Genomic DNA, 288,358 nt, shown 5'->3' on the forward strand with positions numbered 1-288,358 from the left:
GAAGAAGTTCCTCCTCAACTCAGTCCCAAATCTGCTCCCCCTTATTTTGAGGCTGTACCCCCTAGTTCTAGTTTCACCCACCAGTGAAAACAACTTCCCTGCTTCTATCTTATCTATTCCCTTCATAATCTTATATGTTTCTATAAGATCTCCCCTCGTTCTTCTGAATTCCAATGAGTATAACCCCAGTCGACTCAGTTTCTCCTCATAAGCCAACCCCCTCAACTCCAGAATCAACCAAGTGAATCTCCTCTGCAGCCCCTCCAGTGCCAGTATACCCTTTCTCAAGTAAGGAGACCAAAACTGTACACAGTACTCCAGGTGTGGCCACACCAGCACCTTATACAGCTGCAACATAACCTCGCTGTTTTTAAACTCCATCCCTCTAGCAAAGAAGGACAAAATTCCATTTGCCTTCTTAATTACCTGCTCCACCTGCAAGCCAACTCCTTGAGATTCCTGCACAAGGACACCCTGGTCCCTCTGCACAGCAGCATGCTGCAATTTTTTGCCATTTAAATAATAGTCCATTTTGCTGTTATTCCTACCAAAATGGATGACCTCACATTTACCAACATTGTACTCCATCGCCCACTCAGACTATCTATATCCCTTTGTAGACTTTGTGTCCTCTGCACACTTTGCTCTGCCACTCATCTTAGTGTCATCTGCGAATTTTGACACACTACACTTGGTCCCCAATTCCAAATCATCTATGTAAATCGTAAACAATTGCAGTCCCAACACTGATCCCTGAGGCACACCACTAGTCACTGATCGCCAACCAGAAAAACACCCATTTACCCCCACTCTTTGCTTTCTGTTCGTTAACCAATCCTCTATCCATGCTAATACATTACCCATAACACCATGTGCCTTTATCTTATGCTGCAGTCTTTGGTGCGGGACCTTGTCAAACGCCTTCTGGAAATCCAGATATACCACATCCACAGGTTCCCCATTGTCCATGGAACATGTAATGTTCTCAAAGAATTCCACCAAATTAGTCAAACATGACCTGCCCTTCATGAACCCATGCTGCGTCTTCACAATGAGACAATTTATATCCAGATGTCTCGCTATTTCTTCCTTGATGATAGATTCAAGCATTTTCCCTACTACAGAAGTTAAGCTAACCGGCCTATAGTTACCCACCTTTTGTCTACCTCCTTTTTAAACAGTGGCGTCACATTTGCTGTTTTCCAATCTGCGGGAACCACCCCAGAGTCCAGTGAATTTTTGTAAATTACCACTAGTGTATTTGCGGGATGGATTTTGACTTGGAACATAGATAGCTAGTTGGTAAGATTTACACTATCATGTTAAGGGGTCAAAGGGTATGGAGAGAAAGCAGGAGTGGATACTGAAAGTACATGATCGACCATGATCATATTGAATGTTGTTGCTTTGGAGAAAGGCAGAGGTGTGACTGGTGGCAGGATTTTTGGGGTAAGATTGAATTTAAAGTACTTTTTCGCGGGTGTTAGTTATTTATTTAATTATTTTTAAATTTTGGCGCGAAACCGGCAGTGGCCGCGGGGTTTACTGGGAAGGGTCTTTTGAGTTTTTTTTAGTGCACGGGAGGTTTAAAAGGCAGTCCCCACTATCTAACGGGCAGCGTTGGGAGCGGGCAGGGGAGTGAGAGGGAGCTGAGTGAGAACTGAGGGGCTTTGGCTCATCAGGCTTAGGCAGAAAGGGCGAGCAGGGGTGAGTTTCTTATTTTTTAAATTTATTTATAATTTACTTTTCTCTGTGTACCTCGGAAGAAAGGGTGAAATATGAGTGTGAAGCCAGTGTGGTGCTCGCAGTGCAGTATGTGGGAGGTCCTGGAGGCACCTGGCCTCCCAGACATCCACATCTGTGAGGGGTGTGTCGAGCTGCGGTTCCTGAGGGCCCGTGTTAGGGAGCTGGAACTGCAACTTGACGATCTTAGGCAGGTGAGGGAGAATGAGGAGGTGATAGACAAGAGCTATCATCAGGTGGTCACACCAGGGCCACGGGAGGAGGCCAAGTGGGTGACAGCCAGGAAGGGTAAAACACGGGTGATTGAGAGCACCCCGGTGGGTGTGCCCCTACATTACAAGTACTCCTGTCTGAGTACTGTTGGGGGGGACAGCCCATCTGGGGGAAGCAGCAGTGGCCGTGTCTCCGGAGTGGAGTCCGGCCCTGGAACTCAGAGGGCTAAGGAAAGGAGGAGGAAGGCGGTATTAATCGGGGACTCAACAGTCAGGGGGACGGACAGGTGATTTTGCGGAGGCAGGCGGGAGTCTCGCATGGTGGTCTGCCTCCCTGGGGCTGGGATCCAGGATGTCGCTGGGCAAGTCCCAGAAATCCTGAGGTGGGAGGGAGAGGAGCCGGAGGTAGCGGTACATATTGGTACCGCTGATGTGGGTAAGAAGGGGGAAGGGAACATGAAAAAAGAGTATAGGGAATTAGGGAGACAGCTGAGGAGGAAAGCAAAGGTAGTAATCTCGGGATTGCTGCCTGTGCCACGGGAAGGTGAGGAAAGGAATGGAGTGAGGTGGAGGATGAATGTGTGGCTGAGGGAATGGTGCAGGGGGCAGGAATTCAGGTTCCTGGACCATTGGGACCTCTTTAGGGGCAGGTGTGACCTGTATACTAAAAACAGGTGGCACTTGAATCCCAGGGGGACCAATATCCTGGCAGGAAGGTTGGCTAAGGCTACTGGGGAGAGTTTAAACTAGATAGGTTGGGGGGAGGGGATCAAAGCGACGTGACTGAGAGTGAGGAAGGTAGCTCGCAAACAGAGAAGGGTTATAGGCAGTGCAAGAGGGCAGGTGGACTGGGAACAGAGAAGGGGAGAGGTCAGACCATAGGATTGAGAGGTGTCTACTCTAATGCCAGGAGTATAGTGAATAAACAACTAGCTAAAGGAGGAGGGGGCTTGGGAGACGTTAGTAGCGCTTCAACAAACCGGGTCCAGATAAAGGCTGGCATAAAGACACTTTGCCTGAATGCACGAAGCATTCGAAACAAAGTAAATGAGTTGATGGCACAAATCCATACAAATGAATATGATCTAGTGTCCATCACAGAAACGTGGTTGCAGGGTGACCGGGACTGGGAACTGAATATACAGGGTTATCAGGCATTTAGGAAGGATAGACAGGTAGAAAAAGGAGGTGGGGTAGCTTTGTTAATAAAGGATAATGTCAGGACGGTAGTGAGAGACGACATAGGCTCTAAGGAGCAAAACGTGGAATCGTTGTGGGTGGAGATAAGGAATAGTAGGGGGAGAAAGACACTGGTAGGCGTGGTCTATAGGCCCCCAAATAATAACTTAAGAGGTGGGGAGGGCTATAAACAAGCAAATAATGGATGCGTGCAAAAGTGGAACGGCAATAATCATGGGGGATTTTAACCTACATATTGATTGGTCGACTCAAATTGGACGTGGAGGGCTTGAGGAAGAGTTCTTGGAATGCTGTCGGGATTGTTTCATTGAACAATATGTTACAGAACCTACGAGAGAGCGAGCTATCTTGGATCTGGTTCTGTGCAATGAGACAGGTAGGATTAAGGATCTTCTTGTGAAGGATCCTCTTGGGATGAGTGATCATAATATGGTGGAATTTCTGATACAGATGGAGGGTGAGAAAGTAGGGTCCCAAACCAGTGTCCTCTGCTTGAACAGAGGGGAGTACGATAGGATGAGGGTGGAATTGGCTAATGTAGACTGGGCGAGCAGACTGGTAGGTAGGACAGCTGAGGAACAGTGGAGGATTTTTAAGGAGATTTTTTTAAGTACTCAGAAAAAATATATTCCGGTGATAAAGAAGGACTGTAAGAAAAAGGATAACCGGACGTGGATAACGAAGGAAATAAAGGAGAGTATTAAAATAAAATCAGATGCGTACAGAGTGGCCAAAAATAGTGGAGAATTAGTGGATTGGGAAAGCTTTAAAGAAAAACAAAGAACGACTAAGAAAGCGATTAAGAAAGGAAAGATAGATTATGAAACTAAACTAGCTCAAAATATAAAAAATGATAGTAAAAGTTTTTACAAGTATATAAAAAGGAATAGAGTGACTAGAGTGAATGTTGGACCCTTGGAAGATGAGAGGGGGGATTTAATAGTGGAAAACAAGGAAATGGCTGAGACTTTAAATAAGTTCTTTGTGTCGGTCTTCACGGTGGAAGACACAAATAGTTTGCCGAATATTAGAGATCGAGAGTTGGTGGGAGGGGAGGTCCTTAATACAATTACTGTTACTAAGGAGGTGGTGCTTGGTAGACTAATAGGACTGAAGGTAGACAAGTCCCCGGGCCCGGATGGAATGCATCCCAGGGTACTGAAAGAAATGGCTGAGGTAATTGCAGATGCGTTAGTAGTAATTTATCAAAGTTCGCTGGACTATGGGGTAGTGCCGGCTGACTGGAAAACAGCTACTGTTACGCCGCTGTTTAAAAAAGGAAGTAGACAAAAGGCGGGTAACTACAGGCCGGTTAGCTTAACGTCCGTAGTTGGGAAGATGCTAGAGTCCATTATTAAAGAGGAAATAACAGAGCACCTGAATAAGAATGGTTCGATCAAGCAGACGCAGCATGGATTCATGAAGGGAAAGTCGTGTTTGATGAATCTACTGGACTTTTATGAAGAGGGGAACCGGTGGATGTGGTGTTTTTAGATTTCCAGAAGGCGTTCAATAAGGTGCCTCACAAAAGGTTGCTGCAGAAGATTGGGGTACACGGAGTTAGGGGTAAGGTGTTGGCGTGGATTGGGGATTGGCTATCTAACAGGAAGCAGAGAGTTGGGATAAATGGGTGCTTTTCTGGTTGGCAGTTGGTGACCAGTGGCGTGCCGCAGGGATCGGTGCTGGGGCCTCAATTGTTTACCATTTACATAGATGATCTGGAGGAGGGGACTGAATGTAGGGTATTCAAGTTTGCTGATGACACGAAGGTGAGTGGGAAAGCGAATTGTGTGGAGGACGCGGAAAGTCTGCAGAGAGATTTGGATAGGCTGAGCGAGTGGGCGAGGATCTGGCAGATGGAATATAACGTTAGCAAATGTGAGGTTATCCACTTTGGAAGAAATAATAGTAAATTGGAATATTATTTAAATGGAGAAAAATTACATCGTGCGACTGTGCAGAGGAACCTGGGGGTCCTTGTGCACGAATCGCAAAAACTCAAGTCTGCAGGTGCGGCAGGTGATCAAGAAGGCGAATAGAATGTTGGCCTTTATCGCGAGGGGGATAGAATATAAAAGCAGGGAGGTCTTGCTGCAACTGTACAAGGCACTGGTGAGGCCGCAACTGGAGTACTGTGTGCAGTTTTGGTCCCCTTATTTGCGAAAGGATATATTGGCCTTGGAGGGAGTGCAGAGAAGGTTCACCAGGTTGATACCGGAGATGAGGGGTGTAGCTTATGAGGAGAGATTAAACAGATTGGGTCTGTACTCGTTGGAGTTTAGAAGGATGAGGGGTGATCTTATAGAGACACATAAGATAATGAAGGGGCTGGATAGGGTAGAGGTGGAGAGATTAACATAGAACATAGAAAGCCACAGCACAAACAGGCCCTTTGGCCCACAAGTTGCGCCGATCACATCCCCACCTCTAGGCCTATCTATAGCCCTCAATCCCATTAAATCCCATGTACTCATCCAGAAGTCTCTTAAAAGACCCCAACGAGTTTGCCTCCACCACCACCGACGTCAGCCGATTCCACTCACCCACCACCCTCTGAGTGAAAAACTTACCCCTGACATCTCCTCTGTACCTACCCCCCAGCACCTTAAACCTGTGTCCTCTCGTAGCAACCATTTCAGCCCTTGGAAATAGCAAATTCTTTCCACTTAGAAGGGAAACCAGAACTAGAGGGCACAGCCTCAAAATAAGGGGGGGCCGGTTCAGAACAGAGTTGAATGTGAGCACTCGGGTAGTGCACTAGAAAGCTTTAGATTGGCTAAGAGGGAGTTGAAGAGCGAGCTTAGAAGGGCTAAAAGGGGACATGAGAAGACTTTGGCGGATAGGGTTAAAGAGAATCCTAAGGCGTTCTATAGGTATGTCAAGAACAGAAGGTTGGTTAGGGCAAGTTTAGGGCCAGTTATAGATGGCAGAGGGAAGTTATGTGTGGAACCGGAGGAGATTGGTGAAGCATTGAACCAATATTTCTCTTCGGTGTTCACGCAAGGGGACATGAATATAGCTGAGGAGGACACTGGGTTGCAGGGGAGTAGAATAGACAGTATTACAGTTGATAAGGAGGATGTGCAGGATATTCTGGAGGGTCTGAAAATAGATAAATCCCCTGGTCCGGATGGGATTTATCCAAGGATTCTCTGGGAGGCAAGAGAAGTGATTGCAGAGCCTCTGGCTCTGATCTTCAGGTCGTCGTTGGCCTCTGGTATAGTACCAGAAGATTGGAGGTTAGCGAATGTTGTCCCATTGTTTAAGAAGGGGAACAGAGACTTCCCCGGGAATTATAGACCGGTGAGTCTCACTTCTGTTGTCGGCAAGATGTTGGAAAAAATTATAAGGGATAGGATTTATAGTTATTTGGAGAGTAATGAATTGATAGGTGATAGTCAGCATGGTTTTGTGGCAGGTAGGTCGTGCCTTACTAACCTTATTGAGTTTTTTGAGAAAGTGACCAAGGAGGTGGATGGGGGCAAGGCAGTGGACGTGGTATATATGGATTTTAGTAAGGCGTTTGATAAGGTTCACCATGGTAGGCTTCTGCAGAAAATGCAGATGTATGGGATTGGGGGTGATCTAGGAAATTGGATCAGGAATTGGCTAGCGGATAGGAAACAGAGGGTGGTGGTTGATAGTAAATATTCATCATGGAGTGCGGTTACAAGTGGTGTACCTCAGGGATCTGTTTTGGGGCCACTGCTGTTTGTAATATTTATTAATGATCTGGATGAGGGTATAGTTGGGTGGATTAGCAAATTTGCTGATGACACCAAAGTCGGTGGTGTGGTAGACAGTGAGGAAGGGTGTCATAGTTTGCAGGAAGACTTAGACAGGTTGCAAAGTTGGGCCGAGAGGTGGCGGATGGAGTTTAATGCGGAGAAGTGTGAGGTAATTCACTTTGGTAGGAATAACAGATGTGTTGAGTATAGGGCTAACGGGAGGACTTTGAATAGTGTGGAGGAGCAGAGGGATCTAGGTGTATGTGTGCATAGATCCCTGAAAGTTGGGAATCAAGTAGATAAGGTTGTTAAGAAGGCATATGGTGTCTTGGCGTTTATTGGTAGGGGGATTGAATTTAGGAGTCGTAGCGTTATGTTGCAACTGTACACAACTCTGGTGCGGCCGCACTTGGAGTACTGTGTGCAGTTCTGGTCCCCACATTACAGGAAGGATGTGGAGGCTTTGGAGAGGGTGCAGAGGAGGTTTACCAGGATGTTGCCTGGTATGGAGGGGAGATCCTATGAGGAGAGGCTGAGGGATTTGGGATTGTTTTCGCTGGAAAGGCGGCGGCTAAGAGGGGATCTTATTGAAACATATAAGATGATTAGAGGTTTAGATAGGGTGGATAGTGATAGCCTTTTTCCTCTGATGGAGAAATCCAGCACGAGGGGGCATGGCTTTAAATTGAGGGGGGGTAGTTATAGAACCGATGTCAGGGGTAGGTTCTTTACCCAGAGGGTGGTGAGGGATTGGAATGCCCTGCCAGCATCAGTTGTAAATGCGCCTAGTTTGGGGGCGTTTAAGAGATCCGTAGATAGGTTCATGGACGAAAAGAAATTGGTTTAGGTTGGAGGGTCACAGTTTTTTTTTTTAACTGGTCGGTGCAACATCGTGGGCCGAAGGGCCTGTTCTGCGCTGTAATGTTCTATGTTCTATGAGGGGGAACTTCTTCTCTCAGAGGGTAGTGAATCTTTGGAATTCTCTGCCCATTGAAGTGGTGGAGGCTTCCTCGTTGAATATGTTTAAATCACGGGTAGATAGTTTTCTGATCGATAAGGGAATTAGAGGATATGGGGAGCAGGCGGGTAAGTGGAACTGATTCGCTTCAGTTCAGCCATGATCTTGTTGAATGGCGGGGGAGGCTCGAAGGGCCAGATGGCCTACTCCTGCTCCTATTTCTTATGTTCTTATGAATGGTGGTGCAGACTCGAAGGGCCAAATGGCCTCCTCCTGCACCTATTTATGTTTCTATGTTTAAATCTTGTAGTTACTCTAATTTTTATTATATTTTAACTGTTCTTAAAACATTATTTGACAAAAGCTTCCTTGTGGGTCACATGAATCATACCTGGAGTGAAACACAATATGCTCACTCATGCCAGATTCAAATGTAAAAACCTGTGGTCTAGGCTATCTTCGTAAAACACCTTGGGAATTTCTGGCCTGGGTGAGTATGAGAGGTTGAATTAAAAAGCAGAACTGCACAGGTAATGAATCATCTCTGGATTATTACCTGACCCACAAGCAAATTTATGCAAGGCAAATATGATTGAATTAACATTTACCATCAGTTTGGGTTTAATCTCAGTTGGTTTGGATTTAATCTCAGTTGTTCGGATTTAATCTCAGTTTTGGGTTTCATCTGTCGCCGCTCTGTGTTCCTGCTTTTTAAACTGTCACCGCTCTGTGTTCCTGCTTTTTAAACTGTCACCGCTCTGTGTTCCTGCTTTTTAAACTTCTTTCCCAGTGCACTCTGAGGAAGGGAAAAAGGGTTCAGTGTTTCATTGGAGCAATTCTTTTTCTTTGTAGCAGTAAGTTATATGGAGGGGATGGAAGTGAAGGCAGTGCAATGTACCTCCTGCAGAATGTTTGAGGTGAGGGACACCGTCAGTGTCCCTGCTGATTACACCTGTGGGAGGTGCACCCATCTGCAGCTCCTCCAAGACCGCGTTAGGGAGCTGGAGCTGGAGTTGGATGAGCTTAGGGTCATCAGGGAGGCAGAGAGGGCCACAGACACAAGCTTCAGGGATATAGTTGCTCCAGGGAATGAAAATAGATGGGTGACAGTGAGAGGGGCTGGGAGGAAGCAGTCGGTGCGGGGATCCCCTGTGGTCGTTCCCCTTAGCAACAAGTATTCCACTTTGGATACAGGTGAGGGGGGCGACCTACCAGTGGTAAGCCGCAGTGACCAGATCGCCAGCGCTGAGTCCATCCCTGTGGCTCAGAAGGGAAAGGGGGAGAGCGGTAGAGCTATAGTTATTGGGGACTCGTTTGTTAGAGGGATAGATAGGAGGTTCTGTGGCAACAAGAGAGACTCACGGATGGTATGTTGCCTCCCGGATGCCAGGGTCTGTGACATCTCCGACCGTGTCTTCAGGATTCTAAAGGGGGAGGGGGAACAGTCACAAGTCGTGGTGCACGTCGGCACCAAAGACATAGGTAAGAGAGGGGACGGGGACTTAAAACAGGAATTCAGGGAGCTAGGGTGGAAGCTGAGAGCCAGGACAAAACAGGTTGTCATCTCTGGTTTGTTGCCGGTGCCACGGGATAGGAGTTGAGGAACAGGGAGAGAGTGCAGTTAAACATATGGATGCAGGGATGGTGTAGGAGGGAGGGTTTCAGCTATGTGGATAATTGGAACACTTTCTGGGGAAGGTGGGACCTGTACCAACAGGACGGGGTGCACCTGAACCAGAGGGGCACCAATTATCCTGGGAGGGAAATTTGCTACAGCTCTTCGGGGGGGTTTAAACTAATTTGTCAGGGGGATGGGAAAAGGAGTTGTAGTCCGGAGGTCAGTGAGTGTAGTGAGGTACTGGGAAGGGTATCATGGTCAAAGGTGGGTACCAGCAGACAAGAAGATGGGTTGAAGTGTGTCTACTTCAATGCAAGGAGCATCCGAAATGAGGTAGGTGAACTTGGGGCGTGGATTGGCACTTGGGACTACGATGTTGTGGCCATTACGGAGACATGGGTAGAACAAGGACAGGAATGGTTGTTGGAAGTTCCGGGGTATAGATGTTTCAGTAAGTGTAGGGTAGCTGGTAAAAGAGGTGGAGGAGTGGCACTGTTAATCAAGGAGAGTGTAACGGCTGCAGAAAGGCATTTCAAAGGGGATTTGCCTACAGAGGTAATATGGGCTGAAGTTAGAAACAGGAAAGGAGCGGTCACGTTGTTAGGAGTTTACTATAGGCCCCCAAATAGTAAGAGAGATTTGGAGCAAGAAATTGCTAAGCAGATTATGGATAGGTGTGGGGGTCACAGGGTAGTTGTCATGAGGGACTTTAACTTTCCAAATATTGATTGGAGCCTTTATAGGTCAAATAGTTCGGATGGGGCAGTTTTTGTGCAGTGTGTGCAGGAGGGGTTCCTGACACAATATGTGGATAAGCCGACAAGAGGTGGGGCCACATTGGATTTGGTAATGGGAAATGAACCGGGCCAAGTGTTGGATTTGGTTGTGGGAGAGCACTTTGGAGATAGTGACCACAATTCGGTGTCTTTTGTTATTGCAATGGAGAGGGATAGGGCCGTACGGCAGGGCATAGTTTACAATTGGGGGAGAGGTAATTATGATGCAATCAGGTGGGAATTAGGAAGCATAGGATGGGAACAAAAATTGTCAGGGAAAGGCACGAATGAAAAGTGGAACTTTTTCTATTATAGATTATAGAAAGCCACAGCACAAACAGGCCCTTCGGCCCACAGGTTGCGCCGATCACATCCCCACCTCTAGGCCTATCTATAGCCCTCAATCCCATTAAATCCCATGTACTCATCCAGAAGTCTCTTAAAAGACCCCAACGAGTTTGCCTCCACCACCACCGACGTCAGCCGATTCCACTCACCCACCACCCTCTGAGTGAAAAACTTACCCCTGACATCTCCTCTGTACCTACCCCCCAGCACCTTAAACCTGTGTCCTCTCGTAGCAACCATTTCAGCCCTTGGAAATAGCCTCTGAGAGTCTACCCTATCCAGACCTCTCAACATCTTGTAAACCTCTATCAGGTCACCTCTCATCCTTCGTCTCTCCAGGGAGAAGAGACCAAGCTCCCTCAACCTATCCTCATAAGGCATGCCCCCCAATCCAGGCAACATCCTTGTAAATCTCCTCTGCACCCTTTCAATGGCTTCAACATCTTTCCTGTAATGAGGTGACCAGAACTGCGCGCAGTACTCCAAGTGGGGTCTAACCAGGGTCCTATAAAGCTGCAGCATTATCTCCCGACTCCTAAACTCAATCCCTCGATTAATGAAGGCCAGTACGCCGTACGCCTTCTTGACCGCATCCTCCACCTGCGAGGCCGATTTAAGAGTCCTATGGACCCGGACCCCAAGGTCCTTCTGATCCTCTACACTGCTAAGAATGGTACCCTTCATATTATATTGCTGCTTCATCCCATTGGATCTGCCAAAATGGATCACCACACACTTATCCGGGTTGAAGTCCATCTGCCACTTCTCCGCCCAGTCTTGCATTCTATCTATGTCTCGCTGCAACTTCTGACATCCCTCCAAACTATCCACAACACCACCTACCTTGGTGTCGTCAGCAAACTTACCAACCCATCCCTCCACTTCCTCATCCAGGTCATTTATGAAAATGACAAACAGCAAGGGTCCCAGAACAGATCCCTGGGGCACTCCACTGGTCACTGACCGCCATGCAGAGAAAGACCCCTCCACAGCCACTCTCTGCCTTCTGCAGGCAAGCCAGTTCTGGATCCACAAGGCAACAATGTGGAACTTTTTCAAGGAACAAATACTGCGTGTCCTTGATAGGTATGTCCCTGCCAGGCAGAGAGGAAATGGCTGAGTGAGGGAACCATGGTTCACAAAAGAGGTGGAATGTCTTGTCAAGAGGAAGAAGGAAGCATATGTAAGGTTGAGAAAACAAGGTTCAGTTGGCTCGATGGAGGGTTACAAGTTAGCAAGAAATGAGCTGAAAAAGGGGCTGAGGAGAGCTAGGAGGGGGCATGAGAAGTCCTTGGCGGGTCGGATCAAGGAAAACCCCAAGGCTTTTTACTCTTATGTGAGGAATAAAAGAATGACCAGGGTGAGGTTGGGGCCGGTCAAGGATGGCAGTGGGAATTTGTGCACGGAGTCAGAAGAGATAGGAGAGGTGATGAATGAATACTTTTCTTCGGTGTTCACCAAGGAGAGGGGCCATGTTTTTGAGGAAGAGAGGGTGTCACAGGCTGATAGGCTGGAGGAAGTAGATGTTCAGAGGGAAGATGTACTAGCAATTTTGAATAAACTGAAAGTTGATAAGTCCCCTGGGCCTGATGAAATATATCCTAGGAGTCTTTGGGAGGCAAGGGATGAGATAGCAGAGCCTTTGGCATTGATCTTTGCGTCCTCACTGTCCACGGGGGTGGTGCCAGAGGACTGGAGAGTGGCGAATGTGGTTCCTCTGTTTAAGAAAGGGAATAGAAATGACCCTGGTAATTATAGGCCGGTTAGTCTTACTTCGGTGGTCGGTAAGTTGATAGAAAAGGTCCTCAGGGATAGGATTTACGACCATTTAGAAAGATGCAGCTTAATCCGGGTTAGTCAGCACGGATTTGTGAAGGGCAAGTCTTGCCTCACAAATTTGATAGAATTTTTTGAGGAGGTAACTAAGTATGTAGATGAAGGTAGTGCAGTTGATGTCATATACATGGATTTTAGTAAGGCGTTTGATAAAGTCCCTCATGGTCGGCTTATGAAGAAAGTAAGGATGTGTGGGATAGAGGGAAGAGTTTGGCCGATTGGATAGGTAACTGGCTATCTAACAGAAGACAGAGGGTGGTGGTGGATGGAAAATTTTTGGACTGGAAACTGGTTACCAGCGGAGTGCCACAGGGATCAGTGCTTGGTCCTCTGCTATTTGTCATTTTTATAAATGACTTGGAGGAGGGGGTTGAAGGGTGGATCAGTAAATTTGCTGATGACACCAAGATTGGTGGAGTAGTGGATGAGGTGGAGGGCTGTTGTAGGCTGCAAAGAGATATAGATAGGATGCAGAGCTGGGCTGAAAAAAGGCAAATGGAGTTTAACCCTGACAAATGCGAGGCGATTCATTTTGGTAGGACAAATTTAAATGTGGATTACAGGGTCAAAGGTAGGGTTCTGAAGAATGTGGAGGAACAGAGAGATCTTGGGGTTCATATCCATAGATCTCTGAAGGTTGCCACTCAAGTGGATAGAGCCGTGAAGAAGGATTCTTCTGGATTCTGAAGGGGGAAGGGAAACAGTCACAAGTCGTTGTACACATTGGTACCAATGACATAGGTAAGAGAAGGGACGGGGATTTAAAGCAGGAATTTCTGGAGCTGGGCTGGAAGCTGAGAGCCAAGACGAAACATGTGGTCATCTCTGGTATATTGCCGGTGCCACGTGATAGCGAGTTGAGGAACAGGGAGAGAGTGCAGTTAAACATGTGGTTGCAGGGATGGTGTAGGAGGGAGGGTTTCAGATACGTGGATAATTGGAACACATTCTGGGGAAGGTGGGACCTGTACAAACAGGACGGGGTGCACCTGAACCAGAGGGGCACCAATATCCTCAGAGAGAAATTTGTTACAGCTCTTCAGGGGGGTTTAAACTAATTTGTCAGGGGAGTGGGGAAAGGACTTGTAGTCCAGAAGTCAGTGAGGGTGGTGAGGTATTGGGGAAGGTATCAGGGTCAAGGGTGGGTACCGGTAGACAGGAAGGTGGGTTGAAGTGTATCTACTTCAATGCAAGGAGCATCCGGAACAAGGTAGATGAACTTGGGGCGTGGATTGGTACTTGGGACTACGATGTTGTGGCCATTACGGAGACGTGGGTAGAACAAGGACAGGAATGGTTGTTGGACGTTCCGGGGTATAGATGTTTCACTAAGTGTAGGGAAGCTGGTAAAAGAGGTGGAGGAGTGGCATTGTTAATCAAGGATAGTTTAACGGCTGCGGAAAGGCACTTCGAGGGGGATCTGCACACTGAGGTAATATGGGCTGAGGTTAGAAATAGGAAAGGAGCGGTCACGTTGTTAGGAGTTTACTATAGGCCCCCAAATAGTAATAGAGATGTGGAGGAAGAAATTGCTAAGCAGATTATGGATATGTGTGGGGGTCACAGGGTAGTTGTCATGGGGGACTTTAACTTTCCAAATATTGATTGGAACCTTTGTAGGTCAAATAGTTCAGATGGGGCAGATTTTGTGCAGTGTGTGCAGGAGGGTTTCCTGACACAACATGTGGATAGGCCGACAAGAGGTGGGGCCACATTGGATTTGGTACTGGGAAATTAACCGGGCCAAGTGTTAGATTTGGTTGTGGGAGAGCACTTTGGAGTTAGTGACCACAATTCGGTGTCTTTTGTTATTGCAAGGGAGAGGGATAGGGCCGTACGGCAGGGTAATGTTTACAATTGGGGGAGAGGTAATTATGATGCGATTAGGCAAGAATTAGGGGGCATAAGTTGGGAACAGAAACTGTCAGAGAAAGGAACTAATGAAAAGTGGAACTTTTTCAAGGAACAAATACTGGGTGTCCTTGATAGGTATGTCCCTGTCAGGCAGGGAGGAAATGGTCGAGTAAGGGAACCATGGTTCACGAAAGAGGTGGAATGTCTTGTGAAAAGGAAGAGGGAAGCTTATGTAGGGATGAGGAAACAAGGTTCAGATGGCTCGATTGAGGGTTACAAGTTAGCAAGGAATGAGCTGAAAAAGGGGCTTAGGAGAGCTAGGAGGGGACACGAGAAGTCCTTGGCGGGTCGGATCAAGGAAAACCCAAGGCTTTTTACTCTGTGAGGAATAAAAGAATGACCAGGGTGAGGTTAGGGCCGGTCAAGGACAGTAGTGGGAACTTGTGTATGGAGTCAGTAGAGATAGGCGAGGTGATGAATGAATACTTTTCCTTCAGTGTTCACCAAAGAGAGGGGCCATGTTTTTGAGGAAGAGAAGGTGTTACAGGCTAATAGGCTGGAGGAAATAGATGTTCGGAGGGAGGATGTCCTGGCAGTTTTGAATAAACTGAAGGTCGATAAGTCCCCTGGGCCTGATGAAATGTATCCTAGGATTCTTTGGGAGGCAAGGGATGAGATTGCAGAGCCTTTGGCTTTGATCTTTGGGTCCGTCGTTGTCCACGGGGATGGTGCCAGAGGACTGGAGAATGGCGAATGTTGTTCCTCTGTTTAAGAAAGGGAATAGAAATGACCCTGGTAATTATAGACCGGTTAGTCTTATTTTGGTGGTTGGTAAATTGATGGAATAGGTCCTCAGAGATGGGATTTACGACCATTTAGAAAGATGTGGATTAATCCGGGATAGTCAGCACGGATTCGTGAAGGGCAAGTCGTGCCTCACAAATTTGATAGAATTTTTTGAGGTGGTAACGAAGTGTGTTGATGAAGGTAGGGCAGTTGATGTCATATACATGGATTTTAGTAAGGCGTTTGATAAGGTCCCCCATGGTCGGCTTATGATGAAAGTGAGGAGGTGTGGGATAGAGGGAAAGTTGGCCGATTGGATAGGAAACTGGCTGTCTGATCGAAGTAAGAAGTTTAACAACAAGTCCAACAGGTTTATTTGGTAGCAAAAGCCACACAAGCTTTCGGAGCTGCAAGCCCCTTCTTCAGGTGAGTGGGAATTCTGTTCACAAACAGAGCATATAAAGACACAAACACAATTTACATGAATAATGGTTGGAATGCGAATACTTACAACTAATCAAGTCTTTAAGAAACAAAACAATGTGAGTGGAGAGAGCATCAAGACAGGGTAAAAAGATGTGTATTGTCTCCAGACAAGACAGCCAGTGAAACTCTGTGGGGGTTACAGATAGTGTGACATGAACCCAATATCCCGGTTGAGGCCGTCCTCGTGTGTGCGGAACTTGGCTATCAGTTTCTGCTCTGTGCCGTCGTGTGTCGCGAAGGCCGCCTTGGAGAACGCTTACCCGAATATCAGAGGCCGAATGCCTGTGACCGCTGAAGTGCTCCCCAACAGGAAGAGAACAGTCTTGCCTGGTGATTGTCGAGCGGTGTTCATTCATCCGTTGTCGCAGCGTCTGCATAGTTTCCCCAATGTACCATGCCTCGGGACATCTTTTCTTGCAGCGTATCAGGTAGACAACGTTGGCCGAGTTGCAAGAGTATGTACCGTGTACCTGGTGGATGGTGTTCTCACGTGAGATGATGGCATCTGTGTCGATGATCCGGCACGTCTTGCAGAGGTTGCTGTAGCAGGGTTGTGTGGTGTCGTGGTCACTGTTCTCCTGAAGGCTGGGTAGTTTGCTGCGGACAATGGTCTGTTTGAGGTTGTGCAGTTGTTTGAAGGCAAGAAGTGGGGGTGTGGGGATGGCCTTGGCGAGATGTTCGTCTTCATCAATGACATGTTGAAGGCCCCGGAGGAGATGCCGTAGCTTCTCCGCTCCGGGGAAGTACTGGACAACGAAGGGTACTCTGTCCACTGTGTCCCGTGTTTGTCTTCTGAGGAGGTTGGTGCGGTTTTTCGCTGTGGCGCGTTGGAACTGTTGATCAATGAGTCGAGCGCCATATCCTGTTCTTATGAGGGCATCTTTCAGCGTCTGGAGGTGTCTGTTGCGATCCTCCTCATCCGAGCAGATCCTGTGTATACGGAGGGCTTGTCCGTAGGGGATGGCTTCTTTAACGTGTTTAGAGTGGAAGCTGGAGAAGTGGAGCATCGTGAGGTTATCCGTGGGCTTGCGGTACAGTGAGGTGCTAAGGTGACCGTCCTTAATGGAGATGCGTGTGTCCAAGAATGCAACCGATTCCGGAGAGTAGTCTATGGTGAGTCTGATGGTGGGATGGAACTTGTTGATGTCATCATAGAGTTGTTTCAGTGATTGTTCACCATGAGTCCAAAGGAAGGAAATGTCATCGATGTATCTAGTGTATAGCATCGGTTGAATGTCTCGTGCACAGTACTCGGCACACATGGAGCAGTTGAACCAGGAGCGCTCCTCGTCACAATGGATGTCTCGGCACTCGACACCAGCATCCCCCATGACGATGGCATTGCTGCAACGGCCTCAGTGCTCAGCGCCAACAACTGCCAGTTTCCAGATGCAATTTTACATCTCATCCGCTTCATCCTGGACCACAACATCTTCACCTTCAACAACCAGTTCTTCATCCAGACACACGGAACAGCCATGGGGACCAAATTCGCACCTCAATATGCCAACATCTTCATGCACAGGTTCGAACAAGACTTCTTCACCGCACGGGACCTTCAACCGATGCTATACACTAGATACATCGATGACATTTCCTTCCTTTGGACTCATGGTGAACAATCACTGAAACAACTCTATGATGACATCAACAAGTTCTATCCCACCATCAGACTCACCATAGACTACTCTCCGGAATCGGTTGCATTCTTGGACACACGCATCTCCATTAAGGACGGTCACCTCAGCACCTCACTGTACCGCAAGCCCACGGATAACCTCACGATGCTCCACTTCTCCAGCTTCCACCCTAAACACGTTAAAGAAGCCATCCCCTACGGACAAGCCCTCCGTATACACAGGATCTGCTCGGATGAGGAGGATCGCAACAGACACCTCCAGACGCTGAAAGATGCCCTCATAAGAACAGGATATGGCGCTCGACTCATTGATCAACAGTTCCAACGCGCCACAGCGAAAAACCGCACCAACCTCCTCAGAAGACAAACACGGGACACAGTGGACAGAGTACCCTTCGTTGTCCAGTACTTCCCCGGAGCGGAGAAGCTACAGCATCTCCTCCAGAGCCTTCAACATGTCATTGATGAAGACGAACATCTCGCCAAGGCCATCCCCACACCACCACTTCTTGCCTTCAAACAACCGCACAACCTCAAACAGACCATTGTCCGCAGCAAACTACCCAGCCTTCAGGAGAACAGTGACCATGACACCACACAACCCTGCCACAGCAACCTCTGCAAGACGTGCCGGATCATCGACACAGATGCCATCATCTCACGTGAGAACACCATCCACCAGGTACACAGTACATACTCTTGCAACTCGGCCAACGTTGTCTACCTGATACGCTGCAAGAAAGGATGTCCCGAGGCATGGTACATTGGGGAAACTATGCAGATGCTGCGACAACGGATGAATGAACACCGCTCGACAATCACCAGGCAAGACTGTTCTCTTCCTGTTGGGGAGCACTTCAGCGGTCACGGGCATTCGGCCACTGATATTCGGGTAAGCCAAGGCGGCCTTCGTGACACACGACGGCACAGAGTCGCTGAGCAGAAACTGATAGCCAAGTTCCGCACACACGAGGACGGCCTCAACCGGGATATTGGGTTCATGTCACACTATCTGTAACCCCCACAGAGTTTCACTGGCTGTCTTGTCTGGAGACAATACACATCTTTTTAGCCTGTCTTGATGCTCTCTCCACTCACATTGTTTTGTTTCTTAAAGACTTGATTAGTTGTAAGTATTCGCATTCCAACCATTATTCATGTTAATTGAGTTTGTGTCTTTATATGCTCTGTTTGTGAACAGAATTCCCACTCACCTGAAGAAGGGGCTTGCAGCTCCGAAAGCTTGTGTGGCTTTTGCTACCAAATAAACCTGTTGGACTTTAACCTGGTGTTGTTAAACTTCTTACTGTGTTTACCCCAGTCCAATGCCGGCATCTCCACATCATGTCTGATCGAAGACAGAGGGTGGTGGTGGATGGAAAATTTTCAGATTGGAGGCAGGTTGCTAGCGGAGTGCCGCAGGGATCAGTGCTTGGTCCTCTGCTTTTTGTGATTTTTATTAATGACTTAGAGGAGGGGGCTGAAGGGTGGATCAGTAAATTTGCTGATGACACCAAGATCGGTGGAGTAGTGGGTGAGGTGGAGGGCTATTGTAGGCTGCAAAGAGACATAGATAGGATGCAAAGCTGGGCTGAAAAATGGCAAATGGAGTTTAACCCTGATAAATGTGAGGTGATTCATTTTGGTAGGACTAATTTAAATGTGGATTACAGGGTCAAAGGTAGGGTTCTGAAGACTGTGGAGGAACAGAGATATCTTGGGGTCTATATCCACAGATCTCTAAAGGTTGCCACTCAAGTGGATAGAGCTGTGAAGAAGGCCTATAGTCTGTTAGCTTTTATTAACAGGGGGTTGGAGTTTAAGAGCCGTGGGGTTATGCTGCAACTGTACAGGACCTTGGTGAGACCACTTTTGGAATATTGTGCGCAGTTCTGGTCACCTCACTATAAGAAGGATGTGGAAGCGCTGGAAAGAGTGCAGAGGAGATTTACCAGGATGCTGCCTGGCTTGGCGGGTAGGTCTTATGAGGAAAGGTTGAGGGAGCTAGGGCTGTTCTCTCTGGAGCGGAGGAGGCTGAGGGGAGACTTAATAGAGGTTTATAAAATGATGAAGGGGATAGATAGAGTGAACGTTCAAAGACTATTTCCTTGGGTGGATGGAGCTATCACAAGGGGGCATAACTATAGGGTTCGTGGTGGGAGATACAGGAAGGATATCAGAGGTAGGTTCTTTACACAGAGAGTGGTTGGGGTGTGGAATGGACTGCCTGCAGTGATAGTGGAGTCAGACACTTTAGGAACATTTAAGCGGTTATTGGATAGGTACATGGAGCACACCAGGATGATAGGGAGTGGGATAGCTTGATCTTGGTTTCAGATAAAGCTCGGCACAACATCGTGGGCCGAAGGGCCTGTTCTGTGCTGTACTGTTCTATGTCCTAAGGCCTATAGTGTGTTGGCGTTCATTAACAGGAGGTTTGAGTTTAAGAGCCGTGGGGTTATGCTGCAACTGTACAGGACCTTGGTGAGACCACATTTGGATTATTGTGTGCAGTTCTGGTCACCTCAGTAGAAGAAGGATGTGGAGACACTGGAAAGAGTGCAAAGGAGATTTACCAGGATGCTGCCTGGTTTGGAGGGTAGGTCTTATGAGGAAAGGTTGAGGGAACTTGGGCTTTTGTCTTTGGAGCGGAGGAGGTTGAGAGGAGACTTGATAGAGGTTTATAAGACGATGAGGGGGATAGATAGAGTGAACGTTCAAAGACTATTTCCTCGGATGAATGGAGTGGTAACTAGGGGGCATAACTATAGGGTTCATGGTGGGAGATATAGGAAGGATGTCCGAGGTAGGTTTTTTTACTCAGAGTGGTTGGGGTGTGGAATGGACTGCCTGCAGTGATAGTGGAGTCAAAGAACAAGAGAACAAAGAACAGTACAGCACAGGAAACAGGCCCTTCGGCCCTCCAAGCCTGTGCCGCTCCTTGGTCCAACTAGACCAATCGTTTGTATCCCTCCATTCCCAGGCTGCTCATGTGACTATCCAGGTAAGTCTTAAACGATGTCAGCGTGCCTGCCTCCACCACCCTACTTGGCAGCACATTCCAGGCCCCACCACCCTCTGTGTAAAAAACGTCCCTCTGATGTCTGAGTTATACTTCGCCCCTCTCAGCTTGAGCCCGTGACCCCTCGTGATCGTCACCTCCGACCTGGGAAAAAGCTTCCCACTGTTCACCCTATCTATACCCTTCATAATCTTGTATACCTCTATTAGATCTCCCCTCATTCTCCGTCTTTCCAAGGAGAACAACCCCAGTCTACCCAATCTCTCCTCATAGCTAAGACCCTCCATACCAGGCAACATCCTGGTAAACCTTCTCTGCACTTTCTCCAATGCCTCCACGTCCTTCTGGTAGTGCGGCGACCAGAACTGGACGCAGTACTCCAAATGTGGCCTAACCAGCGTTCTATACAGCTGCATCATCAGACTCCAGCTTTTATACTCTATACCCCGTCCTACAAAGGCAAGCATACCATATGCCTTCTTCACCACCTTCTCCACCTGTGTTGCCACCTTCAAGGATTTGTGGACTTGCACACCTAGGTCCCTCTGTGTTTCTATACTCCTGATGACTCTGCCATTTATTGTATAACTCCTCCCTACATTATTTCTTCCAAAATGCATCACTTCGCAGAAGTCAGAAACTTTAGAAACATTTAAGAAGCTATTGGATAGGCACATGGAGTACTTCGGGATGATAGGGAGGAAATAGCTTGATCTGGTTTTCAGAAAAAGCTCGGCACAACAACGAGGGCCGAAGGGCCTGTTCTGTGCTGTACTGTTCTATGTTCTATGTTTAACATGCGGTTATGATTTTATGGAAGAAGTGGGATTTGATTCCGGGGGCACGAGGAACAGTATTGAGGAAAGTGGGAGCAGTACCATAAGGACGATCTTCACCTTGACTATGCTGGGTCCAGTGTTCTGGAGAGTTGTGCAATTAGGGCAGTAGAGATGGCTTTAAAATATAGTGGATTGAGAAAGATATGATAAACTAAGAGAGAAGGCAAGAGAGCGGCATTGCAATAACGTAAATGGTTCTCAAAATATGTCAGGAAGGGACAGAGCACGCAGAGTGCATTAGCAGCTAAGACTCGAGATTGGAAAAGTAATGTCAGAATTAAAAGCTCGCAGCCTTTGCAATAAGGTGAGTTAATTGCACAAATAGAAGTAAACAGGAATGATCCAATCACCATTATGGACATATGGTTACAAGATTACCAAGGATTTAGGAAGGCAAAATAGGAAAGGAGATGGGGTTATTAGCACATTAGTGAGACAGGATCCAAGATCAAAAGATCAAGATGTAGAATCTGTTTTGGTGGAGCTAAAAATATAGCAAGAGACAGTAAACTTTGGTAGGAGCTGTTTACAGGTAGTGGTAATGTAGAACACTGCAAAAATCAGGAAAATCTAATTAATTAGTACTAACGCAGAGAAGAATGAATTCCCGAAATGTATACAGTGTTTTCAACAAGTCTGTTGAGGAACCAACTAGACAAAGGGCTCTTTTAGATCAATATTGTTCTAATCAAAGGAAATCACAAATCTTTTCTTTATTAAGGGCGAGTTGGCTGAGGTAGATTGGGGAAGTACATTAAAAGGTATGACAGCAGTGGCTAGCATTTAAAGAATTCAGTTGCATCGTTGGCAAAGATACAAAAAACCAGGAAGAAGAATGATTCAACCATGGCTAACAAGATAAAGATCAGATCGAAAGAGGAGGCTATTTAAAAGCTGCCAAAAAATAAACCTAAATAGTCAAGAGCATTTTAAAATAAAGCGAGAGAGAATTTAGAATCAACCAAAACATGGTGGCACAGCAGTTCGCACTGCTGCTTCAGTGTCAGAAGTCCCAGATTCAATTTGGATGACTGTGTGGTTTGTACACTCTCCCAGTGTCTACATGGGTTTCTTCCAGGTTGCTCTGGTTTCCTCCCACAGTCCAAAGACGTGTAGGTTAGGTAGATTGGCAATGCTAAATTGCCCCTTAAGTGTCCAAATGTGTAGATTAAGGGGATTAGTGGCATAAAATACTCTGAAGAGTCAGGGCCGAATGACCTCCTTTTGCACTGTAGGGATTCTATAACCAAGATATTGGTTATAGAATAAACAAAAGATATTGGTTATAGAATAACCAAAAGATATTGGTTATAGAATAACCAAAATAGATATTGGTTATAGAACCAAAAGATATTGGTTATTGGTTATAATTGATATTGGATATTGGATATTGGTTATAATAACCAAAAGATATTGGTTATAGAATAACCAAAATAGAATATGAAATTAAACTAGCAAGGAACATAAAAACAGGCTGTAAAAGTTTCTACAGGTACGTAAAAATGAAAAGATTAGTAAAAACAAATGTGGGTCATTACAGGCAGAGAATGAATAATTTATAATGGTAATAAAGAAATGACAGTGAAACTAAACAAATACTGTGTGTCAGTCTTCATGGAGAAAGATACAAAAACCTCCCTGAAATCCCATGGAGCCAAAGGGCCAGTGAGATCGAGGATCTGAAAGAAATTAGTAAAAAAAGTGCTGAAAAATTAATGGGGCTGAAAGTTGATAAATCCCCAGACCTGATGATCTACATCCCAAAAGGGTGGTATATCTTTGGAATTCTCTACCCCAAAAGGTTTATTGAGACTCAGTAGGTTCAAAACTGACATCAACAGATTTCCAGATATGAAAGGCATCAAAATGTAGGATAGTCCAGGGAAATGGCATGAAGCCACGATCTGGTTGAATGGCAGAAGGCTCAAGGGACCAAATGATCTGCTCCTATGTTCCTACTGTGCAATGATTGGGGGTCTACAAACTCCTGCAAGTGACTACTTAACCATTTCCATTTCTTACCTCCGCCAACACTGAGCCCAGGTCATCTCTCACTACTGTACTGTCATCCTTAATTAATAGAGCTACCTCACCATCTTTTCCTGGCTTCTTGTTTCCAAAATGTCAAATACCCTTCAATATTCAGGTTCCAGCCCTGGTCACCTTGCAAATCATATCTTCACCATTTTAATGGAGGAAACTGCTGCTGATGCAAGACTGTTAAACAAGCAGTGCAAAACCAGTGGCAAAGGGGTTGAGATGTAGTGAGGGGATAGAGCTGGGTATCAGCAGAACCCGATATTTCAAATTGAGTTTAACACACTGAAATCATTCAGGCTTCGATTATGTGACTATGATCCTAATAAACAAACTCAAAAAGAGAGTCTTTTCCCCTTGAAATAGGCAATCGATTTTAAACGTTCATTCCAAAACCACTATAGGTTAAAGAACTGATTTAAGAAACCAAAAGAATCAAGTCAAATGATTGCTCCAAGTTGAGAATCTCACTTACTTACATCTTTCATGTATTTTTGAAGGAATCTGAGAACTCAAATCATGAACTCACATTGTAACAGGTTTGAAGAATCATGACAGATGTGTGTCAATATATTTGCTTCAATTATTACCTACAGCAATTAGGACCATGGCATTCAAGAAAGATTGCTGCTCAACTAAATGTGAATTTCCAAAAAAGACAGAGCCAAATTTGTGCCATATGAAGATGTGCACACAGCAAGACTTCAAAAAGGAAGTCAGTGAGCTGATGACTATCCACTGGAACTCAGTCGAGGATGTTCCTGCTGCCCGCAGGTCACAGTCCAATCAGCAGGAAATGCTATTTGCAGTACCAATGTACAAGATGCGTCACACCAGTTGGAAGAAAGTTCACTAAGAAAATATGAAAATACTAGTTTTTATTCACACCAAATGGTACAGTATGACCTTCAGGTGGTGGCTAAGCTTTCATGTTGTTCACAACCTACTAAAACAAATGAACAAAAACCATAGCATAATTAAGCAAACAATGTATGAACAATACACATGGTTGGACATTTTGGAAAAACTCGTATTTAACTACTCTGCAACTCCATACACAGAGCCAGCCACAGTTTCAATGAGTATCTCCTGATAAGTAACTCTAACTGCATTTTTACAGGAATGAGAGTAATGAAGGCACAGCTAGTGTAAGCACAGACATGTTGCACAATTTTATTTCTATCATTTTGTATAAAGTCTACGTTACACCCATCCAACTACAAAATGAAGCTTTCCACAGTTTTATATATCCAGACAACAGGGCTGAAGAGAAGGATAATTACTTTGGTTGATTGTTCTCCAGCAGAATATTTCTAAACAAATATTGGTCTCTGAATTTTGCCATTCTAAAAGTCTTCCATTGGTGCTGCCTCTAACACAAGAGTTTATTCTGAAGAATGCAATTTCTTTAACAGTGGGATGACAAGTTCACGACTTAAAAACTCCATTCCATCAATAACCAACTAAAAAACACAATGTAAGAGTAGCAACCATGTTCTGAACTGGCTGATTCAAGGATTCATGATTAACCAAAAAAAATGTTAATTGAAATTTGTCCTACCAAGAAAATACAAAACATTATAAGGCTGTTAAGTAACTATTAGTTGTTTATAGTAAGCCAGTACAGTGCAGTTGTTCCTCAAGGCCACATGAGCAGACTTCACTGCTGCTTGCACTCAGATGGTGGGTTTGGGTCCTTCTGTTAGAGAGAAAAGAGTATGAGAATAATCATAAGCACATAGAAACAGCCTGATCGTGGTGATGCTACATCAATGTTGAATTGCAATTTGCATCTCTTCACAATTCTGCTGTAATCTACAGCATTAGCTGTTCATAAATTAAATCCTTGAAGACAGATTACTTCTTATCCCGATGTATGCTTTGATTCACAAATGCCGTTATCTGCATAAACAGTGAACAGGTTTTCCAATTAGAGAAACACTGGGGAAAACTTTAGTTGCACACCAGAGTGGCTCTTAGCCAAATATCACTGCAAATCAAGGGCTCCTTTGAAAGTTGGAAGGATATAGCTAATTGAGTTTCAGGTGAGAGAACAGAAGGAAGTGGTACACAAGAGACCAAAATGCATTAAAAAAAACTTTAAACTAGAAATGCGTCATCAATTTTCATTGTGCGAAGTTTACACACTAAGGACTCCATGAAATAAAGGCAGAAAATGCTGGAAATACTTAGCAAGTCAGCAACATGTAGAAAGACAAACATTCAATGCTTCAGGTTGGCATTTGTGTCAGAACTGTAAAAAACAGATGCAACAGGTTTTAATCAAGTATAGAGGCAAAGAAAGTGGGATGGGAGAATTAAAGGGAAGATCTGTGATAGGCAGGAGGGAATAAATGACTAGCAATAGTGTTGCGAGGCAAAAGGAGATACCAATGGGGGAAGTTTAATCAAAAAAAGGGGCCTAGAGTAATGCCTCCCCTTGACCAACATTGTTTATTTACTTGCCCCATTGCCATTTCATTTTACCCTGCATCATTATATTTTAATTAATCTCTCCTGCCTTCCACCCTATCACAGGTCTTCCAATTTTTCCTCCACTTTGCCTTGTCCCTGCACTTGATTAAAACTAACTTTTCCCAGTTCTGACAAAACAACCTGAAGCAATAACTCTGCTTCTCTCTCCACAGATGCTACCCAACTTGAATATTTTCAGCATTTTTGTACATCAAAATCCCAGCACCTGCAGCACTTTGCTTATAATACTTGATAGGTAGTCATGAGCGAGCACAGCAAGGTGAAAGAACCTGTTATTTTAGAAGAAAGCAATTATGTTATTACAATAAAACTAAATGCCTGCATCATTCCAAGATGCTGCATCAGAAACGGAGCAACGATTTAAGGGAATGCAGTCACATACTCTAGCCATACCCACACTAACCTCTGACTTAGCTGGGAGTCTGGACAGCCATGAAGTTGATGACACTTCATTCACATTGGCTCAGCTCCAGCAGTTCTAAGGAAGACAGAAAGTAGGCATTTTTGGATGGAAGTGCCACCTCCAATCTTTATGCCTCATGTACCCAAATTTCTGTAGAGAACTCCAAATCTGGTCAACAGCTGCATTCACTCTAACACTACCAAAGTCAACAGGTTCAAACATAATTGGGAACAACAAGCACGGCAGGCTCAAAATTCTACAGCACGCCTTGAAGCTTGTACATATGCAAACTATGGACTTTCATGCTAATATGCATGGCCTTCACTGTAGTCCTTACAGCGCTTTCATTATCTCCGATACAGCAACATGGATAACACTACCTTCATTAGGAGATTTAAAACATGGAACAGGAGATAGCTTGGGTAAATAGAAAAAAGTGAAGCATCAATACGCTAGATTCAGCTCCCATTAACCTAATCATATGTTTTTGCCTAAAAAATCTGTTACCTGAAACTGACCTAAACTGTCGTTTATTTTTAACTCTGCTGCCCATATTGTAACTTGCAACAAGTCCCATTCACCCATCACCGCTGTGCTCACTGACCTAAACTGTCCTGTTGAACAATGCTTGCCCTAATGCTGGAATTCCCATCTTAAACTTTTCTGCATTTCATCTCTTAAGATGCCCCTTAAAATCTATTCCTTTGAGCCACATAGGAGACATTAGGACAAGTAACCATAGCCCGATTGTCAAATTTTGCCTGAACATTTGTGGAACACTTTGCAATGTTATATTATGCCAAAGACAATTGCATCCCACCAAGAATGCTGTTAATAAATATATACCTTTGACAGGGTAGGAACAAGTTGCCTTCTCAGAATATGCCAATTCAATGTTTTTTATTCATTTCCTTGGGGTTACCATTGACCAGAAACTCAACTGGACTCGCCACAAACACAGTGGCTGCAAGAGCAGGTCAGAGGCTAGGAATACTGCAGTGAGTAGGTAGAATTAGGGATGTTCTTGTGAAGGACCCGCTTGGGTCAAGTGATCACAATGTGGTCGAATTTCTGATACAAATGGAAGAGGAGAAAGTAGGGTCCCATACCAGTGTCCTCTGTTTGAACAGAAGGAAGTACGATAGGATGAGGGCTGAATTGGCCAAGGTGGACGGGAGAGCAGACTGGTAGGTAGGACAGTTGAGGAACAGTGGAGGATTTTTAAGGAGACCCTTTTCAGTACTCAGCAACAATATATTCCGGTGATAAAGAAGGACTGTAAGAAAAGGGATAACCAGCCGTGGATAACGAAGGAAATTGAGAGTATTAAATTAAAGACCGATGCGGACAGTGGCCAAAAATAGTGGAGAATCGGAAGATTGGGAAAACTCTCCATGGTAAACTGATGGAGAAGATCCTGAGGGACAGGATATATGAGCATTTAGAGAGGTTTAGTATGCTCAAGAATACTCAGCATGGCTTTGTCAAGGGCAGATCGTGCCTTACGAGCCTGGTGGAGTTCTTCGAAAATGTGACTAAACACATTGACGAAGGGAAGGCGGTAGATGAGGTTTATATGGATTTTAGCAAGGCGTTTGATAAGGTCCCCCATGCAAGGCTTCTAGAAAAAGAGAGGGGGCATGGGATCCAAGGGGCTGCTGCCTGGTGGATCCAGAACTGGCTTGCCCAAAGGAGGCAGAGAGTGGGTATAGATGGGTCTTTTTCTAAATGGAGGTCGGTCACCAGTGGTGTGCCCCAGGGATCTGTTCTGGGACCCTTGCTGATTGTCATTTTCATAAATGATCTGGATGAGGAAGCGGAGGGATGGGTTGGTAAGTTTGCCGACGACACGAAGGTTGGTGGGGTTGTGGATAGTCTGGAGGGATGTCAGAAGTTACAGAGGGACACAGATAGGATGCAAGACTGGGCGGACAAGTTGCAGATGGACTCCAACCCAGATAAATGCGCCGTGGTCCATTTTGGTAGGTCAAATGGGATGCAGGAGTACAATATAAAGGGATAGACTCTTAGTACTGTAGAGGATCAGAAGGACCTTGGGGTCCGGGTCCATAGGACTCTAAAATCGGCCCCGCAGGTGGAGGTGGTGGTTAAGAAGGCGTGTGGTGTGCTGGCCTTTATCAATCGAGGGATTGAGTTTAGGAGTCCGGGGATAATGATGCAGCTATATAAGACCCTCGTCAGACCCCACTTGGAGTACTGTGCTCAGTTCTGGTCGCCTCACTATAGGAAGGATGTGGAAAAGATTAAAAGGGTGCAGAGGAGATTTACAAGGATGTTGCCTCGATTGAGTGGCATGCCTTATGAGGAGAGGCTGAGGGAGCTCGGTCTTTTCTCCTTGGAGAGACGAAGGATGAGAGGAGACCGAATAGAGGTGTATAAGATGTTGAGAGGCATAGATTGGGTGGACTCTCGGAGGCTTTTTCCCAGGGTGGCAATGTCTGCTACGAGAGGACACAGGTTTAAGGTGCTGGGATGTAGGTACAGGGGAGATGTTAGGGGTAAGTTTTTCCACATAGAGGGTGGTGGGCGAGTGGAATCGGCTGCCGTTCGTGGCAGTGGAGGCGAACACAATAGGGTCTTTTAAGAGACTCCTGGATGAGTACATGGAGCTTAATAGGATGGAAGGTTATAGGTAGGTCTAGAAGGTAGGGATGTGGTCGGCACAACCTGTGGGCCGAAGGGCCTGTTTGTGCTGTAGTTTTTCTATGTTTCTATGTTTAAGAAACAACAAAGAACGACTAAGAAAGCAATAAAGAAAGGAAAGATAGGTTATGAAGCTAGGCTAGCTCTAAATATAAAAAATGATAGTAAAAGCATTTACAAATATATAAAAAGGAATACGAGTGGCAAGAGTGAATGTTGGGCCCTTGGAGGATGAGGGGGGGATTTAATAGTGGGAAATGAGGAAATGGCTGAAACTTTAAATAAGTTTTTTGTGTCGGTCTTCACGGTGGAAGACACAAATAGTTTACCGAATATTAACGATAGAGGGTTGGTAGGAGGAGAGGTACTCAATACAATTAATGTTACCAGGGAGGCAGTGCTTGGTAGACTAACGGGACTGAAGGTGGACAAGTCCCCGGGCCCGGATGGAATACATCCCAGGGTACTGAAAGAAATGTCAGAGGTAATAGCGGATGCGTTAGTGGTTATTTATCAAATTTCCTTGGATTCTGGGGTAGTGCCGGCGGATTGGAAAACGGCTAATGTTACGCCGCTGTTTAAAAAAGGAAATAGACAAAAGGCGGGTAACTACAGGCCGGTTAGCTTAACATCTGTAGTTGGGAAAACGCTGGAATCCATCATTAAAGAAGAAATAGCAGGCCATCTGGATAAGACTGGTTCGATTAAGCAGACGCAGCATGGATTCATGAGGGGAAAGTCGTGCTTGACGAACTTGTTGGATTTTTATGAAGGTGTGCCTAGTGCGGTTGACGGAGGGGAACCGGTGGATGCAGTGTTTGTGGATTTCCAAAAGGCGTTTGATAAGGTACCTCACAAAAGGTTGCTGAAGAAGATTGGGTCACACGGAGTTGGGGGGTAGGGTGTTAGCGTGGATTAGGGATTGGCTATCCGACAGGAAGCAGAGAGTCGGAATAAATGGGTGCTTTTCTGGTTGGCAGATGGTGACTAGTGGCGTGCCGCAGGGATCGGTACTGGGGCCTCAACTATTTACCATTTATATAGACGATCTGGAGGAGTGGACTGAGTGTAGGGTAACAAAGTTTGCAGACGAAACAAAGATAAGTGGAAAAGTGAATCGTGTGGAGGGCGTAGAAGGTCTGCAGAGAGATTTGGACAGGCTGAGTGTGTGGGCGACGATCTGGCAGATGGAGTATAACGTTGACAAATGCGAGGTTATTCACTGGAGGAAATAATAGCAAATTGGATTATCTAAATGGAAAAAAATTACAACACACTACTGTGCAAAGGGACCTGGGGGTCCTTGTGCATGAGACGCAAAAACCCAGTCTGCAGGTGCAACAGGTGATCAAGAAGGCAAATGGGATGTTGGCCTATATCGCAAGGGGGATAGAATATAAAAGCAGAGATGACATGCTGCATCTGCACAGGGCATTGGTGAGGCCGCAACTGGAATACTGTGTGCAGTATTGGTCCCCTTATTTGCGGAAGGATATATTGGCCTTGGAGGGAGTGCAGAGAAGGTTCACCAGGTTGATACCAGAGATGAGGGGTGTTGATTATGAGGAGAGACTGAACAGATTGGGTTTGTACTTGTTGGAATTTAGAAGGCTGAGGGGGGATCTTATAGAGACCTATAAGATAATGAAGGGGCTGGATAGGGTAGAGGTGGAGAGATTCTTTCCACTTAGAAAGGAAGCTAGAACTAGAGGGCACAGCCTCAAAATAAAGGGGGGTCAGTTTCGGGCAGAGTTGAGGAGGAACTTCTTCTCTCAGAGGGTGGTGAATCTCTGGAATTCTCTGCCCACTGAAGTGGTGGAGGCTTCCTCGTTGAATATGTTTAAATCATGGATAGATGGATTCCTGATCGGTAAGGGAATTAGGCGTTATAGGGATCAGGCGGATAAGTGGAACTGATCCACTTCAGATCAGCCATGATCTTCTTGAATGGCGGGGCAGGCCCGAGGGGCTCGATGGCCTACTCCTGCTCCTATTTCTTATGTTCTTATGAGTAACTCACCTCTTGACGCCCCAGAGCCTGTTCACCATCGACATGGCAAAAGTCAGGAGTGTTGGGTACAGCTCCAACACTGAAGAAACCCGACATTATCCAAGACAAAACAGCCCACTTGATTGACACCACATCCACAAACATCCACTCCCTCCACCACCGACACTCAGAACAACTGTACTATCTACAAGATGCACTGCAGAAATTCATCAAAAATCCTTAGACAGCACCTTCCAAACAACCACTTCCATCTCGAAGGACAAGAACAGATACATAGGAACATCACGACCTGTAAGTTCCCCTCCAAGCTACTCGCCATCCTGACTTGGAAATATATCGCCATTCCTTTGCAGTCACTGGGTCAAAATCCTGGAATTCCTTCCCTCCCCAACAGCATTGTGGGTCAACCAAAAGCACTTGGACTGCAACATTTCAAGAAGGCAGCTCACCACCACCTTCTCAGGGCCAAACAGGCATGGACACAATAAATACTGGCCAGCCAGAGATGCCCATGTCCCATGTGTCTTCACGGTGGAGGACACAAATAGTTTGCCAAATATTAACGATAGAGGGTTGGCAGCAGGAGAAATACTTAATACAATTAATGTTACCAGAGAGGCAGTGCTGGGTAGACTAATAGGACTGAAGGTGGACAAGTCCCCGGGTCCGGATGGAATGCATCCCAGGGTATTGAAAGAAATGTCAGAGGTAATAGTGGATGCGTTAGTGATTATTTATCAAAACTCGTTGCATTCTGGGGTAGTGCCGGTTGATTGGAAAACGGCTAATGTTACGCCGCTGTTTAAAAAAGGAAGGAGACAAAAGGCGGGTAACTATAGGCCGGTCAGCTTAACGTCTGTAGTAGGGAAAATGCTGGAATCCATTATTAAAGAGGAGATAGCAGGGCATCTGGATAGAAATGGTTTGATCAATCAGACGCAGCATGGATTCATGAGGGGAAAGTCGTGCTTGACGAACATGTTGGATTTTTATGAAGATGTGACTAGGGCGGTTGATGGAGGAGAACCGGTGGATGCGGTGTTTTTGGATTTCCAAAAGGCGTTTGATAAGGTGCCCCATAAAAGGCTGCTGAAGAAGATTAGGGCACACGGAGTTGGGGGTAGTGTGTTAAAGTGGATTGGGGACTGGCTATCCATCAGGAAGCAAAGAGTCGGAATAAATGGGTGTTTTTCCGGTTGGAGGAAGGTAACTAGTGGCGTGCCGCAGGGATCGGTACTCGGGCCGCAACTGTTTACCATTTATATAGATGATCTGGAGGAGGGGACGGAGTGTAGGGTAACGAAGTTTGCAGACGACACAAAGATAAGTGGAAAAGTGAATCGTGTGGAGGACGGAGAAGATCTGCAGAGAGATTTGGACAGGCTGAGTGAGTGGGCGAGGATATGGCAAATGGAGTATAACGTTGAGAAATGCGAGGTTATACACTTTGGAGGAAATAATAACAAATGGGATTACTATCTCAATGGAAACAAATTAAAACATGCTACCGTGCAAAGGGACCTGGGGGTCCTTGTGCATGAGCCGCAAAAGCCCAGTCTGCAGGTACAACAGGTGATCAAGAAGGCAAATGGGATGTTGGCCTATATTGCGAGGGGGATAGAATATAAAAGCAGGGATGTCTTGATGCACCTGTACAGGGCATTGGTGAGGCCGCAGCTGGAATACTGTGTGCAGTATTGGTCCCCTTATATGAGGAAGGATATATTGGCATTGGAGGGAGTGCAGAGAAGGTTCACCAGGTTGATACCGGAGATGAGGGGTTTGGATTATGAGGGGAGGCTGAGGAGATTGGGTTTGTACTCGTTGGAGTTTAGAAGGATGAGGGGGGATCTTATGGAGACTTATAAGATAATGCGGGGGCTGGATAGGGTGGAGGCGGAGAGATTCTTTCCACTTAGTAAGGAAGTTAAAACTAGAGGACACAGCCTCAAAATAAAGGGGGGTCGGTTTAAGACAGAGGTGAGGAGGAACTTCTTCTCCCAGAGGGTGGTGAATCTCTGGAATTCTCTGCCCACTGAGGTGGTGGAGGCTACCTCGCTGAATATCTTTAAAGCGCGGATGGATGGATTCCTGATCGGTAAGGGAATTAAGGGTTATGGGGATCAGGCGGGTAAGTGGTACTGATCCACGTCAGATCAGCCATGATCTTATTGAATGGCGGGGCAGGCTCGAGGGGCTAGATGGCCTACTCCTGCTCCTATTTCTTATGTTCTTATGATTGAATAAACAAAATTGCAGGGTAGTTGAATTTTTTTTCCATTACTTAGAAACATAGAAAACTACAGCACAAAACAGGCCCTTCGGCCCCACAAGTTGTACCGAACATATCCCTACCTTTTAGGCCTACCTATAACCCTCCATCCTATTAAGTCCCATGTACTCATCCAGGAGTCTCTTAAAAGACCCTATTGAGTTTGCCTCCACCACCACTGACGGCAGCCGATTTCACTCGCCCACCACCCTGTGTGAAAAACTTCCTCCTAACATTTCCCCTGTACCTACCCCCCAGCACCTTAAACCTGCGTCCTCTCGTAGCAACCATTTCCACCCTGGGAAAAAGCCTCCGAGAGTCCACCCGATCGATGCCTCTCAACATCTTACATACCTCTATTACGTCTCCTCTCATCCTACGTCTCTCCAAGGAGAAAAGACCGAGCTCCCTCAGCCTATCCTCATAAGGCATGCCACTCAACCCAGGCAACATCCTTGTAAATCTCCTCTGCATCCTTTCAATCTTTTCCACATCCTTCCTGTAATGAGGTGACCAGAACTGAGCACAGTACTCCAAGTGGGGTCTGGCGAGGGTCTTGTATAGCTGCATCATTATCCCCGGACTCCTAAACTCAATCCCTCGATTGATAAAGGCCAGCACACCATACACCTTCTTAACCACCTCCTCCACCTGCGGGGCCGATTTTAGAGTCCTGTGGACCCGGTCCCCAAGGTCCTTCTGATCCTCTACCGTACAAAGAGTCTTTCCCTTTATATTGTACTCCTTCATCCCATTTGACCTACCAAAATGGACCACGACGCATTTATCTGGGTTGAAGTCCATCTGCCACTTCTCCGCCCAGTCTTGCATCCTATCTATGTACCTCTGTAACTTCTGACATCCCTCCAGACTATCCACAACCCCACCAACCTTCGTGTCGTCGGCAAACTTACCAACCCATCCCTCCACTTCCTCATCTAGGTCATTTATGAAAATGACAAACAGCAAGGGTCCCAGAACAGATCCCTGGGGCACACCACTGGTGACTGACCTCCAATTAGGAAAAGACCCATCTATACCCATTCTCTGCCTCCTTTGGGCAAGCCAGTTCTGGATCCACAGGGCAGCAGCCCCTTGGATCCCATGCCCTCTCACTTTTTCTAGAAGCCTTGCATGGGGGACCTTATCGAACGCCTTGCTAAAATTCATATAAACCACATCTACCGCTTTCCCTTCTTCAATGTGTTTAGTCACTTTTTCGAAGAACTCCACCAGGCTTGTAAGACACGATCTGCCCTTGACAAAGCCATGCTGAGTATTCTTGAGCGTACTAAACCTCTCTAAATGCACATAAATCTTGTCCATCAGGATCTTCTCCTTCAGCTTACCAACTACTGAGGTTAGACTCACCGGTCGGTAATTTCCTAGGTTTTCCCTATTCCCCTTCTTGAAAATAGGAACCACATCCACAATCCTCCGGCACCTGTCCCGTCTCCATCGACGACGCAAAGATCGTCGCCAGAGGTTCTGCAATCTCTTCCCTCGCCTTCCACAGTAACCTGGGGTACATCCCATCCGGACCCGGCGACTTATCTATCTTGATGCCATTCAAAGATTTCAGCACAACCTCTTTGTTAACGTCCACATACTCAATCTTTTCAGTCCACCGCAAGCCCACAGTACATTCACCCAGGTCCTTCTCCTCTGTGAAAACCGAGGCAAAATACTCATTAAGCACCTCTGCCATTTCTACTGGTTCCGTACAGATTTTCCCGCCTTCACCTTTTATAGGCTCTATTCCTTCACGTCTCATCCTTTTACTCTTCACATATTTATAGAATGCCTTAGGGTTTTCCTTCATTCTACTTGCCAAGGCCTTCTCGTGACCCCTTCTGGCTCTCCTAATTTCCTTCTTTAGTCCCTTCCTACAAGCCGTATACTCATCCAGATCCCTATCTTCGCCAAGCTCTCTGAACCTTTTGTACGCTTTCCTTTTCTTCTCGACTAGGTCCCGCACAGCTTTCGTGCACCACAGTTCCTTTAACCTACCAACGCCTCCCTGTCTGCTCGGAACATTGTGCTGTGGAACTCTAGACAGACATTCCTTGAAAAACTTCCACCTCTCTTCAGTAGATTTCCCCTTCCAATTTACTCCTCTAATTTGCTGCCTTATGTCTTCATATTTCCCCTTACTCCATTTAAACGCTTTCCTAGCTTGCCTGATCCTCTCTTTTTCCAATGCAAGCATTAAGGAGATAGAGTTATGATCGCTGTCCCCAAGATGCTCTCCCACTGAGAGATCTGACACCTGTCCAGGTTCATTGGTCAGTATCAGATCAAGTACAGCCTCTCACTTGTAGGCTTGTCCACATGCTGTCAGGAAACCCTCCTGAACACACCTAACGAACTCCTCCCCATCCAATCCCCTTACCCTCGGGATATTCCAATCTATGTTTGGAGAATTAAAGTCTCCCATCACAACTCTGCTATTATTGCAACTCTCCAGGATCTGTTTCCCTATCTGCTCCTCCACCTCCCTGTCACTATTGGGCGACCTATAGAAAACTCCCAGCAGTGATCGACCCCTTCCCACTCCGAACTTCCACCCACAGAGACTCTGTGGACAATCCCTCCACAGCATACACCTTGTCTACAGCTGCGACACTATCCCTGATCAACAGTACCACTCCAACTCCTCCCTTGCCTCCCTCCGTCCTGAAACATCTGAATCCCGGCACCTGGAGTATCCAGTCCTGTCCCTGAGACATCCAAGTCTCCGTAATGGCCACCACATCACGCAGCCAGGCATCGATCCACGCTCTGAGCTCATCCCCTTTATTCACTATACTCCTGGCATTAAAGTAAACACATCTCAATCCTTTGGTCTGAGCTCTCCCCTTCTCTATCCCCTGTCCATCCTCCCTCTTGCCCCGTCTATAACCCTTCTCTGTTTGCGAGCTACCTTCCTCGCTCCCAGTCACCTTGTCTCAATCCCCTCCCCCCAACCTATCCAGTTTAAACTCTCCCCAGTAGCCTTAGCCAACTTTCCCGCCAGGATATTGGTCCCCCTGGGATTCAAGTGCCACCCGTTTTTGTGTACAGGTCACACCTGCCCCTGAAGAGGTCCCAATGGTCCAGGAACCCTAATCCCTGCCCCCTGCACCAGTCCCTCAGCCACACATTCATCCTCCACCTCACTCCATTCCTGCCCTCACCTTCCCGTGGCACAGGCAGCAATCCTGAGATTACTACCTTTGCTTTCCTCCTTCTCAGCTGTCTCCCTAATTCCCTATACTCTCTTTTCATGACCCCTTCCCCCCCCACATCAGCGGTACCAATATGTACCGCTACCTGTGGCTCCTCTCCCTCCCCCCTCAGGATTTCCGGGAGTCGACCAGCGACATCCTGGATCCCGGCCCCAGGGAGGCAGACCACCATCCAAGCCTCCCGCCTGCCTCCGCAAAAACCCCTGTCCGACCCCTTACTGTCGAGTCCCCGATTAACACTGCCTTCCTCCCCTTTTCCTTAGTCCTCTGAGTTCCAGGGCCGGACTCCACTCGAGACACGGCCACTGCTGCTTCCCCCAGGCGGGCTGTCCCCCCCAGCAGTATTCAGACAGGAGTACTTGTTGTGTAGGGGCACATCCACCGGGGTGCTCTCAATCACCCGAGCTTTACCCTTCCTGGCCGTCACCCACTTGGCCTCCACCCGTGGCCCTGGTGTGACCACCTGATGATAGCTCTTGTCTATCACCTCCTCATTCTCCCTTAACCGCCCAAGATCCTCGAGCTGCAGTTCCAGCTCCTTAACACGGTCCCTCAGGAACCGCAGCTCGACACACCCCTCACAGATGTGGATGCCCGGGAGGCCAGGTGCCTCCAGGACCTCCCACATCCTACACTGGGAACAACACGCTGGCTTCACACTCATATTTGCCCCTTTATACCAAGGTACACAGAGAAAAGTAAATAAGAATGAAAAAACTCACCCCTGCTCGCCCTGTCCCCCGAAGGCGTGAGCCAAAGCCCTTATAGCTCTCACTCTGCTTCCCACTCACTCCGCTGCCTGCTCCCGACGCTGCCCGCTGTATACTGCAGCCTACCTTTCATACTTCGCGTGCTTAAAAAACCCTTCCCAGACTCCTTAGCAGCCCACTTCCGGTTTTCAGTTTAAAATTAAGAAAAATACTACTACAAAAATAAAGTCAAAAGAAACATACTAACTGACTAAATAAATAAATCTCTCACCAGCACTCCTGCCACAAATCACTCCCTCTCTGCTTGCTCCAGTGGAACAATGATTGTATTTTTTTTTAAAAACAACTTGCAAAAAGTGTAATTCAGCATCAGAACTCAAGAGTACACTTGAAAACACCTCTCACTTTAAACAATCACAGTCTGACACCGACTGCATCGGCACATGTGGAGTAACTCCCTGGAGTTACAGCACAAACAAATGCAGTCTGAGGAATAACAATGGTCAGTTACACCATCGGACGGGGCAGTGGGCAATAAATCATTGGAGCTTGTAGTAAAGACAATATGATTATGGGGACTTTAATCTTCATGCAGAGAAGTCAAATTGGTCAAGATAGCCTGAGGCACATGAGCTTGCAAAATGCTTTTGAGTGTTTCCTGGAACAATTCTTTTTGGAACCAAGTAATTTGCAATGACACAGGGTTAATTAGCAATCTCATAGTAAAATATCCAAGGGGAAGTGATAATGCAAATAAATGTTATATTAAATTTGGAAGTGGCACACCATAACCTGATGTAGAAAATGAACCTTTTGTCTACATGTCAAAAATTATGTTTTTACATGAATGTGGCGTACAAGTCTGACCCCTTAGCAGTTATGACATGCAACACTCATTTTAGTAGTCAGCTTCAATCTTTCACCCCACAAACAAGGTTGTACTTACCGGTACCTTTTAACTGGGTGCAAGGGTTCAAACAGGCAATACAAAAACAGGTATTGCAAAGTTACGAGAGTTAAGACACCCACTCTGCATTGCATGCTGATGACATTTCAAAATTGCAACCACCCACACCCCAGTTCACTTTTAAACTCAGCATACAATTCAAACCCAATTGAGGGATTTTAAGCCTTCAAACATCAACTTCTCTCCTGACATCCAAGGAATCTAGCCCTCGGCATGTGGAGATGCTGGTGTTGGACTGGGATGGGCACAGCTCGTCGTCTCACAACACCAGGTTAAAGTCCAACAGGTTTATTTGGTAGCACAAGCTTTCAGAGTGCTGCTCCTTTATCAGGTGAGCACCCTCACCTGATGAAAGCTCGTGCTACCAAATAAGCCTGTTGGACTGTAACCTGGTGTTTGAGACTACTTACTAATCCAAGACAAACATGGGTATGAACTTAAAAATGTTGATATTCAGAGCAACGCAATTGATGTTTCAGGCCGGTGACCTTTCATCAGAAGAGGCAAAAGGTCATCGATCGGAAACGTTAACTCTGTTCCTCTTCATCGATCTTGCCTGACCCGAGGCTTTTCAGCATGTTTTTATTTCAGAATTCCAGCATCTGCAATATTTTGCTCTAATATTCAAAGGGACTTGGTGTGCACTCATATAAGCCAGCATGGTAGGAAAGCAAATGTCACGTCACACAAACAATGGTTACAGCACAGGAGGCCATTTAGCCCATGTCTGTTGTGGCTCTCCAAAGGAGCATTCAGCGCCACTTCCTCCCACCTTCTCCCCACAGCTGTGCACATTCTTTCTCAGATAATAATCCAATCCCCTCTTGCATCCTTCGATTGAACTTGCTGCTACCATCACATGGTGCATTCCAGATCCTAACCACTTGCTGTGTGAAGGGGTTTTCCCTTGCGTCACCATTGCTTTTTTCGCAATTACTTTAAAATCAATGCTCTCTGGTTCTTGATCCTCCCACCAATGGGAAAAGTTTATCTCTTCGAAATCTCCCATGCCTCCACGTCTCTCAAAATACTACAGTGCAGAAAAGGCCCTTCAGTCCATTAAGTCTGCACCGATGCATGAACGGCCCTGATCTGCCCACCTAATCCCACTTGTCAGCACTTAAATGCTATTGCGTGCCAAGTACTCATCCAGGTACTTTTTAACGGATGTGAGGCATCCCGCCTCCACCACCTTCCCAGGCAGTCACCACCCTCTGAGTAAAAAGGTTTTTCCTCAAGTTCCCCATAAACCTCCCACCCCATACTTTTAACTCGTGTCCCCTCATAACTGACCCTTCAACTAAGGGGAACAGCTGCTCCCTATCCACCCTGTCCATGTCCCTCATAATTTTGAACATCTCAATCAGGTCACCCCTCAGTCTTGTCTGCTCCAGTCTATCCAACCTCTCTTTATAAAACTTAAATGTTCCATCCCAGGCAACATCCTGGTGAATCTCCTCTGCATCCCCTCCAGTGCAATCACATTCTTACTATAATGTGGCAACCAGAACTGCACACAGTACTCCAGCTGTGGCCTCAATGTTCTACACAACTCCATGAGCTCTGTGCTTTTGTAATCTATAGCCCGACTGATAAAGGCGAGTGTACCATATGCCTTTTTCATCACCCTATTAACCTGTCTCTCTCATGAGGTGCGACGCCCAGAACTGGACACAGTATTCCAGTTGAGGCTGAACTGTATTCAACATACTTTCTTGTTCTTGCATTTCATACCCCTATTAACAGAACTTAGGATGTTACATGCTTTATAGAACATAGAACATAGAAAGCCACAGCACAAACAGGCCCTTCGGCCCACAAGTTGCGCCGATCACATCCCCACCTCTAGGCCTATCTATAGCCCTCAATCCCATTAAATCCCATGTACTCATCCAGAAGTCTCTTAAAAGACCCCAACGAGTTTGCCTCCACCACCACCGACGTCAGCCGATTCCACTCACCCACCACCCTCTGAGTGAAAAACTTACCCCTGACATCCCCCCTGTACCTACCCCCCAGCACCTTAAACCTGTGTCCTCTCGTAGCAACCATTTCAGCCCTTGGAAATAGCCTCTGAGAGTCCACCCTATCCAGACCCCTCAACATCTTGTAAACCTCTATCAGGTCACCTCTCATCCTTCGTCTCTCCAGGGAGAAGAGACCAAGCTCCCTCAACCTATCCTCATAAGGCATGCCCCCCAATCCAGGCAACATCCTTGTAAATCTCCTCTGCACCCTTTCAATGGCTTCAACATCTTTCCTGTAATGAGGTGACCAGAACTGCGCGCAGTACTCCAAGTGGGGTCTAACCAGGGTCCTATAAAGCTGCAGCATTATCTCCCGACTCCTAAACTCAATCCCTCGATTAATGAAGGCTAGTACGCCATACGCCTTCTTGACCGCATCCTCCACCTGCGAGGCCGATTTAAGAGTCCTATGGACCCGGACCCCAAGGTCCTTCTGATCCTCTACACTGCTAAGAATGGTACCCTTCATTTTATACTGCTGCTCCATCCCATTGGATCTGCCAAAATGGATCACTACACACTTATCCGGGTTGAAGTCCATCTGCCACTTCTCCGCCCAGTCTTGCATTCTATGTCTCGCTGCAACTTCTGACATCCCTCCAAACTATCCACAACACCACCTACCTTGGTGTCGTCAGCAAACTTACCAACCCATCCCTCCACTTCCTCATCCAGGTCATTTATGAAAATGACAAACAGCAAGGGTCCCAGAACAGATCCCTGGGGCACTCCACTGGTCACTGACCTCCATGCAGAGAAAGACCCCTCCACAGCCACTCTCTGCCTTCTGCAGGCAAGCCAGTTCTGGATCCACAAGGCAACAGCCCCTTGGATCCCATGCCCTCTCACTTTCTCAAGAAGTCTTGCATGGGGGACCTTATCGAACGCTTTGCTGAAGTCCATATAGACCACATCCACCGCTCTTCCTTCGTCAATGTGCTTGGTCACATCTTCAAAGAACTCAACCAGGCTCGTAAGGCACGACCTGCCCCTGACAAAGCCGTGCTGACTACTTTTGATCATACTAAACTTCTCTAGATGATCATAAATCCTGTCTCTCAGGATCCTCTCCATCAACTTACCAACCACTGAGGTTAGACTCACCGGTCGGTAATTTCCCGGGCTGTCCCTGTTCCCTTTCTTGAATATAGGGACCACATCCGCAATCCTCCAATCCTCCGGAACCTCTCCCGTCTCCATCGACGATGCAAAGATCATCGCCAAAGGCTCCGCAATCTCCTCCCTCGCCTCCCACAGTAACCTGGGGTACATCCCATCCGGTCCCGGCGACTTACCAACCTTGATGCCATTCAATAGTTCCAACACATCCTCTTTCTTTATGTCCACATGCTCGATCCTTTCTGTCCTCCGCAATCCAGCAGTACAACCACCCAGATCCCTTTCCACCGTGAATACCGAGGTAAAGTATTCATTAAGCAGCTCCGCCATTTCTAACGGTTCCTCACAAACTTTTCCCCCTTCACCTTTTAAGGGTCCTATGCCTTCACATCTCATCCTTTTACTCTTGACATATTTGTAGAAAGCCTTGGGATTCTCCTTAATCTTACCCGCCAAGGTCTTCTCATGACCCCTTCTCGCTCTCCTAATTTCCTTCTTAAGCTCCTTCCTACATCGCGTATACTCCTCTAAATCCTTAACACCTCCTAGCTCTCTGAACCTTCTGTACGCCTTTCTTTTCTTATTCACCAGGTTCATCACAACCTTCGTGCACCACGGTTCCCGTACCCTACCAACACCCCCCTGTCTCATCGGAACGTTGTCATGCAGAGCTCCAGACAAACATTCCTTGAAAATCCTCCACTTTCCTTCGGTACTTTTCCCCAAGAATGCCTCCTTCCAATTTACCCGTCTAATTTCCTCCCTGATGACACTGTATTTCCCTTTACTCCAGAGAAACACTTTCCTAGCCTGCCTGACCCTATCTCTTTCCAATGCTATCGTGAAGGAGATAGAATTATGATCGCTATCCCCAAGATGCTCACCCACCGAGAGATCCTCCACCTGTCCAGGTTCATTAGCCAGCACCAGATCAAGAACAGCCTCTCCTCTAGTAGGCTTATCCACATACTGTGTCAGGAAACTCTCCTGGACACACCTAACAAACTCCTCTCCATCCAAACCCCTAGCCCTAGGGATATTCCAATCTATGTTTGGGAAATTAAAATCTCCCATCACGACAACTCTGTTATTCCTACATCTCTCCAGGATCTGTTTCCCCATCTGCTCCTCAACATCTCTGTTACTATTGGGCGGCCTATAGAAAACACCCAGCAAAGTTACCGACCCCTTCCTGTTCCTAACCTCCACCCACAGAGATTCCGTAGTCAGTCCCTCCACGGCGTCCACCTTCTCTACAGCCGTGACACTATCCCTGATCAACAGTGCCACTCCCCCCCCTCTCTTGCCTCCCTCCCTGTCCTTCCTGAAACATCTAAAACCCGGCACCTGAAGCACCCAGTCCTGTCCCTGAGACATCCAAGTCTCCGTAATGGCCACCACATCACAATTCGAAGCAGCAATCCACGCTCCAAGCTCATCCACTTTATTCACTACACTCCTGGCATTAAAATAGACACATCTCAGACCTTCAGCCTGAGCACTTCCCTTCTCCCTCACTCGTCTAACCTCCCTCTTACCCTGTCTACATTCCTTATCTATTTGCGAGCTAACCTCCTCGCTCTCAGTCCCCTCATTTCGATTCCCTCCCCCCAACCTTTCTAGTTTAAAGTCTCACCAGTAGCCTTAGCCAACCTTCCCGCCAGGATATTGGTCCCCCTGGGATTCAAGTGCCACCCGTCTTTTTTAAACAGGTCACACCTGCCCCTAAAGAGGTCCCAATGATCCAAGTACCCAAATCCTTGTCCCTTGCTCCAGTCCCTCAGCCACGCATTAATTCTCCACCGATTCCTGTTCTCACTCTCCCGCGGCACAGGCAGCAATCCCGAGATTACTACCTTTGCATTCCTCTTTCTCAGCTGTCTACCCAACTCCCTATATTCTCTTTTCATGACCCCTTCCCTCTTCCTACCTATGTCAGCAGTACCTATATGCATCACGACCTTGGGCTCCTCTCCCTCCCCCTTCAGGATTTCTGGGACTCGACCAGAGACATCCCGGACCCCTGCACCAGGGAGGCAAACCACCATCCGAGAGTCCCGTCTGTGTCCGCAAAAACGCCTATCTGACCCTCTCACCGTAGAGTCCCCAATTAGCACTACCCTCCTTTCCTTACCCCTTTGCACTACTGGGCCAGGCTCAGCTCCAGAGACACTGCCACCGCTGCTTCCCCCAGGTGGGCTGTACACCCCAGTAGTACTCAGACAGGAGTACTTATTATTAAGGGGCACATCCACCGGGGTGCTCACCATCACCCGAGCTTTCTCCTTCCTCACTGTTACCCAGTTACCCTCCTCCCGTGGTCCCGGTGTGACCACCTGCCGATAGCTCCTGTCAATGACCTCCTCACTATCCCTAACCCGGCGAAGGTCCTCGAGCTGCAATTCCAGTTCCCTAACATGGTCCCTTAGGAACCGCAGCTCAACACACCCAGCACAGATATGGTCGTCTGGGAGGCTAGGAGCCTCCAGGACCTCCCACATCCTACATTGGGAACAACATACTGGCCTGACAGTCATACTTGCCCTTTTAAACACAGGGAAAAAAGTGAATGAAGATTATTCCTCTCTGTTCCAAATTATTTCTACCAAGGTACCCGGAGAAAAGTAACTTATAAATAAAATTTTTTAAAAATAAGAAACTCACCCCTGCTCGCCCTTTCTGCCTAAGCCCGATGAGCCAAAGCCCCTCAGTTCTCACTCAGCTCCGTCTCACTCCGCTGCCCGCTCCCAACGCTGCCCGCTAGATAGTGGGACCTGCCTTTTAAACCTCCTGTGCACTAAAAAAAAACTCAAGAGACCCTTCCCAGTAAACCCCGCGGCCACTGCCGGTTGCGCGCCAAAATTTAAAACTAAATTAAATAAATAAATAACACCCGCGGAAAAGTACTTAAAACTAATTCTTACCCCAAAAATCCTGTCACCAGTCACAGCTCTGCCTTTCTCCACAGCAACAAGAGGACTAACCTCCCAACTAACTGACTTATATAGAACTTTTGACCCTTCCCAGTAAACCCCGCGGCCACTGCCGGTTGCGCGCCAAAATTTAAAACTAAATTAAATAAATAAATAACACCCGCGGAAAAGTACTTAAAACTAATTCTTACCCCAAAAATCCTGTCACCAGTCACAGCTCTGCCTTTCTCCACAGCAACACAGCAACTTTAACCATTCTTATTAACCTGCCCCGCTTCCTTCAATGATTTATGTACATATAAACCCAAATCCCTCTGCTCCTGCTCCCCAATTAGAATGATACCATTTTATTTTGCCTTGCCGACAAGTTTTGAATCCTGTACACCAAGATCTAAATTATTAATCCAAATCAAGAAGGGAAGCCCACTAGAAACATTCCACCAGTCTGAAAAATATCCATTAACCATTATACTCCATTTCCCATCACTCACCAATTTTGTATCCATGTTGTTACTGTTCATTTTATTATACGAGCTCCTATTTTGCTCAAAGGTCTGCTGTGTGACACTTTACCAAATGTTTTTTGGAAATCCCTGTACACACCAACAGCATCGCCTTCATCAACCCTCTTATTACCGCTTCAAAATAAAACTCAAACAAGATTATTAAATTTGATTTCCCCTCAAATCTGTGCTGGCTTTTATTCATTAAGCCTCATTGTCCCAAGTGGCCATTACTTTTGTCCTGTCTAGAAACTTCCCTACCCACCGAGGTTAAACTGCCTGGCTTGTAGTTGTTGGGTTTATCTATTTTTTTGAACAAGAATGTAGCTTCTATATTAGCCATCTGCATATGCTGGCTTTTATTGCAAGGAGATTGGAGTACAAGAATAAGGAAGACTTGTTACAATTGTTCAGGGCTAAATTGAGATCACATCTGGAGAAGTGTGCGGTATTAGTCACCATATTTAAGAAAGCTTACACTCGTCTTGAGGGCAGTATAGTGATGGTTCATTAGATTGGTTCCAGGGATGAGGGGGCCAGACGGTGCAACCTCCCATATATTAGTGCTTCCAATCTTAATTTTTCTTCAACAGAGGGTTCCCCCCCCCCCCCTCCCGCCGACCTTTGCATTGAAAGCTAATCTCTACTTCACTACAACCTATCACAGACCTATTCTTTGTTGTTTTTCCCATGCTCAAAACCTATTACATCTTTAACTTCTACCAGCTCAGAACATTAACTGCTTCTCTCACCAGTTGTTGCCAGACCTGCCTACTTACTTCCAGCATTTTCTAGTTTTTAATTACTCAAACCTTGAACAGGACTTAATAGTCAATCTAAGCAGCACTGCATGTTTTAGACTTCAGCTATACATGATGCAGGACATTGCACGTTAACTGAATAATGATAAGCTAGCTCCTGCATATATTGGGGAATTTAGAGCCATCATAAAGCATTTGAGCTGTTCTTAAAGCCAGTTTGTGAAAAAAACTAGCAATCCAGAAACTCATTCACGTTGCATCTTCAGTTAAATATTCAAATCCTGCAGGTCCCAAAGTAGCTCCAATTCTAGCATTCAAAATCACTTCCACGTAAGTTGTACAACACACACCATAAGCACTCAGGTCGATTTAAACTCAACTTACAAATTATTCTGTCTCTCCGCAGTAATACATTGATATTTTTGTATAGCTGTTATACAAAACAAAGAACCTGACAAAAATTTGATAATTACTGCAAAAAGAGTCAGATTAAGGTGTCACTCACTAATTAGTACTTAAAAGCAAAAACAAGTAGAGTAAGTTAGTCAAATGAAATTAAATAATAAAGATCAGCAAGCCTTACCTACCAGGGGTAGGGTTATTTCTAGCCATCATTTAAACCTAGTGAGGAAAAATTCAGAGAGCAGCTGACATGCAAGTACAAGATGTGAAGCCAGTAAAGATTTTGAAATTCCAAAAGGAATTAAAACCAGTAAAAATATACCTAAAATCGATATATAATTTCTCATAGCTAATCTCAATACTATGCTGTTTTATATTGTAAAAACATACTTGAAGTAGACATCTCGGCACTATTAAATATAAAAAGCAAAGTTAAATTTGGACTCTTTAGAACATTAGATACAATTCAAAATAAGCTACATCCTCCACTTTACAAATTCAGTCTACAACAATTAGATAACGTTCAAGTTATACACAGGAATACACTATCAGTCCAATAAATGCTCGTCTAGACATAGAACATAGAACATAGAAAGCCACAGCACAAACAGGCCCTTCGGCCCACAAGTTGCGCCGATCACATCCCCACCTCTAGGCCTATCTATAGCCCTCAATCCCATTAAATCCCATGTACTCATCCAGAAGTCTCTTAAAAGACCCCAACGAGTTTGCCTCCACCACCACCGACGTCAGCCGATTCCACTCACCCACCACCCTCTGAGTGAAAAACTTACCCCTGACATCTCCTCTGTACCTACCCCCCAGCACCTTAAACCTGTGTCCTCTCGTAGCAACCATTTCAGCCCTTGGAAATAGCCTCTGAGAGTCTACCCTATCCAGACCTCTCAACATCTTGTAAACCTCTTATCAGGTCACCTCTCATCCTTCGTCTCCCCAGGGAGAAGAGACCAAGCTCCCTCAACCTATCCTCATAAGGCATGCCCCCCAATCCAGGCAACATCCTTGTAAATCTCCTCTGCACCCTTTCAATGGCTTCAACATCTTTCCTGTAATGAGGTGACCAGAACTGCGCGCAGTACTCCAAGTGGGGTCTAACCAGGGTCCTATAAAGCTGCAGCATTATCTCCCGACTCCTAAACTCAATCCCTCGATTAATGAAGGCTAGTACGCCGTACGCCTTCTTGACCGCATCCTCCACCTGCGAGGCCGATTTAAGAGTCCTATGGACCCGGACCCCAAGGTCCTTCTGATCCTCTACACTGCTAAGAATGGTACCCTTCATATTATACTGCTGCTTCATCCCATTGGATCTGCCAAAATGGATCACCACACACTTATCCGGGTTGAAGTCCATCTGCCACTTCTCCGCCCAGTCTTGCATTCTATCTATGTCTCGCTGCAACTTCTGACATCCCTCCAAACTATCCACAACACCACCTACCTTGGTGTCGTCAGCAAACTTACCAACCCATCCCTCCACTTCCTCATCCAGGTCATTTATGAAAATTAGGCATTAGGCAATGCAATCTATTAACTAATAGCAATTGGGGAATTGGTGAAAAAAAGCTTGCATTTGGAGGTGTGATGTCAAAGTAGAAATCAATAGAACCATAGAAATGATACAACACAGAAGGGAGCCATTTGGTCCATCTTGTTTATGCTGATCCAAAAAGGTGCCCTTTTTAATCCCATCTTCCTGCACATAGCCCATTGTCCTGCAACTTGCAGCACTTAAGCTGCAGATCTGGGTACTTTTTAAAATGAGATTAGGGTCTCTGCCTCCGACACCAACTCAAACAGCAAATTCCAGACACCCAACACCCTCTGTAAAATGTTTTTCCTCCCTCTAATCCTTCTGCCACTGATCGTGAATCTATGATCCCTGGTTTTTGAACTCTGCCAAGGGAAATTCCTCGTGTCTACTCTATTTCCACCACTCAATTTTATATACCTCAACCATGTCACCCCTCAGTCTTCTATGTTCCAAGGAAAACCCCAACCCCAATATAAATCTTTAAATTTCTTGGGTCAGAACCAGAGCCAAACAGACCATGGAGATCTATTTTAATTCTGGTCTGAAAATTTGTACACAAGATACACGCTCCAATAGTTGTACTGGTGATTTATTTCACCACAAAAGGTATGACTCTCAAAAGGCTCAAAGTTTTGCCAACTAATTTCCAGATGTCCAAATCATTGGCCTACTGCACTCAAAACCCACCTGCTCCCACCATCCATCAATCTTGTACTACCCCAAGTTAACTCCAAAACAGTCACATCCATTTGTAAATCTAACCCTTTCCAAAAAACATTTGGCCCATCAACAACTTTCCAGCAAGAAACATTACCAAAGGCTGGTAATATGCTAGAAAAGCCTTGACCATTCATTCAGCACCCAACAATTTACCCACCACAGATGTGAGGCTCACTGGCCTGTAGTTCCCAGGCTTTTCCCTGCAACATTTGCCACTCTCCAATCTTCAGGCACCTCACCCGTGACTATCGATGATTCAAATACCTTGACTAGGGTACCCGCAATTTCCTCCCTAGCCTCCCACAACGTCCTGGGATATACCTCATCAGGTCCCAGGGATTTATCTACCTTGATGTGCTTTAAGACTTCCAGCACCTCCTTCTCTGTAATATGTACACTCCTCAAGACATCACTATTTATTTCCCCAAGTTCCCGAACATCCATGCTTTTCTCAACAGTAAATACGGATTAGAAATATTCATTTAGGATCTTGCCCATCTCTTGTGGATCCGCAAATAGATGACCTTGTTGATCCTTAAGAGGCCCTACTCTTTCCCTTGTTACTCTTTTGCCCTTTATGTATTTGTTTAAATTAAATTTGTTTAAATTCCTTTGTTTAAAAACGGCTGCAAGGAAAAGCCTGGGAACTACAGGCCAGTGAGCCTCACATTTGTGGTGGATAAATTGTTGGAAGGTATTTTGAGACACAGGATCTACAGGCATTTAGAGATGCAAGGACTCATTAGGGACAGTCAGCATGGCTTTGAGAGTGGAAAATCATGTCTCAAATTTAATTGAGTTTTTTGAAGGGGTAACCAAGAAGGTAGATGAGGACAGTGCAGTTGACGTTGTCTACATGGACTTTAGCAAGGCCTTTGACAAGGTACTGCATGGTAGATTGTTGCATAAAGTTAAGTCTCATAGGATCCAGGGTGAGATATCTAAATGGATACAAAATTGGCTTCTTGACAGAAGCCAGTGAGGATGGTTGTAGAGTTGTTTTTCAAACTGGAGGCCTGTGACCAGCGGTGTGCCTCAGGGATCAGTGCTGGGTCCACTGTTGTGTGTCATTTATATTAATGATTTGGATGAGAATATAGGAGGCATGGTTAGTAAGTTTGCAGATGACACCAAGATTGGTGGCATAGTGGACAGTGAAGAAAGTTATCTCCAATTGCAGCGGGATCTTGATCAATTGGGCCACTGGGCTGACGAATGGCAGATGGAGTTTAATTTGGACAAATGCGTGGTGATGCATTTTGGTAGACTGAACCAGGGCAGGACTTACTCAGTTAATGGTAGGGCGTTGGGGAGAGTTACAGAACAAAGATCTAGGGGTACTTGTTCATAGCTCCTTGAAAGTGGAGTCACAGGTGGACAGAGTGGTGAAGAGGCATTCGGCATGCTTGGTTTCATCGGTCAGAACATTGAATACAGGAGTTGGGATGTCTTGTTGAAGTTGTACAAGACATTGGTACGGTCACACTTGGAATACTGTGTGCAATTCTGGTCACCCTATTATAGAAAAGATATTATTAAACTAGAAAGAGTGCAGAAAAGATGTACTGGGATGCTACCGGGACACGATGGATTGAGTTATAAGGAGAGGCTGAATAGACAGGACTTTTTTTCTCTGGAGCGTAGGAGGCTGAGGGGTGACCTTAGAGGTCTATAAAATAATGAGGGGCATAGACAAGGTAGATAGTCAATATCTTTTCGCAAAGGTAGGGGAGTCTAAAACTAGAGGACATAGGCTTAAGGTGAGAGGGGAGAGATATAAAAGTGTCCAGAGGGGCAATTTTTTCACACAGAGCATGATGAGTGTCTGGAACAAGCTGCCAGAGTTAGTAGTAGAGGTGGGTACAATTTTATCTTTTGAAAAGCATTTAGATAGTTACATGGATACGATGGGTATAGAGGGATATGGGCCAAATGCGAGCAATTGGGATTAGCTTAGGGGTTTTAAAAAAAAAGGGCGGCATGCACAAGTTGGGCCGAAGGGCCTGTTTCCATGCTGTAAACCTCTATGACTATGAGCACCCAGATAAGATCCTGGAAAATTCCCGTAGGCAGTGTGTTTTTGTGTGGTCCTTCCACTATTTTATCCATGTTCTCAATCTTACATCCACCCAAAGAGCCACATAGAGTAATCTTCTTTTACCCCCTCACCACCCCAATACAGAAAGAGCCCCTGCCCCCCGCCGAGTCCGCACCGACTACAATCCCACCCAGGCCCCACCCCCATATCTACCCACTAATCCCTCTAACCTACACATCTCAGGACACTAAGGGCAATTTTTAGCATGGCCAATCAACCTAACACGCACATCTTTGGACTGTGGAAGGAAACCGGATCATCCGGAGGAAACCCACGCAGACACGAAGAGAATGTGCAAACTCCACACTGACAGTCTCCATTTCACTCTTCCATCTCTAGCATCATCAGTACGTGTTATCCAGCAACTGGAACTGATCCCACAACCACATCACTTCCCAAGAGCATTTAATTATTTTAAATGGAAATATAACAGTTGAATTTAATGATGTCCTCTAAATTAAAATCTAGTGCAGCTCAGTAGGAATGGAATGGAAATTACTCTATGCAAACTGGAGAGACAGAGTTTCATTTTATTAAGTGCAGAGTGTTTTATAAGCACAAAAAGTTGTAGTTTCACTTCAAATAAAGCAGTCTAGCTAAGCAATACATCAGCAAGTGAACAGATTAAATTTTTCACCTCTAACAAAGTATCATGTCATGAACTGTACACTTTGTTTAGGCTTCCTAATCAGCTCACACAAGACATTTCTTTTGCTTTAAATAATGTGTGACTTCCACAAATACTAATTGCTCAGAAATGTGCAACAATTATGACAAAGATTTTTCTATCTAATGATTTTATTCTACATCAACTCATTTTGTTCAAAGATTCATTTTATCTTTACCTTGGTACAACAAATTTGAGAGGCACAGAATTGAATCAATAGTTCAGTTGTTCAAAGGGGCATTGCTCACTGAACACGGTTTTCAGCATTATACTTGTTTGACTATCAAATCATCTTTCGATGGTTACGCTGGTTGTCCTTAACTAAACAAACATTCTTCATCTCACCCTTGCAAGCTCAAATGAAACTCAACACAGAAGGATCTGGACGTACAGGTCCAAAGTTCCCCAGAAGTCGCAACACAGGTGGCCAAAGTGATTAAAAAAGCACATGGCATGCTCGCCTTCATCAGCCAGGGTACTGAGTACATAGCTATAAAAACCTTGGTTGGGCTGCATTTGAGTATTGCTTGTGGTTCTGGTAACCACATTATCAGAATGATGTGGAAGCTTTGGAGAAATGCAAAGTGTTCACCAGGATGTTGCCTGGTCTCAAGGGTGATGGCTATGAGGAGAGATTGCATTGTTTTCACAAGAAAGATGGAGGCTGAGGGGAGACCTGATAGAGGTGTACAAAATTATAAAGAGGCATAGACAGGGTGGATAGTTAGAGGCTTTTTCCAAGGGTGGAAGTGTCAATTACAAGGGAGCACAGGTTCAAGGTGAGGGGGGGAAAGTCTAAGGAAGATGTGCTGGGTAAGTTTTTCCAGGCAGAGACTGGTGGGTGCCTGGAACGCACTGCCAGAGGTGGTGGTGGAAGCAGGGACATTAGCAACATTCAAGAGGCATCTGGTTGGGTACATGAATAGGGAGGGAATAGAGGGGTATGGTCAGAGTAAGGGGAGAAGATTTTTTTTAAAAGTTTAGTTAGGGAATCATGATCGGCACGGGCTTGGAGGGCCAAAGGGCCCTGTTCCTGTGCTGTACTTTTCTTTGTTCTTGTCTCAATTCTGAAACAAAGACAAAATACCATCGATGCTGGAAACCTGAAATAAAAACAAAAAGTGCTGAAATATTCAGCAGGATATTTGACTCAGTTTTGCTCTGCAGATGCTGCCTGACCGGCTGAGTATTTCAGTTTTTATTTCTAATCTCAGCTCTGAAAGCTGCCTTCAAATAGCTTTCTCTTCTGTGTTGAGCACTTCCTTCCCCAGAATAACTCAGGCCTGTCCAAGACTTCAATACTGCCAGTATCTCTAATTATTGAGCACAAATTGGAAACATCTGACAGGGGATTAACCTCTTCTGTAACAGCTCAGTTTTTCCATCAATGCTCTTGTGTATCCCAGCAATCCTCTTGAAACTGAAGGTGATTTGTCTTGCACGTCTTTCACCTTTATCGAATCAGGAAGACAATGAAGACATTTGCGCCTGTGCTGGCTCTCTGGTAGGGATATTGTATTAGCCTCATTCCCCTGCTCTTTCCCCATAACCACACACCTTTTCTCCTTCATGTATTCATCAAATTTCCCTTTGAAAGCCACTACTGAGCTTGCTTCCACATGGTGAATTCAGGATCGCAATGTAAAATCTCATCTCCCCTTTTGTCACCCTCAAATGACCAAACTTTATCAAAACCTTTCATGACTTTGAACACTGCCATTAAACTTCTCTGATGAAAAAAATCTAACTCCACTCTCTCCACTGATTTCAAGTCGCACTGGACCTTAACTGCAGCATTTGGCAATATTTCATCTTTCTACTGTTGGTTGGTATCTTTCATTTTAAAATGGGAACCACAGTTTCAGACAAGCCTATTTCTGGAGTATATTCTTGCTTACAACAGGTTTAAGTGCCAACCACAATAACCACCCCCCAACACACGCATAAAATATTTGATATTGGATGAAAACTTGGGGAAAATGGTTTAAAGCCATTTCAGCATTGTGCGCATCCCAAAAGAAGATTATTGGAGTGAATCAATGTCAACCGTCGGAAATCCTGTACACATTACACACGTACATACATTTGGTATAGTACTAATGCTTCTCCTGCAGGGTAAAAGAATGGACTGGAAAATAAACAACTTAAACTCCCACCTTAGGATCATAATCAGGGTCATTCTCTTCATCTGCTTCTTCCTCCCCTTCCTGTTTAAAGGAAAGATGACAATGAAAGTGGTTTAACATTTTTCACAGTCAGAGGAACAAGACAATCTAAGAGTATTAGTGTACATGAACATATTGCAATCAGAAACATACAACAAGGGGTGATCTTATAGAGGTCTATAAAATAATGAGGGGCATAGATCAGCTAGATAGTCAACACCTTTTCCCAAAGGTAGGGGAGTCTAAAACTAGAGGGCATAGGTTTGAGGGGAGAGATACAAAACAGTCCAGAGAAGCAATTTATTCACACAGATGGTGGTGTGTCTGGAATGAGCTGCCAGAGGTAGTGGTAAAGACGGGTACAATTTTGTCTTTTAAGAAGCATTTAGACAGTTACATGGGTAAGATGGGCATAGAGGGATATGGGCCAAACACGGGCAATTGGGACTAGCTTAGGGGTTAAAAAAGGGCAGCATGGACAAGTTGGGGCAAAAGGCCTGTTTCCATGCTGTAAACCTCTGACAAGAGTACAGGAAATAGCAATTGCAATTTTTTCTTACGATGCTCCATCATAATGGAAAATATTACCTCATCATCTGCTTCTTCACCCTCCTCATCGTACTGTATTGAAAGAAAAGAAACATTCAGGCTGAGTTTTGCATTCCATGTTCAGCCAATGAGACTCATTGCCACAGTGAGAAGGATACATACCTCTTTCAAGTCAGTATGCATAGTTCAAAAGTCAATTTCATAAGCCTCATTCTAACCCCTGCAATCTAGCAACTGCAGTATGTGGGAACTGATGGAGCCCAGTGTGATCCGGAGAAACCATAATTACAATTAGTGTATGTGGCACGAGGAGCTTTGGCTCAAGAGTCAATGAACTTGAGGCCAAGCAAAAGACACCTATGCATCAGGGGAGAAGGAAGTTACCTGGATACTCTGCTCCATGTACATACTGGAGAGTGCATCAGAAGACAGAGTCAGAGATTGCAGAAAGGGTAAAAAAGTTAAAGACTCAAAATGCACACAATATTGGTAACAAAATAGAGAAATTGCTAGCAGATAGAAATAAATACGTATGACTGAATAGCCATCACAGTGACATGGTTGCTAGGTGACTAAGGCTGGGACCCAAATATTGAAGGATATTTGACATTTTGAAAAGATTGGGAGCTAGGAAGAGATGGAGTAGCAGCTCTGTTAACTAAGGAACACAGCAGTGAGAGATGATCTTGGCTCAGAAGGGCAAGATGTAGAATCAATTTGATTAGAGCCAAGACATAGGAAGGGTAAAAGGCACTTGTGGGAGTAGCTGATGGGCTGTGTACCAGTAGCTTACACTGTAGCATACAGGAAGAAATACATGGGGCATGCAAGAAAGATACTGCAATAAACCTGGATAACTTTCATCTACATGCAAACCAGCCAAATCAGATTGGCAAAAGTAGCCTGGAGCATTGAATTCATAATGTATTCACAACAATTTCTTAAAGCAATTTCGCAGCCAACCAGGAGTAGGTTATTCGAAACCTAGTGAGTTAATCAATAACTTCATGGTAAAGGAGCCTCGAGGGGGTAGTGTGGTGATAACATCTGCTAATATCCCAACTGATGTTAATTCTGGACAAGTCAGATCCCAAAGTGAAACCTGGCTTGATAGATCCTAATTTTCTTTTAAAGAAACTGTGGAGAGGAGTTACTGACCATCTTCACAGAAATTTACTGATGAACATTTAACAAGAAGAAAACATAACACAAGATGAACTATATTAAACCAGAAAGAAGATCTCAATACAAACACAAGAAAATGATTCAAGTTCACACCATTCCTTTTATCCCAGCAATATCCTTACAGATGCAAAATCCACTGAAGATTGGCCACTACCTTCAGGCTTCTTGCTTGGGCTGGTCCTGTTGCAAATAATTTTCTTTCAGTTGATTTCAAAGCATTCATTAGATGCTTTTTCCCAACTGGTATCACTCCCCAAGACACCCAAAACTACACTCTACACTAAAAGACAAGTTTCCCAAACTCAGTCCCCAACAGCCTTGCAGTATTACCCAGACAGCTTAGAACTCTGGTCTTCACTCTCTGAACATCTTTTCTCTCTTTTTCCTGCGTCAGTCACTGGACTCCTTTAGCTAAGCAACAGCTTTCTTTTGCACTAAGTGACTGATCCCTTTGCACTCCATCTCATTGCGGAAAGCTCATTACAATTGTATGTATACAGACAAGTCTAGAAAACCTGACCTTTCTGCTGGGAGACCCTCCAGGATCCCCGCTCAAATAAAAACACCATGAAACTGAAACTGCGCTTCACCTCAACAAAAACATAATTTAAACTTTGTTCAGTTTGAAAGGAAGAAATGTGGGTCGGAGACTATTACTTTATACCCAAATGAAGGTACAAAGGCAGAGCTGAACTGAACTGGGAAAATGTAGGACTGTAGAGATGCAGTGGCATTCATTTGAGGAGATGACAAAAGAAAGAGCAGAAGTATGCCATTCAGCCCATCAAGTCTGCTCCAATTACATCAGACTAATCTAATATGATAGCCCTCAACTCCACTTTACCACCTTATTCCCATAACCCTCGATTCCTGCACGGATGAAAAATCTGTCCATCTCAGCCCTGAACACACTTAACAACCCAGCCTTTGCAGCTCTTTGCGCTAAAGAATTCCATAGACTCACTCACAGAAAACATAGAAACCCTACAGTGCAGAAGGAGGCCATTCGGCCCATCGAGTCTGCACCGACCACAATCCCACCCAGGCCCTATCCCCACATATCTTACCCACTAATCCCTCTAACCTACGCATCCCAGGACTCTAAGGGGCAATTTTTAACCTGGCCAATCAACCTAACCCGCACATCTTTGGACTGTGGGAGGAAACCGGAGCACCCGGAGGAAACCCACGCAGACACGAGGAGAATGTGCAAACTCCACACAGACAGTGACCCGGGCCGGGAATCGAACCCGGGACCCTGGAGCTGTGAAGCAGCAGTGCTAACCACTGTGCTACCGTGCCGCCCTAATGAGAAGAAATTTCTTCTCATCGGTCTTAAATGAGCAACCTCATGCTCAGTTTATGCCCTCTGGTCTCAAATTTTCCCCATAAGGGGAAAACAACCGCTCAACATCTATCCTGACAAGCCCTCTGAAAATCTGATGTGTCTCAATATGGTCACCTCTCATTCTTAACACCAATGAGTACAGTGGAACTTGCAGGGGGTGGTGCTTCCATGTATCGCTGTCAATGTACTGAGCCTCGCCTTTAAGAAAATCCCTCCACACCTGGGATCAACCTAGTGAATCTTCTCTGGACTGCCTCCAATGGCAATGCATCTTCCCGTGGGTAAGGGGATCAAATCCAGATGTGGCCTAAGGAGATAGGGGCAAGTGTGACCTGTACACAAAAAACGGGTGGCACTTGAATCCCAGGGGGACCAATATCCTGGCGGGAAGGTTGGCTAAGGCTACTGGGTAGAGTTTAAACTAGATAGGTTGGGGGGAGGGGATCGAGACAAGGTGACTGGGAGGAAGTTAGCTCACAAACAGAGAAGGGTTATAGACGGTGCAAGAGGGAGGATGGACGGGGGATAGAGAAGGGGAGAGCTCAGACCAAAGGATTGAGATGTGTTTACTTTAATGCCAGGAGTATAGTGAATAAAGGGGATGAGCTCAGAGCGTGGATCGATGCCTGGAAGTGTGATGTGGTGGCCATTACGGAGACTTGGATGTTTCAGGGACAGGACTGGATACTCCAGGTGCCGGGATTCAGATGTTTCAGGAAGGACAGGGAGGGAGGCAAGAGAGGGGGTGGAGTGGCACTGCTGATCAGGGATAGTGTCACAGCTGTAGACAAGGTGTATGCTGTGGAGGGATTGTCTACAGAGTCTCTGTGGGTGGAAGTTCGGAGTGGGAAGGGGTCGATCACTTTGCTGGGAGTTTTCTATAGGCCGCCCAATAGTGACAGGGAGATGGAGGAGCAGATAGGGAAACAGATCCTGGAGAGCTGCAATAATAGCAGAGTTGTTGTGATGGGAGACTTTAATTTCCCAAACATAGATTGGAATATCCCTAGGGTAAGGGGATTGGATGGGGAAGAGTTCGTTAGGTGTGTTCAGGAGGGTTTCCTGACATAACATGTGGACAAGCCTACAAGAGGAGAGGCTGTACTTGATCTGATACTGACCAATGAACCTGGACAGGTGTCAGATCTCTGTGGGAGAGCATCTTGGGGACAGCGATCATAACTCTATCTCCTTAATGCTTGCATTGGAAAAAGAGAAGATCAGGCAAGCTAGCAAAGCGTTTATATGGAGTAAGGGGAAATATGAAGACATAAGGCAGCAAATTAGAGTAGTAAATTGGGAAGTGGTATTCTCGGGCAAATGTACTGAAGAGGTGGCAGTTTTTCAAGGAATGTCTGTCTAGAGTTCTACAGGACAATGTTCCGAGCAGACAGGGAGGAGTTGGTAGGTTAAAGGAACCGTGGTGCACGAAAGCTGTGCGGGACCTAGTAGAGAAGAAAAGGAAAGCATACAAAAGGTTCAGAGAGCTTGGCGAAGATAGGGATCTAGATGAGTATACGGCTTGTAGGAAGGGACTAATGAAGGAAATTAGGAGAGCCAGAAGGGGTCAAGAGAAGGCCTTAGCAAGTAGAATGAAGGAGAACCCCAAGGCGTTCTATAAATATGTGAAGAGTAAAAGGATGAGACGTGAAGGAATAGGGCTTATAAAAGGTGAAAACGGGAAAATCTGTACGGAACCAGTAGAAATGGCAGAGGCGCTTAATGAGTATTTTGCCTGTTTTCACAGAGGAGAAGGACCTGGGTGGATGTACTGTGGGCTTGCGGTGGACTGAAAAGATTGTAGTTTTCTATGATTCTAAATAGTCTTCTATGTCGTTTATAAAATGAGAAATACGGGACCCAGCAGGCTCTGCTGCAGCTAACAGCCCACAATGCCTCACCATTTCCTGGCTTTGAGTTGTTAAAGGCAGCGTTAAGCAAGTTGATGAGGTTTTCCCCTCAGATTGGTTCCCTGGCCACCTGCCATAGGCCCAGTCCAGCAGCTATGATGTTCTTCTGGATCAGCCAATGTCAGCATTCATACTATGGAGTTACTCCTGGTGATGGACATTGAAGTCCCCTAGCCAGAATACACTGTCGTCGACAGCCTGAAGTACTTTCGCCAATTGGTGCTCATCATGGAGGAATACTGACCTATCAGCCAAGTCAAGGCGGTATGTGATTATCAGTAGAAGATTTCCTTGCTGATGTTGAATCGGATGCCAGGAGACTTCATGGAGTCCAGAATCAATGTTGAGGACTGCCAGGGCAACTCCATCCTGATTATATTCCACTGTGCTGCCACGTCTGGTGGGTCGTCCTGCCAGTGGGACAGGTAATACCTGGGTACACTGATGGTGTCACCTAGGACATTGCAAGGCATGATTCTGAGTATAACTACGTCAGGCCGTTGTTTGACAAATCTGTCAAGAGTGTTCTTATAATTTTGGTTCAGATATGTGTAATGGAAGACAGGGTTGACAGGCCAGTGTTGTTTCCCAGTTGATGCCAGGTGATCTGTTCAGTTTATTCCTTTTTGACTTTTCTGTAGTGCTTTGGTGCAACTTAGTGGCAGTTAAAAATCAACCACATAGTTGAGAGTCACATATGCCAGACCAGTATGTGAACAATGGAGAAGTAAACCAGATGGGATTTAAGACAATTGATGGTTGTTTTGTGGTCTTCATTTCTTGCACTAGCTTCCAATTCCAGATTAACTGAATTTAAATTCTACCAGCTGCTGAGGGAAGATTTTAAGTCTGTGCATCCAGAGGGGGGAATTTTACCATTTTGAGTCTAAGTGCCAGATCTGGGCGTCAAATAGATCTGCGCTTGGAATCCTCTTTGCAGCGTGCCCATACACGTTTTGTCGGCTCCGGTCCGATCCGATCTGTGCTGTGGGCGGGGCTTAGCGCTGGCGGACCGATCAGAGCTCTGAACTGCGCATGCGCAGTTCGAAAAAAAATCTGACAGTGCGCCTGAGCGAAAAAAAAGCAGAAAACGAAGAGAGCGGCTCTGACGGTCATTCTCTGGTCAGGGTGTGTCTCTCATATCATCCCCGGGGGGGGGGGGGGGGGGGGGTGACCGATTATCCCCTGGTGGGGTGGGGTGGGGCTGACGTCTCATCCTCTGGTCGGGGAGGGGGGGGGGGGGGGGGGGTCCGCTGCCTGTCTGCTGCCGATACCTCTTGGCACCATCACTGGTACACTACCAGCTACAGTCATCTCTCCCGCTCTCTCGCATCTGCAGGGAAGAGTAATCTGTGGTTGGTAGTGTACCAGTGAAAATGCCAGGAGGCATCGGCTGCAGACAGGCAGCGGAACCCCCCCCACCAACCAGAGGATGAGACGTCACACCCCCTCTCCTCCTCCCACCCCCCTTCCACTCCGACCAGAGGATGACCTGGGTCAGAGAGCCGTTGCAGTCTCTGACCCTGCTCTTCGGAGGCTGCAACGGCAACTTCAGACTTTTATTTTGCAGATCGGTAACAGTGCGGATGCGGATCGGGCCAGAAGATGGTAAAGTGGGATTTGGCGGTAGAGTTGGGCACGCGGTTCAAGTTACTGTGAAAATCCCCTAGTCGCCACACTCCGGCACCATTTCAGAGAAAGGAAGGAGAATTTCAGACTGTGGGAGAAAACCGGAGCACCCGGAGGAAACCCACGCAGACACGGGGAGAACGTGCAGACTCTGCACAGACACTGACCCAAGCCAGGAATCGAACCCAGGTTCCTGACACTGAGGTAGCAGTGCTAACCACTGTGCCATCGTGCTGCCCCTAGCACTGGTGAGGCCAGCATTCCTAACTGCGTTTGATAAGATGACAGTGAATTGCCTTAGAATCATAGAATCCCTACAGTGAAGGAGACTATTCGGCCCATCGAACCTGCACCAACAATAATCCCACCCCGGTCCTATCCCCATAATCCCATTTATTTACCCTGCTAATTCCAGACTCTAAGGGGCAACTCAGCATGGCCAATCAACCTAACCCGTACATCTTTGGACTTTTCTTAGGATACTTTCCTATTAGAATACAGCTTTTAAGCCCTGGAATTTGTTATTCTGTGGAACATAACCATTTCTAAACACAACAGATGGTCTGCACTCACTTTACTAGGCTGCCAAGAATACAGTTATCAAAAGTTAGGCTGTACCAAAATAGCAGCATACAGCGCCTTATAGAAAGGACTTACATCATCATCGTCGTCTTCAATAGCTTCTCCTGTGAAGTATAACACTGCTCGTGGAATTATGCGTTCATGCAAGAAATGACCAATTTCGAAGTCAGCAGCAAGTATTGCCTCAGAATCTTCATCCTACAACAGTAGAAAAGTAAAATCTCAAAAGTTTTAGCAATTATTTAATTTAAAAGGCTTTAATAAGTTTTGTTTTAAAGCAGCCAACATTGGCATCTACCCTGAAGTACTGCTCTTCTCTCCGCCAGGATTTCCTTGTGTCTCTCCCCGTGCCCCCCCCCCCCACTGCTTTCCATTTCTATGACTCATCTTTCATTCCCACACCCTGCAGTATAAATATCTCCCACTTTCTATGCCTTTTAGCTTTGACAAAGGGTCATCTGGACTCGAAACATCAGCTCTTTTCTCTCCTTACAGATGCTGCCAGACCTACTGAGATTTTCCAGCATTTTTACTTTTGGTTTCAGATTCCAGCATCCGCAGTAATTTGCTTTTAACATTGGTATCTTTGTTCCACTTGTAAATTGTTGCACGTTATTCACCTGAAGATACTGTTCCTTTAAGAACTAGATCAGGCAAACATCTCTGCCTCTTCTCCACTAACCCCATCCTTGTGACCAAGGTGTCATTCTAAACCAATATCCAAAAATTGTTAACCAGTAACAGGTTTGCCCCATGTAACAATGTTCCCTTAGCAATCAAGAAACCTGCTTCATAAGGAAGCATCATGTGCAACAGTTAAAAGCTTTAAATTAAAAAATTGCAATATATTGAAACAGGAAATTACAAACATATTAGTTTAAGAGTCGACTTACCAGCTCTCCATTTTCTGGAACTGCAAGAGGAAAAGGAAGGTAAATTAGAAAATTTACAAAGTAGCACTATAGTGGTTCTATGATTCCACATCATTTAAATCTATTAACACTGTTCACACTCACCTTCAGGAGGGCAAAAGAAATTGAAGAAAGAGTCGTTTGGTACAGTTTTTGTCACAGTTCTAACAGTGCCACGACCCTTATGCTTCTGCTTCTTTTTAATGGTTTTCATTGTGATGTTCTTTCCTTTCTTCCAGTCGATCTGGCACCTGCATTATGAGTTGTAGATTTTTTAAAAAACATTCTCGGTTGCTAGATAAGCTTTCCAGGCAACATTGCAGATGTACAAATATATACTGTGGTAGGAAAGAACAGGTTGTTCACTTCAATTTTCCAATATTATCAACATTAAGCAGCTCCATTTACCACCCCTTCTGCTCGCTAGCAAACATTGTCATGTCTACATTTACACCAGTGACATAATGCAATTCAAAAACTACATGCTAAAGTGAGCATCTCTCAAATCACCAAGTTACTTCCATTAAATAATTCAACCTATATGACCCTATACCAGTCACGGGAAAAGTCAATGGCTCACGAGCTGCTGGGAAAAGAACTGATTGTGAGCCAAAGCCAGTCCTCAGACCACCTCCAGCATCCAGGAGCTTCTGATCCGGCCCACAGCCACAACAGGAATTCCAATGTCGTAGCTCAAGGCGATTTAGTCTGATTGGCCTGAACTGTTTCTAATGCAAAGACCATCTTTCTTTAATGAGGAATAACTGTACACAGTGCTCCAGATGAGGTCTGAAGTCATAGAACATAGAACATAGAACATTACAGCGCAGAACAGGCCCTTCGGCCCACGATGTTGCACCGACCAGTTAAAAAAAAAACTGTGACCCTCCAACCTAAACCAATTTCTTTTCGTCCATGAACCTATCTACGGATCTCTTAAACGCCCCCAAACTAGGCGCATTTACTACTGATGCTGGCAGGGCATTCCAATCCCTCACCACCCTCTGGGTAAAGAACCTACCCCTGACATCGGTTCTATAACTACCCCCCCTCAATTTAAAGCCATGCCCCCTCGTGCTGGATTTCTCCATCAGAGGAAAAAGGCTATCACTATCCACCCTATCTAAACCTCTAATCATCTTATATGTTTCAATAAGATCCCCTCTTAGCCGCCGCCTTTCCAGCGAAAACAATCCCAAATCCCTCAGCCTCTCCTCATAGGATCTCCCCTCCATACCAGGCAACATCCTGGTAAACCTCCTCTGCACCCTCTCCAAAGCCTCCACATCCTTCCTGTAATGTGGGGACCAGAACTGCACACAGTACTCCAAGTGCGGCCGCACCAGAGTTGTGTACAGTTGCAACATAACGCTACGACTCCTAAATTCAATCCCCCTACCAATAAACGCCAAGACACCATATGCCTTCTTAACAACCTTATCTACTTGATTCCCAACTTTCAGGGATCTATGCACACATACACCTAGATCCCTCTGCTCCTCCACACTATTCAAAGTCCTCCCGTTAGCCCTATACTCAACACATCTGTTATTCCTACCAAAGTGAATTACCTCACACTTCTCCGCATTAAACTCCATCCGCCACCTCTCGGCCCAACTTTGCAACCTGTCTAAGTCTTCCTGCAAACTACGACACCCTTCCTCACTGTCTACCACACCACCGACTTTGGTGTCATCAGCAAATTTGCTAATCCACCCAACTATACCCTCATCCAGATCATTAATCAAAGCCATATTTTTATTATCTCATCAATATTCACCTCATTAAACATATTCATTTATTGGACTGATTGGCACCATTCATAACGTGCCCACAATGCAGAGGGGAACACCCAAATGGACATTCGTTTAAATCCCCCTCTGCACAGCTGAGAGACCTTTAATTTCAAAGCCGACAAAAGATCCTTATTCTGCCCAGCAACAGCACGAAGCTGCATTTTAAACCGGCCCTTGGCCAGAAGATCGGGATACCTGCGAGTCAAGACCTGGCAGCGGGATATATGGCATAACTGTACTGTAAATAAAATATTATGGGAATAAAATGGCCAAGGCAGGCAAAGAAACTTAATAAACCAGGATAAAAATAAAAGATTAGATCAAATCCCCCTACACACAGGACAAAATGACATTAACATCTAATCTCGCAAGCATAGAACACAGACACAAGCATCGGAGGTTGATTTAGATAAGGGGACACATCGAGAGGATAATGGGAAACACATTAAAACACCGGGGCAAGAACAGGCAGTCCCATTAACACGGACACACACCATACAGATGCAAATTGACAAAGTCTACCAGGGAACTTCCTGACCGGATAGGATAGATATTCTTAGTGTTAATCTGTTCGAATTGAAACTGCCCGCCAAATCTTCAGGGCAGCAATTAAAGAATCCCGCCACTTTTTAGGTATTGTAAAATGTATGAGCAAATGTTCCCGCTCGAATTTGGATTCCTATAAATATCCAGAGCGAATGTGTAACTATTGAGATCAACGTGGCCAAGCCACTGTTTCTAAGCTGGGATCACAGTAATTGTACAATAAAGAAAAACACTTTGAACCTTGCCTTGAGACTCGACCTCCTTGAATGCACTGGTACAAGGGATTTTTCCCTACAACAGGTCTCACGAGCATCCTGCATAAATGCAGCAAAATCTCCTAACTTTTCTATTCCATTCCCCCTTGTAATAAATACCAACATTCCATTTACCTTCTTAATCACTTGCTGTACCTACATACAATTTTAAAATTCATGGACCAGGATACCCACATTTCTGTGCCGTCGAGTTCTGCAATCTCTCTCCATTAAAATGGTATACTGCTTTTTTATTCTTCCTACAAGAGTGGACAAGTTCCCATTTTCCCACATTATACACCAGCTGCCAATTTATTTTACCCACTCACAACCGATTTACACTTCACCATCTCTTACTTTCATGCCATCAGCAAATTTAGTTACCGTAAATTTGGTCCCATCTTCCAAGTCATTGAGAAAGTTTGTAAATAGTTGAGGCCCTAGCACAGATCCCTGTGGCATTCCAAGGATTGCAGGTTGCCAACCTGAAAATGGCCCATTTATCCCCATACTTGTTAGTCAACCAAAAAGTTTCAAGACCACCTTCTTGTCAAAGGAAAAGAACAGGCATCCGGGAAAGGGCCTTGTTACAACAGAGTGAGGAGCAGAGACAGAGGTAGAACATAGAACATCGAACATAACAGCGCAGTACAGGCCCTTCGGCCCTCGATGTTGCGCCGACCAGTGGTACCAATCTAAAGCCCCTCTAATCTACACTATTCCAATATCATCCATATGTTTATCCAATAACCACTTGAACGCTCTCAACGTTGACGAGTCCACCACTGCTGCAGGCAGGGCATTCCACGCCCTTACTACTCTGAGTAAAGAACCTACCTCTAACATCTGTCCGATATCTCTCACCCCTCAATTTAAAGCTATGTCCCCTCGTGCTAGCCAACACTATCCAAGGAAAAAGGCTCTCACTATCCACCCTATCTAATCCTCTGATCATCTTGTATGCCTCTATTAAGTCACCTCTTAACCACCTTCTCTCTAACGAAAACAACCTCAAGCCCCTCAGCCTTTCCTCATACGGTTTTCCCACCATAGCAGGCAACATCCTAGTAAATCTCCTCTGCACCCTTTCCAACACTTCCACATCTTTCCTATAATACAGCGACCAGAACTGTACGCAATACTCCAAATGCGGCCGCACCAGAGTTTTGTACAGTTGCAGCATGACCTCCTGGCTCCGAAACTCAATCCCTCTACCAATAAAAGCTAACACACCGTACGCCTTCTTAACAACCCTATCAACCTGGGTGCCAACTTTCAGGGATCTATGCACATGGACACCCAGATCCCTCTGTTCATCCACACTACCAAGTATCTTACCATTAGACCAGTACTCTGTTTTCCTGTTACTCCTTCCAAAGTGAATCACCTCACACTTTTCCGCATTAAACTCCATTTGCCACCTCTCAGCCCAGCTCTGTAGCTTATCTATGTCCCTCTGTAACCTGCCACTTCCCTCCGCACTGTGTACAACTCCACCGACTTTAGTGTCATCCGCAAATTTACTAATCCATCCTTCCACGCCCTCATCCAAGTCATTAATAAAAATGACAAACAGCAGTGGCCCCAAAACAGATCCTTGCGGTACACCACTAGTAACTGAACTCCAGGATGAATATTTACCATCAACCACCACCCTTTGTTTTCTTACAGCTCGCCAATTCCTGATCCAAACCACTAAATCACCCTCAATCCCATGTGTCCGTCTTTTCTGCAAAAGCTTACCATGGGGAACCTTATCAAACGCTTTGCTGAAATCCATATACACCACATCAACCGCTTTACCCTCATCCACCTCTTTGGTCACCTTCTCAAAGAACTCAATAAGATTTGTGAGGCATGACCTACCCTTCACAAAACCGTGCTGACTATCCCTAATCAAATTGTTCCTTTCTAGGTGATTATAAATCCTATCTCTTATAATCCTTTCCAATACTTTGCCCACAACAGTAAGGCTCACCGGTCTATAATTACCAGGGTTGTCCCTACTCCCCTTCTTGAACAAGGGGACAACATTTGCTATCCTCCAGTCTTCTGGCACTGTTCCTGGAGACAATGACGACACAAAGATCAAAGCCAAAGGCTCTGCAATCTCCTCTCTCGCCTCCCAGAGAATCCTAGGATAAATCCCATCCGGCCCAGGGGACTTATCTATTTTTACCCTTTCCAGAATTGCTAACACCTCCTCCTTATGAACATCAATCCCATCCAATCCAACAGCCTGCATCTCAGTACTCCACTCAACAACACTGTCCCTCTCCAGTGTGAATACCGACGAAAAATATTTAGTGCCTCTCCTATCTCTTCAGACTCCACGCACAACTTCCCACTCCTGTCCTTGACTGGCCCTAATCTTACCCTAGTCATTCTTTTACACCTGACATACCTATAGAAAGCTTTAGGGTTTTCCTTGATCCTACCTGCCAAAGACTTCTCATGTCCCCTCCTGGCTCTTCTTAACTCTTTCTTTAGGTCCTTCCTGGCTAACTTGTAACTCTCAAGCGCCCTAACTGAGCCTTCACGTCTCATCTTAACATAAGTCTCCTTCTTCCTCTTCACAAGAGATTCAACCTCCTTAGTAAACCACGGTTCCCTCACACGTCTGCTTCCTCCCTGCCTGACAGGTACATATTTATCAAGGACGCGTAGTAGCTGTTCCTTGAACAAGTTCCACATTACAAATTGTGCCCATCCCCTGCATTTTCCTTCCCCAACCTATGCCAGCTAAATCTCGCCTAATCACATCATAATTTCCTTTCCCCCAGCTATAACTCTTGCCCGTTGGTATATACCCATCCTTTTCCATTGCTAAAGTAAACGTAATCGAATTGTGGTCACTGTCACCAAAGTGCTCACCTACCTCCAAATCTAACACCTGGCCTGGTTCATTACCCAGTACCAAATCCAATGTGGCCTCGCCTCTTGTTGGTCTATCTACATACTGCGTCAGGAAGCCTTCCTGCACACACTGGACAAAAACCGACCCCTCTAAAAGTACTCTAACTATAGCTTTTCCAGTCAATATTTGTAAAGTTAAAGTCCCCCAGTACAACTACCCTGTTACTTTCGCTCCTATCCAGAATCATCTTTGCAATCTTTTCCTCTACATCTCTGGAACTTTTCGGAGGTCTATAAAAAACTCCCAACAGGGTGACCTCTCCTTTCCTGTTTCTAACCTCAGCCCAAACTACCTCAGTAGATGAGTCCTCATCAAATGTCCTTTCTGCCACCGTAATACTGTCCTTGACTAACAATGCCACACCTCCCCCTCTTTTACCACCTTCCCTGCACTTACTAAAACATCTAAACCCCGGAACCTGCAACACCATTCCTGTCCCTGCTCTATCCATGTCTCCGAGATGGCCACAACATCGAAATCCCAGGTACCAACCCATGCTGCAAGCTCACCCACCTTATTCCGGATGCTCCTGGCGTTGAAGTATACACACTTCAAACCGCCTTCCTGCCTGCCAGGACACTCCTGCGACTCTGAAACCTCATCCATGAACTCACTACTCTCAACCTCCTGTACACCAGAGCTACAATTCAGGTACCCACCCCCCTGCTGAATTAGTTTAAACCCTCCCGAAGAGCATTAGCAAATTACCCCCCCAAGATATTGGTACCCCTCTGGTTCAAGTGCAGACCATCCTGTTTGTAGAGGTCCCACCTACCCCAGAAAGAGCCCCAATTGTCCAGGTATCTGAATCCCTCCCTCCTGCACCATCCCTGTAACCACGTGTTCAACTGCTCAAGTTCAAAATTTCGCTGCAGAGTGCAGATTTGGAATAATGTGGGCTTGTGAAAAGCCAGAAGATCTGAGACGACAGCCAAAGATTAGCAACTCCTTATAATGGGCCTGTGAAGCTGCAGTGTTCTGTTGGAATGGCTGGGTATTGGTTTTGGTGGAAGGAGAAGCTTGAAAACACATCAATATGTTCCTCCCCCCCCCCCCCCCACCGAACCTCTGCACCATGAGCTTTTATTTTCCAGAGACCTTTGATGTGGCACCTTAATCAAATGCCTTCTACAAATCCAAATACAGTATGTCTACAGGATACCCTTCAGCTACAGCTCATGTTAGTCCTTCAAAGAATTCCAATAAAATGGTTAAATATGACTTTCCCTTCTCAAACCGAGCTACAACCTCCAATTCTAACATCTTCCTCATGACAAGTGTCAAGTTAACTGGCCTGTTGTTTTCTGTCTCCCCTTCCATAGATGTGGTGGTGTTGCAATACTGGTTAGGGAACATGTCACAGCTACACAGAGGAAGGTCATCTTGGAAGAATCATGGAACGAGACACTGTGGGTAGAGCTCAGAAACAGGAAGGGGGCAGTCACTATGATGGGGATGTACTATAGGCCTCCCAACAGTCCACGGGAAGTTGAACAGATGTAAGCAGATTCTGGGCAGATGTAGAAATAATAGGCTTGTTGAAGTTGCGGTAGTGATGAAGATTGTGCAGGAAATAGATAAGTTGGAAAATTGGATGGAGAAATGGCAGATGGAATTTAATCCGGACAAATGAGAGGTGATGCACTGTGGTAGATCCAATTCAGATGGGAGCTATAAAATGAACGACAGAACCATCAGGAGCATAGACTCAGATCTGGGAGCACAGGTCCACAGATCCTTAAAAGTGGTAGCACAAGTGGAGAAGGTGGTGAAGAAAGCATATGGCATGCTTGCCTACATCAGCTGGGGCAGCAAGTATAAAAGTTGGCAAGTTATAGAATCATTACAGTGCAAAAGGCCTTTCGACCCATCGAGCCTGCACCAACAACAATCCCACCAGGTTCTATCCCTGTAACCCCATGTATTTACCCTGCTAGTTCCCCTGGCTAGGGGGCAATTTATCATTGCCAATCAACCTAGCCCACACATCTTTGGATTATGTTACAGTTATATAAAATGTTGGTTAGGCCACATTTGGAATATTGGGTTCAATTCTAGTTGCCACCCTACCAGGACGTGGACGCTTTGGAAAGAGTACAGAAAAGGTTTACCAGGATGTTGCTTGACATAGAGGGTATTAGCTATGAAGAGAAATTGATTAAACTGGGATTGTTTTCCCTGGAAAGACAGAGGCTGAGGGGAGATTTGATAAAAGTTTATAAAATTAGGAGGGCATAGATCAGGTGAACAGTTGGGAGCTTTTTCCCAGGGCAGAAATGATTACAAGGGGGCATAAGTTCAAGGTAATTGGGGGAGGGGGGGTTCAGTAGAGAAACGCGGGAGAAGTTTTTTTTTTTAAACACAGGGTGGAGGGGGCCTGGAATGCATTGCCAAGTGAGGTGGTTGAGGCAGACACGTTAGCCACGTTTAAGATTTATCTGGATAGACATATGAACAGGTGGGGAAAGAGAAGGATACAGGCAGTTGGTGTAGATAGGACAATGTAATCAGCGCAGGCTTGGTGGGCCAAAGTGCCTCTTCCTGTACTGCACTGTTCTTTCTGGGATAAAGGGCTTATATTTCCAACTTTCCAATCTGAAAATCAATCATTATTTAGTATCTAGGAAGGACAGACAAAAAGGAAAAAGGTGGCGGAATTGCATTGCAGGTTAGAGGGGAAATTAACGCAATAGTGGGGAAAAATATTAACTCTGGTGATATGGAACATGGGTAGAGTCGAGAAACACTAAGGGGGAAAGAATGTTAGTAGGGGTTGTAAATAGACCTCCAAACTGTAGTGTTGATGTGAGGGGGTGACATTAAACAGGAAATCAGAGATGCATGCAATAAAAGAACATCTTACATATGCAATATATATTAATGATTTGGATGAGGGAACAAAATGTAACATCTCAAATTTTGCAGAGGATATCAAGTTGGGTGGGACGGTGAACTGTGACGCGGATGCAGAGATCCTTCAGAATGATTTGGACAGGTTGGGTGAGTGGATAAGTGTAAGGTTATTCACTTTGGAAGCAAAAACAAGGAAGCAGGTTACTACCTGAATGGCTGTAAATCGGGAGAGGGGAGTGTGCAGCGGGACCTGGGTGTCCTTGTGCACCAGTCACCGAAGGCAAGCATGCAGGTGCAGCAGGCGATAAAGAAGGCAAATGATATGTTGGCCTTCATTGAGAGAGATTTCAAGTACAGGAGCAGGGATGTGTTGTTGCAATTATACAGGGCCTTGGTGAGGCCACACCTAGAGTATTGTGTGCAGGTTTGGTCTCCTTTTCGGAGAAAGGATGTTCTTGCTCTTGAGGGAGTGCAGTGAAGGTTTACCAGGCTGATTCCGGGATGGCAGGACTGATGCACGAGGAGAGATTGACCAGGTAGGATTGTTTTCACTGGAGTTCAGACGAATGGGGGTTGGGGTTAGGTGCGGATCTCAGACTTAAAATTCCTACAGGACTAGACAGGGTAGATGCAGGGACGATATACCCGATGGTGGGGGAATCCAGAACCAGGGGTCACAGTCTGAGGATTCAGGGTAGACCATTTAGGACGGAGGTGAGGAGACATTTCTTCACCCAAAGAGTGGCGAGCCTGTGGAATTCATTACCACAGTAAGTAGTTGATGCCAAAACACTGAATGTATTCAAGAGGCGGCTGGATATAGCACTAGGGTCAAATGGGATTAAAGGTTATGGGGAGAAAGCAGGATTAGGCTATTGAGTTGGATGGTCAGCCATGATTGTAATTTTTGGTGGAGCAGGCTCGAAGGGCTAAATGGCGTCCTCCTGCTCCTATCTCCTATGTTTCTATATGTAATTATGGGTGACTTTAATCTGTATATAAATTGGACAAATCAGATTAGTCACAATACAGCAAAGGAGGAATTCTTAGAGTATATACGGGATGGTTTTCTGTACCAATATGTTGAGGAACCAACTAGAGAACAGGCCATCCTAGACTGGGTGTTGTGCTACGAGAAATGAATAATTGGCAATTTAGTTGTGTTAGACCCTTTAAGGATAAGTGGCCATAATATGGTAGAACTTTTCACCAAGATGGAGTGTGACGTAGTTGATTCTGAGACTAAGGTCCTGAATCTTAATAAAGGAAACTACAATGGTATGAGGCGGCTATGATGAATATAGAACAGTACAGCACAGAACAGGCCCTTCGGCCCACGATGTTGTGCCGAGCTTTATCTGAAACCAAGATCAAGCTATCCCACTCCCTATCATCCTGGTGTGCTCCATGTGCCTATCCAATAACCGCTTAAATGTTCCTAAAGTGTCTGACTCCACTATCACTGCAGGCAGTTCATTCCACACCCCAACCACCCTCTGCGTAAAGAACCTACCTCTGATATCCTTCCTGTATCTCCCACCACGAACCCTATAGTTATGCCCCCTTGTAATAGCTCCATCCACCCGAGGAAATAGTCTTTGAACGTTCACTCTATCTATCCCCTTCATCATTTTATAAACCTCTATTAAGTCTCCCCTCAGCCTCCTCCACTCCAGAGAGAACAGCCCTAGCTCCCGCAACCTTTCCTCATAAGACCTACCCTCCAAACCAGGCAGCATCCTGGTAAATCTCCTCTGCACTCTTTCCAGCGCTTCCACATCGTTCCTATAGTGAGGTGACCAGAACTGCACACGATACTCCAAATGTGGTCTCACCAAGGTCTGTACAGTTGCAGCATACTGTAGATTGGGAAATGTTACTTTAAAAGGATGACAGTAGATAGGCAATGGCAAACATTCAAAGAGCGCATGGGTGAACTGTAACAATTGTTTATTCCTGTCCAGCACAAAAGAAAAATAGGGAAGGTGGCCAAACCATGGCTTACAAGGGAAATTAGAAATAGGAAGAGGCAAGCAAATTGGTTAGAAAAAACAACTGACCCGAGGAGTGGGAGCTGATTAGAATTCAGCAAAGGAGGATCAAGGGATTTAAGAAAAGAGAATGGGGGAGAAACCTTGCAGGGAGCAAAAAAAAGTCTATAAGTTTTGATAGGTACGTGAAGAGAAAGAAAATTGGCAAAGACAAATGTAATACCTTGCAGTAGAAACAGAGGAATTTACAACTAAATACATAGTATTCACAAAAAACACTTCCACTTTACCAACATCAATCTTTTAGCCATGTATTTATCACCCTAATTTAACATACCCTTTGCCAATTTGCATGTGGCTCAGGTAACGATCCAGGGATTTTAACCTTGAAGGTTCTGTTCTTCAATTTAGTGCCTAATTCTTCAAACTGCGTACACAAAACCTCCTTTCCTTATCCTACCTATGTCATTCATGCCTACATGGACCAAGATCACTGGATCTGCCTCCTCCCACTGAAAGTTCTTCTCCAGCCCAGAGCAGGTGTCCTGAACCCTGGCATCAGGCAGGCAACATAGCCTTCAGGACACACTGTTCAGGCACAGAAACAGTTTCTATTTCCTTGACTATACCATCCCCAGCGACGACTAAATTTGTCTTTTCTTCCCCCAACTTGAATGGCTCCCTCAACCACAGTGCCGTGGTTAGTTTACTCATCATTCTTACCATCCTCTCTCGTCCACACAAGGAGCAAGAACCTCGTACCTGTTGGACAGGGACAAGGGCTGAGGTTCCTGCAGTGCTATCCCTTGGATCCCTCTACCTGCCTTACTCTAAACCATGTCCTCCTGTCCCTGGCCACTGGCCAGTAGCATCCAGGTACCTCACATCCTCCCTGATGTGTTTCAGTGCCCGAAGTTCAGACTCCAACTCATCAACTCTAAGCTGCAACATGAGCAAACAACATGGACTAGATGTGCTCACTGGGAACCACAATGCGGTCCACCAGCTCCCACATCATGCAGATACAATACAATGCCTGGCCCACCATCCTATTTTAATTAGTTTTTGATTTGTTTTTTCAAAAAATTTCAACTGGTTTTTAGCTTTTTAATCTGAAATATTCACACTATTTTATCCTGTGTCTCCGCTGCCCGCCTAGTGCTTTTTTATCATTGTACACCAGTCACTGAAGGTAAGTATGCAGGTGCAGCAGGCAGTAAAAAGAAAAGGCAAATGGTATGTTGGCCTTTATAGTGAGAGGGTTTGAGTACAGGAGCAGGGATGTCTTCATACAATTATGCAGGACCTTGGTAAAGCCACATCTGGAAAATTGTGCGCAGTTTTAGAAACAGAAACTAGAAGCAGCAGTAGGCCATTTGGCCCTTCAAGCCTGCTCCGCCATTCATTATGATCATGGCTGATCATCACAATATCCTGCTCCTGCCTACCACCACCACCATCGGGAACATTCTTTTTGAATCTATCCTGTCGGAATTTTATAAGCTTCTACGAGATCCCCTCTCACTCTTCTAAACTCGAATGAATATAATCCTAACCAACCTCGCCTCTCCTCACATGACAGACAGACCTGCCAACCCAGGACAGGTGACCTCACCAACGCCCTGTACAATTGCAGCAAAACATCCCTATACACAAATCCTCTCACTATGAAGGCCAACATACCATTTGCCTTCTTTACTGCCTGTTGTACCTGCATGCTTACTTTCAACAACTGATGCATGAGGACACCAAGGTCTTGCTGAGTATCCATCTCTCTCAATTTACACCCGTTCAAGTAATAATCTGTTGTCCTATTATTGCTACCAAAGTGGATGACCTTGCATTTAGCCACATTATACTGCATCTGCCATGCACATGCCCACACTCAGCCTGTCCCAATCACGCTGAAGCATCTCTGCATCCTCCGCAGTTCATCCTCCCACCCAACTTTGTATCATTTGCAAATCTGGAGATAATGCATTTAGTTCCCTCTTCCAAATCATTTGATGTATCATGTGAACAGTTGGGGTCCTCGCACTGATCCCTGCGGAACCTCACTAGTCACTGACTGCCAATCAGAAAAAGACCTATTTATGACAACTCTCTGCTAACCAGCTTTCTATCCATCTCAAGACATTATCTGCAATCCCACATGCTCTAACTTTACATAGTAGTTGGTTATGTAAGACCTTGTTGAAAGTCTTTTGAAAGTCCAAACAAACTACATCTACTGATTCTCTTCAGTCAACTCTACTAGTTACATCCTCAAAGAATTCCAATAGATTCATCAACCATGATTATACCTCAGTGGTTGGTAAGCTGATGGAGAAGATCCTGAGGGACAAGATTTATGAGCATTTAGAGAGGTTTAGTATGCTCAAGAGTACTCAGCATGGCTTTGTCAAAGGCAGATCATGCCTTACGAGCCAGGTGGAGTTCTTCAAAAATGTGACTAAACACATTGACGAAGGGAAAGCGGTAGATGTGGTTTATATGGATTTTAGCAAGGCGTTTGATAAGGTCCCCCATGCAAGGCTTCTAGAAAAAGTGAGAGGGGCTGCTGCCCTGTGGATCCAGAACTGGCTTGCCCAAAGTAGGCAGAGAGTGGGTATAGATGGGTCTTTTTCTGAATGGAGGTTGGTCACCAGTGGTGTGCCCCAGGGATCTGTTCTGGGACCCTTGCTGTTTGTCATTTTCATAAATGACCTGGATGAGGAAGCGGAGGGATGGGTTGGTACGTTTGCCGACGACACAAAGGTTGGTGGGGTTGTGGATAGTCTGGAGGGATGTCAGAAGTTACAGAGGGACATAAATAGGATGCAAGACTGGGCGGACAAGTGGCAGATGGACTTCAACCCAGATAAATGCGTCGTGGTCCATTTTGGCAGGTCAAATGGGATGAAGGAGTACAATATAAAGGGAAAGACTCTTAGTACTGTAGAGGATCAGAAGGATCTTGGGGTCCGGGTCCACAGGACTCTACAATCGGCCCCGCAGGTGGAGGAGGTGGTTAAGGCGACATATGGTGCGCTGGCCTTTATCAATCGAGGGATTGAGTTTAGGAGTCCGGGGATAATGATGCAGCTATACAAGACCCTCGTCAGACCCCACTTGGAGTACTGTGCTCAGTTCTGGTCGCCTCATTACAGGAAGGATGTGGAAAAGATTGAAAGGGTGCAGAGGAGATTTACAAGGATGTTGCCTGGATTGAGTGGCATGCCTTATGAGGATAGGCTGAGGGAGCTCGGTCTTTTCTCCTTGGAGAGACGTAGGATGAGAGGAGACCTAATAGAGGTATAAAAGATGTTGAGAGGCATAGATCGGGTGGACTCTCAGAGGCTTTTTCCCAGGGTGGAAATGGCTTCTACGAGAGGACACAGGTTTAGGGTGCTGGGGGGTAGGTACAGGGGAAATGTTAGGGGGAAGTTTTTCACAGAGGGTGGTGGGCGAGTGTAATCGGCTGCCGTCAGTGGTGATAGAGGCAAACTCAATAGGGTATTTTAAGAGACTCCTGGATGAGTACATGGGACCTAATAGGATGGAGGGTTATAGGTAGGCCTAAAAGGTAGGGATATGTTCGGCACAACTTGTGGGGCCGAAGGGCCTGTTTTGTGCTGTAGGTTTTCTATGTTTCTATACCACTGCTTTCCAAATACTGAGTTATGAAATCCTTGATAATGGACTTTAGTAACTTCCCCAGTACTGACACTAGATTCACTGGTCCCCGTTTTTCCTGTTTTCCCTCTACCTCCCTTTTTGAATGGTGGGCTTACATTAGCTACCCTAGGAACCAATCCAGAGTCCAAAGAATCTTGGAAAATGACCAATGGATTTACCATTTCCAGGGCCACTTCATTAAGTACTCAGATCCTGGAGATATATCCACCTTCAATCCCATCCCTTTCCCCAAAACCATTTCTCTACTAATATTGATTTCTCTCAGTTCCTTGTTAAAACTTGTTTGGCAGAACTTTCAGTACACAAATAAAGTACTATTTTAGTTTCTCAGCCATTTCTTTATTCCCCCGAAATGAATTCTCCCTGACTGTAAGGGGCCTATATTGGCATTTGTCAATCGTCTTACTAACATTTTCAACAATGACACTGCAGGCCACAGAGGGGTGTCATGGACTACACTGCAGCCCGTGGATTGGACAAGCTCATGCTGGCAATGAACTACATAAATCCTATTCAAACAGATGGCTGGAAATGGTTGGAGAGGTGATACACAAAGCTGAGCTTGTTTTAAACAATAAACTGATTTTCCACCAACAGTTCCAACGCAAATTCAGTGCAACTCAACTCTAATTGTATTCATATATCTCACCCAGAGGTAAGGTCACAAATTTGACAACTCAGTACACCTTCCACTGCTGCAATTCTTCAATGTTTTAAATTCAATAGCAAAATGTTTAAATCATCTTCAATTTCTTGTTAAACTTAAAAAATGTTCAACATAAGTTGAAGAAGCTTGCTTACCCCGTGCATCCCATAATTTCTGGCCCATCAAATGAGAAAGGGTCCGACTCATCAGGCTGCGACCTCATCTTGTATGTTTTTGTCACTACTTCATTTGTGAAAAACTCATTTGGCTCAAACTTAAACTCCAGAGTAAAACTCTAAAAGAAAATATACACAAGCAATAAGGCAAAAAACATCAATAAACTATTATCAAATAGAAATTGTTTTCTTTAAATAACTGAAAGATTTTACTTTTGTATACAACCAAGAACTCTTACCCTGATGTAAATTGAAAAATGCCTTGCTTACCATTTTGCAACTTTATGGCATTCATTAGATACACTGCAATAAATAGCTTGCAGTGTTAAAGTTAGCACAGGTACATTTAACAAGCAACTAAGAATTCCCCAAGCAAACATTCCCCGACATAACTTGGAAGTGCAATATTTAATTGTTCAGAGCTCCAGAAAGTCATTAAAATTCTTTCATGTGTAGGCATTAAAACAATGGGTTGGGATTGCTTAAAATTAACATTCTGGGACTTCATCAAATGGTTTTGCATCAATACAGAACGAACAGACTGGACTCAACTGACAAGGAGGGAACAATTACCACTGACATTAATTTACCAGTAAGAAGTCTAACAGGTTAAAGTCCAACAGGTTTATTTGGTAGCAAATGCCACTAGCTTTCAGAGCGTGCTGCTCCTTCGTCAGGTGGAGTGGGAGATGTGCTCACAAACAGGGCATACAGAGACACACTCAATTTACAGAATAATGATTGGAATGCTAATCAAGTCTTAAAGGTACAGACAATGCGAGTGGAGAGAGCATTAAGCACAGGTTAAAGAGATGTGTATTGTCTCCAGATAGGACAGCTAGTGAGATTTTGCAAGTCCAGGCAAGTTGTGGGGGTTACAGATAGTGTGACATGAACCCAATATCCCGGTTGAGGCCGTCCTCATGTGTGCGGAACTTGGCTATCAGTTTCTGCTCAGCAACCCTGCAGTGTCATGAAGGCCGCCTTGGAGAACACTTACCTGAAGATCAGAGGCTGAATGCTCGTGACCGCTGAACAGGAAGAGAACAGTCTTGCCTGGTGATTGTCGAGCGATGTTCATTCATCCATTGTTGTAGCGTCTGCATGGTTTCCCCAATGTACCATGCCTCGGGACATCCTTTCCTGCAGCGTATCAGGTAGACAATGTTGGCCGAGTTGCAAGAGTATGTACCGTGTACCTGGTGGATGGTGTTCTCACGTGAGATGATGGCATCTGTGTCGATGATCCGGCACGTCTTGCAGAGGTTGCTGTGGCAGGGTTGTGTGGTGTCGTGGTCACTGTTCTCCTGAAGGCTGGGTAGTTTGCTGCGGACAATGGTCTGTTTGAGGTTGTGCGGCTATTTGATGGCAACAAGTGGGGGTGTGGGGATGGCTTTGGCGAGATGTTAGTCTTCATCAATGACATGCTGAAGGCTCCAGAGGAGATGTCGTAGCTTCTCCGCTCCGGGGAAGTACTGGACGACGAAGGGTACTCCGTCCACTGTGTCCCATGTTTGTCTTCTGGGGAGGTCAGTGCGGTTTTTCGCTGTGGTGCGTCAGAACTGTCGATCGATGAGTCGAGCACCATATCCTGCTCTTATGAGGGCATCTTTCAGCATCTGGAGGTGTCTGTTGCAAGCCTCCTCATCCGAGCAGATCCTGTGTATATGGAGGGCTTGTCCGTAGGGGATGGCTTCTTTAACGTGTTTAGGGTGGAAGCTGGAGAAGTGGAGCATCGTGAGGTTATCCATGGGCTTGCGGTACAGTGAGGTGCTGAGGTGACCGTCCTTAATAGAGATGAGCGTGTCCAAGAATGCAACCGATTCCGGAGAGTAGTCCATGGTGAGTCTGATGGTGGGATGGAACTTGTTGATGTCATCATAGAGTTGTTTCAGTGATTGTTCACCATGAATCCAAAGGAAGAAAAGGTCATCGATGTATCTAGTGAATAGCATCGGTTGAAGGTCCTGTGCAGTGAAGAAGTCTTGTTCGAACCTGTGCATGAAGATGTTGGCATATTGAGGTGCGAATTTGGTCCCCATGGCTGTTCCGTGTGTCTGGATGAAGGACTGGTTGTTGAAGGTGAAGACATTGTGGTCCAGGATGAAACGGATGAGTTGTAAAATTGCATCTGAAAACTGGCAGTTGTCGGCGTTGAGTGCTGAGGCAGTCGCAGCAATGCCATCATGGCAAACACACCCGGCCGTCCCATCGTATCAGACAATGGGACCCTGTGCAAGAACCTCTCCAGCTATGTCGAGGGCATTCTGAAACCCATTGTTCAAAGAACCCCTAGCTTTTGTCACGTCACTATGGACTTCTTACAGAAACTCAGCACACATGGAACATTTGAACCAGGAGCACTCCTCGTCACAATGGATGTCTCGGCACTCTACACCAGCATCCCCCATGATGATGACATTGCTGCAACTGCCTCAGTACTCAACGCCGACAACTGCCAGATATCTGTACAATAAATCTGGGGTTCTCAGTGAGATAGATGCATTGACCCTTCCTAAAAAATGATTATAATTTGTTCTCTTCAACTGCAGCCTCGGTTTTTGTCACATTAACCTGATTGGAGTCAAACAGTTGTTGCACCCAAGGATCATGAAAGAAGCAGAACAATTAACAGAACATTACTAGGCAAAGATCTGGAATGTCCAGTGAAACAAACCAGATTCACCAGGCTAATTCCTGGGACGAGAGAATTGTCCTATCAAATGAGACCACCAATACTCTGGGTCTGTATCCCGAGGGGGCTTGACAGGGTAGATGGGGAGATGTTTTCTCTAATGGGAGGGTCTTGAACAAGGAAACATACTCAGGTCCTTTAGGGAAGGAAATCTGCTGTCCTTACCTGGTCTGGCCTACATGGCTCCAGAGTCACAGCTCTGGAGTCACATGTAGGCCCCCCAACTGCCCTCTAAGGGCAATTAGTGATGGGCAATAAATGCTGACCAGCCGGTCTGGTTTCACCCACCAGTGAAAACAACCTCCTTGCTTCTACCTCATCTATTCCTTCATAATTTTATGTTTTGATAAGATTCTCCCTCATTCTTCTAAATTCCAATGGTCCCAGTCTACTTAGTCTTTCCTCATAAGCCATTCCTCTCAACTCCAGAAATCAACCTAATGAATCCCCTCTGCACCCCCTCCAGTGACAGCATATCCTCTCAAGTAAGGAGACCAAAACTGTACACAGTACTCCAGGTATGGCCTCACCAGCACTTCATACAGCTGCAACATAACCTCACTGTTTTTAAACTATCCTTCCAGCAATGAAGGACAAAATTCCATTTGTCTTCTTAATTACCTGTTGCACCTGCAAACCAACTCCTTGTGATTCATGCACAAGGATACCCAGGTCCCTTTGCAGAGCAGCATGCTGCAATTTTTTTACCATTTAAATAATCAATTTTGCTGTTATACCTACCAAAATGGATGACCTCACAATTTACCAACATTGTACTCCATCTGTCAGACCCTTGCCCACTCACTTAGGCTATCTATATCCCTTTGCAGACGTTCAGTGTCCTCTGGACACTTTGCTCTGCCACTCGTCTTAGTGTCATTTGCGAACTTTTGACACACTACACTTCGTCCCCAACTCCAAATCATCTATGTAAATTCTAAACAATTGTGGTCCCAACACTGATCCTTGAGGCATACCACTAGTCATTGATCGCCAACCAGAAAAACACCCATTTATCCCCACTCTTTGCTTTTTCTTAGTTAACCAATCCTCTATACATGCTAATACATTATCCATAACATTATGCACCTTTATCTTATGCAGCAGCCTTTTGTGCAGCACCTTGTTGAATGCCTTCTGGAAATCCAGATGCACCACACCCACAGGTTCCCAGTTGTCCACCACGCTCGTAATATCCTCAAAGAATTCCACTAAGTTAGTTATTGAGTGACAGGCAGGCTTGAAGGGCCTTGGTGGCTATTCCTGCTTCTATTTCTTGTGTTGTTTATTATTTTTAACCCTGTGCTTCCGAGCATCAATTCTCCCATATACAACAACAGTGGTCTGATGAATCTCCTGAAAGAACGTCTAGCCACCAAGAGAAATGATGGTGATTTACAGTCACCTCTTGAGTACAGCTTTCTTGGAAGAGTAAACAGGCTTTGATTTTAAAAAATGGTCTTCTGTTCTACATATTCTGAGCACCATCAATTAATAAGCAGCTCTGGGCCATTAATCCTTACTGCCAAAGATATGATTCATTCATTTCAGGGTTTAGGTGTGATAGCTATTGATGAATAATTTTATTGAGCCGAGTTGTAAAAACCAAGTGTACATCCACCTCAAGATGGAAATCGAGCTTTGATGGGCAGATCCTAGGCTGGCATCCTGAAAACCAATAAACAGAGCCCAACTTTAATGCACCAAGCAGCAAAGAATCAATAAGAAGAACATTTCTGCTGCCCAAAGTTGCTCTTACTGGACATGCAACATGTGCAATTAGAGCAGGGATCACAGTAATGAACAGCTATACCGATGCTCTGGTTGAGATTATATACTGGAGATTATACCTAGGAGTTTCCTGATTTGTATGGCTCAGCTAACTCAGATGGATGAACTCAGAAGACTCTCTCTCATTTTAAAGAGTGAATGACCCAGCAAGTCTCAGACACTGCAATTACTTGATTTACAACTCCATCTCTCCATCACAGAACATTAAGGACAAGCAATAGGAAGATCTGCATTTAGATCACTCCTTTCACCACAGACATTGCAAACTCTTCAATTGCCAATGAAGCATAAATCAAGACAAAATATTAAAAACTGGGTTGCAATATTTACAAAAATAATTCTTACCATTGGCTGCCCAGGATCTGAAAATTTCACCTTCAAGTCTTTTAAATGCTTTAAGATAGGCTCATCATGCTCCTGCAAGAGAGATTTTAAAGGTTTACAAGTGTAACATGGGCAATCACTGAACACTCATCTCCAAATTCAAGGCCACTGCCAACTAGAAGGACAAGGCAGCAGATCCCCGAGAACACTACGTGGAAGCTCCCCTCCAAGTCACTCACCATCACAACTTGGAAATATATCATCGTTCTTTCACTGTCGCTGGGTCAAAATACTGGAATTCCCTCCCTAATAGTACTGTGGGTGAACTTACACCACCTAGACTGCAATGGTTCAAGGCAGCTGCAGGGAACTACAGGCCGTTGAGCCTAAACTTTGTAGTGGGAAGTGGTTAGGTATTGAGGGACAGGATCTACAGGCATTTAGAGGGGCAAAGACTCATTAGGGACCGGCAGCATGGCTTTGTGAATGGAAAATTATATCTCACAAATTTGATTGAGCTTTTTGAAGGGGTAACCAAGGTGATAGATGAGGGCAGTGCAGTTGGGCGAGCGGCACGGTAGCACAGTGGTTAGCACTGCTGCTTCACAGCTCCAGGGACCTGGGTTTGATTCCCTGTGTGCACATTCTCGTGTATGCATGGGTTTCCTCCAGGTGCTCTGGTTTCTTCCCACAGTCCAAAGATGTGCGGGTTAGGTTGATTGGCCATGCTAAAATTGCCCTTAGTATCCTGGGATGCGCAGGTTAGAGGGATTAGTGGGTGGATATGGTGGTAGGGCCTGGGTGGGATTGTGGTCGGTGCAGACTCGATGGGCCAAATGGCCTCTCTCTGTGCTGTAGGGTTTCTAAGATTCTTGATGTTGTCTATGTGGACTTGTTGCATCAAGTTAAATTTCACAGGACCAGGACGAGGTAGCCAATTGGATACAAAATTTGCTTGATGACAGAAGGCAGACGGTGGTTGTACAGGGTTGTTTTTCAAACTGGAGGCCTGTGACCAGTGGTGTTGATGTGGAGATGCCGGCGTTGGACTGGGGTAAACACAGTAAGAAGTTTAACAACACCAGGTTAAAGTCCAACAGGTTTATTTGGTAGCAAAAGCCACACAAGCTTTCGAGGCTCTGAGCCCCTTCTTCAGGTGAGTGGGAATTCTGTTCACAAACACCCCAGGGATCAGTGCTGGGTCCACTGTTATTTGGCATTTATATTAATGATTTGGATGAGAATTTAGGAGGCCTGATTAGTAAGTCTTCTGATGACACCAAGATTGGTGGCTTAGTGGACAGTGAAGGTGGTTATCTGGGACTGCAACCAGATCCAGTGGGCTGATGAATGGCAGATGGAACTTAATTTAGATAAATGCGAGGTGATACATTTTGGTAGATTGAACCAGGGCAGGACCTAGTTAATGGTAGGGTGTGGAGGAGAGCTATAGAACAAAAAGAGATCTCGGGATACAGGTTCATAGCTCCTTGAAAGTGGAGTCACAGGTGGATAGGATGGTGAAGGCGGCATTCAGCATGCTTTAGTTTCATTGGTCAGAACATTGAATACAGGAGTTGGGACGTCTTGTTGAAGTTGTACAAGACATTGGTTAGGCCACACTTGGAATACTGTGTGCAATTCTGGTCACCCTATTATAGAAAAAATATTATTAAACTAGAAAGAGTGCAGAAAAGATTTACCAGGAAGCTACCGGGACTTGATGGTTTGAGTTATAAGGAGAGGCTGAATAGATTGGGACATTTTTCCCTGGAACGCGGGAGGCTTAGGGCTTGTAGAGATCTATAAAATAATGAGGGGCATAGATAAGTCAACATATTTTCCCAGAGGTAGGGGAGTCTAAAACTAGAGGGCATAGGTTTAAGATGAGATACACAAAAGGATCCAGAGGGGCAATTTTTTCACAGAGTGGTGAGTCCCTGGAATGAGTTGCCAGAGGTAGTAGTAGAGGCGGGTGCAATTTTGTCTTTTAAAAAGCATTTAGACAGTTACATGGGTAAGAAGGGCATAAAGGGATATGGGCCAAAAGCAGGTAATTGGGACTAGCTCAGTGGTTAAAAAAAGGGTGGCATGAACAAGTTGGGCTGAAGGGCCTGTTTCCATGCTATAAATCTCATGACTATGGCAGCTCACAACCACCTGCTCAAAGACAACTAGGGTTGGGCAATAAAAGCTAGTCTAACCAGCGACACCCAGATCCCATAAATGAAAAAAAAGAGGCAGGTTCTGCAACGCCACCCTCAAAACCATGGAGCACAATGTTGGTAAATGTGAGGTCATCCATCTTGTTAGGAACAACAGCAAAATGGACTATTAATTAAATGGTAAAAAATTGCAGCAAGCTGCTGTGCAGATGGACCTTGGTGTCCTTGCGCAAGAACCTCAAAAAGTTGGTTTGCAGGTGCAGCAGGTAATTAAGAAGGTAAATGGAATTTTGTCCTTCGTTGCGAGAGGGATGGAGTTTAAAAACAGCGAGGTTATGTTGCAGCTGTACAAGGTGCTGGTGAGGTCACACCTGGAATACTGTGTACAGTTTTGGTCTCCTTACTTGAGAAAGGATATACTGGCGCTGGAGGGGGTGGTGCAGAGGAGATTCACTAGGTTGATTCCGGAGTTGAGAGGATTGGCTTATGAGGAGAGACTGAGACCACACTCATTGGAATTTAGAAGAATGAGGGGAGATATGAAAGAAACATACAAGATTATGAAGGGAATAGATAAGATAGAAGCAGGGAAGTTGTTTCCACTGGCAGGTGAAACTAGAACTAGGGGGTACAGCCTCAAAATAAGGGGAAGCAGATTTAGGACTGAGTTGAGGGGGAATTTCCTCCACTTTAACCTTTTCTTTCATTTCATCCTGTACAGAATAAAACCGTTAATCAACCAAACCCTAGAAAGCACATCAAAACAAAACTTGCCCAACACAATAGGGAAAAGCAAGTCAGCCTCTGGTTCAATCCAAAGTGCTGATCTCCAGAAGGATATAGAAAAACATAGGTCATTGTTTCTCCATTAATGAGGATGTAAACACAGTACTCCAGTTCTTGGTTTGAATCAAATTCCACTGAAGCAGTTGAGGCTACCTCATGGAATGTTTTTAGAACATAGAACAGTACAGCACAGAAGAGGCCCTTTGGCCCACGATGTTGTGCCGACCTTCATCTGAAACCAAGATCAAGCTATCCCACTCCCTACCATCCTGGTGTATGACAAGGATCGATAAATTTTTGTCCAGTTAAGGAATTAAGGGTTATGGTGAGCAGGCGGGTAAGTGGAGCGAGACCACAAAAAGATCAGCCATGATCTCATTGAATGGTGGAACAGGCTCGAGGGGCCAGGTGGCCTACTCCTGCTCCTAGTTCTTATGTTCTTAAAACACAAATTGAGGAACCACTACCGCTACCCCTGCACTCTTCTCCATGGTATCATTCCCACTAAATCTGGTTGAGTTTGGCCCAACAATCTCCAAAAAGTTTGCCGACAGACATTTCACTTTTTATATGTAAAAAACATAAGCTTACTTGTATCATGTCACTGAGCAAATCAACATTCTTGAAGACTGTCAACCAAAATTCTGGAATTCCCTTTGGCTCCTCTTTTTCTTCATCTTTTTTCTCTTCCTCCACTTTAACCTTTTCTTTCATTTCATCCTGTACAGAATAAAACCGTTAATCAACCAAACCCTAGAAAGCACATCAAAACAAAACTTGCCCAGCACAATAGGGAAAATAAGCAAGCCTCTGGTTCAATCCAAAGTGCTGACCTCCAGAAGGATATAGAAAAACACAGGTCATTGTTTCTCCATTAATGAGGATGTACAGTACTCCAGTTCTTGGTTTGAATCAAATTCCACTGACATTTACTCAGCACACAAATTGATAAAAGCCATCTGGGAAGTAGTCACCCCCTAGTGAACTTTTTCAAGGAACAAATACTGGATGTCCTTGATAGGTATGTCCCTGTCAGGCAGGGAGGAAATGGCCGAGTGAGGGAACCATGGTTCACGAAAGAGGTGGAATGTCTTGTGAAAAGGAAGAGGGAAGCTTATGTAGGGATGAGGAAACAAGGTTCAGATGGCTCGATTGAGGATTACAAGTTAGCAAGGAATGAGCTGAAAAAGGGGCTGAGGAGAGCTAGGAGGGGACACAAGAAGTCCTTGGCGGGTCGGATCAAGGAAAACCCCAAGGCTTTTTACTCTGTGAGGAATAAAAGAATGACCAGGGTGAGGTTAGGGCCGGTCAAGGACAGTAGTGGGAACTTGTGTATGGAGTCAGTAGAGATAGGCGAGGTGATGAATGAATACTTTTCCTTCAGTGTTCACCAAGGAGAGGGGCCATGTTTTTGAGGAAGAGAAGGTGTTACAGGCTAATAGGCTGGAGGAAATAGATGTTCGGAGGGAGGATGTCCTGGCAGTTTTGAATAAACTGAAGGTCGATAAGTCCCCTGGGCCTGATGAAATGTATCCTAGGATTCTTTGGGAGGCAAGGGATGAGATTGCAGAGCCTTTGGCTTTGATCTTTGGGTCCGTCGTTGTCCACGGGGATGGTGCCAGAGGACTGGAGAATGGCGAATGTTGTTCCTCTGTTTAAGAAAGGGAATAGAAATGACCCTGGTAATTATAGACCGGTTAGTCTTATTTTGGTGGTTGGTAAATTGATGGAATAGGTCCTCAGAGATGGGATTTACGACCATTTAGAAAGATGTGGATTAATCCGGGATAGTCAGCACGGATTCGTGAAGGGCAAGTCGTGCCTCACAAATTTGATAGAATTTTTTGAGGAGGTAACGAAGTGTGTTGATGAAGGTAGGGCAGTTGATGTCATATACATGGATTTTAGTAAGGCGTTTGATAAGGTCCCCCATGGTCGGCTTATGATGAAAGTGAGGAGGTGTGGGATAGAGGGAAAGTTGGCCGATTGGATAGGTAACTGGCTGTCTGATCGAAGACAGAGGGTGGTGGGGGATGGAAAATTTTCGGATTGGAGGCAGGTTGCTAGCGGAGTGCCGCAGGGATCAGTGCTTGGTCCTCTGCTCTTTGTGATTTTTATTAATGACTTAGGGGAGGGGGCTGAAGGGTGGATCAGTAAATTTGCTGATGACACCAAGCTTGGTGGAGTAGTGGATGAGGTGGAGGGCTGTTGTAGGCTGCAAAGAGACATAGATAGGATGCAAAGCTGGGCTGAAAAATGGCAAATGGAGTTTAACGCTGATAAATGTGAGGTGATTCATTTCGGTAGGACTAATTTAAATGTGGGTCACAGGGTCAAAGGTAGGGTTCTGAAGACTGTGGAGGAACAGAGATCTTGGGGTTCATATCCACAGATCTCTAAAGGTTGCCACTCAAGTGGATAGAGCTGTGAAGAAGGCCTATAGTGTGTTAGCTTTTATTAACAGGGGGTTGGAGTTTAAGAGCCGTGGGGTTATGCTGCAACTGTACAGGACCTTGGTGAGACCACATTTGGAATATTGTGTGCAATCTGGTCACCTCACTATAAGAAGGATGTGGAAGCGCTGGAAAGAGTGCAGAGGAGATTTACCAGGATGCTGCCTGGTTTGGAGGGTAGGTCTTATGAGGGAAGGTTGAGGGAGCTAGGGCTGTTCTCTCTGGAGCGGAGGAGGCTGAGGGGAGACTTAATAGAGGTTTATAAAATGATGAAGGGGATAGATAGAGTGAACGTTCAAAGACTATTTCCTCGGGTGGATGGAGCTATCACAAGGGGGCATAACTATAGGGTTCGTGGTGGGAGATACAGGAAGGATATCAGAGGTAGGTTCTTTACACAGAGAGTGGTTGGGGTGTGGAATGGACTGCCTGCAGTGATAGTGGAGTCAGACACTTTAGGAACATTTAAGCGGTTATTGGATAGGCACATGGAGCACACCAGGATGATAGGGAGTGGGATAGCTTGATCTTGGTTTCAGATAAAGCTCGGCACAACATCGTGGGCCGAAGGGCCTGTTCTATGTTCTAGTGTCAAGAATCTATTAAAAACATTCAAAAACTGTACAAGGTTAGGGATGGGTGTGCGAACGCTGTAGAGAATGTCAATATATCAAAGGAGGAAGTGTTGGGTATCCTAAATTGCATTAAGGTTAACAAGTCCCTGGGGCTGGACGGGATTTCTACCAGGTTACTACGGGAGGCAAGGGAAGAAATAGCTGGGGCCTTAACAGATATCTTCACATCCTCTTTGACCACAGGCGAGGTTCTAGAGGACTGGAAAATAGCTGATGTTGTTCCCTTGTTGAAGAAAGGAAGCAGGGATAACCCAGGAAATTACAGGCTGGTGAGTCTGACGTCAGTGATGGCGAAGCTTTTGGAGAAGATACTGAGGGACAGGATATATGCACATTTGGAAGAAAATGGACCAGAGTGACAGGCATCATGGTTTTGTACGGGGAAGATCATGTCTCACCAACTTGAGAGAGTTTTTTGGAAGTGGTAATAAAGATAATTGATGAGGGAAGGGCTGTGGATGTAGCTTATATGGACTTCAGTAAGGCTTTTGACAAGGTCCCAAATGGCAGACTGGTACAAAAACTAAAATCACATGGGATTTGGGGTGGGCTGGCTAGATGAATAAAGAACTGACTTAGTCATAGCAGACAAGAGTAGTGGTGGAAGGTTGTTTTTCAGAATGGAGGTCTGTAGCTAGTGGTGTTGTGCAGGGATTAGTGCTGGGACCTCTGTTAACAGTATATACAAGTGATCTGGAGGAAAATGTGGGTGGTCTGATTATTAAGTTTGCGGATGACACAAAGATTGGTGGAGTTGCTGCCAATGCTGGGGATTGTCAGAGAATGCAACAGGATATAAATAGATTGAAGACTTGGGCACAGAAATGGCAGATGGAGTTTAATCCAGACAATTTTTTTATTCATTCGTGGGACATGGGTGTCGCTGGCTGGCTCGCATTTTATTGCCCATCCCTAGTTGCCTTTGAGGTGGTGGTGGTGAGCTGCCTTCTTGAACCGCTGTAGTCCATGTGCTGTTGGTTGACTCACAATGCCATTAAGGAGGGAATTCCAGGACTTTGACCCAGCGACTGCGAAGGAACGGCGATACATTTCCAAGTCAGAGTGGTGAGTGGCTTGGAGGGGAACTTGCATGTGGTGGTGTTCCCATGTAACTGCTGCTCTTGTCCTTCTAGATGAAAGTGGTCGTGGGTTTGGAAAGTGCTGTCTAAGGATCTTTGGTGAATTGCTGCAGTGCAGCTTGTAGATAGTACACACTGTTGCTACTGAGTGTCAGTGGTGGAGGGAGTGAATGTTTGTAGATGTGATGCCAATCAAGCGGGGCTGCTTTGTCCTGCATGGTGTCCAGTTTCTTGAGTGTTTTTGGAGCTGCACCGATCCAGACAAGTGGGGAGTATTCCATCACACTCCTGACTTATGCCTTGTAAATGAGAGGTAATGCATCAAATTTAGGTGTGAATTTTACTGTAAATGGCAGAATCCTTAGGAATAACAGAGGGATCTGGGCATGCAAATCCACAGTTCCCTAAAAGTGGCAACACAGGTGGCCAAGGTGATTAAGAAGGCATATGGCATGCTTGCCTTCATTAGAAGGGGCATGGAGTACAAGTGTTGGCAAATCATGTTGCAGCTATATAAATTCTTTGGTTAGGCCACATTGGAATACTGCGTGCAGTTCTGGTTGCCACACTACCAGAAGGACAACAAAGAAAAGCACAGCACAGGAACAGGTCCTTCAGCCATCCAAGCCTGTGCTGATCATGATGCCCTAACTGAACTAAAAAACCTTCTGCACTTACTCGGATCATATCCCTCTATTCCTCCCCTATTCATGTTCCCATCCCAATCCTCTTGCTAACGTGCATGCTTCCACCACCTCCTCTGGCAGCACATTCCAGGCACCCACCACTCTGCATGAAAAACCTCCCCTGCATATCTCCCTTAAACTTTCCCCTTCTCAACAGGAACCTGTGTCTCCTTGTAATTGACACTTCCACCCTGGGAAAAAGTCCGACTATCCATCCCATCTATGCCTCTCATAATTTTGTAGATCTCTATTAGGTCACCCCCTCAGCCTCTGTCTTTAGTTTATTTCACCTCTCCTCATTGTCAATGCCCTCGAGATCAGGCAACATCCTGGTGAACCTTCTTTGCACTCTCTTCAAAGCTTCCACATTCTTCTGGTAGTGTGACCCCATCTCGAGTTGGAAATATATCACCGTTCCTTCACTATCAAAACCCAGGAACTCCCTCTACAACAGCACTGTGGGTGTAATTACACCACGGGGACTGCACTATTTCAAGGACAACTAGGAATGGGCAATAATTTTGATCTAGCCCGCTAATCCATTAAAAAAAAAGATCCTACCACAAGAGAGAAATGCCCTCTCCACATTTACCCTGTCAAGACTCCTCAGGATCTTTGGTTTCAATCAAGTTGCCTCTTACTCCAAGTTATCTAACCTATCCAACCTTTCCTCAGACAATCCACCCATTTCTGGTATTAGTCTAATAAACTTCCTGTGAACGGTTTCTAATGCATTTACATGTTTTTTAAAATGAGACCAATGCAGTACACAGTACTCCAGATGAGATCTTACATCTGTATAGCCCTGTGTGGCTGAAGCATAATCTTCTGATTTGATTCGTCACATGTATTGGTATCCAGTGGAGAGCATTGTTTCTTGCACACTATAGAAAGCATACCATTCATAGAGTACAAAAGGGGAGAAGGGAAGGGTGCAGAATATAGTGCTACAGTCATAGCTACGGTGTAGAGAAAGACCAAGTCAAGATAAGGTAGGTCCATTCAAAAGTCTGATGGCAGCAGGGAAAAAGCTGTTCTTGAGTCAGTTAGTATGCGATCACAGACCTTTGCGTCTTTTTCCCAACGGAAGAGAGTGTATGGGGTCCTTGATTATGCTGGCTGCTTTTCCGAGGCAGCGGGAAGTGTAGACGGGAGTCAATGGATGGAAGGCTGGTTTGCGCAATGGACTGGGCTACATTCGCAACCCTTTGTAAATGCTATGGTGCATTTGTGAAAATTGATAAGAACCTCTCTACTCTTTATAATCAATTCTCCTAAATAAATGAAAACATTCTATTCACTTTCCTCGTTATTTGCTGTGCTTAGATCCTTTCGAGTTTCATGCCTTGTGACTCGTGCATTAGGACAGATCCCACTAAATCTCAGAGCTCTGCAATCTCTCTTAGAAAAGCTTCTTTATTCTTCCAGCCAAAACGGACCATTTCACATTTGCCCATGTTATACTACATTTGGTGGACCTTTGCCCATCCCTTTGTAGCGTCATGCCCTCTTTACAATTTACTTCCCCACCTATCTTTGGGTCACTAGCAAATTTTACAGCCACACCTTCCCTACACATCTTAATTCCCTTAATGCCCAAAAATCTTCCAATGTTACATTTATTCGTTTCAACATTCAGGTGGACAAAATCACCTCCCAGCAAACATGATACTGAGAGGCTCATGACCAGGTGTGGGCATCACACTTTTCAAAAGTGCCCAACAATGGAAGTTTTTAATTCATTTTAAGGGATGTGGGCATCACTGGCTGGACCAGCATTTATTGCCCATCCCTAATTGCCCTTCATTTCAGAGGGTATTCGAAAGTCAAACATATTGCTGTGGCTCTGGAGTCACATGTAGTCCAGGCCCAGGTAAGGACGGCAGATTTCCTTCCCTAATGGACATCAGTGAACCAGATAGGTTTTTTAACAACAATCAACAATGGTTTTATGGTCATAATTCTAGATTTTTTACTGTATTCAAACTTCATCTGCTGTAATGGAATTTGAACCTGGGTCTCCAGATCTTGCTCTGGTTCTCTGGATTACTAGTCTTAGATCTTAGAACAGTACAGCACTGTACAGGCCCTTCGACCCTTGATGTTGTGCCAAGCTTTGTCCGAAACCAAGATCAAGCTATCCCACTCCCCATCATTCCGGTGTGCTCCATGTGCCTATCCAATAACCACTTGAAAGTTCCTGAAGTGTCCGACTCCACTATCACAGCAGGCAGTCCATTCCACACCCCAACCACTATGAGTAAAGAACCTACCTCGGACATCCCTCCTATATCTCCCACCATGTACCTTATAGTTATGCCCCCTAGTAACAGCTACATCCACCCAATAGTCCAGTGACAATACCACTGCCTCCCTATGTTGGAAGTGTTGAGATGGTTGCTAGTAAAGATCCAAAATCAGTGACCCTGGGAAAAGCTAATTTGGAATAGTTTGGCTCAATATATTTGAAAAAGGCATGTGGTCAATGGAAGAGAACGAACAAATTAATAAGTGTAACAAAAGCAGAATACCAGAAATTAACAAATGACAAATCAATATTGTACTCATTTACTAAAGAGACAGCATCCCTGGACAACTCCCCAATGGAGTCTCACACTCTCCAATATAGCATGCCCTTTGACTTTATACTTTCTGGAAAGTTCTTCATTCAAATACCACTTAAAATAGTCAAAAATCCTTCATTTAATTTTAAAAGTATCAGATAGCAGAAACAAAAAGGAATTTTGAAAAGTTAGGAAAAATATTGGATCTCATTGTTCTACTGGAGCAAGCACAGAGGGAGTGATTTGTGGCAGGAGAGCTGGTGAGAGATTTATTTATTTAGTTAGTGTGCATTTTGCCTTTATTTTTCGAGTAGTTTTTTTTCTTTTCTTAATTTTAAACTGAAAACTGGAAGTGGGCTGCAAAGGAGTCTGGGAAGGATTTTTTTAAGCGCACGAAGTATAAAATGTAGGGTGCAGTATACAGCGGGCAGTGGAGTGTGCAGGGAGCAGAGTGTGAGCTATAAGGGCTTTGGCTCACAGGTTGTGTACCTTGGTATAAAGGGTCAAATATGAGTGTGAAGCCAGTGTGTTGTTCCTAGTGTAGGATGTGGGAGGTCCTGACGCACCTGGCCTCCCAGACATCCACATCTGTGAGGGGGTGTGTCGAGCTGCGGTTCCTGAGGGGCCGTGTTAGGGAGCTGGAACTGCAGCTTGAGGATCTTAGGCTGTTAAGGGAGAATGAGGAGGTGATAGACAAGAGCTATCATCAGGTGGTCACACCAGGGCCACGGGTGGAGGCCAAGTGGGTGACGGCCAGGAAGGGGAAAGCTCGGGTGATTGAGAACACCCGTGGATGTGCCCCTACACAACAAGTACTCCTGCCGGACTACTGCTGGAACGGACAGCCCGCCTCGGGGAAGCAGCAGTGGCCGTGTCTCTGGAGTGGAGAGGTCCCCCTGGGATTCAAGTGCCACCCATTTTTTGTGTACAGGTCACACCTGCCCCTAAAGGTCCCAATGGTCCAGGAACCTGAATCCCTGCCCCCTGCACCAGTCCCTCAGCCACACATTCATCCTCCACCTTTCAGAGGGCTAAGGAAAAGAGGAGGAAGGCAGTGTTAATCGGGGACTCGACAGTAAGGGGGTCGGACAGGCGTTTTTGCGGAGGCAGGCGGGAGGCTCGGATGGTGGTCTGCCTCCCTGGGGCCGGGATCCAGGATGTCACTGGTCGACTCCCAGAAATCCTGAGGGGGGAGGGAGAGGAGCCAGAGGTAGCGGTACATATTGGTACCGCTGATGTGGGAAGGAAGGGGTCATGAAAAGAGAGTATAGGGAATTAGGGAGACAGCTGAGGAGGAAAGCAAAGGTAGTAATCTCAGGATTGCTGCCTGTGCCACGGGAGGGTGAGGGCAGGAATGGAGTGAGGTGGAGGATGAATGTGTGGCTGAGGGACTGGTGCAGGGGGCAGGGATTCAGGTTCCTGGACCATTGGGACCTCTTTAGGGGCAGGTGTGACCTGTACACAAAAAACGGGTGGCACTTGAATCCCAGGGGGACCAATATCCTGGCAGGAAGGTTGGCTGAGGCTACTGGGGAGAGTTTAAACTAGATAGGTTGGGGGGGGGAGAGTGGATTGAGACGAGGTGACTGGGAGCGAGGAAGTTAGCTCGCAAACAGAGAAGGGTTATAGACAGTGCAAGAGGGAGGATGGACGGAGGACAGAGAAGGGGAGAGCTCAGACCAAAGGATTGAGATGTGTTTACTTTAATGCCAGGAGTATAGTGAATAAAGGGGATGAGCTGCGAGCGTGGATCGATGCCTGGAAGTGTGATGTGGTGGCCATTACGGAGACTTGGATGTCTCAGGGACAGGACTGAATACTCCAGGTGCCAGGATTCAGATGTTTCAGGAAGGACAGGGAAGGAGGCAAGAGAGGAGGTGGAGTGGCACAGCTGATCAGGGATAGTGTCACAGCTGTAGACAAGGTGTATGCTGTGGAGGGATTGTCTACAGAGTCTCTGTGGGTGGAAGTTGGGAGTGGGAAGAGGTTGATCACTTTGCTGGGAGTTTTCTATAGGCCGCCCAATAGTGACAGGGAGGTGGAGGAGCAGATAGGGAAACAGATCCTGGAGAGCTGCAATAATAGCAGAGTTGTTGTGATGGGAGACTTTAATTTCCCAAACATAGATTGGAATATCCCGAGGGTAAGGGGATTGGATGGGGAGGAGTTCATTAGGTGTGTTCAGGAGGGTTTCCTGACATAGCATGTGGACAAGCCTACAAGAGGAGAGGCTGTACTTGATCTGATACTGACCAATGAACCTGGACAGGTGTCAGATCTCTCAGTGGGAGAGCATCTTGGGGATAGCGATCATAACTCTATCTCCTTTATGCTTGCATTGGAAAAAGAGGGGATCAGGCAAGCTAGCAAAGCGTTTATATGGAGTAAGGGGAAATATGAAGACATAAGGCAGCAAATTAGAGTAGTAAATTGGAAGGTGGATTTCTCTGGCAAATGTACTGAAGAGGTGGCAGTTTTTCAAGGAATGTCTGTCTAGAGTTCTACAGGGCAATGTTCCGAGCAGACAGGGAGGAGTTGGTAGGTTAAAGGAACCGTGGTGCACGAAAGCTGTGCGGGACCTAGTAGAGAAGAAAAGGAAAGCGTACAAAAGGTTCAGAGAGCTTGGCGAAGATAGGGATCTAGATGAGTATACGGCTTGTAGGAAGGGACGAAAGAAGGAAATTAGGAGAGCCAGAAGGGGTCATGAGAAGGCCTTGGCAAGTAGAATTAAGGAAAACCCTAAGGCGTTCTATAAATATGTGAAGAGTAAAAGGATGAGACGTGAAGGAATAGGGCCTATAAAAGGTGAAGGCGGGAAAATCTGTACAGAACCAGTAGAAATGGCAGAGGTGCTTAATGAGTATTTTGCCTCGGTTTTCACAGAGGAGAAGGACCTGGGTGGATGTACTGTGGGCTTGCGGTGGACTGAAGAGATCGAGTATGTGGACTTTAACAAAGATGTTGTGCTGGATTCTTTGAATGGCATCAAGATAGAGAAGTTGCCGGGTCCAGATGGGATGTACCCCAGGTTACTGTGGGAGGCGAGGGAAGAGATTGCAGAGCCTCTGGTGATGATCTTTGCGTCGTCGATGGAGACGGGAGAGATGCTGGAGGATTGCGGATGTGGTTCCTATTTTCAAGAAGGGGAATAGGGATAGCCCAGGAAATTACCGACCGCTGAGTCGAACCTCAGTGGTTGGTAAGCTGATGGAGAAGATCCTGAGGGACAAGATTTATGAGCATTTAGAGAGGTTTAGTATGCTCAAGAATACTCAGCATGGTTTTGTCAAAGGCAGATCGTGCCTTACGAGCCTGGTAGAGTTCTTCGAAAATGTGACTAAACACATTGACGAAGGGAAAGTGGTAGATGTGGTTTATATGGATTTTAGCAAGGCGTTTGATAAGGTCCCCCATGCAAGGCTTCTAGAAAAAGTGAGAGGGCATGGGATCCAAGGGGCTGCTGCCCTGTGGATCCAGAACTGACTTGCCCAAAGGAGGCAGAGAGTGGGTATAGATGGGTCTTTTTCTAATTCGAGGTCGGTCACCAGTGGTGTGCCCCAGGGATCTGTTCTGGGACCCTTGCTGTTTGTCATTTTCATAAATGACCTGGATGAGGAAGTGGAGGGATGGGTTGGTAAATTTGCCGATGACACGAATGTTGGTGGGGTTGTGGATAGTCTGGAAGATGTCAGAAGTTACAGAGGGACATAAATAGGATGCAAGACTGGGCGGAGAAGTGGCAGATGGACTTCAACCCAGATAAATGCGTAGTGGTCCATTTTGGTAGGTCAAATGGGATGAAGGAGTACAATATAAAGGGAAAGACTCTTAGTACTGTAGAGGATCAGAAGGACCTTGGGGTCCGGGTCCACAGGACTCTACAATCGGCCCCGCAGGTGGAGGAGGTGGTTAAGGCGACATATGGTGCGCTGGCCTTTATCAATCGAGGGATTGAGTTTAGGAGTCCGGGGATAATGATGCAGCTATATAAGACCCTCGTCAGACCCCACTTGGAGTACTGTGCTCAGTTCTGGTCGCCTCATTACAGGAAGGATGTGGAAAAGATTGAAAGGGTGCAGAAGAGAGTTACAAGGATGTTGCCTGGATTGAGTGGCATGCCTTATGAGGATAGGGAGTTTGGTCTTTTCTCCTTGGGGAGACGTAGGATGAGAGGAGACCTAATAGAGGTATATAAGATGTTGAGAGGCATAGATCGGGTGGACTCTCAGAGGCTTTTTCCCAGGGTAGAAATGGCTGCTACGAGAGGACACAGGTTTCCAGTGTTCGGGGGTTGGTACAGGGGAAATGTTAGGGGGAAGTTTTTCACAGAGGGTGGTGGCTGCTGTCAGTGGTGGTGGAGGCAAACTCAATAGGGTCTTTTAAGAGACTCCTGGATGAGTGTATGGGACTTAATAGGATGGAGGGTTACAGGTAGGCCTAAAAGGTAGGGATATGTTCGGCACAACTTGTGGGGCCAAAGGGCCTGTTTTGTGCTGTAGTTTTTCTAGGTTTCTATGAAATCTACAGTGACCCCATGAATCCCAACTAAGGCCACGAAGCAAGTCTAAACAGCGATGTTACTCATATTAACTACCTACATTAATTCAAAAGATCTCATCAATTTTGGCAAATTTTCCAAATTAATTTACATTACAGGCAGCTATCAACGATGGAGCCCAGGTTAAATTCCAATACTGATCCTACCATCGGCAAAAAAGCTCTCAGCATCTAGACTCTAGGATACTTACTGATAACTCCTCCTCCTCATCCCCTTGCCATTTGCATTCATCCTCTGTTGGCTCAAAGATAGCATTGATAATATCGCTCCTCTGAGGGAAAGACAGACGTGTGATATTTATTAGGAATTCCTCAACTCAAGTCCCTTTTCCAAGGGAATTATGACGCTAAAACACAGTACACTCAAAATTATTTGTTTTAATTAAGACAATACCGTACAAATTATTTTCCAATAATTTAAACAGTTAACAAGAGGGCACAATAAACTCTCTGAGCTGTGTGACATTATTCAATGCTGCCCCAACGTGGAGAGTGTCCCTAATCAATTTAAAAGTTTTAAAAGCATGATAGACAAATAACTTGAGCATTTTTAAATTTGGAAAACAAGTTAAAGGTGTAATTCTCATCTTGGACAATATGAAAATTCTTTCAAATCCAATTAGCAGTTAAATTTCTCTCCACTGGAGAGATTATCCGACCATTTGTTTCCAAGCCCTTGGCAGCAATGGCAAATCTTGCAATTGAGGACTTTTAAACCTATCCATTCACCTAAACAAAACCTACTTGTTTTCCCCCAGTTACCAAATGTCTACCTATTATTCCAAGTTTCTGTGAAATAGAAAGAAACAAACAAACAAATTAACACATTTAAAAGCATAGGGGTGTCGAACTTCACTGTTCCATAATCAACATCCAGGTGGCATCTCCAAAAGGTTTTGTAGAAATTTTAAGAGCAATGACCAAAAATACTGGGGAGTCTTTCAGCAATAATTAATTGTACTCGCTCCAAACATGATGCATTGGGTTTTAACAGTTTTGCAAATAACAACCTCGATTAAAGCAATATAGAACAAACAAAGAAAATTACAGCACAGGAACAGATCCTTCAGCCCTGCAAGCCTGCACCCACCATGCTGCCCGACTGAACTAAAACCCTCTACCCTTCCAGGGACCATATCCCTCTATTCCCATCTTATTCATGTATTTGTCAAGATGCCCCTTAAAAGTCACTATCGTATCTGCTTCCACTATCTTCTCTGGCAGCGAGTTGCAGACACCCACCATCCTCTGTGTAAAATAAAACTTGGCTCGTACATCTCCTTTAAACCTTACCCCTTGCACCTTAAACCTATACCCCCTCGTAATTGACTTTTCTACCCTGGGAAAAAGCTTCTGACTATCCACTCTGTCCATGCCCCTCGTAATCTTGTAGACTTCTATCAGGTCTCCCCTCAACCTCCGTCGCTCCAGTGAGAACAAACCAAGTTTCTCCAACCTCTCCTCATAGCTAATGCCCTCCATACCAGGCAACATTTTTCCTGGTAAATCTTTTCTGTACCCTCTCCAAAGCCTCCACATCCATCTGGTAGTGTGGCGACCAGAATCGAACACTATATTCCAAGTGCGGCCTAACTAAGGTTCTATAAAACTGCAACATGAATTGCCAATTTTTTAACTCAATGCCCCGGCCGAAGGTAAGCATGCCGTCTGCCTTCTTGACTACCTTCGCCACCTGCACTGCCACTTTCAGTGACCTGTGTACCTGTACACCCAGATCCCTTTGCCTATCAATACTCTTAAGGGTCCTGCCATTTACTGTATATTTCCTATCTGTATTAGACCTTCCAAAATGCATTACCTCACATTTGTCTTGATTAAACTCCATCTGCTATCTCTCCGCCCAAGTCTCCAACCGATCTATATCCTGCTGTATTCTCCAATGATCCTCATCACTATCCGTAAATCCACCAACCTTTGTGTCGTCAGCAAACTTACTAATCAATCCAGTTACATTTTCCTCCAAATCATTTATATTACAAATAGCAAAGGTCCCAGAACTGATCCCTGAACAATGCCACTTGTCACAGCCCTCCATTCAGAAGCGCACCCTTCCACTGCTATCCTCTGTCTTCTTTGACTGAGCCAGTTCTGTGTCCACCTTGCCAGCTCACCTCTGATCCCATGCGACTTCATCTTCTGCACCAGTCTGCCATGAGGATTCTTGTCAAAGGCTTTACTGAAGTCCATGTAGACAACATCCACTGCCCTATCCTCAATCACCTTCGTCACTTCCTTGAAAAACCCGATCCAGTTAGTGAGACACGACCCCACTTCACAAAGTCACGTTGCCTCTCGCTAATGCGTCCACTTATTTCCAAGTGGGAATAAATCCCGTCTCGAAGAATCCTCTCCAATAATTTCCCTACCACTGATGTAAGGCTCACCGGCCTGTAATTACCTGGATTATTCTTGCTACCCTTCTTAAACAAAAGGAATAACATTGGCTATTCTCCAATCCTCTGGGACCTCCCCTGTAAGAAGTCTCACAACACCAGGTTAAAGTCCAACCTTAGACTTTAACCTGGTGTTGAGAGACTTCTTACTGTGTTTACTCCAGTCCAACGCCAGCATCTCCACATCATGACCTCCCCTGTAGCCAGTGAGGATACAAAGATTTATTTCAAAGCCCCAGCAATTTCCTCCCTTGCCTCCCAGTATTCTAGGGTATAGCCCATCAGGTCCTGGGGACCAATATCTCGGCATTTAAATCCAAAATGATTGCTAAATGTTACTATAGTATAAATGATACACCAGTGCCATTCTGCTGCACGTTTACTTTGTGTACGAGGACACCAAGATCACGCTGAGTATCCACCTTCTCCAAATTGACACCCATTCAAGTAATAATCTGTCTTCCTATTATTGCTACCAAAGTGGATATTCTCACATTTATCCACATTGTATTACATCTACCATGCACATGACCATACACACAGCCTGTCCAAATCATGCTGGAGCATCTCTGCATTCTCCTCAGCTCATCCTCCCACCCAACTTTGTACGATTAACAAATTTGGAGATAAAGTGAACAGTTGCGGTCCTAGCACAGATCCCTGGCGTACCCCACTAGTCATTGACTGCCAATCAGAAAAAGACCCATTTATGGCAACTCTTTGCTTCCTATCTGCTAACCAGCTTTCTATCCATCTCAAGACATTACCTGCACTCTATAAGACCATGAGACATAGGTGCAGAATTAGGCCCCTCGGCCCATCAAGTCCGCTCTGCCGTCCAATCACGGCTGATATTTTTCTCATCCCCATTCTCCTGCCTTTACCCCAAAATCCCTGATCCCCTTATTAATCAAGAACCTATCTATCTCTGTCTTAAAGACACTCAATAACATGGCCTCCACAGCCTTCTGCGGCAGAGTTCCACAGATTCACCACTCTCTGGCTGAAGAAATTCCTCCTCATCTCGGTTTTAAAGGATCGTCCTTTTAGCCTGAGGTTGTGCCCTCTGGTTCTTGTTTATTCTACAAGTGGAAACATCCTTTCCATGTCCACTCTGTCCAGGCCTCGCAGTATCCTCTAAGTTTCAATAAGACCACCCCCCCTCATCCTTCTAAACTCAATGAGTACAGACCCAGAGTCCTCAACCGCTCCTCATACGACAAGCTCTTCATTCCAGGGATCATTCTTGTGAACCTCCTCAGGACCCTTTCCAAGGCCAGCACATCCTTCCTTAGATACGGAACCCAAAGCTGCTCAAAATACTTCAAATGGGGTCTGACCAGAGCTTTATACAACTTCAGAAGTACATCCCTGCTCTTGTATTCTAGCCCTCTCGACACGATCTTCTTTACATAGTAGTCAGTTATGAGAGATCTTGTCGAAAGCCTTCTCAAAGTCTAAATAATCCACATCCACTGGTTCTCCTCAGTCAACTCAACTAGTTAGATCCTCAAAGAATTCCAATAGATTAGTCAAGCATGATTTCCCTTTTGTAAATCCGTGGTGACTGCCTGATTATACGACTGCTTTCCAAATGCTGAGTTATGAAATCCCCGATAATCGACTCCAGCAACTTCCCCAGTACGAACATTAGGTTCACTGGTCTACAATTCCCCGTTTTCTCTCTACCTCCCTTTTTGAATAGCGGGCTTACATTAGCTACCCTCCAATCTGTAGGAAGCAGTCCAGAGTCCACAGAATTTTGCAAAGTACCCACCAAGGGATCTACTATTTCCAGGGCCATTTCCTTAAGTACTCTGGGATGAAGATCATCAGGCCCTGGAGATTGATCCACCTTCAGTCCCAATTTCCTTAAAAATGCTGATTTCCTTCAGTTCCTCACTAAAACTTGTTTCTCTCAGAACATTGAATCAATAAATATCGTCACGGGATACCTGCTAGCTTAAAAAGCCACAAGTTTCTGTACCTTCTGAAATAGCTGATCAGAAATCAGAAAGCGTTTGTGGAATCTACAAGGAATCAGCATGAAATATGCCCAAAGTCAAAGTTGTTTCCTTATGTTTCTGTAGTCAGATGTGTTAGAATATTTTGGATTAGGTGCAATTGCAGCAAATCCTGGAGAGGGGGGCGGGGGGACTCCAGTTCCCGAGTGGCTTGTACAAAATTCCTCTCAAAAGACATAAGATGGTTTCTCACCTTGTCAAAAAGGGGCTGATAGAGAGCAGCGTACTTTCGTTGCAATTCATGAACTTCGGCATAGAATTTAGCTTCTATATGAGCACATTTCACCTGGAGATTCTTCAAAGCATTTACACGCTTCTTCACAATTTTAGGCAAGCTGAAAACCAGAACAAATTCAGAATTAACATTCTCCTGGTATTCAGTCAACAGTCACTAAACACAAATTTATCTCCATCTAGTCTTCCTCCGCAGTTTTAAGAAACACAAGCCAGAGTTATATTTTCAATAGGTCTCAATATGGGGTACAACTGTGTGTTTCGAATCACCGTGGCCTGATTCTGCATTGCAGCTTGCAACATGGATGTTAGGGAACTTGGGGAAATAAACAGTGATGTCTTGAAGACTGTCCATATTACAGAGAGGGAGGTGCTGAAAGTCTTAAAGCGTATCAAGGTAGATAAATCCCTGGGACTTGATGAAATGTATCCCAGGGCATTATGGAAGGCTAGGGAGAAAATTGCTGGTCCCCTAGCAGAGATATCTGAATCAACAACCACAGGTGAGGCGCCTGAAGATTGGAGGGTGGCAAATGTTGTGCTTTTGTTTAAGAAGGGTTAAAGGGAAAAGTTTGGGAACTACAGACAAGTGAGTCTAACGTATGTAGTGGGTAAGTTGTTAGAAGATATTCTGAGAGATAGGGTCTAAAGGCAATTAGAGGGGCATGGACTATTAGGGACAATCAGCATGGCTTTGTGAGTGGAAAATCACATCTCACAAATTTGATTGAGTTTTTTTGAAGGGGTAACCAAGAAGGTAGATGAGGGCAGTGCACTGGATGTTATCTACATGGACTTTAGCAAAGCCTTTGACAAGATACCATATGCTAAGTTGTTGCAAAAGGTTAAATCTCAAGGGATCGAGCTTGGAAGCCAATTGGATATAAAATTGGTTTGATGACAGAAGACAGAGGGTGGTTGTAGACAGCTGTTTTTCAAACTGAAGGCCTGTGACCAATAGTGTGCCTGAGGGATCGGTGCTGGGTCCATTGTTATTTGGCATTTATATTAATGATTTGGATGAGAATTTAGGAGACATGGTTGGTAAGTTTACAGATGACACCAAGATTGGGGGCATAGTGGACAGTAAAGAAAGTTATCTAGGATTGCAATGGGATCTTGATCAATTGGGCCAGTGGGTTGATGAATGGCAGGTGGAGTTTAATTTAGATAAATGTGAGATGATGCATTTTCATAGGTCAAATCAGGACAGGACCTACTCAGTTAACGGTAGGGTGCTGAGGAGAGTTCTAGAACAAAGCGATCTTGGGATACAGGTTCATAGCTGCTTGAAAGTAAATGAAGCCCAGTCCATCACTCAAACCATCCTCCCATCTATTGACAGTGTCTACACTTCCCGCTTCCTCAGAAAAGCAGCCAGCATATTCAAGGACCCCACACACCCTGGACATACTCTCTTCCACCTTCTTCAGTCAGAAAAAGATACAAAAGTCTGAGATCACATACCAACCAACTCAACAGCTTCTTCCCTGCTGCCATCAGACTTTTGAATGGACCTACCTTGCATTAAGTTGATCTTTCTCTATACCCTCGCTATGACTAACACTACATTCTGCACTCTCTCCTTTGCTTCTCTATGTACGATATGCTTTGTCTGTGTGCAAGAAATAATACTGTCACTGTATGCCAATGCACGTGACAATAATAAATCAAATCAAAATAGAGTGAAGAGTTCAGGCCTGGGCGGCACGGTAGCACAGTGGTTAGCACTGCTGCTTCACAGCTCCAGGGTCCCGGGTTCGATTCCCGGCTCAGGTCACTGTCTGTGTGGAGTTTGCACATTCTCCTCGTGTCTGCGTGGGTTTCCTCCGGGTGCTCCAGTTTCCTCCCACAGTCCAAAGATGTGCGGGTTAGGTTGATTGGCCAGGTTAAAAAAATTGCCCCTTAAGAGTCCTGAGATGCATAGGTTAGAGGGATTAGCAGATAAATATGTGGGGGTAGGGCCTGGGTGGGATTGTGGTCGGTGCAGACTCGATGGGCCAAATGGCCTCCTTCTGCACTGTAGGGATTCTATGATTCTATGAAGTGTTTATCTGGCAGCTTCCACAGGTTCGCAGCATCATGAAAGGGGAGTCAGGGTAGTGAAGGCAGCATTCGGCATGCTTGGTTTCATTGGTCAGAACATTGAATACAGGAGTTGGGATGCCTTGTTGAAGTTGTACAAGACATTGGTAAGACCACACTTGGCATACTATGTACAATTCTGGTCACCCTATTATAGAAAGGATATTACTAAACTAGAAAGCGTGCAGAAAAGATTTACTAGGATGCTACCGGACTTGATGGTTTGAGTTATAAGGAGAGGCTGGAAAGACTGGGACTTTTTTCACTGGAGCATAGGAAGTTTCGACCTCTTGTAGAGGTCTAAAATAATGAGGCGCATAGATAAGGTAGGTGGGTTAGATTTAAGGCGAGAGGGGAGATACACGAAAAAGTGTCCAGAGGGGCAATTCTTTCACACACAGGGTGGTGAGTGTCTGGAACAAGCTGCCAGAGGTAGTAGTAGAGGCAGATACAATTTTGTCTTTTAAAAAGCATTTAAACTGTTACATGGGTATAGAGGAATATGGGCCAAACACAGGCAATTGGGACTAGCTTAGTGGTAAAAACTGGGCGGCATGGACAAGTTGTGCGGAAGGTCACAATGAACGTGCAGCAATTTGGAACAACAGAACCATGACAGTGAGGTGCAAAGTTAATATTCCTTACCTTTCTATATAACCAGATGGGTTTCCTACAAGCCCATCAAGTCGCTCCTGTAGTGCTGCCAAAATCCGTGGATTCTGCATCATCTGAACTGTAAGCTGCCGAGCTGTACCAAGATAGGGTGAAAATGATCAGAAAGTCAGTTTATGACAACTAAAACAATGGGGGGGGGCGGGGTATTCTCCCATCCCGCTGCACTGATTATTTAGCGCAATGGACCGAGAGATTTAATTGAGGCTGGATTAACGCAATACACACTGGGCCCCCCGGCGCATCTACCAGCACCGGACTTCCAGCACAGAGCTGCATTATATACGCAGCTGCCAATTTAAATGCAATTAGCAGGCTTGGGAGTGAAGTCCCTAGCCTCTCCTCCCCGCCAGAAGTATTTCACTCCAGCGCGGTTTACAGTAGCTCACCACTTGTAGGAAGCTGGCAGCCCGACCCTGCTGGAGTGAAGGGAGGGACAATGGGGCCCCCCCCTGCAGAGGGTCAGCGGGGAGAATACCACCTGGACATTGGCACATTGGCAGTGCCAGCCTGGCCCCCAGCACTGCCCAAGGGACTAAGTACCAGTGCCCAGGGGCACCTTGGCACTACCCATTGGACATGGGACAGTGCCAAGGGGGTGGGGGCTCCCGCTGCCACTTTGCAGTCAGGATCTGTGGGGGAGGGAGGCCAACGCGCCCCCGATTTTGAGTGATTCATGCTAGGGCACTCTACAGTGCACACAGAGTGTGGGAGATTCTTCTCTAAACTTCCACTGAAATAAACAGTGCAAATTACTCCAGTTTTCACGCAAATTCAACACTTGGAATTTTTGGGGGAGGAATCACCCCCAATACCTTTGATTCTTAAAGTTCTAAGTGTAAAACTAGTGAATCACAAACTTATTCCAAATAAAATGCCAAATCTACAAAAGGTCAGTTCAAGTTCGGGAAATATACCTGTAAAGTGACGAGATGGATCATAGAATAGAATGATACAGCACAGGAAGCCATTCAGCCCATTGTGCCTGTGCTGCCTCTTCAAAAGATTGAAGTTCTAACACCTCAAAGGTGGATAGAATCATTATTATTTTTTCGCCGATTACCTTAAATCGTTCCCCCAGGTTACAGACCCTTCTGTCACTAGAAACTGCTCTGTTTTATTTACTGTATTAAAATCCACCTTCATTTTGAGCATGTAAATCACTGATCAAAGGATATCAGAATTACAGGAAGGCCGAGGGATCCTGCTGTGTGCACGTGTGGTAAAAACAAGTACACAGTGGGTCTTGGTTAACTGACCTGCATGGTGTTTAATAGAAAAGTCAGATGATGCAAAATCAGAAACATGCACCAATAAGGGAATATGTTGGAGATATATAGGTGAACTTTACGCAGAGATATTTTCCATTCAAGAAAATTCAAGTGAACTACACTGGATCCACAAGACACGAAAACACATTTGCAATATGAAATTTAACTCCCACAGTGTTCAAAGAGTCTCCTCTAGAGGCAAGTAAGCAGAATGGGTCAGGAAAGGGCAGCAAGAAATGTAATATAGGGTATTAGTGATAAGGTATCAGGGAAAATTAGGGGGAAAAAAGGTCAAATCTAAAAGCAATTTATCAATGTGTGAAGCCATAAATATTGTGGCTGCAAAATCTGCACAAACAATAACTCCCATTTTCCTGCACTTGCCCACATCCTTGAATGTTATGATATTCCAAGTGCGCATCCAAATTTTTTTTTTGAAAAAGGTTAAGGTTTCCAGCCTCCACTACTTCCCAGGCAGTGAATTCCAGGCTCCCACCACCCTCAGCGCAATTTATTTTTCTCAAATCCCCATCAAATCTCCTGCCCCTTACCGTAAAGGGGAGCGACCCCTCAACCAAGGGGCTGTTCGCTACTCACCCTGTCCATACCCCTCAATCATGTCCCCCCTCCCTTAGCTAGGCAGTATCAAAGTGAGTGATAGCCATATGCTGGTTCATTCCACAAGGCAATACCTTGACCAGAATCAAGGGATTGAAGATGGTGCAGACTTGATGGGCTGAATGGCCTCCTTCTGTATTGTAGGGATTCTATGACTCTGGAAGACGCATTGCCATGAATAATGGCACCAGTTGATGGTTAAAGGCAGCTAACTGCCAAAACATTATTTTCAATTTAAACCAGGCAGCTTAATGTTGCCCTTACTGTAAAATTATGCCCCTTTGTGAGTGATCCCTCAACCAAGGGGAACAGCTGTTCACTACACACCCTATCCATACCCCTCCAAAGGATAAAATTCTTAAAAGGGGTGAAGGGACAGAGAGCTGGGTGTATACTTGCAGAGATCATCGAAGGTGGCAAGACAGGTGGAGAGGTTAAAGCATATAGCATCCTGAAATTTATTAATAAGGGCATAAGAGTACAAGAGCAAGGTTATGCTGAGACACGAGTTAGACCTCAGCTGGAGTATTGAGCACCACACTATAGGAAGGATGTCAACGCACTGGAACAGAAACGATATGCAGGGGTACGGGGAAAAGGCAGGGGAATGGCACTAGCCATAATGCTGGTTTGGAGAGCTAGTGCATACATGACAGGCCAAATGGCCTTCTCCTGCGATTCTAATTATTTGTTGCACCTACATACTAACCTTTTGTGATTCATGCAAGAGGACACCCAGATTCCTCTGCATCTCGATTTCTCACTATTTAAATACGTTTTATTCACCCTGCCTAAATGGACAACCTCACACTTTCCCACATTATACTCATATTTTCCAAATTTCTGCCCAGATTTCTGTCGTATTAGCGAGGGGCAACATGGCTTTGTGAAGGGGAGGTAGTGACTCACTAACTTGATCGAGTTTTTCGAGGAAGTGATGAAGATGATTGATGAGGGTAGGGTAGTGGATGTTGTCTACATGGACTTCAGTAAGGCTTTTGGCAAGGACCCTCATGGCAGACTGGTGCAGAAGGTGAAGTCGCATGGGATCAGAGGTGAGCTGGCAAGGTGGATACAGAACTGGCTCGGTCATAAAAGACTGAGGGTAGCAGTGGAAAGGTGCGTTCCTGAATGGACGGCTGTGACAAGTGGTGTTCCTCAGGGATCAGTGCTGGGACCTTTGCTGTTTGTAAATGATTTGGAGGAAAATGTAACTGGTTTGATTAGTAAGTTTGCGGATGACCCAAAGGTTGGTGGATTTGCAGATAGCGATGAAGACCATCAGAATAAAGATCGGTTGGAGAGATGGCAGATGGAGTTTAATTCAGACAAATGTGAGGTAATGCATTTTGGAAGTTATAATACAGGTAGGAAATATACAGTAATGGCAGAGCCCTTAAGAGTATTGATAGGCAGAGGGATCTGGGTGTACAGGCATACAGGTCACAAAGTGGCAATGCAGGTGGAGAAGGTAGTCAAGAAGGCATACAGCATGCTTGCTTTCGGCGGCCAGGGCATTGAGTTTAAAAATTGGCAAGTCATGTTGCAGCTTTATAGAACCTTAGTTAGGCCGCACTTGGAATAGTGTCCAATTCTGGTCACCACACTACCAGAAGGATGAGGCGGCTTTGGATAGGGTACAGAAAAGATTTACCAGGATGTTGCCTGGCATGGAGGGCATTAACCATGAGGAGAGGTTGGAAAAACTTGGTTTGTTCTCACTGGAACGGAGGTTGATGGGCAACCTGACAGAAGTCTACAAGATTATGAGGGGCATGGACAGAGTGGATAGTCAGAAGCTTTTTCCCAGGGTAGAAGAGTCAATTACTGGGGGCCGTAGGTTTAAGGTGCAAGGGGCAAGGTTTAAACGAGGTGGGTGATGGGTGCCTGTAACTCGCTACCCAGGAAGGTAGTGGAAGCAAATAAGATAGTGAGTTTTAAGGGGCATCTTGACAAATACATGAATAGGATGGGAATAGAGGAATATGATCCCTGGAAGGATAGGGGGCTCTAGTTCAGTTGGGCAGCATGGTCGGTGCAGGCTTGGAGGGCCGAAGGGCCTGTTCCTGTGCTGTAATTTTCTTTGTTCTTCTTTGTTCACTCACCTGACCTATATCCTTTTGTAGTCTCTTTGTCTTCTTCACAACTTGAATTTCTTACCCATCTTTGCATCATCAGAAAGTTACCATAGTCCCTTCATCCAAATTTATATAAACTGTAGAGTTTGAGGTCCCAGGACTGATCCCCGTGACATACCACTTGTCACATCCTGTTACCCAGAAAACGACCCATTTATGCCTACCATTTTCTGTTAGCGAGCCAATCTCCTATCCATGACAATGTGTTACCCCCTACACCACGAGCTTTTATTTTACACAATCATTGTGGCACCTTATCAAATGCCTTCTGGAAATTAAAGTACAGTACATCTACCAGTTCCCCTTGATCAACAGCCCATTATTTCTTCAAAGAACTCCAATAAACAGGTTAGACACCATAAGAACATAAGAAATGGGAGCAGGTGTAGGCCATCTAGCACCTCGAGCCTGCCCCACCATTCAATAAGATCATGGCTGATCTGAAGTGGATCAGTTCCACTTACCCGCCTGATCCCTATAACCCCTAATTCCCTTACCGATCAGGAATCCATCTATCCATGATTTAAACATATTCAACGAGGTAGCCTCCACCACTTCAGTGGGCAGAGAATTCCAGAGATTCACCACCCTCAGAGAAGTTCTTCCTCAACTCTGTCCTAAACTGACCCCCCTTTATTTTGAGGCTGTGCCCTCTAGTTCTAGCTTCCTTTCTAAGTGGAAAGAATCTCCATCTCTACCCTATCCAGCCCCTTCATTATCTTACAGGTCTCTATAAGATCCCCCCTCAGCCTTCTAAATTCCAACGAGTACAAACCCAATCTGTTCAGTCTCTCCTCATAATCAACACCCCTCATCTCTGGTATCAACCTGGTGAACCTTCTCTGCACTCCCTCCAAGGCCAATATATCCTTCCGCAAATAAGGGGACCAATACTGCACACAGTATTCCAGCTGCGGCCTCACCAATGCTCTGTACAGATGCAGCAAGACACCTCTGCTTTTATATTCTATCCCCCTTGCGATATAGGCCAACATCCCATTTGCCTTCTTGATCACCTGTTGCACCTGCAGACTGGGTTTTTGCGTCTCATGCACAAGGACCCCCAGGTCCCTCTGCACAGCAGCATGTTGTAATTTCTTTCCATTTAGATAATAATCCAATTTGCTATTATTTCCTCCAAAGTGAATAACCTCGCATTTGTTAACATTATACTCCATCTGCCAGATCCTCGCCCACTCACTCAGCCTGTCCAAATCTCTCTGCAGACCTTCTACGCCCTCCACACGATTCACTTTTCCACTTATCTTTGTGTCGTCTGCAGACTTTGTTACCCTACACCCAGTCCCCTCCTCCAGATCGTCTATATAAATGGTAAATAGTTGAGGCCCTGCGGATCGGTACCAATTCCCCCTTCACAAAATTGTCATAACATTTAATAAGTTTAACATCTGTTGCAGGAAAAGATTAACAAGCCTACAGTTTCCTGTTGAATAAAGGAGTTACGTTAGCTATTTTCCAATCTAATGGAGCCTTCCCTGAATCTAGTGAATTTTGGCAAATTTAAACCATCGCATTAACTATCTAACCGGCCATTTCTTTTAGGACCCTAGGATGAAGTCCAGCAACTTGCAGTCCCACTTTCCCAGTGATTGTAATTTTCCCCGAGTTCCTCCCTCCCAATTCCTGGTTTACGACCATTTGTGGGATGTTACTTGTATTCACTATAGTGAAGACCAATCCAAAATACCTGTTCATCTCTATTTTCCAATATTATTTCCACGGACTTGCTTTCTACAGGATCAACGCTCACTTTGCCAACTATTATTTTTAAGTATCTGTAGGAACTCTATCTATCTTTATATTTCTAGGCAGCTTCTGCTTGTACTCAACTTCTCCCTTATTAATCTTGTAGCCATTCTTTGCTGATTTTATATTCAACCCAATCTTCTGACCGGCCACCCACTTTGCACAATTATATGCTTTTTCTCTATGTTTGATACTATCTATAACTTTTTTAGTTAACCACAGATGGTGTCTCCTCCCTTTGGAACTTTTCTTTCTCATTGGAATGCATCTATTCTGTGTATTCTATTTCCTCGGGTGGATGGAGCTATTACAAGGGGGCATAACTATAGGGTTCATGGTGGGAGATATAGGAAGGATATCAGAGGTAGGTTCTTCACGCAGAGAGTGGTTGGGGTGTGGAATGGACTGCCTGCAGTGATAGTGGAGTCAGACACTTTAGGAACATTTAAGCGGTTATTGGATAGGCACATGGAGCACACCAGGATGGTAGGGAGTGGGATAGCTTGATCTTGGTTTCAGATGAAGGTCGGCACAACATCGTGGGCCGAAGGGCCTGTTCTGTGCTGTACTGTTCTATGTTCTATGTTATCCCCTCTGTCTGCCACTGCATCTCTACTGACCTATCCCTTCACTTAAATTGCTAGCTGCACTTTCATGCCCTCATAATTGCCCTTATTCAAGTTGAAAAGACCAATTACACACTCTTTTCTCCCTCAAACTTAATGTGAACTTCAATCATTATGATCACTGCCACCTAGGGGCACCTTCACTATGAGGTCACTAATGAATCCTATCGCACTGCACAGTATAGCCTACTCCCTGGTTGGCTGTACTGTTCCTTTATCTCCATGCACTCTCTTCTCAGGGCTGTTTCAATTACAATTCTTTTAAATACAGCTTCCCCACCCCATTTTAAATATACAGCATGCAGAGTAGAGAAACACCATTTGCGCCAATTGGTCCATGACAGATTAACACTCCAAACAAGTCTCCTAGAACTTCATTAGCATATCTTACATCCTCCTCCCTCATACAATTACCCTTAAATGTATCTACACCTAGAATCATTGAAACCCTACAGTGCAGAAAGAGGCCATTTGGCCCTTTGAGTCTGCACCGACCACAATCCCACCCAGGCTCTACATATTTATCCGCGAATCCCTCTAACCTACACATCTCACGACATTAAGGGGCAATTTTTTTTTAAAATGGCCAATCAACCTAACCCGCACATCTTTGGACTGTGGGAGGAAACCGGAGCACCCGGAGGAAACCCACGCAGACACGAGGAGAATGTGCAAACTCCACACAGTGATCCAAGCCGGGAATCGAACCCAGGTCCCTGGAGCTGTGAAGCAGCAGTAGTGCTAACTACTGTGCTACCGTGCCGCCCTATCTCAACCATTCCCCGTGGCAGCAGTAATGAGTTACAAATTCAAATAACACAGTTTCTATTTGTGAGACATTAGCAGCAAGTGTTTTTTCACCCAATTTTCACAAACTCAATATTAAGATTTGCTGTCCTTTCACTATTTACACAATTGGTATCTTTTTATTTCTCACTGACCTTCTTTCCTGTCCAAGGCCCACATCCAATCCACTTAACCCACTATCCCTTTATTATGTTTATACCTTCTCAATTATAAACTTACTGAAATCTTCACATAAGCAGACATTTGTCATTTCTCTTGGTACTGACTGATCCACTTCCAGGATTGTGTTGGTGAATGAGATTTTTGCACGAATTTACCTTTGTTATCTGCATCTTCAGATGCTTCATCCTCCTCAATATCTTCAACATCCTCCATATCTTCTTTCTGATCACATTCAGTCTGCTCTTTGCTGGAAGAGATGAGGTTTCAAACATTGAAAAGTATATTTTTGATTTAATTGTTACTGAATGCTCTCCTATTTACACATTATTATACTTTCCAGTTTATTAAAAACCCAATCAGATGCACACCAATATATGCTTCAGGAAGTCCAGATATTTGCGTTTAGAAAATATACAAAAAACTCATTTTAAAAGAAACCATCATAGAAACTAGGAACAGGAGCCAGCCTCTTGAGCCTGCTCTGTCATTCAATATCATGGTTGATCCTCGATCTCAATGCCATGTGCCCGCTTTATCCCTATACCCTTTGATGCCATTAAAATCTAAAAAAATTATTTCTTGAATACGTTCAGTGTTTTGGTCTCCACAATCTTCTGTGGTAGAGAATTCCACAGGTTCACTACCCTTTGAATGGAGAAATGTTTTCTTATCTTATTCCTAAATGGTCTATCCCATATCCTGAGACTATTCCCCCCCCCCCCCGCCGGTTCTAGATTCCCCAACCATTCTCCTTGCATCTCGTCTGTCCAGCCCTGTTAGAATTTTATACATTTCAATCAGATCTCTTCTCATCCTTCTAAAACACCAGTGAATACAGGCCCAATCAAACCAATCTCTTCTCATAGGGCAGTTCCGCCAACACAATATCAGCCTGGTGAACCTCCACTGCACTCCCTCGATGGCAATTTATCCTTTCTTGGGTAGGGAGGCCAAAACTACATGCAATACTCCAGGCGGGGTCTCACCAAGGCTGTGTGTAACTGCAGTAAAACATCTCCACTTCTGAACTCAAATCCTCTTGCAATGAAGGCCAACATACAATTTGCATTCCTAACTGCTTGCTGCACCTGCCTCTCCATTTTCATTGACTGGTGTACAAGGTCATCCAGATCCCTTTGTACACCCACTTTCCAATATACCATTTAAATAACACGCTTCCTTTCTGTTTTTTCACACTGAAGTTAACAACTTAGCCACGTTGTAATGCATCTGCATCATAGAGAACAGGTGATGGCCTAGTGGTATTAATCGCTAGGCTATTAATCCAGAAACTCAGCTAATGTTCTGGGGACCCAGGTTCAAAGCCCGCCACGGTAGATGACGGAATTTGAATTCAATAAAAAACACCTGGAATTACATATCTACTGATGACCATGAAACCATTGCCGATTGTCGGAAAAACCCATCTGATTCACTAATATTCTTAAGGGAATGAAATCTGCCACTCTTACTTTGTCGGGCCTACATGCGACTCCAGAGCCACAGCAGACTTGCATCTGCCCTCTGAAATGGCCTAGCAAGCCACTCAGTTCAAGGGCATCTAGGGATTGTCCCACAGATGAATTTTTGAAAAAAAACCACTCAATGTGTCTAAATCACCTTGAATCCACCCAGTTTTGTGTAGTCAGCAAATTTGGAAATGTTACATTTGATTCCCTCATCCAAGGTCATATATCGCAAACAGCATTTTTTATTACTAATACTGATTTCCTTCAATTCCATCTTCTCACTCGGCCCTTGGTTCCCTAACATTTCGGGGAGGTTTCTGTCCCCTCTTTGTGAAGATGGAACCAAAGTATACTTTTCTGCCATTTGTGTTCCCCATTATAACTTCACCAGCTTCTGTCTGTAAAGAACCTATATTTTTTCTTTATTAATCTTAGAAGCTTTTACAGTCAGTTACTCATTTTCCCTCTTGAAAAGATTGTGTCCTTTTTTGCCAAATTTTAAAATGCTTCCAGTCCTTAGACTTGTTGCTTTTCTTTGCAATTTTATATGCCTCCTCTTTGTATTTATTATACCCAACTTCTTTCGTAAGCCATGCTTGAGCCACCTTGCCTCCTTTATTTTTGCACTAGTCAGGAAAGAATAATTCTTGTAATTCATGTACATGTTCTTTACATGTGAACCATTTCCTATCCACAGTCAACCCACTAGTAAGGTTCCCCAATCTACCCTTGCCAATTCGTGCTTCATAAAAGATGGAAGAAAAGTTAAGCACAGGTTAAGATGTTTAATTTGCTTAGCATTGCAATAATCAAAGTATTGTTTCAAATGCTTAATTACTCCAGACTTCTGACAGAGCAAGTACCTCACAAGGGAAGACAGGTGGAGGCATGCTATCATTTCCAAAATTATTTTAAAACTAGTGCTGCCTCTTGGCACTGTGTTCACAGAACAGGAGCAATTTCTAGGGTGCTATTTTGTGAAAACAAACCAGCAACTTAGTCACTTAGTAATACAGAACTAGAGTAAAATAGACAAACTATCAAAGCATTTTGAGAGTGGTCCTGATGAATGGAAGATGCGATAATGAAATTTGGGTGGTAAGGTGGCACAGGTTAGTACTGCTGCCACTTGTGCCAAGGACTAAGGTTCTATTCAGACCTTGGGTGATGAGTTTGTTGCACATTCTCTCAGTGTCGGCGTGGGTTTCCTCCGGGTGCTCTGGTTTCCTCCCACAGTCCAAAGATGTATTGGTTAGGTGGATTAGCCACGGTAACGCACAGGGTTACAGTGTTAGGGCGGGAGGGAGGGCTTGGATGGGATGCTCTGTTGGAAAGTTAGTGCAGATTCAATGGGCCAAATAGCCTCTTACAACAGTAAAGGGAACAATTCATAATGCATGAGAAGAGTGTGCCAATTGGACTCAGGTGTTGCCATGGAGATTGCAGCAGAGAACAGTTAACCTCCAAGCTCCTGTTCAAATTCAAACCAGGCAGGTTTATCCTGGTCAAGGAATTGCCATGGGAATGAACCAGGAATGGATGTATCCCAAACTTTGTTGCGTTGGAAAACGCACAATGCACAGGCATGTTCACTCTGCAAAGGACAGGGTTGCATGTTAAAGTGACTCTCATTGTGAGCCCAACTGATAATCTTAAATTGTGCCAAGAATTGTACCAGAAACCAATCACCTGGAAGTTCCCCTCCAAGTCACTCATGATCCTGACTTGGAAATATACTGCCATCCCTTCGCCATCATAGTTCAAGGCAGCAGCTCACCACCACACCCAAATCCCGAGACAGAATAAAGTGATTTAGATAATTGGAGTGGCTCGAGGAACCGAATTGCCCGCTTCTATTATCCAATGTTCATATGACAGTCATAGCCTTCCAATTTCTCTCATTGAGTTGGCCATATAAAACCATGTTAAAAGCTGGAATTCTCTACCCATATAATCATAGGAATGATACAATAACAAGACCAGGGGTAAGTGAAGCGTTTTCAAGGTAACTAAAGATGCAGCCTTGCCAATGTCTCCCATGTACTAGAATTCCAAATATTGCTGCTTTCTTAATTCTAGGATCAGCTGAAACAACCGCAAGTATATTAAGTCAGAGCCATAGTGGCACAGAAGGAAGCCTTTGGGAATAGATTCCACATCAGCTCTCTAGAACAAACCTGGCATCTCAACTTCTTTCTTGCAATTCATGTAATTTTTTCCTGAATTCTGAATAATTCCCTGCTTTATCTGATTGTCTCATTCATTTGAACTGAATGTTAGAATGTTTCCCCTTGTTTAGTTTGCATTCTGATTGAAGAATGTCTGCGTCAGGTCAAAATGTCTGCTAAAGTTAGCCCTTCAGTTGTTGGCACAAGTTAAACTTTGTTTCAAATAGTTCCCTGATCCTTTAAATCCATACACAGAGGGAGAATTCTAGAATGAATGACTTTCTGCTTACGGCTGTTTACCAATAGAACTCGGTAAATTCTATTTCATTAATTGTCTTTCAAAGGACTTCAGTGTCTGTAAAGCTGCTCCTATTGACCTTTCCCAGCACATGGCCATTTCATCAGGCACACATGCTTTAATGCACCTGTCAATGTAAAGTTTGTGCTGCCAAACACTTTCCAATTTGGTTTAGTACATACATTAATTATGATCAAAGCCAAAAAACATCAGACAACAAATTATTCTCCGATGCATTCTGTTGTTAGCCACTTACTTGTTAAGGTCTGCCATTGTTTCCACAGATGATATAAACCTGGGGAGGCAAAAAAGTTTAATGTAGTTTTAAAAATATAATTGTGCTTTCTGAAAAATCTTTCATTATGCTCAACAGGAAATTAAATTACTGCACTTCTATCAGCTTCAACAGACACCAAGAATTTCAATCAGGATATTTATCAACCATTAAATGCCTCTTAAAGGAAATAGTGCTGTGCTTGAAGATATTATTCTAGTTTTATGCAGTTACAGCATGAAGTTAGGTACATCCCAATTAAGGTTGCTGTGCAAAACAACACCATAAAATGCTCTAATACAAGGAAGGCATGGAGGTAATAATGTCTCGACAAGCAAGACATTCATCAATTAGTTAAAATCATAACTGGTGCAGTACTGTTTTCCACAACTGGAGGGCACTATTATTACATTCTTTTGGAACATCCCCTTAGCACCAGAAATGACACCAAAGCTAAACTATTACCATTCAAGTGCCAAAAAAGCGCCAAATTTCCTGCAACTTTTCAAAGGACCGATTGCAAATCATTGTGAAAGTGACTTCATATAAACAGACCGTACAAAGAATAAACTAAGTCAAGATAAATATGTCAAAACACTCATTTCTATATCTTCAGCTACACCTTCACATGCAGAGACATTCCAAACTGACGCAATTAAAGTGGAGCAGGAAGGGGGAAAATAATGGAGGCAATTAGCAAAGGCAACAAATTCAAATTCTTCAATAGAGGGGGATTTTACACCACCTCCAGCCAACTGCAGGCAGAGTCTACTGAAATATCAGCCATATCAGTGTTGGTAACGATCTCACCTGAACCACATGGTTCCAGGTTCAAGCCTCATTGGCTACCAAAAAAATATCTCTGACATGGTGGTCACCCATTGGTGACACACCAATGGGTGACCACCATGTCAGAGATATTTTTTTGGAAGGATTAGAATCATAGAATCCCTACAGTGCAGGAGGCCATTCAGCCCATCAAGTCTGTACTGACCACAATCCCGCCCAGGCCCCAACCCCATACCCTAGCTAATCCCCTGACACTGAGGGGCAATTCAGCATGGCCAATCCACCTAATCTGCACATCTTTGGGCTGTGGGAGGAAACCGGAGCACCCGGAGGAAACCACGTAGACATGGGGAGAATGTGCAAAATCCGCACAGACAGTGACCCACGCCGGGAATTGAACCCAGGTCCCTGGAGCTGTGAGACGGTAAGAAGTCTCACAACACCAGGTTAAAGTCCAACAGGTTTATTTGGTAGCCAATACCATAAGCTTTCGGAGCACTGCTCCTTCGTCAGATGGAGTGGAAATGTGCTCTCAAACAGTGCAAACAGACAAAATCAAGTTGCAGAATACTGATAAGAATGCGAATCCTACAGCCAGCCAGGTCTTAAAGGTACAGACAATGTGGGTGGAGGGAACATTAAACACAGGTTAAAGAAATGTGTATTGTCTCCAGACAGAACAGCTAGTGAGATTCTGCAAGTCCAGGAGGCAAGCTGTGGGGGTTACTGATAATGTGACATAAATCCAACATCCCGGTTTAGGCCGTCCTCATGTGTGCGGAACTTGGCTATCAGTTTCTGCTCAGCGACTCTGCGCTGTCGTGTGTCGTGAAGGCCGCCTTGGAGAACGCTTACCTGAAGATCCAAGGCTGAATGCCCGTGACTGCTGAAGTGCTCCCCCACAGGAAGAGAACAGTCTTGCCTGGTGATTGTCGAGCGGTGTTCATTCATCCGTTGTCGTAGTGTCTGCATGGTTTCCCCAATGGACCGTGCTTCGGGACATCCTTTCCTGCAGTGTATCAGGTAGACAATGTTGGCCGAGTTGCAAGAGTAGGTACCGTGTACCTGGTAGATGGTGTTCTCACGTGAGATGATGACATCCGTGGCACGTCTTGCAGAGGTTGCTGCGGCAGGGTTGTGTGGTGTCGTGGTCACTGTTCTCCTGAAGGCTGGGTAGTTTGCTGCGGACAATGGTCTGTTTGAGGTTGCGTGGTTGTTTGAAGGCAAGAAGTGGGGGTGTGGGGATGGCCTTGGTGAGATGTTCGTCTTCATCAATGACATGTTGAAGGCTCCAGAGGAGGTGCCGTAGTTTCTCCGCTCCGGGGAAGTACTGGACGACGAAGGGTACTCTGTCCACCGTGTCCCGTGTTTGTCTTCTGAGGAGGTCGGTGCGGTTTTTCGCTGTGGCGCGTCGGAACTGTTGATCGATGAGTCGAGCGCCATATCCTGTTCTTATGAGGGCATCTTTCAGCGTCTGGAGGTATCTGTTGCGATCCTCCTCATCTGTGCAGATCCTGTGTATTCGGAGGGCTTGTCCGTAGGGGATGGCTTCTTTTACGTGTTTGGGGTGGAAGCTGGAGAAGTGGAGCATCATGAGGTTACCCGTGGGCTTGCGGTACAGTGAGGTGCTGAGGTGACCGTCCTTAATGGAGATGCGTGTGTCCAAGAATGTAACCGATTCCGGAGAGTAGTCCATGGTGAGTTTGATGGTGGGATGGAACTTGTTGATGTCATCATATAGTTGCTTCAGTGATTGCTCACCATGACTCCAAAGGAAGAAATATCATCGATGTATCTCGTGTATAGCATCGGTTGAAGGTCCTGTGCGGTGAAGATGTCTTGTTCGAACCTGTGCATGAAGGTGTTGGCATATTGAGGTGCGAATTTGGTCCCCATGGCTGTTCCGTGTGTCTGGATGAAGAACTGGTTGTTGAGGGTGAAGACATTGTGGTCCAGGATGAAGCAGATGAGTTGTAAAATTGCATCTGGAAACTGGCAGTTGACGGCATTGAGTACTGAGGCCGTTGCAGCAATGCCATCATAGTGGGGGATGCTGGTGTAGAGTGCCGAGACATCCATTGTGACGAGGAGTGCTCCTGGTTCAACTGCTCCATGTGTGCTGAGTTTCTGTAGGAAGTCTGTAGTGTCGCGACAAAAGCTGGGGGTTCTTTGTACAATGGGTTTCAAGATGCCCTCGACATAGCTGGAGAGGTTCTCGCACAGGGTTCCAGTGCCTGAAACGATGGGACGGCCAGGTGTGTTTGCCTTGTGTATCTTTGGGAGGCAGTAGAGATCTCCAACGTGTCCCGTGTTTGTCTTCTGAGGAGGTCGGTGCGGTTTTTCGCTGTGGTGCGTCGGAACTGTTGATCGATGAATCGAGCGCCATATCCTGTTCTTATGAGGGCATCTTAAACCTGTGACCTCTTGTGGCAACCATTTCAGCCCTGGGAAAAAGCCTGACTATCTGACTATTATGATCATGGCTGATCAAATTCAATATCCTGATCCCCATATCCCTTGATCCCTTTAGCACCTAGAGCTATTTCTAATTTCTTCTTAAAATCTCACAACGTTTTGGCCTCAACTACATTCACCACCTTCTGAGTGAAGAAATTTCTCCTCACCTCAGTTCTAAAAGGTTTGCCCCTTATTCTCAAACTATGACCACCTAGTTCGGGAATCAACCACCATCGGAAAAATTATTTTTCTGAATAATCGTAACTAACCAAGTCTCTCCTCATATCACAGACCTGCTATCCCAGAAATCAGTCTGGTAAACCTTCGCTGTACTCCCTCTATAGCAAGGACATCCTTCCTCAGGTAAGGACATTAAAATTGCACATTACCCCAAGTGCAGCCTCACCAATGCCCTGTACAATTGAAGTAATGATGTGGAGATGCCGGCGTTGGACTGGGGTGAACACAGTAAGAGTTTTAACAACACCAGGTTAAAGTCCAACAGGTTTATTTGGTAGCAAATACCATTAGACCTCGGAGCGCTGCTCCCCTGTCAGATGGAGTGGTAATCTGTACTCAAATAGGGCACAGAGGCACAAAATAACTTAACTTAAAGCTGTAACTTGATTTTGTGTCTCCGTGCCCCGCCCGAGAGCAGACCCCCACCCCATCCGACGAAGGAGCAGCGCTCCAAAAGCCAATGGCACCCGCCACCAAATAAACCCGCCGGACCCCAACCTGGTGTTGTCAAAACTCCTACCGATTCTCTGACAGCGTTACCTTTCCTAGGCCCTTTCACCCACCTATCCCCGTAACCCCACACATTTACCATGGCTAATCCATCTAACATCTTGGGACACTAAAGGGCAATTTAACATGGCCAATCCACCCAGCCTGCACATCTTTGGACTGTGGGATCATCCGGAGGAAATCCGTGTAGACACGGGGAGAACATGCAAACTCCACACCAGGCTCTACCGTTTTATTAAGGTCCGCAACCTGCCCTATTCTGTTGAGGACGTCCGGTCTATAACCAGACACTGCCTGGTCTGCGCAGAGTGTAAGCCGCACTTCTATCGGCTGGACAGGGCACACCTAATAAAAGCCACCCGCCCCTTTGAAAGCCTCAGCATCGATTTCAAAGGGCCCCTTCCTTCTTCTGACCGCAATATCTATTTCCTCAACGTTATAGATGAGTACTCCCGATTCCCCTTTGCCATTCCCTGCTCGGACATGACCTCAACCACGGTCGTCAAGGCCCTGCACGGCCTCTTCACCCTGTTCGGTTACCCTAACTACATCCACAGCAACCGAGGATCCTCATTCATGAGTGATGAGCTGCATCAGTACCTGCTCTCTAAGGGCGTAGCCTAGAGTAGGACTACCAGCTATAACCCCAGAGGTAACGGCAGGTAGAGAGGGAGAACGCGACAGTCTGGAAGGCCGTTTTACTAGCGCTACGGTCTAAAGGCCTTCCAGTCTCCCGCTGGCAAGAAGTCCTCCCCGATGCACTGCATTCAATTAGGTCCCTCCTGTGTACGGCCACCAACGCCACCCCCCATGAGCGGATGTTTGCTGTCCCTAGGAAGTCCTCCTCGGGAATCGCACTACCGTCGTGGCTGGCGTACCCAGGTCACGTTCTGCTCCGGAGGCATGTATGACCCCATAAGTCGGACCCCCTGGTTGAAAAGGTCCAGCTCCTCCACGCCAACCCCCAATATGCCTATGTGGCATACCACGATGGGCGGGAGGACACGATCTCTATCCGGGACCTGGCACCTGCAGGTGCCTCGGAGCCCACTATGACCCCCCACCCCACATCCCTAGACCCCTCTGTTCAGGTAGCACCAGGTCTGCTTACATCTCTGCCCCTTGTACGTAGCTCACCTGAGCCCCTGGAGTCACCACGCAGGACCCGACCAGAAGGGACGATGGCAGACTCGAGCGGTTCCACCCTGCCATCGGAAGCAACACCTCAACTGGTACTGCGGCGGTCACAGCGACTGATCAAGCCGCCTGACAGGCTGAACCGGTGAAGGGACGACGCCTTACCTCAGTTTCGTGACTCTTGTGTATATATAGATCTTCATACCTCGGTACATATTGTTCCAGCCACCCCACCGGACTCTTTAAAGGAGGGGTGAATGTGGTGAACCACTGTAACTAAATGTGTATGCCTGGACACACCCATGCTACACCTGGCCCGAGACTCCTCCCTTTCCACCTGAGTGAGGTATAAAGGTGATGGTTCCTCCTCCTCGCCTCAGTCTCGGCTAGGTCAGCTACGAGGGTGTGCTCCTGTGAATAAAAGCCTGTTAATTCACTCACTCACTGGAGTCCTCATATCGTGAATGATAGTGGGGAGCAGCGCTCCGAGGGCTAATGGTATTTGCTACCAAATAAACCTGTTGGACTTTAACCTGCTGTTGTTAAAACTCTTACAATTGAAGTAAAACATCTCTATTCCCATACTCAAATTCTCTCGCTAAAGGCCACATACAATTTGCCTCCTTTACTGCCTGCTGTACCTCCGCACCTACTTTCAGCACCTGAAGCATGAGGACACCAAGGTCTCACTGAGTATCCACCTCTTAATTTACACCAAATAATAATCTGCCTTCCTATTATTGTTGCCGAGTGGATAATTTCACATTTATCCATTTTATACTTCATTTGTCATGCACATGTCCGCTCATTCAACCTGTCAAATCACGCTGAAGCACTTCTGCATCCTCCTCACAGCTTAACCTCCCACCCAACTTTGTATCATTTGCAAATTTTGAGATAATACATTTAATGGGGCCCTAGCACAGATCCTTGTGGTACCCCACTAGTCACTGACTGCCAATCAGCAAAAGACCCATTTATGCCAACTCTTTGCTTCCTATCTGTTAACCAGCTTTCTATCCATCTCAAGACATTACCTGAAATCCCATGCACTTTAACTTTATATAGCAGACTATGTGAGACCTTGTTGAAAGCCTTCTCAAAGTCTAAATAATCCACATCCACAGGTTCTCGGTCAACTGTACTAGTTAGATTCTCAAAGAATTCCAATAGATTAGTCAGGCATGATTTCTCTTTTGTAGATCCATGCTGACTGTGTCTGATTATATCACTGCCTTCCAAATGTTGAGTTATGAAATCCCTGATAATGGACTCCAGCAACTTCCCCAGTACTGGCGTTAGGCTCACTGGTCTATAGTTCCCTGTTTTCTCTCTACCTCCTTTTTGAATAGCGAGCTTACATTATCAACCCTCCAATCTATAGGAACCAGTCCAAAGAATTCTGGAACATTACCAATGGATCTACTATTTCTAGGGCCACTTAGGTTCTCATTTAGTTATCATCACATTGTTGTTCGTGGGAGTTCTGAGCACAAACTGGCTGCTGCATTTACTACATTACTTAAGTGACTACAAATGCAGGTCTTTCTTTTTACAACCCATAATGTTGCTTTCTGACATCAATCCTAATTCCATTCCCTGCCAACCCTTGCTGGACACAACTTCCACCAGTAGTTCAATAATTACTGTTCACTAACAAGTCAGTGGAAAAGGCTGCACAGTGGCAGAACAGATTCTTGGGCTGAATGGCCAGTCCTGTTTCAATGTTCCAGTAAGGAGTCTAACAACACCAGGTTAAAGTCCAACATGTTTATCTGGTAGCAAACGCCACTAGCTTTCAGCGCTCCGAAAGCTAGTGGCGTCTGCTACCAAATAAACCTGTTGGACTTTAACCTGGTGTTGTTAGACTCCTTACTGTGTTTACCCCAGTCCAACGCCAGCATTTCCACATCAATGTTCCAGGCCAGTAATAAACCAGCGCACTGCACCACAAAAAAATAAGCTCTTGGACCAAGCAGAACAAAATTGGTCAGTAGCCAAGAGAACAAAAGTTAGACACGCCTGTAAAGAGGATACAAGTAGAACCATAGAACCATAGAAAATTACAGCTCAGAAACAGGCCTTTTGGCCCTTCTTGTCTGTGCCGAACCATTTTATGCCTAGTCCCACTGACCTGCACTTGGACCATATCCCTCCACACCCCTCTCATCCATGAACCCGTCCAAGTTTTTCTTAAATGTTAAAAGTGACCCCGCATTTACCACTTTATCCGGCAGCTCATTCCACACTCCCACCACTCTCTGCGTGAAGAAGCCCCCCCTAATATTCCCTTTAAACTTTTCTCCTTTCACCCTTAACCCATGCCCTCTGGTTTTTTTCTCCCCTAGCCTCAGCGGAAAAAGCCTGCTTGCATTCACTCTATCTATACCCATCAAAATCTTATACACCTCTATCAAATCTCCCCTCAATCTTCTACGCTCCAGGGAATAAAGTCCCAACCTATTCAATCTCTCTCTGTAACTCAGCTTCTCAAGTCCCGACAACATCCTTGTGAACCTTCTCTGCACTCTTTCAATCTTATTTACATCCTTCCTGTAACTAGGTGACCAAAACTGTACACAATACTCCAAATTCGGCCTCACCAATGCCTGATATAACCTTACCATAACACTCCAACTTTTATACTCGATACTCCGATTTATAAAGGCCAATGTACCAAAGGCACTCTTTACAACCCTATCCACCTGTGACGTCACTTTTAGGGAATTCTGTACCTGTATTCCCAGATCCCTCTGTTCAACTGCACTCTTCAGAGTCCTACCATTTACCCTGTACATTCTTCTTTGGTTTGTCCTTCCAAAGTGCAATATCTCACACTTGTCTGCGTTAAATTCCATTTGCCATTTTTCAGCCCATTTTTCCAGTTGGTCCAAATCCCTCTGCAAGCTTCGAAAACCTTCCTCACTGTCCACTACACCTCCAATCTTTGTATCATCAGCAAACTTGCTGATCCAATTTACCACATTATCATCCAGATCATTGATATAGATGACAAACAACAATGGACCCAACACCGATCCCTGCGGCACACCACTAGTCACAGGTACATGCACTCCATTCTACTGGTCGGTGAGAAACATAGAAACGAGGAATAGGTCACTTGGCCCTTCGAGTCTGCTCAGCCATTCAATAACATAGCTGATCTTCTATATCAACACCATACACCCCGCACTCCCATTTCTCCCGACACCTTGAGAGCAGAAATCTATTCCCTTCATAAATATATTCAGTGACCTGGCCTCCACAATCTTCTGTGGTAGAAATGCCCATGGGTTCATCACTCTGAAGAAATTTCTAATCTCAGTCCCAAATAACTGTAATCCATTGTTCCAGTCCCTCAGCCAGAGGAAACATCATCCCTGCATCTGATAGAGTCATCCAAACTCAAAGTTAGCTCTGTTCTCACTCCACAGATACTGTCAGACCTGAGAGATTTACCAGCATTTTCTGTTTTTGTTATCCTTGCATGCAGTTTGTCTAGTCCTACCATATTCTTATGTTTCATTGAGATCACCTCTCATCCTTATAAACTCCAGTGAATACAAGCCTATTCTACCCAGTCTCACCTCCTATAACAATCTTGCCATCCCAGGAATCAGTCCAGCAAACGTTTGCTGAACTCCCTGTATAGCAAGCATATACATTCTTAGCTGAGGAAACAAAGACTGCACACGATACTCCGGGTGTAGTCTCACCAAGGCCCTGTACAGCTGCCTGATATCCTTGCTCCGGTACTCAAGTCCTCTTGCAATGAAGGCCAACATAAGATATAGAGAATCTGGTAAATTGCTGCGACACCAATAATCTCTCTCTCTGTGTCAATAAAACAAAGGAGATTGTCATCGTGTTCAGGAAATGTAATGGAGGAAATACCCCTATCTACATCAACGTGGATGAAGTGGAAATGGTTGAGAGCTTCAGGTTTCTAGGTGTCCAGGTCACCAACAACTTGTCCTGGTCCACCTACACTGACACTATAATTAAGAAAGCCCACCAACACCTCTACTTTCTCAGGAGGTTAAGGAAATTTGGCATATCCGCTCCGACTTTCTCCAACTTTTACAGATGCACCATAGAAAACATTCTTTCTGGGCGTATCACAACTTGGTACGGCTCCCGTTCTGACCAAAACTGCAAGAAACTACAAAAGGTTGTGAATGAAGCCCAGTCCATTATGCAAACCAACCTCCCATCCATCAACTCTGTCTACACACTTCCTGCTGCCTCAGAAAAGCAGCCAGCATAATCAAAGACTTCACGCACTCCAGACCTACTCCCTTCCACCTTCTTCCATCGAAAAAGATGCAAAAAGTCTGAGGTCACATACCAACCACCTCAACATAACTAGGAGCAGGAGTAGGTCATTCAGCCCCTCAAGCCTGCTTTGCCATTCAATAAGATCATGGCTGATCTTTACATGGACTCAGCTCCACTTACCCGCCCGCTCACTATAACCCTTAATTCCTTTACTGTTCAAATATTTATCTATCCTCACCTTAAAAACATTCAATGAGGCCTCAACTGCTTCACTACAACTCTCACCAACTTCACCATTGAAAGCATTCTTTCTGGTTGTATCACAGCTTGGTATGGCTCCTGTTCTGTCCAAGACTGCAAGAAACTACAAAGGGTCGTGAATGAAGCCCAGTCCATCACTCAAATGTGCCTCCCATCCATTGACATTATCTACACTTCCCGCTGCCCCAGAAAAGCAGTCAGCATAATCAAGGACCCCACCTATCCTGGACATACTCTCTTCCACCTTCTTCTGTTGGGAAAAAGGTACAAAAGTCTGAGATCACGTACCAATCAACTCAAAAACAACTTCCCTGCTGCCATCGGACTTTTGAATGGATCTACCTCTCATTAAGTTGATCTTATACCTAGCTATGACTGTAACACTACATTTTGCTATTCTCCTTTCCTTCCCTTTGTATGCTTTGTGTTATAGCACAAGAAACAATACGTTTCACTGCATACTAATACATGTGACAATAATAAATCAAATCAAAATCAAATAATGAACTGGTCCAAGAAACAATCGTTTACATACTCCAGGAATTACTCCACCACAAAATTAGCAACAATGTGGTTTGTCCAGTCTACATGTATATTAAGGTCACCCATAATTACTCTTGCACGCTCGTTACATGCAGCTAATTTCCTGTTTAATGCCATCCCGACCGTACCACTGCTGTTTGGAGACTTGCACACAACTCGCATTAATATTTTGTGCCTTGTTGCATCTTCACTGCACCCAGACGGATTCTACATTTGGATTTTCTATCCAATGTCCTTGCTCACTATTGCACTGATTTCATCCTTAACAATGCAACCTTGCCTTATTTTCCCTTTTTCCTGTCCTTCTTAAATATTGCAAACCCTTGGATATTAAGTTGCGGCCTTGGTTACCTTTAAATTCATTTTGGGATGTAGGCATCACTAGCTAGTCATGATGTGGAGATGCCGGCGTTGGACTGGGGTAAACACAGTAAGAAGTTTAACAACACCAGGTTAAAGTCCAACAGGTTTATTTGGTAGCAAAAGCCACACAAGCTTTCGAGGCTCTGAGCCCCTTCTTCAGGTGAGTGGGAATTCTGTTCACAAACAGAACTTATAAGACACAGACTCAATTTACATGAATAATGGTTGGAATGCGAATACTTACAACTAATCCAGTCTTTAAGAAACAAAACAATGGGAGTGGAGAGAGCATCAAGACAGGCTAAAAAGATGTGTATTATACACATACACAATACACATCTTTTTAGCCTGTCTTGATGCTCTCTCCACTCCCATTGTTTTGTTTCTTAAAGACTGGATTAGTTGTAAGTATTCGCATTCCAACCATTATTCATGTAAATTGAGTCTGTGTCTTATAAGTTCTGTTTGTGAACAGAATTCCCACTCACCTGAAGAAGGGGCTCAGAGCCTCGAAAGCTTGTGTGGCTTTTGCTACCAAATAAACCTGTTGGACTTTAACCTGGTGTTGTTAAACTTATCACTAGCTAGGCCAGCATTTATTACCCACCCTTAGTTGCCCTTTTAATGGTGGTGGTGAGCTGTCTTCTTGAACCGCTGCAGTTACTGAGGTGTGCTGATGCCATTAAGGAGGGAATTCGAGGATTTTGACCCAGTGACAGCGAAGGAATGGTAACATATTTCCAAGTTAGGATGGTGACAGACTCGGAGGGGAACCTCCAGGTGGTGTTCCCAGGCATCTGCCGCTCTTGTCCTTCTAGATGGTAGCGGTCGTGGGTTGGAAGGTGCTGCCTAAAGAACCTTGATGAGTTCCTGCAGTGCATCTTGTGGATGGTTGCCACTGTTCGTCGATGATGGAGGGATTGACTGTGGAAGGGGTAGCAATTAAATGGGCTTTGCCCTGGATGGCGTTGAGCTTCAAGTGTTGTTGAAACTGCACTCATGCAGGCAAGTAGAAAGTATTCCATTACACTCCTGGCTTGTACCTTATAGATCGTGAATAGACTTTGGGGAGTCAGGAGGCGAGTTACAAGCAGGAAACGCGCAGCAGGGTGACAGTGGTTAGCACTGCTGCCTCACAGCGCTAGGGACCCGGGTTCAATTCCAGTCTTGGGTAACTGTGTGGAGTTTGCACGTTCTCCCTGTGCCTGCATGTGTTTCCTCCAGGTGCTCCGGTTTCCTCCCACACACGAAAGATATGCGGGTTACATGGATTTGCCATACTAAATTGCCCCTTAGGTGTCAGGGGGATTAGCAGGGTAAATACGTGGCGTTCTGCAGATAGGGCCTGGGTGGGATTGTTGTTGGTGCAGGCCTGATGGGCCGAATGGCCGCCTCCTGCACTGTAAGGATTCTATTCTATGATTCTATCAAATGGTCATTGCCTGGCACTTGTGTGGTGTGAATGATGCTTGCCACTTCAACAAAAGCTTGGATATTGCTCAGATCTTGTTGCATTTGAGCACCAACTGCCTCCGTTTCTCAGGTAGCATTTGACCATGTATTGCATTAAGGAACTGTGGCAAAACTGAATGGGAATCAGGGAAAATTCTCCAGTGGCTGGAGTGATATCTGGCACAAAGGCTATGGTGGTTGGAGGTCAATCATCTCATCTCCAGGACATCACTGCAGGAGTTCCACAGGGTACTATCCTAGGCCAATCACCTTCAGCCACTTCACCACCACCTTCAAGGGCAACTAGGATGGGCAATAAATGCTGGCCAGCCAACATTGTCCATGTCCCACGGACAAATCAAAATAAAATCTCCTTCCATCATAAGATCAGAAGTGGGGATGTTCGTAGATGACTGCACAACGTTCAGCACCATTCATAACTCCTCTGATAGTGAAGCAGTCCGTGCAAATGCAGCAGGATCAGGACAATATTCAAGCTTGGGTTGAAAGTGGTAAGTCACATTCGCGCCACACAAGTCCCAGCCAGTGACCATCTCTAACAAGAGTACATCTAACCGTTGCCCCTTGACATTCAAAAGCATTATCATCGCTGAATCCCCCACTATCAACATCCAGGGTCAGAAATTGATCTGGATGAGCCACATAAATACTGTGGCTTGGCTACAAGTTCAGGTCAGAGGCTAGGATTCCTACAGCTAGTAATTCCATCTTCTGACTCCCCAAAATCTGTCCACTATCTACAAGGCACAAGTCACAAGTGTTCTGGCATCTTCTCCACTTGCCTGGATGAGTACAGCTCCAACAACACCCAATAAGCTTGATAACATTCAAGATAAAGCAGCCCACTTGATTGACACCCAGTCCACAAACATTCACTCCCTCCATCAATGACAGTGGCAGAATGTGTACCATCTAAAAGATGCACTGTGGATCTCCCCAAGGCTCCTTAGGCAACATCATCCAAACCCATGACTACTACCATCTAGAAGATCAAGGACAGCAGGTACCAGAGATCAGACCATAGAGCAGATGCAGACCATTTAGCCCATCAAATTTGTTCTGCTATTCAATGAGATCATGACTGATCTGATAATCCTCAACTCCACTTCGCACCTAATCCCCATAACCCTTACTGATTAAAAATTTGCCTACCTCAGCCTTGAACGTGCTTAATGACTCACCCAGAGGTAAAGAATTCCACAGATTCACTAACCGCAAGGGGAGAAAATCGTCATTTCTGTCATAAATAGGCAACCCCTCAGATTATGCCCTCTACTCCTAGACTCTCCCACAATGGAGAAACATCCTCTCAGCACCTACCCGCCTCCAACGCAAGTATATTTTTCTTTGGATAAGGGGACCAAAACTGTCCACAGTATCCCAGGTGTGGTCAAACTGGTGCCGTATATAGTTTTAAACAAGACTTCACTATTTTGAGAGAAGGCAAAATATTGCAGATGGTGGTATCTGAAACACAAAGAAAAATGCTGGAAAATCTCAACAGGTCTTACTGTATCTGTTGAGAGGAAAGAGCCAACATTTCGAGTCTGGATGACCCTTCGTCAGAGCTCTGAGCTGCAAGACCCTGATTTAAAGTGAGAAGCCAGACATCAGAGGTAAAGCGACTAGCTCAGTACATACCTTCACAAGATTTTCTCACTCCACAGAAGTTACATTCTGATTTGTATTTCAATACCTCAAATCCTAAATCATATTCCTCCAGGCAACCTCAAGCATGTACCTCAGAAATTGGTACTTCTTATAAAGTTAAAGTTTATTTATTAGTTACAAGTAGGCTCACATTAACACTGCAATGGAGTTACTGTGAAATTCCCCTAGTCGCCACAGTCCAGCACTTGTTCGGGTCAATGCACCTAACCAGCACGTCTTTCAGAATGTGGAGGAAACCAGAGCACCTGGAGGAAACCCACGCAGACACAGGGAGAACGTACAAACTCCACACAGTAACCCAAGCCAGGAATCAAACCCAGGTCCCTGGCACTGTGAAGCAGCAGTGCTAACCACTGTGCTGCCGTACTTCAATTAGCATTTGTTCTGAATCTAATTACAACCTCAAGTCCCTTGGATCACAACTTTCCTATAAAGGTTGAAGCTTCTTTAAAAATATGTACCACCTAGAAAGTTCTGCCTAATCCAAGCTCTTTGAATAGTAGCTCACTGGTGATCATTGGGTAACCAAGTCACCTTGGTTATCCAGTGATCGCCAGCTCTGGAATTTTCCCTTTGAGCACCGTGAACCATCATTTGTACAGCTCCAAGGCCTCTAACATGCCAAACAGGGCCTGCCATCGCACTTTTGAAGATGTGATCTTGAACCTAAACTTAAAAACCTCTAAATCTCTCCGTGCCATTCAAAAGGACAATAAAAATTCTAACAATGCAACAATTTCTGCAAGTCAACAGTTCATGTATCATTGAGATCGTCATTCTATCCATTGTTGATATCAAATGAAGCCCTGCCATTTTTGCACGACTGAAGAATGCTCAGAATTCTCAGTGCCCAAAACTTGTTCTAACTCAACTGTCGAACACACAAGTCTTGAATACTCCTTTAATTCAAAATGTTCTTGCACCTCATTTCTCCAGAAGACAAAAACAAAAGCTTCTGATAATCATCACAACTCCATCCTCCAGTAATCATTAAAAACTTTTCTTCCTCAAGTCAAGATCCAGATTTAAATTTTGCTCCTTACAAATAGTTTGTCTTCAACTACCAATTCTCCAAAATAGCAAACTGATGGTTGCAATCTACAAATGAAGAAATGAGCAAAACAAATCTGAACACTATATTGCAAAAGATTACTTAACTAAGTCTGGACACTTTCTTGTCTGTTATATCATATGCATTGGAGATGCTATCTTTGGTTGTCCTCTTTAGGATAGGACAAATATCTAACACAACTATGTGAAGTGCAGTAGTGCACTTTACTCATGTCCTGGCTGCCATTTCCCCCTTCATCAAAAAGAGATCTGATTACTTAGCTCACTGTGGGATCTTGCTGTGTTTCCCAACTGTGGATACACTTCAAAAATATTTCCTCGAGTTAAGTGCTTTATTTATTTGTTAGTGTCACAAACAGGTTTACATTAACAGGTTCTGAAAGGTACTAGATGAACATGAGCTCTTTTCTAGCTGCTCGAGATCTGTAACATTTCTTTCAAGGGGCAAAGACAATTTCATTCTGTTAACCATGCAGACTAGAACCACCGTGAATCTTGTCTTCTCACTATTTTTTCATGAGATGTGGATGTCACCAGCAAAGACGTTAGGAAGTAGATGGATTTTGTTTCAAACAATAAACCGATGACGATTGTCAGAAACACTTAAAATTCCACCAGCTATCATAGTGGGATTTGAACATATCCCCTCAGAGCAGTAGAACAGATTACTCGTCCAGTGACATTATGGTTTCTCCCCACGTATACACACAGTGCATTTCTAGTGGTATGTGCTTATCACACCTTTCCACAGGAGTGTTTGGTTGCTGGACATTTCACGATTCATGGGCATTTCATCCATGCTGCTGGTGATATAATAAGCACTTGCGCTTTTGCTGATGAATTGTTAGAAATTGATACTTTTGGCAGATCAAAGAGATCTTGGTTTTCTGCTGCAGTAAACACTGTTTTTGAGGATCCATTCAAATACATTCTTCTCAACGAGGTCACTTGCTAGTGGTCTCTGTTCTCGTGGTGCATTTGGGCTTGGGCATTATTTTAGGGCACATTCCTTCTTCCATTCTCAGTTTTTCACCATCAAATTCTCTTATTGCAGCAGTTATTTAACAAGTTAACAATGACTTTTGGCTCGAGACTAATTCAATAATTCATTCTTTCTGCAGGATCCACTTCTGTTTGTCTGTCCCCACGTGTAGTCTGTTGTCTGCGGGTACGATTTAAACCCCCCCACATCTTCCTGATATCATGGCCAGTATTGCTTCCTTGATCCAATGAATGATTCCTAATACAAGTGTAGCCCCAAAACATACATTTATTAGCTAAAACAAATTGGAAACATTGGACTGAGTATAGACCTAGACATGCATTTTGGAATGTCGGATCAGTTCTGACCTATAGTAATTGTGCCTGCAACAGATCTAATAAATCCTCTACCTCAATTTAGAGTTAGAGATTTTTCCAAAGCAAGGACTGTCAATCGTTTAATGATATGTATTTAAGTTTAAAGGGATCTGAAAACCAGAAATATTTCGCAAATCTTTCTCGACATAGATGCTGCCCCGCCTGCCAAGCACTTTTTGCACTCCTGATTTCCAATGTCTGCAGTATTTTGCTTTGTACTAAAAGATCTTTATGGTGTGTCCCAAGGGTTCACACTGTCAATTGCTAAATAGATCTTTTAAAAAAATGAATTTTGGCAAACACACCCAACCAATTTATATTTCACCACCTCCTGCCAACATAAATTGGCCACTGATATCCATCTGCACTTGCACATGCACAGAGAACCAAAACCTGAATCTTGTCGACAATGGAAAACAGATGTACAAATTAAGATTGCCGTTCAAATTTTGAGGTTAGATAAAATATCTTTCAATTAATGGGATGCAAATGTTGCTGGCTAGGCCAGCATTTATTGTCCATCCCTAATTGCCCTCGAGAAGGTGGTGGTGAACTGCTTTCTTGAACCACTACAGTCCCCATGGTATATATATTCTCACTGAATTTTTAAAAGTGAAGATTTTGTAAGTTCATAACTTGGGCTCATTAATTGAACGGTCAAGGCAGACAGCATAGACTAGATCACATACCCATAAACAAGCCAGCCAATGTCCCAACATAATTAAGGACCCCACACACCCTGGACATATTCTCTTCCACCTTGTTCTGTTGGGAAAAAGATACAAGTCTGAGGTCACATATTAACTGACTCAAGAACAGCTTCCCCCCTGCTGCTAGGTAAGGAACATTGTTGCTTGACGTTGCGAGAGGTTTCCATCCTGCCTTGGAGAACTGGCGGCCAGATTGGCTGACAGCACTCTGGGCATCTAGGTAGAGTGCTGCAGTGGCCGGAAAAGACAGTTTCAGCAACATGCCTGGGACAAAGTGTCAAGACATGGAGGCCAGGTGGCCTCAAGAGTTAGAGGGGGATGGAGTGTGGCAACATGTCCCCTTTAAGGGGCGATCCTTTGTGGGCCACATGATTGGCCAGATCTTATGGAGCAGTCGCGCAAGAAGGTGGGCCAATTGAGAGCGAGGGTGCTCATCCTGGGACATGGAGGACCTTCAGTTGGAGCCAGGGAGGAGAATAGACCTGTGCATGTGTTCTCTCAGACCCTTATCTTGTATATGGTTATATTAGTTTAATAAACCCTTTGTTGTTGGAAAAAAAAGGAACATTGTTGCACCGGAGCAGGAGAGAGACAGGAGAGCTGGTGGATACAGTGATACAGAGCTAAGGCTAAGTGAGCTACTTTAAATATCTATTTCTTCACGGGGTTTTAGTTATTTAAGAGTGTAAGAAAGATAAAGTGTAGTATGGATTGGATGCTGCACTTGGTCGAGGTCATTAGGTTACATTGAAGCTTCATATGTTTCATATGAAGCAATTTTTAAAAGCGGTATCTCGGCCTTTTGGCCAAGATGCAAATGAGCTCAAGTCTTGGAGGAGGTATTGCTTTCCCTCCTCCAATCAGCTTGGCTCATGTAGATTGGCCCAGGACAGGGTGATTTGGTCGCTTGCCCTGTCTTGTCAGCCTGGATCGGAAATGAGTATAAAAGCTGGAGTCTGATGATGCAGCTGTATAGAACGCTGGTTAGGCCACATTTGGAGTACTGCATCCAGTTCTGGTCGCCGCACTACCAGAAGGACGTGGAGGTGTTAGAGAGAGTGCAGAGAAGGTTTACCAGGATGTTGCCTGGTATGGAGGGTCTTGCTATGAGGAGAGATTGGGTAAACTGGGGTTGTTCTCCCTGGAAAGACGGAGAATGAGGGAAGATCTAATAGAGGTGTACAAGATTATGAAGGGGATAGATAGGGTGAACAGTGGGAATCTTTTTCCCAGGTCGGAGGTGACAATCACGAGGGGTCACGGGCTCAAGGTGAGAGGGGCGAAGTATAACTCAGATATCAGAGGGATGTTTTTTACACAGAGGGTGGTGGGGGCCTGGAATGCGCTGCCAAGTAGGGTGGTGGAGGCAGGCACGCTGACATCGTTTAAGACTTACCTGGATAGTCACATGAGCAGCCTGGGAATGGAGGGATACAAACGATTGGTCTAGTTGGACCAAGGAGCGGCACAGGCTTGGAGGGCCGAAGGGCCTGTTTCCTGTGCTGGACTGTTATAGAACATAGAAAGCCACAGCACAAACAGGCCCTTCGGCCCACAAGTTGCGCTGATCATATCCCTACCTCTAGGCCTATCTATAGCCCTCAATCCCATTAAATCCCATGTACTCATCCAGAAGTCTCTTAAAAGACCCCAACGAGTTTGCCTCCACCACCACCGACGTCAGCCGATTCCACTCACCCACCACCCTCTGAGTGAAAAACTTACCCCTGACATCCCCCCTGTACCTACCCCCCAGCACCTTAAACCTGTGTCCTCTCGTAGCAACCATTTCAGCCCTTGGAAATAGCCTCTGAGAGTCTACCCTATCCAGACCTCTCAACATCTTGTAAACCTCTATCAGGTCACCTCTCATCCTTCGTCTCTCCAGGGAGAAGAGACCAAGCTCCCTCAACCTATCCTCATAAGGCATGCCCCCCAATCCAGGCAACATCCTTGTAAATCTCCTCTGCACCCTTTCAATGGCTTCAACATCTTTCCTGTAATGAGGTGACCAGAACTGCGCGCAGTACTCCAAGTGGGGTCTAACCAGGGTCCTATAAAGCTGCAGCATTATCTCCCGACTCCTAAACTCAATCCCTCGATTAATGAAGGCTAGTACGCCGTACGCCTTCTTGACCGCATCCTCCACCTGCGAGGCCGATTTAAGAGTCCTATGGACCCGGACCCCAAGGTCCTTCTGATCCTCTACACTGCTAAGAATGGTACCCTTCATATTATACTGCTGCTTCATCCCATTGGATCTGCCAAAATGGATCACTACACACTTATCCGGGTTGAAGTCCATCTGCCACTTCTCCGCCCAGTCTTGCATTCTATCTATGTCTCGCTGCAACTTCTGACATCCCTCCAAACTATCCACAACACCACCTACCTTGGTGTCGTCAGCAAACTTACCAACCCATCCCTCCACTTCCTCATCCAGGTCATTTATGAAAATGACAAACAGCAAGGGTCCCAGAACAGATCCCTGGGGCACTCCACTGGTCACTGACCTCCATGCAGAGAAAGACCCCTCCACAGCCACTCTCTGCCTTCTGCAGGCAAGCCAGTTCTGGATCCACAAGGCAACAGCCCCTTGGATCCCATGCCCTCTCACTTTCTCAAGAAGTCTTGCATGGGGGACCTTATCGAACGCCTTGCTGAAGTCCATATAGACCACATCCACTGCTCTTCCTTCGTCAATGTGTTTGGTCACATTTTCAAAGAACTCAACCAGGCTCGTAAGGCACGACCTGCCCTTGACAAAGCCGTGCTGACTACTTTTGATCATACTAAACTTCTCTAGATGATCATAAATCCTGTCTCTCAGGATCCTCTCCATCAACTTACCAACCACTGAGGTTAGACTCACCGGTCGGTAATTTCCCGGGCTGTCCCTGTTCCCTTTCTTGAATATAGGGACCACATCTGCAATCCTCCAACCCTCCGGAACCTCTCCCACCTCCATCGACGATGCAAAGATCATCGCCAAAGGCTACGCAATCTCCTCCCTCGCCTCCCACAGTAACCTGGGGTACATCCCATCCGGTCCCGGCGACTTACCAACCTTGATGCCATTCAATAGTTCCAACACATCCTCTTTCTTTATGTCCACATGCTTGATCCTTTCTGTCCACCGCAAACCAGCAGTACAACCACCCAGATCCCTTTCCACCGTGAATACCGAGGTAAAGTATTCATTAAGTACCTCCGCCACTTCTAACGGTTCCGCACAAACTTTTCCCCCTTCACCTTTTAAGGGTCCTATGCCTTCACATCTCATCCTTTTACTCTTGACATATTTGTAGAAAGCCTTGGGATTCTCCTTAATCTTACCCGCCAAGGTCTTCTCATGACCCCTTCTCGCTCTCCTAATTTCCTTCTTAAGCTCCTTCCTACATCCCGTATACTCCTCTAAATCCTTAACACCTCCTAGCTCTCTGAACCTTCTGTACGCCTCTCTTTTCTTATTCACCAGGTTCATCACAACCTTCGTGCACCACGGTTCCCGTACCCTACCAACACCCCCCTGTCTCATCGGAACGTTGTCATGCAGAGCTCCAGACAAACATTCCTTGAAAATCCTCCACTTTCCTTCGGTACTTTTCCCCAAGAATGCCTCCTTCCAGCGATCATAATTCTATCTCCTTCACGATAGCATTGGAAAGAGATAGGATCAGGCAGGCTAGGAAAGTGTTTCTCTGGAGTAAAGGGAAATACAGTGTCATCAGGGAGGAAATTAGACAGGACTGTTCTTTGTCTCAACTTGTTGAGACTCTGAATTGGATTTGATTTGATTGAATTGGAAAAGTACAAAAAAAAAGAGTGTAAGAGTAACCCGGAAGTAGCCCGGGCGCGGGGTCACGTGGGCAGACATTTTGTAGTTTTTTAAGCACGCGAAGTATAAAAGGGAGGCCGCAGTATACAGGGGGCAGCGTCAGGAGCGGGCAGTGGGAAGCAGAGTGAAAGCTGTAGGCTCACAGGGCTTCGGGGGGAAAGGGCGAGTAGGGGTGAGTTTCTTTTTTTTAATTTCTAATTTACGTTTCTGTGTACCTTGGTAGAAAGGGTGAAATATGAGGGTGAAGCCAGTGTGTTGTTCGCAGTGCAGCATGTGGGAGGTCCTGGAGGCACCTGGCCTCCCGGACATCCACATCTGTGAGGGGTGTGTCGAGCTGCGGTTCCTGAGGGACCGTGTTAAGGAGCTGGAACAGCAGCTCGAGGATCTTAGGCTGTTAAGGGAGAATGAGGAGGTGATAGACAAGAGCTATCATCAGGTGGTCACACCAGGGCCACGGGAGGAGGCCAAGTGGGTGACAGCCAGGAAGGGTAAAGCTCGGGTGATTGAGAACACCCCGGTGGATGTGCCCCGACACAACAAGTACTCCTGCCGGAGTACTGTTGGGGGGGACAGCCCATCTGGGGGAAGCAGCAGTGGCCGTGTCTCCGGAGTGGAGTCCGGCCCTGTAACTCAGAGGGCTAAAGAAAAGAGGAGGAAGGCGGTGTTAATCGGGGACTTGACAGTCAGGGGGACGGACAGGCGATTTTGCGAAGGCAGGTGGGAGTCTCGGATGGTGGTCTGCCTCCCTGGTGCTGGGATCCAGGATGTCGCTGGGCGAGTCCCAGAAATCCTGAGGTGGGAGGGAGAGGAGCCGGAGGTAGCGGTACATATTGGTACCGCTGATGTGGGTAGGAAGGGGGAAGGGGTCATGAAAAGAGAGTATGGGGAGACAGCTGAGAAGGAGGAAAGCAAAGGTAGTAATCTCAGGATTGCTGCCTGTGCCACGGGAAGGTGAGGACAGGAATGGAGTGAGGTGGAGGATGAATGTGTGGCTGAGGGACTGGTGCAGGGGGCAGGGATTCAGGTTCCTGGACCATTGGGACCTCTTCAGGGACAGGTGTGACCTGTACACAAAAAACGGGTGGCACTTGTATCCCAGGGGGACCAATATCCTGGCAGGAAGGTTTAAACTAGATAGGTTGGGGGGAGGGGATCAAAATGAGGTGACAGAGTGAGGAAGGTAGCTCGCAAACAGAGAAGGGTTATAGGCAGTGCAAGAGGGCGGATGGACAGGGAATAGAGAAGGGGCAAGCACAGACCAAAGGATTGAGATGTGTTTACTTTAATGCCAGGAGAATAGTGAATAAAGGGGATGAGCTGCGAGCGTGGATCGATGCCTGGAAGTATGATGTGGTGGCCATTACGGAGACTTCGATGTCTCAGGGACAGGACTGGATACTCCAGGTGCCGGGATTCAGATGTTTCAGGAAGGACAGGGAGGGAGGCAAAAGAGGGTTGGAGTGGCACTGCTGATCAGGGATAGTGTCACAGCTGGAGAGAAGGTGTATGCTGTGGAGGGATTGTCCACCGAGTCTCTGTGGGTGGAAGTTCAGAGTGCGAAGGGGCCGGTCACTTTGCTGGGAGTTTTCTATAGGCCACCCAATAGTAACAGGGAGGTGGAGGAGCAGATAGGGAAACAGATCCTGGAGAGATGCAGTAATAGCAGAGTTGTTGTGATGGGAGACTTTAATTTCCCAAACATAGATTGGAATATCCCTCAGGTAAGGGGATTGGATGGGGAAGAGTTCGTTAGGTGTGTTCAGGAGGGTTTCCTGACACAGCATGTGGACAAGCCTGCAAGAGGAGAGGCTGTATCCTTGTTAATCAAGGATAGTTTAACGGCTGCGGAAAGGCACTTCGAGGGGGATCTGCACACTGAGGTAATATGGACTGAGGTTAGAAATAGGAAAGGAGCGATCACGTTGTTAGGAGTTTACTATAGGCCCCCAAATAGTAATAGAGATATGGAGGAAGAAATTGCTAAGCAGATTATGGATATGTGTGGGGGTCACAGGGTAGTTGTCATGGGGGACTTTAACTTTCCAAATATTGATTGGAACCTTTGTAGGTCAAATAGTTCGGATGGGGCAGTTTTTGTGCAGTGTGTGCAGGAGGGTTTCCTGACACAATATGTGGATAGGCCGACAAGAGGCGAGGCCACATTGGATTTGGTACTGGGAAATGAACCGGGCCAAGCGTAGAAGTTTTTACAAGTATATAAAAAGGAATAGAGTGACTAGAGTGAATGTTGGACCCTTGGAAGATGAGAGGGGGGATTTAATAGTGGAAAACGAGGAAATGGCTGAGACTTTAAATAAGTTCTTTGTGTCGGTCTTCACGGTGGAAGACACAAATAGTTTGCCGAATATTAGAGATCGAGAGTTGGTGAGAGGGGAGGTCCTTAATACAATTACTGTTACTAAGGAGGTGGTGCTTGGTAGACTAATAGGACTGAAGGTAGACAAGTCCCCGGGCCCGGATGGAATGCATCCCAGGGTACCGAAAGAAATGGCTGAGGTAATAGCAGATGCGTTAGTAGTAATTTATCAAAATTCGCTGGACTCTGGGGTAGTGCCGGCTGACTGGAAAACAGCTACTGTTACGCCACTGTTTAAAAAAGGAAGTAGACAAAAGGCGGGTAACTACAGGCCGGTTAGCTTAACGTCCGTAGTTGGGAAGAGTCCATTATTAAAGAGGAAATAACAGAGCACCTGAATAAGAATGGTTCGATCAAGCAGACGCAGCATGGATTCATGAAGGGAAAGTCGTGTTTGACGAATCTACTGGACTTTTATAGAACATAGAACATAGAACATTACAGCGCAGAACAGGCCCTTCGGCCCACGATGTTGCACCGACCAGTTAAAAAAAAAAACTGTGACCCTCCAACTTCAACCAATTTCTTTTCGTCCATGAACCTATCTACGGATCTCTTAAACGCCCCCAAACTAGGTGCATTTACTACTGATGCTGGCAGGGCATTCCAATCCCTCACCACCCTCTGGGTAAAGAACCTACCCCTGACATCGGTTCTATAACTACCCCCCCTCAATTTAAAGCCATGCCCCCTCGTGCTGGATTTCTCCATCAGAGGAAAAAGGCTATCACTATCCACCCTATCTAAACCTCTAATCATCTTATATGTTTCAATAAGATCCCCTCTTAGCCGCCGCCTTTCCAGCGAAAACAATCCCAAATCCCTCAGCCTCTCCTCATAGGATCTCCCCTCCATACCAGGCAACATCCTGGTAAACCTCCTCTGCACCCTCTCCAAAGCCTCCACATCCTTCCTGTAATGTGGGGACCAGAACTGCACACAGTACTCCAAGTGCGGCCGCACCAGAGTTGTGTACAGTTGCAACATAACGCTACGACTCCTAAATTCAATCCCCCTACCAATAAACGCCAAGACACCATATGCCTTCTTAACAACCTTATCTACTTGATTCCCAACTTTCAGGGATCTATGCACACATACACCTAGATCCCTCTGCTCCTCCACACTATTCAAAGTCCTCCCGTTAGCCCTATACTCAACACATCTGTTATTCCTACCAAAGTGAATTACCTCACACTTCTCCGCATTAAACTCCATCCGCCACCTCTCGGCCCAACTTTGCAACCTGTCTAAGTCTTCCTGCAAACTACGACACCCTTCCTCACTGTCTACCACACCACCGACTTTGGTGTCATCAGCAAATTTGCTAATCCACCCAACTATACCCTCATCCAGATCATTAATAAATATTACAAACAGCAGTGGCCCCAAAACAGATCCCTGAGGTACACCACTTGTAACCGCACTCCATGATGAATATTTACTATCAACCACCACCCTCTGTTTCCTATCCGCTAGCCAATTCCTGATCCAATTTCCTAGATCACCCCCAATCCCATACATCTGCATTTTCTGCAGAAGCCTACCATGGTGAACCTTATCAAACGCCTTACTAAAATCCATATATACCACGTCCACTGCCTTGCCCCCATCCACCTCCTTGGTCACTTTCTCAAAAAACTCAATAAGGTTAGTAAGGCACGACCTACCTGCCACAAAACCATGCTGACTATCACCTATCAATTCATTACTCTCCAAATAACTATAAATCCTATCCCTTATAATTTTTTCCAACATCTTGCCGACAACAGAAGTGAGACTCACCGGTCTATAATTCCCGGGGAAGTCTCTGTTCCCCTTCTTAAACAATGGGACAACATTCGCTAACCTCCAATCTTCTGGTACTATACCAGAGGCCAACGACGACCTGAAGATCAGAGCCAGAGGCTCTGCAATCACTTCTCTTGCCTCCCAGAGAATCCTTGGATAAATCCCATCCGGACCAGGGGATTTATCTATTTTCAGACCCTCCAGAATATCCTTATGAAGATGTCACTAGTGCGGTTGACAGAGGGCAAGCGGTGGATGTGGTGTTTTTAGATTTCCAGAAGGCGTTCGATAGGGTGCCTCACAAAAGGTTGCTGCAGAAGATTGGGGTACACGGAGTTAGGGGTAAGGTGTTGGCGTGGATTGGGGATTGGCTATCTAACAGGAAGCAGAGAGTTGGGATAAATGGGTGCTTTTCGGGTTGGCAGTTGGTGACCAGTGGCGTGCCGCAGGGATTGGTGCTGAGGCCTCAATTGTTTACCATTTACACAGATGATCTGGAGGAGGGGACTGAATCTAGGGTATTCAAGTTTGCTGATGACACGAAGGTGAGTGGGAAGGTGTAGTGGACAGTGAGGAAGGTTTTCAAAGCTTGCAGAGGGATTTGGACCAACTAGAAAAATGGGCTGAAAAATGGCAAATGGAATTTAACGCAGACAAGTGTGAGATATTGCACTTTGGAAGGACAAACCAAAGAAGAACGTACAGGGTAAATGGTAGGACTCTGAAGAGTGCAGTTGAACAGAGGGATCTGGGAATACAGGTACAGAATTCCCTAAAAGTGACGTCACAGGTGGATAGGGTCGTAAAGAGTGCCTTTGGTACATTGGCCTTTATAAATCGGAGTATCGAGTATAAAAGTTGGAGTGTTATGGTAAGGTTATATAAGGCATCGGTGAGGCCGAATTTGGAGTATTGTGTACAGTTTTGGTCACCTAGTTACAGGAAGGATGTAAATAAGATTGAAAGAGTGCAGAGAAGGTTCACAAGGATGTTGCCGGTTCTTGAGAAGCTGAGTTACAGAGAGAGATTGAATAGGTTGGGACTTTATTCCCTGGAGCGTAGAAGATTGAGGGGAGATTTGATAGAGGTGTATAAGATTTTGATGGGTATAGATAGAGTGAATGCAAGCAGGCTTTTTCCGCTGAGGCTAGGGGAGAAAAAAAACCAGAGGGCATGGGTTAAGGGTGAAAGGAGAAAAGTTTAAAGGGAATATTAGGGGGGGCTTCTTCACGCAGAGAGTGGTGGGAGTGTGGAATGAGCTGCCGGATAAAGTGGTAAATGCGGGGTCACTTTTAACATTTAAGAAAAACTTGGACGGGTTCATGGATGAGAGGGGTGTGGAGGGATATGGTCCAAGTGCAGGTCAGTGGGACTAGGCATAAAATGGTTCGGCACAGACAAGAAGGGCCAAAAGGCCTGTTTCTGAGCTGTAATTTTCTATGGTTCTAAGAGCCGTGGGGTTATGCTGCTACTGTACAGGACCTTGGTGAGACCACATTTGGAATGTTGTGTGCAGTTCTGGTCACCTCACTATAAGAAGGATGTGGAAGCGCTGGAAAGAGTGCAGAGGAGATTTACCAGGATGCTGCCTAGTTTGGAGGGTAGTTCTTATGAGGAAAGGTTGAGGGAGCTAGGGCCGTTCTCTCTGGAGCTGAGGAGGCTGAGGGGCGACTTAATAGAGGTTTATAAAATGAAGGGGATAGATAGAGTGAACGTTCAAAGACTATTTCCTCGGGTGGATGGAGCCATCACAAGGGGGCATAACTATAGGGTTCGTGGTGGGAGATATAGGAAGGATATCAGAGGTAGGTTCTTTACGCAGAGAGTGGTTGGGGTGTGGAATGGACTGCCTGCAGTGATAGTGGAGTCAGACACTTTAGGAACATTTAAGCGGTTATTGGATAGGCACATGGAGCACACCAGGATGATAGGGAGTGGGATAGCTTGATCTTGGTTTCAGATAAAGCTCGGCACAACATCGTGGGCCGAAGGGCCTGTTCTGTGCTGTACTGTTCCATGTTCTATGTACTTGGTCTGATACTGACCAATGAACCTGGACAGGTGTCAGATCTCAGTGGGAGAGCATCTTGGGGATAGCGATCATAACTCTATCTCCTTTATGCTTGCATTGGAAAAAGAGAGGATCAGGCAAGCTAGGAAAGTGTTTATATGGAGTAAGGGGAAATATGAAGACATTAGACAGCAAATTAGAGGAGTAAATTGGAAGGAGGTATTCTCGGGGAAATGTACTGAAGAGAGGTGGCAGTTTTTCAAGGAACGTCTGTCTAGAGTTCTACAGGACAACGTTCCGAGCAGACAGGGAGGTGTTGGTCGGTTAAAGGAACCGTGGTGCACAAAAGCTGTGCGGGACCTAGTCGAGAAGAAAAGGAAAGCGTACAAAAGGCTCAGAGAGCTTGGTGAAGATAGGGATTTAGAAGAGTATACGGCTTGTTGGAAGGGACTAAAGAAGGAAATTAGGAGAGCCAGAAGGGGTCATGAGAAGGCCCTGGCAGGTCGGTTTAAGGAGAACCCTAAGGTGTTCTATAAATATGCGAAGAGTAGAAGGATGAGATGTGAAGGAATAGGGCCTTGTTGGAAGATGTTGGAAAAAATTATAAGGGATAGGATTTATAGTTATTTGGAGAGTAATGAATTGATAGGTGATAGTCAGCATGGTTTTGTGGCAGGTAGGTCGTGCCTTACTAACCTTATTGAGTTTTTTGAGAAAGTGACCAAGGAGGTGGATGGGGGCAAGGCAGTGGACGTGGTATATATGGATTTTAGTAAGGCGTTTGATAAGGTTCACCATGGTAGGCTTCTGCAGAAAATGCAGATGTATGGGATTGGGGGTGATCTAGGAAATTGGATCAGGAATTGGCTAGCGGATAGGAAACAGAGGGTGGTGGTTGATAGTAAATATTCATCATGGAGTGCGGTTACAAGTGGTGTACCTCAGGGATCTGTTTTGGGGCCACTGCTGTTTGTAATATTTATTAATGATCTGGATGAGGGTATAGTTGGGTGGATTAGCAAATTTGCTGATGACACCAAAGTCGGTGGTGTGGTAGACAGTGAGGAAGGGTGTCGTAGTTTGCAGGAAGACTTAGACAGGTTGCAAAGTTGGGCCGAGAGGTGGCGGATGGAGTTTAATGCGGAGAAGTGTGAGGTAATTCACTTTGGTAGGAATAACAGATGTGTTGAGTATAGGGCTAACGGGAGGACTTTGAATAGTGTGGAGGAGCAGAGGGATCTAGGTGTATGTGTGCATAGATCCCTGAAAGTTGGGAATCAAGTAGATAAGGTTGTTAAGAAGGCATATGGTGTCTTGGCGTTTATTGGTAGGGGGATTGAATTTAGGAGTCGTAGCGTTATGTTGCAACTGTACACAACTCTGGTGCGGCCGCACTTGGAGTACTGTGTGCAGTTCTGGTCCCCACATTACAGGAAGGATGTGGAGGCTTTGGAGAGGGTGCAGAGGAGGTTTACCAGGATGTTGCCTGGTATGGAGGGGAGATCCTATGAGGAGAGGCTGAGGGATTTGGGATTGTTTTCGCTGGAAAGGCGGCGGCTAAGAGGGGATCTTATTGAAACATATAAGATGATTAGAGGTTTAGATAGGGTGGATAGTGATAGCCTTTTTCCTCTGATGGAGAAATCCAGCACGAGGGGGCATGGCTTTAAATTGAGGGGGGGTAGTTATAGAACCGATGTCAGGGGTAGGTTCTTTTCCCAGAGGGTGGTGAGGGATTGGAATGCCCTGCCAGCATCAGTAGTAAATGCGCCTAGTTTGGGGGCGTTTAAGAGATCCGTAGATAGGTTCATGGACGAAAAGAAATTGGTTTAGGTTGGAGGGTCACAGTTTTTTTTTAACTGGTCGGTGCAACATCGTGGGCCGAAGGGCCTGTTCTGCGCTGTAATGTTCTATGTTCTATGTTCTATAAAAGGTGAAGGCGGGAAAGTCTGTACGGAACCAGTAGAAATGGCAGAGGTGCTCAATGAGTATTTTGCCTCTGTTTTCAGAGGAGAAAGACCTGGGTGGATGTACTGCGGGCGGGCGGTGGACTGAAAGGATTGAGTATGTGGACTTTAAGAAAGAGGTTGTGCTGGAATCTTTGAATGGCATCAAGATAGATAAGTCACCAGGTCCGGATGGGCTGTACCCCAGGTGACTGTGGGAGGCGAGGGAAGAGGTTGCAGAGCCTCTGGCGATGATCTTTGCGTCGTCGATGGAGACGGGAGAGGTGCCGGAGGATTGCGCATGTGATTCCTCTTTTCAAGAAGGGGAATAGGGATAGCCCAGGTGATTACCGACCGGTGAGTCTAACCTCAGTGGTTGGTAAACTGATGGAGAAGACCCTGAGGGACAGAATATATGAGCATTGAGAGAGGTTTAGTATGCTCAAGAATACTCCGCATGGCTTTGTCAAGGGCAGATCGTGCCTTACGTGCCTGGTGGAGTTCTTCTAAAATGTGACTAAACACATTGACGAAGGGAAAGCGGTAGATGTGGTTTATATGGATTTTAGCAAGGCGTCCGATAAGGTCCCCCATGCAAGGCTTCTAGAATAAGTGAGAGGGCATGGGATCCAAGGGGCTGCTGCCCAGTGGATCCAGAACTGGCTTGCCCAAAGGAGGCAGAGAGTGGGTATAGATGGGTCTTTTTCTGGTGTGCCCCAGGGATCTGTTCTGGGACCTTGCTGTTTGTCATTTTCATAAATGATCTGAATGAGGAAGCGGAGGGATGGGTTGGTAAGTTTGCCGACGACACGAAGGTTGGTGGGGTTGTGGATAGTCTGGAGGGATGTCAGAAGTTTCAGAGGGACACGGATAGGATGCAAGACTGGGCGGACAAGTGGCAGGTGGACTTCAACCCAGATAAATGCGTCGTGGTCCATTTTGGTAGGTCAAATGGGATGAAGGAGTACAATATAACGGGAAAGACTCTTAGTACTGAGGATCAGAAGGACCTTGGGGTCCGGGTCCATAGGACTCTAAAATCGGCCCCGCAGGTGGAGGAGGTGGTTAAGAAAGTGTATGGTGCTGGCCTTTATCAATCGGGGGATTGAGTTTAGGAGTCCGGGGATAATGATGCAGCTATAGAAGACCCTCGTCAGACCCCACTTGGAGTACTGTGCTCAGTTCTGCTCGCCTCACTATAGGAAGGATGTGGATAAGATTGAAAGGGCGCAGAGGAGATTTACAAGGATGTTGCCTGGATTGAGTGGCATGCCTTATGAGGATAGTCTGAGGGAGCACGGTCTTTTCTACTTGGAGAGACGAAGGATGAGAGGAGACCTAATAGAGATGTATCAGATGTTGAGAGGCATAGATCGGGTGGACTCTCAGAGGCTTTTTCCCAGGATGGCAATGTCTGCTGCGAGAGGACACAGGTTTAAGGTGCTGGGGTGTAGGTACAGGGGAGATGTTCGGGGTAAGTTTTTCACAGAGGGTGGTGGGCGAGTGGAATCGGCTGCCGTCAGTGGTGGAGGAGGTGAACTCAATAAGGTCTTTTAAGAGACTCCTGAATGAGTACATGGGACTTAATAGGATGGAGGGTTATAGGTAGGTCTAGAAGGTAGGGATGTGTTCGGCACAACTTGTGTGCCGAAGGGCCTGTTTGTGCTGTAGGTTTTCTGTGTTTCTATGAACCAAAAGAAATGGGGGAGATATTAAATGGGTTTTTTGCATCCGTATGTACTAAGGAAACTGGCATGGAGTCTATGGAAATAAGGCAAACAAGTAGGGAGGTCATGGAACCTATACAGATTAAAGGGGAGGTGCTTGCTGTCTTGAGGCAAATCAAGAGTAGATAAATCCCCAGGTAACCCCCACGACTTGCCTGGGCTTGCAAAATCTCACTAACTGTCCTGTCTGGAGACAATACACATCTCTTTAACCTGTGCTTAACGCTCTCTTCACTCACATTGTCTGTACCTTTGAGACTTGAGTACCTGTAAAGATTCGCATTCCAACCATTATTTTGTAAATGGAGTTTGTGTCTGTATATGCCCTGTTTGTGAACAGAACTTGCACTCACCTGACGAAGGAGCAGCAAGCACTCAAAGAACAATACAGCACAGGAAACAGGGCCTTCGGCCCTCCAAGCCTGTGCCACTCCTTGGTCCTACTAGACCATTCATTTGTATCTCTCCATTCCCAGACTGCTCATGTGACTATCCAGGTAAGTCTTAAACGATGCCAGCGTGTCTGCCTCCACCACCCTACTTGGCAGCGCATTCCAGGCCCCCACCACTCTGTGTAAAAAAACGTCCCTATGATATCCGAGTAATACCTCGCCCCTCTCACCTTGAGCCCGTGACCCCTCGTGATCGTCACCTCCGACCTGGGAAAAACCTTCCCACTGTTCACCCTATCTATACCCTTCATAATTTTGTACACCTCTATTAGGTCTCCCCTCCTTCTCTGTCTTTCCAGGGAGAACAAGGCCAGTTTACCCAATCTCTCCTCATAGCTAAGACCCTCCATACCAGGCAACATCCTGGTAAACCTTCTTTGCACTCTCTCTAAAGCCTCCACGTCCTTCTGGTAGTGCGGGGACCGGAACTGGACACAGTACTCCAAATGTGGCCTAACCAGCATTCTATACAGCTGCAACATCAGACTCCAGCTTTTATACTCTATACCCCGTCCTATAAAGGCAAGCTTACCATATGCCTTCTTCACCACCTTCTCCACCTGTGCTGCCACCTTCAAGGATTTGTGGACTTGCACACCTAGGTCCCTCTGTGTTTCTATACTCTCCGAGTAGCTCCGAAAGCTAGTGGCTTTTGCTACCAAATAAACATGTTGGACTTTAACCTGGTGTTGGGAGACTTCTTACTGTGTTTATCCCAGTCCAACGGCGGCATCTCCACATCAATGGAAGAAGCCAGAGAGTGGTAATGGAGGATTGCTTCTGAGTGGAGGCCTGTGACTAGTGGTGCGCCACAGGGATCAGTGCTGGGTCCATTGTTGTTTGTCATCTATATCAATGATCTGGATGATAATGTGGTAAATTGGATCAGCAAATTTGCTGATGATACAAAGATTGGAGGTGTAGTGGACAGTGAGGAAGGTTTTCGAAGCTTGCAGAGGGATTTGAACCAGCTAGAAAAATGGGCTGAAAAATGGCAGTTGGAGTTTAATGCAAACAAGTGTGAGGTATTGCACTTTGGAAGGACAAACCAAGGTAGAACATACAAAGTAAATGGTAGGACACTGAAGAGTGCAGTAGAACAGAGGGATCTGGGAATACAGATACATATTTCCTTAAAAGTGGCGTCACAGGTAGATAGGGTTGTAAAGAGTGCTTTTGGTACATTGGCCTTTATAAATCAAAGTATTGAGTATAAGAGTTGGAATGTTATGGTGAGGTTGTATAAGACATCGGTGAGGCCGAATTTAGAGTATTGTGTGCAGTTTTGGTCATCTAATTACAGAAAGGATATTAATAAGGTTGAAAGAGTGCAGAGAAGGTTTACAAGGAAGTTGCCGGGACTTGAGAAACTGAGTTACAGACAAAGGTTGAATAGGTTAGGACTTTATTCCCTGGAGCGTAGAAGAATGAGGGGAAATTTGATAGAGGTATATAAAATTATGATGGGTATAGACAGAGTGAATGCAAGCAGGCTTTTCCCACTGAGGCTAGGGGAGAAAACAACTGGAGGACATGGGTTAAGGGTGAAAAGTTTAAAGGGAATATTAGGGGGGGGGCTTCTTCACACAGAGTGGTGGGAGTGTGGAATGAGCTGCCAGGTGAAGTGGTGAATGCGGGCTCACTTTTAACATTGAAGAAAAACTTGGACAGGTACATGGATGAGAGAGGTGTGGAGGGATATGGTCCAGGTGCAGGTCAGTGGGACTAGGCAGAAAAATGGTTCGGCACAGTCAAGAAGGGCCAAAAGGCCTGTTTCTGTGCTGTAATGTTCTATGGTTCTATCAGACTTTTGAATGGACCTACCTTGCACTAAGTTATCTTTCTCTGCACCCTAACTATGACTGTAACATTACATTCTGCACTCTCTCGTTTCCTTCTCTATGAACAGTATGCTTTGTCTGGAGAGCATGCAAGAAACAATACCTTTCACTGTATGTTAATACGTGACTAATAAATCGAATCCATTTTAAATCTTTGTGCCTCTATTTCAGCAACTCCAGAAGCAGGCACATGAAGATCAGCTCTATTGTATTGTATTGGGGGAGTTTGAAGTTTCCAGCCTCGCTGTACAGGCGCATTTATTTTTCTACGGCATGCACCCATTTCAAACAAAGCTAAAGGAAATTACTTAGGTGTAGTATCTTTCAAAGGCGGGTGACCACCAAGTTGATTTACAAATGAACGGTTTAAAGTACACTATTTAGAGTGATATAAAGGCTATCATGCTCCACGACTCTAGAGCTGAAAGGAAAACCCGTGCAGAGCCCCACTGTGTCACAGCGGTTGGCACTGCTATCCCAGCGCTAGGGACCCACGTTCGATTCTCAGCTTGGATCACCGCCTATGCACATTCTCCCAATGTCTGCTTGCGCTTCCTCCCAGTCCAAAAGACTGAAGATTCTTACAGCACAAGAACAGGCCCTCCAAGCCTGCACCGACCATGCTGCCCGACTGAACTAAAGTCCCCTACCCTTCCGGGGCCATTTCCCTCCATTCCAATCCTATTCATCTATTTGTCAAGACTTCCCTTAAAAGTCACTATCATATCCACTTCCACTACCTCCCCCAGCAGCGAGTTCCAGGCACCCACCACCCTGTGTAAAAAAACTTGCCTCGTACATCTCCTTTAACCTTGTCCCTCGCACCTTAAACCTATGCCCCCTAGTAATTGACTCTTCCACCCTGGGAAAAAGCTTCAACTATCCACTCTGTCCATGCCCCTCAATCTTGTAGACTTCTATCAGGTCGCGCCCCCCCCCCCCTCCCCACAACCTCCATTGTTCCAGTGACAACAAACCAAGTTTCTCCAACCTCTCCTCATAGCTAATGCCCTCCATACCAGGCAACATCCTGGTAAATCTTTTCTGCATCCTCTCCAAAGCCTCCATCCACATCCTTCTGGTAGTGTGGCGACCAAAATTGAACACTATATTCCAAGAGCGGCCTGACTAAGGTTCTATAAAGCTGCAACATGACTTGCCAATTTTTAAACTCAATGCCCCAGCCGATAAAGGCAAGCACGCCGTATGCCTTCTTTGTGACCTGTGTACCTGTACACCCAGATCCCTCTGCCTATTAATACTCCTAAGGGTTCTTCCATTTACTGTATATTTCCTCTCTATATTGGACCTTTCAAAATGCATTACTTCACATTTGTCCGGATTAAACACCATCTGTCATCTCTCCGCCCAAGTCTCCAACCAATCTATATCCTGCTGTATCCTCTGATGGTCCTCATCGCTATTTGCAAATCGACCAACCTTTGTGCCATCCATCGACAACACTATTCAAACCAGTTACATTTTCCTCAGGTCATTTATATATAGTACAAATAGCAACGGTCCCAGCACTGATCCCTGAGGAATGCCATTTGTCACAGACCTCCATTCAGAAACACACCCTTCCACTGCTACCCTCTTTTCTATGACCAACATGATGTGGAGATGCCGGCGTTGGACTAGCATAAACACAGTAAGAAGTCTAACAACACCAGGTTAAAGTCCAACAGGTTAAAGCCTGTTGGACTTTAACCTGGTGTCGTTAGACTTCTATGACCGAGCCAGTTCTGTATCCACCTTGCCAGCTCACCTCTAATCCCATGCAACTTCACCTTCTGCACTAGTCTGCCATGAGGGACCTTGCCAAAGACCTTACTGAAATCCATGTAGACAACATCCACTGCCCTACCCTCAATCATCTTTGTCACTTCCTCAAAAAATTCGATCAAGACATGCTGGTTAAGTGCATTGGCCATGCTAAATTCTAGCTTAGTGCACCCTAACAGGCATGGCGACGAGAAGATTTTCACAGTAACTTCATTGCAGTGTTAATATAAGCCTACTTGCGGCAATAATAAATTAAAGGATGCAGATGTTCCGGCCCTAAAGGCCAAATGGGTCACATGATCATCCAAGAACACACAAAGTTCCTAATTAACACATTTCAATAACAATTGAGCAATGGATCGCGAACAAGGCAAGTCAGTCCAAGAACTTCTTTGGAGTGTTATAATTCACTAGTATCTGCTTCAGCAGTACAGGTAACTTTGGTTTGAACCTCAGTGGGTTGACTCTCATTATCTACATCAGAGCAGATAATTTCTCCAGTTCCCACAGGAATATTACTTGGCTTTCTTGGGGTAGCTTGCTGCAGCATTACTTTCATCTGTAGCAATATCACTATCAGGCACACTCGGGGCAGATTGACCCACTGGCTGTGTGCACAATTCTCTCAAAATGATCCAAGTGTTTCTTCACCCTCGTCCTTTGGACATTTCATATGACACTGGACCTGTTCTGACCAGGACCGTTCCAGGGATCCAATTTGGATCTGCACCAAAATTCTTTACATATCCCAAATCATCCATCTCAAATGCCCTCTCCGTTTTTGTCAAATCATGATGCTTCTACCATCCCAGCCAGATTTGGAAAGAGGAGATCCAATCTTGTTCTAATTTGTCTGACCATTAGTAATATCTGTGGTGACATGGTGCTGTTCTATAGGCAATCAGGAAATGGACCAGTTTGATTTGTAGAGAGGCTGATAACTTGCTTCATGGTGGTTAAGTGGAAATGCAGATAGAGAAGGTAATCAAGAAGGCATACAGCACGCTTGCCTTCATCGGCCGGGGCATTGAGTTTAAAAATTGGCAAGTCATGTTGCAACTTTATAGAACCTTAGTTAGGCCGCACTTGGAATATAGTGTTCAATACTGGTCACCACACTACCAGAAGGATGTGGAGGCTTTGGAGAGTGTACAGAAAAGATTTACCAGGATGTTGCCTAGTTTGGAGGGCATTAGCTAGGAGGAGAGATTGGAGAAACTTGTGTTTGTTCTCACTGGAGCGACGGAGGTTGAGGGGAGACCTGATAGAAGTCTACAAGATTATGAGAGGCATGGACAGAGTAGATAGTCAGAAGCTTTTTCCCCAGGGTGGAAGAGTCAATTACTAGGGGACATAGGTTTAAGGTGCGAGGGACAAGGTTTAAAGGAGATGTACGAGGCAGATTTTTTACAAAGTAGTGGGTGCCTGGAACTCGTTGCCGGGGGAGGTAATGGAAGCGGATACAGTAGTGACTTTTAAGAGTCTAAAACTAGATGGCATAGGTTTATGGGGGGGTGGGGGGGAAGAGGAGGAAAGAGATACAAAAGGGTCCAGAGGGGCAATTTTTTCACAGAGGGTGGTGGGTGCCTGGAACAAGCTGTCAGTAGTAGTAGGGGGGGTACAATTTTATCTTTTTAAAAGCATTTAGACAGTTACGAGTATGGTGGGTATAGAGGAATATGGGCCAAACACGGGCAATTGGGACTAGCTTAGTGGTAAAAAAGGGTGGCATGGACAAGTTGGGCCAAAAGGCCTGTTTCCATGCTGTAAACCTCTATGAGTACAGGAAAGAAATAGAGAATCTGATGAATTCGTGCAATGGCAATAATCTCTCCCTCACTGCCAGTAAAATGAAGGAGAAGACTTCAGGAAGCATAAAGAAGAACATGCCCATCTACATCAATTGGGATGAAGTGGAAATGCAAATGGTTGGCATGTCTGCTACGACTCTCACCAATTTTTACAGATGCACCATAGAAAGCATCCTTTCCGATGTATCACAGCTTGATATGGCTCCTTGGTAAGGCCACAAGAAACTGCAAAGGGCTGTGAATGCAGCCCAGTTCATCACTCAAACCAGCCTCCCATCCACAAACTCCATCTACACTTTCCATTGCCACAGAAAAACAGCCAGAATAATCAAAGACCCCCACGCACCCCAGACATGCGCACTTCCGCCGGGAAAAAAAATACAAATCTGAGATCACATACCAACTGACTCCAGAACAGCTCCTTTCCTGCTGTCATCAGACCTTTGAATAGACCCTTGTGATCTTTCTCAACACCCTAGCTACGTCTGTAACACTACATTCTGCATCCTCTCCTTCTCCCCTATGTACTCTATGAATTGCACACTTTGTATAGCACACAAGAAACAAGACTTTTCACTGTTTATCAATACATGTAAGAAGTCAAATCAGAAAATATTCTTTAGAAAGCTAAATGATTTGATGACAAACATTTCACATTTTCTAGAATAGCAAGTGAAGGGAAAGAAAATGTTTAGCTTGCTCTCCAAGATAGTAAAGTCAAAGAATAAGAGTAAAGAAAGCAATAAGAGGTGATATCAAATGAGATAATAAAAACAGGTGACTAATTTAGAAAGTTATGATCCTGTTACGGACTGTTAGTACTTAGAGAAATCTGAACACCCAGCAATTAACTGAAAGAACTAGGCCACAAGATTTTGTGTTTTTAAATTAAAATAAGCTTTATTGTATACTTTAAATAAAGAAACCAAGCACTACTAACAAACACGATAGTTTACAATGCCATATATTGAGATTTACTTTTCCCACCTCCTGCAGTGTTCCCTTATTTTCCTGGGTCCAATCCAAGAATGCAACAGCCCTCCAGAATTCTCCTCAGTGACCCATCTATTCTATTATGAAATTTCATGGGGATCCTTCCATATAGAGCCATAGAGGTTTACAGCATGGAAACAGGCCCTTCAGCCCAAGTTGTCCATGCCACCCCTTTTTTAAACCCCTAAGCTAGTCCCAATTGCCTGTTTGGCCCATATCCCTCTATACCCAGCTTACCCATGTAACTGTCTAAATGCTTTTTAAAAGACAAAATTGTACCCGCCTCTACTACTACCTCTAGCAGCTTGTTCCAGACACTCACCACCCTCTGAAAAAATTGTCCCTCTGGACACTTTTGTATCTCTCCCCTCTCATCTTAAACCTATGCCCTCTAGTTTTAGACTCCCCTACCTTTGGGAAAAGATGTTGACTAACTAGCTGATCTATGCCCCTCATTATTTTATAGGCCTCTAAGATCTCCCCTCAGCCTTCTACGCTCCAGAGAAAAAAAGTCCCAGTCTATCCAGCCTGGCAATCAATCTGAAATCTATGGACATTGCAGCTCAAACTTCAGAATCCTGCATTCTCCAAGCTGACCACTCTCAGAACTGTAACTGCAATAAGGCTAACTGTCTTTCACTTGCGAAATACTGTAGATTGTTTTCCTCTTGCTCCAAGCTAGAAGAATCTCCCAGCCTCTTTTCCCTCATGAATTTCAATCCAAGCACAAGCTTCTACCTGCATCCTGCACAGTGAGTGATAAAATTACTATTTTCCCTGTTTAAAGTGTAGGCCTGGGTAACATTCATTTATTTGGCTTCCTTGACTCAGTTAGCTGCAGCTATCTATCTGTTCCTAAACTAAACCGCTGACTGCTTGCTTCTACGAGCAAACACACAGATCAATTCAACAAAAGAAATTTCTAATCCCCACCGCCTGTCACCATGGCGTGCTTGAAACAGAAATGTTAAATTAACACCACCATTGACTTTGTGACCTAGAATCAGATTTGCAACAGCAGAGGAGGCCATTCAGCCTTTCATGGCTGCGCAAGCTCTCTGTAGAACCAATTTACTTAGTGTCACATCCATAGCTCTGCACATTCTTCCTTTTCAGATAACAACCCAATTCCCTCTTGAATGCCTCAATGGAATCTGCTTCCACCATGCAATCTGGCGGTGCATCCCAACTCTTAACCATGCATAGAACAAAAACAAAAAGGAGATTTCAAGTCTGCTCCGCATTTCAATATGATAGAATCAAAGAATTCCTACAGTGCAGAAGGAGGCCATTGATCCTCTATCTTAATGCCATACCACACTCCCCTCATACCCCTTGACGTAAATGTTTTTTCAATCACCTCTGCTGCTTTCCTAAACAACTTGAGCTTATTTGAATTGGATCATTAAATGGAAAATATTAAGCAGCAAGTTATTTTCCTAAAACTAGAAGTTATACCTTTAAAACACATGAAATCTGGTATAAAATATTTACAAAAATCAGTTTGCAATTAAATGTGAACCAGCCATACCAAAATCAGGATATCACATTTTCATACCCACCATCATACTCTGGGCAACTCGGGAAAAATTATTTCCCTGATTGCCAGACAAAGGAAAAATATTGAAGCACCTGACAGGGTAGTCATTTAGGTGGGTAAGCAAGAGAAACTTGAAGTTAATAAGTTTATTTATTAGTCATAAGTAGGGCTTACACTAACACTGCAAATGCTGTTACTGTGAAATTTCCCTGGTCACCACAGTCTGGGTCAATGCATCTAACCAGCACGTCTTTCAGAATGTGGAAGGAAACCCACACCGACACGGGGAGAATGTGCAAACTCCACACAAAGTGACCCAAGCCAGGAATCCAACCCAGATCCCTGGCACTATGAAGTAGCAGTGCTAACCAAGCAACTTTATACAACATTTCCCAATATTTTGGGCGGCACGGTAGCACAGTGGTTAGCACTGCTGCTTCACAGCTCCAGGGACCTGGATTCGATTCCTGGCTTGGGTCACTGTCTGTGTGGAATTTGCACATTCCCCTCGTGTCTGCATGGGTTTCCTCCCAGTCCAAAAATGTGGGGGTTAGGTTGATTGGCTATGCTAAAAATGGCCCCTTAGAGTCCTGAAATGTGTAGGTTAGAGGGATTAGCGGGTAAATATGTAGGGATATGGGGGAGGGCCTGGGTGAGATTGCAGTCGGTGCAGACTCGATGGGCCAAATGTCCTCTTTCTGCATTGTAGGGTTTCTGATTTTCTGTCTTTGTTTCAACTCTATGGAGAGAAACACAGTTCATGCTTTGAGTCCACAGGATTCTTCTACAGAAATGCAGAACCGATTTCCAGCATTCGCAATATTTTTTTTCCCCAAACCTATTGTTCCCAATTCCTCAAAAATCACATCAGCTGTGCAAGTTCCCAGGTGGCTTCATGTCACTGAAGATCTTTCAACCTTAGATACAAGTTTTAGTCACCAGGGAAGCACAGCTCAAAGGACTTGCGATGCTCACTTCACTGAAGCACTAATTTTTGCATGAAGTAGGTTTCTGACCCATACATCACCATCGCTCATCTCAAATCCCAATGAGCATTTGGCATTTATCAGCCAAAAAAAAAATGTTCACAAAGCCAATTGAGGGCTAGCCACCTGACAAAGCAATTTTTAGTCCCCACCTAAGGTACTTAGTCTTTTATACTTTTCCAATTCAATCAAATCAAATCCAATTCAGAGTCTCAACAAGTTGAGACATTTCCGATCCAGGCCGACAAGACAGGGCAGGCGACCAAACCACCCTGTCCTGGGCCCGATTCACATGAGCCAAGCTGATTGGAGGAGCAAAGCAACACCTCCTCCAAAGCTTGAGCTCACCTGCATCTTAGCCAAAAGGCCGGGATGCCGCTTTTAAAAATTGCTTCATATGAAACATATGAAGCTTCAATGTAACCCAATGACCTCAACCAAGTGCAGCATCCAATCCTACTACACTTGATCTTAGCCAAAAGGCCGAGAAGCGATCTTCAAGGGAAAAAGTATCACTTGCTCTCCTACCCAGAGGAAGTTGTCAAACAACCTGATATTTTTCAGGTAGAAAGGCATCTTATCTTGGGCTGCTCACCCACCTGAGCAGTTGACTTTCACAAGAGGTGCTAATCCACAGCAATTAGATCAAGGCAGTACAAGGGAGACTTCAACTGAGCAAGAAACTCAAGTTTCAAATAAATATTTCAAAATGCATTCGTTCCAAATCATTAATGCAATGAACCACTGCTTAGCTTGTTCCTAACAGTTAGTCGTGCAAGATATGTTGACCAAGATACCAGAATTTTCTACCCTTCACAATGCCACAGAGACTTCAGCCACCAAAAAGGCAGCTGTGCCACTACTAGTTATATGGAGCAACCCACTGACAGCCTAACAATCAGCACTGCAATAATAGCATGTTTGTTTACATACTCAAATCTTAAGTAGATGTAGGCTAGTTGTAGGATATACACAAGGCTCAACTTTTTATTCATGTTCACATCGTAATTTCTATTAGAAAATCAAGTTGATCCTTGGTCAAGTTAATTGGCAATTATTTGTTTCTAGAAATCATTCCCATTTGGTTAAAAGTCAAAACACACCAAGGCAATCTTATTACGAGATGATATAATTTCAACTACGATAATAAAAGTAGAGACACCGGCAAAAAAAACCTTCCTTCCACCATCATTTATCAAAAAACATTGCCTAAATCAAATAACCCTCATGCTGCAGACAGAATATCAGTACCTCTACACCCAACTCTCACAATTAGCTGTTGACCATTGTAATTAGCCAGGTTTATATTGCTTTATTGCAAATGACAAGATTCTAATCAGAATCTTTAGCGCTTGTAGGGTGTGGAAAATACACAGCACTCAATGCAAGACTCAGCAGCATGCACGCTGCATCGCTGATGGATGATGTACAGGAACCTATTCTCTTCCCCCCGCCCCCCCCCCCATGCCCTTTCCATCCTCCACCCGCCCGGATCTCCCCCCACCGCCGCCACGTGTTGCTGCTCCTGGGCCTGGCCCCCCACACTGACCAAGACCCGGCTCCGCGGGCCAAGGCCGCCCGGCGGCTTCAGCGCAACAATGGCCGGCGGGAGGGAGCGGGGACAACATGCGCCACAAGCGGTGACTCGGGGCCAGGGCTGAGGCGGGGAAGGAGGCCGCCGGGCCGGGGCCGCTGTGAGATGTTACTGCCGGCCTCCCCTGGGCCGGGGCTGCCCCGCTCCCCCCGGGCCCCGCGCTCTCTCCCCCCGGGCCTCGTGCGCTCTCTCTCCCCGCGCCCCGCGCTCTCTCTCCCCCCCGCCCCCGGGCCGCTCTCTTACCGCGGGCTCCGCTTCGGCTGCTCTCCTTCTGATGGCGGCAAAGGAAGGGGAGCGGCGCCGATTGGCTGAATATAACGGGGCGGGAGCGCGCACCCTGACCACGCCCCCCCCCGTGCGCGCGCCGCGTGAGCCCGCGCCTCCTCGTGCGCGTGCACCGCCCGCCTTCAGCCTCTTCCCTTCGAAAGGTAAAACTCCCTCGTCACCCCCACCCAACTCCTCCCCACCCCCAATGTTCAAACCCCCCCTTCTCCCCAAACAGAATCACAGATTACTACAGTGCGGAAGAGGCCGTTCGGCCCATTGAGTCTGCACCTAGGCATGAAAGGCCCTGACCTGCCCATCTAATCCCACTTGGCAGCACTTGGCCCATAGTCTTGAATGCTATTGCGTGCCAAGTACTCATCCAGGTACTTTTTAAAGGATGTGAGGCCTCCACCATCCTCCCAGACAGTGCATTCCAGACCGTCACCACCCTCTGGGTAAAAACGATTTTCCTCACATCCCCCTAAACCTCCCCTCCCTCACTTTTAACTTGTGTCCCCTCATAACTGACTATGCAACTAACGGGAACAGCTGCTCCCTAGCCACCCTGACCATGCCCCTCATAATCTAGAACACCTCCATCAGGTCGCCCTTCAGTCTTCTCTGCTCCAGAGAAAACAACCCAAGCCTATCCAACCTCTCCCCATAACTTAAATGTTCCATCTCAGGCAGCATCCTGGTGAATCTCCTCTGCATCCTTCCACGTCTTTCCTAAGATGTGGCGACCAAAACTGCACACAGTACTCCAGCTGTAGCCTCACCAAAGTTTTATACAACTCCATCATGACCTCTTTGCTTTTGTAATCTATACCCCGATTGATAAAGGCAAGTGTGCCATATGCCTTTTTCACCACCCTATTAATTTGCCTTTCCGTCTTCAGAGATCTATGGACAAACACGCCAAGGTTCCTTTGTTAGAGTCATAGAGGTTTACAGCATGGAAATAGGCCCTTCGGCCCAACTTGTCCACGCCGCCCTTTTTTTTAAACCCCTAAACTAATCCCAATTGCCCGCATTTGGCCCATATCCCTCTATACCCATTTTACCCATGTAACTATTTAAATGCTTTTTAAAAGACAAAATTGTACCCACCTCTACTACAACCTCTGGCAGCTTGTTCCAGACACTCACCATCCTCTGTTTGAAGAAATTGTCCCTCTGGACACTTTTGTATCTCTCCCCTCTCACCTTAAACCTATGCCCTCTAGTTTTAGACTCCCCTACCTTTGGGAAAAGATATTGACCATCTAGCTGATCTGTGCCCCTCATTATTTTATAGATCTCTATAAGATCACCCCTCAGTCTCCTACGCTCCAGAGAAAAAAGTCCCAGTCTATCCAGCCTCTCCTTATAACTCAAACCATCAAGTCCCGGTAGCATCCTCGTAAATCTTTTCTGCACTCTTTCTAGTTTAATAATACCCTTTCTATAATAGGGTGACCAGAACTGCACACACTATTCCAAGTGTGGCCTTACCAATGTCTTGTACAACTTCAACAAGACGTCCCAACTCCTGTATTCAATGTTTTGACCGATGAAACCAAGCATGCTGGGAAAGTAGAGGCGTTGGAATTTAGAAGAATGAAAAGGGATCTTGTCAAAACATATAAAATTATGAAGGGAATCAATAGAAGCAGGGAGGTTGTTTCCACTGGCAGATGAAACTAGAACTAGGGCGCATAGCCTCAAAATAAGGGGCAGCAGATTTCAAACTGAGTTGAGGAGGAACTTTTTCACCCAAAAGGCTGCGAATCTGTGGAGTTCCCTGCCCAGTGAAGCAGTTGACGCTACCTTGTTGAATGTTTTTAAGGCAAAGATACATTTTTGAACAGTAAAGGAATTAAGGTTTACGGTGAGCGGGCGGGTAAGTGGAGCTGAGTCCACAAATAAATCAGCCATGATCTTATTGAATGGCGGAGCTGGCTTGAGGGGCCAAATGGCCAACTCCTGCTCCTAGTTGTTATGTTCTTATGTAAAGGATTAAGGGAATGACCTCATACTTACCGACATTAAAATTTATCAATCACCAGTTTGCCTATTAACTTAATTTATCAAAGACTTTTTCTGATTTAATTTCCTTATTACATGAGGAATGTGTTTACCTTGAACCCGGTTAACACATTTCTGAAAGCCTGCCACTTACCAGACGTCCCTTTGCCTTCCCACAGACCTTCCCAATTAACTTTTGAAAGTTCCTGCCTGATACCATCAATGGCCTGGGTCCATTCAAAGTCTGATGGCAGCAGGGAAGAGGCTGTTCTTGAGTCGGTTGATACGCGTCCCTCAGAATTTTGTGTTTTTCCCGATGGAAGAAGGTGGAAGAGAGTATGTCTGGGGTGTGTGGGATCCTTGATTATGCTGGCTGCTTTTCTGAGACAGCAGTAAGTGTAGTCAGTGTCAATGTATGGGAGGCTGGTTTATGTGATGGACTGGGCTTTATTCACAACCCTTTGTAGTTTCTTGTGGCCTTGGACAGAGCAGGAGCCATACCAACCTGTGATACAACCAGAAAAAATGCTTTCTATGGTGCATCTGGAGAAGTTGGTGAGAGTTGTAGCGGACAAGCCAAATTTCCTTAGTCTGAGAAAGTAGAGGCGTTGGTGGGCTTTCTTAATTATAGCGGCTGCATGGAGGGACCAGGACAGGTTGTTAGTGATCAGGACATCTAAAAACTTGAGGCTCTCAAATTTTTCTACTTCATTCCCATTGATGTTGACAGGGGCATGCCCTCCACTACACTTCCTGAAGTCGATGACTATCTCCTTCGTTTTGTTGACATTGAGGGAGAGATTATTGTTGGCGCACTAGTTCACCAGATTATCTCTTTCCTGTACTGTGTCTTGTCATTGTTTGAGGTCCAACCCACAACGGTGGCCTCTTTTAAGGTAACCCACAATGGTGGTGTCATCAGCAAAATCGAGTTGGAGGGGAATTTGGCCACACAGTCATAGATGTATAAGGAGTATAGAAAGGGGCTGAGGACACAGCCTTGCGGAGCACCTGTGTTGAGGATGATCATGGAGGAGGTGTTGCTTATCCTTACTGACTGCAGTCTGTGGGTTAGGAAGTCTAGCATCCAGTTGCAGAGAGAGTAGCCAAGCCCCAGGCTACGAAGTTTGGAGATGAGTCTCATAGGAATAATGGTGTTCAAGCCTGAGGTGTAGTTATGAGTAGGAGTCTGACATGAGTGGCTTTGTTTTCTGGGTGTTCCAGGATTGAGTGTAGGGCTAGGGAGATTGGTGTCTGCTCTGGACTCGTTGTGGCGATAGGCGAACTGTAGTGGATCCAGGCAGTCTGGGAGGCAGGAATTGATTTGTGCTATGACTAACCTTTCAAAGCACTTCATAATGATGGATGTCAGAGCCACCGGATGATAGTCATTAAGGCACGCTACCTGGTTTTTTTGGTACTGGGATGATGGTCATTTTCTTCAAGAAGGTAGAGACCTCAGATTGGTGTAAAGAATGGTTGAAAATGTCTGCGAACTGGCACGCGCAAGACCTCAGTGCTCGTCTGGGTACCCCATCTGGGCCAGTTGCTTTCCATGGGTTGACTTTTGAGAAGGCTTCTCTGACGTTGGCAATGGTGACCTCAGATACATGTTCGTCCGAGGCTTCTGGGATGGACGGTGTGCTCTCACTGACCTGTTGCTCAAAACGGGTATAGAATGTGTTGAACTCATCAGGGAGAGGTGCATTGCACCCGGCGATTTTACCTGTCTTCATCAAGTTAAAGATAGTATGAAGTGGAAAGAAAAAACATACAATTCCAGGATAATTAGTGGCAGGTCAGAAGATAGGACAGAATATAAAACTCATAAAAGAATGACTAACAGATCAATCAGGAAGGATAAATTAGGATTAAGTATAAGGGATAGAAATATAAAAACAGAGTTTCTATCAATGATAGCAATGATATAGTGGAGGAGGAGTTCCAGGAGTGTGTACGTGATGGTATTTTGAGACCAATACATTGAGGAACCAACCAGAAAACAGGCTATTGTAGACAGGGTACTGTATATTGAGAAAGGATTAATTAACAATCTTATTGTGCAGCTTCCCTTGGGGAAGAGCAACCATAATTACCAGTCTGCCAGTTGCAGATGCATCTGTCCACAACAGTATCAAGAGCAGATCAGGGGTTAGGAATACTGCGGCGAATAACTCACCTCCTGTCTCCCCAAAGTCTGTCCACTTGTGTGGATGGGTGCAGCTCCAACAACACTCAAAGCTTGACGCCATCCAGAATAAAGCAGCCTGCTTTATTGGCACCACATCTACAAACATCCTCTCCCTCCACCACTGCTCAGTACAATCTACAAGATGCATTGCAGCAATTCACCAAAGATCCTTAGACAGCATCTTCTAAATCCATGACCACTTCCATCTAGAAGGACAAGGGCAACTGATACATGGGAACATCACCACCTGCAAGTTCCCCTCTAAGCCTTTCTGATTAGTAAGTTTGCAGATGACAGTTACTGATAGTGCCAAGGATTGTCAGAGGATACAATAGGATATAAATAGATTGGAGACTTGGGCACAGAAATAACAGATGGAGTTTAATCCGGACAAGGTGATGCATTTTGGAGGATCAAATTTAGATGTGAATTATACTGTAAATGGCAGAACCCTTAGGAACATTAACATGCATTAACAACATTGAAAGGTTGAATAGGTTAGGACTTTATTTCCTGGAGCGTAGAAGAATGAGGGGAGATTTGATAGAGGTGTATAAAATTATGATGGGTATAGATAGAGTGAATGCAAGCAGGCTTTTTCCACTGAGGCTAGGGGAGAAAAAAACTAGAGGACATGGGTTAAGGGTGAAGGGGGAAAAGTTTAAAGGGAATATTAGGGGGGGGCTTCTTCACACAGAGAGTGGTGGGAGTGTGGAATGAGCTGCCAGATGAAGTGGTGAAGTTCTTTCCACTTCATACTATCTTTAACTTGATGAAGACAGGTAAAATCGCCGGGTGCAATGCACCTCTCCCTGATGAGTTCAACACATTCTATACCCGTTTTGAGCAACAGGTCAGTGAGAACACACTGTCCATCCCACTTTTAACATTGAAGAAAAACTTGGACAGGTACATGGATGAGAGGGGTGTGGAGGGATATGGTCCAGGTGCAGGTCAGTGGGACTAGGCAGAAAAATGGTTCGGCACAGTCAAGAAGGGCCAAAAGGCCTGTTTCTGTGCTGTAATGTTCTATGGTTCTATGCAGAGGGATCTGGGCATGCATGTCCACAGTTCCTTAAAAGTGGCAACACAGATGGCCAAGGTGATTAAGAAAGCATAAAGCTTGCTTGCCTTCATCAGCCGGGGCATTGAGTACAAGAGTTGGGAAATCATGTTACAGTTATATAAAACCTTAGTTAAGCCACATTTGGAGTACTGCGTGCTGTTTTGGTCACCACACTACCAGAAGAGACGTGAAAGCTTTGGAGAGAGTTCAACGAAGGTTCCCCATGATGTTGCCTGGTCTTGACAGTGTTGGCTATGAGGAGATGTTGAATAAACTAGGACTGTTTCACTGGAAAGACGGAGGCTGAGGGGAGACCTTATTGAGGTCTACAGAACTATGAGAGGCATAGACAGGGTGGATAGTCAGAGGCTTTTTCCCAAGTGGAAGTGTCAGTTACAAGGGGCACAGGTTAGAACATAGAACAGTACAGCACAGAACAGGCCCTTCGGCCCTCGATGTTGTGCCGAGCTTTGTCCGAAACCAAGATCAAGCTATCCCACTCCCTATCATTCTGGTGTGCTCCATGTGCCTATCCAATAACCGCTTGAAAGTTCCTAAAGTGTCCGACTCCACAATCACAACAGGCAGTCCATTCCACACCCCAACCACTCTCTGAGTAAAGAACCTACCTCAGACATCCCTCCTATATCTCCCACCATGAACCTTATAGTTATGCCCCCTAGTAACAGCTACATCCACCCGAGGAAATAGTGTCTGAACGTCCACTCTATCCCCCTCATCATCTTATAAACCTCTATTAAGTCGCCTCTCATCCTCCTCCGCTCTAAAGAGAAAAGCCCTAGCTCCCTCAACCTTTCTTCATAAGACCTACCCTCCAAACCAGGCAGCATCCTGGTAAATCTCCTCTGCACTCTCTCCAATGCTTCCACATCCTTCTTATAGTGAGGTGACCAGAACTGAACACAATATTCCAAATGTGGTCTCACCAAGGCCCTGTACAGTTGCAGCATAACCCCACAGCTCTTAAACTCAAACCCCCTGTTAATAACCACTAACGCACTATAGGCCTTCTTCACGGCTCTATCCACTTGAGTGGCAATCTTCAGAGATCTGTGGATATGAACCCCAAGATCTCTCTGTTCCTCCACATTCCTCAGAACCCTGCCATTGACCCTGTAATCTGCTTTCAAATTTGTTCTACCAAAATGAATCACCTCGCACTTATCAGGGTTAGAACATAGAACATTACAGCGCTTATCAGGGTTAAACTCCATCTGCTATCTTTCAGCCCAGCTCTGCATCCTATCAATGTCTCTTTGCAGCCTACAACAGCCCTCCACCTCATCCTCTACTCCACCAATCTTGGTGTCATCAGTAAATTTACTGACCCACCGTTCAGCCCCCTCCTCCAAGTCATTGATAAAAATCACAAGTAGCAGAGGACCCAGCACTGATCCCTGTGGTACACCGCTGGTAACTGGTCTCCAGTCTGAAAATTTTCCATCCACCACCACCCTCTGTCTTCTTTGAGATAGCCAGTTACTTATCCAATTGGCCAAATTTCCCTCTGTCCCACATCTCCTTACTTTCTTCATCAGCCGACCATGGGGAACCTTATCAAACGCCTTACTAAAATCCATGTATACGACATCAACTGCTCTACCTTCATCAACACACTTAGTTACCTCCTCAAAGAATTCAATGAAATTTGTGAGGCAAGATTTACCCTTCATGAATCCGTGTTGACTATCCCGGATTAAGCTGCATCTTTCCAAATGGTCATAAATCCTCTCTCTCAGGACCTTTTCCATTAACGTACCGACCACCGAAGTAAGACTAACCGGTCTATAATTACCAGGGTCATTCCTATTTCCTTTCTTGAACAGAGGAACAGCATTCGCCACTCTCCTGTCCTCTGGCACTATCCCCGTGGACAGTGAAGACCCAAAGATCAAAGCCAAAGGCTCTGCAATCTCATCCCTTGCCTCCCAAAGAATCCTAGGATATATCCCATCTGGCCCAGGGGACTTATCAACCCTCAGGTTTTTCAAAATTGCTAATACATCTTCCCTCAGAACATCTACCTCCTTTAGCCTATCAGTCTGTATCACACTCTCATCCTCAAAAACATGGCCCCTCTCCTTGGTGAACACTGAAGAAAAGTATTCATTCATCGCCTCTCCTACCTCCTCTGACTCCATGCACAAGTTCCCACTACTATCCTTGACCGGCCCTAATCTCACCCTGGTCAATCTTTTATTTCTCACATAAAAGAAGAGGTTGAGTATGCTCAAGAATACTCAGCATGGCTTTGTCAAAGGCTGATCGTGCCTTACGAGCCTGGTGGAGCTCTTCAAAAATGTGACTAAACACCTTGACGAAGGGAAAGCGGTAGATGTGATTTATATGGATTTTAGCAAGGCGTTCGATAAGGTCCCCCATGCAAGGCTTCTAGAAAAAGTGAGAGGGCATGGGATCCAAGGGGCTGCTGCCCTGTGGATCCAGAACTGCCTTGCCCAAAGGAGGCAGAGAGTGTGTATAGATGGGTCTTTTTCTTAATGGAGGTCGGTCACCAGTGGTGTGCCCCAGGGATCTGTTCTCAGACCCTTGCTGTTTGTCATTTTCATAAATGACCTGGATGAGGAAGTGGAGGGATGGGTTGGTAAGTTTGCCGACGACACGAAGGTTGGTGGGGTTGTGGATAGTCTGGAGGGATGTCAGAAGTTACAGAGGGACATAGATAGGATGCAAGACTGGGCGGACAAGTGGCAGATGGACTTCAACCCAGATAAATGCGTAGTGGTCCATTTTGGCAGGTTAAATGGGATGAAGGAGTACGATATAAAGGGAAAGACTCTTAGTACTGTAGAGGATCAGAATGACCTTGAGGTCCGGGTCCACAGGACTCTAAAATCGGCCCCGCAGGTGGAGGAGGTGGTTAAGGCGGCGTATGGTGCGCTGGCCTTTATCAATCGAGGGATTGAGTTTAGGAGTCCGGGGATAATGATGCAGCTATATAAGACCCTCGTCAGACCCCACTTGGAGTACTGTGCTCAGTTCTGGTTGCCTCATTACAGGAAGGATGTGGAAAAGATTGAAAGGGTGCAGAGGCAATTTACAAGGATGTTGCCTGGATTGCGTGGCATGCCTTATGAGGATAGGCTGAGGGAGCTCGGTCTTTTCTCCTTGGAGAGACGTAGGATGAGAGGAGACCTAATAGAGGTATATAAGATGTTGAGAGGCATAGATCGGGTGGACTCTCGGAGGCTTTTTCCCAGGGTGGAAATGGCTGCTACAAGAGGACAAAGGTTTAAGGTGCTGGGGTGTAGGTACAGGGGAAATGTTAGAGGGAAGTTTTTCGTACAGAGGGTGGTGGGCGAGTGGAATCGGCTGCCGTCAGTGGTGGTGGAGGCAAACTCAATAGGGTCTTTTAAGAGACTCCTGGATGAGTACATGGGACTTAATAGGATGGAGGGTTATAGGTAGGCCTAAAAGGTAGGGATATGTTCGGTGCAACTTGTGGGGCCGAAGGGCCTGTTTTGTGCTGTAGTTTTCTATATTTCTATAAGAGTAAAAAGCCTTGAGGTTTTCCTTGATCCGACCCGCCAAGGACTTCTCATGTCCCCTCCTCGCTCTCCTAAGCCCTTTTTTAGCTCATTCCTTGCTCTCTTGTAACCCTCAAGTGACCCAACTCAACCTTGTTTTCTCATCCTTACATACGTTTCCTTTTTCCTCTTGACAAGACATTCAACCTCTTTTGTGAACCATGGTTCCCTCACTCGGCCATTTCCTCCCTGCCTGACAGGGACGTACCTATCAAGGACACGCAGTATTTGTTCCTTGAACAAGCTCCACTTTTCATTTGTGCCTTTCCCTGACAGTTTCTGTTCCCATCTTATGCTCCCTAATTCTTGCCTAATCGCAACATAATTACCCCTCCCCCAATTATAAACCTTGCCCTGCCGTATGGCCCTATCCCTCTCCATTGCAATAATGAAAGACACCGAATTGTGGTCACTATCTCCAAAGTGCTCTCCCACAAACAAATCTAACAATTGGCCCGGTTCATTACCCAGTACCAAGTCCAATGTGGCCCCACCTCTTGTCGGCCTATCCACATATTGTGTCAGGAAACCCTCCTGCACACACTGTACAAAACCTGCCCCATCCGAACTATTCGACCTATAAAGGTTCCAATCAATATTTGGAAAGTTAAAGTCCCCCATGACAACTACCCTGTGACCTCCACACCTATCCATAATCTGCTTTGCAATTTCTTCCTCCACATCTCTATTACTATTTGGGGGCCCTGTAGAAAACTCCTAACAACGTGACCGCTGCTTTCCTATTTCTAACTTCAGCCCATATTACCTCAGTGTGCAGATCCCCCTCGAACTGCCTTTCTGCAGCCGTTAAACTATCCTTGATTAACAATGCTACTCCTCCACCTCTTTTACCACCTTCACTACTCTTACTGAAACATCTATACCCTGGAACTTCCAACAACCATTCCTGTCCCTGTTCTAACCATGTCTCCGTAATGGCCACAACATCGTAGTCCCAAGTACCAATCCACGCTTCAAATTCACCTACCTTATTCCGGATGCTCCGTGCATTCACGTTCAAGGTGAGGGGGGGAAGTTTAAGGGAGATGGATTGTGTGCAGTTTTGGTGCAGGCTGTTGGACTGGACGGGATTGAGGTTCATAAGGAGGAGGTGTTAGCAATTCTGGAAAGGGTAAAAATAGATAAGTCCCCTGGGCCGGATGGGATTTATCCTAGGATTCTCTGGGAGGCTAGAGAGGAGATTGCAGAGCCATTGGCTTTGATCTTTGTGTCGTCATTGTCTACAGGAACAGTGCCAGAAGACTGGAGGATGGCAAATGTTGTCCCCTTGTTCAAGAAGGGGAGGAGGGACAACCCTGGTAATTATAGACCGCTGAGCCTTACTTCTGTTGTGGGCAAAGCTTTGGAAAGGATTATATGAGATTGGATTTATAATCACCTAGAAAGGAATAATTTGATTCGGAATAGTCAGCACGGTTTTGTGAAGGGTAGGTCGTGCCTCACAAACCTTATTGAGTTCTTTGAGAAGATGACCAAAGAGGTGGATGAGGGTAAAGCGGTTGATATGGTGTATATGGATTTCAGCATAGCGTTTGATAAGGTTCCCCATGGTAAGCTTTTGCAGAAAATATGGACACATGGGATTGAGGGTGATTTAGTGGTTTGGATCAGGAATTGGCTAGCTGTAAGAAAACAGAAGGTGGTGGTTGATGGGAAATATTCATCCTGGAGTTTAGTTACTAGTGGTGTACCGCAAGGATCTGTTTTGGGGCCACTGCTGTTTGTCATTTTTATGAATGACCTGGATGAGGGCGTAGAAGCATGGATTAGTAAATTTGCGGATGACACTAAAGTCGGTGGAGTTATAGACAGTGCGGAGGGAAGTGGCAGGTTACAGAGGGACATAGATAAGCTGCAGAGCTGGGCTGAGAGGTTGCAAATGGGAGTTTAATGCGGAAAAGTGTGAGGTGATTCTCTTTGGAAGGAGTAACAGGAAAACAGAGTACTGGGCTAATGGTAGGATACTTGGTCGTGTGGATGAACAGAGGGATCTGGGTGTCCATGTGCATAGATCCCTGAAAGTTGGCACCCAGGTTGATAGGGTTGTTAAGAAGGCGTACGGTGTGTTAGCTTTTATTGGTAGAGGGATTGAGTTTCGGAGCCAGGAGGTCATGTGGCCGCACTTGGAGTATTGCGTACAGTTCTGGTCGCCGCATTATAGGAAAGATGTGGAAGTGTTGGAAGGGGTGCAGAGGAGATTTACCAGGATGTTGCCTGGTATGGTGGGAAAATCATATGAGGAAAGGCTGAGGGACTTGAGGTTGTTTTCGTTAGAGAGAAGAAGGTTAAGAGGTGACTTAATAGAGGCATACAAGATGATCAGAGGATTAGATAGGGTGGATAGTGAGAGCCTTTTTCCTCGGATGGTGTTGGCTAGCACGAGGGGACATAGCTTTAAATTGAGGGGTGAGAGATATTGGACAGATGTTAGAGTAGGTTCTTTACTCAGAGAGTAGTAAGGGCGTGGATTGCCTTGCCTGCAGCAGTAGTGGACTCGTCAACATTAAGAGCATTCAAATGGTTATTGGATAAACATATGGATGATATTGGAATAGTGTAGATTAGAGGGGCTTTAGATTGGTTTCACTGGTCGGCGCAACATTGAGGGCCGAAGGGCCTGTACTGCGCTGTAATGTTCTATGTTCTAGGTGTGGCCTCACAAATGGCCTGTACAATTGCAGCAAAACATCCCTTTCCCTACACTCAAATCCTCTCGCTATGAAGGCCAATATACCATTTGCCTTTTTTACTGCCTGCTGTACCTGCACGCTTACTTTCAGTGACTGATGCACGAGGATACCAAGGTCTCGCTGAGAATCCACCTCTCTCAATTTACACCCATTCAAGTAATTATCTTCCTATCATTGCTACCAAAGTGAATAACCTCACATTTATCCACATTATACTGCATCTGCCATGCATATCCCCACACAGTAAGAAGTCTCACAACACCAGGTTAAAGTCCAACAGGTTTATTTGGTAGCACAAGCCACAAGCTTTCAGAGCGCAGAGTGGTTAAACATGACATGAGGACGGCCTCAACCGGGATCTTGGGTTCATGTTGTACTATCTCCCACTTATCTGATGAAGGAGCAGCGCTCTGAAAGCTTGTGGCTTGTGCTACCAAATAAACCTGTTGGACTTTAACCTGGTGTTGTGAGACTTCTTATTGTGCTTACCCCGGTCCAACGTCGGCATCTCCACATCATCCCCACACAGTCAGCCTGTCCAAATCACAATGAAGCATCTCTGCATCCTCCTCACAGCTCACCCTCCCAACCAACTTCATCATCTGCAAATTTGGAGATAAATGTTCAATTCCCTCTTCCAAATCATTAATACATAATGTGAACAGTTGGGGTCCAAGCACAGATCCCTGCGGCACCCCTAGTCACACTGCCAATCAGAAAGAGACTCATTTATGCCAACTTTTTGCTTCCTATCTGCTAACCAGCTTTCTATCCCTTTCAAGACATTACCTGCAATCCCATGTCCTTTAACTTTACATAGTAGTAGGGTGTGAGGCATGAATTGGCAAGGATCAATTGGGGAACATTTATCTTGGATAGCCAAGTTCCACACACACGAGGACGGCCTCAACCGGGATATTGGGTTCATGTCACACTATTTGTAACTCCCACAGTTGCGTGGACCTGCAGAGTTTCACTAGCTGTCTTGTCTGGAGACAATACACATCTTTTTAGCCTGTCTTGATGCTCTCTCCACTCACATTGTTTTGTTTCTTAAAGACTTGATTAGTTGTAAGTATTCGCATTCCAACCATTATTCATGTAAATTGAGTCTGTGTCTTTATAAGCTCTGTTTGTGAACAGAATTCCCACTCACCTGAAGAAGGGGCTTAGAGCTCCGAAAGCTTGTGTGGCTTTTGCTACCAAATAAACCTGTTGGACTTTAACCTGGTGTTGTTAAACTTCTTACTGTGTTTACCCCAGTCCAACGCTGGCATCTCCACATCATAACAATACTATCCCAGACAAAGGGCTACTAGGAAGTAGCAGTGACCTTTATACTCCTGTAAGAAGGCGGAGCCAAACGGAGTGTACCACAGAACAGTGCTAACAGGTGGAACACCCCAACCCTAACCCCAACAGTAACAAGAGTAACATATGTACAAGTACCCATAGTGGTAACCATCTATGGTTCACCACAGTTCTATGGTTATTTAAAAAGCAAGTAATAAATGGAGTATTGATCATCTAGAGCGTGAATGTAGGGAATTAATAATCGGAACTGAAGAAACAAACAATGAATTGAACAAATATTTTGCATCTGTAACACTGGAAGAGGCAGTGGCATAGTGGTAATGTCACTGGATTAGCAATTCAGAGGCCTCAGCTAATCCTCTGGGAACACAGATTCAAATGCTACCTTGCCAGCTAGTGGAATTTGATTTCAATTAATAATAGAGCGAGTCTTGGTAATTTGTGTTTTTGCTTATTTACGGGATGTGGGTGTCACTTGCTAGGCAGGCATTTATTGCCCAACCTTAATTGCCCTTTAAGAAGATAATGGGCTTCTTGAACAGCTGCAGTCCATGTGGTGTAAGTTCACCCACAGTACTGTTGGGAAGAGAGTTTCAATTTTGACCCAGCGATAGTGAAGGGATGGTGATATATTTCCAAGTCAGGATGTGAGTGGCTTGGAGCGGAACTTCCAGGTGGTGGAGTTCCATTACTTGCTGTTCTTGTGCTTCTGGATGGTAGTGGTTGTGGATGTGGAAGGTGCTGCCTAAAGAATCTTGATGAGTTTGTGTAGTGCATCTTGCAGATGGTACACATTGCTGCCACTGTATATCGGTGGTGGAGGGAGTGACTATTTGTGGAAGGGGTGCCAATCAAACAGACTGCTTTGTTCTGAATGTTCATAGAATCATAGACACAGAGACAGGCCCTTCAGCCCAAACTGGTCCATGCCGACCAAAATGCCCATCTAAGCTAACCCCATTTGCCTGCATTTGGCCCATATCCCTCTAAACCTTTCCTTTCCATGTATCTGTCCAAATGTCTTAAATGTTGTCAATATCCCGGCCTCAACCACTTCCTCCGACAGCTCATTCCACATACGTACCACTGCCTGTGTAAAAAAAGTTACTCCTCAGGTTCCCATTAATTCTTTCCCTTCTTAACTTAAACAGGGAAGCAAATGAGGGGCTGAAAGGAGATTCAGTACTCAGCAACAGCAAGTTGAATAGTCATGATAGGCAGGAGCACGGCAGGGAAAACCTGTTGGATTAAATTGCATCTATTTCAATGCAAGAGGGCTGACAGGGAAGGCTGATGAACTTAGGGCATGGACGTGGAACTGGGATATTATAGCCATAACTGAAAAATGGCTACGGTAGGGACAGGACTGGCAGCTTAATATTCCAGGGTACAGGTGTTTTCGGCGGGACAGAGGTGGAGGAAGGAGAGGAGGGGGAGTAGCACTTTTGATTAAGGAGAGCATCATGGCAGTAGTCAGAAATGAAATAAGGGAGGGATCATCCAGCAAGGCTTTGTGGGTGGAACTAAGAAATAAGAAGGAGAGGGTGAACTTGGGATTGTACTATAGTCCTTCAAATAGTCAATGGGAATGAGAAGAACAAATATGCAGGGAGATTGGAGAGATTTGCAGGAGTAACAGGGTTGTCAAAGTTGGGGATTTTAATTTTCCTAACATAGACTGGGACTACCATAGTGTTAAGGGCTTTGTTAAGTGTGTTCAGGAAATTTTCCTCAGACAGTATTTATAGAGTCATAGAAGTTTACAGCATGGAAACAGGCCCTTTGGCCCAACTTGTCCATGCCGCCCCTTTTTTCAGCCCCTAAGCTAGTCCCAATTAAAGTAAAGTTTATTTATTAGTCACAAATAAGCTTACATTAACACTGCAATGAAGTTACTGTGAAATTCCCCTAGTCGCTACACTCCAGCGCCTGTTCGGGTCAATGCACCTAACCAGCACATCTTTCAGACTGTGGGAGGAAACCAGAGCACCCAGAGGAAACCCACGCAGACACAGGGAGAACATGCAAACTCCACACAGTGACCCAAGCCGGGAATCGAACCCGGGTCCCTGGCGCTGTGAGGCAGCAGTGCTAACCACTGTGCCACCATGCCGCCCGCGTTTGCCCATATCCCTCTACACCCACCTTACCCATGTAACTGTCTAAACGCTTTTTAAAAGACAAAATTGCACCCGCTTCTACTACTACCTCTGGCAGCTTGTTCCAGACACTCACCACCCTCTGTGTGAAACAATTGCCCCTCTGGACCCTTTTGTATCTCTCTCCACTCACCTTAAACCTATGCCCTCTAGTTTTAGACTCTCCTACTTTTGGGAAAAGATGTTGACTATCTAGCTGACCTGTGCCCCATATTGTCTTATAGACTTCCATAAGATCACCCCTACGCCTCCCAGCACTCCAGAGAAAAAAGTCCCAGTCTATCCAGCCTCTCATTATAACTCAAAACATCAAGTCCCGATAACATCCTAGTAAATCTTTTCTGCACTCTTTCTAGTTTAATAATATCCTTTCTATAATAGGGTGACCAGAACTGTACACAGTATTCCAAGCGTGGCCTTACCAATGTCTTGTACAACTTGAACAAGACATCCCAACTCCTGTATTCAATGTTCTGACCAATGAAACCAAGCATGGTGAATGCCTTCTTCACCACTCTGTCCACCTGTGACTCCACTTTCAAGGAACTATGAACCTGTACCCCTAGATCTCTTTGTCCTATAACTCTCCCCAATGCCCTACCATTAACTGAGTAAGTCCTGCCCTGGTTCGACCCACCAAAATGCATCACCTCGCATTTATCTAAATTAAACTCCATCTGCCACTCGTCAGCCCACTGGCCCAATTGATCAAGATCTTGTTGCAATCCTAGATAGCCTTCTTCACAGTCCACTATGGCACCAATCCTGGTGTCATTTGCAAACTTACTAACCATGCCTCCTAAATTCTCATCCAACTCATTAATATAAATGACAAACAGTAGACCCAGCACCGATCCCTCAGGCACACCACTGGTCACAGGCCTCCAGTTTGAAAAACAACCCTCTACAGCCACCCTCTGTCTTCTGTCATCAAGTTTATTTGGTCGCACAAGCCACTAGCTTTCAGAGCGCTGCTCCTTCATCAGGTAAGTGGGATTTCAGTTCACAAACAGGGCATATAAAGACACAAACTCAATTTACAAAATAATGGTTGGAGTGCGAGTCTTTACAGGTAATCAAGTCTTAAAGGTACAGACAATGTGAGTGGAGAGAGGGTTAAGCACAGGTTAAAGAGATGTGTATTGTCTCCAGCCAGGACAGTTAGTGAGATTTTGCAAGCCCAGGCAAGTCGTGGGGGTTACAGATAGTGTGACATGAACCCAAGATCCCGGTTGAGGCCGTCCTCATGTGTGCGGAACTTGGCTATCAAGCCTGCCCTGGTACCACAGTAGAAAACAGTACCACTGCAGGGAAGTCCATTGTCAACTTGTCGGACTACACACTTCAACCAGATGAAATTGAAGTTCTCAGCCGAGGGCTCAATTTCTGCCCCACCACCAAAATAGACCCCATCAGTCTCGCAGCAGACACAGAGGAATTCATCAGGTGAATGAGGCTGCGAGAGTTCTTCCACAAACCCCAAGAGGCCAACAGCGAACACAATGAGACAGCCAATGAACTGGAACAGCCGACAGATCCGCGGTGCAGCAACCAAAGAGGCAAGAGTTGAATTGGACTCCTCCGGAAGGCCACTGCCCTCGACTTGACATGTATGCCCAAGCCGTCAGGAGGTGCATCAATGCCAGATTCATCAGCCGCACTCACAAGACAGCCCAGAACATCACCCAAGCACAACGCAACGCCATCCGCGCTCTCAAGACCAACCGCAACATTGTCATCAAACCAGCAGACAAAGGAGGGGCCATCGTCATACTGAACAGAACGGATTACTGCAAAGAAGTGTACTGACAATGGAACAATGAGGAACACTACAGACAGTTACCCGCAGATCCGACCAAAGAACACACCTGTCAACTCAACAGACTGATCAAGACATTTGATCCGGACCTTCAGAGCACCCTCCGTGCACTCATCCCACATACTCCCCATGTTGGAGATCTCTACTGCCTCCCGAAGATACACAAGGCAAACACACCCGGCCATCCCATCGTATCGGGCAATGGGACCCTGTGCGAGAACCTCACCGGCTACGTCGAGGGCATCCTGAAACCCATTGTACAAAGAACCCCCAGCTTTTGTTGCGACACTATGGACTTCCTACAGAAACTCAGCACACATGGAGCAGTTGAGCCAGGAGCACTCCTCATCACAATGGATGTCTTGGCACTCTACACCAGCATCCCCCACGACGATGGCATTGCTGCAACTGCCTCAGTGCTCAACGCCGACAACTGCCAATCTCCAGATGCAATTTTACAACTCATCCGCTTCATCCTGGACCACAGTATCTTCACCTTCAACAACCAGTTCTTCATCCAGACACACAGAACAGCCATGGGGATCAAATTCGCACCTCAATATGCCAACATCTTCATGCACAGGTTTGAACAAGACCTCTCCGCCACACAGGGCCTTCAACCGATGCTACACACTAGATACATCGATGACATTCTCTTCCTTTAGACTCATGGTGAACAATCACTGAAACAGCTATATGATGACATCAACAAGTTCCATCCCACCATCAGACTCACCATGGACTACTCTCCGGAATCGATTGCATTCCTGGATACATGCATCTCCATCAAGGACGGTCACCTCAGCACTTCACTGTACCGCAAGTGCGCGGATAACCTCATGATGCTCCACTTCTCCAGCTTCCACCCTAAACACGTTAAAGAAGCCATCCCCTACGGACAAGCCCTCCATATACACAGGATCTGCTCAGATGAGGAGGATCGCAACAGACACCTCCAGATGCTGAAAGATGCTCTCATAAGAAAAGGATATGGCGCTCTACTCATTGATCGACAGTTCCGACGCATCACAGTGAAAAACCGCACTGACCTCCTCAGAAGACAAACACGGGACATGGCGAACAGAGTACCCTTCGCCGTCCAGTACTTCCCCGGAGCTGAGAAGCTACGACATCTTCTCCGGAGCCTTCAACATGTCATTGATGAAGACGAACATCTCGCCAAGGCCATCCCCACACCCCCACTTCTTGCCTTCAAACAACCGCACAACCTCAAACAGACCATTGTCCACAGCAAACTACCCAGCCTTCAGGAGAACAGTGACCTCGACACCACACATCCCTGCCACAGCAACCTCTGCAAGACATGCTGGATCATCGACACGGATGCCATCATCTCACGTGAGAACACCATCTACCAGGTACACGGTACATATACTTGCAACTCGGCCAACGTTGACGGAGGATGAGGGGAGACTTGATAGAGGTGTATAAAATTATGAAAGGCATAGATAGGGTGAACGGTGGGAAGCTTTTCCCCAGGTCGGTGGTGACGTTCACGAGGGGTCATAGGTTCAAGGTGAAGGGGGGGAGGTTTAACACAGATATCAGAAGGACATATTTTACACAGAGGGTGGTGGGGGCCTGGAATGTGCTGCCAGGCAAGGTGGTGGAGGCGGACACACTGGGAACGTTTAAGACTTATCTAGACAGCCATATGAACGGAGTGGGAATGGAGGGATACAAAGGAATGGTCTAGTTTGGACCAGGGAGCAGCGCGGGCTTGGAGGGCCGAAGGGCCTGTTCCTGTGCTGTATTGTTCTTTGTTCTTTGTCTACCTGATACGCTGCAAGAAAGGATGTCCCGAGGCATGGTACATTGGGGAAACCATGCAGAGGCTACGACAACGGATGAAATAACTCAAAAGGGGAGTTAGAAGGGCAAAAAGAGGTCACAAAATGTTCTTGGCAGACAGGATTAAGGAGAATCCGAAGGCATTTTATTCATATCTTAGGAAGAAAAGAGTTGTCAAGGAAAAAGTCTGACCTCTCAGGGACAAAGGAGGGGAATTATGGTTAGAACCCAAGGGAATAGGGGAGATCCTAAATGAATACTTTGCATCGGTATTCACAAAGGAGAGGGACTTGTTGACTGGGAGTGTCTCAGAGGGAGGTGTTGACCCGTTAGAGAGAATCTCCACTACAAGGGAGGAAGTGTTAGGTTTTTTATGGAACATTAAAACTGACAAATCCCCAGGGCCTGATGGCATCTATCCTAGACTGCTCAGGGAGACAAGAGATGTAATTGCTGGGCCTCTGACGGAAATCTTTGTCTCTCCATTGGACACAGGTGAGGTCCCTGAGGATTGGAGGATAGCGAATGTGATCCCGTTATTTAAGAAGGGTAGCAGGGATAACCCGGGTAATTATAGGCCAGTGAGCTTGATGTCCGTGGTAGGGAAGTTGTTGGAGAGGATTCTTAGAGACAGGATGTATGCGCATTTAGAACGGAACAATCTCATTAGTGACAGACAGCATGGTTTTGTAAGAGGGAGGTCATGCCTTACAAATTTGGTGGAGTTTTTTGAGGAAGTGACTAAAACGGTTGACGAAGGAAGGGCCGTGGATGTCGTCTATATGGATTTCAGTAAGGCATTTGACAAAGTCCCTCATGGCAGGTTGGTTAAGAAGGTTAAGGCTCATGGGATACAAGGAGAGGCGGCTAGATGGGTAGAAAACTGGCTTGGCCACAGGAGACAGAGGGTAACAGTCGAAGGGTCTTTTTCCGGCTGGAGGTCTGAGACCAGTGGTGTTCCGCAGGGCTCTGTACTGGGACCTCTGCTATTTGTGATATATACAAATGATTTGGAAGAAGGTGTAACTGGTCTTATCAGCAAGTTTGCAGATGACACGAAGATGGCTGGACTTGCAGATAGCGATGAACATTGTCGGACAATACAGCAGGATATAGATAGGCTGGAAAATTGGGCGGAGAAATGGCAGATGGAATTTAATCCAGATAAATGCGAAGTGATGCATTTTGGAAGAACTAATGTCGGGGGTAGTTATACAATAAATGGCAGAGCCATCAAGAGTATAGAAACACAGAGGGACCTAGGTGTGCAAGTCCACAAATCATTGAAGGTGGCAGCACAGGTGGAGAAGGTGGTGAAGAAGGCATATGGTATGCTTGCCTTTATAGGACGGGGTATAGAGTATAAAAGCTGGAGTCTGATGTTGCAGCTGCATAGAACGCTGGTTAGGCCACATTTGGAGTACTGCATCCAGTTCTGGTCGCCGCACTACCAGAAGGATGTGGAGGCTTTAGAGAGAATGCAGAGAAGGTTTACTAGGATGTTGCCTGGTATGGAGGGTCTTAGCTATGAGGAGAGATTGGGTAAACTGGGCTTGTTCTCCCTGGAAAGACGGAGAATGAGGGGAGACCTAATAGAGTTGTACAAAATTATGAAGGGTATAGATGGGGTGAACAGTGGGAAGGTTTTTCCCAGGTCGGAGGTGACGATCACGGGGGGTCATGGGCTCAAGGTGAGAGGGGTGAGGTATAACTCAGATATCAGAGGGACGTTTTTTACACAGAGAGTGGTGGGGGCCTGGAATGCGCTGTCAAGTAGGGTGGTGGAGGCAGACATGCTGGCATCGTTTAAGACTTACCTGGATAGTCACATGAGCAGTCTGGGAATGGAGGGATACAAACGAATGGTCTAGTTGGACCAATGAGCGGCACAGGCTTGGAGGGCCGAAGGGCCTGTTTCCTGTGCTGTACTGTTCTTTGTTCTTTGTAACACCGCTCGACAATCACCAGGTAGGAATGTTCTCTTCCTGTTGGGGAACACTTCAGCGGTCAAGGGCATTCGGCCTCTGATCTTCAGGTAAGCGTTCTCCAAGGCGGCCTTCACGACACACGACAGCGCAGAGTCGCTGAGCAGAGACTGATAGCCAAGTTCCGCACACATGAGGACAGCCTCAACCGGGATCTTGGGTTCATGTCACACTATTTGTAACCCCCCCGACTTGCCTGGGCTTGCCAAATCTCACTAACTGTCCTGACTGAAGACAATACACATCTCTTTAACCTGTGCTTATCCCTCTCCCCACTCACATTGTCTGTATCTTTAAGACTTGATTACCTGTAAAGACTCGCATTCCAACCATTATTTTGTAAATTGAGTTTGTGTCTTTATATGCCCTGTTTGTGAACTGAAATCCCACTCACCTGATGAAGGAGCACCGCTCCGAAAGCTAGTGGCTTGTATTACCAAATAAACCTGTTGGACTTTAACCTGTTGTTGTGAGACTTCTTATTGTGTTTACCCCAGTCCAACGCCGGCATCTCCACATTGTGTCATCACGCCAATATTGTATCTAATTGGCTATCTCACCCTGGATCCCATGAGACATAACCTTATGCAACAACCTACCATGTGGTACCTTGTCAAAGGCCTTGCTAAAGTCCATGTAGACAATATCAACTGCACTGCCCTCATCTACCTTCTTGGTCACCCCTTCAAAAAGCTCTATCAAATTTGTGAGACATGATTTTTCACTCACAAAGCCATGCTGACTGTCCCTAATCAGTCCGAGCGTCGCTAAATGCCTGTAGATCCTGTCTCTCAAAAGCTTTCTGGCAACTTACCCACTACAGATGTGAGGCTCACTGGCCTGTAGTTCCCAGGCTTTTCCCTGCAGCCCTTCTTAAACAAAGGCACAACATTTGCCACCTTCCAATCTTCAGTGAATGCAAGCAGGCTTTTTCCACTGAGGCTAGGGGAGAAAAAAACTAGAGGACATGGGTTAAGGGTGAAGGGGGAAAAGTTTAAAGGGAATATTAGTGGGGCTTCTTCACACAGAGAGTGGTGGGAGTGTGGAATGAGCTGCCAGATGAAGTGGTGAATGTGGGCTCACTTTTAACATTGAAGAAAAACTTGGACAGGTACATGGATGAGAGGGGTGTGGAGGGATATGGTCCAGGTGCAGGTCAGTGGGACTCGGCAGAAAAATGGTTCGGCACAGCCAAGAAGGGCCAAAAGGTCTGTTTCTGTGCTGTAATGTTCTATGGTTCTATGGTTCAGGCACCTCACCTGTGACTATCGATGATTCAAATATCTCTGCTAGGGGACCTGCAATTTCCTCCCTAGCCTCCTACAATGTCCTGGAATACACTTCATTAGGTGCCGGGGATTTATCTACCTTGGTGCGCTTTAAGACTTCCAGCACCACTCCTCTGTAATATGTACACTCCTCAAAACATCACTATTTATTTCCCCAAGTTCCCTAACATGCATGCTTTTCTCAACAGCAAATACTCATGAGAAATATTCATTTAGGATCTCACCTATCTCTTGTGGATCCGCACATAGACGACCTTGTTGATTTAGAGGGTCTACTCAGGAAAGGGCAAAACCTGACCTACTCTTGGGAAATAGGGCAGGGCAAGTGACTGAGGTGATGGTGGGGACCATTTTGGGACCAGTGACCATATTCTATTAATTTAAAAAAAGTTATGGAAAGGGACAAAACTGTTCCACAGGTGCAAGTTCTAAATTGGGACAGGGCGCATTTTGATGGAATTAGACAGGAGCTTGCAAGAGTTGTTTGGAGTAGCTTGTTTGAGGGCAAAGGGACCTCTGGCAAGTGGGAGACCTTCAAAAGTGAAAAAGCTAGAGTTCAGAGTCTATATGTTCCTGTTAGGGTGAAGGGCAAGGCTGGCAGGAGTAGGGAACCCTGGATGACAAAACATATGAGGTTTTGGCCAAGAAAAGAAGGAGGCATGGCTCAGGTACAAACAGCTGGAATCAAGGGATCCCCTGGAGGTGTACAGAGGATACAGGAATATACTCAAGAAGGATAATTAGGACGCAAAAAGGGGGCATGAGGTAGCTTTGGCTAAGAGGATTAAGGTGAATCTAAAGGGATTCTTCAAGTATATTGTAGGAAAAAGAATAACGAGAGAGAGAATCGGACCATTCAAGGACCAAGGTGGACACACATGTGTGGAACCGCAGGAGATGGTCGAGGTTCTCAATGAATATTTCTCCTCTGTGTTTACTGTGGAGAAAGACATGAAGACTTGGGAACCTGGGACAGTTTGCATTACAGTAGAGGAGGTGATGGATGTGCTAAAATGTATAAAGGTGGATAAATCTTCTGGCCCTGACCAGGTATATCCAGGAATACTGCGTGAGGCTAAAGAAGAATTGAGGGAGCCCTGGCTGAGATATTTGCACAGTAAGAAGTCTCACAACACCAGGTTAAAGTCCAACAGGTTTATTTGGTAGCACAAGCCATAGCTTTCGGAGCGTTGCTCCTTTATCAAGTGAGTGGGAGTCGTGTTCACAAACAGGGCATATAAAGACACAGTATCTTTCTTACTGTGAGATTTCTTACTGTGCTTACCCCAGTCCAACGCCGGCATCTCCACATCATGAGATATTTGCATCATTGGTAGCCATGGGTGAGGTACCAGAAGACTGGAGGGTAGCAAATGTTGCGCTCTTAATTAAGAAGGGCTGCAAAGAAAAACCTGGGAATTATAGACCGGTAAGCCTAACATCTGTGGTGGGTACGTTACAAGAGAGGATTCTGAGGGATAAGATATACAGGCATTTGGAAAGACAGGGTTTGATTAGGAGTAGTCAGCACTGCTTTGTGCATGGGAGATCATACCTTACAAATTTGTTAGAGTTTTTTGATGAAGTGACCAGGAAGGTTGATGAGGGCAGGGTGGTAGACGTAGTCTATATGGACTTCAGTAAGGTCTTTGGTAAAGTTGCACATAGTAGACTGCTTTGGAATCCAGGGAGAGCCAGCAAATTGGATATACAATTGGCTTGATGGTAGGAAGCAGAGGGTAATGGTGGAAGGATGCTTGTCGGACTGGAGACCTGTGACCAGTGGTGTGCTTCAGGGGTCAGTACTGGGCCCATTGCTGTTTGTTATCTCGATCAACGATTTGGATGAGAATGTACAAGGCATGATCAGTAAGTTTGCAATGACACTAAAATAGATGGCATTGTAGACAGTGAGGAACGTTATCAAAAATTGCAGCAGGATCTTGATTAGCTGGGGAAGTGGGCCAAGAAATGGCAAATGGAACTCAATACAGATAAGTGTGAAGCGCTGCATTTTGGAAAGTCAAATCAAGGTATGACTTTCAAAGTGAATGGCATTCGCCCTATCCATGCCTCTCATGACCTTATGCACCTCTATAAGATCACCCCTCAGGCTCCTATGCTCCAAAGAAAAAAGTTTTAGCCTGCCCAACCTCTCCCTATAACTCAGTCCTTTGAGTCCTGGCAACATCCTTGTAAATCTCTTCTGCACTCTCTCCAGTCTATTAACATCTTTCCGATAACAAGGCGACCAAAGCTGAACACAATACCCCAGGTGCGGCCTCACCAACGTCCCATACAACTGCAACATAACTTCCCAACTTCTATACTCAATGCCCTGGCTGATGAAGGCCAGCATGCCAAAAGCCTTCTTCACTGTCCTATCTACCTGTGACTCCACCTTTAGAGAACCGTGCACCTGAACTCCAAGATCCTTCTGTTCCACGATACTCCCTAAGATCGTACCATTCATTGTGAAATGTTGTTAAGCTTATTGAGTGTTGTTGGGGCTGCACCAATCCATGTAAGTGGAGTGTATTCCATCACACTCCTAACTTTTGCCCTGTATATGGTGAATAGGCCAGGATGCTGATGATGGGGGATTCAACAATAGTAATGCCATTGAATGTCAAGGAGCGATGGTTAGATTCTATCTCTTGTTGGAGATTGTCATTGCCTGGCACTTGTATTGCGCAAATGCCCAAGCCCGATTGTTGTTCAATTCTTGCTGCATTTGGACATGGACTGCTTCAATATCTGAGGAATTGCAAATGGTGCTGAACATTGCACAATCATCAATGAACATCTCCACCTCTGACCTTACATTGGAAGGAACATCAGTGATGAAGCAGTTGAAGTTGTTTGGGCCTAGGGCACTACCCTGAGGAACTCCTGCAGTAATGTCCTGGAACTGAAATGATGGGTCACTAACAACCACAAGCATCATTATTTGTACAAGGTACAGTGACTATGGAACCATTCTCGATTGTCATAAAGGTCCATCTGCTCCTTAGGGACAGAAATCTCCCTTACAGTTCATTTCTTTTACAAAGTTAGGCCAGGAAGTGGCCCTTCATGCCTGTACAGAAGAAAAAGAAGAAAAGTGAAATTGCAGGTCAGGTGACCCAGGAGAAGTGCCATTGCGGAGAAGGTGTTCCAGGAAGCTGGACATGGGGAGGGGGACATGGAGAAGTTCCAAACAAATAAGAAGGCCCAAAACAAGGGAGTGGGACAGAAACATATCCCATAAAACAGGCCTGGCAATGGACAAGGATAGAGATTAGAGATAGATCCTGCTAAGCAAAAGTTGAGAGAAAGCAGCAAAGCCGTTGACTCTAAGTTAAAAAGAGAGAGTGGCAGGGTGCAGGCTTGAAGCAAAGTGGGTTCAAGAGAAGTCCTGAAGATCCAGAGGGCAGCCATAGGTTGATGACTTTGTGCTGCTGCAGGACATATGAGCAAAGTTACCCTTTAGAGCAGGGATGTTCTGCTTGGTATGGCTGAAGACCTGAAAGGGTGTTTAGAAGGTGAAGCTTGAGTGCACACAGATTTAAGGGAAAGGAATCTCAAAAGATGGGATTGAAACCGTGGAAGTGGATTCTTGTTGAAACTGAGTGAGAGTGATTTTTGGTGAGAAATCCAAGGCGGGTTCTTCAAACGTGGAGATTGGAAATCCTCATGAGAAAGACAGAGTTTCAGTGAGACAGATTAGTTCAAGGTGTATAAAGCACCTGGGTGGATTACTAAGCAATCAATAAAATATGCTTTGGTCACATCTATCATTTACCTTAGAGTGTGGTCTGCCTGTCCAAAGTTCATCAGTTGGTTCACATGTACTGCATACGTATCCTGAATATTAGAGTTTAAGATAGATTTGGTAAATTGTTTTATCTTTCCAAATTTGCATGCGTCTGTAAAGATATAGCTGCGGTGAAGGAATTGTGAATATTTGAATCATTTTCTTGTGTTTGTTCTGAGATCGTTTTGGCTGGTCTAATATGGTTCATTTTTCTTGTTCAGTTATGTTTTATTCTTTTTATTAAAAGTTCATCAGCAGACTCCTATGAACGTGTTCAGTAATTTACCTCCATGGTTTCAAAGAAGAGATAAAAGTTCAGATCTAACAAACCAGGTTTCACTGTGGGATCTAACTTGTCCAGCATTAGCATCAGCTGAATCATAACACCATCAAGCTTAGGGATTAACTCTGCTTCTAAAGTTATCCAATCTTCTAGCATCCGAATATATTACCATGATACCATGACCTGTTAACTTGTATAACATAGAAACATAGAAACGAGAAGCAGGAATAGGCCATTCGGTCCTTCGAATCTGCTCTGTCATTCATTTTGATCATGGCTGATCATGAAATTCAATATCCTGATCCACCCCTTCCCCCCATATCCCTTAATCCCTTTAGCCCCAAGAGCTATATCTAATTTGGGTGGTTGTACTGCTGGTTTGCGGGGGACAGAAAGGATCGAGCATGTGGACATAAAGAAAGAGGATGTGTTGGAACTATTGAATGGCATCAAGGTTGGTAAGTCGCCGGGACCGGATGGGATGTACCCCAGGTTACTGTGGGAGGCGAGGGAGGAGATTGCGGAGCCTTTGGCGATGATCTTTGCATCGTCGATGGAGACGGGAGAGGTTCCGGAGGATTGGAGGATTGCAGATGTGGTCCCTATATTCAAGAAAGGGAACAGGGACAGCCCGGGAAATTACCGACCGGTGAGTCTAACCTCAGTGGTTGGTAAGTTGATGGAGAGGATCCTGAGAGACAGGATTTATGATCATCTAGAGAAGTTTAGTATGATCAAAAGTAGTCAGCACGGCTTTGTCAAGGGCAGGTCGTGCCTTACGAGCCTGGTTGAGTTCTTTGAAAATGTGACCAAACACATTGACGAAGGAAGAGCGGTGGATGTGGTCTATATGGACTTCAGCAAGGCGTTCGATAAGATCCCCCATGCAAGACTTCTTGAGAAAGTGAGAGGGCATGGGATCCAAGGGGCTGTTGCCTTGTGGATCCAGAACTGGCTTGCCTGCAGAAGGCAGAGAGTGGCTGTGGAGGGGTCTTTCTCTGCATGGAGGTCAGTGACCAGTGGAGTGCCCCAGGGATCTGTTCTGGGACCCTTGCTGTTTGTCATTTTCATAAATGACCTGGATGAGGAAGTGGAGGGATGGGTTGGTAAGTTTGCTGACGACACCAAGGTAGGTGGTGTTGTGGATAGTTTGGAGGGATGTCAGAAGTTGCAGCGAGACATAGATAGAATGCAAGACTGGGCGGAGAAGTGGCAGATGGACTTCAACCCGGATAAGTGTGTAGTGATCCATTTTGGCAGATCCAATGGGATGAAGCAGCAGTATAATATGAAGGGTACCATTCTTAGCAGTGTAGAGGATCAGAAGGACCTTAGGGTCCGGGTCCATAGGACTCTTAAATCGGCCTCGCAGGTGGAGGATGCGGTCAAGAAGGCGTACGGCGTACTAGCCTTCATTAATCGAGGGATTGAGTTTAGGAGTCGGGAGATAATGCTGCAGCTTTATAGGACCCTGGTTAGACCCCACTTGGAGTACTGCGCGCAGTTCTGGTCACCTCATTACAGGAAAGATGTTGAAGCCATTGAAAGGGTGCAGAGGAGATTTACAAGGATGTTGCCTGGATTGGGGGGCATGCCTTATGAGGATAGGTTGAGGGAGCTTGGTCTCTTCTCCCTGGAGAGACGAAGGATGAGAGGTGACCTGATAGAGGTTTACAAGATGTTGAGAGGTCTGGATAGGGTAGACTCTCAGAGGCTATTTCCAAGGGCTGAAATGGTTGCTACGAGAGGACACAGGTTTAAGGTGCTGGGGGGTAGGTACAGAGGAGATGTCAGGGGTAAGTTTTTCACTTAGAGGGTGGTGGGTGAGTGGAATCGGCTGACGTCGGTGGTGGTGGAGGCAAACTCGTTGGGGTCTTTTAAGAGACTTCTGGATGAGTACATGGGATTTAATGGGATTGAGGGCTATAGATAGGCCTAGAGGTAGGGATATGATCAGCGCAACTTGTGGGCCGAAGGGCCTGTTTATGCTGTGGCTTTCTATGTTCTATGTTCTAATTTCTTTTTGAAATCAGGCAATGTTTTGGCCTCAACTACTTTCTGTGGTAGTGAATTCCACACATTCACCATCCTCTGGGTGAAGAAATTTCTCCTCACCTCAGTTCTAAAAGGCTTACCCCTTTATCTTCAAACTATGACCCCCTAGTTCTGGACTCCCCCACCATCGCGAACATTCTTTCTGAATCTACCCTGTCTAACCCTGTTAGAATTTTATCAGTTTCTATGAGACCCCCTCTCATTCTTCTAAACTCCAGTGAATACAATCCTAACTGAGTTAGTCCCTCCTCATGTCAGACCTGCCATCCCAGGAGTCAGCCTGGTAAACCTTCGCTGTACTCCTTCTACAGCAAAGACATCCTTCCTCAGATAAGGACACCAAAACTGCACACAATACTCCAGGTGTAGCTTCATACCATTTTGCTTTCGTTACTGCCTGCTGTACTTGCGTGCTTACTTCCAGCGACTGATGCACGAGGGCTCCAAGGTCTCGCTGAGAATCCACCTCTCTTAATTTATACCCATTCAAGCAATAATCTATCTTCTTATTATTGCTACCAAAGTGAATAACCTCACATTTATCCACATTATACTGCATCTGCCATGCATATCCCCACATACTCAACCTGTCCAAATCACGCTGAAGCATCTCTGCATCCACCTCGCAGCTCATCCTCCCACCCAACTTTGTATTATCTGCAAATTTGGAGATAATACATTTAGTTCCCTCTTCCAAATCATTAATATATAATGTGAACAGTTGGGGTCCTAACACAGATCCCTGTGGAACCCCACTAGTCACTGACTGCCAATCAGAAAAAGACCCATTTATGCCAACTCTTTGCTTCCGATCTGCTAACTAGCTTTCTGTCCATCTCAAGACATTACCCGCAATCCCATGCACTTTACATATGAGTCTGTCACGTGAGACTTTGTCGAAAGCCTTCTGAAAGTCTAAAAAAACCACATCCATTGGTTCTCCTCAGTCAACTTTACTAGTTACATCCTCAAAGAATTCCAATAGATTTGTCAAGCATGATTTTTTTCTTAGTAAATCCATGCTGACTTTGTCTGATTATACCACTGCTTTCCAAATACTGAGTTATGCAATCCTTGATAATGGACTCTAGCAACTTCCCGAGTTGGACTTTAGTAAGGCGTTTGATAAGGTCCCCCATGGTCGGCTTATGATGAAAGTAAGGAGGTGTGGGATAGAGGGAAAGTTGGCCGATTGGATAGGTAACTGGCTATCTGATCGAAGACAGAGGGTGGTGGTGGATGGAAAATTTTCGGACTGGAGGCAGGTTGCTAGCGGAGTGCCGCAGGGATCGGTGCTTGGTCCTCTGCTCTTTGTGATTTTTATTAATGACTTAGAGGAGGGGGCTGAAGGGTGGATCAGTAAATTTGCTGATGACACCAAGATTGGTGGAGTAGTGGATGAGGTGGAGGGCTGTTGTAGGCTGCAAAGAGACATAGATAGGATGCAAAGCTGGGCTGAAAAATGGCAAATGGAGTTTAACCCTGATAAATGTGAGGTGATTCATTTTGGTAGGACTAATTTAAATGTGGATTACAGGGTCAAAGGTAGGGTTCTGAAGACTGTGGAGGAACAGAGAGATCTTGGGGTCCATATCCACAGATCTCTAAAGGTTGCCACTCAAGTGGATAGAGCTGTGAAGAAGGCATATAGTGTGTTAGCGTTTATTAACAGGGGGTTGGAGTTTAAGAGCCGTGGGGTTATGCTGCAACTGTACAGGACCTTGGTGAGACCGCATTTGGAATATTGCGTGCAGTTCTGGTCACCTCACTATAAGAAGGATGTGGAAGCGCTGGAAAGAGTGCAGAGGAGATTTACCAGGATGCTGCCTGGTTTGGAGTGTCGGTCTTATGAGGAAAGGTTGAGGGAGCTGGGGCTGTTCTCTCTGGAGCGGAGGAGATTGAGGGGAGACTTAATAGAGGTTTATAAAATGATGAAGGGGATAGATCGAGTGAACGTTCAAAGACTATTTCCTCGGGTGGATGGAGCTATCACAAGGGGGCATAACTATAGGGTTCATGGTGGGAGATATAGGAAGGATATCAGAGGTAGGTTCTTCACGCAGAGAGTGGTTGGGGTGTGGAATGGACTGCCTGCAGTGATAGTGGAGTCAGACACTTTAGGAACATTTAAGCGGTTATTGGATAGGCACATGGAGCACACCAGGATGGTAGGGAGTGGGATAGCTTGATCTTGGTTTCAGATGAAGGTCGGCACAACATCGTGGGCCGAAGGGCCTGTTCTGTGCTGTAATGTTCTATGTTCTATGTACTGACATTAGGCTCACTGGTCTTTTGTTCCCTGTTTTCTCTCTCCCTTTTTGAATAGTGGGCTTACATTTGAACAAAGAACAAAGAAACGTACAGCACAAGAACAGGCCCTTTGGCCCTCCAGGCCTGTGCTGATGCCAATTACGATGCCCCAACTAAACTACAAAAAAAACCTTCTGCCTTTACTCAGTCCGTATCCCTCTATTCCCTCCCTAGTCATGTATCCCTCCAAATGCCTCTTAAATGTTGCTAATGTGCCTGCTTCCACCACATCCTCTGGCAGCACGTTCCAGGCACCCACCACTCTATGTGAAAAATCCCCCCTCCACATCTCCCCTAAACTTTCCCCCTCTCGCCTTGAACCTGTGTCCCCTTGTAACTAACATTTTCACCCTGGGAGAAAGCCTCTGACTATCCACCCTGTTTATGCCTCTCATAATTTTGTAGACCTTGATCAGGTCACTCTCAGCCTCCATCTTTCCAGTGAAATCAATTCTAGTTTATCCTGGTGAACCTTCTTTGCACTCTCTCCAAAGCTTCCACATCTTTCTGTTGGTATGGTGACCAGAAGACACACAACACTCCAAATGCAGCCTAACCAAGGTTTTATATTGAACAAAGAACAAAGAAAATTACAGCACATGAAAAGGCCCTTCGGCCCACCAAGCCTGCACCCACCATGCTGCCTGAATGAACTAAAACTCCCAACCCTTCTGGGGACCATATCTCTCTATTCCCATCCTATTCATGTATTTGTCCAGACACCCCTTAAAAGTCACTATTGTATCTGCTTCCACTACCTCCCTCAGCAGCGAGTTCCAGGCACCCATCACCCTCTGTGTAAAAAAATTTGCATCGTACATCTCCTTTAAACCTTGCCTCTCACACCTTAAACCTGTGCCCCCTAGTAATTGACTCTTCCGCCCTGGAAAAATGCTTCTGACTATCCACTCTGTCCATGCCCCTCATAATCTTGTAGACTTCTATCAGGTTGCCCCTCAACCTCCGTCATTCCAGTGAGAACAAACCAAGTTTCTCCAACCTCTCCTCAATGATAATGCCCTCCATACCAGGCAACATCCTGGCAAATCCTTTCTGTATCCTCTCCAAAGCCTCCACATTCTTCTGGTAGTGTGGCGACCAGAATTGAATGCGAAATTCCAAGTGCGGCCTAACTAAGGTTCTATAAAGCTGCAACATGACTTGCCAATTTTTAAACTCAATGCCTCGGCCGATGAAGGCAAGCATGCCCTATGCATTCTTGACTACCTTCCCCACCTGCATTGCCACTTTCAGTGACCTGTGTACCTGTACACCCAGATCCCTCTGCCTATCAATACTCTTAAGGGTTCTATTATTTACTGCATACTTCCTATCTGTATCAGACCTTCCAAAATGCATTACCTCACATTTGTCTGGATTAAACTCCATCTGCCATCTCTTCGCCCAAGTCTCCAACCGATCTATATCCTGCTATATCCTCTGATGGTCCTCAACCTTTGTGTTGTCCGCAAACTTACTAATCAAACTAAGTACATTTTCCACCAAATCATTTATATATATTACAAACAGCAAAGGTCCCAGCACTGATCCCTGAGGAACGCCATTTGTCACAACCCTTCATTCAGAAACGCACCCTTCCACTGCTACCCTCTGTCTTCTTTGACCGAGCCAGTTCTGTATCCACCTTGCCAGCTCACCTCTGATCCCATGCGACTTCACCTTCTGCACCAGTCTGCCATGAGGGACCTTGTCAAAGGCCTTACTGAAGTCCATGTAGACAACATCCACTGCCCTACCCTCATCAATCATCTTCATCACTTCCTTGAAAAACTCGATCAAGTTAGTGAGATATGACCTCCCCTTCACAAAACCATGTTGCCTCTCGCTAATACGTCTACTTATTTCCAAGTGGGAGTAAATCCTGTCTCGTAGAATCCTCTCCAATAATTTCCCTACCACTGACATAAGGCTCACCGGCCTGTAATTACCTGGATTATCCTTGCTACCCTTCTTAAACAAAGGAACAAGATTGGCTATTCTCCAATCCTCTGGGAACTCCCCTGCTAGCCAGTATGGATACAAAGATTCCTCTCAAGGCCCCAGCAATTTCCTCCCTTGCCTCTTTCAGTATTGTCGCAACATGATTTCTCAACTCTTATACTCAATTAGCTTAGTTACCCTCCAATCTGTAGGAACCAGTCCGGAGTCAAAAGAATTTTGAAAAATGACCTCCAATGGATCTACGATTTCCAGTGCCATTTCCTTAAGTACGCTGGGGTGAAGATTATCAGGCCCTGGAGATTTACCCACCTTCAGTTCCATCAATTTCCCCAAAACCATTTCTCTACTAATGCTGATTTCCTTCAGCTTCTCACTAAAAATTATTGTTTCTCTCAGAACTTCTGGTATATTATCATAGAATCCCTACAGTACAGAAGGAGGCCATTCAGCCCATCAAGTCTGTACCGACTACATCCCACCCAGGCCCTATTCCCGTAACCCCACACATTTACCTTGCTAATCCCCCTGACACTACGGTCAATTTAGCATGGCCAATCAACCTAACCCGCACATCTTTGGATCATGGAAGGAAACCGGAGCACCCAGAAGAAACCCACGCAGACACAGTGGGAACATGCAAACTCCACACAGACTGTTACCCGAGGCCAGAATTAAAACTTTGTCCCTGGTGCTGTGAGGCAACAATGTTAATCACTGTGCCACCGTACCGTCCATTCACGTCTTTCTTTTTCTCTTTACACACCTATATAGAAGCCCATTTTTGACACCTTACTGTATGCCTATTTGGAAATCTAAATGCAGTACATCTAGTGGTTCCTCCTTACCTATCCTATTTGTTAAACTCTTAAAGAACACTAATACATTTATAAAACATATTTTCCTTTCACAAAACCACATTGACTTTACCTGATTGTATTATGATTTTCTAAATGCCCTGCTACAACCTGAATAATGAATTGCAGCATTTTCCCTATGACAGCTGTTAAGCTAACTGGCTTATAGTTTCCTGCTTTTTGCTTCCCTCCTTTTATGAACACAGTATTATATTTGCAATTTGTCAATCCATTGGGAATTGTGCAGGAGTTTAGAAGATTACAACTAGTGCATCCACTATCTCTGCAACCACTTCTTTTAAGATCCCAGGATTTTTTTTCAATCATGGGATGTGGGCTTTGCTGGCCATCCCTAATTTCCCTAGAGAAGGTGGTGGTGAGCTGCTATCTTGAACTGCTGCAGGCCATGTGGTGTAGGCACACCCACAGTGCTGTTAGGGAGGGAGTTCCAGGATTTTGACTCAGTAAAAGTGAAGGAACAGTGATATATTTCCAAGTCAGGATGGTGAGTGCCTTGAAGGGGAACTTCCAGACGATGGTGTTCCCTGGTATCTGTTGCCCTGCCCTTCTAGATGGTAGTGGTCGTGGGTTTGGAAGGTGCTGCCTAAGGGGCCTCGGTGAGTTCCTGCAGTGCCTCTTGTAGATGGTACATACAGCTGCTGCTGCACACCAGTGGTGGAAGAAGTGAAAGTTTGTAGATGGGGTGTTAGTCAAGCATGCTGTTTTGTCTGGACGTTTCTGGGTGTCATAGAGTCATAGAGGTTTACAGCATGGAAACAGGCCCTTCGACCCAACTTGTCCATGCCGCCCTTTTTTTTAAAACCCCTAAGCTAATCCTAATTGCCCGCATTTGGCCCATATCCCTCCATACCCATCGTACCCATGTAACTATCTAAATGCTTTTCAAAAGACAAAATTGTACCCACCTCTACTACTACCTCTGGCAGCTTGTTCCAGACCTCGTCACCCTCTGTGTGAAACAATTGCCCCTCTGGACACTTTTGTATCTCTCCCCTCTCACCTTAAACCTATGCCCTCTAGTTTTAGACACCCCTACCTTTGGGGAAAGATATTGAATATCTAGCTGATCTGTGCCCCTCATTATTTTATAGACCTCTATAAGATCACCCCTCAGCCTCTTACACTCCAGAGAAAAAAATCCCAGTCTATCCAGCCTCTCCTTATAATTCAATCCATCAAGTCCCGGTAGCATCCTGGGTGTGTTGAGTTTCTTCAGCATTGTTGGAACTGCACTCATCCAGGCAAGTGGAGAGTATTCCATTGCACTCCTGACTTGTGCCTTGGAGATGATGGACAGGCTTTAGGGAGTCAGGAGGTGAATTCTGCCTGCTGCAGAATTCCAAGCCTCTGACCTACTCTTATAGCCACAGTGTTTACATGGTTGGTCCAGCTGGTTTCTGGTCAATATTAGCTCCCAAGATATTAATGGTGGAGGATTCAGTGATGGTAATGCCATTGAATGTTAAGGGGCGATGGTTAGATTCTCTCTTGTTGGAGACGATCATTGCCTGGCACTTGTGTGGCATGAATATTACTTGCCATTTGTCAGCCCAAGAACAAAGAACAAAGAAAATTACAGCACAGGAACAGGCCCTTCGGCCCTCCAAGCCTGCACCAACCATGCTGCCCGACTTAACTAAAACCCCCTACCCTTCCGGGGACCATATCCCTCTATTCCCACCTTATTCATGTACTTGTCAAGACGCCCCTTAAAAGTCACTACCGAAACGCTTCCACTACCTCCCCCGGCAACAAGTTCCAGGCACCCACTACTCTCTGTGTAAAAGATCTGCCTCGTACATTTCCTTCAAACCTTGCCCCTTGCACCTTAAACCTATGCCCCCTGGTAAAAATGAGATGAATGACCAGATAATTTGTTTCAATGAAAGTATTTGGAAGAACACTGAGGAGAATGTCTCTGCTCTCCTTCTTCAATACAAAGAACAAAGAGCAAAGAAAATAATAGCACAGGGACAGGCCGTTCAGCCGTCAAAGCCTGCACCAACCATGCTGCCTGACTGAACTAAAACCCCTTATCCTTCCAGGGATCATGTCCCTCTATTCCCATTCTATTCATGTATTTATCAAGACCGCCCTTAAAAGTCGCTATATGTATTTGCTTCCACTACCTCCCCCGGCAGAGAGTTCGAGGCACCCACCACCCTCTGTGTAAAAAACTTGCCTCGTACATCTCCTTTAAACCTTGCCCCTCGCACCTTAAACCTGTGCCCCCTAGTAATTGACTCTTCCACCCTGGGAAAAAGCTTCTGACTATCCACTCTGTCCATGCCTCTCATAGTCTTGTAGACTTCTATCAGGTCTCCCCTCAACCTCCGTCGCTCCAGTGAGAACAAACCAAGTTTCTCCAACCTCTCCTCATAGCTAATGCCCTCCATACCAGGCAACATCCTGGTAAATCTTTTCTGTACCCTCTCCAAAGCCTCCACATCCTTCTGGTAGTGTGGCGACCAGAATTGAACACTATATTCCAAGTGCGGCCTAACTAAGGTTCTATAAAGCTGCAACATGACTTGCCAATTTTTAAACTCAATACCCCAGCCGATGAAGGCAAGCATGCCGTATGCCTTCTTGACTACCTTCTCCACCTGCGTTGCCACTTTCAGTGACCTGTGTACCTGTACACCCAGATCCCTTTGCCTATCAATACTCTTAAGGGTCCTGCCATTTACTGTATATTTCCTATCTGTATTAGACCTTCCAAAATGCATTACATCACATTTGTCCGCATTAAACTCCATCTGCCATCTCTCCACCCAAGTCTCCAACCGATCTATATTCTGCTGTATTCTCCAATGATCCTCATCACTATCCGCAAATCCACCAACCTTTGTGTCGTCCGCAAACTTACTAATCAATCCAGTTACATTTTCCTCCAAAGCAGTTATACATATTACAAACAGCAAAGGTCCCAGCACTGATCCCTGAGGAACACCACTTGTCACAGCCCTCCATTCAGAAACGCACCCTTCCACTGCTACCCTCAGTCTTCTTTGACCAAGCCAGTTTTGTATCCACCTTGCCAGCTCACCTCTGATCCCAAGCTTGGATATTGTCCAGGTCTTGCTCCATTTGGACTTGGACTGCTTTAGTTTCTGAGGAATTGCGAATGTTGCTGAACATTGTGCAGGCGTCAGCAAATATCCCCACTTCTGACCCTATGATGGAAGGAAGGTCATTGATGAAGCAGCTGAAGATGATTGGGCCTAAGACACTGCCGCAAGGAGTTCCTGCAGTGATGTCCTGGAACTGAGATGATTAATAGTCATCTCAGTGATAGTCAATGTTTTAATTTCCTCCCTTCCTTTTGCTCCTTAATTTTTCACTGCCATTGGAATACTATTAGTGTCTTCTATTGTGAAGACAGACATAAAATACTTGTTCAAATGCTCTGCCATTTTCTTTTCTATTATTAATTTCCCAGTCTCACCCTCTAAGCGACTAGGTAACCAGTAGAGCACAAAAGGATCTCACAAATAGTTAATGAATACATGAATGACCAGGTAGTCTATTTCTGGTTATGGTGATTGAAGGAGACCAGGACGCTAGGGGAATTCTGTGTTTGAAATAATGATATGATTTCTACATCCACTATTTCACCATTTAGCATTGATCTAGTTTAACTTCATGAGTTTTGGCAGGTTTCAAAATGAACTATTTTACGTAGCGAGCAGCCAGTTTATGGGTATAATCCATTTTGACTCTTCAGATTGTTTTATAGCATTGTCACATTTAGACTTGAAAATAATTAGTTCTCTGTGGGTCTGTTGATGTATTTGTTGATATTATTATTGACTTTCCATTGCAGTCATCATCGTTGTTGCTGAGTAAAATTTATCTTGATATAAATGTACTTATAAAGTAGATATGAAATTAGCTGACAAAGAGCCGCGAGTAGAATCTCTTTTCATTGACGGATGTTGCTTGTGTAGGAAGAAATTCTATCTATATGGAACAATCTATTGTTTGTGTCATGCACATTGAGAGTTTCAGGTACCACTTCTATTGTGTTGTGAATTAGAACTGCACTCATTAGGTTAAGGATACTGCTTGAAGATAGAAACATAGAAACATAGAAACCCTACAGCAGAAGACAGGTCCTTCGGCCCCACAAGTTGTGCTGAACATATCCCTAATTAAGAATGAAAAATAGAACCCAAGAATTAAAATATTTATATCTCAAAGGGACCAAAATATTTTCAATGGGAGAAGAATCTCTAGGGGGTGAAAGAGCAACTGATGAAAACACAGTTAAGAATTTAGCAAATGTTTCCATTTGTTATTGATGTTACCCTAGTGTTGTCAAGTCACAGTTAGAATGAAAGCTTAAAGTGGCAGTAAAATGATTTCTTGGAAAGGATTATATTTCATATGTTTGTATTTTTTAATCATTTGAGGGATATGAGACGCAAAAGCCCAGTCTGCAGGTACAACAGGTGATCAAGAAGGCAAATGGGATGTTGGCCTATATTGCGAGGGGGATAGAATATAAAAGCAGGGATGTCTTGATGCGCCTGTACAGGGCATTGGTGAGGCCGCAGCTGGAATACTGTGTGCAGTATTGGTCCCCTTATATGAGGAAGGATATATTGGCATTGGAGGGAGTGCAGAGAAGGTTCACAAGGTTGATACCGGAGATGAGGGGTTTGGATTATGAGGAGAGGCTGAGGAGATTGGGTTTGTACTCATTGGAGTTTAGAAGGATGAGGGGGGATCTTATGGAGACTTATAAGATAATGCGGGGGCTGGATAGGGTGGAGGCGGAGAGATTCTTTCCACTTAGTAAGGAAGTTAAAACTAGAGGACACAGCCTCAAAATAAAGGGGGGTCGGTTTAAGACAGAGTTGAGGAGGAACTTCTTCTCCCAGAGGGTGGTGAATCTCTGGAATTCTCTGCCCACTGAGGTGGTGGAGGCTACCTCGCTGAATATGTTTAAAGCGCGGATGGATGGATTCCTGATCGGTAAGGGAATTAAGGGTTATGGGGATCAGGCGGGTAAGTGGTACTGATCCACGTCAGATCAGCCATGATCTTATTGAATGGCGGGGCAGGCTCGAGGGGCTAGATGGCCTACTCCTGCTCCTATTTCTTATGTTCTTATGTTCTTATATGGGTGTCGCCAGCATTTATTGCCCATCCCTATTTGCTGTGGCTTGCTAGGCCATTTAAGAGTCAGCCACATTGCTATGGGTCTGGAGTCACATGTAGGCCAGACCAAGTTTCTTCCCTAAAGAACATTAATGAACTAGATGGGTGTAGCAATTCAGCCCAAAGCCATGTTCCTGTCACCAACACCCTTTGTTGTGCAGCAAGGGAAAAGATGGTGCCTGCAGCTTACAGTCAGGTAGCCTTCATCTTGGGACCTATGATGCCAGTCCGGATAGAGTAACAGGCAAAAAATCCCCTTCTGGCTGCTTCCTGTTGGACAATCCTCTGTATGTTCAATAAGGCAGCTCGTACTCCACAAAGCCCAGAGATAGATCTATCGATGATTCTCCATGGCCTTCATGGGCATCATAACATCCTTCCCTTAAAGTCTGTGTCTCTCCCAGCACCCTCACTGTGAGGAGGTCCTTTCTGTCAGTTAGTGGTCAGTTGAAGGTCCACTGAAGGCAGGGCTGGGTCAGACAGTGTGAACAGGGGACCTTCTCTATCGGAGGGAGCATCTCAGGATTACGGATGCAGGTTGCTCCTCAAGTTTCACTTCAGCCAGAGGCCCACTTCTTCAGCCTCCATCTCTGAATCTGTACCTTCGCTATCCAGAGGAGCCAACGCAGAGTGAGCTCCGAGCTGAGGGCTGGCCCTGGTTTCAGCTATCTCTATAGCTGCTGGTGGGTGGTGGCTCAGATGGGAACTCCCTGGTTCTGAGATGGTCCAAGTGCTTCTTTAGGGTTTTACCCTGAACTTTGACCTTGTTAGATACTGGTGCCATTTTCTCCATAACAACCCCAGAGACCATCTGAGACATTCCCCAAAATTCCTTATATGTTCCTTACATGGACCAGACCATCTGTTGCAAAAGTTATTTCCGCCCTTGCAGAATCTTGGTTTCCTTTTTGGTTTTCCTGTTGGGACTCCACCCTCCCCGGAAAGTTTAGGAATAGTTGGCTTAATCTGGTAAGAAGCCGTCATCCCATTAACAGCTCTTGTTGTTGTGTGCCATGTGGTCTTGTAATTGAACAGAAATCATGCCAGTTTGGTCTCCATAGATGTCGCCAGTTGTTTCTTCATGCCATTTTTGAAGGTTCATACTGCCCGTCCTGCCATTTGTTGATGGGTGATAAGGTGCGGTTCAGATGTGTTGGATACCATTGGAGAAAACAAAGTTCTGGAAATCACCGCTAGTAAAGGCTGTGCCATTATCAGAATAAGGAGTTTAACAACACCAGGTTAAAGTCCAACAGGTTTATTTGGTAGCAAAAGCCACACAAGCTTTCGGAGCTCTTAGCCCCTTCTTCAGGTGAGTGGGAATTCTGTTCACAAACAGAGCTTATAAAGACACAGACTCAATTTACATGAATAATGGTTGGAATGCGAATACTTACAACTAATCAAGTCTTTAAGAAACGAAACAATGTGAGTGGAGAGAGCATCAAGACAGGCTAAAAAGATGTGTATTGTATCCAGACAAGACAGCCAGTGAAACTCTGCAGGTCCGCAGAGGATTATTATTTGTGGAGGATCGCAACAGACACCTCCAGACGCTGAAAGATGCCCTCATAAGAACAGGATATGGCGCTAGACTCATTGATCAACAGTTCCAACGCACCACAGCGAAAAACCGCACCGACCTCCTCAGAAGACAAACACGGGACACAGTGGACAGAGTACCCTTCGTTGTCCAGTACTTCCCCGGAGCGGAGAAGCTACGGCATCTCCTCCGGAGCCTTCAACATGTCATTGATGAAGACGAACATCTCGCCAAGGCCATCCCCACACCCCCACTTCTTGCCTTCAAACAACCGCACAACCTCAAACAGACCATTGTCCGCAGCAAACTACCCAGCCTTCAGGAGAACAGTGACCATGACACCACACAACCCTGCCACAGCAACCTCTGCAAGACGTGCCGGATCATCGACACAGATGCCATCATCTCACGTGAGAACACCATCCACCAGGTACACAGTACATACTCTTGCAATTCGGCCAACGTTGTCTACCTGATACGCTGCAAGAAAGGATGTCCCGAGGCATGGTACATTGGGGAAACTATGCAGACGCTGCGACAACGGATGAATGAACACCGCTCGACAATCACCAGGCAAGACTGTTCTCTTCCTGTTGGGGAGCACTTCAGCGGTCATGGGCATTCGGCCTCTGATATTCGGGTAAGCGTTCTCCAAGGCGGCCTTCGCGACACACGACAGCACAGAGTCGCTGAGCAGAAACTGATAGCCAAGTTCCGCATACAGGAGGACGGCCTCAACCGGGATATTGGGTTCATGTCACACTATTTGTAACTCCCACAGTTGCGTGGACCTGCAGAGTTTCACTGGCTGTCTTGTCTGGAGACAATACACATCTTTTTAGCCTGTCTTGATGCTCTCTCCACTCACATTGTTTCGTTTCTTAAAGACTTGATTAGTTGTAAGTATTCGCATTCCAACCATTATTCATGTAAATTGAGTCTGTCTCTTTATAAGCTCTGTTTGTGAACAGAATTCCCACTCACCTGAAGAAGGGGCTAAAAGCTCCGAAAGCTTGTGTGGCTTTTGCTACCAAATAAACCTGTTGGACTTTAACCTGGTGTTGTTAAACTTCTTACTGTGTTTACCCCAGTCCAACGCCGGCATCTCCACACCATTATCAGAAACCAGGACTACAGGCTACAATTGAGAAATTACGACAATGCTTTAGCATACACGGAATTTCAGAAGTCCTGGTTCAGAGTCATCAGAACCATTACCAATTCTGGTAAAGGTGCCAGGCTTGTGGGCAACAGGAGGCGGTGACTCAGTGCATCAGCATTACCTTTTCGGGTTCCAGGACAGTGGTCCAGAAGATATTCATAGGCCACCAATAACAAGGCCCAGCACTGTATCCAAGCGGAGGTGATGGGGGGATTGCTTTGTACTCTTTGAAAAGGCCCAATAAGGGCTATGGTCAGTAACCATAAGAAACCGTCGGCTGTAGACGTACTTTTGGAATTTCTTCACAACAGATACGATCATCAAATGTTCCTTCTCAATTTAAGAATACCTTTGCTCTGTATCTGAAAGGGTGATGGGATTTTCCATCCCATACCGCATCAACCCCGTATGGGGAAACATCACAAGTTAATAGAAGTTATTTCTTAGGGTGGAAATGGCCAGTAAGTTAGATGACAGTAACTGATGTTCAACTTTAGGAAAGGTCTTTGCCTGCAGAGCTTCTCTGGATCATCTCTGGTATTTCTTAGTAAGGGATGCAAGGGGACCACCATGGAAACCAAATTTGGGATGGCATATGTTGACGAGATCCCAAAGGACAAAAGAGTATACTCGTAGCGTCCCTTATAATGTTGACTGTTACATATTTCCAGGAGGACTTGTCCACATCAAGCTGGGGTCAACGTAAATCTCAGCCTTGGTTTCTTTTATTTTCCTCCTGAAAAACTCTAGAGTATCTACTGATAACTTCATAAAATCTCCTCATGCCTAGTCTGAAGATCTCCAATCAGACCAGCTGAATCTGCTGGAGCCAATCTCTCTCCATAAGACTTGGTCTGTGCCCTGATACAACACTGAGTGGGAGACAAGATAATTGCTGCCTGTAAGTTACTGGGGCTACAATGGTGCCTTTTATTTGTGGCTAGTCTGGCCCTCGTATCTTCCAACCTCAGTAGTTGGATGCCCGATTGGAGGTGCTTAGAGGTTTATTCTCCAATGATAGAGACTGTAGCACCTATGTCTACCTCCATCTTCAAGGGATAGCCATTCACCGGTAATTCCACCATCATCAGGGCAACTTTTATCATTATAATATGATTCAGTTGTAGTGTCTGTGTGTCTGGAAGAGGGGATATATGCACAGAATGCTCAGATATTGGCCTCAGCTTTCTTTCTAGGTAGCATGCATTTTGCCTGCTCTTGAAACTTTGTAAAGTAAAAGTAAAGTTTATTTATTAGTCACAAGTAAGGCTTACATGAAGTTACTGTGAAATTCCCCGATTCGCCACATTCCGGTGCCTGTTCGGGTCAATGCACCTAACCAGCACATCTTTCAGATTGTGGGAGGAAACTGGAGCACCCGGAGGAAACCCACGCAGACACGGAGAGAACGTGCAAACTCCACACAAACATTGACCCAAGCCAGGAATCGAACCCGGGTCCCTGGCACTGTGAGGCAGCAGTGTTAACAATTGTGCCACCATGCCATGGCTGTGTCCTTTGACAGTGCTTGCAATAATCCATCATCTGGCAACTGCACCTTTCTGGAGTATGATTTCCGATACTCTTGGTCATCACTGCATTTCCTTGTCTGTCTGGGGTGACGTTAGGGTTTCTATATCAAAGGAGCCTGTTAACATCTGATTTACACAAGCACTCTCCATTGAGGACTGATTAAGTGAGGTCCCTCCACCTAACTGGAAGATATTGCTGCCTGGTTCTCCTTGTAGTTCCTGAGCCTCTTTTTCTGCATTCCCAAGTGACAAGGCCATTTCAATGGCTTTTTCTAAGTCCAAGTTAGGTTCTGCCAACAGCTTCTTTTGGATGGCTAGGTCATTTTGCGACATACCAATCTGTCCCACAACACTTCATTAAAAGGTGGTCCAAATTCTCAACATTCAGCTAATTTCCACAACGTAGCCAAAAGCTCAGTGACAGATCCCCCAGGAGGTCTCCCAGCCATGTTGAAGCGATATCTCTGGAGAATTTTAGGGGCTTCAGACCATAATGATTTTTCACCAGGCATAGAAACATAGAAAATAGGTGCAGGAGTAGGCTACCTGGCCCTTCGAGCCTGCACCACCATTCAGACACAAAAATTGTACCCGCCTCTACTACTACCTTTGGCACCTTGTTCCAGACACTCACAACCATAGAGTCATAGAGGTTTACAGCATGGAAACAGGCCCTTCGGCCCAACCTGTCTATGCTGCCCCCTTTTGGTATGATCATAGTTGATCATACACTTTCAGTATCCCACTCCTGCTTTCTCTCCATACCCCTTGATCCCTTTAGTCACAAGGGCTATGTCCAGCTCCCTCTTGAACATATCTAATGAACTGGCCCCATCAGCTTTCTGTGGTAGAGAATTCCACAGGTTCAGAACTCTCTGAGTGAAGAAGTTCTTCCTCATCTCAGTCCTGAATGGCTTACCCCTTATTTTTAGACTGTGACTCCCTAGTTCTGCAGTTCCCCAACATCGGAAACATTCGTCTCGCAGCTAACTTGTCCAGTCCCATCAGGGCTTTATATGTTTCTATGAGATCCCCTCTTATTCTTCTAAATTCCAGTGAGTACAGGGCGTCACAGTGGCACAGTGGTTAGCACTCCTGCCTCACAGGGACCCGGGTTCGATTCCCGGCTTGGGTCACTGTCTGCGTGGAGTTTGCACGTTCTCCCCATGTCTGCATGGGTTTCCTCTGGGTGCTCCGGTTTCCTCCCACACTCCAAAGTGTGCTGGTTAGGTGGATTAGCTATTTTAAATTCTCCCTAAATGTACTCAAACAGGCGCCGGAGTGTGGTGACAGTAACTTAATTGTAGTGTTAATGTAAGCATACTTGTGACTAATAAATAAAACTTTAAAAAGACTTTACAAGCCTAGTCGATCCAGTCTCTCTTCATATATCAGTCCTGCCATTCTAGGAATCAGTCTTGTGAACTTTCACTGGACTCCCTCAATAGCAAGAATGTCCTTCCTCAGACTAGGAGACCAAAACTGCATACAATACTCAAGGTGTGGCCTCACCAAGGCCCTGTATAACTGCAGCAAGACATCCTTACTCCTATACTCGAATCCTCTTGCTATGAATATAAATAAAGAACATAAAAACTAGGAGCAGGAGTAGACAATCTGGCCCCTCGAGCTTGCTCCGCCATTCAATAAGATCATGGCTGATCTTTTCGTGGACTCAACTCCACTTACTCACCCGCTCACCATAACCCTTAATTCCTTTACCGTTCAAAAATGTATCTATCCTTGCCTTAAAAACATTCAATCAGGTAGCCTCAACTGCTTCACTGGGCAGGGAATTCCACAGATTCACAACCCTTTGTGTGAAATTCTTCCACAACTCAGTCCTAAATCTGCACCCCCTTATCTTGAGTCCATGCCCCCTAGTCCTGGTTTCATCTGCCAGTGGAAACAACTTCCCTGCTTCTATCTTATCTATTCCCTTCATAATCTTATATGTTTCCATAAGATCTCCCCCCATTCTTCTGAATTCCAATGAGTATAGCCCCAGTCTACTCAGTCTCTCCTCATAAGCCAACCCTCTCAACTCCAGAATCAACCTAGTGAATCTCCTCTGCACCCCTTCCAGTGTCAGTATATCCTTTCTCAAGTAAGGAGACCAAACCTATACACAATACTCCAGCTGCAACATAACCTTGCAAGTTTTTAAACTCCATCCCTCTAGCAATGAAAGACAAAATTCAATTTGCCTTCTTAATTACCTGCTGCACCTGCAAACCAACTTTTTGTGATTCATGCACAAGTTCGCCCAGGTCCCTCTGCACAGCAACATGCTGCAATTTTTTACCATTTAAATAATAGTCCATTTTGCTGTTATTCCTACCAAAATGGATGACCTCACATTTACCAACACTGTACTCCATCTGCCAGACCCTTGCCCACTCACTTAAGCTATCTATATCCCTTTGCAGACTTTCAGCGTCCTCTGCACACTTTGCTCCGCCACTCATCTTAGTGTCATCTGCGAATTTTGACACATTACACTTGGTCCCCAACTCCAAATCATCTATGTAAATCATAAACAATGCGGTCCCAACACTGATCCCTGAGGCACACCACTAGTCACTGATCGCCAACCAGAAAAACACCCATTTACCCTCACTCTTTGCTTTCTGTTAGTTAACCAAACCTCTATCCATGCTAATACATTACCCGCAACACCGTGCACCTTTATCTTATGTAGCAGCTTTTGATGCAGCACTTTGTCAAATGCCTTCTGGAAATCCAGATACACCACATCCACAGGTCCCCCATTGTCCACTGCACATGTAATGTTCTCAAAGAATTCCACCAAATTAGTTAAACATGACCTGCCCTTCATGAACCCATGCTGCGTCTTTCCAATGAGACAATTTTTATCCAGATGTCCTGCTATTTCTTCCTTGATGATAGATTCAAGCATTTTCCCTACTTCAGAAGTTAAGCTAACTGGCCTATAGTTACCCGTCTTTTGTCCACCTCCTTTTTTATACAGTGGCATCACATTTGCTGAAGGCCAGCATGCCATTAGCTTTTCTCATCACCTGCTGTACCTGCATACCAATCTTCAGCGACTGCTCCACCATGACACCCAGGTCACATTGCACTTCCCCTTTTCCTAAACTGCCACCATTCAGATATTAATCTTCCTTCCTGTTTTTGCCACCAAAGTGGATAACCTCACATTTATCCACATTATGTTGCATTTGCCAAGTATTTGCCCACTCAGCCAGCCCATCCAAGTCACCCTGCAGCCTCTTAGCAACTTCCTCATAGCACACACTGCCACCCAGCTTAGTGTCGTCTGCAAATTTGGAGATATTGCATTCAATTCCTTCGTTCAAATCATTAGAGTACTGAACCCTGCCATATCCCACTACCCACTGCCTGCCACTCTGAAAAGGACCTGTTTATTCCCCCTCTTTGCTTCCTGTCTGCCAAACTGTTCTCTATCCACGTCAATACATCACCTCCAATACCATGAGCCTTAATTTTGCTCACTAATCTCTTAGAACACTGAAGAAGGCCTATAGTGTGTTAGCTTTTATTAACAGGGGGTTGGAGTTTAAGAGCCGTGGGGTTATGCTGCAACTGTACAGGACCTTGGTGAGACCACATTTGGAATATTGTGTGCAGTTCTGGTCACCTCACTATAAGAAGGATGTGGAAGCGCTGGAAAGAGTGCAGAGGAGATTTACCAGGATGCTGCCTGGTTTGGAGGGTAGGTCTTATGAGGAAAGGTTGAGGGAGCTAGGGCCGTTCTCTCTGGAGCGGAGGAGGCTGAGGGGAGACTTAATAGAGGTTTATAAAATGAAGGGGATAGAGTGAACGTTCAAAGACTATTTCCTCGGGTGGATGGAGCTATTACAAGGGGGCATAACTATAGGGTTCGTGGTGGGAGATACAGGAAGGATATCAGAGGTAGGTTCTTTACGCAGAGAGTGGTTGGGGTGTGGAATGGACTGCCTGCAGTGATAGTGGAGTCAGACACTTTAGGAACATTTAAGCGGTTATTGGATAGGTACATGGAGCACACCAGGATGATAGGGAGTGGGATAGCTTGATCTTGGTTTCAGATAAAGCTCGGCACAACATCGTGGGCCGAAGGGCCTGTTCTGTGCTGTACTGTTCTATGTTCTAAGACAGAACATAGAACATAGAAAAGCTACAGCACAAACAGGCCCTTCGGCCCACAAGTTGCGCCGAACATGTCCCTACCTACCAGGCTTACCTATAACCCTCTATCTTACTAATTTCCAGGAACCTATCCAAAAGTCTCTTAAAAGACCCTATCGAATCCGCCTCCACCACCACTACCAGCAGCCGATTCCACACACCCACCACCTTCTGAGTGAAAAACGTACCCCTAACATCTCCTCTGTACCTACTCCCCAGCACCCTAAACCTGTGTCCTCTTGTGGCAACCATTTCAGCCCTGGGTAAAAGCCTCTGAGAATCCACTCTATCAATACCTCTCAACATCTTATACACCTCTATCAGGTCACCTCTCATCCTTCGCTTCTCCAAGGAAAAAAGACCGAGCTCTCTCAACCTATCCTCATAAGGCATGCCACCTAATCCAGGCAACATCCTTGTAAATCTCCTCTGCACCCTTTGTATGGCTTCCACGTCCTTTCTGTAATGTGTGGGACCTTGTCAAAAGCTTTTTGAAAGTCTAGATACACAATATCCACTGGTCCACCCTTGTCCACTCTACTGGTCACATTCTCAAAACATTCCAGAAGATTTGTCAAGCACCATTTCCCTTTAGTGAATCTGTCCTGTCATCGCTTTCCAAATGCTCAGTTATTACATCCTTAATAATTGACTCCAGCATTTTCCCCACCACTGATGTCAGGCTAACCGGTCTATAATTCCCCATTTTCTCTCTCACTCTAGACCCTCTGTCCCCCAGTATTTCTGGAAGGTTATTTGTGTCCTCCTTAGTGAAGCTGGTCTGCCATTTCTTTGTTGTGATGTGGAGATGCCGGCGTTGGACTGGGGTAAACACAGTAAGAAGTCTAACAACACCAGGTTAAAGTCCAACAGGTTTATTTGGTAGCAAAAGCCACTAGCTTTCGGAACGCTGCTCCTTCATCAGGTGCCACCCATCTGACGAAGGGACAGCCTGTTCCGAAAGCTCGTGGCTTTTGCTACCAAATAAACCTGTTGGACTTTAACCTGGTGTTGTTAGACTTCTTACTGTATTTCTTTGTTGCCCATTATGAATTCACCTGATTCTAACTGTTATGGACCTACATTTATCTTCACAAGTCTTTTTCTCTTCACATGTCTACTAGTTCATTAAAAGTTTTGAGTCAGGAGAATCCAGATAGGTGAGACTTTCTATCATGCCAAAAGTCAGAGCCCCCTATGCGCTGAAGAATATTGCTTTTTGTTTTTTGCCTCCTTCAATTTTGTTTGCATCGTGTTGGGCTCAGTCTTCCCCACTGATGTCATAGTGTTTGAAAAGAGGCATAATGGCTTTTTCTTCCAGAGAAGATTCTTGATGTTTGGAGATTGTCCAGAGAGAAAGATGGAGAAAAAAATTTTCCTTGTCGCCAATGTAGTAATTAAGCCAAACACCAGTTTCCTGTCACCAACACCCTTTATTGTGCTGTAGCTTACAATCATGGAGGCCTCATCTCAGGACCTACAACTCCAGTCCGGGTAAAGTAATAGATGGTTACCTCGTAGTCTAGTGACATTACCACTACACCACCACCTCCCGCATATGTTTGTATCCTATCACCAATTTTAACCATTCAACCACTGTTGGTCATAGCTTTAGTAATATTTGAGTTGAAAGAGTTAAAATGTGTAAACAACACTGCCGATAATGATTACATAACAGGCACATGACCAAGAGTCGAGAGGCAGAATGCTTCTAGCATAGGCTAAGTTACATGTGGTTAAGTATTTCTATATATAGTTGTGTTGGATCCAATAAACCAGTTACTGTTTAGACTTATCAATCCCTCAGCCGATCACAACCAATATATACTTTGAACTGCCTGGGATCTAAGCTCTGGAATTCCGACGCAAAATCTTTCTCTCTCCTTTAAGTTACTCTATGAAAGCCATCTCTTTGATCAGGTTTTTAGTATTCTTCCCATACATCTTATGCAGTTTGGTGTCAACTTTTGTCTGCCAAAAATTCTGTACAGGATGTTCTAGAACATAGAACATAGAACATAGAACATAGAAAGCCACAGCACAAACAGGCCCTTCGGCCCACAAGTTGCGCTGATCATATCCCTACCTCTAGGCCTATCTATAGCCCTCAATCCCATTAAATCCCATGTACTCATCCAGAAGTCTCTTAAAAGACCCCAATGAGTTTGCCTCCACCACCACCGACGTCAGCCGATTCCACTCACCCACCACCCTCTGAGTGAAAAACTTACCCCTGACATCTCCTCTGTACCTACCCCCCAGCACCTTAAACCTGTGTCCTCTCGTAGCAACCATTTCAGCCCTTGGAAATAGCCTCTGAGAGTCTACCCTATCCAGACCTCTCAACATCTTGTAAACCTCTATCAGGTCACCTCTCATCCTTCGTCTCTCCAGGGAGAAGAGACCAAGCTCCCTCAACCTATCCTCATAAGGCATGCCCCCCAATCCAGGCAACATCCTTGTAAATCTCCTCTGCACCCTTTCAATGGCTTCAACATCTTTCCTGTAATGAGGTGACCAGAACTGCGCGCAGTACTCCAAGTGGGGTCTAACCAGGGTCCTATAAAGCTGCAGCATTATCTCCCGACTCCTAAACTCAATCCCTCGATTAATGAAGGCTAGTACACCGTACGCCTTCTTGACCGCATCCTCCACCTGCGAGGCCGATTTAAGAGTCCTATGGACCCGGACCCCAAGGTCCTTCTGATCCTCTACACTGCTAAGAATGGTACCCTTCATATTATACTGCTGCTTCATCCCATTGGATCTGCCAAAATGGATCACTACACACTTATCCGGGTTGAAGTCCATCTGCCACTTCTCCGCCCAGTCTTGCATTCTATCTATGTCTCGCTGCAACTTCTGACATCCCTCCAAACTATCCACAACACCACCTACCTTGGTGTCGTCAGCAAACTTACCAACCCATCCCTCCACTTCCTCATCCAGGTCATTTATGAAAATGACAAACAGCAAGGGTCCCAGAACAGATCCCTGGGGCACTCCACTGGTCACTGACCTCCATGCAGAGAAAGACCCCTCCACAGCCACTCTCTGCCTTCTGCAGGCAAGCTAGTTCTGGATCCACAAGGCAACATAGAACAGTACAGCACAGAACAGGCCCTTCGGCCCACGATGTTGTGCCGAGCTTTATCTGAAACCAAGATCAAGCTATCCCACTCCCTATCATCCTGGTGTGCTCCATGTGCCTATCCAATAACCGCTTAAATGTTCCTAAAGTGTCTGACTCCACTATCACTGCAGGCAGTCCATTCCACACCCCAACCACTCTCTGCGTAAAGAACCACTCTCTGCGTAAGTCCCCAACCACTCTCTGCGTAAGACCCCAACCACTCTCTGCGTAAGTCCCCTGGGCCTGATGAAATGTATCCTAGGATTCTTTGGGAGGCAAGGGATGAGATTGCAGAGCCTTTGGCTTTGATCTTTGGGTCCTCGCTGTCCACGGGGATGGTGCCAGAGGACTGGAGAATGGCGAATGTTGTTCCTCTGTTTAAGAAAGGGAATAGAAATGACCCTGGTAATTATAGACCGGTTAGTCTTACTTCGGTGGTTGGTAAATTGATGGAAAAGGTCCTTAGAGATGGGATTTACGACCATTTAGAAAGATGCGGATTAATCCGGGATAGTCAGCACGGATTCGTGAAGGGCAAGTCGTGCCTCACAAATTTGATAGAATTTTTTGAGGAGGTAACTAAGTGTGTTGATGAAGGTAGGGCAGTTGATGTCAAGTACATGGATTTTAGTAAGGCGTTTGATAAGGTCCCCCATGGTCGGCTTATGATGAAAGTGAGGAGGTGTGGGATAGAGGGAAAGTTAGAACATAGAACATAGAACATAGAACATTACAGCGCAGAACAGGCCCTTCGGCCCACGATGTTGCACCGACCAGTTAAAAAAAAAAAAAAAACTGTGACCCTCCAACCTAAACCAATTTCTTTTCGTCCATGAACCTATCTACGGATCTCTTAAACGCCCCCAAACTAGGCGCATTTACTACTGATGCTGGCAGGGCATTCCAATCCCTCACCACCCTCTGGGTAAAGAACCTACCCCTGACATCGGTTCTATAACTACCCCCCCTCAATTTAAAGCCATGCCCCCTCGTGCTGGATTTCTCCATCAGAGGAAAAAGGCTATCACTATCCACCCTATCTAAACCTCTAATCATCTTATATGTTTCAATAAGATCCCCTCTTAGCCGCCGCCTTTCCAGCGAAAACAATCCCAAATCCCTCAGCCTCTCCTCATAGGATCTCCCCTCCATACCAGGCAACATCCTGGTAAACCTCCTCTGCACCCTCTCCAAAGCCTCCACATCCTTCCTGTAATGTGGGGACCAGAACTGCACACAGTACTCCAAGTGCGGCCGCACCAGAGTTGTGTACAGTTGCAACATAACGCTACGACTCCTAAATTCAATCCCCCTACCAATAAACGCCAAGACACCATATGCCTTCTTAACAACCTTATCTACTTGATTCCCAACTTTCAGGGATCTATGCACACATACACCTAGATCCCTCTGCTCCTCCACACTATTCAAAGTCCTCCCGTTAGCCCTATACTCAACACATCTGTTATTCCTACCAAAGTGAATTACCTCACACTTCTGGCCGATTGGATAGGTAACTGGCTGTCTGATCGAAGACAGAGGGTGGTGGTCGATGGAAAATTTTCGGATTGGAGGCAGGTTGCTAGCGGAGTGCCGCAGGGATCAGTGCTTGGTCCTCTGCTCTTTGTGATTTTTATTAATGACTTAGAGGAGGGGGCTGAAGGGTGGATCAGTAAATTTGCTGATGACACCAAGATTGGTGGAGTAGTGGATGAGGTGGAGGGCTGTTGTAGGTTGCAAAGAGACATAGATAGGATGCAAAGCTGGGCTGAAAAATGGCAAATGGAGTTTAACCCTGATAAATGTGAGGTGATTCATTTTGGTAGGACTAATTTAAATGTGGATTACAGGGTCAAAGGTAGGGTTCTGAAGACTGTGGAGGAACAGAGAGATCTTGGGGTTCATATCCACAGATCTCTAAAGGTTGCCACTCAAGTGGATAGAGCTGTGAAGAAGACCTATAGTGTGTTAGCTTTTATTAACAGGGGGTTGGAGTTTAAGAGCCGTGGGGTTATGCTGCAACTGTACAGGACCTTGGTGAGACCACATTTGGAATATTGTGTGCAGTTCTGGTCACCTCACTATAAGAAGGATGTGGAAGCGCTGGAAAGAGTGCAGAGGAGATTTACCAGGATGCTGCCTGGTTTGGAGGGTAGGTCTTATGAGGGAAGGTTGAGGGAGCTAGGGCCGTTCTCTCTGGAGCGGAGGAGGCTAAGGGGAGACTTAATAGTGGTTTGTAAAATGATGAAGGGGATAGATAGAGTGAACGTTCAAAGACTATTTCCTCGGGTGGATGGAGCTATTACAAGGGGGCATAACTATAGGGTTCGTGGTGGGAGATACAGGAAGGATATCAGAGGTAGGTTCTTTACGCAGAGAGTGGTTGGGGTGTGGAATGGACTGCCTGCAGTGATAGTGGAGTCAGACACTTTAGGAACATTTAAGCGGTTATTGGATAGGCAAATGGAGCACACCAGGATGATAGGGAGTGGGATAGCTTGATCTTGGTTTCAGATAAAGCTCGGCACAACATCGTGGGCCGAAGGGCCTGTTCTGTGCTGTACTGTTCTATGTTCTATGAACCTACCTCTGATACCATTCCTGTATCTCCCACCACGAGCCCAATAGTTATGCCCCCTTGTAATAGCTCCATCCACCCGAGGAAATAGTCTTTGAAATTCTGTAATTTTGTAATTTTAGAGATGCTGGCATTGTGGGAATAGGGCCTGGGTGGGATTGTGGTTTGGTGCAGACTCTATGGGCAGAATGGCCTCCTTCTTTACTGTAGGGATTCCAGGATGCTATATTAATGGAAGTTGATATTTGATGGGCAGTTGAGTCACATTGTTGAGTTTATTGTCTGTTGGAAAAGTGCAAACCTCCCCCTCCCCAACACATGCCCATCTAAATTCTGATAAGGAATGAGAGAATGAAGAGTGAGATCTTATTGAAATGTATAAAATTCTGACAGGGCCGGACAGACTGGATGCAGGGATGCTGTTTCCTCTGGCTGGAAAGTCTAGAACCAGGGACACACTCTCAGGGCAAGAGGTAGGCCATTTAAGAACTGAGATAAGGAGAATTTCTTTCAGTTAGAAGGTGGTGAATTCTCTACCACAGAAGGCTGCAGAGGCCAAGTCACTGAATATATTTAAGTAGGAAATCGATAGATTTCTAAACTTGAAAGGTGTAAGGAGGGATGGGGAGAATGTGAGAGTATGACGTTGAGATAGAGAATGTGACATGACCATACTAAATGACGGAGCAGGCTCAAAGGACTGAATGGCCTGCTCCTCCTGTTTTCTATGTTTCTATGAATGAAAAATAGGAGATAGAATCTGATATTGTCATGGCATCACATACAAGTCATGAAATAATGTGATCCAATTGGACCATTCCAATGCATTGTAAATAAATAGGGAAAGACAAGCCACATATCTAAATTTCCTGATGTGCTTCTTTGCATCAACAATTGTGACATTACACATTTGCTCTGCATAGTTGCAATCAAGATGCTACCTTGCATTCTTTCAGGATCTGACTTCAGAACAGCAAATATAGTAATAACTAGATTTAGTTGAGCCTGGCATTAATCCTATCATTTTATACTTCTTAACTTTAACCAATGTCATCCGAGTTTGCAGAAATACAAGATCATTAATCTATTGTGATTGGAGATAAGAGGTATAAAATGTGGTTCTTATGTAATGCAAAGGTCCTAAATACTGTACGTAATTGTAGTCACATTTAATCATCCTTTTTGATGTGGAATGAAAACTTTTTTGTAGCAAAGTATCAGGAATGGGTAGATTGTCTTATGAGGAAAGGTTGGAAAGGTTAGATTTGTATTCACTAGAGTTTAGTAGAGTAAGAGGTGACTTGATTGAAATCTTTAAGATTCTGAGGGGTATTGACAGGGTGGATGTGGGGATGTTTCCTATTGTTGGAGAATGTAGAACGAGGGGTCACTGCTTAAAATTAAGGAGTTGCCCATTTAAGATGGAGACTGGGAGAATTTCTTCTCTCAGGAAGTTGAGAGTCCCTGGAACTCTTTTCCTCCAAAGGCCATGGAAGCAGAGTCTTTGCATATTTTTAAGGCAGAGCTAGATAGATTCTTGATTAATAAGTAGGTGAAGGTTATTGGGGGTCAGCAGGAACGTGGAGTTGAGGTTTCAATTAGATCAGCTATGACCTTATGGAATGGTGGGACAGGCTTAAGGGGCTGAGTGGCCTACTCCTGGCAGATGCAGTATAATCTGGATAAATATGAAGTTATCCACATTGGTAGCAATAATAGGAAGATAGATTATTACTTGAATGGGTGTAAATTAAGGGAGGTGGATACTCAGCGAGATCTTGGTGTCCTCTTGCATCGGTCACTTCAAGTAAGTGCGAAGGTACAGCAGGTAGTAAAGAAGGCAAATGGTATGTTGGCCTTCATAGGGAGAGGATTTGAATATAGGAATAGAGATGTTTTGCTGCAATTGTACAGGGTGTTGGTGAGGCCACACCTGGAGTATTGTGTGCAGCTTTGGTGTCCTTATCTGAGGAAGGATGTCCTTGCTCTAGAGGGAGTACAAGGTTTACCAAGCTGATTCCTGGGATGGCAGGTCGGTCATATGTGGAGAGACTAAGTCGGTTAGGATTATATTCACTGGAGTTTAGAAGAGTGAGAGGGGATTTCATAGAAACTTATAAAATTCTAACAGGGTTAGACAGGGTAGATTCAGAAAGAATGTTCCCGATGATGGGGGAGCCCAGAACTAGGAGTCATAGCTTAAGGATAAGGCGTAAACCTTTTAAAACTGAGGTGAGGAGAAATTTCTTCACCCAGAGGGTGGTGAATGCTTGGAATTCACTACCACAAAAAGTAGTTGAGTGATTTCAAAAAGAAATTAGGTATTATTCTTGGGGCTAAAGGAATCAAGGAATATGGGAATAAAGGGGATCAGGATATTGAATTTGATGATCAGCCATGAGCATAATGAACGGCGGAGCAGGCTCGAAGGACCGAATGACCTACTCCTGCTGCTATCTTCTGTGTTTCTTTGTTTGCTGTTCCTAATTTGTGTGTTTGTGTGTAAATAATAATACAATGGTTTTGATGGTAGGACAGGCAAGAGGAAGGGTATGATTGTGCAGTGATTATATTACCAGACTTGCATTTCAGATACCTGAACTAATTATCGAAGTGGAATGTAAATTTGCTTCTTAAATGGAAAGTTGAGAATTTGAATTAAGTTGAAAAACCATTTCAGTGCCTGGAAATGAAGCTTATCATGTTGTCATATAAACCAGACTGGTCTATTCATGAGCAAAGGAAACCTGCTATCCTTAGCAAGTCTGGGTAACTCCAGTAACAATGTAGTTCACTCTTAACCACCCTCTGAAAATGTCCCTGCAAGCCACTCAATTGACCTAGGGCCTTCCCAGAGCAAACAGGGATTGGCAATAAATGCCAGCCTTACTAGTAATGCCATATCCTGAGAAATGAAATTGAAATCTATATGCAACAGACATATTGTTGAACAGTGATTTATACATAGTGGTTACAGAGTTCTGCACAGACTGGTACCATTGGTTTGATGTTTTCCTTTGTCGGGTTCACATAAAGGCCTCTCCATACAGTATCTCAAAGTGCTGCTGAAATGGTGTCTGTTTTGATTGTTGCTTTTTATCTTGTTGCCCTTTCTTTTGTTTCCTTTTATCCTCTGCCAAAAAGGGCCATTCCTTTAGATTCAGTCATCCTTTTAAAAGATGACATGCTCATTTAATCCCCTGTAAATGAAACTGCCTCATGAGCTATTTTACAATGAGCCTTGTCTGCAACTATGTTGTGATGGAATAGGCTCTCAAAACATAAGCTTAATAACCCCCACCAGTCAATCAGATCAAAAATACAGCTACCAGCACTGAACTGTCACCTTCATTATCTTTACCTCTTGAAGTTCATCTACTATTAAGAGATAGAGTTAATATTATTTGCATCAGTTTATCATAAATGTAAAGCAGATTGTAGCTAATAATATAATTGTTGTGGAATGTGTGGTTGAGGAACTCTTGTCTCTGAGAGAGAAGGTAGGTTTTAGTCCCACTAAATAAGATCCTGTCGGTGGGAATGGCTGGAAAATCCCACCCTTTGTCTTCACTCAGGCGGACTTAAAAAATGTCAAGGTGTTGTTTTGAACAAAACCAGGGGAGTTATCTGAAAAAGGGTCATCCAGACTCGAAACGTTGGCTCTATTCCCTCTCCACAGATGCTGTCAAACCTGCTGAGATTTTCCAGCATTTTCTGTTTTTGTTGTTGTGTGAGTTATCGCCAGTGTCCTGGCCAATTTTATCCCTCAACCCACATCATTAGAACAAATAGTCTGGTCATCATCACATAACTGTTGTGCATAAACTAACTACCACATTTCTGATGTTATAAAAGTTACTACACATTGTAGGAAGTACTTTATTGGTTGTAAAGCACTCGGGACAGCCTGAGGTTGTGAAAGCTGCCATACAGATAAAAGACTTTTATTTTTTCTTCCGGGATTAAAATTTCAAGGAAATGATCCTTCAAGTAACAGCCCTCCCCGATGTCACAGCATTCTTCAAGAAATCCAGAAACTAAATTTTAAAAATAGATTCCTTTAGCACAGGCTTTTCAGATCTATTTATAGAAACAAATCGCTATGCCATCACAGTTGTTTTTCTAAAAAAAATAAGCCACCCGTTACATTACTAATGCCTGAACAATGCATTTCAATCAGTCTGCCTGTTACTAAGCATGCAGAATTTGCAGCTCTATTAGACACCATTATTGCCAGTGGATAAGGCACTGTGGACTAACCTGCTTATTCAGCAAATGCTGACAGCCCAGACTGCAGCTCCCATTGCAGTGTAGATTTAATTTTTCAATCCACTCATATCTCAGTGCAGGTTTCTGAAAATATGGGAAAGGAAACCAGGGCCCTAGCTGTTTGGTATTTCTGTTCTTTTTTCTAATGTGATATGCAGGATGCACACAGCAGATTGATGAAATAAAGCAGCATTATCTAAAACTCTTCTGGTTGTCAAAGAAAGACTTGCTTTTCTATAGAATTGTACACAACCTCAGGATGTCACTTTACAGCCAACAAAGTACTTCCTGAAGTGAGTCACTGATGTAATGTAGGTAACAATACTCTGCCCTTCTGATATAGGCTCGGTTAACACCAGACATTGCTGTATCCAAAGATGTGCGGGTCAGGTTGATTGGCCATGCTAAAATTGCTCTTAGTGTCCTGAGATGTGTAGGTTAGAGGGATTAGTGGGTAAACGTGTAGGGATATGGGGGTAGGGCCTGGGAGGGATTGTGGTCGGTGCAGACACGATGGGCCGAAGGGCCTCTTTCTGTACTGTAGGGTTTCTATGATTCTATGATTCTATGTATCAGGAATGCCGTCTTCATATTTTAAGTAAGCTGCTTGGGTTGTAGTAAAAGATTCCCTCAGCTCAGTGCTGTCATGAGCAACACTTAAGGAAGAGAGGACTCCATCACAACTTTATTGGCTCCCGAGCCTTCAGATGTGCGTATAGCCAGTACCTCATGTGCAAGGCAGAATGTGCAACAATGTTTGTTCAGAAATTTAAAGGAATTGCTGTCAGCACTAAACTGGTTGAAGTTAATACTCGTCGGTTACCACCCACTTCTCATAATCTGTCAAATTGTTACATGGGGGGGAGGGGGGAGGGGGGAGGGGGGAGGGGGAGGGGGGAGGGGGAGGGGGGCGGGGGGAGTGGGGGTGAGGGGGAGAGGGGGGGAAGGGGGCGGGGGAGGGGGGAGTGGGGGGGGTGGGAAGGGGGGAGGGGGGAGGGGTCAGGGGGGAGCGGGGGGGAAGGGGGGAGGGATGTGGAGGGGGGGGCAGGGGGGGAGGGGGGAGGAGGGGAGGGGGAGGGGAGGGGGGAGGAGGGGGGAGGGGGAGCAGGGGGGAGGGGGGGAGGGGGGAGAGGGGGGGAGGGAAGAGGGGGGAGGTGGAGGGGGGCAGGGGAGGGGGGGAGGGGGGGCAGGGGAGGGGGGAGGGGAGGGTGTGGTGAACCATAGATGGTTACCACTATGGGTACTTGTACATATGTTACTTTTGTTACTGTTGGGGTTAGGGTTGGGGTGTTCCACCTGTTAGCATTGTTCTGTGGTACACTCCGTTTGGCTCCACCTTCTTACAAGAGTATAAAGGTCACTGCTACTTCCTAGTAGCCCTTAGTCTGGGATAGTATTGTGAAGCAGTATGCTCTATTCTTGTTGTGAATAAAAGCCTTTATTCCCGGGTACGTTCTAGCCTCCCGTGAGAATCAATCGCGCATCAATTTTATTCACAACAAAATACCGAAAATTTTGTTCGAAGAAAAATGGAGCAGATGCAGAAACCCAATCGGCTAACCTTGGATCTGCGTGCCGCTGGAGCGTCGAATACTTTTGACCATTGATTGAAGTGTTTCGAGGATTACATCGACGCCTCGACAGCAGTCCAGTCCGACGCCGACAGATTGCGGGTCCTCCACGCCAGGGTGAGCGACACTGTGTATGCAACAATCCGTGATTCCCAAAATTACAAAGAGGCCATCGAATTACTCAAGAAGCTGTACCATAAACAGCCGAACGAAATTCATGCTCGTCACCTATTAGCCACTCGACGGCGGCAGCCCGGCGAAACTAGACAGCTATATGAACGGAGTGGGAATGGAGGGATACAAAAGAGTGGTCTAGTTTGGACCAGGGAGCGGCGCGGGCTAATTGTTCTTTGTTTCTCATTTCAAGGCTTCATTCTATGATCATCTTGCTGGTCCCAGTACAGAGCGAGACTGCGGATAGTTGGGAACCTGTCTCGGGGGCAGGGAATTCAGATGGTGTTCGTAAAGCAGAAGTGGAAATGAATAGGGTTGGGAAGCATTTTCTGATCAGGGCCAGTGTGATCTCCTGGACTCGTTTCGATCGCCACAGGGGGTCGGAGAGGAATTTCCCAGATTTTTTTTTCCCCATATTGGCCCTGGGGTTTTCACTCTGGGTTTTCGCCTCTCCCTGGAGATCACATGGTCTGGAATGGGGGGGTGGGGGTGAGTTAATAGGTTGTGATGAACAAAGCATCGTAGCTGTGAGGGACACCTCGGTGGATAGGATATTAGGATGTAGATAGGCTGGAAAATTGGGCGGGGATCCTGAATTCAGGATTTAATCCTGGACCGGGGAGCGGCGCGGGCTTGGAGGGCCGAAGGGCCTGTTCCTGTGCTGTATTGTTCTTTGTTCTTTGTACAGGACAGTACCTGCGCGAACTTCAACAGCTAGCCAGAGCCTGCAATTGCAAGGAGGTGTCGGCTACTCAATACACCAATGATCTTATCCGAGATGTGTTCGTGGCGGGAATCGGCTCATCCTATATTCGCCTGCTGCTGCTAGAGCAGGGTAACTTGGACCTGGCTAAGACGGTAGAATTGGCCGATGCAATGGAAACGGCCTCCAGAAGTCTTGAAACCTACCCCACCGACCACGTGGGAACATCGTGGCAAGTACAGCCACCGCCTCAACTGTACTCGGCTGCTCCTTGGAACTGCGCGATAATGCTCTCAACTTCAGACCTGACGGCTGCGGCAGCTCCTGGAGGCCCACGGTGCTATTTCTGCGGATTGGCGAAGCACCCTCGTCTGAGATGTCCGGCCAGGACGGTGTTTTGCTCCGCCTGTGGGAAGAAAGGGCACTATGCAAAAGTGTGCTGAGCAAAGACCCCTTCCAAGCCCAGCAGTGCTGCGTGTGACTCCCCAGGATCCATCTCCTCGTCTCCGGCCTCGTCGATGTCTTCAGCCACATGCGATTCACGGGCGCTGCCATTTCCTATGACGACGATGCAAGCCACGTGCGACCTGCGGGTGCCGCCGTTTTCAACATCATCGACCACGTGCGATTCGTGGGCGCAGCCATTTTGGTCGACACCGGCCGCAGAAGACCAGCAGGGGTCCTCGTCGTCGGCTATCTCAGCTGCCTGCAGTTACACTCGGGATCCAACAGTGGCGTCAATAATCCTGGACCAGGCCAAGCCTCACAGACTCGACAAGTCCATGATGGACATAGAGGTAAACTGGCGCCTGACGCATTGCCTGTTTGACAGCGGGAGCATGGAGAGCTTTATCCATCCAGATACAGTGAAACGGTGCGCTCTCCGTGTGCAAACTGTCAGGCAGACAATCTCCATGGCGTCGAGGTCCCGATCTGTTATCGTTCTTGGGAGCTGTGTGGTAACCTTAACAGTGCGGGGCACAGTTTACAAGAACTTCAGGCTCCTCGTGTTACCGCACCTTTGCGCTCCAGTACTCCTGGGGCTAGACTTTATGGTCCACCTGAAGAGTGTGACCCTGAAGTACGATGGGCCACTCCCTCCACTTTCAGTGGGAGAACAGCAGCCTCCAAATTGTCCAGCGTGCTCCACATGCAGTCTCTCGACACTCAAAATTACCCCACCTTCCTTATTCGAAAATCTCGTGCCAGGCTGCAAGCCCATCGCGACTAAGAGCAGGCGTTACAGCGCTGAGGATCAGATCTTTATTCGATCTGAGGTTCAGCGGCTCCTCAGGGAAGGGGTCATTCAACCTAGCACTAGCCCATGGAGAGCACAAGTCGTGGTGGTCAAGACTGGAGACAAGCCCCGGATGGTCATAGACTATAGTCAGAGCATTAATAGATACACGCAGCTGGACGCGTACCCTCTCCCGCGCATATCTGACATGGTCAACCAGATTGCGCAGTACCGGGTGTTCTCCACCATCGACTTGAGGTCAGCCTACCAACAGCTCCCCATTCGCCCAGAGGACTGCAAATACACGGCCTTTGAGGCGGATGACTGTCTCTACCACTATTTAAGAGTCCCTTTCGGCAGCACTAATGGGGTCTCGGTCTTCCAGCGTGAGATGGACCGAATGGTGGACCAAAATGGGCTACGGGCTACCTTCCCGTACCTGGACAACGTCACTATCTGCGGGCATGACCAGCAGGACCACGACGCCAACCTCCAGAAGTTTTTACGCACTGCGTCTCTCCTGAATCTGACCTATAACCTATATGGTATGGAGGGGAGATCCTATGAGGAGAGGCTGAGGGATTTGGGATTGTTTTCGCTGGAAAGGCGGCGGCTAAGAGGGGATCTTATTGAAACATATAAGATGATTAGAGGTTTAGATAGGGTGGATAGTGATAGCCTTTTTCCTCTGATGGAGAAATCCAGCACGAGGGGGCATGGCTTTAAATTGAGGGGGGGTAGTTATAGAACCGATGTCAGGGGTAGGTTCTTTACCCAGAGGGTGGTGAGGGATTGGAATGCCCTGCCAGCATCAGTAGTAAATGCGCCTAGTTTGGGGGCGTTTAAGAGATCCGTAGATAGGTTCATGGACGAAAAGAAATTGGTTTAGGTTGGAGGGTCACAGTTTTTTTTTTAACTGGTCGGTGCAACATCGTGGGCCGAAGGGCCTGTTCTGCGCTGTAATGTTCTATGTTCTATGTTCTATAACAAGGAGAAGTGTGTATGCAGCAAGCGCCGCCTAGCAATCCTCGGATACGTGGTGGAAAACGGGGTCATCGGCCCCGATCCAGACCGTATGCGTCCCCTCCTTGAACTTCCCCTACCCACTAGCATTAAAGCACTGAGAAGATGCTTAGGCTTCTTCTCGTACTATGCACAGTGGGTTCCCAATTACGCGGACAAAGCCCGTCCGCTCATAAAATCTACCTCTTTTCCCCTGACAGCAGAGGCTCGCCGAGCCTTTGAAGGGATAAAAGCTGACATCGCGAAAGCCACGATGCACGCTGTCGATGAGTCCATCCCCTTTCAGGTGGAGAGTGATGCATCGGATTTCACCCTGGCCGCCACACTTAACCAGGCGGGCAGGCCCGTCGCCTTTTTCTCTCGCACCCTCCAAGGCCCTGAAATTCGGCACTCCTCTGTGGAGAAAGAGGCTCAGGCCATTGTGGAGGCCGTACGGCATTGGCGCCATTATTTGGCTGGCAAACGGTTTACCCTGCTCACGGACCAAAGGTCTGTGGCCTTCATGTTCAACAACACGTCAAAGGGAAAAATTATGAATGATAAAATCTTGAGGTGGAGAATCGAACTCTCCACCTACAACTATGATATCATGTACCGTCCGGGGAAACTCAATGAGCCCTCAGATGCCCTGTCGCGTGGAACATGTGCCAGTGTGCAGGAGGACCGGTTACAGGCCCTCCACAATGATCTCTGCCATCTGGGAATCGCTCGGCTCTTCCATTTTGTAAAGGCTCGGAATCTGCCCTACTCCATAGAGGATGTCAGGTCGATAACTCGACGCTGCCAGGTATATGCAGAGTGCAAGCCGCACTTCTACCGGCCTGACAGGGCACACCTCATTAAGGCCACTCGCCCTTTTGAATGACTGAGTGTCGACTTCAAGGGCCCCCTTCCTTCGACAGATCGGAATGTGTATTTCCTCAACGTGGTTGACGAATATTCCCGATTCCCCTTTGCCATCCCCTGTTCTGACATGTCCTCTGCCACGGTCATCAAAGCCCTGCAGAGTCTTTTTACCCTGTTCGGCTACCCCAGTTATATCCACAGTGATAGGGGTTCGTCGTTTATGAGCGACGACTTGAGGCAATACCTGCTCTCTAAAGGAATTGCCTCAAGTAGGACTACGAGTTATAACCCTAGGGGTAACGGACAGGTCGAGAGAGAAACCGCGACAGTCTGGAAGGCTGTTTTACTGGCGTTAAGGTCTAGGGGTCTTCCAGTCTCCCGTTGGCAAGAGGTACTTTCTGATGCGCTCCATTCAATCCGGTCCCTCCTGTGTACGGCAACCAACGCTACCCCACATGAGTGGATGTTTACCTTCCCTAGGAAGTCTTCCTCAGGGACCTCACTGCCGTCTTGGTTGACGTACTCAGGACCTGTCCTCCTGCGGCGGCATGTTAGGGCCCTCAAGTCCGACCATTTGGTTGAACAGGTCCATCTCCTCCATGCCAACCCTCAATATGCCTATGTGGCATACCCTGACGGGCGAGAGGACACGGTCTCTATCAGAGATGTGGCGCCTGCAGGGGACCTGGAAGCCCCCGTCACTCCCGCACCCCTGGTTAGGATTCCTTTGCCCATTCTCCCCCCTACTGACACGGCACGGGCAGCATCGGGACCTCAACTTAATCCTCTTACTCCCGTGTACAGCTTGCCTGAGTCCAGGAGATTGTTGCCACCTCGAGGTCCACAGGTGTGTGAGGAACTGGAGGAGTCACTGGACACCACCTCGGAGAGAGGGTCGTCACCACGGTCACCAGAACCGGCACTGGAGCCAGTGCTGCGGAGGTCACAGAGACGGTGCGGACCTCCGATACGGCTGAACTTGTGAACATGTGGACAGTTCGTATTGTCTCCTTACCCCACCGGCCTTTGTTTTTAAAGGAGGGGTGAATGTGGTGAACCATAGATGGTTATCACTATGGGTACTTGTACACATGTTACTCTTGTTACTGTAGGGTTAGGGTTGGGGTGTTCCACCTGTTAGCATTGTTCTGTGGTACACTCCGTTTGGCTCCGCCTTCTTACAAGAGTATAAAGGTCACTGCTACTTCCTAGTAGCCCTTAGTCTGGGATAGTATTGTTTAGCAGTGTGCTCTCTTCTTGTTGTGAATAAAAGCCTTTATTCCCGGGTACGTCCTAGCCTCCCGTGTGAATCAATCGCGCATCAGGGGGGAGGGGGAGGAGGGGGGGAGGGGGAAGGGGGGGAGGAGGGGGAAGGGGGGGCGGGAGGGGGAGGGTGGGAGGGGGGGAGAGGGGGGCAGGGGGCAAGAGGGGGGGGAAGGATGGGGAGGGGGAGGTGGGGGGGAGGGGGGCGGGGGGGAGGGGAAGGGGAAGGGGGAGGGAGGGGGGAGGGAGGGGGGGCGGGGAGGGGGATGAGGGGGGGGAAGGGGGAGAGAGGGGGTGAGGGGGAGGGGGGAAGGAGGGAGGGGATAGAGGGGGAGGGGGGAGGGGGTGGGGGAGGGGGGAGGGGGCGGGGGGAGGAGGGGGGAGGGGGGGAGTGGGGAAGAGGGGGAGGGGGAGGGCGGGAGAGGGGGAGGGGGGAGTGGGAGGGGGTGGGGAGGGGGAGGGGGGAAGGGGGGAGAGGGGTTAGGGGGAGGGGGAGGAGGGGGAGGAGGGGGTAGGGGGGTAGGGGAGGGGGAGGGGGGAGGGGAGGGGGGAGTGGGGGAGAGCGGGGGGAGGGGGAGGGGGGAGGAGGGGGAGGGGGGAGGGAGCAGAGGTGGAGGGGGAGGGGGGATGGGGAGCGGGGGGAGGGGGAGGGGGGTGAGGGGGGGGGGAGGGGGAGGGGGGAGGGGCGGGGAAGGAAGGGGGTGGAGGGGGAGGGGGGAGGGGGGAGGTGGAGGGGGGAGGGGGAGAGGGGGGAGGGGGAGGGGTGGGAGGGGGAGAGGCGGGGAGAGGGTGAGGGGGGAGGGGGGGAGGGTGGAGGGGGAGTGAGGTGGAGGGGGAGGGGGAGGGGGAGGGGGGAGGGGGAGGGGGGAGGGGGAGGGGGGGAGGGGGAGGGTGGGGGAGGGGGGGAGGGGGAGGGAGGGGTGGGGGTGAGGGGGAGGGGGCGCTGCGCACTCTGCAGTTGCGATCAGTGGGGGAGGGAGGGAGGGTTAGTGGACCCACTACCACTCTGCAGATGATTGGTGGATGAAGAGGGGGGGGATTGGTCTGGGGGTGGGAAGAAAGGGGTGATATTTCCAGGAAGGGTGGGACTTGTAATCGGCCATGGGCCTTCATGATAGCTGGGGTTGGGTGGGGTGTGGGGGTTGGATCGAGGCCAGCTGCAGCAGCAGAGGCCTGACTGATCTCTCCCTCAGATCTATCAGGCCTCTGCTGGTTGCCATTGTGCATGTGCAGCCACAGAGGTCTGCATATGCGCAATGGTGCCCTCTGCTGCTACAGCAGGTTTGCTGGTGATTTAAGTCCCAACTCTTCCCCGACAGGCGAGGAATGGTTTAGCCCATTTTTCCCTGCACTGAGCAGATAAGATACACGATTTGAGCTCGCCCAAAAAAAGGGTGAAAAACTCTTCCATCTTCCCGCCTGTCCTGGACTTAGAATTGTTTTGGTAAGAATCTCCCCACAGTCTCTGAATTTTTACTCCCCTCCTATTGGATGTTCGAGATCATTAATAACTGCACTATATGGAATTGACTAGTGGTGTCCCGTAAGGGTTGGGCCTGGAGCTTCTACTATTCATGATACTTATTAATGAGTTAGATAACATAACAAAGAACCACGTATCCAAGTTTGCTGATGACACAAAGATGGTAGCATCGTTAGTAGTGTAATAAGGAAATTAAATCAGAAAAAGTCTTTGATAAGTTAAGTTAATAGGCAAACTGGTGATTGATAGATTTTAATGTCGGTAAGTGTGAGGTCATCACCTTAATCCCTTACATAAGAACATAACAACTAGGAGCAGGAGTTGGCCATTTGGCCCCTCAAGCCTGCTCCGCCATTCAGGCTTTCAGAAATGTGTTAACCGGGTTCAGGGTAAACACATTCCTCATGTAATAAGGAAATTAAATCAGAAAAAGTCTTTGATAAGTTAAGTTAATAGGCAAACTGGTGATTGATAAATTTTAATGTCGGTAAGTATGAAGTAATTCCCTTAATCCTTTACGTATGAACATAACACCTAGGAGCAGGAGTTGGCCATTTGGCCCCTCAAGCCTGCTCCGCCATTCAATAAGATCATGGCTGATCTATTTGTGGACTCAGCTCCACTTACCCGCCCGCTCACCGTAACCCTTAATTCCTTTACTGTTCAAAAATGTAACTTTGCCTCAAAAACATTCAACAAAGTAGCGTCAACTGCTTCACTGGGCAGGGAACTCCACAGATTCGCAACCTTTTGGGTGAAAAAGTTCCTCCTCAACTTAGTTTGAAATCTGCTCCCCCTTATTTTGAGGCTATGCGCCCTAGTTCTAGTTAAATCTGCCAGTGGAAACAACCTCCCTGCTTCTATCGATTCCCTTCATAATTTTATATGTTTTGACAAGATCCCCTTTCATTCTTCTAAATTCCAATGAGTATAGTCCCAGCATGCTTGGTTTCATCGGTCAAAACATTGAATACAGGAGTTGGGACGTCTTGTTGAAGTTGTACAAGAAATTGGTACGGCCACACTTGGAATAGTGTGTGCAGTTCTGGTCACCCTATTATAGAAAGGATATTATTAAACTAGAGAGAGTGCAGAAAAGATTTACGAAGATGCTACCGGGACTTGATGGTTTGAGTTATAAGAAGAGGCTGAATAGACTGGGACTTTTTCTCTGAAACGTGGGAGGCTGGGGGGTGATCTTATAGAGGTCTATAAAATAATGAGGGGCACAGATTAGCTTGATATTCAATATCTTTTCCCAAAGGTAGGGGAGTCTAAAACTAGAAGGCATAGGTTTAAAGTGAGAGGGGAGAGATACAAAAGTGTCCAGAGGGATAATTTTTTCACACAGAGAGCGGTGAGTGTCTGGAACAAGCTGCCAGAGGCAGTAGTAGAGACAGGCGCAATTTTGTCTTTTAAAAGATGTGCCCCTCCACAATAAGTACTCCTGACTGAGTACTGCTGGGGGGGACAGCCCACCTGGGGGAAGCAGCAGTGGCCGTGTCTCTGGAGCAGAGTCCGGCCCTGTAACTCAGAGGGCTAAGGAAAGGAGGAGGAAGGCAATATTAATCAGGGACTCAACAGTAAGGGGGTCTGATGCGCGTTATCACACACGAGGCTTGAGATGCTCAGGAAATAAAGGCTTTTATTTGCTGTACAACGAAGCTACTAATTATATACACGATCCCAGACTGAGGGGTCCCAGACAGAGCAGAGACCTTTATACCTCTCCCAGGAGGCGGAGCCCGACTGGGATGTACCACAATAACTATAATACAAGGTGTAACAGCCCAACCCTAACCCCAACAGCAACAAGTAGAACAACCCATCCCTAACCCCAACAGCAACATATATACATACTTGTAGTACTGGCCAGACCCTGGCTCAGTACTATCTAGTGGGAACCAACGATGCTTCACCACATTCACCCCTCCTTTGAAGACAAAGGCCGGCGGGGTACAAAAAAACAGAATAATTTGTCATCAGTCTATAAGTTCAGACGGTCGGGGGACCGCACCGTCGTTGTGACCTCCTCAATACCAGCGATGACACCAGAGTAGGCACTCACGGTGGCGTTCTCCCCAAGGCGATGTCCAACTGTTCCTCCACAGTCTCACGGGCCGGTTGACCCTGAGGTGACGGTAATCCATGGAGTTCCGACATGCCCTGAAGTGGCGACCATCCTCTGGACTCAGGCAAGCTGTACACGGGAGTAAAAGGGTTAAGTAATGGTCCCGATGCTGCCCGCGCCGTGTCTGGAGGGGAAACAAGAGTTATGGGGTTTGTAACAGGGGGTATGGGAGCGACAGGGGTTTCTACGTCCCCTGCTGGCGCCAGGTCTCGGATCGAGACCGTGTCCTCTCACCCATCAGGGTATGCCACATAGGCATACTGAGGGTTGGCGTGGAGGAGATGGACCTGTTCGACCAACGGGTCGGACTTGCGGGCCCTAACATGTCGCCGCAGGAGAACAGGTCCTGAGTACGTCAACCAAGACGGTAATGAGGTCCCAGAGGAAGACTTCCGAGGGAATGAAAACAGCCTCTCATGGGGAGTAGTGTTGGTTGCCGTACACAGGAGTGAGCGTATGGAATGGAGCGCATCAGGGAGCACCTCTTGCCAACGGGAGACTGGAAGGCTTTTTGACTTCAACGCCAGTAAGACAGCCTTCCAGACTGTAGCATTCTCACGTTCCACCTGTCCGTTACCCCTAGGGTTGTAGCTCGTGGTTCTACTAGAGGCAATCCCGTATGAGAGCAGGTATTGCCTCAAGTCATCGCTCATGAACGACGAGCCCCTGTCGCTGTGAATGTAGCTGGGGTACCCGAACAGGGTAAAAAGATCACGGAATGCCTTGATAACCGTGGCAGTGGATGTATCAGAGTAGGGAATAACAAAAAGGAATCTAGAGTACTCGTCAATGATGTTGAGGAAGTACACATTCCGATCTGTTGAGAGAAGGGGGCCCTTAAAATCGACACTCAGTCTTTCGAAGGGACGAGTGGCCTTGACTAATTGTGCCCGGTCAGGTCGGTAAAAGTGCGGTTTGCATTCCGCGCATACCCGACAGCTTCTTGTTATGGACCTGACATCCTCCACCGAGTAGGGCAGATTGCGGGCTTTTATAAAGTGGTAGAGCCGAGTGACCCCAGGATGGCATAGGTCATTATGGAGAGCCTGCAAACGGTCCTCCTGTATACTGGCGCATGTTCCACGCGAGAGGGCATCCGAGAGCTCATTGAGTTTCCCTGGACGATACATGATGTCATAGTTATAGGTGGAGAGTTCAATTCTCCACCGCAAGATCTTGTCGTTCTTGATCTTGCCCCTCAGCGTGTTATTAAACATGAATGCCACGGACCGCTGGTCCGTGATCAGGATGAACCGTTTTCCCGCTAAGTAATGGCGCCAGTGCCTGACGGCCTCCACAATGGCCTGGGCCTCCTTTTCCACCGCTGAATGCCGAATTTCGGGGGGTGCGGGGAAAAAAGGCGACGGGCCTGCCCGCCTGGTTAAGTGTGGCGGCCAGGGCGAAATCAGATGCATCGCTCTCCACCTGAAAGGGGATGGACTCATCAACAGCGTGCATCGTAGCTTTCGCGATGTCGGCTTTTAGTCTATCAAAGGCCAATCGGGCCTCTGGTGTTAGGGGAAAAGAAGTGGACTTGATGAGCGGATGGGCTTTGTCCGTGTAATTGGGAACCCACTGTGCATAATAAGAGAAGAAGCCTAAGCATCTTCTCAGTGCTTTTGCACTAGTGGGCAGGGGAAGTTCAAAGAGGGGACGCATACGGTCTGGATCAGGGCCAATCACCCCGTTTTCCACCACGTATCCGAGGATGGCTAAACGGCGCGTACGAAACACACACTTCTCCCTGTTGTCGGTCAGGTTCAGGCGAGATGCAGTGCGTAGGAAATTCAGGAGATTTGTGTCATGGTCCTGCTGGTCATGGCCGCAGATGGTGACGTTACCCAGGTACGGGAAGGTAGCCCGCAGCCCATTCTCATCCACCATTCGGTCCATAGCACGCTGGAAGACCGAGACCCCATTGGTGACACCAAAGGGAACCCTGAGAAAGTGATACAAGCGACCATCCGCCTCAAAAGCCATGCATTGTCGGTCCTCTGGGCGAATGGGGAGTTGGTGGTAGGCAGACTTGAGGTCTATGGTGGAGAACACCCGGTACTGCGCAATCTGATTGATCATGTCAGATATGCGCGGGAGGGGATACGCATCCAGCTGCGTGTATCTATTAATGTTCTGACTATAGTCAATGACCATCCGGGGTTTGTTCCCACTCTTGACCACCACGACCTGCGCTCTCCACGGACTAGCGCTAGGTTGTATGATCCTTTCCTTGAGGAGCCTCTGAACTTCAGATCGAATGAAGATCCGATCCTCAGCGCTGTAACGCCTACTCTTAGTCGCAATGGGCTTGCAGCCTGGCACAAGATTCTGGAACAGGGAGGGTGTGGTAATCTTCAGCGTTGAGAGGCTACAGGCGGGGTGCGTTGGGCAATTTGGAGGCTGCTGTTTTCCCACTGAAAGCGAAGGGAGTGGCCCACCGTACTGTAGGGTTACACTCCTCAAGTGAACCATGAAGTTTAGTCCGAGAAGTATTGGCGCGCAAAGGTGTGGCAACACCAGGAGCTTGAAACACTCGTAAACTGTGCCTTGCACCGTTAAAGTTACCACGCAACTCCCTAGCACGGTGACAGACCGGGACCTTGATGCCATAGAAATTGTCTGTTTGACAGGTTGAATCCGGAGTCCACACCGCTTCACAGCATCTGGGTGGATAAAACTCTCAGTGCTCCCGCTGTCAAACAGACAATAAATCAAGTGGTTATTTACCTGGATGTTCATCATAGATTTGTCAAGTCTATGAGGCTTGGCCTGGTCCAGGATGATCGACGCCACTGTTGGTTCATGAGCGCCACTGCAGGCAGCTGAAATCGACGAGGATGACCCCTGCTGGTCGTTCGCGGTCGGTGCCGACCAACATGGCCGCTCCCATAGGTCGCACGTGGGTGATGGCGCCAAACTCAGCGACCCCTGGTGGTACACAGCTCCGACTCCGTCGACCGTAATGGCGTCGTCCTAGCCTCGCACGTGGACGAAACCCTCAACGATGTCGACGACGAAGAACCGGGCTCTGAGGAATCGCAGGCCACACTGCTGTTCTGAGAAGCAGGTTTAGATCGGCACACTTTCGAATAGTGCCCCTTCTTACCGCAGGCGGAGCACAACACAGCTTTAGCGGGACACCGTTGCCGAGTATGCTTCGCTCCCCCACAGAAGTAACACCGCGGGCCGCCCGGAGCTGCTGCCGTCGTCTGGCCCGAGTGTGAGCACGCCATCATGCAGCATTTCGAACCCGAGGGATGAGGAGGGATTGGCGACTGCTCCTGCCATGTTGTCTCCACGTGGTCTTCAGGATACAATACTAGGCTTTTGGAGGCCGTCTCCAACATCTCCGCAAGTTCTATTGCCTGGGTGAGGTCAAGATTACCTTTCTCCAGTAGTTTGAGTCGGATGTAAGATGATCCAACTCCCGCCACAAACGCATCTCAAGCGAGGTCGTTCATATTCTGCTCTGCCGACACTGCTTTGCAGTTACAGCCCCTGGCTAGCTGTAGGAGCTCGTTCGCGTATTCCTCCATCGTTTCGCCGGACTGCCGTCGTCGAGTGGCTAAGAGGTAACGAGCGTGTATTTCGTTGGGCGGTTTAATATAACGCTTCTTAAGAAGCTCGAGGGCCTTTGTGTAGTCGGTCGCCGCACGGATCACGAGGTAGACGGTGTCGCTTACCCTCGCATGGAGGACCCGGAGTCTGTCATCATCTGTGGTGACCGCTGCGGAGGCTGCCAGGTAGTCCTCAAAACATTTCAACCAGTGGTCGAAGGTGTTAGAGGCGCCCACCGCACGTGGATCTAGTGTAAGGCGTTCCGGCTTCAGTATCTGCTCCATACTCTCTCTATATCGTTTTTTTTTTCAACGAGAGTTTATTTACAGCAAATAAAATTGATGCACGTTATCAAACACGAGGCTTGAGATGCTCAGGAAATAAAGGCTTTTATTTGCTGTACAACGAAGCTACTAATTATATACACGATCCCAGACTGAGGGGTCCCAGACAGAGCAGAGACCTTTATACCTCTCCCAGGAGGCGGAGCCCGACTGGGATGTACCACAATAACTATAATACAAGGTGTAACAGCCCAACCCTAACCCCAACAGCAACAAGTAGAACAACCCATCCCTAACCCCAACAGCAACATATATACATACTTGTAGTACTGGCCAGACCCTGGCTCAGTACTATCTAGTGGGAACCAACGATGGTTCACCACAGGGTCGGACAGGCGTTTTTGCGGAGGCAGATGGGAGTCTCGGATGGTGGTCTGCCTCCCTGGTGCCGGGATCCGGGATGTCTCTGATCGCGTCCCAGATATCCTGAGGTGGGAGGGAGAGGAGCCAGAGGTCGTGGTACATATTGGTACCACTGGCATAGGTAGGAAGAGGGAAGGGGTCATGAAAAGAGAATATAGGGAGTTATGTAGACAGTTGGGAAGGAGGAACGCAAAGGTAGTAATCTCAGGATTGCTGCCTGTGCCACGGGAAAGTGAGAGCAGGAATGGAGTGAGGTGGAGGATGAATGCGTGGCTGAGGGACTGGAGCAGGGGGCAGGGATTCAGGTTCCTGGATCATTGGGACCTCTTTAGGGGCAGGTGTAACCTGTACAAAAAAGACGGGTGGCACTTGAATCCCAGGGGGACCAATATCCTGGCAGGAAGGTTGGCTAAGGCTACTGGGGAGACTTTAAACTAGAAAGGTTGGGGGGAGGGAATCGTGATGAGGTGATTGAGAGCGAGGAGGTTAGCCCGCAAATAGAGAAGGATTGTACACAGTGTAAGAGGGAGAATAGATGGATGATGGAGAAGGGGAGTGCTCAGACCAAAGGTTTGAGATGTGTTTGAGGTTTTGTAAGAGGGAGGTCGTGCCTTACAAATTTGGTGGAGTTTTTTGAGGAAGTGACAAAAACGGTTGATGAAGGAAGGGCCGTGGATGTCGACTATATGGATTTCAGTAAGGCATTTGACAAAGTCCCACATGGCAGGTTGGTTAAGAAGGTTAAGGCTCATGGGATACAAGGAGAAGTGGCTAGATGGGTGGAGAACTGGCTTGGCCATAGGAGACAGAGGGTAGTGGTCGAAGGATCTTTTTCCGGCTGGAGGTCTGTGACCAGTGGTGTTCCGCAGGGCTCTGTACTGCTATTTGTGATATATATAAATGATTTGGAAGAAGGTGTAACTGGTGTAATCAGCAAGTTTGCGGATGACACGAAGATGGCTGGAATTGCGGATAGCGAAGAGCATTGTCGGGCAATACAGCAGGATATAGATAGGCTGGAAGATTGGGTGGAGAGGTGGCAGATGGAGTTTAATCCGGATAAATGCGAAGTGATGCATTTTGGAAGAAATAATGTAGGGAGGAGTTATACAATAAATGGCAGAGTCATCAGGAGTATAGAAACACAGAGGGACCTAGGTGTGCAAGTCCACAAATCCTTGAAGGTGGCAACACAGGTGGAGAAGGTGGTGAAGAAGGCATATGGTATGCTTGCCTTTATAGGACGGGGTATAGAGTATAAAAGTTGGAGTCTGATGACGCAGCTGTATAGAACGCTGGTTAGGCCACATTTGGAGTACTGCGTCCAGTTCTGGTCGCCGCACTACCAGAAGGACGTGGAGGCATTGGAGAGAGTGCAGAGAAGGTTTACCAGGATGTTGCCTGGTATGGAGGGTCTTAGCTATGAGGAGAGATTGGGTAGACTGGGGTTGTTCTCCTTGGAAAGACGGAGAATGAGGGAAGATCTAATAGAGGTATACAAGATTATGAAGGGTATAGATAGGGTGAACAGTGGGAAGCTTTTTCCCAGGTCGGAGGTGACGATCACGAGGGGTCACGGGCTCAAGCTGAGAGGGGCAAAGTATAACTCAGACATCAGAGGGACGGTTTTTACACAGAGGGTGGTGGGGGCCTGGAATGCGCTGCCAAGTAGGGTGGTGGAGGCAGGCACGCTGACATTGTTTAAGACTTACCTGGATAGTCACATGAGCAGCCTGGGAATGGAGGGATACAAACGATTGGTCTAGTTGGACCAAGGAGCGGCACAGGCTTGGAGGGCCGAAGGGCCTGTTTCCTGTGCTGTACTGTTCTTTGTTCTTTGTGTCTATTTTAACACCAGGAGTGTAGTGAATAAAGTGGATGAGCTTAGAGTGTGGATCGATGCTTGGAAGTGTGATGTGGTGGCCATTACGGAGACTTGGGGACAGGGACAGGACTGGATACTTCAGGTGGCCAGGTTTCAGATGTTTCAGAAAGGACAGAGAGGGAGGCAAAAGAGGGGGGGGGAGTGGCACTGCTGATCAGGGATAGTGTCACAGCTGTAGAGAAGGTGGAAGCTGTGGAGGGATTGTCTATGGAGTCTCTGTGGGTGGAAGTTCGGAGCGGGAAGGGGTCGATTACTTTGCTGGGTGTTTTCTACAGGCCGCCCAATAGTAACAGGGATGTTGAGGAGCAGATAGGGAAACAGATCCTGGAGAGAGGTAGTGATAACACGGTTGTCGTGATGGGAGACTTTAATTTCCCAAACATCGATTGGAATATCCCTAGGGTAAGGGGTTTGGATGGGGAGGAGTTTGTTAGGTATGTTCAGGATAGTTTCCTGACACAGCATGTGGATAAGCCTACAAGAGGAGAGGCTGTACTCATAGAGGAAGAAGAAACCCTACAGCGCAGAAAGAGGCCATCTGGCCCATCGAGTCTGCACTGACCACAATCCCACCCAGGCCCTACCCCCATATCCCTACACATTTAACAGCTAATCCCTCTCAGCTATGCATTTCAGGACAATAATTTTAGCATGGCCAATCAACCTAACCCGCACATCTTTGGACTGTGGGAGGAAACCGGAGCACCCGGAGGAAACCCACGCAGACACGAGGAGAATGTGCAAACTCCACAGACAGTGACCCAAGCCGGGAATCGAACCCAGGTCCCTGGAGCTGTGAAGCGGCAGTGCTAACCACTGAGCTACCGTGCCGCCCCGATCTGGGACTGGCTAATGAGCCTGGACAGGTGTTGGATCTCTCAGTGGGGGAGCATCTTGGGGATAGTGATCATAACTCTATCTCCTTTACGCTAGCATTGGAAAGAGATAGGATCAGGCAAGCTAGGAAAGTGTTTATCTGGAGTAAGGGGAAATATGAAACCATCAGGCAGGAGATTAGAGGCGTAAATTGGAAGGAGGTATTCTCGAGGAAAAGTACCGAAGTAAGGTGGCAGATTTTCAAGGAATGTTTGTCTGGAGTTCTGCATGACAACGTTCCAATGAGACAGGGAAGTTTTGGTCGGTTACGGGAACCGTGGTGCACGAAAGCTGCGCTGAACCTAGTCAAAAAGAAAAGGAAAGCGTACAAAAGGTTCAGAGAGCTAGGCGATGATAGGGATCTAGATGAGTATACGGCTTGTAGGAAGGGACTAAAGAAGGAAATTAGGAGAGCCAGAAGGGGTCACGAGAAGGCCTTGGCAGGTAAGATTAAGGAGAACCCCAAGGCGTTCTATAAATATGTGAAGAGTAAAAGGATGAGATGTGAAGGAATAGGACCTATAAAATGTGAAGGTGAGAAAGTCTGTACAGAACCGGAAGAAATAGCAGAGGTGCTTAATGGATATTTTACCTCGGTATTCACGGTGGAAAAAGGCCTGGGTGGTTGTACTACAGGATTGCGGCAGACTGAAAAGATTGAGTATGTGGACATTAAGAAAGAGGATGTGTTGGAAATTTTGAATAGCATCAAGATAGGCAAATGGAGTTTAACCCTGATAAATGCGAGGTGACTCATTTTGGTAGGACACATTTGAATGTGGATTACAGGGTCAAAGGTAGGGTTCTGAAGAATGTGGAGGAACAGAGAGATCTTGGGGTTCATATCCACAGATCTCTGAAGGTTGCCACTCAAGTGGATAGAGCTGTGAAGAAGGCCGATATTGTGTTGGCGTTCATTAACAGGGGGTTTGAGTTTAAGAGCCGTGGGGTTATGCTGCAACTGTATAGGACCTTGGTGAGACCACATTTGGAAGATTGCGTGCAGTTCTGGTCACCTCACTGTAAGAAGGATGTGGAAAGAGTGCAAAGGAGATTTACCAGGATGCTGCCTGGTTTAGATGGTAGGTCTTATGAGGAAAGGTTGAGTGTACTTGGACTTTTCTCTTTGGAACGGAGGAGGTTGAGAAGAGACTTGATAGAGGTTCATAAGATGATGAGGGGGATAGATAGAGTGAACGTTCAAAGACTATTTCCTCGGGTGAATGGAGCGGTAACTAGGGGGCATAACTATAGGGTTCATGGTGGGAGATATAGGAAGGATGTCCGAAGTAGGTTTTTTACTCAGAGAGTGGTTGGGGTGTGGAATGGACTGCCTGCAGTGATAATGGAGACAGAAACTTTAGGAACATTTAAGAAGCTATTGGATAGGCACATGGAGCACTTCGGGATGATAGGGAGTGGGATAGCTTGATCTGGGTTTCAGACAAAGCTCGGCACAACATCGTGGGCCGAAGGGCCTGTTCTGTGCTGTACTGTTCTATGTTCTATGTTCTAAAGATAAGTCGCCGGGATCGGATGGGATGTACCCCAGGTTACTGTGGGAGACGAGGGAAGAGATTGCAGAGCCTCTGGCGATGATCTTTGCGTCGTCGATGGAGACGGGAGAGGTGCCGGAGGATTGGAGGATTGCGGATGTGGTTCCTATATTCAAGAAAGGGAATAGGGATAGCCCAGGAAATTACCGACCGGTGACTCTAACCTCAGTGATTGGTAAGTTGATGCAGAAGATCCTGAGGGACAGGATTTATGAACATTTAGAGAAGTTTAGTATGCTCAAAAGTAGTCAGCACGGCTTTGTCAAAGGCAAATCGTGCCTTACGAGCCTGGTGGAGTTCTTTAAAAATGTGACTAAACACATTGACGAAGGAAAAGCGGTAGATGTGGTTTACATGGACTTCAGCAAGGCGTTCAATAAGGTCCCCCATGCAAGACTTCTCGAGAAAGTGAGAGGGCATGGGATCCAAGGGGCTGTTGCCTTGTGGATCCAGAACTGGCTTGCCACAGCTTGCCTCCTGGACTTGCGGGCTATCTTGTCTGGCGACAATATACATCTCTTTAACCTGTGCTTAATACTTCCCCCACCCACATTGTCTATATCTTTAAGATCTGGTTGGCTGTAGGGATTCGCATTCTAATCAGTATTCTGTAACTTGATTTTGTGTCTCTGTGCCTTGTTTGAGAGCACATTTCCACTCCATCTGACGAAGGAGCAGTGCTCCGAAAGCTAATGGTATTTGCTACCAAATAAACCTGTTGGACTTTAACCTGGTGTTGTTAAAACTCTTACTGTGTTCACCCCAATCCAACGCCGGCATCTCCACATCTTGCCTGCAGAAGGCAGAGAGTGGTTGTAGATGGGTCTTTTTCTGAATGAAGGTCGGTCACCAGTGGAGTGCCCCAGGGATTTGTTCTGGGACCCTTGCTGTTTATCATTTTCATAAATGACCTGGTGGATTCTCGGAGGCTTTTTCCCAGGGCTGAAATGGCTGCTACGAGAGGACACAGGTTTAAGGTGCTGGGGAGTAGGTACAGAGGAGATGTCAGGGGTACGTTTTTCACTCAGAGGGTGGTGGGTGAGTGGAATCGGCTGCCGTCAGTGGTGGTGGAGGCAAACTTGATAGGGTATTTTAAGAGACTTCTGGATGAGTACATGGAACTTAATAGGATTGAGGGTTATAGGTAAGCCTATATATAAGCCTAGGTAGGTAGGGACATGACCGGCGCAACTTGTGGGCCGAAGGGCCTGTTTGTGCTGTATTTTTCTATGTTCTATGTTCTAAAAAGCATTTAGATAGTTACATGGGTAAGATGGGTATAGAGGGATAGGGGCCAAATGCAGGCAATTGGGATTAGCTTAGGGGTTTAAAAAAAAGGGCGGCATGGACAAGTTGGGCCGAAGGGCCTATTTCCATGTTGTAAACATCTCTGACTCAATGACTCCACGATTTTCCTCAGTCTCTCGTCATAAGCCAACCTTCGCAACATTGGAGTCAACCTAGTAAATCTCCTCTGCATCCCCTCCAGTGCCAGTATATCCTTTCTCAAGTAAGGAGACCAAAACTGTACACAGTACTCTAGGTGTGGCCTCATCAGCACCTTATACAGCTGCAACATTATCTCCCTGTTTTTAAACTCCGTCCCTCTCGCAATGAAGGACAAAATTCCATTTGCCTTCTTAATTACCTGCTGCACCTGCAAACCAACTTTTTGTGATTCATGCACAAGGACACCCAGGTCCCTCTGCACAGCAACATGCTGCAATTTTTTTACCATTTAAATAATAGTCCATTTTGCTGTTATTCCTACCAAAATGGATGACTTCACATTTACCAACACTATACTCCATCTGCCAGACCCTTGCCCACTCACTTAAACTATCTATGTCCCTTTGCAGACATCCAGTGTCCTCTGCATACTTTGCTCTACCACGTGTCTTAGTGTCATCTGTGAACTTTGACACACTACACTTGGTCCCCAACTCCAAATCATCTATGTAATTTGTAAACAATTGCGGTCCCAACACTGATCCCTGAGGCACACCACTAGTCACTAATTGCCAACCAGAAAAACACCCATTTATCCCCACACATTGCTTTCTCTATCATAGAAATCATCATAGAAACCCTACAGTGCAGAAGGAGGCCATTCGGCCCATCGAGTCTGCACCGACCACAATCCCACCCAGGCCCTACCCTCTATACCATGAATACATCAATCCTCTATCAATACCATGAATACATCAATCCTCTATCAATACCATGAATACATCAATCCTCTATCTATGCTAATACATAATCCGTAGCACTGTGTACCTATATCTTATGCAACAGCCTTTTGTGCGGCACCTTGTCAAATGCTTCTGGAAGTCCAGGTACACCACATCCACTTGTTCCCCGTTGTCCATCATGCTTGTAATGGCCTCAAAGAATTCCACGAAATTAGTTAAACATGACCTGCCTTTCATGACTTCTTGCTGTGTCTTCCCAATGGGGCAATTTCTATCCAAATGTCTCGTTATTTTTTCCTTGATGATAGATTCAAGTATTTCCCTGCTACAGAAGATATGCTAACTGGCCTTTAGTTACCCGCCTTTTGTCTACCTCCTTTTTTAAACAGTGGCGTCACATTTGCTGTTTTCCAATCTGCGGGAACCACCCCAGAATTTTGGTAAAATACCATGAATACATTTGCTTTTCCCCCGCCATCTCTTTTAGAACCCTGGGATACATTCCATCAGGGCCAGGAGACTTGTCTACCTTTAGCCCCATTAGCTTGCCCAACACTACCTCTTCAGTGATAATGATAGTTTCTATGTCCTCACCTGTCATCAGTTTTTGGCATGTTATTTGTGTCTTCCACTGTGAAGACTGACACAAAATACTGGGGAGGGTTCAGTGCACACGGCAGGCATGCATGCTTCTGAGCTGCTCTTTCATTTATAGGCCTCACAGTCAACCCATCTGTCTTTGTGCAGGACAAAATCTCAAATAACTACAGGGAGTTTGAATTTTAAGTTTATTTATTAGTGTCACAAGTAGGCTTACATTAGCACTGCACTGAAGTTACTGTGAAAATCCCCTAGTCGCCACACTCCGGCGCCTGTTCGGGTACACTGAGGGAAAATTTAGCACGGCCAATGCACCCTAACCAGCATGTCTTTCAGACTGTGGGAGGAAACCGGAGTACCCGGAGGAAACCCACGCAGACACGGGGAGAACGTGTAAACTCCGCACAGACAGTGACTCAAGCCGGGAATTGAACCTGGGCCCCTGGCGCTGTGAGGCAGCAGTGTTAACCACTGTGTCACCGTGCTGCCCACGGTGGGACCAAAGGGTGGATACAAAGGGAGGGCTAAAGACAGGAGAGGGGGGACCCCCAAATTGAAGTTGCTCCCCACCCACGAGAAACAAGCACAGAGCTTGCTGGAGAGGATAAATATTGTTCCTGTGTGGAAGACAAGAGTGGCATCCCCCCAGCAATCCAGTGAGGGTCCATCCAGTAAACATTGGCCATATGGGGATGGCACTACCACTATGGCAGATGGTATAGATTCTGAACAGCTCCAGCAGCTCAAAATTGAGGTCCATGATACTATGCGGAATTCAGCTGCAGAGGAAGGGAGGAAGAAGAGTGGAAGAGAAATCATTGTAGGGGACTCGATAGTCAGAGGATCAGACAGGTGTTTCTGCAGCAGTAAACATTGCTCTGGGATGACGCGTTGCCTCCTTAGTGTCAGGGTCAAAGATGTCATGGTGCAGCTGCAGGACATAGACATAGAAAGCCTACAGTTGAGAAGGAGGCCATTCGGCCCATCAAGTCTGCACCGACCATAATCCCACCCAGCCCCTATCCCCATAGCCCCACCTATTTACCCTGCTAGTCCCCCATGACACTAAGGATCAATTTAGCATGGTCAATCAACCTAACCTAGAACCATAGAACCATAGAAAATTACAGCTCAGAAACAGGCCTTTTGGCCCTTCTTGTCTGTGCCGAACCATTTTATGCCTAGTCCCACTGACCTGCACTTGGACCATATCCCTCCACACCCCTCTCATCCATGAACCCGTCCAAGTTTTTCTTAAATGTTAAAAGTGACCCCTTTTACCACTTTATCCGGCAGCTCATTCCACACTCCCACCACTCTCTGCGTGAAGAAGCCCCCCCTAATATTCCCTTTAAACTTTTCTCCTTTCACCCTTAACCCATGCCCTCTGGTTTTTTTCTCCCCTAGCCTCAGCAGAAAAAGCCTGCTCACATTCACTCTATCTATACCCATCAAAATCTTATACACCTCTATCAAATCTCCCCTCAATCTTCTACGCTCCAGGGAATAAAGTCCCAACCTATTCAATCTCTCTCTGTAACTCAGCTTCTCAAGTCCCGGCAACATCCTTGTGAACCTTCTCTGCACTCTTTCAATCTTATTTACATCCTTCCTGTAACTAGGTGACCAAAACTGTACACAATACTCCAAATTCGGCCTCACCAATGCCTTATACAACCTTACCATAACACTCCAACTTTTATACTCGATACTCCGATTTATAAAGGCCAATGTACCAAAGGCACTCTTTACAACCCTATCCACCTGTGACGTCACTTTTAGGGAACTCTGTACCTGTATTCCCAGATCCCTCTGTTCAACTGCACTCTTCAGAGTCCTACCATTTACCCTGTACGTTCTTCTTTGGTTTGTCCTTCCAAAGTGCAATATCTCACACTTGTCTGCGTTAAATTCCATTTGCCATTTTTCAGCCCATTTTTCTAGTTGGTCCAAATCTCTCTGCAAGCTTTGAAAACCTTCCTCACTGTCCACTACACCTCCAATCTTTGTATCATCAGCAAACTTGCTGATCCAATTGACCATATTATCATCCAGATCATTGATATAGATGACAAACAACAATGGACCCAACACCGATCCCTGCGGCACACCACTAGTCACAGGCCTCCACTCAGAGAAGCAATCCTCCACAACCACTCTCTGGCTTCTTCCATTGAGCCAGTGTCTACTCCAATTTACTACCTCCCCATGTATACCCAGCGACTCAACCTTCCTAACTAACCTCCCATGAGGGACCTTGTCAAAGGCCTTGCTGAAATCCAGGTAGACAACATCCACCGCCTTCCCTTCATCCACTTTCCTGGTACCCTCCTCGAAAAACTCTAATAGATTGGTCAAACATGACCTACCACGCACAAAGCCATGTTGACTCTCCCTAATAAGTCCCTGTCTATCCAAATATTTGTAGATCCTATCCCTTATCACACCTTCCAATAACTTGCCCACCACCGACGTCAAACTTACTGGCCGATAATTTCCCGCAATTCTTTTGGAACCTTTTTTAAACAAGGAAACAACATGAGCCACCCTCCAATCATCCGGCACCTCCCCCGTGAATACTGACATTTTAAATATGTCTGCCAGGGCCCCTGCAAGTTCAACACTAGCTTCCCTCAAGGTCCGTGGGAATACCCTGTCCGGTCCTGGGGATTTATCCACTCTGATTTGCTTCAAGACAGCGAGCACCTCCTCCCCTTTAATTTGTAAAGGTTCCATGGCCTCCCTACCAGTTTGCCCTATTTCCGTAGACTCCATGCCTGTTTCCTCAGTAAATACAGATGCAAAAAAACCATTTAGTATCTCCCCCATCTCTTTTGGTTCCATACACAGTCTACCACTCTGGTCTTCAAGAGGACCAATTTTATCCCTCACTATCCTTTTGCTCCTAACATACCTATAGAAGCTCTTTGGATTTTCCTTCACTCTGTCTGCCAAAGCAACCTCATGTCTTCTTTTAGCCCCCCTGATTTTCCTCTTAAGTAGCTTCTTGCACTTTTTATACTCCTCGAGCATCTGATGTGTTCCTTGCTGCCTGTACATTTCATACAACTCTCTCTTCCTCTTAATCAGTGTTACAATCTCCCTCGAGAACCAAGGTTCCTTATTCCTATTTACTTTGCCTTTAATCCTGACAGGAACATACAAACTCTGCACTCTCAAAATTTCTCCTTTGAATGCCTCCCACTTTCCATTTACATCCTTACCAGAGAACAGCCTGTGCCAATCCACACTTCCCAGATCCCTTCTCATTTCATCAAATTTGGCCTTTTTCCAGTTCAGAACTTCAACCCGAGGACCAGATCTATCCTTATCCACGATCAGGTTGAAACTAATGGCATTATGATCACTGGATCCAAAGTGTTCCCTCACACTCACATCCATCACCTGCCCTAACTCATTTCCCAATAGGAGATCCAATATCGCATCCTCTCTAGTTGGCACCTCTATATACTGATGTAGAAAATTCTCCTGAACACATTTTACAAACTCTACCCCGTCTAAACCTTTAACAGTATGTGAGTCCCAATCTATATGTGGAAAATTAAAATCCCCTACTATCACAACTTTGTGTTTCTTGCAGTTGTCAGCTATCTCTCCGCTGATTTGCTCCTCCAGTTCTCGCTGACTATTGGGTGGTCTATAATACAAGCCCATTAATGTGGTCATACCTTTCCTGTTTCTCAGCTCCACCCATAGGGCCTCTGTAGACAAGCTCCCTAATCTATCCTGCCTGAGTACCACTGTAAATTTTCCCTGACCAACAATGCCACCCCCCCACCTTTTATCCCTCTGCCTCTATCCCGCCTGAAACATTGGAACCCTGGAACATTGAGCTGCCAGTCCTGCCCCTCCTGTGGCCAAGTTTCACTAATGGCTATAATGTCATATTTCCACATGTCTATCCACGCCTTCAGCTCATCTGCCTTCCCCACAATACTCCTGGCATTGAAATAGACACACCTCAAAAAATTATTTCCACCACACTCCACCCTTCCATTTGTGATGTTGCTTGAACTAACCTGTCTTTTTACACCTGCTCCACTATCTGCTCTGGCACTCTGGTTCCCACCCCCCTGCAAATCTAGTTTAAACGCTCCCCAATAACACTAGCAAATCTCCCTGCAAGTATATTGGTCCCCTTGTAGTTTAGGTGTAACCCCTCTCTCTTGTACAGGTCCCACCTGCCCCAGAAGAGGTCCCAATGATCCAAGAATTGGAAACCCTGCCCCCTGCACCAGTTCCTCAGCCACGTGTTTATCCACCTGCACATCTTTGGACTGTGGGAGGAAACCGGAGCATCCGGAGGAAACGCACGCAGACACGGGGAGAATGTGCAAGCTGTCCATAAAGAAGGAAAGGAGAGAGTGCAGAATGTCATGTTATAGTCAAAGCTAGAGAAAGATCAACTTAATGCGAGGTAGGTCCATTCAAAAGTCTGACAGCAGCAGGGAAGAAGCTGTTCTTGAGTTGGTTGGTACGTGACCTCAGACTTTTGTATCCTTTTCCCGACGGAAGAATGTGGAAGAGAGTATGTCCGGGTGCGTGGAGTCCTTGATTATGCTGGCTGCCATTCCGAGGCAATGGGAAATGTAGACAGTGTCAATGGGTGGGAGGCTGGTGCGTGATGGATTGGGCTTCATTCATAACCCTTTGTAGTTTCTTGCGATCTTGGACAGAGCAGGAGCCATACCAAGCTGTGATACAACAGCAAGAATGCTCTATGGCGCATCTGTAAAAGTTGGTGAGAGTTGTAGTGGACATGCCAAATTTCATAGAATCCCGACAGTGCAGAAGGAGGCCATTCGGCCCATTGATTCTGCACCAACCACAATCCCACCCAGGCCTTATTCCCGTCACCCCACATATTTACTCTGCTAATCCCCTGACACTAGGGTCAATTTAGTATGGCTAATCAACCTAACCTGCACATCTTTGGACTGTGGGGAAACTGGAGCATGCGGAGGAAACCCACGCAGACACGGGGAGAATGTGCAAACTCCACACAGACAGTGACCCGAGGCTGGAATTGAACCCGGGTCCCTGGCACTGTGAGGCAGCAGTGTGCTAACCACTGTGCCATCGTGCTGCCTGTTAGTCTTCTGAGAAAGTAGAGGCGTTGATGGGCTTTCTTAACTATAGTGTCGGCATGGAGGGACCAGGGCAGGTTGTTGGTGATCTGGGCACCTAAACACTTGAAACTCTCAAGCATTTCTACTTCATCCCCTTTGATGTAGACAGGGGCATGTCCTCCACTACGCTCCCTGAAGTTGATGACAATCTCCTTTGTTTTGTTGAAATTGAGGGAGAGATTATTGTCATCGCACCAGTTCACCGGATTCTCTCTCTCTTTCCTGTACTCCGTCTTGTCATTGTTTGAAATCCGACCCACTACGATGGTGTCATCAGCAAACGTGAAAATCGAGTTGGCCACACAGTCTTAGATGTATAAAGACTATAGTAAGGGGCTGAGATACAGCCTTGTGGGGCACCGGTGTTGAGGATGATTGTGGAGGAGGTGTTGTTGCCTAACCTTACTGATTGCGGTCTGTGGGTTAGGAAGTTCAGGATCCAGTCACAGAGGGAGGAGCTGAGCCCCAGGCCATGGAGTTTGGAGATGGGTTTCATGGGAATAATGGTGTTGAAAGCTGAGCTGTAGTCGATAAATAGGAGTCTGATATTGGTGTCTGTTATCTAGGTCTTCCAGGATGGAGTGTAGGGCCAGGGAGATAGCTTGTGCTGTGGACCTATTGCGGCGGTAGGTGAACTTTAGTGGATCCAGGCAATCTGGGAGGCCAGAATCTAATCTATTAGGGGGTGGCATGGTGGCACAGTGTTTAGCACTGCTGCCTCACAGCGCCAAGGTCCCAGGTTCAATTCTGGCCTCGTGTCACTGTCTATGTGGAGTTTGCACTTTCTCCCCATGTCTGTGTGGGTTTCCTCCAGGTGCTCCGGTTTCCTCCCACAGTCCAAAGATGTGCAGATTAGGTTGATTGTCTATGCTAAATTGACCCTAGTGTCAGGGGGATTGGCAGTGTAAATGCGTGGGGTTGTGGGGATAGGGCCTGTATGGGATTGTGGTCAGTACAAACCCGTTTGGCCGAAAGGCCACCTCCTGTACTATGGGGATTCTATGGATTCGTGCCATGACTAACCTTTCGAAGCATTTTATAATGGTGGATGTCAGAGCCACTGGACAATAGTTATTAAGGCACCCTGCCTGGCTTTCCTTTGGTACCGGGATAATGGTCATCTTCTCGTGGAGAACAAGGTTAATAAAGTACACAGTGTCCTAGGCTTTATTAATAGGAACAGAAAAGTATGAGAGCAAGGTGGTTATGTTGAATTCATACAAGTCACTCGTCCTGCCTCAGCTGTAATATTGCATTTAGTTCTGAGTGGCGCACTTCAGGAAAGACATGAAGACATTAGAGACAGTGCGGAAAATATTCAGGAGAATGGTACCAGGGGATGAGGAACTCCTGCTTTGAAGAGCAATTGGAGAAGTTGGATCTGTTCTCCATAGAGAAAATAAGGACGAAAGGAGATTTAATGGAGATGTTCACAATCATGAGAGGGCTGGATAGTGTAGATAGAGAGACACTGTTCCTGCTTGTAAAAGGATCGGGAACGAGAGGGCACAGATTTAAAGTAATTAGTAAAAGAAGCAAAGGTGACATGAAAAACTTTTTCACACAGCAAATGGTTAGGGTTTGGAATATTCTGCCTGAGAGTGTAGTGGAGGCAGGTTCAATTGAAGCATTCAAAAGGGAATGAGACTGTTATTTGAAAAGGAAGAGTGTTCAAGGTTATGGGGAGAAGGCAGGAGAATGGAACTAGGTGAGTTGGTCATTTAGAACCCATAGAACCATAGAAAATTACAGCTCAGAAACAGGCCTTTTGGCCCTTCTTGTCTGTGCCGAACCATTTTATGCCTAGTCCCAGTGACCTGCACTTGGACCATATCCCTCCACACCCCTCTCATCCATGAACCCGTCCAAGTTTTTCTTAAAGAGAAGTTTGTTATTTTGTCTATATTTAATGCTCTCTGAAATAGCCATTCACTTGCATAAATTAAAACAGAAATTGCTGGCAAGACTCAGCAGTTCTGACAGTATCTGTGGAGAGAGAAACAGAGTCAATGCTTCAAGTCCATATGACTCCTCTTCAGAACTCAGTTGCCTAAACACTGGAGATAATAGGGCTAGTTAATTATAAAAAATGATAGTAAAAGTTTTTACAAGTAATAAAAAGGAATAGAGTGACTAGAGTGAATGTTGGACCCTTGGAAGATGAGAGGGGGGATTTAATAGTGGAAAACGAGGAAATGGCTGAGACTTTAAATAAGTTCTTTGTGTCGGTCTTCACGGTGGAAGACACAAATAGTTTGCCGAATATTAGAGATCGAGAGTTGGTGAGAGGGGAGGTCCTTAATACAATTACTGTTACTAAGGAGGTGGTACTTGGTAGACTAATAGGACTGAAGGTAGACAAGTCCCCGGGCCCGGATGGAATGCATCCCAGGGTACTGAAAGAAATGGCTGAGGTAATAGCAGATGCGTTAGTAGTAATTTATCAAAATTCGCTGGACTCTGGGGTAGTGCCGGCTGACTGGAAAACAGCTACTGTTACGCCACTGTTTAAAAAAGGAAGTAGACAAAAGGCGGGTAACTACAGGCCGGTTAGCTTAACGTCCGTAGTTGGGAAGATGCTAGAGTCCATTATTAAAGAGGAAATAACAGAGCACCTGAATAAGAATGGTTCGATCAAGCAGACGCAGCATGGATTCATGAAGGGAAAGTCGTGTTTGACTAATCTACTGGACTTTTATGAAGATGTCACTAGTGCAGTTGACAGAGGGCAAGCGGTGGATGTGGTGTTTTTAGATTTCCAGAAGGCGTTCGATAGGGTGCCTCACAAAAGGTTGCTGCAGAAGATTGGGGTACACGGAGTTAGGGGTAAGGTGTTGGCGTGGATTGGGGATTGGCTATCTAACAGGAAGCAGAGAGTTGGGATAAATGGGTGCTTTTCTGGTTGGCAGTTGGTGACCAGTGGCGTGCCGCAGGGATTGGTGCTGGGGCCTCAATTGTTTACCATTTACACAGATGATCTGGAGGAGGGGACTGAATCTAGGGTATTCAAGTTTGCTGATGACACGAAGGTGAGTGGGAAAGCGAATTGCGTGGAGGACGCGGAAAGTCTGCAGAGAGATTTGGATAGGCTGAGCGAGTGGGCGAGGATCTGGCAGATGGAATATAACGTTAGCAAATGTGAGGTTATCCACTTTGGAAGAAATAATAGTAAATTGGAATATTATTTAAATGGAGAAAAATTACATCGTGCGACTGTGCAGAGGAACCTGGGGGTCCTTGTGCACGAATCGCAAAAACTCAGTCTGCAGGTGCAGCAGGTGATCAAGAAGGCGAATGGAATGTTGGCCTTTATCGCGAGGGGGATAGAATATAAAAGCAGGGAGGTCTTACTGCAACTGTACAAAGCACTGGTGAGGCCGCAACTGGAGTACTGTGTGCAGTTTTGGTCCCTTTATTTGTGAAAGGATATATTGGCCTTGGAGGGAGTGCAGAGAAGGTTCACCAGGTTAATACCGGAGATGAGGGGTGTAGCTTATGAGGAGAGATTAAACAGATTGGGTCTGTACTCGTTGGAGTTTAGAAGGATGAGGGGTGATCTTATAGAGACATATAAGATAATGAAGGGGCTGGATAGGGTAGAGGTGGAGAGATTCTTTCCACTTAGAAGGGAAACCAGAACTAGAGGGCACAGCCTCAAAATAAGGGGGGGCCGGTTCAGAACAGAGTTGAGGGGGAACTTCTTCTCTCAGAGGGTAGTGAATCTCTGGAATTCTCTGCCCATTGAAGTGGTGGAGGCTTCCTCGTTGAATATGTTTAAATCACGGGTAGATCGTTTTCTGATCGATAAGGGAATTAGGGGATATGGGGAGCAGGCGGGTAAGTGGAACTGATTCGTTTCAGATCAGCCATGATCTTGTTGAATGGCGGGGCAGGCTTGAAGGGCCAGATGGCCTACTCCTGCTCCTATTTCTTATGTTCTTATGTTCTTATTAATAAATGTGGCTCAGTGTGACCACCCTCCTGAGAATGTATTTTAAAAATGAGAACAATTACAAATGAGTTAATACGTAGTATTGAACAGATTTAATCCAATCTCAACATGTTGTTAACCTCGTATTGTGTTGCATTATTGACGGAAAAGAATGGGAGGTGTCTGTCAGTTGTATGATTGACCTTGGACTTCTTGATTTAAGGCTCATCCTACACATGAAAAGAGGCAATCTATCCCATTGTGCATCAGAGAATTAATTCTCACTATTATCTTCAATAGAAATGTTTTTGGTGTAAATCATCTGCTGATGTCACTGTTCCTCATCATAAAAGATTATATTTGAGTGCCACAATAGAAAATTAATCATGTTTCGTTTAATTTTAATACATTGGGTTCTGGATCAAGGAAAATTATTTTTAACAGCTGAAGCAAGATTGACGTCATTCCCTCTGGGAGACTAGCAAGGACATCTAGACAGGGCAAAATTATTAACAACAAATCTATTGAAAGGGTGGAAAACCAGTTCATACAAGATGTGCTTTAAAAACTCAAATTCTAGAAATGGCTAGCACATGGCTAATCATAGAATATTACGACTCAGATGAAGGATACTTGGCCCAAAATGCTTTTGAAATTAGCCACATTCTCCATCTTCAGTGTAGTGCCATCACTAAATATATCATTTCCTGCCCTCCCATTGCAGCAATCTGAAAGGAATATTTCTTATGTGACACATGGTGTATTTTTCAGTCGCTCCTAACACCCCATCCATTTCTCACCACAGCTTTCCATACGAGCACAGGAGATGCAATTCTTGTAATTCCTTTTTTTTATTCATTCAAGGGATGTGGGCATTGCTGACTAGCCCAGCATTTATTGGCCGTTACTAATTGCCCTTGAGAAGGTGGTGGTGAGCCATCATTTTGAACCTTTGCAGTCTGTGTGGTGTAGGTACACTCACAGTGCTGCTAGGGAGGCAGTTCCAGGACTTTGACCGAGTGACAGTGAAGGAACGGTGATATAGTTCCAAATCAGGATAGTGTGTGACTTTAAGAGGAACTTCCAGATGGTAGTATTCCCATGTATCTGCTGCCCTTGTGCTTGTAGATGGTAATGTTCATGGGTTTGGAAGATACTGCCTAAGGAACTTTGGTGAGTTCCTGCAGTGCATCTTGTAAGTGGTACATGTGGCTGCCATGTGTGTCAGTGTTTGAGGGATTGAATGTTCGTGGAAGGGGTAGCAATCAAGCGGCTGCTTTGTCCTGGATTGTGTCAGGTTTTTGAATGTTTTTGATGTTGCACCCATCCAGGCAAGTGGAGATTATTACATTACACTCCTGATTTGTGCCTTGTAGATAGTAGACAGAATTTGGGATTCAGGAGGTGAGTTACTCTCTGCAGGATTCCTAGTCTCTGATTGGATTTTGTAACCACTGTATTTAAATGGCTAGTCAAGTTCAATTTCTGGTCGATGGTAATTCCCAAGATGTTAATAGTGGATCATTCAGTGATTGAAATGCCATTGAATGTCAAGGGGTGATGGTTGGATTCTCTCTTGTTACACAACACTTGTGTGGCATGAATGTTACGTACCACTTGTTAGCAGCCCAAGTCTGGATATTGTCCAATTCTTGCTGCATTTGGACATAGATTGCTTCAGTGTCCGAGGAGTCACGAATGGTGCTGAACATTGTGCAATCATTAGCGAACATCCCCACTTCTGACCTTAGGATAGAAGGAAGGTCATTGTTGAAGCAGCTAGAGATGGTTGGACTTAAGACACTATCCTGAAGAACTCCTGCAATGATGTTCAGGAACAGAGATGATTGACCTCCAACAACCACAACCATCTTCCTTTGTGCCAGGTATGACTCCAACCAGCAAAGATTATCCCCTGATTCTCTGATATCCAGTTTTGCAAGGGCTCCTTGATGCCGCACTCGGTCACATGCTGTCTTGATGTCAAGGGCTGTCAACCTCATCTTACCATTGGATCTGAGCTCTTTGACCATGTTTGAACCAAAGCTGTAATGAGGTCAGGAGCTGAATGACCCTGGTGGAACTCAAACGGAGCATCAGTGAGCAGGTTATTGCTGAGTAAGTGCCATCTGATAACATTGTTGATGACCCCTTCCATCACTTTACTGATGATTGAGGGTAGATGGCTGGGGCAGCCATTTTTTGGGTTGGATTTGTCCCACATTTTCTGTATAGCACAGGGTAATTCTCCATATTGTTGGGTTGATGCCAGTTTTGTAGCTATTCTGGAACAGCTTTGCTAAGGGCACAGCAAGTTCTGGAGCACAAGTCTTTAGTATTCACCACTCAAGGCTCCAAACACTCCTTCAAAGAGAAGCAGCAATTTACTTGTGCTTGTACACTTTAGTCCACTGTATTTACTACTCACAATACGGTCTCTTTTGGGAAAACCACACGTAGACCACTTTGAAATCTGGCAATTCTATCAACAAAACCAGACTGCACACGAAGATGGCTGGACTTGCGGATAGCGAAGAGCATTGTCAGGCAATACAGCAGGATATAGATAGGCTGGAAAATTGGGCGGAGAGGTGGCAGATGGAGTTTAATCCGGATAACTGCGAAGTGATGCATTTTGGAAGAAATAATGTAGGGAGGAGTTATACAATAAATGGCAGAGTCATCAGGAGTATAGAAACACAGAGGGACTTAGGTGTGCAAGTCCACAAATCCTTCAAGGTGGCAACACAGGTGGAGAAGGTGGTGAAGAAGGCATATGGTATGCTTGCCTTTATAGGATGGGGTATAGAGTATAAAAGCTGGAGTCTGATGATGCAGCTGTATAGAACGCTGGTTAGGCCACATTTGGAGTACTGCGTCCAGTTCTGGTCGCCGCACTACCAGAAGGACGTGGAGGCGTTAGAGAGAGTGCAGAGAAGGTTTACCAGGATGTTGCCTGGTATGGAGGGTCTTAGCTATGAGGAGAGATTGGGTAGACTGGGCTTGTTCTCCCTGGAAAGACAGAGAAGGAGGGGAGACCTAATTGAGGTGTACAAGATTATGAAGGGTATAGATAGGGTGAACAGTGGGAAGCTTTTTCCCAGGTCGGAGGTGACGATCACGAGGGGTCACGGGCTCAAGGTGAGAGGGGCGAAGTATAACTCAGATATCAAAGGGACGGTTTTTACACAGAGGGTGGTGGGGGCCTGGAATGCGCTGCCAAGTAGGGTGGTGGAGGCAGGCACGCTGACATCGTTTAAGACTTACCTGGATAGTCACATGAGCAGCCCGGGAATGGAGGGATACAAACGATTGGTCTAGTTGGACCAAGGAGCGGCACAGGCTTGGAGGGCCGAAGGGCCTGTTTCCTGTGCTGTACTGTTCTTTGTAGTTAGTCAGAGATCTGTTTTTCCAGATTGCCTCATTATGAATGCTTGACTCTTAATACACATGTACAATGTGGCCCAGAACCTCCACGGAGTTGTGATCACTGTCCTTTTTACTTATCCAAGTTGTTTCAGCTTCTCTGCCGTTCAGCCATTTACAGCCTTTATTCTCTCTATGGGCTGCCATTAGCAGCCTTTCCCCTTGTTTTTGTGGCCATGACTCATCTTTCATTCTCTCACCCTACAGTATAAATATCTCCCACTTTCTATGCCTTTTAGCTTTGACAAAGGGTCATCTGGACTCAAAACGTCAGCTCTTTTCTCTCCTTACAGATGCTGCCAGACCTGCTGAGATTTTCCAGCATTTTCTCTTTTGGGTTTCAGATTCCAGCATCCGCAGTAATTTGCTTTTATACATTGCTGCACAATATCACCATTGTTGTGTCAATATGCTTTTCAAAGTTAATTTAAAATTATAATGCTCCATAACTTTTGAAAATGAATTTACTGAGTCTAACTACAGTATGCAATAATGTAAATGCAATCAATGCACATTGATTCTTTCCAGATAATAATTCAAGTCTCTCTTAAATGCTTCAGTTGAATCTGCCTCCACCACACTCTCAGGCAACATATTCCAAATCCTAACAACTCGCTGCATGAAAACCTTTCTTCCTATGTCACCATTGCTTTTTTGGCAATTACCTTCAATCTGTGTCCACTTGTTCTTGATCCTTCTACCAATGGGAATAGTTTCTCACTATCTATCTGTCCAGACCCCTCATTATTTTGTGCATCTTGATCAAATCTCCTCTCAACCTTCTCTTTTCCAAGTAAAATAGTCCCAAATTCTTCAATCTATCTCTGCAGCTGAAAAGAGAACCCCAAGTCTTCTATCGGCATATAAACAGGTAAAGAGTGTAAAAAGGAGAAGTGATGCTGATTCTGTGATTAAATAAAGGGTACAGTACTAAAGGGGGTGCAGGACCAAAGTGATCCACGTGTATATATGCATAAATTATTGAAGGTGGCAAGACAAGTTGAAAGAGCTTTATTGATAGAGTAAGAGAGTATGAAAGCAAGTAAGGTCTGCCAAACTTGTAGAATTCAATGATTGAATTGAAGCATTGGGGAATATTGTGTTCTATAAAGAAGGCTGTGTGTGTGGCTGGGGAAAGGTTGACAGAGACAACTTGTCTGGGAGAGTTGAGAGATTAGAAGAGGTAATGGTGCTAAATGCATGCATCTGTAAGGAGAAGCTATGATGAAGTGGATTCATAGGTTGGGTTCAGAAATTTGCATTAGGACATAGATAAGGACTTGGCTTTTCATCTGATAACTTTCAAAGGGGAGCAAGGGACTTTTACAAGTTACAAAGGTTTCATAAGTAAACAAGAGAATGTAATTAAATTTTATTTCACCTGAAAGCGGTGGCGATAGGAAAACGTGAAACATAGAACATAGAAACATAGAAAAGCTACAGCACAAACAGGCCCTTCGGCCCACAAGTTGTGCAGAACACATCCCTACCTTCTAGACCTACCTATAACCCTCCATCCTATTAAGCTCCATGTACTCATCCAGGAGTCTCTTAAAAGACCCTATTGAGTTTGCCTCCACCACCATTGATGGCAGCCGATTCCACTCGCACACCACCCTCTGTGTGAAAAACTTACCCCTAACATCTCCCCTGTACCTACCCCCCCAGCACCTTAAACCTGTGTCCTCTCGTAGCAGACATTTCCACCCTGGGAAAAAGCCTCCGAGAGTCCACCCGATCTATGCCTCTCAACATCTTATACACCTCTATAAGGTCTCCTCTCATCCTACGTCTCTCCAAGGAGAAAAGACCGAGCTCCCTCAGCCTATCCTCATAAGGCATGCCACTCAATCCAGGCAACATCCTTGTAAATCTCCTCTGCACCCTTTCAATCTTTTCCACATCCTTCCTGTAATGAGGCGACCAGAACTGAGCACAGTACTCCAAGTGGGGTCTGACGAGGGTCTTATATAGCTGCATCATTATCTCCGGACTCCTAAACTCAATCCCTCGATTGATAAAGGCCAGCACACCATAGGCCTTCTTAACCACCTCCTCCACCTGCGGGGCCGATTTCAGAGTCCTAGGGACCCGGACCCCAACGTCCTTCTGATCCTCTACAGTACTAAGAGTCTTTCCCTTTATATTGTACTCCTTCATCCCATTTGACCTACCAAAATACACCACGACGCATTTATCTGGGTTGGAGTCCATCTGCCACTTGTCCGCCCAGTCTTGCATCCTATCTGTGTACCTCTGTAACTTCTGACATCCCTCCAGACTATCCACAACCCCACCAACCTCCGTGTCGTCGGCAAACTTACCAACCCATCCCTCCGCTTCCTCATCCAGGTCATTTATGAAAATGACAAACAGCAAGGGTCCCAGAACAGGTCCCAGGGGCACACCACTGGTGACCGACCTCCATTTAGAAAAAGACCCATCTATACCCACTCTCTGCCTCCTTTGGGCAAGCCAGTTCTGGATCCACCGGGCAGCAGCCCCTTGGATCCCATGCCCTCTCACTTTTTCTAGAAGCCTTGCATGGGGACCTTATCGAACGCCTTGCTAAAATCCATATAAACCACATCTACCACCTTCCCTTCGTCAATGTGTTTAGTCACATTTTCGAAGAAATCCACCAGGCTCGTAAGGCACGATCTGCCCTTGACAAAGCCATGCTGAATATTCTTAAGCATAATAAACCTCTCTAAATGCTCATATATCCTGTCCCTCAGGATCTTCTCCATCAGTTTACCAACCACTGAGGTTAGACTCACCGGTTGGTAATTACCTGGGCTATCCCTATTCCCCTTCTTGAAAATAGGAACCACATCCGCAATCCTCCAATCCTCCGGCACCTCTCCCATCTCCATCGACGACGCAAAGATCATCTCCAGAAGCTCTGCAATCTCTTCCCTCGCCTCCCACAGCAACCTGGGGTACATCCCATCCGGACCCGGCGACTTATCTATCTTGATGCCATTCAAAGATTCCAGCACAACCTCTTTCTTAAAGTCCACATACTCAATCCTTTCAGTCCACCGCAAGCCCGCAGTACATCCACCCAGGTCTTTCTCCTCTGTGAAAACCGAGGCAAAATACTCATTGAGCACCTCTGCCATTTCTACTGGTTCCATACAGACCTTCCCGCCTTCACCTTTTATAGGCCCTATTCCGTCACGTCTCATCCTTTTACTCTTCACATATTTATAGAACGCCTTAGGGTTCTCCTTAATCCTACCTGCCAGGGCCTTCTCGTGACCCCTTCTGGCTCTCCTAATTGCCTTCTTTAGTCCATTCCTACAAGCCGTATAGTCATCTAGATCCCTATCTTCGCCAAGCTCAGAGAGCTTGGCGAAAAGGTGTTTATATTTTCAAAACGTTGAGTTCAAAGAGAACAATGGAATTGAAGATTAAAGGAAAAAAAGATGTTTAAGGAAAGAGCTGAATTGTGTTGGCTATGTGGAGGACATGTCCTGAGATCAGGTCTGTTCTGAGAGAAGGTATGAAATCTGAAGCAGCCATCCAGAAACCAGGAGAGGACTTTGTTTCTGAAAGCAGTCTTCCTTCTGAATATTCTTGGATATCATAGCAGAGTGGAAGTGAGTGGAAAAGTGTGGACTACCTTTACCAAATTTGCCTTGGGTAATATTACTGGATTTTTAGAGTTAAAGTCTATAAGGGAGTGTTGCCAGGAAAGTGTTTACTTATGTGTTCTGACCAAGTGGATTAGTTTGGGGAGGGTTTGTAAGAATGTTTTAACTGCGTAACTTTCATCTTGTGTGCTTGTTTTATGTTCTTCCTGTTAATAAATCTTTTATTTTTTTAATATTCCAAAAGTGTTACTGGAATTCCATGCTTCTACGCTCAGTAGGCATCTCCTTGTTTTCAGAATACAAAAGAATGTTTAGGGTCGGTAAGGTAAGTTTCCCTTTGCTTTGGCTTGCACAGTCTGTAACATTTGCTGTGGTGATAACAATCACCTTATCACATCCTTATGTGTTCCAAAGCATATCTCCACAATCAATTATTTTTGAAATATAGTTATTGCAGCTGGGAAAGTGACAACAATTTAATTGCACATTAAGACAACATTATTCCTTTCCCCCCAAAAACTTTCATTTTAATATGAACAAAGTCACTATATCTGAGCTCAACATTCCAAAGATGGGATTGTTATTGTGAATCAGATTAGATATTGTTTTAAAACTGCAGGAGTATTATATATGCACATGTGGAGTTATCAAATATAAATACCTGAAACTGTAAGCTCTTGAAACCTCTTTAGCTTGTGTAAATAAACACTGTGAAATTGACAGGAACAATCAGAAAACCCGAGCTGTCAATCAAGAAATGTTTTCCCTGGGGTTTAGGTGTCTCAGTGCTCCAACCTACCACTGACGTGAGACTTACTGGTTTGTAATTCCCTGCTTCATCTCTATTGGCCGTCTTGAAAAGTGGAACCACATTAGCCATCCTCCAGTCCTCTGGCACTTCCCCTATGGACTACTCTCCGGAATCGGTTGCATTCTTGGACACACGCATCTCCATTAAGGACGGTCACCTCAGCACCTCACTGTACCGCAAGCCCACGGATAACCTCACGATGCTCCACTTCTCCAGCTTCCACCCTAAACACGTTAAAGAAGCCATCCCCTACGGACAAGCCCTCCGTATACACAGGATCTGCTCGGATGAGGAGGATCGCAACAGACACCTCCAGACGCTGAAAGATGCCCTCATAAGAACAGGATATGGCGCTCGACTCATCGATCGACATTTCCGACACGCCACAGCGAAAAACCGCACCGACCTCCTCAGAAGACAAACACGGGACACAGTGGACAGAGTACCCTTCGTCGTCCAGTACTTCCCCGGAGCTGAGAAGCTACGACATCTTCTCCGGAGCCTCCAACATGTCATTGATGAAGACGAATATCTCGCCAAGGCCATCCCCACTCCCCCATTTCTTGCCTTCAAACAACCGCACAACCTCAAACAGACCATTGTCCGCAGCAAACTACCCAGCCTTCGGGAGAACAGTGACCACGACACCACACAACCCTGCCACAGCAACCTCTCCAAGTCGTGCTGGATCATCGACACGGATGCCATCATCTCACATGAGAACACCATCCACCAGGTACACGGTACATACTCTTGCAACTGGGCCAATGTTGTCTACCTGATAGGCTGTCTATCTGATAAGAAGAGAAAGGCTTTTAGCAAATCTAAAGGGAGCAATTCAACTGTGGACCTAGGGAAATATAGGGAATTCAAGAGAGAACTTAAGAAAGCAATTAGATGAGCAAAAAGGGGCATGACAAAGGTATTGTGAACAAGAAGTCTCACAACACCAGGTTAAAGTCCAACAGGCTTATTTGGTAGCACAAGCTTTCGGAGCTCTGCTCCTTCATCACCACTCATTTGATGTCCCGAGGCATGGTACATTGGGGAGACCATGCAGACGCTACGACAACGGATGAATGAACACTGCTTGACAATCACCAGGCAAGAGTGTTCTCTTTCTGTTGGGGAACACTTCAGTGGTCATGGGCATTCGGCCTCTGATCTTCGGGTAAGCGTTCTCCAAGGCGGCCTTCACGACACACGACAACGCAGAGTTGCTGAGCAGAGACTGATAGCCAAGTTCTGCACACATGAGGACGGCCTCAACCGGGATCTTGGGTTCATGTCACACTATCTGTAATCCCCACGACTTGCCTGGGCTTGCAAAATCTCACTAACTGTCCTGTCTGGAGCCATGACACATCTCTTTAACCTGTGCTTAACGCTCTCTCCACTCACATTGTCTGTACCTTTAAGACTTGATTACCTGTAAAGACTCGCATTCCAACCATTATTTTGTAAATTGAGTTTGTGTCTTTATATGCCCTGTTTGTGAATAGAATTCCCACTCACCTGACGAAGGGGCAGCGCTCCGAAAGCTAGTGGCTTTTGCTACCAAATAAACCTGTTGGACTTTAACCTGGTGTTGTGAGACTTCTTACTGTACTTCCCCCGTGGCCAGAGAGGAATTAAAAATTTGCATCAGAGCCCCTGCAATTTTCTGCTGCACCTCCCAAAATAACCTAGGATGCAATTCATCCAGGCCAGGGGATTTGTCCATTTTTAAGCCTGTCAAAGCCTCCAATACCTCCTCACTTCCTATGTCAAACTGCTCAAGGTCTTCACAGTCGCTTTTCCTGAATTCTGTACCAATGTCCTCCTTCTCCTGAGTGAAGACCAATGAGAAGTATTCATTTAACACCATTCCAATGTCCTGGGGCTTCACACACACAGATTCCTCCCTGGTCACTAATGGGACCTACCCTTTCCCTGGTTAACCTCTTGCCCTTAATGTACTTGTAGAATATTTTAGGATTCTCCCTAATTTTGTTCACAATAATGTGGAGATGCCAGCGTTGGACTGGAGTAGGCACAGTAAGTAGTCTCACAACACCAGGTTAAAATCCAACAGGTTATTTGGTAGTACGAGCTTTTGAAGCGCAGCCCCTTCATCAGATGAGTGGTGATGAAGAAGCAGCGCTCCGAAAGCTTGTGCTACCAAATAAGCCTGTTGGACTTTAACCTGGTGTTGTGAGACTTCTTGTTCACAATACCTTTTTCGTGCCCCTTTTTGCTCATCTAATTGCTTTCTTAAGTTCCCTCTTGAATTTCCTATATTTCTCTAGGTCCACAGTTGAATTGCTCCCTTTAGATTTGCTAAAAGCCTTTCTCTTCTTTCTTATCCAGTCCTGAATTGTCCTAGACTTCCAGGGTTCCCACAACTTGTTGCTGCTACATTTCCCCTTACAGGGAACATGTTGTACCTGTACTCTCCCCAGCTCCTTTTTGAATGCTCCCCACCACTCTTTTTTTAAATTCATTCGTGGGACATGGGTGTCGCTGGCTGGCCAGCATTTATTGCCCATCCCTAGTTGTCCTTGAGAAGGTGGTGGTGAGCTGCCTTCTTGAATCACTGCAGTCCATGTTCTGTGGGTTGACCCCACAACGCTGTTAGGGAGGGAATTCCAGGATTTTGAACAAGCGACTGCGAAGGAATGGCGATATATTTCCGAGTCAGGGTGGTGAGTGCCTTGGAAAGAACTTGCAGGTGGTGGTGTTCCCATGTATCTGCTGCCCTTGTCCTTCTTGATGGAAGTGGTCATGGGTTTGGATGGTGCTGTCTAAAGATCTTTGATGAATTTCTGCAGTGCATCTTGTAGATAGTACACACTGTTGCTACTGAGCGTTGGTGGTGGAGGGAGTGGATGTTTGTAGATGTGGTGCCAATCAAGCGGGGCTGCTTTGTCCTGGATGGTGTCAAGTTTCTTGAGTGTTGTTGGAGCTGCACCCATCCAGGCAGGTGGGGAGTATTCCATCACACTCCTGACTTGTGCCTTGTAGATGGTGGATAGGCTCTGGGGAGTCAGGAGGTGAGTTACTCGCTGCAGTATTCCTAGCCTCTGATCTGCTCTTGTAGCCAGTGTGTTCATATGGTGAGTCCAGTTGAGTTTCTGGTCAAAAGTAACCCCAAGGATGTTGACAGTGGGGGATTCGGTGATGTTAACACCATTGAATGTCAAGGGGTGGTGGTTAGAATGTCTCTTATTGGTGATGGTCATTGCCTGGCATTTGTGTGCCTTCTTCATCACTAAAGAAGCAGTGTTAGGTAAGCTAATAGGGCAGAGGGACCTGGGTGTCCTTGCGCATAAATCACAAAAATTTGGTTTGCTGGTGCAGCAGGTAATTAAAGAGGCAAATGGAATTTTGTCCTTCATTGCTAGAGAGATGGAGTTTAAAAACAGCGCGGTTATGTTGCAGCTGTATAAGGTGCTGGTGAGGCCACACCTGGAGTACTGTGTACAGTTTTGGTCTCCTTACTTGAGAAAGGATATACTGACACTGGAGGGGGTGCAGAGGAGATTCACTAGGTTGATTCTGGAGTTGAGAGGGTTGGTTTATGAGGAAAGACTAAGTAGATTGGGACTATACTCACTGGAATTCAGAAGAATGAGGGGCGATCTTATAGAAACATATAAAATTATGAAGGAAATAGATAAGATAGAAGAGGTTGTTTCCACTGGCAGGTGAAACCAGAACAAGGGGACATAACCTCAGAATAAGAGGTTGAGGAGGTAATTTTTTACCCAAAGGGTTGTGAATCTGTGGAATTCCCTGCCCAGTGAAGCAGTTGAGGCTACCTCATTGAATGTTTTTAAGGCAGGGATAAATACATTTTTGAACAGTAAAGGAATTAAGGGTTATGGTGAGCAGGCGGTTAAGTGGAGCTGAGTCCACCAAAAGATCAGCCATGATCTTATTGAATGGCAGAGCAGGTTTGAGGGGCCAGATGGCCTACTCCTACACTTAGGTCTTATGTTTTTATGAATTTTACTTGCCACTTGTCAGCCCAAACCGGGATATTGTCCAGATCTTGTTGCGTTTGAACATGGACTTCTTCAGTATCTGAGGGGTCACGAATGGTGCTGAACATTGTGCAATAATCGGAGAACATCCCCACTTCTCACCTTATGATGAAGGGAAGCTCATTGATGAAGCATCTGAAGATGGTTGGGCCTAAGACATTACCCTGAGGGACTCCTGCAGAGACGTCTTGAAGCTGAGATGACTGACCCTCCATAACCATCTTTCTATGTACGAAGTATGACTCAAACCAGCAGAGAGTTTACCCCCTGATACCCATTGATTCCAGTTTCGCTAGGGCTCCTTGATGCCACACTCGATCGAATGTGGCCTTGATGTGGGGCTGTCACTCTCACCTCACCTCTGGAATTCAGCTCTGTCATTGAATTTTGAACCAAGGCTGTAATGAGGTCAGGAACTGAGTGACCTTGGCGAAACGCAAACTGGGCGTCACTAAGCAGGTTATTGTTGAGCAGGTGCTGCTTGATAGCGCTGTCGATGCCCCTTCCATCATTTTACTGATGATCAAGAGTAGACTGATTGGGCTGAAGAAGGGAAAGGGATAATGCTTTTTGTACTCAATGTATTTTGTACCTAAAGGGTTAATGTATTTTGTACCTAAAAGGTTGAACTTTGTACTTAGAATGTATCACAAGCATAACCCTTCATTGTGGCTAATCTCCTCAAGTTTATACTGCTTTTGACATGAATGAAAGTTATTCTTGTTTGTACTGCTTCTGACATTAATACCAGTTAACTTTTATTTTTATAACAATAGATAGTCAATGTAAATATGAATGTGTTTGTGAAGTCTTACCTTTCCTACAAGTTTGTGTGTGGTTTGTGGAAGACAAGCGATTCCATGGTGTGGATCGCGATATCAGCCATTTGAAGAGGAACTCCCGCTGAGGCAGCTGGAAGAGCATCGGAACTTCAAAGGGGAACCGCGGGAAGAACAGGAAACAGAAGACCTGCGCTTCGTGTGCTGAGGATGTCAGATACACTGGTTTATGGTCAAGAAGCTATCAATGTATTTTTTGTGGTTGGTCTGAAAGTTTGCTTCGTGACCAGTAGTTGTAAATTGTATTTCTGAGTCGTGACTGGTCTGGGGTTGATTCAACCAGTATTGGAAGCCATGCTGTATATATATCCCCACTTTTTTGTGTTCAGGGAGAACTTTGGCTTCCGCTTTCAAGGGGTCAGGTTCTCCCACAAGCTTGTGAGAATAAAGCCTTACTGTATTTTGACTCAGACTAGCCTCAGTGGTATTTTTACCTACTCCAGGGCAGTAATTGGCCGGGTTGGATTTGTCCTGCTTTTTGTGTACAGGACATACCTGGGCAATTTTCCACATTGGGTTGGGTAGATGCCAGTGTTGTAACTGTACTGAAAAAGCTTGGCTAGGGGAGCGGCAAATTCTGGAGCACAAGTCTTCAGTACTATTGCCGGAATGTTATCAGGGCCCATTGCCTTTGCAGTACCCAGTGCCTCCAACCGTTTCTTGATATCACGTGGAGTGAATCGAATTGGCTGGAGACTGGCATCTGAGATGCTGGGGACCACTGGAGTAGGCCGAGATGGATCATTCACTCGGCACTTCTGGCTGAAGATTGCTGCAAATGCTTCAGCCTTAACTTTTGCACTGATGTGCTGGGCTCCTCCATCATTGAGGATGGGGATATTTGTGTAGCTTTCTCCTCCAGTGAGTTGTTTAATTGTCCACCACCATTCCCGACTGGATGTGGCAGGACAGCAGAGCTTAGATCTGATCCGTTGGTTGTGGGATCACTTAGCTCTGTCTATCCACTTGCTGTTTATGCCATTTGGCATGCAAGTAGTCTTGTTTGGTAGCTTCACCAGGTTGACACTATTTGATTTGATTTGATTTATTATTTTCACATGTATTAGCACACAGTGAAAAGTATTGTTTCTTGCATGCTATACAGACAGAGCATACCATTCATAGAGAAGGAAACGAAAGAGTGCAGAATGTAGTGTAACAGTCATAGCTAGGGTGTAGAGAAAGATCAACTTAATGCAAGGTAAGTCCATTCAAAAGTCTGACAGCAGCAGGGAAGAAACTGTTCTTGAGTTGGTTAGTACGTGACCTCAGACTTTTGTATCTTTTTCCCAATGGAAGAAGGTGGAAGAGAGAATGTCCAGGGTGCGTGGGGTCCTTAATTATGCTGGCTGCTTTGCCGAGGCAGCGGGAAGTGTAAACAGAGTCAATGGATGGGAGGCTGGTTTGCGTGATGGATTGGGCTACATTCATGACCTTTTGTAGCTTCTTGCAGTCTTGGGCAGAGCAGGAGCTGTACCAAGCTGTGATACAGCCAGAAAGAATGCTTTCTATGGTGCATCCGTAAAAGTTGGTGAGAGTCATAGCTGACATGCCAAATTTCCTTCGTCTTCTGAGAAAGTAGAGGCGTTGGTGGGGCTTTCTTAATTATAGTGTCTTCATGGGGGGGCCAGGACAGGTTGTTGGTAATCTCGACACCTAAAAACTTGAAGCTCTCGACTCTTTCCACTTCGTCCCCATTGATGTAGATAGGGGCATGTTCTCCTTTACGCTTCCTGAAGTCGATGACAATCTCCTTTGTTTTGTTGACATTGAGGGAGAGATTATTGTTGCCGCACTAGTTCACCAGATTCTCTATCTCATTCATGTACTGTGTATGACGAATTTACTGGATTTTTATGAAGATGAAACGAGTGCGGTTGACAGAGGGGAACCGGTGGATGTGGTGTTTTTGGATTTCCAGAAGGTGTTCGATAAGGTGCCTCACAAAAGGTTGCTGCAGAAGATTAGGGTACACGGAGTTGGGGGTAAAGTGTTAGCGTGGATTGAGGATTGGCTATCTAACAGGAAGCAGAGAATTGGAATAAATGGGTGCTTTTCTGGTTGGCAGTTGGTGACTAGTGGCGTGCCGCAGGGATCGGTGCTGGGGCCTCAACTGTTTACTATATACATAGACGACCTGGAGGAGGGGACCGAGTGTAGGGGAACAAAGTTTGCAGATGATACAAAGATGAATGGGAAAGTGAATTGCGTGGAGGATGCGGAAAGTCTGCAGAGAGATTTGGATAGGCTAAGTGAGTGGGCGAGGATCTGGCAGATGGAGTATGTGGTGAACCATCGTTGGTTCCCACTGGATAGTACTGAGCCAGGGTCTGGCCAGTACTACAAGGATGTACATATGTTACTGTTGGGTTGTGCTACTCGTTGCTGTTGGGGTTAGGGTGGGGTTGTTACACCTTTGTACTGTAGTGTTGTGGTACATCCCAGTCGAGCTCCGCCTCCTGGGAGAGGTATAAAAGTCCCTGCTCTGGCTGGGACCCCTTCAGTCTGGGATCGTGTATATAATTATTGACTGCTTCATTACAGTAAATAAAAGCCTTTTATTTCCCGAGCATCTAGCCTCGTGTTTGATAACGCGCATCAATTTTATTTACTGTTGTTAAACTCTCGTCGAAAAAAAAAGAGAGTATGGAGCAGATCCTGAAGCCGGAACGCCTTACACTAGGTCCACGTGCGGTGGGCGCCTCTAACACCTTCGACCACTGGCTGAAGTGCTTCGAAGACTACCTGGCAGCCTCCGCAGCGGTCACCACAGATGATGACAGACTCCGGGTCCTCCATGCGAGGGTAAGCGACACAGTCTACCTCGCGATCCGTGCGGCCACCGATTATACAAAGGCCCTCGAGCTTCTGAAGAAGCGTTATATCAAACCGCCCAATGAAATACACGCTCGTTACCTCCTAGCCACTCGACGACGGCAGTCTGGCGAAACGATGGAGGAATATGCGAACGAGGCTCCTACAGCTAGCCAGGGGCTGTAACTGCAAAGCTGTGACGGCTGAGCAGAGTATGAACGACCTCGCCCGAGATGCGTTTGTGGCGGGAGTCGGATCGTCGTACATTCGACTTAAACTATTGGAGAAAGGTAACCTTAACCTTACCCAGGCAATCGAGCTAGCGGAGATGCTCGAGACGGCCTCCAAAAGCTTAGTATTGTATCTGGAGGACCACGTGGAGACAACGTGGCAGGAGCAGTCGCCAATCCCTCCTCGTCCCTCGGGTTCGAAATGCTGCGTAATGGCGTGCTCACACTCGGGCCAGACGACGGCAGCAGCTCCGGGCGGCCCGCGGTGCTACTTCTGTGGGGGAGCAAAGCATACTCGGCAACGGTGTCCCGCTAAGGCTGTGTTGTGCTTCACCTGGGGTAAGAAAGGGCACTATTCGGAAGTGTGCCGATCTAAACTTAGGAACGGCAGTGCGGCCTGCGATTCTTCAGAGCTTGGGTCTTCGTCGTCGAAATCATCGAGGGGTTCGTCCACGTGCGAGGCCAGGACGACGCCATTACGGTCGACGGAGTCGGAGGTGTGTGACCACCAGGGGTCGCTGAGTTTGGCGCCATCACCCACGTGCAACTTATGGGAGCGGCCATGTTGGTCGGCACCGACCGCGAACGACCAGCAGGGGTCCTCCTCGTCGATTTCAGCTGCCTGCAGTGGCGCTCATGAACCAACGGTGGCGTCGATCATCCTGGACCAGGCCAAGCCTCATAGACTTGACAAATCTATGATGAACATCCAGGTAAATGACCACGTGATTTATTGTCTGTTTGACAGCGGGAGCACTGAGAGCTTTATCCACCCAGACACTGTGAAGCGGTGTGGACTCCAGATTCAACCTGCCAAACAGACAATCTCTATGGCATCGAGGTCCCGGTCTGTCACCGTGCTAGGGAGTTGCGTGGTAACTTTGAAGGTGCAAGGCACAGTTTACGAGCGTTTCAAGCTCCTCGTGTTGCCGTACCTTTGCGCGCCAATACTTCTCGGACTAAACTTCATGGTCCACTTGAGGAGTGTAACCCTACAGTACGGTGGGCCACTCCCTTCGCTTTCAGTGGGAGAACAGCAGCCTCCAAATTGCCCAACGCGCCCTGCCTGTAGCCTTTCGACGCTGAAGATTACCACACCCTCCCTGTTCCAGAATCTTGTGCCAGGCTGCAAGCCCATTGCGACTAAGAGTAGGCGTTACAGCGCTGAGGATCGGATCTTCATTAGATCTGAGGTTCAGCGGCTCCTCAAAGAAAGAATCATACAACCTAGCGCTAATCCGTGGAGAGCGCAGGTCGTGGTGGTCAAGAGCGGGAACAAACCCCGGATGGTCATTGACTATAGTCAGACCATTAATCGATATACGCAGCTGGATGCGTATCCTCTCCCGTGCATATCTGATATGGTCAATCAGATTGCGCAGTACCGGGTGTTCTCCACCATAGACCTCAAGTCTGCCTACCACCAACTCCCCATTCGCCCAGAGGACCGACAATACACGGCCTTTGAGGCGGATGGTCACTTGTATCACTTTCTCAGGGTTCCCTTTGGTGTCACCAATGGGGTCTCGGTCTTCCAGCGTGCTATGGACCGAATGGTGGACCAGAATAGGCTGCGGGCTACCTTCCCGTACCTGGATAATGTCACCATCTGCGGCCATGACCAGCAGGACCACGACACGAATCTCCTGAATTTCCTACGCACTGCATCTCGCCTGAACTTGACCGACAACAGGGAGAAGTGTGTGTTTCGTACGCGCCGTTTAGCCATCCTAGGATACATGGTGGAAAACGGGGTCATTGGCCCTGATCCAGACCGTATGCGCCCCCTTTCTGAACTTCCCTTGCCTGCTAGTGCAAAAGCACTGAGAAGATGCTTAGGCTTCTTCTCTTATTATGCACAGTGGGTTCCCAATTACGCGGACAAAGCCCGTCCGCTCATTAAGACCACGACTTTTCCCCTAACGCCAGAGGCCCGATTGGCCTTCGATAACTTAAAAGCCAACATCGCGAAAGCTACGATGCACGCTGTTGACGAGTCCATCCCCTTTCAGGTGGAGAGCAATGCATCTGATTTCGCCCTGGCCGCCACACTTAACCAGGCGGGCAGGCCCGTCGCATTTTTTTCGCGCACCCTCCAAGGCCCCGAAATCCGGCATTCAGCGGTGGAAAAGGAGGCCCAGGCCATTGTGGAGGCCGTCAGGCACTGGCGCCATTACTTGGCGGGAAAACGGTTCACCCTGATCACGGACCAGCGGTCCGTGGCGTTCATGTTTAACAACACGCAGAGGGGAAAGATCAAGAATGACAAGATCTTGCGGTGGAGAATTGAACTCTCCACTTATAACTACGACATCATGTACCGTCCAGGGAAACTCAATGAGCCCTCAGATGCCCTCTCGCGTGGAGCATGCGCCAGTATACAGGAGGACCGTTTGCAGGCTCTCCATAATGACCTATGCCATCCTGGGGTCACTCGGCTCTACCACTTTATAAAAGCCCGCAACCTGCCCTACTCGGTGGAGGACGTCAGGTCCGTAACAAGAAGCTGTCGGGTTTGCGCGGAATGCAAACCGCACTTTTACCGACCTGACCGGGCACATTTAGTCAAGGCCACTCGTCCCTTCGAGAGACTGAGTGTCGATTTGAAGGGCCCCCTTCCCTCAACAGATCAGAATGTGTACTTCCTCAATATCATTGACGAGTACTCTCGGTTCCCTTTTGTTGTTCCCTGCTCTGATACATCCGCTGCCACGGTTATCAAGGCATTCCGTGATCTCTTTACCCTGTTCGGGTACCCCGGCTACATCCATAGCGACAGGGGCTCGTCGTTCATGAGCGATGACTTGAGGCAATTCCTGCTCTCATACGGGATTGCCTCTAGTAGGACCACGAGCTACAACCCTAGGGGTAACGGACAGGTGGAACGTGAGAATGCTACAGTCTGGAAGGCTGTCTTACTGGCGTTGAAGTCAAAAAGTCTTCCAGTCTCCCGTTGGCAAGAGGTGCTCCCTGATGCGCTCCATTCTATTCGCTCCCTCCTGTGTACGGCAACCAATGCTACTCCCCATGAGAGGATGTTTTCATTCCCTCGGAAGTCTTCCTCGGGGACCTCATTACCGTCTTGGTTGAGGTACTCAGGACCCGTCCTCCTGCGGCGACATGTAAGGGCCCGCAAGTCCGACCCGTTGGTCGAACAGGTCCATCTCCTCCACGCCAACCCTCAGTATGCCTATGTGGCATACCCTGACGGGCGAGAGGACACGGTCTCGATCCGAGACCTGGTGCCAGCAGGGGACGTAGCAACCCCTGTCGCTCCCATACCCCCTGTTACAAACCCCTTAACTCTTGTTTCTCCCCCGGACACGGCGCGGGCAACATCGGGACCATTGCTTAACCCTTTTACTCCCGTGTACAGCTTGCCTGAGCCCAGAAGATGGTCGCCACTGCAGGGCGTGTCAGGACCCCATGGACTACCGTCACCTCAGGGTCAACCGGCCAGTGAGTCCGTGGAAGAACAGCTGGACGCCGCCTTGGGGAGAACGCCACCGCAAGTGCCTACTCCGGTGTGACCGCCGGTATTGAGGAGGTCAGAACGACGGTGCGGTTCCCCTGACCGTCTGAACTTATAGACTGATGACACTTTATTCTGTTTTTGTACCCCACCGGCCTTTGTTCTCAAAGGAGGGGTGAATGTGGTGAACCATCGTTGGTTCCCACTGGATAGTACTGAGCCAGGGTCTGGCCAGTACTACAAGGATGTACATATGTTACTGTTGGGTTGTGCTACTTGTTGCTGTTGGGGTTAGGGTGGGGTTGTTACACCTTTGTACTGTAGTGTTGTGGTACATCCCAGTCGGGCTCCGCCTCCTGGGAGAGGTATAAAAGTCCCTGCTCTGGCTGGGACCCCTTCAGTCTGGGATAGTGTATATAATTATTGACTGCTTCATTACAGTAAATAAAAGCCTTTTATTTCCCGAGCATCTAGCCTCGTGATTGATAACATGCATCAGAGTTTACAAGTGTGAGGCTATCCACTTTGGAAGAAATAATAGTAAAATGGACTATTATTGAAATGGTGACAAATTACAACATGCTACTGTGCAGAGGGACCTGGGGGTCCTTGTGCATGAATCGCAAAAACTCAGTTTGCAGGTGCAGCAGGTAATCAAGAAGGCAAATGGAATGTTGGCCTTTATCGCGAAGGGGATGGAGTATAAAAGCAGGGAGGTCTTGCTGCAATTGTACAAGGTACTGGTGAGGCCGCAACTGGAGTACTGTGTGCAATTTTGGTCCCCTTATTTGCGGAAGGATGTATTAGCCTTGGAGGGAGTACAGAGAAGGTTCACCAGGTTGATACCGGAGATGAGGGGGTTAGCTTATGAGGAGACATTGAGTAGACTGGGCCTGTACTCGTTGGAGTTTAGAAGGCTGAGGGGAGATCTTATAGAGACATATAAGATAATGAAGGGGCTAGACAGGGTAGAGGCAGAGAGATTCTTTCCACTTAGAAAGGAAACAAGGACTAGAGGACACAGCCTCAAAATAAGGGGGAGTCAGTTTAGGAGAGTTGAGGAGGAATTTCTTCTCTCAGAGGGTAGTGAATCTCTGGAATTCTCTGCCCATTGAAGTAGTGGAGGCTACCTCGTTAAATATGTTTAAGTCACAGGTAGATAGATTTCTGATCAATAAGGGAATTAAGGGTTATGGGGAGTGGGCGGGTAAGTGGAACTAAACCACTATCAGATCAGCTGTGATCTTGTTGAATGGCGGGGCAGGCTCGAGGGACAAATTCACAAATGGAAGGGTAGAGTGTGGTGGAAATAATTTTTTGAGGTGTGTCTATTTCAATGCCAGGAGTATTGTGGGGAAGGCAGATGAGCTGAAGGCGTGGATAGACACATGGAAATATGACATTATAGTCATTAGTGAAACTTGGCTACAGGAGGGGCAGGACTGGCAGCTCAATGTTCCAGGGTTCCAATGTTTCAGGCGGGATAGAGGCAGAGGGATAAAAGGTGGGGGGGTGGCATTGTTGGTCAGGGAAAATTTACAGCGGTACTCAGGCAGGATAGATTAGGGAGCTTGTCTACAGAGGCCCTATGGGTGGAGCTGAGAAACAGGAAATGTATGACCACATTAATGGGCTTGTATTATAGACCACCCAATAGTCAGCGAGAATTGGAGGAGCAAATCAGCGGAGAGATAGCTGACAACTGCAAGAAACACAAAGTTGTGATAGTAGGGGATTTTAATTTTCCACATATAGATTGGGACTCGCATACTGTTAAAGGTTTAGACGGGGTAGAGTTTGTAAAATGTGTTCAGGAGAATTTTCTACATCAGTATATAGAGGTGCCAACTAGAGAGGATGCGATATTGGATCTCCTATTGGGAAATGAGTTAGGGCAGGTGATGGATGTGAGTGTGAGGGAACACTTTGGATCCAGTGATCATAATGCCATTAGTTTCAACCTGATCGTGGATAAGGATAGATCTGGTCCTCGGGTTGAAGTTCTGAACTGGAAAAAGGCCAAATTTGATGAAATGAGAAGGGATCTGGGAAGTGTGGATTGGCACAGGCTGTTCTCTGGTAAGGATGTAAATGGAAAGTGGGAGGCATTCAAAGGAGAAATTTTGAGAGTGCAGAGTTTGTATGTTCCTGTCAGGATTAAAGGCAAAGTAAATAGGAATAAGGAACCTTGGTTCTCGAGGGAGATTGTAACACTGATTAAGAGGAAGAGAGAGTTGTATGAAATGTACAGGCAGCAAGGAACACATCAGATGCTCGAGGAGTATAAAAAGTGCAAGAAGCTACTTAAGAGGGAAATCAGGAGGGCTAAAAGAAGACATGAGGTTGCTTTGGCAGACAGAGTGAAGGAAAATCCAAAGAGCTTCTATAGGTATGTTAGGAGCAAAAGGATAGTGAGGGATAAAATTGGTCCTCTTGAAGACCAGAGTGGTAGACTGTGTATGGAACCAAAAGAGATGGGGGAGATACTAAATGGTTTTTTTGCATCCGTATTTACTGAGGAAACGGGCATGGAGTCTACGGAAATAGGGCAAACTGGTAGGGAGGTCATGGAACCTTTACAGATTAAAGGGGAGGAGGTGCTCGCTGTCTTGAGACAAATCAGAGTGGATAAATCCCCAGGACCGGACAGGGTATTCCCACGGACCTTGAGGGAAGCTAGTGTTGAACTTGCAGGGGCCCTGGCAGACATATTTAAAATGTCAGTATTCACGGGGGAGGTGCCGGATGATTGGAGGGTGGCTCATGTTGTTCCGTTGTTTAAAAAAGGTTCCAAAAGAAATGCGGGAAATTATAGGCCAGTAAGTTTGACGTCGGTGGTGGGCAAGTTATTGGAAGGTGTGATAAGGGATAGGATCTACAAATATTTGGATAGACAGGGACTTATTAGGGAGAGTCAACATGGCTTTGTGCGTGGTAGGTCATGTTTGACCAATCTATTAGAGTTTTTCGAGGAGATTACCAGGAAAGTGGATGAAGGGAAGGCGGTGGATGTTGTCTACCTGGATTTCAGCAAGGCCTTTGATAAGGTCCCTCATGGGAGGTTAGTTAGGAAGGTTCAGTCGCTGGGTATACATGGGGAGGTAGTAAATTGGAGTAGACACTGGCTCAATGGAAGAACAGTAAGAAGTCTCACAACACCAGGTTAAAGTCCAACAGGTTTATTTGGTAGCAAATACCATAAGCTTTCGGAGCACAGCTCCTTCGTCAGATGGAGTGGATATCTGTTCTCAAACAGTGCAAACAGACACAGAAATCAAATTACAGAATACTGATTAGAATGCAAATCTCTACAGCCAGCCAGGTCTTAAATGTACAGACAATGTGGGTGGAGGGAGCATTCAACACAGGTTAAAGAGATGTGTATTGTCTCCAGACAGAACAGCTTGTGAAATTGTGCAAGTCCAGGAGGCAAGCTGTGGGGTTACTGATAATGTGACATAAATCCAACATCCCGGTTTAGGCTGTCCTCATGTGTGCGGAACTTGGCTATCAGTTTCTGCTCAGCGACTCTGCGCTGTCGTGTGTCATGAAGGCCGCCTTGGAGAACGCTTACCTGAAGATCCAAGGCTGAATGCCCGTGACTGCTGAAGTGCTCCCCCACAGGAAGAGAACAGTTTTGCCTGGTGATTGTCGAGCGGTGTTCATTCATCCGTTGTCGTAGTGTCTGCATGGTTTCCCCAATGTACCATGCCTCGGGACATCCTTTCTTGCAGCGTATCAGGTAGACAACGTTGGCCAAGTTGCAAGAGTAGGTACCGTGTACCTGGTAGATGGTGTTCTCACGTGAGATGATGGCATCCGTGTCGATGATCCGGCACGTCTTGCAGAGGTTGCTGTGGCAGGGTTGTGTGGTGTCGTAGTCACTGTTCTCCTGAAGGCTGCGTAGTTTGCTGCAGACAATGGTCTGTTTGAGGTTGTGTGGTTGTTTGAAGGCAAGAAGTGGGGGTGTGGGGATGGCCTTGGCGAGATGTTCGTCTTCATCAATGACATGTTGAAGGCTCCGGAGGAGATGCCATAGCTTCTCCGCTCCGGGGAAGTACTGGACGACGAAGGGTACTCTGTCCACCGTGTCCCGTGTTTGTCTTCTGAGGAGGTCGGTGCGGTTTTTCGCTGTGGCGCGTCGGATCTGTTGATCGATGAGTCGAGCGCTATATCCTGTTCTTATGAGGGCATCTTTCAGCGTCTGGAGGTGTCTGTTGCGATCCTCCTCATCCGAGCAGATCCTGTGTATTCGGAGGGCTTGTCCGTAGGGGATGGCTTCTTTTACGTGTTTGGGGTGGAAGCTGGAGAAGTGGAGCATCATGAGGTTATCCGTGGGCTTGCGGTACAGTGAGGTGCTGAGGTGACCGTCCTTAATGGAGATGCGTGTGTCCAAGAATGCAACCGATTCCGAAGAGTAGTCCATGGTGAGTCTGATGGTGGGATGGAACTTGTTGATGTCATCATAGAGTTGTTTCAGTGATTGCTCACCATGACTCCAAAGGAAGAAAATGTCATCGATGTATCTAGTGTATAGCATCGGTTGAAGGCCCTGTGCGGTGAAGAAGTCTTGTTCGAACCTGTGCATGAAGATGTTGGCATATTGAGGTGCGAATTTTGTCCCCATGGCTGTTCCGTGTGTCTGGATGAAGAACTGGTTGTTGAAGGTGAAGATATTGTGGTCCAGGATGAAGCGGATGAGTTGCAAAATTGCATCTGGAAACTGGCAGTTGACGGCATTGAGTACTGAGGCCGTTGCAGCACTGCCATCATCGTGGGGGATGCTGGTGTAGAGTGCCGAGACATCCATTGTGACGAGGAGTGCTCCTGGTTCAACTGCTCCATGTGTGTTGAGTTTCTGTAGGAAGTCCGTAGTGCCGCGACAAAAGCTGGGGGTTCTTTGTACAATGGGTTTCAGGATGCCCTCGACATAGCCGGAGAGGTTCTCGCACAGGGTTCCATTTCCTGAAACGATGGGACGGCCGGGTGTGTTTGCCTTGTGTATTTTTGGGAGGCAGTAGAGATCTCCAATGCGTGGAGTACGTGGGATGAGAGCACGGAGGGTGCTCTGAAGGTCCGGATCAAAGGTTTTGATCAGAGTGTTGAGTTGACGGGTGTGTTCTTTGGTCGGATCTATGGGTAACTGTCTGTAGTGTTCCTCGTTGTTCAGCTGTCGGTACACTTCTTTGCAGTAATCCGTTCTGTTCAGTATGACGATGGCCCCTCCTTTGTCTGCTGGTTTGATGACAATGTTGCGGTTGGTCTTGAGAGCGTGGATGGCGTTGCGTTGTGCTTGGGTGATGTTCGGTGCTTACCCCAGTCCAACGCCGGCATCTCCACATCAATGGAAGAAGCCAGAGAGTGGTTGTGGAGGATTGATTCTCTGAGTGGAGGCCTGTGACTAGTGGTGTGCCGCAGGGATCGGTGTTGGGTCCATTGTTGTTTGTCATCTATATCAATGATCTGGATGATAATGTGGTAAATTGGATCAGCAAGTTTGCTGATCATACAAAGATTGGAGGTGTAGTGGACAGTGAGGAAGGTTTTCAAAGCTTGCAGAGGGATTTGGACCAACTAGAAAAATGGGCTGAAAAATGGCAAATGGAATTTAACGCAGACAAGTGTGAGATATTGCACTTTGGAAGGACAAACCAAAGAAGAACGTACAGGGTAAATGGTAGGACTCTGAAGAGTGCAGTTGAACAGAGGGATCTGGGAATACAGGTACAGAATTCCCTAAAAGTGACGTCACAGGTGGATAGGGTCGTAAAGAGTGCCTTTGGTACATTGGTCTTTATAAATCGGAGTATCGAGTATAAAAGTTGGAGTGTTATGGTAAACATAGAACATAGAAAGCCACAGCACAAACAGGCCCTTCGGCCCACAAATTGCGCCGATCACATCCCCACCTCTAGGCCTATCTATAGCCCTCAATCCCATTAAATCCCATGTACTCATCCAGAAGTCTCTTAAAAGACCCCAACGAGTTTGCCTCCACCACCACCGACGTCAGCCGATTCCACTCACCCACCACCCTCTGAGTGAAAAACTTACCCCTGACATCTCCTCTGTACCTACCCCCCAGCACCTTAAACCTGTGTCCTCTCGTAGCAACCATTTCAGCCCTTGGAAATAGCCTCTGAGAGTCTACCCTATCCAGACCTCTCAACATCTTGTAAACCTCTATCAGGTCACCTCTCATCCTTCGTCTCTCCAGGGAGAAGAGACCAAGCTCCCTCAACCTATCCTCATAAGGCATGCCCCCCAATCCAGGCAACATCCTTGTAAATCTCCTCTGCACCCTTTCAATGGCTTCAACATCTTTCCTGTAATGAGGTGACCAGAACTGCGCGCAGTACTCCAAGTGGGGTCTAACCAGGGTCCTATAAAGCTGCAGCATTATCTCCCGACTCCTAAACTCAATCCCTCGATTAATGAAGGCCAGTACGCCGTACGCCTTCTTGACCGCATCCTCCACCTGCGAGGCCGATTTAAGAGTCCTATGGACCCGGACCCCAAGGTCCTTCTGATCCTCTACACTGCTAAGAATGGTACCCTTCATATTATACTGCTGCTTCATCCCATTGGATCTGCCAAAATGGATCACCACACACTTATCCGGGTTGAAGTCCATCTGCCACTTCTCCGCCCAGTCTTGCATTCTATCTATGTCTCGCTGCAACTTCTGACATCCCTCCAAACTATCCACAACACCACCTACCTTGGTGTCGTCAGCAAACTTACCAACCCATCCCTCCACTTCCTCATCCAGGTCATTTATGAAAATGACAAACAGCAAGGGTCCCAGAACAGATCCCTGGGGCACTCCACTGGTCACTGACCTCCATGCAGAGAAAGACCCCTCCACAGCCACTCTCTGCCTTCTGCAGGCAAGCCAGTTCTGGATCCACAAGGCAACAGCCCCTTGGATCCCATGCCCTCTCACTTTCTCAAGAAGTCTTGCATGGGGGACCTTATCGAACGCCTTGCTGAAGTCCATATAGACCACATCCACCGCTCTTCCTTCGTCAATGTGTTTGGTCACATTTTCAAAGAACTCAACCAGGCTCGTAAGGCACGACCTGCCCTTGACAAAGCCGTGCTGACTACTTTTGATCATACTAAACTTCTCTAGATGATCATAAATCCTGTCTCTCAGGATCCTCTCCATCAACTTACCAACCACTGAGGTTAGACTCACCGGTCGGTAATTTCCCGGGCTGTCCCTGTTCCCTTTCTTGAATATAGGGACCACATCTGCAATCCTCCAATCCTCCGGAACCTCTCCCGTCTCCATCGACGATGCAAAGATCATCGCCAAAGGATCCGCAATCTCCTCCCTCGCCTCCCACAGTAACCTGGGGTACATCCCATCCGGTCCCGGCGACTTACCAACCTTGATGCCATTCAATAGTTCCAACACATCCTCTTTCTTTATGTCCACATGCTCGATCCTTTCTGTCCACCGCAAACCAGCAGTACAACCACCCAGATCCCTTTCCACCGTGAATACCGAGGTAAAGTATTCATTAAGCAGCTCCGCCATTTCTAACGGTTCCGCACAATCTTCTCCCCCTTCACCTTTTAAGGGTCCTATGCCTTCACATCTCATCCTTTTACTCTTGACATATTTGTAGAAAGCCTTGGGATTCTCCTTAATCTTACCCGCCAAGGCCTTCTCATGAAGGTAAGGTTATATAAGGCATTGGTGAGGCCGAATTTGGAGTATTGTGTACAGTTTTGGTCACCTAGTTACAGGAAGGATGTAAATAAGATTGAAAGAGTGCAGAGAAGGTTCACAAGGATGTTGCCGGGACTTGAGAAGCTGAATTACAGAGAGAGATTGAATAGGTTGGGACTTAATTCCCTGGAGCGTAGAAGATTGAGGGGAGATTTGATAGAGGTGTATAAGATTTTGATGGGTATAGATAGAGTGAATGCAAGCAGGCTTTTTCCGCTGAGGCTAGGGGAGAAAAAAACCAGAGGGCATGGGTTAAGGGTGAAAGGAGAAAAGTTTAACGGGAATATTAGGGGGGGCTTCTTCACGCAGAGAGTGGTGGGAGTGTGGAATGAGCTGCCGGATAAAGTGGTAAATGCGGGGTCACTTTTAACATTTAAGAAAAACTTGGACGGGTTCATGGATGAGAGGTGTGTGGAGGGATATGGTCCAAGTGCCGGTCAGTGGGACTCGGCATAAAATGGTTCAGCACAGACAAGAAGGGCCAAAAGGCCTGTTTCTGAGCTGTAATTTTCTATGGTTCTATGGACTAGATGGCCTACTCCTGCTTCTATTTCTTATGTTCTTATGTCTCGTCATTGTTTGAGATCCAACCCACTACGATGGTGTCGTCAGCAAATTTGAAAATTGAGTTGGAGGGGAATTTGGCCACACAGTTACAGGTGTATGAGGGAGTATAGTAGGGGGCTGAGAACACAGCCTTGTGGGGCATTGGTGTTGAGGATGATCAAGGAGGAGGTGTTGTTGCCTATCCTTATTGATTGTGGTCTGTGAGTTAGGAAGTTCAGGATCCAGTCACAGATTGAGGAGCCGAGCCTTAGCCACAGAGTTTGGAGATGAGTTTTGTAGGAATAATGATATTGAAGGCTGAGCTGCAGTCAATAAATAGGAGTCTGACATAGATGACTTTGTTATCTAGGTGTTCCAGGTTTGAATGCAGGGCCAGGGAGATGGTGTTTGCTGTGGACCTGTTGCGACGATAGGCAACCTGTAGTGGATCCAGGCAATCCAGGAGGCTGGAATTGATTCGTGCCATGACTAGCCTTTCAAAGCACTTCATAATGATGGAAGTCAGCACCACCGGACAATAGTCATTAAGGCACGCTGCTTGGTTTTTCTTAGGTACTGGGATGATGATCATCTTCTTGAAGCAGATAGGGACCTCAGATTGTTGTAAAGAGAGGTTGAAGAGAGTCTACAGAGGGTTATAGACAGGTTAAGTGAGTGGACAAAACTTGGAAGATGCGATGTAATGTAGAAAAATGTGAAGTGATGCACTTTGGTAGGAAGAATAAAGAAGTTGAATATTATTTAAATGGTGAAAGACTGCAGAAAACTGCAGCACAGAGGGATTTGGGGGTCCTTGTGCATAAATCACCAAAAGCTAGCATGCAACTTCAGCAGGAAATATGGAAAGCAAAGGGAATGGAGTATAAAAATAGGGAAGTCTTGCTAAAGCTATACAAGGCAGTGGAATACTGTGAACAGTTTTGATTCCCTTATCTAAGGAAATATGTACTGGCATTGGAGGCAGTCCAGAGAAGGTCACTAGGTTGATCATGGGTATGGAGGGGTTTTCTTATGAGGAGATTTTGAGTAGGTTCGCCATTGGAGTTTAGAAGAATGAGAGGTAACCTTATTGAGACATATAGGATTCTCATCGAGATTTCCTTGTGGGACCAGAGGGCATAATCTCAGAGTAAAGGGTCGTCCATTTCAGACAGAGATGAGGAGGATTTCTTCACTCAGAGGGTAGTGAATCTGTGGAATTCTTTACCGCAGAGGACTGTAGAGACTGGGTCATTAAGTATGTTCAAGGCTGAGATAGACAGAGTTTTAATCAGTAAGGGAATCAAGGTTATGTGGATGAGGCGGGAAAGTGGAGGTGAGAATTATCACATCAGATCAGTCATGATCTCATTGAATGGTGGAGCAGATTTGATGGACCGAATGGCCTACTGCTGCTCCGATGTCTTGTAGTCTAAGCTCCACTCCTTGGTCTTCTGACCAAAACATATCACTTCACACTTCCCTACATTAAACTTCAGCTGTCATGTGTCTGTCCATTCCTCCAGTCTGTCTATATCCTTCTGTCTATATCACTATTCTCCTCACAGTTCATAGTACTGCCGTGTCGTGCATCATCTTCAAATTTTCAATTTGTGCCATATACAGCCAGCTGTAAATAATTAATGTAGTTGAAGAAAACAAATGGTCTCTCTACATACTATTCCCCAGTCAGAAGTAAATAAAGTGTTCTGTAATTCATGTTTTAATTGGCTTCAGTTAAATAATTAAACTGCTGTTTAGTGTCATAGAGTCATAGAGGTTTACAACATGGAAACAGGCCCTTCGGCCCAACTTGTCCATGCCCCTAAACTAATCCCAATTGCCAACATTTGGCCCATATCCCTCTATACCCATCGTACCCATGTAACTATCTAAATGCTTTTTAAAAGATAAAATTGTACCCGCCTCTACTACTACCTCTGGCAGCTTGTTCCAGACACTCACCACCCTCTGTGTGAAAAAATTGCCCCTCTGGACACTTTTGTATCTCTCCCCTCTCACCTTAAACCTATGCCCTCTAGTTTTAGACTCCCCTACTTTTGGGAAAAGATATTGACTATCTACCTTGTCTATGCCCCTCATTATTTTATAGACCTCTATAAGGTCACCCCTCAGCCTCCTATGCTCCAGAGAAAAAAGTCCCAGTCTCTCCTTATAACTCAATCCATCAAGTCCCATTAGCATCCTAGTAAATCTTTTCTGCACTCTTTCTAGTTTAATAATATCCTTTCTATAATAGGATGACCAGAATTGCACACAGTATTCCAAGTGTGGCCCTATCAATGTCTTGTACAACTTTAACAAGACGTCCCAACTCCTGTATTCAATGTTCTGACCGATGAAACCAAGCATGCCGAATACCTTCTTCACCACTCTGTCCACCTGTGACTCCACTTTCAAGGAGCTATGAACATGTACCCCTAGATCTCCTTGTTCTGTAACTCTCCCCAACGCCCTACCATTAACTGAGTAAGCCCTGCCCTGGTTCAATATACCAAAATGCATTACCTCGCATTTGTCTAAATTAAACTCCATCTGTCATTCGTCAGCCCACTGGCTCAATTGATCAAGGTCCCGCTGCAATTGGAGATAACTTTCTTCACTGTCCACTATGCCACCAATCTTGGTGTCATCTGCAAACTTACTGACCATGCCCCCTATATTCTCATCCAAATCATTAATATAAATGACAAATAACAGTGGGCCCAGCACTGATCCCTGAGGCACACCGCTGGTCACAGGCCTCCAGTTTGAAAAACAACTCTCTACAACCACCCTCTGGCATCTCTAAATGCCTGTAGATCCTGTCTCTCAAAATACCTTCCAACAATTTACCCACCACAGATGTGAGGCTAACTGGCCTGTAGTTCCCAGGCTTTTCCCTGCAGCCCTTTTTAAACAAAGGCACAACATTTGCCACTCTCCAATCTTCAGGCACCTCACCCGTGACTATCGATGATTCAAATATCTCGGCTAGGGGACCCGCAATTTCCTCCCTAGCCTCCCACAACATCCTGGGATATACCTCATCAGGTCCCGCAGATTTATCTACCTTGATGCGCTTTAAGACTTCCAGCACCTCCTTCTCTGTAATATGTACACTCCTCAAGACATCAATATTTATTTTCCCAAGTCCCCTAACATCCATGCTTTTCTCAACAGTAAATACTGATGAGAAATATTCATTTAGGATCTCACCCATCTCTTGTGGATCCGCACACAGATGACCTATGAAATTCTAGCTATGATGAAGACTATTGAATCAAAATCCCACATGGTTCAAAGTAAGGCACTAGTACTGTTCACTTAAAAAGCACACTTTTACTGACAATTGGGAACTCAAATGATTCGTATAAAGGAAAACAATGTAATAGTAGATTTAGAAATGATATAGCCAGCACATTTCCTTAGAACCCCAGCACCTCTAAATTTCCCAATACAGCACTGATTGGGATAAAGTCTCAAAGAACTGAGGTGGGCCTTTCAAACAACACTCCTCCACACCCGGCAGCTCCGTGACTGCCTCGGAACTTCTTCCCAATCGGTTGGCTCGACTTCAGCCCGCATCTACCCCTCCGGAATGAAAATTCCATCCTTCCTGGCACTTTCTCTGGAGGTGGGCAGACCGAGCTGGTATTTTCCCGATTACTATGGACCAGGGAGCGGCGCGGGCTTGAAGGGCCGAAGGGCCTCTTCCTGTGCTGTATTGTTCTTTGTTCTTTGTTTACTGCTGCCTGCCTCCAGGCTGAAAGTCCAGCCCATTAACTAGTTTTCTTTCTCCACAGATGCTACCTTACATGTTGCGTATTTCCAGTATTTTCTGATTTTATAAACATGTTTCTCAGTTTCCACTGAAGTTACACCAATAAATCAGGGAACACCCATATAATTATCCACCCTATAATTTACAATGTGCTATTCTGCTACAAAGATGGAGTTGTATTATTTTAAGAGTTGAAAATCTAATTGTTATTAAGTAAACACAGCCTCAGGTCAGTCAGAGTTTAATTGTGGAGTCACAAAGTTTGGAAAATGCTTATAAATTTCAGGCTATCAAACTTCAGGTTTGCCATTAGAAGTCCCAGCATCAATCTATTTCTAACATTGCTTTACCTCATGAACAAATATTTAAAATGTTTTCTGCAGGATGTGTATTAGTTGCATATTTGTAGTGATATAGGTAGTTTGATTGGTTTATGATTCATGACATTTATTGGATTAACAGAAAGTTTTCAGTAATGAAAAATTCAGTCAGTCAATACAGCTAAGGTGCAACAGTTTCCTCCTTTCTTTAATAGATTGAATGCCATTCATATAATATTAATATGTATTGAAATCTTGTAATTAATTTAGGAGAATCAACTTCACTCACAGGACACATTTTTGTGTGAAAATGAATTGCTTCAAGTGCATCAATTGTTATGTAGGGCTTTACTAGATATAATCTACATGCAAAAAGGAATCATAGAATCCCTACAGTGCAGAAAGAAGCCATTCAGCCCATTGAGTCTGCACCGACGATTCAACAGAGCATCTTCCCCAGGCTCACCCCATCCTCATAACTCCATGCATTTACTCCATTAATCCCCCTAACCTACACATCTTTGGACACCAAGGGCAATTTACCATGGCCAATCCACCTAACCTGCACATCCTTGGACTGTGGGAAGAAACCGGAACACCCGGAGGAAACCCATGCAGACACGGGGAGAATGTCTGTGTGGAGTTTGCACAGTCACCCAAGGCCAGAATTGAACCTGGGTCCCTGGCATTGTGAGGCAGCAGTGCTAAACACTGTGCCATCATGCCGCCCACACAGAAGGAAAATGTTCAATGAATATAAAACAGAAATGAAAAATATTTAAATGCTGGATTATGAAACCTAATCAAATGTGGCAGACTTCAAGACATTGCATTTGTTTCTTCATTCTCATTTTTAACATTGCCTACTTTACATGAGAATTCTGCAAAGTGAGTTGGCTAGTTTGTTAGTGCCTGCAGTATTATGAAGTGTGGGTACACTGTCAATTCTGCCTTAGTTATTAGTCATAGTAAAGATTAAATTCAGATGCTGTTATCATGAACAGCATAAATCCTTTCATAATTATTTGCTCAGCAACCTTTGTTTTGTGTTACTTGTCCCACATAAAATTTGGCTTCATCTGCCTACTCAGGTAGGCATAAAAGATCCAACAAAGAGCAGGAGAATTCTCCCCAGTCCACTGGCCAGAATTTATCCTTTGATCAAACACAACAGCTAACTTGACCTTTATCACATTACTGATTGTGGGAACTACCGATCTCAGTCTGAAATATATTCAATGACTGAGTACCCAACAGTTCTCTGGGCTAGAGAATTCCAAAGATTCACAACCATCCAGTTGAAGAAATATTTCCTTATCTCAGTCCTAAATGACTGACCCCTTATGCTGAGATTATGACCTTTTGTTTGGCACACCTTGCCATTCAACATCTTCGGTTCTCCAGTCAACCACTTTACAACTCATTTATCTTCTGTTCTGTGTTTCTACACATTCCCTTGTCCCTATTAATAAGTTCTTTATCTATCTATTCTCACAAAGACCTGTGTCGTTAAGCATTAACTTTTTGTTTCTCCCCACAGTTGATGCCTAACCTGAATGTTTCAAGCAACTTCTGTTTGTATTCAGAATTCCAATTCCTGTAGTACCTTTTTTAAAGTTCAACAGAATCTCCGAAATCTTGCTGGTATTTACCCAGTGGGATCTTACGGTCCCAGCATTGGCGCATCCCCACTGCAGGTTTCCCAGGAAACCCTGTTGACAATAGTGGGAGACACTGGGACAATGTGCAAACTCCACACAGTCACCCAAGGCCGGAATGGAACCCAGGTCCCTGGCTCTCTGAGGCAGCAGTGCTAACCACTGTGCCACCGTGCTGCCCCAGAACATTAACCTGGGTCTCTGGATTACGAGTCCAGCAACAATACCACTGTGCCACCACCTCCCCATTACAGGAGAAAAGAGAGTGAAAGGTAGCTATGTGGTGATGCGCGATAAATCACACGGGAGGCTGGATGTACCCGGGAAATAAAGGCTTTTATTACCAACAATAACGGAGCTACTATATACAATCCCAGACTAAAGGGTCACCAGGCAGAGCAGTGACCTTTATACCTCTCCCGGAAGGCGGAGCCAACTGGAGTGTACCATAGGACTATATTACCAGGTAGAACAGCCCAACCCTAACCCCAACAGTAACATATCTACAGACTCATAGTACTGGCCAGACCATGGCTCAGCACTCCTGGTGGTAACCAACAATGGTTCACCACATGTGGGTAATGGTAATCAATGTGTGACAGAAAGGGACCAAGCCTATAAACATAAGTGTTCACCAGCAAATATAGCCAGAGTAGGAAAAATGGCTTTAAACTAACAGAGGGGAGGAGGGCTTGGGTGAAGGGAGATTTAGAAATCCAAAGATAAAAGTTGAGGTAATAGAAAAGTGTATCAATGTGGGTAAAAACAGCTGAGTAGGACAGGAAAGGACAGAGAATTAAATGGGAAAGCCAATGTCGAGAATAGCAGTAAAACATTAAAATTTGAATCACTTTATTAGAGAGTGAGGAGCATCCACAATAAGATGGATGTGCTCATTGCACAAATAGAGATAAATGGTTTAGATCTAATCATCAATACAGAAACATAGTTAAAGGTGACCAAGGTTAGGAAATAAATATTCCAGGGTACACAACATTGTAAAAAGTCAGGCAGAATGGAAAAGGAAGAAAAATAGCCCTGATAATAAAGGATGACAGAGGAAATTTGTGAGACAGGATCTTGTCTTAGGAAATCAGGAAGTAGAATCTGTATGAGTGGATATTAGGAATAACAAAGGTCGTAAAACATCAGGGGGAGTAGTTTTTGCCCTCCTAACATATTTATATTTTTGGATAGCATTGAACAATAAACTATTAGAGCTTGTAACAAAGCCAATGCAATAGTTGTGGGGGACTTTAATCTTCATATAGACTGGACCAATCAAAATTGACAGTGGTGGTGTGGGATTTGAGATTGTAGAATGCCTTGTAAAGTTTCCTAGAGCAATATGTTTAAGTTTATTTATTTATTGTCACATGTAGCTTACGTTGTGGAACCAACTGGGGATAAAGACATTTTAGATTTGGTATGGTGAAATGAAGCAGTGTTAATTAATAATGTCATTGTAAAAGATCCATTGGGATTGCCAATTAGCTTTCAACAATAGAAAGAAATTATTAAACATGAAAAAAATGACCATAATACAATATTCCTTCACCACACCTGTATCTTTACAAATGTATGCACATTTTAAGAATAACACAGGTCACAAAATATATCTTATGCCATAATATTCTCAGTAAATACACAGTCCCTGTAAACTAACAGGCTAACTGTGGTCAGTTGCACCCACTCTGAAACCATGTGGCAGATACTACCCACTCGAACTTCAGTAGATTTCTCCTCAAATCCCCCATAAGATCATTACACTGTCAGCCAACTGCTCTTTCTGGCATCCAGCTTCCACATAAGAACAAAGAACAAAGAACAGTACAGCACAGGAAACAGGCCCTTCGGCCCTCCAAGCCTGTGCCGCTCCTTGGTCCAATTAGACCAATCGTTTGTATCCCTCCATTCCCAGGCTGCTCATGTGACTATCCAGGTAAGTCTTAAATGATGTCAGCGTGCCTGCCTCCACCACCCTACTTGGCAGTGCATTCCAGGCCCCCACCACCCTCTGTGTAAAAAACGTCCCTCTGATGTCTGAGTTATACTTCGCCCCTCTCACCTTGAGCCCGTGACCCCTCGTGATCGTCACCTCCGACCTGGGAAAAAGCTTCCCACTGTTCACCCTATCTATACCCTTCATAATCTTGTATACATAGAACATAGAACATAGAACATAGAACATTACAGCGCAGAACAGGCCCTTCGGCCCACGATGTTGCACCGACCAGTTAAAAAATAAAAAATAAACTGTGACCCTCCAACCTAAACCAATTTCTTTTCGTCCATGAACCTATCTACGGATCTCTTAAACGCCCCCAAACTAGGCGCATTTACTACTGATGCTGGCAGGGCATTCCAATCCCTCACCACCCTCTGGGTAAAGAACCTACCCCTGACATCGGTTCTATAACTACCCCCCCTCAATTTAAAGCCATGCCCCCTCGTGCTGGATTTCTCCATCAGAGGAAAAAGGCTATCACTATCCACCCTATCTAAACCTCTAATCATCTTATATGTTTCAATAAGATCCCCTCTTAGCCGCCGCCTTTCCAGCGAAAACAATCCCAAATCCCTCAGCCTCTCCTCATAGGATCTCCCCTCCATACCAGGCAACATCCTGGTAAACCTCCTCTGCACCCTCTCCAAAGCCTCCACATCCTTCCTGTAATGTGGGGACCAGAACTGCACACAGTACTCCAAGTGCGGCCGCACCAGAGTTGTGTACAGTTGCAACATAACGCTACGACTCCTAAATTCAATCCCCCTACCAATAAACGCCAAGACACCATATGCCTTCTTAACAACCTTATCTACTTGATTCCCAACTTTCAGGGATCTATGCACACATACACCTAGATCCCTCTGCTCCTCCACACTATTCAAAGTCCTCCCGTTAGCCCTATACTCAACACATCTGTTATTCCTACCAAAGTGAATTACCTCACACTTCTCCGCATTAAACTCCATCCGCCACCTCTCGGCCCAACTTTGCAACCTGTCTAAGTCTTCCTGCAAACTACGACACCCTTCCTCACTGTCTACCACACCACCGACTTTGGTGTCATCAGCAAATTTGCTAATCCACCCAACTATACCCTCATCCAGATCATTAATAAATATTACAAACAGCAGTGGCCCCAAAACAGATCCCTGAGGTACACCACTTGTAACCGCACTCCATGATGAATATTTACTATCAACCACCACCCTCTGTTTCCCATCCGCTAGCCAATTCCTGATCCAATTTCCTAGATCACCCCCAATCCCATACATCTGCATTTTCTGCAGAAGCCTACCATGGTGAACCTTATCAAACGCCTTACTAAAATCCATATATACCACGTCCACTGCCTTGCCCCCATCCACCTCCTTGGTCACTTTCTCAAAAAACTCAATAAGGTTAGTAAGGCACGACCTACCTGCCACAAAACCATGCTGACTATCACCTATCAATTCATTACTCTCCAAATAACTATAAATCCTATCCCTTATAATTTTTTCCAACATCTTGCCGACAACAGAAGTGAGACTCACCGGTCTATAATTCCCGGGGAAGTCTCTGTTCCCCTTCTTAAACAATGGGACAACATTCGCTAACCTCCAATCTTCTGGTACTATACCAGAGGCCAACGACGACCTGAAGATCAGAGCCAGAGGCTCTGCAATCACTTCTCTTGCCTCCCAGAGAATCCTTGGATAAATCCCATCCGGACCAGGGGATTTATCTATTTTCAGACCCTCCAGAATATCCTGCACATCCTCCTTATCAACTGTAATACTGTCTATTCTACTCCCTTGCAACCCAGTGTCCTCCTCAGCTATATTCATGTCCCCTTGCGTGAACACCGAAGAGAAATATTGGTTCAATGCTTCACCAATCTCCTCCGGTTCCACACGTAACTTCCCTCTGCCATCTATAACTGGCCCTAAACTTGCCCTAACCAACCTTCTGTTCTTGACATACCTATAGAACGCCTTAGGATTCTCTTTAACCCTATCCGCCAAAGTCTTCTCATGTCCCCTTTTAGCCCTTCTAAGCTCGCTCTTCAACTCCCTCTTAGCCAATCTAAAGCTTTCTAGTGCACTACCCGAGTGCTCACGTCTCATCCGAACATAAGCCTCCTTTTTCTTTTTAACCAACAAAGAAACTTTTTTGGTGCACCACGGTTCCCTAGCCCTACCAATTCCTCCTTGCCTGACAGGGACATACCTATCACAGACTCGCAGTAGCTGCTCCTTGAAAAAACTCCACATGTCGGACGTTCCCAGTCCCTGTAATCTCCTAGTCCAACCTATGTTTCCTAATTCTCTCCTAATAGCCTCATAATTACCCTTCCCCCAGCTAAAACCACTGGCCCGAGGTTCATGCCTATCCCTTTCCATCACTAAGGTGAACGTAACCGAATTGTGGTCACTATCACCAAAATGCACACCAACTTCCAAGTCTAGCACCTGGTCTGGCTCATTTCCCAGCACCAGATCCAATATAGCCTCACCTCTAGTTGGCCTGTCTACATACTGAGTCTATTAGGAGAGAATACCTCTATTAGGAGAGTATACCTCTATTAGATCTCCCCTCATTCTCCGTCTTTCCAAGGAGAACAACCCCAGTCTACCCAATCTCTCCTCATAGCTAAGACCCTCCATACCAGGCAACATCCTGGTAAACCTTCTCTGCACTCTCTCCAATGCCTCCACGTCCTTCTGGTAGTGCGGCGACCAGAACTGGACACAGTACTCCAAATGTGGCCTAACCAGCGTTCTATACAGCTGCATCATCAGACTCCAGCTTTTATACTCTATACCCCGTCCTATAAAGGCAAGCATACCATATGCCTTCTTCACCACCTTCTCCACCTGTGTTGCCACCTTCAAGGATTTGTGGACTTGCACACCGAGGTCCCTCTGTGTTTCTATACTCCTGATGACTCTGCCATTGATTGTATAACTCCTCCCTACATTATTTCTTCCAAAATGCATCACTTCGCATTTATCCGGATTAAACTCCATCTGCCACCTCTCCGTCCAATTTTCCAGCCTATCTATATCCTGCTGTATTGCCCGACAATGCTCTTCGCTATCCGCAATTCGCTATCCGTATTTCCAAACTCCTCTCTCAAAAAGACATGCCTTAGAATCTCTATTTTCCTTGTTCCTATGTTATGTGATTTCAAGAAGAAATCAGATATAGCTCTTGGGGCTGAAGGGATCAAGGGAAAGGGGGGTATCAGGATACTGAATTTAATGATCTGCCATGATCACAATGAATGGCAGAGCTGATTCGAAGGGCCGAATAGCCTACTCCGGCTTTTAGTTTCTATGTTTCTAATCTTCTTTCAAGTGATGCTTTCTTTCAGCTGTTTCCAACATGTATCCACATCCAGAATTTCCAACTCTCCTTTTAGTATTCCTTTCTCATGAATTTCAAGCTTCCACACAATCTCTCAAGTACCCAGCCACCAATAGAACACAATTGCTTCATAGGTTATACTAATGTTACCAACCTTAGGATTGTTTTGGATATCTGGCTTCTCTCACCAACTTCACCAGGTTTGCACCTTTCAACCCTGTCTTTAACTTCAATGAATGGTATCTTGTTCAAATTCCAGTTTCTTTTGCTTCTTTGATTCAATCTTCCTGGAAGCTCTCTTTTTATTTTCGTGTTTCCAGAACTAGCTGTTCGTTAGATTCTGGGACTTGGTTTCTTGCCCATTACTCCATTGTTCTACTTCTGGCATAGCTCTGGGTCCAGTTAAAACTAGACTCAAAAATCTTTCCTAACCTGAAGGTGGCCGGCCTCTGGTTGCTAAGAAACAACTCAGTCCTTTGTTATATTTGTTTGCTTTCCATGTTGTAAGCTCTCTAAGCACAATGCAAGCACAATTTGAAATTAAACAAAAGCTCCCATACATGCAGACACCTTTGTTTAACATGAATCTAACTAGAATTTTATCCTTTCTTACACAGAAACACTACATTAAACTCACTTAAATATATCCCTTATTTCTGATATTCTACAATACTAACATAAACTACTTAAAACTATTTCTGCTTCCTGACACCAGCCAAAGGACCACCAAATTGTCTATAAAAAGGGAAAATATAGAATTTAAGAATGTAACTAGCCAGCAATATAAAACAGATGGTAAGAGTTTTTATAAGCATATAAAATGCAACAGAGTAGCAAAGTAAATGATTGTCCCTTAAAAGCAGAGACAGGAGATATTATCCTGAGGAATAAAGAAATGGCAGAGACATTGAAAAAATGACCAGTAATAGAGGGTAAGCTAGGGGATATAAAAATGAAAAAATTAAGGTAATTGATATCTACAGAGAAAAAATATCTGAGAAACTCAAAGAAATAAAATACAACAAATTCTCAGGACCTGGCGTCCTACACCCTAGAATTCTAAAAGGAATAGCTGCAGCAAAGGAGGATGCACTAGGGATTATGATATGTATTTCTAAATGCTGTGCCATTACATCCTGTATAATGGACTTGGGTTCGAATCCCACCATGGCAAATGGTGAAATGTGAATTCAGTGAAAATCTGGAATTAAAAGTCTAACGATGATTATGAAACCATTGTTTTTACGCTGGCAGCTTTCCGATATTTTGCTTGTCGCTAGAATCTCCACTCCTGCCCACCATGAAACCAGCCATGCGCAGGATAGGAAACCTCTGCCCTAAATATTTGTCATGTGGATTAAGAATATTTTGGGCCCAGGTCCATTTATCAAGATTTTCAGGTTTAAAGCATATGAATTCAAACTTCTTACTCTGTGGGCATAACCTAATGTAACACGGAACAATGGTTCCAATCTGTACATGCCTTCTCTGTGTAGTTTATGTGATTGATGGAATAGCTGATTGGCTGTTAGTAAAGAGGGAGAGCACCAGATTGGGCCTTGTGGCAGAAGCTATTTCAGTTGAAGTAATTTATTGCAGTGTAATTTAAATCAAAAGAGTACAATGAATATATTGAATTCTACTGAATAAAAATGATGTTGCAGCAAATAGTATTACATTTCAGTGTGACTGGGGGAGAAATGTGATTGGTTTTATACTGTTTAATGGGGGGGGGGGAGCAAAAGACAAAGGGAGTGTTGATGGTAGTATTACAAACTAAAGAACATTATCATATTTCTCTCTCTCTTTACCTCTGAAGAAGAGTCTTCCAGATTTGAAACATGAAATCTGTTTCTCTCTCCACAAACGCTGCCAGACCTGTAGAGTACTTTCAGCGTTTTCTGTTTTCAGTGACAGGGTTATAGTCTCTGCTCCATGCAGCCTATTCCATAGAGTGATGCAGGAGAGTAGAGTCGAGGGAGGTCCTTGATCACTCATCTCCTGGGAGACCATAGTTAAAAGTCCAGAGCTAATTGGAGGAAAAGATCTGGAAAATTCTTGCATTTATCAAAACTAGTCCAGAAGATCACACCTATCCCTGACTCCATTCTCAATCATTTCAAACATTCTTGTCAGCTACTTGTCATAGAATTATACAGCACAGAGGAGGCCCTTCGGCCCATCGAGTCTGCACCGATACATTAAAAACATCTGAACTCCCACCTAATCCCATCTGCCAGCACTTGGCCCATGGCCCTGAATGTTATGATGTGCCAAATACTCATCCAGGTACTTTTTAAAGGATGTGAAGCAACTCGCCTCCACCACCCTCCCAGTCAGCGCATTCCAGACCATCACCAACCTCTGAGTAAAAAGGTTAATCCTCACATCCCCCTTAAACCTCCTGCCCCTCACCTTGAAACTATGTCCCCTCATCTCTGACCCTTCAACTAAGGGGAATAGTTGCTCCTTATCCACTCTGTAATTTTATACACCTCGATCACATTGCCCCTCAATCTTCTCTGCTCCAATGAAAACAACCCAATCTTACGCAACCTTTCTTCATAATTTTAAATGTTTCATCCCAGGCAGCATGCTGGTAAATCTCCTCTGCGCCCCCTCCAGTGCAATCACATCCTTCCGATAATGTGGCGACCAGAACTGCACACGGTACTCTAGCTGTGGCCTCACCAAAGTTCTACACACTCCAACATGACTTCCCTACTTTTGTAATCTATGCCTCGAATGATAAAGGCAAGTGTCCGATATGCCTTTTTCACTTTGCCTTCCACTTTCAGAGATCTGTGGACAAACACGACAAGGTCCTTTTGTTCCACAGAACTTCCTAGTGTCCTACCATTCATTGAGTACTTTCTTGTCAAATCACTCCTTCCAAAGTGTATAACTCACACTTATCAGGATTAAATTCCATCTGCCACTTATCTGCCCATTTGACCATTCTGTCTATATTTTCTTGTAGCCCAAGACACTCAACCTCACTGTTAAGTGCTCATGTTATGGCTGTAAATTGGGAGAGGGGAATGTGCAGTGGGACCTGGGTGTCCTTGTGCACCAGTCACTGAAGGTAAGCATGCAGGTGCAGCAGGCGGTAAAGAAGGCAAATGGCATGTTGGCCTTCATTGCGAGAGGTTTCGAGTACAGGAGCAGGGATGTGTTGTTACAATTATACAGGGCCTTGGTGAGGCCACACCGAGAGTATTGTGTGCAATTTTGGTCTCCTTTTCTGAGGAAGGATGTTCTTGCTCTCGAGGGTGTGCAGCAAAGGTTTACCAGGCTAATTCCGGGGATGGTGGGACTGATGTATGAGGAGAGATTGACTAGGTTAGGATTGTTTTTGCTGGAGTTCAGATGGGTGAAGAGGGATCTCATTGAGACTTATAAAATTCTAACAGGACTAGACAGGGTAGATGCAGGGAGGATATTCCCGATGGTGGGGGAGTCCAGAACCAGGGGTCACAGTCTGAGGATTCAGGGTAGACCATTTAGGACGGAGGTGAGGAGACATTTCTTCACCCAAAGAGCGGTGAACCTGTGGAATTCATTACCACAGGAAGTAGTTGATGCCAAAACATTGAATGTATTCAAGAGGCAGCTGGATATAGCACTTGGGGGCGAATGGGATCAAAGGTTATGGGAGAAAGCAGGATTAGGCTATTGAGTTGGATGATCAGCCATGATCTTAATGAAGGGCGGAGCAGGCTTGAAGGGCCAAATGGCCTCCTCCTGCTCCTATCTTCTTTGTTTCTATGTTTCTATATGTTAACCACTTGTCTAATCTTTGTGTCATCCGCAAACTTACTAATCCTAGTCCCTACATTGTCATCAATGTCATTTATATAAATGACAAATAATAGGGGGCCCAATACAGTTCCCTGTGGTAGGCCACTGGACATTGGTTTCCAGTCACTAAAGCAGCCTTCTGTCATCACCCTCTGTCTCCTACAACTGAGCCAATTTTGAATCCATTTTATCAAATTACCCTGTATCCCATGTGAATTTACCTTCTTTACAAATCTCCATGTGGGACCTTGTCAAAGGCTTTGCTGAAATCCATATAAACTACATCGACTGCACTACCCTCGTCTATACACCTGGTCACCTCCTCAAAAATTCAATCCAAATTTGTTAGGCATGACCTTCCTCTGACAAAGCCATGCTGACTATCCCTGATCAAAGCTTTGCCCCTCCAAGTGGAGATAGATGCCCTCCTTCAGAAGTTTCTCCATTAGTTTCCCTACCATTGACGTGAGGCTCACTGGCCTGTAGTTCCCTGGTTTATCTCTACAGTTTTTCTTAAATAGCAGAACCACATTAGCTGTTCTCCAGTTATCTGGCACGTCCCCCGTGGCCAGAGGGGAATTGAAAATTTGGGTCTTTGCAATCTCCTCCCTTGCTCCCCACAGCAGCCTAGGGCACAATTCATCTGGATCTGGAGATTTATCCACTTTTAAGGCTGCCAACACCTCAAGTACCTTGTACTTCCCGATGTCAATTTGCTCAGGAACCTCGCAGTCTCTCTCCCTGAATTCTATACCATCATCCTCATTCTCTTTGGTTGAAGATGGATGTGAAGTATTCATAGAAGTCATAGAAATCATAGAAACCCTACAGTGCAGGAAGAGGCCATTCGGCCCATCGAGTCTGCACCGACCACAATCCCACCCAGGCCCTACCCCCATATCCCTACATATTTTTACCCGCTAATCTCTCTAATCTACAAACCTCAGGACACTAAGGGGCAATTTTACAACGGCCAATCAACCAAACCCGCACATCTTTGGACTGTGGGAGGAAACCGGAGCACCCGGAGGAAACCCACGCAGACACGAGGAGAATGTGCAAACTCCACACAGGCAGTGACCCGAGCCGGGAATCGAACCCAGGTCCCTGGAGCTGTGAAGCAGCAGTGCTAACCACTGTGCTACCGTGCCGCCCTATTCATTCAACACTCTACAGATATCCTCTGGCTCCGCCCAGAGATCATCACCTTGGTCCCTAATGGGCCCTACTCTTTTCCTGATTATCCTATGCCCATTGATATACTTAAAGAATATCCTGGAATTTTCCCTACTTTTACCAGCCAGAGTTTTTTCATATCCCCTTTTTACATTCCTAATTGCTTTCTTAATATATATAGTATGCTTATAGTATACTTCACCCTGCACTTTCCATGCCTCACTAATGCCCCCACTGATTTGGTCCCCTTGTACTTTTTAAAAGCCTTTTCCTTCTTAGGGAGGTGGTCACTTGAGGAAGGAAGGGAATGGGTGACCACCAGGCAGTTCAAGAGATGTGGGCAGGTAATTCAGGAGTCCCCTGGGGTCTTGCTCACAAATCAGTATTCCAATTTGGAGGCTGATGAGGGCACTGGTTCTTCCAGAGTGCAGACAGAGCCAAGCTTGTGGCACCACAAACAGCCTGTCTGTACAGGAGGGGAGGGAGAGAAGCAAGACAATAGTAATAGGGAATTCTATAGTCAGGAGTACTGTGGACGTCAACATGACTCCAGGATAGTATGGTCCCTGGTGCTAGGGTCCGGGATGTCACTGAATGGCTGCAGGGCATTCGGAAGGGGGAGGGTGATAAGGCAGAGGTGATGGTACATGTTGGTACCAATAGCATAGATAGAAAGAGGGATGAGGTCTTACATCAAGATTTCAGGGAGTTAGGCAGTAGACTAAAATGCAAGGATTGTAATCTCGGGATTATTCCCAGTGCCATGTGCGAGCAAGCACAGA

General features: G+C 46.0%; 1 protein-coding gene and 1 pseudogene across 3 annotated transcripts; both read right to left on the reverse strand.

The window, feature by feature from the left end:
- Positions 1–23,945: 23,945 nt before the first annotated feature.
- Positions 23,946–156,422, reverse strand: nap1l1 (nucleosome assembly protein 1-like 1). 3 transcript variants are annotated; one of them, XM_078219494.1, is made up of 16 exons: positions 156,313–156,422; positions 114,498–114,536; positions 110,462–110,553; positions 102,891–102,993; positions 100,120–100,261; positions 95,680–95,760; positions 84,106–84,234; positions 80,585–80,656; positions 75,733–75,872; positions 61,002–61,147; positions 60,879–60,898; positions 60,061–60,183; positions 53,371–53,403; positions 52,774–52,824; positions 45,763–45,796; positions 23,946–24,781 (listed from the first exon to the last, which is right to left on the reverse strand). In XM_078219494.1, the coding sequence occupies exons 2-15, from the start codon at positions 114,512–114,514 to the stop codon at positions 45,791–45,793; spliced, it is 1,155 nt and encodes a 384-aa protein (XP_078075620.1). In that variant the 5' UTR covers positions 114,515–114,536; positions 156,313–156,422; the 3' UTR covers positions 23,946–24,781; positions 45,763–45,790. The 3 variants fall into 3 exon arrangements, with proteins under 3 accessions (XP_078075620.1, XP_078075619.1, XP_078075618.1); XM_078219493.1 differs by having other exon boundaries at positions 45,759–45,796; XM_078219492.1 differs by lacking the exon at positions 45,763–45,796.
- Positions 154,768–154,970, reverse strand: LOC144499399 (U2 spliceosomal RNA; annotated as a pseudogene).
- Positions 156,423–288,358: the final 131,936 nt, after the last annotated feature.

This window comes from Mustelus asterias, chromosome 9, assembly GCF_964213995.1.
Source record: "Mustelus asterias chromosome 9, sMusAst1.hap1.1, whole genome shotgun sequence".
In the NCBI taxonomy this organism is placed as follows: Eukaryota; Metazoa; Chordata; class Chondrichthyes; order Carcharhiniformes; family Triakidae; genus Mustelus; species Mustelus asterias.

Coding starts and splice junctions, on each gene's coding strand:
- nap1l1 (XM_078219492.1), bottom strand. Junction 60,899..61,001: donor TTTCTTTTGCCCTCCTGAAG/GTGAGTGTGAAC, acceptor TTCCTCTTGCAG/TTCCAGAAAATGGAGAGCTG. Junction 24,782..52,773: donor ACCCTGATTATGATCCTAAG/GTGGGAGTTTAA, acceptor TCTCTCTAACAG/AAGGACCCAAACCCACCATC.